This window comes from Schistocerca serialis, chromosome 5, assembly GCF_023864345.2.
Source record: "Schistocerca serialis cubense isolate TAMUIC-IGC-003099 chromosome 5, iqSchSeri2.2, whole genome shotgun sequence".
NCBI lineage: Eukaryota > Metazoa > Arthropoda > Insecta > Orthoptera > Acrididae > Schistocerca > Schistocerca serialis.
This window is the reverse complement of record NC_064642.1, coordinates 635,224,278-635,512,635: the sequence shown is the minus strand read 5'-3', so window position 1 is coordinate 635,512,635 and position 288,358 is coordinate 635,224,278. Positions and strand designations below refer to the sequence as shown.

The 288,358-nt window shown below is 40.3% G+C and overlaps 1 protein-coding gene across 1 annotated transcript; it reads left to right on the top strand.

Moving 5' to 3' along the window:
* The first annotated feature begins 96,355 nt into the window (after positions 1–96,355).
* LOC126482111 (tyrosine-protein kinase hopscotch) lies at positions 96,356–286,836 on the top strand. The gene is made up of 17 exons (XM_050106087.1): positions 96,356–97,251; positions 109,944–110,194; positions 110,377–110,496; positions 121,614–121,774; positions 121,900–122,031; positions 134,646–134,773; positions 148,062–148,274; positions 163,982–164,103; positions 175,403–175,556; positions 200,666–200,813; positions 200,952–201,062; positions 211,405–211,538; positions 222,666–222,830; positions 248,789–248,929; positions 267,211–267,378; positions 267,462–267,631; positions 286,171–286,836. The coding sequence occupies exons 1-17, from the start codon at positions 96,523–96,525 to the stop codon at positions 286,493–286,495; spliced, it is 3,372 nt and encodes a 1,123-aa protein (XP_049962044.1). The 5' UTR covers positions 96,356–96,522; the 3' UTR covers positions 286,496–286,836.
* The last annotated feature ends 1,522 nt before the right edge of the window (positions 286,837–288,358 follow it).

Here is a 288,358-nt window from a genome sequence, read left to right as displayed (position 1 = left end):
ACAGAGTCATACTTTGGAGTGGATACGACAATTTGCTTTTGTATTTTCATCAGTTTGGCCTGTAATGCAGAAACTAGCACTGAATTGGATCCAACAACTTGCTTTTGAATTTTCACCAGCATTGCCTGTAACGCAGAAACTGAAATTTATTTGCAGCGCGTAATAGACCTCAGGGGATTCATTACACTTCGATGAATATGTGCCGTAGCGTGCACAGGGCCCTGAGCCGTAGTAGTGCTATTTCATCTTTAGTTTTCTGCACTGCTGCCTTCTCTTTTACTATCCTTTATATCTATCAAAACAGCTCTTCAACTATCGATGTATCTGTGATTAAGAATGTGTAAAGAAAACCTGATATGACAAATTTTACCGAAAGTGACAGTTCTCTTTAGACACTCCCGAAATGACAACTACCGCCGTAATTTTTATAACAGATGAAATTGTAATCATCAGTATGTACAACATTTTCAGCAATCGTCAAAATTATCAGCAACCGCATTTTGGTAACAATAGAGGTTTTTCTCACCGCAACAGCATCAAACCCAGCCGGTTAGCATACCTAACCAACAATGTAATGTACAAGGTCAACCAAGCTTTAATGATTCGCCGCCTACACGTATAGCGTCAGCTCCAACAAATAATAACGCACAGCAACAAGGGAATCAGTACGTACAGAAAACACACCATTTCAATTCCTATCGCAATGCACCGTATAGAAATGACTATCATGACAGACGTAAAAGTAATGAGCACAATTTTCAGCGTACGTTTAATAACAGTCGGTCTTACCAGCAGCAAAATCATCCGCAACAACAAATTATCATGAATGAACCAGACAGTAGATATCATCCCGAACGTAATACGTCTGGAAGAAATAACAGAACAGTACAAATAGTTGAAATGCCACAGCATCCTCCCGAAAATAATAGCACGTCAGATAGAATCTGACTAGATACAGTACAGGTTGCATCTTACAGTAACGCAAGCAATGCTTCTGACACGCAGAATCTTGTTCACGAAAATGTTATTACTTTTGACGACATCCGATACACACTTTTGCATTAAAAGACAGAATCACAACGTATGTAGACGACATTCTTATTGCAGAAGCTAACTGGTCTGAACACAATCTGATTCTTGAACAACTGTTGCAAACTTTTCGTGCACAAGGACTCACAGTTAATCTCAGTAAATCGCACTTTGGTAAAACTTCTATAAAATTTCTTGGACATGTAATCTCAGCAGAAGGCATTGCGCCTGACCCGGAAAAACTTCAAGCTTTACGTGACATTACTGTTCCTACGACGAAGAAACAACTACGCAGCTTTTTGGGTTTAATTAACTTTTTTCGTAAATTTATTCATTACTCTGCTTTAGACACACCTAGATTATGTCAATTGACCGGTAAAAACACTATTTGGTCCTGGGATTGGGAAGCACATTCTGAATTTATGAACCTGAAAGAAGCTTTGTTGAATGCACCACTTTTATCACATCCAGATCTTACTAGAAATTTTTCCATTGCCACCGACAGTTCTAACACCGCTTTAGGCGTACACATTTTTCAGGAAATTGAAGAAGATGGCACTACAGTAATTAAAAACATCGCCTTTGCAAGTCGCATTCTGTCACCTGCCGAACGCAATTATTCTGTTACAGAACTTGAAACACTATGTGTTGTTTGGGCATTTACGAGATTTCGGCATTTTCTTTATGGAAGACACACTACCGTTTACACAGATCATAGAGCTATACAGTCTTTACTTTCCGCTAAATTTACACACGATAGATTAAGCAGATGGAAACTTTAGTTACAGGAATTTAATTTTACAATTGTTCTCATTCCCGGCACACAAAATATTGTAGCAGACGCACTATCCCGTTCTCTCAGCAACAATCAGCAAGACATCGCAACCAACTTCTGCAAAGCAAATTTCAGCGTCATGTACATTCAACAAGTTGCATTTGAAAATTTCATTTCGTCGCCATTACGAGACATAGTTTTCTTTTTTTCTTTCACATACTTTGGTCAGCTGCGCGAACTAATGCTTCTGTCCGTCAGCTGTGTTGTCTTCTGCTGTCACTACCAATTTACGACACTCACAAAACACAAACAAATGTTTTTCAGCAAATGATTAATTTTGACACGTGCAAACTATTACGGATACTAACAAAGTAGAATCGGAACACAAAAGAACATGTCCGACCTCACTACCAGGTTTTTGCTACATCTTTGTCGCTGTTGAACTCACTTCAAAATTTGTTACCTTCACTCCGTTACGCAAAGCTACTGCTAAAACTGTTTCGAAAGCATTTGTAAAACATTTTCTATTCCATGTAGGGCATGTATTGAAAGTAATTTCCGACAATGGATCACAGTTTCGATCTGCTATATGGACACGTATGTTACGAGCTAGAAACATTTCTCCGCTCTGTATATCCAGGTACCATGCTTCTTCGAACCCTTGTGAACGATTAATGAAAGAAATTGGTAAACTGTATAGAATATACTGCCATAAAAAACATATTGATTGGGACACACACATACTCTCATTCCAGGATGTAATTAATTCCATACCAAATGAATCTACTATGCTATCTCCGACTGTTATACTGAAAAATGTTGAACCACCTATCAACATTAAAGAATTAGTAACCTTTCCTACATCTCGTCGACTACGACACCATGAAATAATTGACATTGCGCTGAACAACATCAAACGTGCCGCAGAGCGCCGGAGAAGACAGCAAAAACAGGTTTGTACACGCCGTGACTTTCACATTGGACAGAAGATATTAGTACACACACATTATTTATCCAACAGAGGAAAGAATAGGTGTAGTAAATTTGAGCTTCTATACGCAGGTCCATATCGAATTCGCAGCATTCCTCACCCCAATGTAGTACACGTCGAAACTTTGAGAACCAGAAAAAGTAAAGGCAATCACCATGTCTCCAATATTAAACCCTTTATTAAATGAATATACTTTATGATTTATCACACTACAATGCCATTTCCTGATTTTTATATGACCAATGATGTAATTTTATTTATGTGACTACTTACTGATGATTATCGTATTTTTTCTTGGCAAATGCCCGGCAAGGTAAGGTTAGCAGGTCGCTTTTCTTGTCGTTACACATCAAACCGTGCACATTTTTCCAGATAAGCTTACATATTTTATGATCAATTATGCAATTCTATCTAGTGACATATTAATTTTATCACATTCTTTCTCCATTCAAGTCTTCAACTGTCGCCTCTATCAACTACACAACATACAAGCTGAACAAAGAAAGGCACTTCTTGTTGTTACACATCAGACCGTGCACATTTTCCATTCTTCATGTATGTATGATTGTTTTCCTGCTTTGTTTGTACGCACTATGAAATATTTAAGATATAACAAACACCAGTTGACTCTGACATTTTGCCTTATGATATCTCAACATCGTGACTATTTTACATTTTTTTTGCTGCTACATTGTGATACTCTGTGTACGTTTTTGCACCTGCACACTGTCTATGTTTTTGACATATTACGTTTTCTGTCATGCTATGCTGTATGCTCAATTATATCACTAGAAACCAGTTTTTATTTAATGGGTATATGATTTAAATTCAAGACATTAATCATTGTTCATCATTTTCAGAAAGCAATAACGTGTCAAAGAAATAAATTAAACAAACCACAATGGATTACTATGAAATGGGAATTTCACCTTCGGAATGAACGGAAGAAGATGCAGTACCTCGTCACGAAGAGTAAATGGATCAGAATTAACAAGCATTAACAAGAATATACTATACACATAGTATGATAGCGGTCTTAACAAATTTTTTCTTTGAGAATACGAGGCGATTGATGCAGGCTGTCAGACAGAACTACACATCTTAGTTTTAGTGATGAAATGTGCTAGAAATAAGGAACTCTATACTATGAATAGTTGTATGATGAAGTGTCTTTTTGCAGATGATAATGAATGGTGATGAATAATGATGAAGAATATAGTAATACGAATAATGAAGTTTTTCTTTACAGGTGATGATAATAATGGAGTTATGGTGATATGAATAATGAAGTTTTTTGTTTACAGGTGTTGATAGTGATAAAATTTATAAGGCCACTAAACGCACCGCTTTTAAGTTTTTCTTTGCAGATGAGGACAATGATGAAGTTTATGTATTTATGCTATGTAGTTATTTAAGTATTTGTTGCAGTTCGTTTTGACAGTATGTCTTATGTCGCATGGTATGATGACTGAAGGTTTTGGAAAGGACAGCTAGAGAACATATATATTTAATACACATTTCATTACCTGTTAATTCGAAGTTCACTACTTTTCAGCATAATATGCGTTTCTTCTTTCAGCTTAATAGTCCATTTTGTATTTTTTTTTCCAGGAGAAGCTATTCATGAAATTAATGTGCTATAAGCAGTTGGTCATTAAACCTGTTCTAGTACTTGCATGTTTTTTTACCCATTTGTGTGGGTCATTCATGAATGTGATCACATAGACTTTATTTGTTTCATAACCTTGCTACAGCTGACTCATGACGAATGACATTACCTATCCTCATTTGCAGCAATAAGTCAAGAGTAAATATTGTTATGCCCCAGCAATTAATTTTCGATCCCAACTCAATGCAATATTCGTTTGTCCTGTCTATCCTCATGATCATGGAGCACTATATTTGGTTTTTGCACTAATTCTACGTTGGTGTACCTTACAAGAACGTGGTGTTGACGCGACATGCTGTCCACCACCTTGAGCGATGGAGATGTTATTATGGTCCCACTGTTTGGTGTACCTAATGTACTACCAAAATGATAACATTGAGTATTAACACGACATTTCAGTGTCTTGGCTACACTGATTAATTCTTCAGGGAAGAGAACTTCAGATTGTCTCACTTGGTGTTGTGCTTCTGTAGAAAGATATGGACTTTCAGTGCAGCTACGTGCAACCTACTGTGCTACAACCATGATGCAATCCTTCCCTTTCCTATCCTAGTTCTTGTAAAATGGTAAAAAAAAATATTACAGTGCGTGTGCACTTTATGTCATTTGTTAATATGATTTGTACTCATTGCGTATACATTTTTTGATTTCCTGATATGGTCTGTATTACAGTGCGTGTGCACTTTATGTCATTTGTTAATATGATTTGTACTCATTGCGTATACATTTTGTGATTTCCTGATATGTTCTCTACTACAGTGCGTGTGCACTTTATGTCATTTGTTAATATGATTTGTACTCATTGCGTATACATTTTGTGATTTCCTGATATGTTCTCTTCTACAGTGCGTGTGCACTTTATGTCATTTGTTAATATGATTTGTACTCATTGCGTATACATTTTGTGATTTCCTGATATGTTCTGTACTACAGTGCGTGTGCACTTTATGTCATTTGTTAATATGTTTTGTACTCATTGCGTATGCATTTTGTCATTACCTGATATGTTCTGTACTACAGTGCGTGTGCACTTTATGTCATTTGTTAATATGTTTTGTACTCATTGCGTATACATTTTGTCATTGCTTGATATGTTCTGTACTCAGTGCATATGCACTATATTTTATTTCATGTTCTGCAGTTATATATATGTATATATTCTGTGACTGTAAACTTAGTTAATTAAGAAAAATTTGTTGCTCATGGCAAGTCCAATTGATTCACCATCGCTGCCAAATTTTTGACCCCCCCCCCCCCCCCCCCCCCCCCCCAGTGGAGGGTTATGTAAGAGGTATGCGCTGCCTGCGATATGGAATCGCTGACCAGAGAGCAGTGTTGACTGCTGTACGAACTGTGTAACTGTAGCAGTTAGTTGTGGCTAGTCGCTTGTCTGAGGTTGTCTGCGCTTGTCTGTAGTCTGCTCTGGTAGGGAATATGGAGATGGAGTATTATTGTATAAGGTAAAGAAGCAGCGTATAAGGTAAAGAAGCGCGTTTCTAGTAATGTATCTGAACTGTCATCCAAATGTTTTAAAAATGTCCTAATAATAATTTTTGGTAATATAAAGTAATTTTTTTAAAAAAAAGCATTCATTTAAAAAAAAATCTGTTGGTTCCATTTACAAATCACAAATGTATAGGCCAGCATTGCACGGAGCTGTGCCGGAAAAATGTTAAGTAAGAGCAGATATATTCGCCGTTTTTATTGAGGTAAGAACTTTTGCTTTTTATTCAGAATGATCTTACAGGGCCACGACGCAGCACTGCTGTCGTCCAAATTTTACCAGGTTACTCAATTTATTTTTTATTATGAGGCTTAGGAATTTTTCTGTTTCGTGCTTACATTAAATGAGAAAAGAATTTTGTGGGTACATTAAATGGGAACGAGTTTTGTTCTGAGGTCACACAAAAATGAAAATCGCTATCCATAATAATTATTTTTAATTTCAATTTTAAATTTTGTGGGGAGATTACACACTTTTTGATCTTCGTCGGTTTATGAATAGTCTCTACGCCGTTTTTGCGCAGTGTACAGCGGATTATGTCCGTCGTTGCGGGAATGTTCGGTAGTAGGGCCGTACCAAGTATTTCTTTTTCCGATACGTCACTTCGCCGAATGTTTGATTCTGTCACATTTCTTATGTAACTGGTGGAGAACCCGTTGCTCCTCAGAATGCTTTCCAGGTGTTTCATCTCGCGTCTGAGGCTCTGCAGCGCACACATTCGTCATGCTCGCGTTACGAGAGTGTTAATCATGCCTCTCTCCTGACTTACAGTTGGTGCAGATATCGGTCCGTGTGCATCGGTTTTCGATACATGCTGTGTCCCAAGTTTTCACCGTCCCACGTCACCAGCACATCTACAAATGTTAGCTGTTTGTCCTTTTCTACCTCCATAGTAAATTTTATGTTGGAAGTGATGGAGTTGTTCCTCACAATAACTCCACACAACGAAGGTATCATCGGCTTGCTAGGTGGTAGCCTTTAAATCGGCCGCGGGCCGTTAGTATACGTTGGACCCGCGTGTCGCCACTGTCACTGATTGCAGACCGAGCGCCGCCACACGGCAGGTCTAGAGAGACTTCCTAGCACTCGCCCTAGTTGTACAACCGACTTTGCTAGCGATGGTTCAATGACAAAATACGCCCTCATTTGACGAGACGATAGTTTAACATAGCATTCAGCTACGTCATTTACTACGACCTAGCAAGGCGCCATTATCAGTTACTATTGATATTGTGAATCATGTACCGTCCAGACCGACGTTCACCATTAATGGATTAAAGTTAAGTATTCCACCAGCTACGTCCGTTTTTCTAAATTCTAATTTCCTTGTCCCGTACCAGACCTCACGCCAGCCTGCGTGAGCTAAAACGCGTGCCTTTCGGCCTCCTCTAGTAACACGGTGTTAGCTCTCTTGCCAACCAAAACACTAACCAAAACGGCCTTGCTGTTTTGGTACTGCGAACGGCTGAAAGCAAGGGGAAACTACAGCCGTAATTTTTCCCGAGGGCATGCAGCTTTACTGTATGATTAAATGATGATGGCGTCCTCTTGGGTAAAATATTCCGGAGGTAAAATAGTCCCACATTCGGATCTCCGGGCGAGGACTACTCAAGAGGACATCGTTATCAGGAGAAAGAAAACTGGCGTTCTACGGATTGGAGCGTGGAATGTCAGATCCCTTAATCGGTAGGTTATAAAATTTAAAACGGGAAATGGATAGATTAAAGTTAGATATAGTGGGAATTAGTGAAGTTCGGTGGCAGGAGGAGCAAGACTTTTGGTCAGGTGAATACAGTGTTATAAATACAAAATGAAATAGGGGTAGTGCAGGAGTAGGTTTAATAATGAATAAAAAAATAGGAGTACGGGTAAGCTACTACAAACAGCATAGTGAACGCATTATTGTGGCCAATATAGACACGAATCCCACGCCTACTACAGTAGTACAATTTTATATGCCAACTAGCTCTGCAGATGATGAGGAAATTGATGAAATGTATGATGAGATAAAATAAATTATTCAGGTGGTGAAGGGAGATGAAAATTTAATAGTCATGGGTGACTGGAATTCGACAGTAGGAAAAGGAAGAGAAGGAAACGTAGTAGGTGAATATGGATTGGGGCTAAGAAATGAAAGAGGAAGTCGATTGGTAGAATTTTGCACAGAGCATAACTTAATCATAGCTAACACTTGGTTCAAGAATCATGAAAGAAGGTTGTATACATGGAAGAACCCTGGAGATACTAAAAGGTATCGGATAGATTACATAATGGTAAGACAGATATTTAGGAACCAGATTTTAAATTGTAAGACATTTCCAGGGGCAGATGTGGACTCTGACCACAATCTATTGGTTGTGAATTGTAGATTGAAACTGAAGAAACTGCAAAAAGGTGGGAATTTAAGGAGATGGGACCTGGATAAACTGAAAGAACCAGAGGTTGTAGAGAGTTTCAGGGAGAGCGTCAGGGAACAAATGGCAGGAATGGGGGAAAGAAATACAATAGAAGAAGAATGGGTAGCTTTGAGGAATGAAATAGTGAAGGCAGCAGAGGATCAAGTAGGTAAAAAGACGAGGGCTAGTAGAAATCCTTGGGTAACAGAAGAGATACTGAATTTAATTGATGAAAGGAGAAAATATAAAAATACAGCAAGTGAAGCAGGCAAAAGGAATACAAACGTCTCAAAAATGAGATCGACAGGAAGTGCAAAATGGCTAAGCAGGGATGGCTAGAGGACAAATGTAAGGATGTAGAGGCTTATCTCATGAGGGGTAAGATAGATACTGCCTACAGGAAAATTAAAGAGACCTTTGGAGAAAAGAGAACCACTTGCATGAATATCAAGAGCTCAGATGGAAACAGAGTTCTAAGCAAAGAAGGGAAAGCAGAAAGGTGGAAGGAGTATATAGAGGGTCTATACAGGGGCGATGTTCTTGAGGACAATATTATGGAAATGGAAGAGGAGGTAGATGAAGATGACATGGGAGTTATGATACTGCGTGAAGAGTTTGACAGAGCACTGAAAGACCTGAGTCGAAACAAGGCCCCGGGAGTAGACAACATTCCATTAGAACTACTGACAGCCTTGGGAGAGCCGGTCCTGACAAAACTCTATCATCTGGTGAGCAAGATGTATGAGACAGGCGAAATACTCTCAGACTTCAAGAAGAATATAATAATTCCAATCCCAAAGAAAACAGGTGTTGACAGATGTGAAAATTACCGAACTATCAGTTTAATAAGTCACAGCTGCAAAATACTAACGCGAATTTCTTACAGTCGAATGAAAAAACTGGTAGAAGGCGACCTTGGGGAAGATCAGTTTGGATTCCGTAGAAATGTTGGAACACGTGAGGCAATACTGACCCTACGACTTATCGTAGAAGAAAGATTAAGGAAAGGAAAACCTACGTTTCTAGGATTTGTAGACTTAGAGAAAGCTTTTGACAATGTTGACTGGGATACTCTCTTTCAAATTCTGAAGGTGGCAGGAGTAAAATACAGGCAGCGAAAGGCTATTTACAATTTTTACAGAAACCAGATGGCAGTTATAAGAGTCGAGGGACATGAAAGGGAAGCAGTCATTGGGAAGGGAGTGAGACAGGGTTGTAGCCTCTCCCCGATGCTATTCAATCTGTATATTGAGCAAGCAGTAAAGGAAACCAAAGAAAAGTTCGGAGTAGGTATTAAAATTCATGGAGAAGAAATAAAAACTTTGAGGTTCGCCGATGACATCGTAATTCTATCAGAGACAGCAAAGGACTTGGAAGAGCAGTTGAATGGCATGGACAGTGTCTTGAAAGGTGGGTGTAAGATGAACATCAACAAAAACAAAACGAGAATAATGGAATGTAGTCGAATTAATTCGGGTGATGCTGCAGGAATTAGATTAGGAAACGAGACACTTAAAGTAGTAAAGGAGTTTTACTATTTGGGAAGCAAAATAACTGATGATTGTCGAAGTAGAGAGGATATAAAATGTAGACTGGCAATGGCAAGGAAAGCGTTTCTGAAGAAGAGAAATTTGATAACATCGAGTATTGATTTAAGTGTCAGGACGTCGTTTCTGAAAGTATTTGTATGGAGTGTAGCCATGTATGGAAGTGAAACATGGACGATCAAAAGTTTAGACAAGAAAAGAATAGAAGCTTTCGAATTGTGGTGCTACAGAAGAATGCTGAAGATTAGATGGGTAGATCACATAACTAATGCGGAGGTATTGAATAGAATTGGGGAGAAGAGGAGTTTGTGGCACAACTTGACTAGAAGAAGGGATTGGTTGGTAGGACATGTTCTGAGGCATCAAGGGATCACCAATTTAGTACTGGAAGGCAGCATGGAGGGCAAAAATCGTAGAGGGAGACCAAGATATGAATACACTAAGCAGATTCAGAAGGATGTAGGCTGCAGCAGGTACTGGGAGATGAAGAGGCTTGCACAGGATAGAGTAGCATGGAGAGCTGCATCAAACCAGTTAATGACATCCAGTCTTACACATTTCTTTTTTCTGGCGGACACACGTCCAGATCGTCCGCTCTCAAAATTCTGCCGTCCCTCTCCCCACATCCACCACTGCTGGCGGCTCACTTCCAACTGCGCAACGCTACGCGCTGTTCACATCCAACTGGCCAACACTACAATAGCGAATATTCCAACAATGCCAACCAGCCACAGACTGCACACAGCACAGTCGGTGATTTTCATACAGAGCGCTACGTGGCGTTAGCAACATAAAAATCTAAACAGCCTACTTACAAATGGACTGCCCGTGGCGACGCCTCCCAGCTATTCGAAGAAGTTGCATTCCACATGGATAGAACACTTAGTTTAGTGGTGGCCTACTTCTTCATTTTTCAACATTGCGAAGCACAGGTGTTGAACTTGTCAAGTTGTTAACCTAAGGTTTAGTGCAGGTAAGTCGACAGTACCTTCGTTGTGCGGAGCAATTGTGAGGAATGGCTCGGTCACTTTCTAAGACACCTGAACAGTCGTCATGCCAATACAAAATTTACCATGGAGGTAATGGAAATGGAAATGTCGTGTGGCTAGGGCCTCCCGTCGGGTAGACCGTTCGCCTGGTGCAGGTCTTTCGATTTGACGCCACTTCGGCGACTGCGCGTCGATGGGGATGAAATGATGATGATTAGGACAACACAACACCCAGTCCCTGAGCGGAGAAAATCTCCGACCCAGCCGGGAATCGAACCCGGGCCCTTAGGATTGACAGTCTGTCACGCTGATCACCAGCTACCGGGGTAGAAAATGACAAATAGTTAACGTTTGTAAATATGCTGGTGCCGTGGGATGGTGAAAACGTGGGGGACAGCGTGTATCGAAAACCGAAAAACATGGACCGATAACTGTACGAACCATCCGAGTCAGAAAAGAAGCATGATTAGCACGTTCGTAACACGAGTATGACTAATTTGTGAGGCGCAGAATCTCAGGCGCGAAATGCAACACCTGTAAATCGTTCTGAGGAGCAATGGGTTTTGCACCAGTTACTGTCACAGAATCAAACACTCTGCGAAGTAACATATCGGGCCGCGCGGGATTAGCCGAGCGGTCTGGGGCTCTGCAAAAAAATGGTTCAAATGGCTCTGAGCACTATGGGACTTAACATCTGTAGTCATCAGTCCCCTAGAACTTAGAACTACTTAAACCTAACTAACCTAAGGACATCACACACATCCATGCCCGAGGCAGGATTCGAACCTGCGACCGTAGTAGTCGCGCGGTTCCGGACTGAGCGCCTGAACCGCTAGACCACCGCGGCCGGCGGGGCTCTGCAGTCGAGGACTGTGCGGCTGGTCCCGGCGGAGGTTCGAGTCCTTCCTAGGGCATGGGTGTGTGTGTTTGTCCTTAGGATAATTTAAGTTAAGTAGTGTGTAAGCTTAGGGACCGATGACCTTAGCACTTAAGTCCCATAAGATTTAAGACACATTTGAACATTTGATAACATATCGGAAAAGGAAAAGTCGGGTTTGGCCTTTCTGTTACGCATTCCCATAGTGACGGACAGAATCCACCGTATATTGCGCAAAGATCAAAAAGTGTCTCAGATCGGCAAAGAAGAAAACGGAATCACTTGCAATGTCGGGAATATACCGCATACCTTGTACATGCGGATAAGTCTATGCTGGAATAACTGGCCGATCAATCAGTACCAGAATCACTGAACATAAGCGACACTGCAAGTTGGTTCAGGTGGTGAAATGGGCCGTGGTGGAACACGCACTATGTGAGACCGACCATATAGTGAAATTCGCTGACACGGAAGTTCTTGCTGTAGAGAAGCTACAGAAATACAAAAACATGACAATAGCTTCAACAGGAAAGAAGAAAGCTTCCGTGTGAACGGACCCTAGATTCCCGTGCTGCAGAGAACGACCGTTGCAGGCAGGAAGAGGAGAACCGCAGCGGTAATGACCACGGAAAAGCCCTTGGGCGTTGGCGCGGCAGGTACATATAGTCCGCGACCGCTAGCTTGACTGAAGTCCTCACCAGCAGTGGAGCGTGAAGCTTTGACAATGCCAGCCAGTCATGCTGACAAAGAGTCAAGAGGAATTATTAAACAAACGTCGGACGAAGAACCCAAAACAGATGCCTACAGGCAAATTGTTAACAAATGGCCACGAAAGCCTTAATAATTTCGTACGTGTCAGAAATTCTTCAGCCACTAGGCGCATGTTGTAGCCACCCCACTCAGCAGTCATCGTCTTTCAGATTCCTTAGGCACAGCACAACTGATCAGCAGCGTTTGCACCTATGTCATTAATGTGCCTAAAAGATAATCACACACACACACATCAAAAAAAGTTTTGCATCGCCTCGGTTCCGAGAGTTCCCGCAGGTGTACAGAAAATTGGAATAGATATCAACATAAACATTATTTCAGACCTTTTTATTGCTCATGAAAACCGCACATTGCGTGTTGTACCACCATACAGCGAGATCTTCAGAGGTGGTGGTCCATATTGCAGTACACATCGATTGCATTGATGCATGCCTGTATTCGTCGTGGCATAGCTACTATCCACAAGTTCATCAAGGCACTGTTGGTCCAGATTGTCCCACTCTTCAACGGCGATTCGGCGTAGATCCCTCAGAGTAGTTGGTGGGTCACGTCGGCCATAAATAGCCCTTTTAAATCTATCCCAGGTATGTTCGATTGGGTTCATGTTTGCAGAACATGCTGGCCACTCTAGTCAAACGATGTCGTTACCCTGAAGGAAGTCATTCACAAGATGTACACGATGGAGGCGCGAAATGTCATCCGTGAAGAATGCCTCGCCAATATGCTGCCGATATGGTTGCACTATCGGTCGAAGGATGGCATTCACGTATCGTACAGCCGTTACGGTGCCTTCCATGACCACCAGCGGCGTGCGTCGGCCCCACATAATGCCACCCCAAAACAGCAGGGAACCTCCACCTTGCTGCACTCGCTGGACAGTATAAGGCGTTCAGCCTGACCGGGTTGCCTCCAAACACGTCTCCGACGATTGTCTGGTTGAAGACATGTGCGAGACTCATCGGTGAAGAGAACGAGATGCCAATCCTGGGCGATCCATTCGGCATGTTGTTGAGCCCATCTGTACCGCGCTGCATGGTGTCGTGGTTGCAAAGATGGACTTTATCGTGGATGTCGAGAGTGAAGTTCCGCATCATGCAACCTATTGCTCACAGTTTCAATGGTAACACGACGTCCTGTGACTGCACGAAAAGCATTATTCAACATGGTGGCGTTGCTGTCAGGGTTCCTCCGAGCCTTAATCCGTAGGTAGCGGTCATCCACTGCAGTAGTAGCCCTTGGGTGACCTGAGTGAGGCATGTCATCGACAGTTCCTGCCTCTCTGCATCTCCTCCATGTCCGAACAACATCGCTTTGGTTCACTCCGAGACCCCTGGACACTTCCCTTGTTGAGAGCCTTTCCTGGTACAATGTAACAATGCGGACGCGATCGAACCGCTATATTGACTGTCTAGGCATGGTTGAACTACACACAAGCCAAGCCACGTACCTCCTTCCTGGTGGAATGAATGGCACTGATCGGCTGTCGCACCGTCTCCGTCTAATAGGCGCTGCTCATGCATGGTTGTTTACATCTTTGGACGGGTTTAGTGACATCTCTGAACAGTCAAAGGGACTGTGTCTGTGATACAATATCCAGAGTCAACGTCTATCTTCAAGAGTTTTTGGAACCGGGGTGACTTGTCATCCATTTTCTTTTGTTGCCGCAGACCACAACTGTTTTCGCTGCATATGGTTGACAGAGTAGATACTGTCTTGAAGACGAATTTCTTGAGACTCTTCCCTGTTCTACCTGGATACTGCAGTTGCAATATCGTCCAAGATACGCCATAAGATCAAAAAGTGCCTCAGATCAGCAAAGAAGAAATGCGACTCACTTGCAATGTCTTGAATATACCGCATACCGCGTACATGCGGAGAAGTCAGTGTTGGAATGACTGGCCGATCAATCAATACCAGAATCGCTAGACATAAGCGACACTGCAGGTGGAGAAATCGGCCGTGGCGGAACACGCACTGTGTGAGACCGACCAGTCGTTCTTCGGTGCTTCTTTAGGGTCCTGGCCACAGTTGCCCGCAGTATTCTCAGCTAACAACCTCACGACATGCCCTATCCAGTACCAGTACTCCCACAAGTATTATTTACGTGTCTTTTGAAATGTTCAAATGTGTGTGAACTCCTAAGGGACCAAACAGCTGAGATCAGCGATCCCTAGACTTGTTGTTGTTGTTGTGGTCTTCAGTCCTGAGACTGGTTTGATGCATCTCTCCATGCTACTCTATCCTGAACAACAACTGGGAGAGGCTACAACCCTGTCTTACTCCCTTCCCAACCACTGCTTCCCTTTTATGTCCCTCGACTCTTATAACTGCCATCTGGTTTCTGTACAAATTGTAAATAGCCTTTCGCTCCCTGTATTTTACCCCTGCCACCTTTAGAATTTGAAAGAGAGTATTCCAGTCAACATAGTCAAAAGCTTTCTCTAAGTCTACAAATGCTAGAAACGTAGGTTTGCCTTTCCTTAATCTTTCTTCTAAGATAAGTCGTAAGGTCAGTATTGCCTCACGTGTTCCAGTGTTTCTACGGAATCCAAACTGATCTTCCCCGAGGTTGGCTTCTACTAGTTTTTCCATTCGTCTGTAAAGAATTCGTGTTAGTATTTTGCAGCTGTGACTTATTAAACTGATAGTTCGGTAATTTTCACATCTGTCAACACCTGCTTTCTTTGGGATTGGAATTATTATATTCTTCTTGAAGTCTGAGGGTATTTCGCCTGTTTCATACATCTTGCTCACCAGATGGTAGATCATACATTTCTTCAATTTCTTCGTCATCCCTAGACTTACACACTACTTAAACTAACTTAAACTATTTTATGCTAAAAATAACACACACGCCCATGCCCGAGGAAGGACTCGAACTTCCGGCGGGAGAGCGTGTCTTTTGATTTTATACAGATAGTAATATGCTGACCATTGAGCAATGAGCCAATGAATCAAACCAGCCGATGAGTCTATGTTCATAGTGTATCATTTCTTTTACAACAGTTGTAAAATGTGATACTATATTGCAGTAGGGGAGGCACACGTGAAAAATATGTACAATAATAAAGTAATAATAAAGTGGTTGTGTAATGCGTTAATTACACATCACTAATAACTGGCAGCGAATGACGAAGGTGACAGCTTTGGTATGTTGTTAAGAACCGTCCTAGCCTCTGCCTGGAATGATTTGATGGAAGCCACAAACTGAGAATGTGTCACGAAATATCAACAGTCTAGACCAAAGAAATATTGCCCCGGCTGTACAAGACAAACGTTTCGTCCAAGGTTTTACGCTCTAGAGGTAAGTTGTTCGTTAAGGAACGGGTGCAAAGGAACGGTTAACTTACTTGAACGAAAGGAACGAGGAAGGACTAAACTTGTTCAGCGTTCGCTTCAGGTTGATCTCGTTCCCGCCTCGGTCTCCTTCGGTCGGTCTCATTCTTTTATGAGTGGTCACTCGTTCGTGTGCCCTCGTTCTATCTCCGACGTTTCTAGTCCTCTCCTCAGTCTCGTTCTTTTTCGGGCGGCTACTCGTTCCTCGTTCTAGTTCCATCGCACTTCGTTTAGCATCATTTTTTAATTTTCTTGTTTTATTTCATCCTTCCGTTTTTGTGCCATTTCAGACCGTTTTCGACATCTAGACTTCTATGCTTACGCCATCCAGCGTCCACTACAGGTAATTTGTAACTTTCACAAGCTGCGACATTGTTGCGAGTAAAACAGTGACACGTATATGCCATAAGTTTCCTTTACTTTACGTCTACAGTCACAAACTTTTTGTTAACAGATTACCGGTTTCGGTCTATAATGACCATCATCAGATCTGTTTCATAAAAACATTAGGACTTTGTTTTTATGCAACAGATCTGATGGTGGTCATTATAGACGGAAGCCGGTAATCTGTTAACAAGAAGTTTGTGACCATAGACGTAAAGTAAAAGAAATTTATAACTTTGTTATAGATATGCGTGTATCAATTAAAATATTCATTGGAACTTTTGGCATTTTAGTGCACGTTTTTTGAATTGAAAGTGAGTATAATTTGCATTTTAGTTTCCACAAACAATAATTATCAATGGTAATTTTGAGTTTTGTGTATGCATATTCTACTAGTCATTAAAAATAAATTTTGCAAATAAAATTAAATGACGTAAGCATGCAGGCTTTCGTGGCCGTTGTCACTGAAGTTAATATCTTTTGAGTTATTAGGCCGCGTCATGTTTCTTCTAAAATGATCGACGTTTCGACCCCTCTGCTGGGATCTTTCTCAGGATCTTCTGGTGTCCACTACTTCTAGCAGTAGTGGACACCAGAAGATCCTGAGGAAGGTGCCAGCAGAGGCGTCGAAACGTCGATCATTTTAGAAGAAACATGACGAGGCCTAATAACCCAAAAGATTTTAACTTCAGAAATTAAATGAATTTATCAAACAGTTTCCTCTTCAATTTTCACTTTTTTGCTTGCGAGGCACAGTTAGTATTACTCTGAAGGAGTTAAAGGATAGTCTGACAACCTGGAGACCATCTTCATCTCACTTTTGTTCGCTCAACTCTCCAATTCTTTTACTTCGAATTTCGAGCTTTTCTGATATCACTTCAGTTTGATATGTGTACGAAATTTCAGCAAATATTTCCATGTTTAAAATGACAGTGTTTTCATTACCTTGTAAGGTAAACATTTCCTCAAACACCTCAGCTATCACTTCATATTTTTGTTAGTGCACAGCTGACTCGTATTCTTTATATGTAAATGAATATTTAAATTCGAATCTGAACTCAGTGTTCCTTTGATGGAACCCTTTTTATTGTAACAGTTCCGTAAAGAAGAGTATTGCAGTTCTCTGATGACTACGTGTGAGGCGCGAGTTTCATTGCTGTCGATCTCTGTGTGCTTTTCAGGTGATAACAGCGTGCGACGCAAGTAGATGCCCTGGCGAAAAGGACATCAAGTTAGTGTGAGTCGGACTGTAGTGTTGATGGAAGTTACGACGGATGACGTGAGAGTACACGCAAAGTACTGACAAAATTAACAGTTACGATAAAACGTCGAGGGGGCTAGAAAGACGCAAGTATCACAAGCAAAATAATGAACCAAGTACAGAAGTGGTGCCAAGGTTCGAAAAAAATTCTAGTACGAATAACCATGGTTGTTCAGTCGATACTAGTTTTTTTTATGTTAACAGTTGTTGTCGAATTGCAAAGTGAACAATGTTAATTTACAGCTCAAAACGACATATTGTGGTTTCTTCTTTATCTTTCCACATAACGTCACCATGAAAGAAACGACGCAGTCAACCAGCGCTCGTTGCCATGTTGAAGTAAATCAGAGCACTTTTTTGGCATTGTCCGCCTGCTTAACTGGCTGGTAACGTGCTTGCTTCCCATGCACTGGGCCTGGGCTCGTTTCCAGGCCGGGTTGGAGATTTTATCCGCTTGCGGAATGGGTGTTGTGCTGTCCTCATCATCATTTCATCCTCACCATCGGTCGCAAGTCGCCACATGTGGCGCCGACTCGAATAACACTTGCACTTCGCGGTCGAACCCGAATGGGACCTCCGGGCCAACAATACCCTACGATCATTTCATTTTATTATTGGCATTCTCCAGAACCTCCTCCTTCAAGCGTAGATAGCGGACCACGATCCACTTTTTAATTCAAGGACTATGGGATTTGGTGCTCGAGAATAAATATTGCATGTCGCAGATTCTCTGGTTAACATTTCCTTTTGCAATCAGAAAAGACCATACAAAAATAAGAAAGGGAAAAATTGATATATATTGGGTGTAAAGATTAATAGACAGTTCTTATGCAACAGACTAAACGTTCAAGACTGATACAATTAATTAAATATACACGAACTGAGTAACAACTTCACATCACAGAACTACAGTCGCAGTATAATCCGAATACACTTTTTTATTGGAATGGAGTATCACGAGAGAGAAAGCTTTCATTTAAAACATTTTCATTAGAAACATTTTCTGAATTTTCATCGTAAAAATTTTTTTGAATAATATTACCTTTTAGCATTGCTGTTATAGCGCATGCGCAGAAAAAGACGCAGTTGCTACGTCCCCCACTCCTAGAAAAAATTAATCTTCACAAACTGACCTCCCACCATGACCCACCACACAAACAGATGTATAATTGAGTACCAGTCGAAATAATGCGTATCATGCAATGTGTATTATTTTGTAGCAACTGTTGCCAGAACCATTTCTAGTGAAATCTCAAAATTTTTTCGCCATCCACTATGAAACTAACATAACTTGCTCCCTCTCGATGCTCTCTCTCTCCCCTCCCCCACGCCCCTTCTGCCCTGCCAACAGTTCACTCTCACATTGGGTGCACTCTTGTTTTTGGGCACGATTCTTCTAGCTTAATTTTGACTTTTATAAACCCCATGCAACATTAAACAGTTAGAGAAGAAAAGTAACTACGAAAGAGTAAAAATGAAAAGGTCCCGATGGTACAGTTAACAGTAATCCAGTTCCCAAGGATAAACGAGTCTGGTCATCTCTAATATCAGCCTCCCTTCTACCATCTGTGTCGTTAGGTAGACTAGGAGTATTTGCATCGACATGTGAGGACTATATCGAAATGTTTATCAAAATGCTTATAACTTCGTCACGAACTAAGAAAAGGAATAATGGGTTATAACGCCCCGCTGACGACACGCGTACTAGAAATGGAGCTGAAGCCTGCGTTGAGGAAGACTGGGGAATGAAATGGCTCAAATGGCTCTGAGCACTATGGGACTTAACTTCTGAGGTCATCAGTCCCCTAGAACTTAGAACTACTTAAACCTAACTAACCTAAGGACATCACACACACCCATGCCCCAGGCAGGATTCGAACCTGCGACCGTAGCGGTCGCGCGGTTCCAGACTGTAGCGCCTAGAACCGCTCGGCCACCCCGACCGGCGGGGAATGAAATCAGCCGTGTCCTTTTCAAAGGTACCATCCTGACATTTGCAGTATGTGATGTAGGGAAGCCACAGAACAAAATCTAGACGGCTGCACAGGGATTCAAATCGCCCTTGTGCCGAATGCGTTTCCAATCACTACGTCACCTTGCTTGGAGCGTCAGTAACTGATGTAAGTCATTGAAACTGCACATGTAACTACATTATACAAAGTGAATACCAAATAGTCTACATTAACATCTACTTTTATGCATTAACGGTCCTTGTTAAAACAAATTTTCGAATCCCCTTTGAAAAACGTCAGGTTGGCATTGTCGTGTCTACTTCTTCACAGCCGTTTTCACCTCGTCTGTGTCATCAGATAGTTGTCGTAAAGTGTTCTTTATTCCACCGAACAGAGGGCGCATAGTGGGCCACATTACGACCCGATTTTCCGATCCTCCAACACATTGCTAAAAGTATACGGCGAAGTTGAATTATTTATGGCTTCTCTGCGTTTAAGTAGTTTCCCAATGTACCGATACCTACTTTTTAGGAATTCCAGAAGAATAACGCCCGTACAATGCCGAAAAACTTGACACGACCCTCTGTTGATTACCAGGTGTTAAAATTCTTACATGAAGAGGAAGTGTGAATCCATTCTGTGATTGAGTCTTCACTTCCAGGTCATAAACATATGTGCACGTCTGTTCAAATTCTTCAAATAGAATAGTGCAGAATTCCACTGTTATCTTACTCAAATCTGGCATTACACCTGCATTGTACATACGAGGGGTATTCATAACATTTTAATTATAACTTCAAAAAATATATTTACGTAATTTGTGTTTTGTTTCCGGCCTTGGTACACACTGAAATCCCGCGCAGCACTGCTGTACCACACATTGAAATCCCCTCCGCCAGGCTAACGTAGCACGCCGCTGGAAGAGGCAAAATAATACGGCGCAACTCGTCGATAAGGTGTAGTATCGAGCGGTATTTCGTTTTTAGTTGCAGCGGAAACGTTGCAGTTGTGCCAGTTCAATTCAGCTGGCTTTTTAATCCGTTTGGATTGGCCTGACACAGCTGAAACATTTACGCTGCTGCAGGAAGAGAATGAACTGCGCCATCTTGTTTCGGTTTCTCTAGCGACTTGCTACGGTACTTCGAGGCGAGAATATCAGGACTGCAGACCTATATCCGCAAACAAACTAAAAATTAATTACATAAAATTTTTTTCAAGGGCAGCAATTTAAACTTTGGGATTACTCCACGTACTTTCCGGTAGTCAAGTTTTGTGTCGTAGCCTGGTGCAAACTATAGTCCGATTAAAATTACTTGATAGTTAATAGCTGGATTCCTTCAATCAGTGCGCTCATATTCACGCCCAAACCATTCGCCGTTGCCAAACAACGATTGGTCAGTTTTTTAGTTCCTTGTCAGACTTTCTTTCTTGACATATTTAGATACCGAATCTTGGGTCCGACCCTTTTATTCCGTTTCTCAACACACATGATAACCACACCGAAAACAACACAAAATGGTTCAAATGGCTCTGAGTACTATGGGACTTAACATCTGAGGTCATCAGTCCCCTAGAACTTAGAACTACTTAAACCTAACTAAACTAAGGACATCACAGCCATCCAAGCCCGAGGCAGGATTCGAACCTGCGACCTTAGCAGTCGCGCGGTTCCGGACTGAAGCGCATACAACCGCTCGGCCACCACGGCCGGCCAAAAGCAACACACACACACACACACACACACACACACACACACACACACACACACACACACACACACACGCACGCGCGCGCGCGCGCGCGCGCGTACACACAAACACACAGGAGGGAACGCTAACGAAATACAACCTACAACCGCTTTATACACAGCACTAAGCAAATGATACTGGTTTCTTCCGTGCAAGACGCCGTTCAACGTCACATTTACAGTTATTACAATCACAGACGTCGCCTTACATTACGTAAGTTTTACATGACACTGAGTGAAGCCGAATTTTGAAAGGCTGCAATTCGTCGATGCGACTGTGTCATTTTATTCCTAAATACAAAAACCTAAAGCAACGTCGTGGAGTAGTGCAGTAGTCAGCATATAAACCATTCGTGTACGAGGTAGTACTTTAGAATCTTGTCAAACTCAGCGATTGATAAAAATACTTCGATTATTATTTTTATTCACTTAATTGATTGAAATATAATTTTTTATTTCTAATACTTTGCCGCTGCATTTTCGTCATCGTATCGACGATTTTGTTTTGCTCTTATTTTTCTTCCTATCTTTTTTACTTCGTTTGGAATCTGCCTGTGTCGCCTGCAGTCTGCAACCAAGTGCCAACCATGACTGTTCATTGGTTGGTAAGGCTGCAGCTCTTGTAGCCAGCGTGAGGATAGATTAACCAACAATACCGAGAAATTGCAGTTTGCTTTTAAAGCTAAAATTGATTTATTCTGTCTTGCGTTTACTCGTAAAGGTTAGCTGTAATCGCCGTGAACAAAGCGATCTTGATTTTAGTTCTGACGCAGCCTGCTGATCGCCGTTTTCTCGGATACTTTGGACTCAAGAGGTTGTGGCTAGGTTAGGACAATAGTTTAAATTCACGGCTACAAAATGCTTTGTCTGCAGTAGTTCAACCATTGGTCATTTAAAATCAGCCGTCGACAGAACATCTCACCTTGCCGTCATACCTCGCGGCGGTCGCTTCCAACATAGTTCCTCTTTGCGCATTTTGAGTGACCCTCTATGCTTGTGTGCCGCCTATAGACGAGCTGTAGCCGGCAGCCGATCGACGTGGCAACACTGTATCGGCAATTGACAGACGTCAATTGTCAAATTATTTTAATCAGACTATAGTCAGGCCACTGCCTCAAACCACGGGGGGATGGAAACCAATATCTACGATGGCCGAAAACGCCACAGTAAGCGAACGTTTCGACTTTTGTGAGTGCGCCGGCGTCAGTAGCGATGAACAAAGTCTGATTCGTCTTACACAGCACACAGAGTTCTTAATGAAATTCCGTATACAGAAAAGAGAGATAATCGTTATATTCGACATCGGTATATCGATGGCTTCAACGGCAAGATACTAGCTGTAGGTCCGCCCGCACGGTCGGGTATTTATTTGCTGAACAGAGACATCCTCACGTGACGCTTTCGCCGGTACCCCCGGGGCGTCTGCTGTAGAAAGCGGAACAAGTAATATAGCCGCTGCTCTTCAAGTCCGTCTTGCATCGCTGAACTGTAATATCCGAGCAAGCTTTTCACGGTCTTCTTGTGGCAGCATGCCCACAGTTCTGTTTATCACGACTCACATCAACAGGTGCAGCTCTATATGTACATTTCCTTTGCATGTTGAGTCTTCCGCCATGTCTTTGAACATTAATTTTTTACTCTCTTATAGAAAAGAGAAGAAAAAACACTTGCGATACCACAATACCAAACAGATACGTCCCCAATAAGCAATATTTAACAGCAATCCAGTCGTTTAGGGAGAACTTATAATAACAATGAGACGAAAACTAAAACCAGCTTTATTTGATGGTAATATGTGGACTTGTATGAAAGTAAGTATACATTTGTATTCTGATTCAGCTGCAGGAAGTTAGACACAGTGTGCACTTCAATAAAATTATTTTTCAAGGCATGAACACCTAGTGCTTCAGATTTCACTGTAACAATAAGCGTCTAGGAGTTTTCTCCCTTCTACAGTGATTCCCTTGCGTTATCAAGCCACAATTTATTGTATTCATAGTTTTACGTCTTGTTCTTTACGCTCATTGTTTCGTCGTAATACTGTTTTATGACTGAGAAGAATAGTCTGCATGCAACATATCTCACGGCGTTCAGATTCAGATAATTAAAAAAAAAATTGGAAATAAATTCAGATTACAATGTGTATACAGCGTTTTACTTCACTAGTAAGAGCAAGTTTTGTGACATACTAGGTTTAGCGAAACTTTTCATTAAGCTGTGTGCTCCTTGTCTAATGCAACCACATCGCCCAAAGTTTCGAAAAATCTGAAAAGTAAAAGCTGGTAACAAATTTACGTACTCCAAAAGGTCTTTCAAAATTGAAGGAATCAATCTTATTATTGTCTCAACATTCTTTCGGAAGAGCATTTTGAATCATTTATAAACTACTGCACGTAGGTTTTTTTCAGTCCAAAAATGCGTTAAAAGTGAAAATTAAGAAAATTAAGCTACAATAGTCATTAACAATGCATGATCTTAAAAACCATATTAATCTTTCATTCCACAAATTCGACTCATTAGTATTCTGTTGCCTGTTTCTCCGCTATTCTGTGACTGAAAAATTGTTGTGTCTATATTACTGTTGTTTGCTCTAGTACAGAATAGTAAGTAACATACTCTTCACAAAATAATGAGAAAAACTGCGCAAAATTAAGAGTACATTTTAAACAAGATTCGCAGCTAACATAGCGGAACACATAAATTTCCTTCTATAAAAAGATAACTTTGCTCAGTAGTGTAAAATATCTAACAGGATACTTAGGAAATCGAACTATTTTTTCGAGTTTAAAGAATTTCCTGTTAAGTGATGCCATATTTTTGATTTCGTCTAACTTTATTCGTGTACAATAATTCTGTTTCCTCCTAATATTTACTGCAGGAAATCTATATATAATGTACAGAATTACAGTATTTTGGCGAATATCTTGTTTTTGAGTGTGTTTTTAGTATGCAAATTTCAAAAAATTGTTCGATATCGTCCATTGTTTTATTCATTTCGCCACTCAAATATGCATCTAAGTGGCTGGTAATACTTTTCACGTTTATGACAGTTGGATCAGTGCTGATTCCATTGTGTATATCGATGCTATCTTTTGAGCTCTGAATAGTGACAAGATTGTCATCGCCTGCCATAATCGGCTCTGTAAAGAAACTCATTCAGTGATACCCTTCACCATTCTAATAATGAAAAAACTTGCTGCGACATTTCATTATGGGTTGGCTCGGTTTCAAAATCTGCTGTTTCCTGAGGCGACAAAGAATCTTCTACTTGGAGAATCACGCATGATGAGAACGCCAGCCCGGCTACCCGCGCGGTCTATCCCCATACGCCGCTCTGTGCGTCAAGGATGCCCTATGTCTACTTTACTATATTCCATTGCACTTGAGCCCCTCATCACTGGTCTTACCTCAAGACTGCAGGGTCTCACTTTGCGTGACTACACCTTTCACTGCAGAGCTTATGCGGACGACCTTCTCTTTCTCACCTGCTCCTCCACGGAACTCAATGACGCCATCCAATGGATCCACCAGTATGGACGTCTTTCTGGTAGCATTCTTAATGTCCGTAAATCGACTATGATGCACATTTGGTGCGGCCTCCCGGCTATGGTGCCGACCCCACTCCCAGTCAGTACAACCCTTCGATACTTGGGTATCGAATTTACGAGCTCCACACACCGCACAGTGGCCCTCGCTTACCGGCAGCTTTTGCAGTCGATTCGGCACCATGTCCGCGGTGAAGTGCACCGTAACTTAAACCAACTCCAACGTGTGTCCTATGTCAACATGTACGTCGCCCCTAAACTGGTGCCCGCATCTCGTGGTCGTGCGGTAGCGTCCTCGCTTCCCACGCCCGGGTTCCCGGGTTCGATTCCCGGCGGGGTCAGGGATTTTCTCTGCCTCGTGATGGCTGGGTGTTGTGTGCTGTCCTTAGGTTAGTTAGGTTTAAGTAGTTCTAAGTTCTAGGGGACTGATGACCATAGATGTTAAGTCCCATAGTTCTCAGATCCATTTGAACCATTTGAACCTAAACTGGTACACGTCGCCCAGATCCTCCCAATGCCGTTACTCCTTGGCCGCCGCATCCAATCAGCCTTTGGATATTTCGTGTCAGCAGGGGCACTTTTCAAAGTCCGCTACAACACTGTAACACTGCCTCCTGCAAAAGGTGGCCTCGGACTCGTCAACGTGCGGGCACGATCTTCTGCACTCTTTGCCCACACTATGTCGCGATGCTGGCACGGGCCGGTCCCGTCCTTAACACGCAGTCTCTTAGATACCCTCCGACCAGCTTCTCTCGATCCACCGATCAATGTGGCACCTATTTCTCCATTATTGTACCACGTCGCCAATTGTTTCATAGAATTCAGCTACGTTCGGGCCGATCTTCCAGTCACCCGTCCTCCCCGTACAAAAGATCGTTTGTTCATGCTGTCCAGCCCTTGCGTCCCCATAGTGCTACAGCATCCTGACATTAACTGGCGAACGGTTTGGGGGTGTGTGCATGCACCCTTTTTACCGTCGTCTGTGTCTGCACTCTGGTATGTTTTAGTCTATGGCACATTCCCGACTAATAGTCGACTTTATCGCATAGGACTGGCCACCTCCCCACTCTGCCCTGACTGTCAGCTCGAAGACACCGACGAGCACCGTCTTACGTGCCCCCTGAAACGAAATGTATGGCTCCTCATCCAACGAATCGTGGGCTTTTACCTCCGTGCCCCGCCAACGACGGTAACCTCGGATTTCCTGTTGTTGCCCCAGACATTTCACTACCCTCTTGCTAAGCACCATACCATAATCTGGTTTCGAGGATAGGCTTTAGAATACCTCTTTCAGAGTGGTCCGCATGCAGTCCTTGACTTCTGGTACAAAATTGTGACCGCGCATAGCACCCTCACCCGAAAACCATCTTACCGACAAACTTTTGCCGGTTATCTCCGCAGCGTCTTCCTTGACCCCCCTAAAAGTTGGGGTGTGCCATACCTACCTGTCACATGATGCAACACCCTTATCCACGTTCTCATGCACCGACCAAAAAAACAAATTAAAGGAAAGGAAGAAGACAGAAAAATCCGACCGACGGATTAGTGTCGAGGTCCGGTGTGGTGGCCAGCCTGTGACTGGTTTTTAAGGCTTTTTTCCTTCTGTCTAGGCGAATGCGGGCTGGTTCCCTCATTCCGCCTCAGTTAACTGTGTCGGTGATTGCTGCGCAAACACCGTTTCCACATACGAGTACACCATAATTATTCTACCATGCACACATTTGGGGTTTCACTCGTCTGGTATGAGACGTTCCTCGGGTCCACTGGGGGCCGAACCGCACAGTAACCCTGGATTCGGTGTGGGGCGGCAGTGGGGTGGGTGGACTGCTGTGGCCTGTTGTGGGGTTGTGAACCACCGAGGTCTACGGCGGGACAAAGCCTCGCCGTCGTTTCTAGATCCCCAGTTTAATACATGCATACATATGTACATACATGATGAGAATAATTGTAGTTATCTGCGATGCCACAGAATTACAGAATAATAATAATAATGGCGTGTGGCGAGGGCCTCCCGTCGGGTAAACCGCTCGCCTGGTGCAAGTCTTTCGATTTGACGTCACTTGGGCGACTTGCGCGTCGATGGGGATGAAATGATGATGATTAGGACAACACAACACCCAGTCCCTGAGCGGAGAAAATCTCCGACCCAGCCGGGAATCGAACCCGGGCCCTTAGGAGTGACAGTCTGTCGCGCTGACCACTTTTTTTTTTAATTCCACAAGAACAGTAAGAAAAATGGCTACAATGAAATGACATAAATAAGGTGACAGATAATTGCAGTCATAAATTACAGCATTCAAAAAAGGAGTCTTTAGCAGTACCACAATTTAGCACCTTCACTCAGCTGCCGGGGGCGGACACAGACTTACAGAATTCTACATATCTAACGTCTCTAACAACTGATGGGGAAGTCTAGTTTTGCTTCGATTGTGGGCAAGTATTTGGTGAGTAATCGCTTTCAATAGTGTAATTTCAAGTTTATTAATGATTCGGCCACATGGATATGTGCTGTTCAGAGGCAAAAATGTAAGCTTTTAATTTAATTTCGGGCTGTGCTTAGTAATTGTCGACAATGACTGCGACATCAGGCTTTGCTCATAAATGTGGTTTACACAAATTGAGAATCTAGTCGATGTATATAGCGGCCGTTAACCACGCTTTTCGTTGCATTTTTAAAACAGCGCGACGTTTAACTTTTCCCAGTGATAAATAAAGCTTTTTTTCAGATCCATTAACTTGTTTGTAATTATAGTCCGTAGGTATTTAGTTAACCTACAACCTTTGAACTTCTGCAGTTTATCGTCTAGTAGTCGTATGGGGCAGCTCAGATTTTTTATTGTTTAGGGTCAATTTGCCACCTTTCTCATCATGCAGATAATTTCTCTTAATCATTTTGCAAATCGATTTGATCTTCCGATGACATTATTAAGTGGTAAACGACGGTATCATCTGCAAAGACTCTGAAGAGGGTGCTCAGATTATCTCCTAAATCATTTATATAGATTAAGAACACCAGAGGGCCTGTAAAACTTCCTTAGTGAACTCCTAATCACTTCGGTTATAATAGGCGACTTTGGATCAGTTACTACAAGCGGCCGAATTTTTTGCAGCTTGTGGTTTACACAAATTGAAAATCCAGCCGGTGTTCACAGCGGCCACTATCCGCGCTTTTTGTTACATTTTTGAAACACAGTGACGCTTAACTTTTCCCACTGACAAATTGGAGCTGACGTGCAAAGATGAACATGTCCGCTAAATGCAGTTTTTCACTACCAGCATAAAACTTACTTCAGGCACACATATATGAATGAAAATAACAAACTAATACAGATGTCTTAATTTTTTTGTCTTAACTTTTTTGTCAAAAGGCGGTTCATATTTGTGAATCAAATCTGCAATTAAAATACTCCTTTAAAAACTAGATTTAAACGTGGACATATTCTCATTTGAATGAATCATTTGGACATATTCCGCTTTGAATGGTTCCCAAAAGCAAATCTTGTTTTGCCTTCAAAATAATTTACGTATTATTGTCTAATGCTTGCCATACTATATCATTTTGCTTATTTATAAAAATTTTGTGTGTGATATCATGGCAAAAAATTATGTATTAACTTCCTTTTCAGTATTTTATGGAATGTTCTTATTTTATTGTTGCTTCACAATTATTTAAAAAATTTCAAATCACCTTGACAGAATACAGTGAGCAAATATTGTATTTGTTGATAGTAGAAACGTTCTTTGAGGTAACCGTTACACTTAAACATATAAAACAGAATCATCTTCCAAGTAGTAACAACCAGTTTCCTCTATCTCCGTGTTGAACAACATGGGTATATCGTCAGTGATGGACATATAGATACATATCAACTTCAGTTCTCTTGATTTCGCTAGTTTTCTCCGAAAACAGTTTACAGTAAACCATCAACATTATTTCTTCTTATCAACTGCGGTTAGAGGGCAGAGAAGAACTTCAGCTCGTGGTTAAGGAAAGACTTTTGCAATTGTCCAATCACGTTTCAGAAGAGAACACCATCCTAGTACATCTTGCTGTGACGTGCAGATTTCAATTGCCTCCATATTAATATGAGGGTTTCCCATATCTTCGTATTTGTATATGAAAATTCGCTTCATTGCACTTACGTGATCTAAATTTCGTAGGCTTTTAGATACGGATTTGACGTCTATCACTCTCCAATCTTCACCAAGGTTTTCCTGCTTCAGACAGTGACTGGTAGACCTTATTAAGCTATATTATTCTTCTGTTACAGTTATTGGCCTTTTTCGTAGACGTTTCTCTGTTCTTCCTGAAATGGTCTCAGAAGGTAAGTAACTGTGTCCCCGTAATAATAATTATTAATATTAGTGCTATGCAGTATTATTACGAGGGGGCGCAGAAGCACAAACTGACGCTAACGGCTGATCTGCCAGGAACGTCTGGCCGTGAGGGGAATGGAAGTCACTTGACTGGAATCAGTGTTTCCTATTGGCCGTAATGGACTAGTTCGTCTTTGCACGAAATGTATACGTTGGCGGGTTGTGTCTGGTCTGATCCACGTATTTTTACAGGCTTGTATAATGGTACACGTTCGAATTCGTTTAAACTGCGTGATGTATTTACATAATGCTTAACTTACGCGTACCGTTCGATTTCGAATCTCATTTGTTTTAAATTGTGGACGTGATTTTGTGTATCACGACCTCAAATAAGGGTTCTTTCGCCGCCTCTAAATCGCAGGGTCCCGCGTGCGATTCCCGGTCGGGTCGGAGATTTTCTTCGCTCGGGGAATGGCTGTTTGTGTTGTCGTAATCATTTTATCAAAGACGTGCAACTTGCGAAGTCGCGTCGAATAGGCGGTCCAACAACCCCAGTACCAGCGGTCAATAATGCCACACAGTGATGTCACTTCACTATGAAAGGAAATCGCGAACGCAGCTGCGCAACTGAGAGGACACTCAATGGGCACGCTGTTTGTTTAGAAACCGCTGGTAAATAACGGTGCCATAAGCCACCCGGAAATCTAGAAAGATAAGGACTTGTCAGAAAGTAACTTCCTCCATTTCCTTCACCTCGATGAAGTTGGTAATATAGTAATCACTTCCGCAGACCTGGTTCCACAATCCACTCCAATAACAGTCTCCTACATCAACTGTATACGTTCAGAGACTGGTTGGTTTTGGCGTACTTATCAGACAACGTTGCATTCATTGCTTCAGAAAGTGAAACGCGCAGTCACTTTCATGGAAGGTTGGAGAAGGTGTATGAAGATACTACGGCGGACGTAACCACTGCTAGAGGATGGGTTCGTTACTGTAGAGAAGCCGAAGGGCGTACACAGTTGGCTGTTGCAACTCGGAGTGACCGACCAGCGACTGCCAGTGACTTCGCACATCCAGCGTCTGCACCAAACCATCCGTGACGACCGCTGGGTAGTAGTGAATGAAATGATTGTCCTGTTACCCATTGGCAGGGGCAGGTCGTGGCCGTTGGCCGTTATTGAGTAACGGGGCTAGTGCAAGATTTGTGCACGCTGGGTGACGAAACAGTTGACTGACCGGAATGACGTTGAAAGGAAAACAATTGCATAAAATCTGTTGAGCACTTCAGTAAGGATGGGAGAGTGTCTTTGGAGAAAATTGTGACTGTAACCGATACTTGCGTTCCACTTTTTGGAATCTTAGTCCAAGAGGCTGTCGATGGAACTGGATCAGACAAGATGGCCGACAGGGAGAAAATTTAGATCAGTGCAACGGTAATGGTGACAGTGTTTTACAATGCAGAGAATGCGATTCTGATTAGTTTTTTAGAAACAGGACAACAGCACGTGAGAACCCTCAATAAGTTGAAAGCGCGTCTTCATAGAGCTTGTACAAATGGTTCAAATGGCTCTGAGTGCTATGGGACTTAACTTCTGAGGTCATCAGTCCCCTAGAACTTAGAACTACTTAAACCTAACTAACCTAAGGACACCACACACATCCATGCCTGAGGCAGGATTCGAACCTGCGACCGTAGCGGTCCCACGGTTCCAGACTGTAGCGCCTAGAACCGCTCGGCCACTCCGGACGGCAGAGCTTGTACACCACCAGTGAAGGCGGATGTTTTTCTTTTGCGCGACAATACAAGACCAAACACAAGCCACTTCACCGCTGGTGAAACTGCAAAAAATGATTGGGAAGTCTTGTCCCGTCCACAATACAGACCAGACACTGCACCATCAGAATTCCATCTATTCGATCCTCTCAAAGAAGCCACCCGGAAGGCGTCACTTTGAAGACGCAAAGTCTTTGGAAAATTTTGTGGACCAGTGGCTAAGGAAGCAAGAACAAGATTTTTATGGCACGGCTGTACATGCTTGTCTCAAGGTTGGGAAGAATTGTCGAAGAAGATTATTGTTATATTGAATAATGAGAAACTAATGGTGAATATTGGAGTTGTTATCGTTTGTGTATGGCATTTACTTGTCTTGAAAAAAAAAAATAATAATAATCCTTACTCTCCGACACTAACATGGAATCAACTTTAGATCTTCTGCCGATAACAACCATAACTTCGTGTTAATATAGAAAGAGCCATTTGTGTTTCAAAAGAACGATATTTTCTGAATCCAGTCTGATTATGTGTCGATAGATCGTTTTCTTCTAGATATTTCGCAATGTTGATACGCAGTACAGGGTTACAGAAAATCACCTAGAGATTTTCAAGTGATTCTAAAAAGTGTTTGTGTTGAGGTAAGGTATTATATGATTATATGTGCGTGGAAACATCAGCTCGAGAATTTTTTTTGTTTGTTTTTTATTTTCCGGTGAGCTACAGCAACAGGAATGCTGACTATGCTCTGCGAGAGTGAATCAGCAACTGCATATCAATGCAAAACTGTTTTTGCAAATGTCTTTCGCCATGAGTAATGGCTTGGCGCAACTGAATCCGATACGGTTTCGTTTGCAGGCATTTTGAACCACCCTCTGAACAGATAACTGTGGAATTCCTGGGCCGCAACTAGTACGAGACGTTGACTTGGGTAGACTTCTGAAGAACGTTTCCTTGACCCAATCAAACAGTTCCTTAGATTTTGATTGCCACCCTCTACTTTTGCCTTTCCAAAGCTCCCTGTTTCCTTAAGCATCTATCCCAACTCGGGAGGGGATTGTCTGTAGGTGGGGCCTTCGTAAATGAAGTACAGAATTTCCGACGCCATGCGGTGGCGAAATCGCTCTCGCAGAACTCCATCGCGCAAATTGCCTTCAACACTAGTGTAACAGCCATGTTGATGGAGGTCACCGTAGCAAAAAACTAAATTCTTCAGTTGCTATTTCCATACGTACGAGGGTCACTCGAAAGGAATGCACACTAATTTTGTAAAAATACAGTTTTCATTCTGCATGTGTGAAAGTTTTACAGTGTGTAGATACATCCTTCCCGCTTCTTTTCAAACGTAGTTCAACCTGTTCCCGTGAGTGGCGCCGACACAGCATGTCTTCAATATGGCTGCAACGTTTGACGTTCGTCAGAAGCAACGTGCTGTCATAGAATTAATGTGCTGTGAAAACGAGACAGTGGGAAACATCCACAAGAGGTTGAAAAAGGTGTATGGAGATGCTGCTGTGGATCGCAGTACAGTTAGTCGGTGGGCAAGCAGGTTACGTGATGAAAGCGGGCACGGCAATATGGAGGACTGTCCTCGCAGCGGCAGGCCTCGTACTGCACACACTCCAGACAATGTGCAGAGAGTTAATGAAGTAGTGACTGCTGACAGACGCATCACAATGAACGAATTGTCACGCTAAGTTGGGATAGGGGAAGGAAATGTTTGCAGAATACTGAAAGTGTTGGCGTTAAAAAAGGTTTGTGCCAGAGGGGTTTCCTAGGATGTTGATACTTGCTCACAAAGAAACAAGAAAAACGGTATACAGCGAACTTTTGGAACAGTACGAGAATGGTGGAGATGAATTTCTTGGAAGAATTGTGACAAGTGATTAAACATGGCTCCATCATTTTTCACCAGAGACGAAGAGGCAATCAATGGAGTGGCATCATGCAAATTCACCCAAGAAAAAAATTCAAAACCACACCTTCTGCTGGAAAAGTTATGGCTACGGTGCTTTTCAATTACGAAGGACTCTTGCTTGTGGACATCATGTCAGGTGGAACCACCATAAATTCTGATGCATCTGTGATGACACTGAAGAAACTTCACCCTCGACTGAGTCGTGTTCGACCACATCGGCAAAAGCAAGATGTTTTGCTGTTGCACGACAATGCACGGCCACATGTCAGTCAAAAACCATGGAAGCGATCACAAAACTCAGATGGACAACACTGAAACACCCGCCTTACAGTCCTGACCTGGCTCCTAGTGACTATCATCTCTTTGGGAAACTGAAAGACTCTCTTCGTGGAACAAAGTTTGAAGATGATGACTGCCTTCTGCACGCTGCCCAACAGTGGCTCCAACAGGTTGGTCCAGAATTTTACCATGCGGGTATACAGGCGCTGGTCCCAAGATGGCGTAAGACAGTTGAGAGGGATGGAAATTATGTGGAGAAATGAAAATATTGTTCCTAAAGGATGTATGTACACACTGTAAAACTTTCAAACATGTAGAATAAAAGATGGATTTAAAAAAAAAGATAGTGTGCATTTCTATTGGAGTGACCCTCGTATAATCATATGAGGAGTATCGTTCCAAGGTAAAAGTACAATTTGATGCGTTTTCACCCCAACTGTGGTACGTTCTTTAACGCTGTTGAGTCAGATCGGGTCGTTTCGCGTTCTTTCCCATAGTAATTTAGTGCTGATAAACATGAATCGGATCAAATCGAATTACGTACACCGCAGCCGACAGTTCAGAAGGTGTTACTCAAGAGACATATCCCAGCCTGCGTTATTAGCCCGCTCTTTTGTTGGCTGCTCCCAGTATCTTGCTCTTTCAGCTCTGTGTGGTGTTGATTGCGCAGCTCCGTTCACTCTATCGCCATGGGGCAGGGGAGGGGCTATTTACCCACGGAAGAGCGATCGAAAGGAAGTACACTGAGGATTACGGCTGTGAAAATTAAGACAGCGTCAAAATGGAAGCTCGGCAAGTAATAACAAAAATGGTTCAAATGGCTCTAAGCACTATGGGACTCGACTGCTGAGGTCATTAGTCCCCTAGAACTTAGAACTAGTTAAACCTAACTAACCTAAGGACATCACACACATCCATGCCCGAGGCAGGATTCGAACCTGCGACCGTAGCGATCTCGCGGTTCCAGACTGCAGCGCCAGAACCGCGCGGCCACTTCGGCCGGCAAGTAATAACACCTGGCGTAATTTACGAGTGATCATTTTCAGAGAAATATGTAATGTCGGTGCATCGGTATGTTATTCGTGTGGGAAAGACTGCATAAAGGCATGTTTTTTTATTTGATTGAGCTTTACTATCTGTACTTATTACTTGAGGAGCCATATTTCTCTTTACATACTTCAACAGGGATCCACAATTAAGTAATTTTGAGCCCTTTTGTAATTACGGAGAAGACAGATTGAGGAGTGCATGTGTACCAGTATTTTACATGGCGAAAGCGATAAATAAAGTTCACAGAGTAACGAACGAAGTGGAACTAAATCGCAGACTTAGTTATATGATGAAAGTTACACACCCAAAACCATGAAGCATTATGCAGGACAGCGCAGTCGGAATTCCATTGTTGCGTCGTGTGAGGCAGGTTACATAGTTGTCTGCAATACTGTTACTACAGCGTTAAATTGTTTCGCTGTTTTTGAGACATCATTTTCATTCTGCAATAAACAGCTAAGTAACTCATTGTTGTAGAACAATGAGAGTATGGCATCTGATCCTTCTAAATGGTTCAAATGGCTCTAAGCTCTGTGGGACTTAACATCTGAGGTTGTAAGTACCCTAGAACATACAACTACTTAAACCTAACTAACCTAAGGACATCACACACATCCATGCCCCAGGCAGAATTCGAACCTGCGAGCGTAGCGGTCGTGCGGTTCCAGACTGTAGCGCCTAGAACCGCTCGGCCACAGCGCCCGGCTCTGATCCTTCTCTTGCACGAGGATAAACGACTAGTTGCAAGACTGTAATAGATCGTTTTACATCAACAACATGTTAATAACTTTATTTCCTTACGTCATGCCCTGTGTGTAACACTAAAATCAGTTAAAAAAAGTGAAATGAACGTTTCAAACCATATTATGTGAAAACATGGCTGGATGAAAACTATTTTGTTCAGTGTATTGGTTCAAAAGTATTGAGTGCAGTTAAAAAATTAAAATGGCACCTTCATGCATTGGGAAACGATTTCAATCATTACTAATTGTGGAATATAATCTAAATAGCTAGAGCCTGCCGTCGAGAATTTTGATATATTTCCTTGGTTAGGATGCGAAACGTGTTTTTCGCTTTTACAGTCACTTGAATGCATCTATATCATTTTGAAAAGCCCTGTACATACATGTGTTTCAAAGTCTCACCAGAATTCTTCTGCATTGATATGGCTCACGAACTGCGGAATGCATTTAGTTACGTAGCACAGGCGCCAGGGATTTGTAAAATCCGATTCTAGGCTGGATCACGCTACACAGCTGTATCTGTGGAGAACTGGTGGTGAAAGCAGGGGAGACTTCTTTTGAGCGGTCCACGCACTTTCCTCACCCCGGGAGAGGCAGTGCCTGAAAGCGGCCAGTGTTCCCCATCTATCTGCTCCCAGCACGGGCGCTGGGTCACTACAGAAGCTAATCAAACCGCTGCGTGGGCGACGGGCAGCAAAGTGATCAGCGCCCGCTGCCAGGAACTCCCGCGCATGCGCAGTGGCGCGCCAGTTGGCTGGCATCGGGACAAGAGGAGCCGCCGGCGAATGGTCTCTCAACAGCGCCCTATCACGCGACGCTTCAGTGGCCGCGCTGAAGCGGAATAATTTCAGGTCAGCGGCAGACTGCGCGTATCCGTGGCGTCGGAGGATGTCAGTCAGAGACTAGCAATTATCCCAGCTGCTCGCACGGGTTCTGAGGCACGTGTAGCACATGCTACGGGCAACACGCTTTCGGGGGAACCGCACTGTAGAATCAGCGCAAAATGCTGTGGTCCCTAGAGGCGCAGTCGGCAGGGCACGCGTGGAGAGAGCTGTAGTGGTGGGGGGTTACAGACAGGCGCTGTAGGGGAAATGCCGAGCACTGGAGGAGAAGTGCCGTTCTAAAGTGAAACTCACATTTTTTTTTTCTTTTTTAATATGAAGTACTGCCCGTCCACTTCCGCACTTGCATGGTGACCATTCAAAAAGTCTGTCACCTCTGCTTTGGTTCGAATCTAAAGAGAATTCCACTGATTTCGGAGTAGCGTCATGAGTGACGAATTTTTACTAAAACCTACACATTTCTCAAGGTGCCATGTTAAAATTTGCTTCCTTTACCAAAACACAGTGCAGTTTACAAAATTTCACCTCACTAACATGTTATGCGTATCCATTACAGATATTTTAGAACTTGTGACTGTTAACTGAATGTAAATAGTCTCATAAAACTGCAACCAGTCACTTTTTTGAATAATCTTGTTTTATTCCATGAACCGATTTTTGAATCTTTTCAGGTTCATCTTCAAGTGGTTTCAGGAAGTTACATAATTATTTCTAGCACAATGCTGGGTGCTGGCTCGCGACAGAATGGGCGACTTTTTCCATTAACGTCCATCTGTGTGCTTCCATTTTGATGGCCAGATGGTATATCACTTCACACACTTTTTACACAATATATATTAATTTTGCCTTCTGACAGCGAAACTTTGCCAGCATCCAGCATGTGCTATACAACTGTTGCTTGTAACAAAGGTCTTGACGATATCGGAATGGAGACAGACAGATGGACACTAACGGAATAAGCCGTCCATACTGTCGCAAGCCAGCGCCCAACATTATGCTAGAAATAATTATGTAACTTCCAGAAACGATCTGAAGATGAAACTGAAAAGGTTTGAAAACTGGTTCATGGAATAAAACATAATTATTCAAAAAAGAGACTGGATGCAGTTTTATGTAACTTCTCTACATTCGCCCGCATCTCGTGGTCGTGCGGTAGCGTTCTCGCTTCCCACGCCCGGGTTCCCGGGTTCGATTCCCGGCGGGGTCAGGGATTTTCCCTGCCTCGTGATGGCTGGGTGTTGTGTGCTGTCCTTAGGTTAGTTAGGTTTAAGTAGTTCTAAGTTCTAGGGGACTGATGACCATAGATGTTAAGTCCCATAGTGCTCGGAGCCATTTGAACCATTTTTTTCTCTACATTCACTAACATGTTGTGCAGAAATAATTGCGAAATAATTCTGAAACGGTGGTTTATTAAGTTTTGTCAAGTGAGAAACTGATGAAAAGTAAGGTCAGCAGCTTATTAAAAAGCACATCCTCGTACAGAATAAATGTGTTATGTCTTCCTAAACCCATAGAATTTCTCGTTTCAGCAGCTATCGATGGCCCTTAAAATTTAATTCTTTCGTTAAAAAAATCGGTAGTTAGTGCAATATCACGGCAGAAAATGAAGTTTTGCGTAATAAACATGTGGCAAAACTCTCTTCTTTCCGTACTACCATTTGCTAAAATCTCTTTCCGATATCTCAAATCATTTACGAAGTATGAGGAATGTTGTGGATACTTCACTCTGGTTTTATCGAAGGCGCTGCGCGGTCGCAAATGAGTGTGCTATATGAGATCAATTTACTCGAGATTGCCGACAGATCGAGACCTACACCCAAGCCTAAAGAAAAATTCGATATGTAAGCTAAATTCCATACGCAGCAACACTGAACGCAAGATCAAAGCGACCCCTATTTTTCATTGCTAACTTTTTCAAATTTCTATCAGTGGCTTACTTCCACATTAGTGCCGACCTTCCACATTATGACCCTCGAGACAACTGAAACCAAATCCAAAGGAAGTATTAAGAAGCAACACTTCAAACATTTCTCCTAGCGGAGCTGTAGCCGTATATAAATTAATTTTGCGAAGCAAGTGAGCGACACGGCATGTGTTAACAGTGGTTATGAATTTTGTTTGGCATGTATGCACGCTTGCACTAACAGTAAACAGTCAAACGAAAGGGCGGCGAATTATTGGCAGATTTTACTCACTCAGTGACCAAATTTCAAGTCTACCTGTTTTTGGGACAGCTGACGGTAATTCTGACTTAATAATTCTTATTTTGGCTGTGGTGCTCAAGTTTTGCGCAGTAATGTTTAGTTAGCAGCAGATGGTCCGCTAACGGCTGTGGAGAGAATTCTGTTGAAATGATAATTAAATGGACACCTTAGCTGCAAACAGGCGTTGATGTACTTCATTGGGGACATGTTGAAAATGTGTGCCCCAACCGGGACTCGAACGCGGGATCTCGTGCTTACATGGTAGATAATCTATCCATCTTTGACTGACGAAAATAGAAAATATAAAAATGCAGTAAATGAAGCAGGCAAAAACGAATACAAACGTCTCATAAATGAGATCGACAGGAACTGCAAAACGGCTGAGCAGGTATGGCTAGAGGACAAATGTAAGGAAGTAGAGGCATATATCACTAGGGGTAGGATAAATGCTGCCTACAAGAAAATTAAAGAGCCCTTTGAAGAAAAGAGAACCACCTGTATGAATATCAAGAGCTCAGATGGAAAACCAGTTCTAAGCAAAGAGGGGAAAGCAGAAACGTGGAATGAGTATATAGAGGGTCTATAAAAGGGCGATGTACAAGAGGGCAGTATTATGGAAATGGAAGAGGATGTAGATGAAGGTCAAATGGGAGATATGATACTGCGTGAAAAATTTGACAGAGCACTGAAAGACCTAAGTCGAAACAAGGCCCCGGGAATAGTCAACATTCCATCAGAACTACTGTTAGTCTTGGGAGAGGGAGCCCTGACAAAACTCCACCATCTGGTGAGCAAGATGTATGAGACATGCGAAATACCCTCAGATTTCAAGAAGAATACAGTAATTTCAATCCCAAAGAAAGCATTTGTTGACAGGTGTGAAAATTACCGAACTATCAGTTTAATAAGTCCAGTTGCAAAATACTAATACGAATTCTTTGCAGACGAATGGAGAAACTGGTAGAGGTCGACCTCGGGGAAGATCAGTTTGGATTCCATAGAAATGTTGGAACACGTGAGGCAATACTAACCCTACGAATTATCTTAGAAGATAAATTAAGGAAAGGCGAAACTACGTTTCTAGCATTTGTAGACTTAGAGAAAGCGTCTGCCGTGTAAGCAGGAGATCTCGGGTTCGAGTCCCGGTCGGGGCACGCATTTTCAACATGTCCCCAATGAAGTACATCAACGCCTATATGCAGCTATGGTGTCCATTCAATTATCATTTTATTTCTAACAAAGCTGCTTGGTCATCTACGGTAACCGTTCTTTCAGGAACGGATACTACCGTCATATATATAGATTCTATTGAAATTTACAAATATTTTCACACGTTTACTGTTGGAACCCATGCCTTGCAATAATTCTATGAGTTTGCTGGTGTTGAATACAAGACCCTGTTAAGCAACAGCAAAACTCGTTGACTCTCTTCTTCCCGCCTTGCAGAGGGTCCTGGATATTTTTGAAGGATTTAAGTTAGACTATTTGTCTCTTGACAACTGCTCTCAGAGTCTACTAAATTTCTTCTCTAATAGCTGTTTGCCATAATGGTTGAGGTTTTCAGCTGATCAGTTAGAAGTGTTTGTTGCTACCATTAAACAAACTTAAGAGTCAAAATATCTCACTCATTGATACTTCTGATGTAATTGACAATCTTATACAAAAGTTAATTTCTAGAAACGTCAACAGATTCATAACAACAGCGGCTAAAGAAATGTTGAAAGATCTTGTGGAAGAAGGAATTATTATAGAAAAAGAGTTCTTCAAATCAGTCGAACCGTTTCTTTATGACCGTGTGAATTATACAAAAAAGTGGACCTCTGATCAGTATTTAGACATTTGGGATCTATCTTGGATTCGTTGCGACCGTTTACCTCACTGGACTGATGTTCAGGATTCTCCTACGTTTTTGTCTCAGTGTGGTATTCCTCTGTCTGCTTTTAATGATATTTTTTATTCGATGATTCTGAACAAAGTGGAACAACATGAAAGGGTACAGTACTACCCGATATAGAAAAGAATTGCCTCATTGGGTACAGTAATATCCATTGTATAAAAACATACTTCGTTGTTCGTGTCAGAACAGCGGTTTTATGGTAACACAATTTTTATTTAATACACTAGAACCGGATCCTGATGTGGAAAAGGACCATTTGTATATTTAATTATTCATATGTGCACTTCCTTCAAAAACAGATCTGTAAATCCAGTTTTGTGATGTTTGAGAAATGAATGAACGGTTTGTTGTCTGTGGACAACAGATAGTGGATGTAGATTCTGTAATTATCTTTGAGACAGTCCTCTGGTCACCCTTGGTAGAAACAAAGAAAGGAAGTATTCCAGAGCACTAGAGAGCTTGGAGTGTAGCTGACCAATACGGTAACAGGATCCTCCCCCACTTCTGAGGAAGCGTGGGATGGCCTGGTGAACGGCCATGTTCCGACACTCCGTCGCTGGCCCCTGAAGCTGAAACACCTATTTTCAGTGTGCTCCGTAAAACTAAAGAATATGGGAATGCTATGCATGTGGGATATTTAAGAGTAGCTAGAAATAATGACTTGCTTTTCAGAATATCGACGAGATCTAAACTTTTTGGTGGGAGATTCATATAAAGGTAGGCAGGTAAAACTCATGGGGAAGTTAAGATTTTTTGGTAGTGATCAATGGTCACGACGAAACCACGTGTGGTAATTTTAAGCTGAGATACTTGCATGTGGTGATTTCAAGCTGAGGTACTTGGGTGTGTAAATTTAAGCTGAGAATATTTAAGAACTGCGTATGCAAAATTTGAATTAGGAACAAGCACTTCCACATGGTGAGTACTGACTTTGTCTCAATCTGACCAAGAGACAATGGAAAACAGAAGTGCTTGTGCAGGCTCTCAGTTGAGGATCCGTGTGTGAGATAATTAAGTAAACATGATACCAAAATTGCCATTATTAATTACAGTTGTGTGAAGCAAGTTAGAAATATTGGTACTCTGAGAGAGAAAAGATGAGTTAGCCATATGCCCAGCAACACAAGGAGGGTTACATGGCAGTTGGATATGAACACAAATCATTCAGAGTATGTGGTAGGTCCGTAGGAAAGGTTACATGTGAAATTTAATCTGAAGGTCTGTGTCTTGCTAATCAGGGTTAAAATTTTGTTGTGAGAAGATTTGATACAAACTGGCTAATGTCGGTTGTTCTGTTTTATTTTACAATTTTAATCCGTGTAAATTGAATGTGGTGATTTAATTACAAGTACTGTACCAAAAAGAAAGAATTTTCTTTAAAAAGCCGGACCGCTGATTAATTCTCCTGGTTATTAATGAATGAGCTTATGAGAATGTAAGAGAGAGAATAGTAGTGGATATCTGTGCCAATCCAGAAAGTGCACTATACTAATAAGGAAACACATTAAGAGACCATAGGATATTGTAATGCATACGTAGTATCAAGCCCACTGGGAAGAGAATTCCTTGTTTTCTTTTATGTTTAAATGTATTGGAGGAAATTTTGTATCATTGTGGTTGTAGAATCTAAGAAAATAAAAGAGGAGATATGACACAAAATGGTGGTCATGATCATGCAGCAGAGGGTAGTCATTTTGTCAGATATTTTTGCCATGAGCTCCATATCACTAGAACAGCCAAGCTCTGATTAAAATGAATGCAATGGAATGGGAATGTGGTCTTGCCAAGGTGGAGTGAGTCCATTGAAATGTTTACAGACAGTACCATATTTAAAATTTATTAGGCAGATGCGTTTAATTCCGTTGTGTTGAGATAACTAAAAGGAAAAAATTACAGCACAACTGTTGTGTGATAGGGCTTTGCTGTCAATGTACAGTAGCAGTGGCTACGATAAGTCATATCAACATTTCCGATGCACAAATATTAAAAGCACTCGCTTGGCAGGCCACACATCTAGTAGGCCTGACTGCTACATACTGCAGGTACATATACTGCATTAAAAAGGTTTTCATTTTAATTAACATGTACTGGTATGATGAAAAAGGTCTTGCTAGTTTTCATACAATGACATCTGTTATTGTGAAAGCTCATTTCAGTCTACCTTGCACGAATTTTTAGGATTATCTTCTTTGTAACAAGAAACTGCCAGAATCAATTCACTCTTCTGATAAATGTAGCAAGGACAAGTCTTTGGACAAAGTGTATAATTTGTATCTGATTACTGATTGGTTACATTACATTATTTTCGGATTGACAAATGGTTGTTGTGGTCTTCGGTGCAGAGACTGGTTTGATGCAGCTCGCCATGCTACTCTATCCTGTGCAAGCTTCTTCATCTCCCAGTACCTACATCCTTCTGAATCTACTCTGTGTATTCATCTTTTGATCTCCCTCTACGATTTTTACCCTCCACGCCGCCCTCCAGTACTAAATTGGTGATCCCTTGATGCCTCAGATCATGTCCTACTAACCGATCCCTTCTTCTAGCCAAGTTGTGCCACAAATTCCTCTTCTCCCCAATTCTATTAAGTACCTCCTCATTTGTTACGTGATCTGTCCATCTAATCTTCAGCATTCTTCTGTGGCACCACATTTCAAAAGCTTCTGTTCTCTTCTCGTTTCACATTCATACATGGCTATGCTCCATATAAATACTTTTAGAAAAGACTTCCTGACACGTAAATCGATACTCGATGTTAACAAATTTCTCTTCTTCAGAAACGCTTTCCTTGCCATTGCCAGTCTACATTTTATATCATCTCTACTTCGACCGTCATCAGCTTTTTGCTACCCAAATAACAAAACTCATCTACTACTTTAAGTGTCTCATTTTCTATTCTAATTCTCTCAATTTCACTTGATTTAATTCGACTACATTCCATTCTCCTCGTTTTGCTTTTGCTAATGTGCACCTTATATCATCCTTTCAAGACACTGTCCATTCCGTTCAACTGCTCTTCCAGTCCTTTGCTGTCTCTGACAGAATTACAGGGTTATTGGCAAACCTCAAAGTTTTTATTTCTTGCCGGCCGCGGTGGTCTAGCGGTTCAGGCGCTCAGTCCGGAACCGCGCGACTACTACGGTCGCAGGTTCGAATCCTGCCTCGGGCATGGATGTGTGTGATGTCCTTAGGTTAGTTAGGTTTAAGTAGTTCTACGTTCTAGGGGACTGATGACCACACATGTTAAGTCCTATGGTGCTCAGAGCCATTTTTTATTTCTTCTCCATGGATTTTAACTCTTACTCCAAATTTTTCTTTTGTTTCCTTTACTGCCTGCTCAATATATAGATTGATTAACATCATGGATAGGTTACAAGCCTTTCTCACTCCATTCCCAACCAATGGTTCCCTTTCAAAAAAATGGTTCAAATGGCTCTGAGCACTATGGGACTTAACATCTATGGTCATCAGTCCCCTAGAACTTAGAACTAATTAAACCTAACTAACCTAAGGACAGCACACAACACCCAGCCATCACGAGGCAGAGAAAATCCCTGACCCCGCCGGGAATCGAACCCGGGAACCCGGGCGTGGGAAGCGAGAACGCTACCGCACGACCACGAGATGCGGGCAGGTTCCCTTTCATGCCCCTCGACACTTATAACTGCCATATGGTTCAAAATGGTTCAAATGGCTCTGAGCACTATGGGACTTAACTTCTGAGGTCATCAGACACCCAGAACGTAGAACTACTTAAACCTAACCAACCTAAGGACATCACACACATCCACGCAACTGCCATCTGGTATCTGTACAAATTGTAAACAGCCTATCGCTCACTGTACTTTTCCCCTGCCACCTTCAGAATTTTCAACGTTGACAAAAGCTTTCTGTAAGTCTACTAATGCTAGAAACGTAGTTTCGCCTTTCCTTAATTTATCTTCTAAGATACGTCGTAGGGTAAATATTGCCTCACATGTTCCAACATTTCTATGGAATCCAAACTGATCTTCCCCGATGTCGGCCTCTACCAGTTTTTCCATTCGTCTGCAAAGAATTCGTGTTAGTATTTTGCAACTGGACTTATTAAACTGATAGTTCGGTAATTTTCACACCTGTCAACAAATGAGTTTTTTGGGATTGGAATTACTCTATTCTTCTTGAAATCTGAGGGTATTTCGCATGTCTCATACATCTTGCTCACCAGATGGTGGAGTTTTGTTAGGACTGCCTCTCCCAAGACTAACAGTAGTTCTGATGGAATGTTGACTACTCCCGGGGCCTTGTTTCGACTTAGGTCTGTTAGTGGTCTGTCAAATTTTTCATGCAGTATCATATCTCCCATTTGACCTTCATCTACATCCTCTTCCATTTCCATAATATTGCTCTCTTGTATATCGCCCTTGTATAGACCCTCTATATACTCATTCCACGTTTCTGCTTTCCCCTCTTTGCTTAGAACTGGTTTTCCATCTGAACTCTTGATATTCATACAGGTGGTTCTCTTTTCTTCAAAGGGCTCTATAATTTTCTTGTAGGCAGCATCTATCTTACCCCTAGTGATATATGCCTCTACTTCCTTACATTTGTCCTCTAGCCATCCCTGCTCAGCCGTTTTGCAGTTCCTGTCGATCTCATTTATGAGACGTTTGTATTCGTTTTTGCCTGCTTCATTTACTGTATTTTTATATTTTCTATTTTTGTCAATCAAATTCAGACAAATAGTACCTATTTAAAACAGTAAGTGACTAAGCACTGTAGAAAATACACCAAGAGATTGTAATAGAAAAATATATATCAGAGTTTTCTGTTACTGAATTTCATTTGTCTGTATTATACTAACATTTTCCTTTCCAATTCATAAACTGAAGATACATTCTGGCTATGGGGTTTTCAGCTGCTGCATCACCAAAGGCCTATTACCGATTGCAAAATAATACAATAACTGACAAGAAAGGTGCACTAATAAAGTTTATTGTCTATTTCAAAATATCATAATAACTGACAAGAAAGGTGCAGTAATGAAGCTAAGTATGAAGTACAAACACATATTTCCCAGTTTTTTTCTCTTTAAAATCTAGTCAGACTAGATCAGTAACACCCCGTATTTGCTTCTGTTGAGTCAGGTTCATAGAGAAAAAGACGAGTAGCTGCCATTTTCCATCGACGTTTTGTTTTCATAACTGCTCCCATTGATATTTGGCTCACATCCACTATAAGTGTCAAAGGGGCGCTCAATCTTGGGTGTGCCAGCGACGTTACCTGTGATGATGTTTCTTGAAGTGATGAATAGTTGCTTCAGTATCCCGAAGTCCAAGCTATTTTACGATCTCCTGTAGTATTTCTGCCGGCGAGTAACGCTGTCAGCGGTTTTTGATTGGCAGATACCTTAGGCAAGTGACGTTTGCAATAGTTTAGCATGCCTAGAAATCTGCTAAGCCCCTTGTAAGTTTGGAGAGGGTAATTTGCGAGAGGGGGCACCTGTTGTACAGGTTCGACCGACTCAGGTAATGGTGATCGGCCTGCCGGGGAGACAAAGTAGCCCAGGAAGTTAACCTTAACGTTTTCCCAACCCACACTTCGCTTCGTTAATAATTATGTCATATTCTTATAGGTGGGTGGAAGAGCTGCCGCAGCTGTGTGACATGCTGTTCTGCTGAAGCAGAATATACAAGAATGTCGTCCAAGTAGTGAAATTCGAACGGAATTCTCGAAGCATTTCGTGCTTGAACTCTTGCCAAGTTTGAGCCGCATTCCTGAAGTCAAATAGTATGAAATTGTTCTGGCTGAATTGGTGTGATCATTGCTTGTACAAGCCGAAAGATGTGATCACTACTGATTCTTTACGTCAACTGCTGCCACTGAAATTTGTGAATGTGCCCTGGCGCCGTCTATCACACTGAATATTTTGGCACTGCCAATGATGCTTTTAAAATCAGTAACGTCGGGCACAATGTAGCGATCTGGATTTGTGTGGGTACCGGAGCACTCCATAAATTCTCCAGGAATTATCTTTATTATGAACTACGTGGATTGGGGAGGCCCAGTGACTATCTGATCTGGTCACAACATCTGCTTCAAGAAGTCGGTCGAACTCTGTGCCGCAAGTAGCTTCTCTGAATGCAGGTACCGAGAGCAGAATGCAAATGGGCTGGCCACGTGTTACGGGGATGTAGTGTTGAGTATTGTGTGTGCATAACCTGGTGCCACAGCAGAATTTGGTGAGTGCTCAAAATCTTGATGCAGATTATGAAAAATGCCTCCTCAGATAACTCTGTGATATTGCCTGCAGTACACAAATCGCTATAAACCATGGCGTACTTCTTGCATGATGCACACACGTGCACCCTATGTGTGGGCATGGAACTGAATCAAAATACTCCATTGTGGAAGTAGCGGTAGAGCTGACACACATCTTCACACGCAGAGCCACAAGCACATCACATTACATTTGACCCGACACGGAAGGTGCAGAAGGACAAATCGTTTTCTGGGTACTGGTACTAAACAGCGGTAGAGCAGGTCGAACATAAGTCGATAGTTACGTGAAAAGTTCTCTCCGATTATGGGATAGGCACGTCTGGAACCACAGGAGTGCATGTCAGGTGGAACTTTGAATCCAGATACAATGCTGTTTCTCGTGATAGGTAGTGACCTTGGAGCTGTTGGCCACAACAAGCATAAATAGCATTGTTGCCGGCAGTATGTCACTGGTCCCTCTTGGATAGACACTGACTTCCGTATCTGTATCAGTGCGAGACTCCTCACCTGATAATTGCTCCTACATAAGCAATCGGTGAGACTGGTTGATTGCTGTTAATATGACATTTACATATCTACACACCAGACGCATGTGGTGTTGCTGACGGATGTTACACACTTTAATACCTGTCTTTGAAATTCGGGCAGTTTCAGGACCGAGCGCATTGACGGGCTGATTTGCTGAAATGCCGCACAGAATCGGTTTAGTCCAAAGCACTGGACGAGTTCATTCGTTAGTTCAGAAGGTAAGGCCGACGGTGTTTGCCACCTTTCAGCTGGTCAACGATAACAGAATCGGGGTGCACGCCCTGCAGTCTTTCTCAGACGATTTTATCTAAACTATTTCGAAAAAAAACATTCTTGTGTAACGTTATATGTCAGGTTCATGTTCATGTGATCATCATTTCCTTAATGGTCATAGTTATTGTGATATTTACATTGAAATAAAATTTAGCAATGAAAAATAAGTTAATGAAAAATAGGGATCGCTATGATTTTTTGCTTGGTGCGTATTACATAAAATATTGCTGCACATGAAATTGAGCTAACATAGTGAATTTTTGTTTAGTCTTGGGTGGAGGTCTCTATCTGTCACCAATCTCGAGAAAATTGGTCTGATGTAGCTCACACGTTTGAGATCGTGCCGCTGCAGCGACAAAACCGGAGTGAAAACCTGCAGCATTCCTCATACTTCGTAAATGATTTGATATATGGAAAAGAGATTTTCGCAAATGGCAGGCAAAGAGGAGACTATTTTGCCATATGTTTATTCTGCAAATTTTATTATCTAACATGTTATTCCACTAACTACAGACGTTTTCAGCGAAAGACAGTAATTTTTAAGGGCCACCAATAACTGGTGAAACGAGAAATGTTATGGGTTTGGGAACAACATAACTGAAGACGTTACACGCGTGTTCTGTACCGACGATGTGCTTTTCATAAGCTGCTGACCTTACTTCATATCAGTTCCAAACTTAATAAACTTAATAAACAACTATTTCAGAATTCTCTCGCAGCTGTGTCTGCCCAACACGTTAGTGAGGAGCCATTTTGTAAACTCCACTGTGTACTGGCAAAAGAAGCAAACTTCAACATAACAACAAGAGAAACGTGGAGGTTTTACTCAAAATTCGCCACTCATGTCGCTTCTCTGAAAGTTACAAATGGTTAACAAGCTGCATTTTCAGCGGCATTCTTTTTCGATACTGACCAAAGCAGAGGTAACACACCTTTTTGAATGCTCGCCATTCAAGTGAGGGTGGAGAGGGGCCACACTTAACATTTACAAAAAAAATGTGAGCTTCAGTTTATAACGGCACTCCCCCCCTCCAGCGCTCGCAATTTCCCCTAGAGCGTCTGCCCGTAATCTCCACCATTTCCGCTCGCCTCACACGTGCCCTGCCGACTGTGCTCATAGCTGGTGATGGTATTTTGCGCTGACTATACCAGTATTATTGTCCTGGAGAGTTTTGTGGGAGGACTTTTCCAACTGTACTTTGGAGCTGCTGTTGGTGCGTGGCTGCATGCACATTGAGTTTTGCCACTTGTGCTGCTAGCTGTTCTGTTGTGGGTTCAGTCGATGTGTGCTGCTGGTGTGAAGTATTCATGCACGTTCCAGGGTTAGTGAGGTCAGCCTCCACTACTATCCACGTTCCTGAGTGTGTGCCTTAGCTGTTGCTCGTTTTTGCACACACAAACGCAGTGACAGTGCGAATGGTGGCTGGAAGTTTATGAGGCATAATACACGTAAAGGTTGTTCAGGCAGAAGTTCAGGGCTTGCTAACACATAGTGTAATGAGCACTTGTGACTGACCATATTTTCATTTACGAAAGTTTTTTTGTAATCGCCGCTCTGGTGACATTGTGTAGCGCCAAGAGAGAGCTTCCATTAGTGCAGCGTAACCTTGCTGTGACAAACTTTCTTCGATTTGCTCTATCACTTCTAAATTCAGATGCGAAACTACAATTTTAAATCTATCAGTGATACTGGAAACCTGAAGCTGTTGAAAACATGCATTCAGCTTGCCTTTCCTTGTTTCTGGGCAACATATTTGGTCATTTATGGGAACTCATATCTTATCTCTTGTCCGCCAAAATAGTTACTCGATTATTTCACTAATAACTTTATTGTACTCGCGTAGGATGAACATCCAACGATAGATAAACAACTAGCAATAACAACAGTCACTATGCTGGCTATGGCAAAGATGTTTTTATATTCAGCGATGGATTCACTCATTTATTGTAGCAAAGTCCGTTCGTTGGTGATGTTGCCGCAGATTAAAAGTATAAAAGTTGTGATGAAGAATGAATTCTAGAATTACAACAAGTCCATTAGTTTTCTAATATACTAATTTTCTCATAAGTCAGTAAATTACATTTTATAATCTCATTAGTATAAAGATCAGTGAAATCAACTCATGCCAGAATTGTATCATCAAGAATGGTAATATCTTTAACGCCATTAGCCATCTCGCAGCTAGTCCAACATCTTAAATATTCATGAAATGTGAATCCTGCTTCCAATTTCGCTTTACAGTTGGGACAGGGGCATGTGCAATAGTTAACAAAAGGCCGAATGGGATTGCCACTCTCATGTATTTCTACCTGAAATCCAAATTCACTGATGCTGTAGTTCCTAATTGTAGGAGTGCCTGTATATCTCTTTGCAAATAAAAATATAAAGCTCTCGGTTTTTTTTCTGTGAGCCCACTTAAAAAATGTAAGTAGGAGCCTTATGTACCTTGCCTACCTGTTCTGACTTTAATATCTACAGCCTATTCGCTTTTTTACTCTAGTAAGGTTTTCAGGTAGCAGATGCCAAAATTTTTGCTGTTATTACTCTTTTGTTGTACAGATGTTTCACAAACTTTGACAGCAGTTTAGAAAGCCCAATTCTATCCATTTTAGCGACTCCACTAGCTGCTTTACTTTCTCCTATGACTTATTTAGTTTGATTTGAGTTCACTTGTCACACCATGCTGTATTGTAAACCTTTCTCTAACAGTTTGTTACATATATAGCAAAAAATTTCTGGATGATTACTTATTCTATTGTAACTTAATATTATTATGCCACACTTGATTACAGAAGACTCATCATCAACCTCACAAAGTCAACAGTGTTCAAGTAAATGTGAAGAAGCCAAATCAGTGCCCAGAGTGTCAATATGTTGTTAGTTTAATCATACTAAAGATTTATCAATAGATTAAATACATGATAGATAATTTACTTTGTAAAGCATTTTTGGCATTTGCATTCAATTAATCTCTTGATAAAATATAACAGATGTAATGTGTCCCATAAAAATGAAATAAATAAAATGATGAGTGGATTTTTGAACGTTCACTGCTTGACAGGTGGGAAATATCACATTGATGACAGCAGGAGTATAATTATGATGTGCAAAGGTATAATTTTATATTAAAGATGAAATTGGAACTCCTATCATGTTGATGAATATTCAGTTACTTGATAACTCAAGTTTTTGCAAAAGTCAGGTGCAGAAGTCATCACTGGAGAGTGTACCTCAATAATATTAAATTTCAATGTAATAAATGGTTTGCATATCAGTGATAATCAGGCTTCATAAAAAAAAAGGAAATAAGACTGCAGGCTCGACTTGAGAGATGATAAGGCTACATATGACAGTGTACTGACAGCGCACAATTGTCACATCATCAAACTGACCACTTCTAATGGCCTAATGAGCTAGAAAGATACAGATGGTTCACAGTTAGTAAGACAAGATCATTATAATTATGAAACCGCATTAAACAAAATGCATTTCTAATTATACAGTATATTATTAAAATAAATACACAGCGTATTGCTGAATACGTCGATTTGGGAGAGTGTACAAGAGGCAGAAGACAAGTGATGAAGCAATATTAAGTCATAGATCAACTTTTGAAAACAGCTTATTCATGTATTTTACATAGATTTCATTATATACGCCAGTGATATATTCTCTGGAGAATACTTACATCATTGACTTTAAACAACAAATCGCTATACAGTGCTTAAACACAAATTAACTTCTCAGTGGCATCAGGTAAATGCAACATTTAAATAAAGTTAACCACTACTGTACTGAAACCAATGTGGTACTTTTAATTTTCATGTGTAAGTAATGTAATAATACTGGTTTTCAAACTTTCTTAACTTTGGACGTCACTTTCCAGCATTATTGTTCACCTTGTCTGTTTGATAATATTGAAGCACTTTGTGGTGTTACCTTTCTCAAATTTTTTTCTGTTTAACAATGTCCAATTTGTAAATGACTTTAGGCTGTCATTGCCAAGGGACATTCAAAGGGCACAGTCTATGTAAGAATCAGAACAATATAGAAGGAACTGTGTCCCATCGGATGTGAAGGCTAACAATGAGTGCTCTGAGTGCCTGGAGCAGTAAATAACACCGCATGTAGCTGACTCAAGCTACCACAGGCGAAACGGAGGAGATTAACATTTATGGAATATTCCGCCGGTACTTCGACGAACATAAACATACTAAAAACTGAAATACACAATACTGATCATCCACTATAATATTTATTTAATAGTTTGCTGTGAACCAGTTTTCAGCTGTCTAGGCCATTATCAGACATGTTAATCGCTTTAGTTGTCTGAGAATGGCGTATAAATCCGAAAGCTAGTTCACAATGAACTATTAAATAAATGTTATTGCGCAACATCAGTACTGTTTATTTCAGTGTTTAATGTAGAGATTGCTGTCATCACCTGTTCTGAAGGCTGATCAGTAAAGTTATCGTTTCCAAACGTCTACATCCGAGATTTAGGACCAGATCAATTACAAAATTGCGAGTATTCATAGTGATCCATCACTATTATCCAAACATGACTAGAATCAGTATACAAGATCTTGGTGGAAAAAATAATCGTGTCTTGGTATAATTAGAATTAGTATTGGAATCATTTGAGTGTAATCGGTAAAGAAGAAAACACAGGTACCCATTAAAAAGTCAGATCATCTAGTTGCCTTCCATTAGGAAAGACTAGGTCAGATATTTATACCCAACTTACAATAAAATTACAGCTTGAGGCTCCTGTGATATACTTTATTTCAGGTGAGTCAGGCAAGTGAGATAGCAAGCCTAATAGGGGAAAACTGCACATGTGAAACAAGTTTAATTCCCTGACCGTTAATACTGATAATACTAAAGAGAATACTGTGCACAAGGATTCATCAAAAAGTAACAACAGTCAAGGTCCTAGTGAAGACAGTTTACTGTTGCTTTCATTCACAGAGAAAGAAGAGAAAGTGTGTTGACTTCCTTAGTTCACTGGTGCCACCACGAGATATCGGTTGCTTGGTTGGTAACCCACAGAAACACATGATATTGATCCAATTCATATAATTTAAATAATTTCCAGGCAAACGTCAACGTTTTTGAGAACTTCAGCTCCTTCCAAATTTGTTGCACGTGAAAAACTGGCTTTCATGAAATGAGAAATATGCTGAGGAACAAAGTTCGTCGCATAATCTTATCAGACCCTATATTGAAAGTTTCAACACTAATGTAAACTGTATTGAAGAAAATGTCAGCACTAGATGCAGTTTTCCTTTTATTTTAAAACACGACTGAATATATCAGAGAAACAGAAGTAGTCACGATTTAAAATAAAAATAAAACTACAACTGGTGCCGACGTTTTGTAGAAGAGCACTACCACAGTTGTGGTATCGTCACCTAGATGTTCGGTGCACAAGAGAGAAATTGTTTAGACTTTCATGAAGCTTGTCATCCTATAAACTGTCGACATAGAGTTTTACAATGAGACATTTTCTTCTTTCTCTGGCTTTCAATAATGTGAGCAATGTATTTCCTGTAGTAGAGCCACAAGATCAAAGGGAAAGGCAAGTCAGGTGAATTCCCAATTACAAGACTCTAACACTTAAGCATTTTGTAACTCTTCTTGCTTGATAAACATTGTAATCTGCCCTATGATAAAGCGAAGTTTAAAGTACTCAGCTGTTCTCATAAATTTGTGAAACAGGTGGTCAGTCGGACTGGTCTCCTATGGATATGCTTGAGACTCATGGTATATTCCAATTCTAAAACTCTTTCTCATTTGTTCTAGAAGTCTGGTTAATGTTCACATTCGGCTTACTTATGATCTCAACAGACATTCACATTTATATTCCTAGTTTCCATCCAGAGATAATGACAGTTTTATGGGAACACTAGCTGTTACCCACTGCTTTGTTCGCATATCAGTAATTTTGTTATGATAAGTGATGCAGTGTAAGCAACCTACTCATTTTATGAGATTTATGTGTATATAGTGGTGTTAAGATTATGAAGTGCAGGTATTTAGGTACATAAGGAAAATGTTTCTATTATTTCGCTGCATGTCAAATCTGAAAGCATACAACATATTTTCTGATTGTATTTTAAAAATGCCTCATTAGTGTAACAAGGTTCGTTTCATGCATTTTATTAGTGTGGGTTGCCTACATCAGGGTCAGGTATGCACTCAGGGGAAAACCTATTGTTCTCCTTTGATTGACAGGTTCTTAACCTATTGTTCTGCTAAAATGATCCTTCCTTTTGATTGAAAGCTCCTTAAACTGTTGTTCTCCCACCCACTCCCCCACCCACCGCTCAGGAAACCTCCAACCCACCACCTAGCCCTCACTGATACAGGTACAGTTCAGGTCTGAGTTATTGGAATAGCCCCTCTCACTCTTATCAATTTCATTAACTATGTAATTAAATTCATCAATTAATTAACCCCTTCCCCTCTAGTAACCCCCACTCCTGGAAATTGGCAGAAAAAAGGTCACTTGGGCTACCTCCACCAACCTAAGTCATCTGAGCGCCACCTCTTCCTTGGAATTGGTGGGAAAACGTCTCAGCCTATGCTGGGCTGCTGGATAGGATGGACATAAGTCTTTATTTTGCAGGCAGTCTTTATTTAAACAATTTCAGTTGTCACAGGCAGTAGCTCCATCCAGTGTGTTCACCATGAGGTCCAGAGTCCAACTGACCTAGTACACAGTACTGCCAGCAGAGGGCACTGTCATCCCATGGCGGTCTGGAGGAAAAATGGCGGGAAAAGGACTCAGCCTGTTTTGGGCTGTTAGAGGGAGGAAGGAGTGCGCTTTATTTATTGGCTCTGAGCACTATTGGACTCAACTTCTGAGGTCATTAGTCTCCTAGAACTTAGAACTAATTAAACCTAACTATTCTAAGAACAACACACACATCCATGCCCGAGGCCGGATTCGAACCTGCGACCATAGCGGTCTCGCGGCTCCAGACTGCAGCGCCTAGAACCGCACAGCCACTTTGGCCGGCTGCACTTTATTTATTTTGGAACACTTTATTTAGTGATGGATTTCACGTAGTTCATTTATTACACTGATACAAAACACTCGCTCTGACGTGCATGGGGTCACACTACGTAACCTACAGACCTGTAAACTACTCGTAAATCACCGAAATAATGCAGTGCACTGATATACAGACACGCAAACAGCTCGTAAATTGTCAAAATAATGCATTTAAAGGGCTCTGCAAACACGCCTGCTAATTTTCTACTGTAGAAATAATGCATTGCACAGCCTACAGACCTGTTCACAAAATAATGCAACATACATGAATACAACTTGTAAATTGTCAAAAGATAATGCATGTGTAACACTGTGCAAACAATCAACACTTAAACAGCCGAAAATAATGCAGTGCACAAACACTTTCAGACTATCATCAACTGCGATTTATCAGTGAACTGCCCCTCTACAAAACTCCAAGGTGCACATGCTAGGTGGCACACTCACGCCCCTCCCATATGTGAGATGCCTCTGGGCCGCGGGCATGTGCTTACTGTTGCTGACGCGATGCCTCTGTACCTGCAGTCCAGCGAAGACCTAATTGCTGAGCGACTAAAGATCGTAGGTGCAGATGAAAGGTTTGCAATGTTATAGTGATGTCACATATCTGTGTAAATAACAGTAAAGTCTCTGTGTCTGAACGCGCTATAGAAATGTGTTGCAATGCTTCCCAGAACAGCACAGAGTGAATTGTTCCTAGCAAACCTAACAGGACATGCAAAATGCGTCTAGCTGTGCGTGTGTTTACTCTGACCGACACATCACCGCGAAATGTTCGCTTAGCAGCTTACTGTCGCAAGGTGCCACTAAAAGGCTCTCAATGTTATACCGACCTCATGGGAAATATCTAGTGCTGCGAGGAGTATATACGATGTATGTGCTTATGCTATCTGTCTTCGCGGTATATGTACGAGTGTCTCGTGGTCGATAGCCATATGCATGACACAAAAGCGACGACTTGGTACGGTGCAAGATACGAATTGTATGTTTACTTCATCTACATGGTATGTGGTGATATACTGCCAGGTTGGAGATCGCTTTCATGCTGTAATATTCAAGCTTCCATCCTCAGTGGCAGCGCATGTGTAACTGAGCAAGTGTCTTTCCTTATCTGACGATCTGTAAATCACTGTTGGAGGGTTTAACTGCCGGTGCAATATGGCGACCTGTACAAAATAGTTTTTCTGCTGAAAGTCTCGTCTGCAGAAAAAAAATGACGGACAGTGCTCCTGCACCCGCAGCAGCAGCAGTTTGGTGGGTAAATTCAGTAAGATCCAATCAGAATGCTCCATTCATTTACAAGATATCTTTTGTGCTGGGATGTAGGAGCTTCTACAAAGCGGCGAGAACGTTTACCGTTTCTAAGATGTATGTTGAAAGCAGGATGTAGCGATTTCCAGGAAGGGTAACATGTGACGGGCAGGGTGCCTCGTTAGGACCATCAGGAAGAATGGAATCGGCGTTATTCTGAGCTACTTTCGTAAACAGGTTCCGTTAAGACAAGAATTTCCATTCAGACGAGCTGAGACATCAGGCAGGTAGAGAGGCATCGCACCAGCAACGGTAAACATATACATGCGGACCAGAGGCGTCTTGCGTATGGGACCAGTGTGAGTGAGACACCTGGCGTGCATGCCTTGGACTTCTGTAGGGGGCTGTTCGCTGATACGTCTCATTTGATGATAGTTCGAAAGCGTTTTTTACGTGCAATGAGTGTTTCTGCACTGCATTAATTTCGGCTGTTTAAGTGTCGTGAGCATGTTTGCATAGCGTTACACATGCATTATCTTTTGACACTTTACAAGTTGTTTTGGTGTCTGTTGCATTATTTTGCGAACAGGTCAGTTGGCTGTGTAAAGCATTATTTCTACAGTTTACGATTAGCAAGTGTGTTTGCAGAGCCTTTTACATGCATTATTTTGACAATTTACGAGTTGTCTGCGTATCTGTACGTCAGTGAACTGCATTATTTCTGTAATTTACGAGTAGTTTGCTGGTCTGTATGCTGCACAACGCATTATTTCGACAGTTTACAATTAGTGATCGTGTCTGCAGAGCGTTTTACATGCATTATTTTGACAATTTACAAGTTGTTTTCGTGTCTGTACATCAGTGTACTGCATTATTTCGGTGATTTACGAGTAGTTTGCAGGTCTGTAGGTTATGTAGTATGACCCCAAGCATGTCAGAGCGAGTTTTTTGTATCAGTGTAATAAATGAACTAAGTGAAATCCATCGCTAAATAAATTATTCCAAAATAAATAAAGTGAACTGTTTCCTCTCCCCAACAGCCCAGAACAGACTGAGTCCTTTTCCCGCCATTTTTCCTGCAGACTGCCATGGGATGACAGTGCCCTCTAGTGGCAGTACTGTGTACTAGGTCAGTTGGACTCTGGACGTCATGGTGAACACACTGGATGGAACTTGTTTAAATGAAGACTGTCTGCAAAATAAACACTTATGTCCATCCCATCCAGCAGCCCAGCACAGGCTGAGACCTTTTAACACGAATTCCAAGGAAGAGATGGCAGTCAGATTAGTGGAGGTAGCCCAAGTGACCTTTTTTTCTGCCAATTTCCAGGAGGGGTGTTGTTGAATTTAATTAAATAGTTAACCAAAGTGATAAGAGTGAGAGGGGCTATTCTAATAACTCAGACCTGAAAGTGTACCTGTATCAGCGATGGTGAGGTGGTGGGTTGGAGGTTTCCTGATGGGTGGGTGGGAGAACAACAGTTTAAAGACCTTTCAATCAAAAGGAAGGAACCTTTTAGCAGAACAATAGGTTAAGAACCTGTCAATCAAAGAAGAACAATGGGTTAAGTATCTGTCAATCAAAGGAGAACAATAGGTTTTCCCTGAGTGTATACGTGAGCCTGATGTAGGCGACCTGCACTAACAAAATGCATGAAACGAACCTTTTCCCACTAATACTTGCCTTCATTCGTTACATTCGTGCTGAAATAGAGTTTTTATGGGTTTATCTGGCTCACCTAGTACTGGGTGTGAGGTTTTGCCATCAGAGTAACACAGACCAACCGTTTCTCTCTTCCACTTTAATGTGTTATGGCACCTACATTTTTTATCCATCCCCGTATAATGACTAATTTATGCTTGTCAGTTAATAGATCATAATCAAATGCAGCCTCACTAGAAGCCTCCCACATTCCACAAGGAAAGGTACAACTCTCTGTTTGTTGTACAGGCTTTAAATGACGCCGTCGTTGTGAGTCTTCAAGCAAATTGGAAGCTGTAGGAGACATGTGACGCCTAGCATCTAAAACGCGACAGGCTTGTGACTGGTCTAGTGTCTCTGCAGCTCTTAAAGTCGCCTGAAGTTCTACATTCAACTTCTCGTGGACATAAGATTGCTCTGAGGCTTGTTGGATTCAGGTAACTTCCTTAGCTTGAGCCCTCTTAGAACTGTACGCTAAATCAGACACATTTATGAGTCTTATAGTAATAGTTTCAAATATAATTTTCTGGCTTACCAACTTGATGATAATACAGTCTTACACAAGAATCGTGACACTCCCTCTCGTTTTTGTTACCTATAGCAATAGCAACACCCCTAGCGGATAGCAAGCAACAGTTCTGAATACGATTTGGGATGAATTCGAATCCTACGCTTAACACAGTTTTTACGATAGAGAGTGTATGTGGAGTCATGAAGATCGACAAAACAAAACAAAAATACACCATATTTGTGGTTATTTAGATACCAAAGTTCCCCGAAAGATATGAAACGATGCATTACAGGGCAGTTTATTTACGATTCTCTTGTGAAGGACAGACACTTCCTGAATAATGCCGTATAACTATCCAGTAAAGCAGAGTTTTGCCCGCTGAACTTTTAGCCAAATCAGTGAATGTGGAAAGCAGGAAACCCATTCGGAATGTCTTAGCTAAATCATTTAACGTATCAAATAGGCCACCACAACTGTAGCATAAGGGCAAATCACACAAAGATGACAATAAATCGTCAAAATCAATAAAACTGTTTCCCAACATAGAAGAAACTAGTTCCACAACTGGTGCTAGATCTGAGCTACAAATGGCAAGAATCTCCAACATATTCGTTTTTGAAGCAAAAGTAACTACATTTACAAAAATACGCGTGTATTAGAAAGTCGAGTGCTGTGTCAGAAAGGGCGAATTACTGGACCCCATATTTTTTTTTTTTTTTTTAATTTTCAAGCAAAATCCCTATGACAATAACAACGGACAACAACATAAATACATACTTCTCACACATGAAATGTTTTTATATTCTCTTGCTTTCAGTGGAATGAGCTGCAAATATAGACATACTTGGAAGTGTTTCTTCATGAATGACTTGTAACTTATGTCACTGATTCGTCCTTTCTTACATGTATTTCACGATATTTCATGTCTCTTGGTAACTTACTAACACATGGAATACAAAAAAAAAAAAAAACCCTCTAGTATCACAATTAGCGCCAAAACACATTGAGCATATTTCGGACATTATTCGCAGCATAGAAGCGAATAAAGATTCGTTGGCTAAGGAACATCTACTGAACATATTCATAGAAAGCGAAAATTAGCCTATTGAGAAACTAGTCACTGGAATTGATTTGGGACACCATATCCGGTTACTACGCAAGCTGCAATCCTTGGTAGAAGTAGATGTGTCAGAAAAGATCCTTAAGACACTCTGGCTATGAAAAATTCTGGATTCAATAAAAGCCATTTTAATTTTCAGTGAAGAGGAACTTGAGAAAGTAGCTATAACTATAGCTATGACAGCTATAGTAGCTATGACAGAACAATTGAAATGAATCCAGATAACAAATTGTTCGTCATGGAAAGTGATGCTTGTAACTAGTCCTGTTCCAGTAACAATGGCTACCTAATGACAGTAATTTCGGGGCTTGAGCAACAAATACCTGGGTTGGAAACTGATTATTGCGGCACGTCTCACCATAGATGCTTCGACCATTGATGTAACAATGCTGCAGTAAGTCTTTAAATAAGTACTAACTCAAGGACAGGTACTCTTAGTACCTCTTTCGCTTTGTACAGCACTGGAAACCTGAAAAATGTGTACCTCTATACAACTGGTCTGAATCAGAGATAAATACAGCAAAACTGACAAAAGAACAGCTTTCGAACTTTCTATTGATGGCAGTAGTGATGTTTCTGTTGATCCAATCAACTCAAAGGTTATTAATATATGATGTAACCAAGCTCAGTCCTGCAAATAAAGTTACTTCAATCTCAGACGAAAAAGTCGTAAGTACCATGAGCCAAAACACAAAAGAAATAAATCTATTGATGCAGTATTCATATATAGCTATACCTAATTTGGTATCTGGCGAAATTAAACATGAAGTCAAATACAACATTACCCTGAAGCTCACCCATGTTTTCTAGGGCAAGACAGTTACACTCCAATCGATGAGAGTGGCAAAACAAGAATTTAGATTCATGTTAGACAGAGGCATTATTAGGCCATATAGATTGGCATGGGCTAGTCCTCTTCACATGGCACCCAAGAAGTATGGCTCATTATGTTGTGTGGAGATTGCAGATGTTTAAACGAAAGAAGACCTCCTAACCATTATCCTGCACTTTTAATAAAGGATTACACTGTCTTCTGCAAGGCAAAACCACGTTTCCTATAATTGATCTGTTTAAGGCTTCTTATCAAATACCCATTTCTGAAGGAAATAAGCACAATCAGCTATAATCACACCATTTCGATTGTATAATTTTAATGTAATGAGTATCAGTCTTTGGAATACACCTTTAGCATTCGAGCAGTTCATTAATGAGGTTATGATTGGAGTGTTTTTTGTGTTTACTTACCTGGACGATATTTTAATCTCCTCCTCCAGTACCGAAGAATGCCGTGCGCTCTTCATACTCGTTCTAGATGGATTGGCTAATCACAGACTTCGAATCAGCATCTCAAAATCCATCTTTATAGTACATTAAATAGAATTCCTGGAGTACTAGGTAACACGAGAGGTATCCCGTCTGCTATTTGAGAAAGTGCAAGCAATTTTTGAATACAAATTACCTGACAAACTGCATGAGATCTGTACATTTTTTGGTACTGACAGCTACTACCATCATTACCTTAAAAATGCCGTTACAACTTAGTCATCTTAAAAGAGCAACAGGAAGGATAACAGAGAAATTCAGTGGACTGAAGAAACACAGGAAATGTTCCAGAATTGTAAAAATGATAAGGCAAATGCTGCATTACTTGCTTTTCCTAAGTTAGGGTTACCATTAGCTCTATGCACAGACTCATCAGATGTTGCTGTTGGTACTGTAATCCAACAACTGGAAAAAGGAAATTGGAAAAGGAACTGGCATGACTAATAGGGGAACGATGATTATTCATTTATTGAAGATGGCGGCTCTTCCTGGATGGTCCTCTCACCATCTCTCTGTGGGGGGAGGGGAGGAAGGGGGAAATGTCGCTTTCTTGACACCAACACCTTCACTCCCCGACCTCCCCCAATTCTCCTCCAATCCTCCACTTGTGAATTCGTGGGAAAAAGACTCAACTTTATTGAGCTGCTGGAGATGAAGCACATAAGGTAATGTCCTGCAAACTGAGCTCACCCTGGTGTATGCAGTTCAACTGAGGACACTTGAAACAGGTTCTGTTTCCTTATTCAATTGCTTGTGTGTATCTTCACTTTGCTGTGTGATCTAGTCCACAATTCCGCTCTAAATTGATGGTAAACTGTCCTAAAGCTGCTCCCAGAGGAATTGCCTACTACCGATCTACACGTGTATAGTTGCTTAGGAACTTGTCCACAGATACATGGTAAGAAGGGATAGGACAGAAAAATATCACTGAAGTGTTGGAAGAGTAACCTCCTAGAGATCTACAAGTGAATTAGCCGCTGAGGAAGTTGTACATGTACATACGTACATAGAAGGGACAGGACAGCAAACTATCACTGAAGTGTAGATGTTGCCTACTATTGATCTACAAGAGTATAGTGACTGAGTTACTTGCACACTCACACACATACATGGTAAAAATGGACAGGGCAGCAAACTATCACTGATGTGTAGGAAGGCCAATACATGTTACCACAACTGACAGAAAGTGCATCATGCTCTAATTGAACATCAAAATTAAAGTGCAAAAACCTTCACTCACAAGCAATGGATCAAAATGCAGCACACACACACATGGAACTTAGAAACATCACTGTATCAACACTACACCTGCAAGAATAGACACCAAAAAATCTTGCCAGGAAAGAGAGAGGTGGCACATGTGGGCAACTCAAAGTGTAGATACAGCCTAAGCAGCTTAGAGTTAGTGTTACCTCCCCTTCTAACTCCGCACCTCTCTACATTTACTCAACTCATTGATAGGGACACAATTTTCCAAAGCCTGTTCTAACATGATAGTATATAAAGAGATCCATCTGCTGGCAGTGATATGCTCTTTCTGGTCTGCAGAAATCATCACAGATGCACAAAAGACTCAAGAACAGGACGCTTTGTGCATGCTGTTAAACGTATTTATTGGGAAGACTGCCCCCATTGGAACAACAGCGAAATACCTGCCTGTTAGTCACCGATTAAGAACTGAAAGATGTGCTTTCAAACATTCTTTCTGCGCTGACACTCTCTGAAAATGGTCCTTGGCTAAGTAAAATCAGTCTCATGTAGGAAAAACATTGAAATAATGTGTCCCACGTAAATGAGATACACACAGACCTTTATGCTAGTCACCTCACTGTGCACATCAGTATGTCCATTTTGCCCCCCCCCCCCCCCCCCCAAACAACAGGCAGAGAGCAGTGCTCGCAATCGCTAGCCGTTATAACAAGTCATTGATCTAATTTATTCTACTTCTTGAGGTAAACTGTCCAAAGGCTGTCTGGTAGAGGTTTCAGATGCTGCACTGTACCAAATAACAGCTGTGTGTGTGTGTTCTCGTATACCATGAGACAGTGAGATTCCTGCTGTGCAGGTGGTGGAGGAACAGATGGTGGAGGAATTTTACACAGCTCTTTTGCTCCTCGTTGAGGAGCACACTGTGTGTCTGCCTAAAGTGTTGCCGTTCTTAACAACCCAACTGTCGTAATGTCACTCTTTTATTTAACAAAAGTGGCTGAAGAAATATGAACACTCATTTACTGCGTGAAGTATTACCATCGTGAATTCTCCAGGTGTGATCCTTATGCTTGCTACAAAGAATATTGTAAAGACAGACCTCACCTCACGTTGTGTAAAGGGTGTGGTCTTTTTACTTTTAAAAACAAATACTGTGATAGTGCAGATAGTCGATACAGCACTAAAATCAATGAAATCTACTGCTAAATAGGTGTAAAGTCACTCTCACAATATGAACATATGCTTGCTACAACGAGAATTAAACCGCGAATATTGAATCTTGCATTGAATATACTACAAATCCAACAGTCCTTGAACATACATTCAGCTAGCAAGTTCCACACACTTTGGTGAGTAGAAGACTTCACCAATAACATAATGCTGGTAGAACCAAACAACAACACAATAACCAATATTAAGCGAACATTTCAGGATGGGTAAATAATGTGTTTCGCTTGTGAGTGGTACCAGTCTGTCTCAGGAGGAGAGAGACACACAGAATCCTCTGAAAAGCGAGCAACCATTTAAGAAATAAACACTAAAGCAACGACCATGTTAGACTATGAGCGCAACCCAGTTTTGTTTCTACCAGAAGATGAAACACTGTAATACCTTCAAATAACTATCGAGAAAAAACCTTCCATCAGAACAATGCATATGTCCTCACCTCACTGTGAGGACGCAGACTAAACAGCTTACAAGGGAACCTCCCCATCGCACCCCCCTCAGATTTAGTTATAAGTGGATTGGCCCTGAAAAACTGAACACAGATCAATCGAGAAAACAGGAAGAAGTTGTGTGAAACTATGAAAAAAATAAGTAAAATATACAAACTGAGTAGTCCATGCGCAAGATAGGCAACATCAAGGATAGCGTAAGCTAAGGAGCGCCGTGGTCTCGTGGTTAGCGTGAGCAGCTGCGGAACGAGAGGTCCTTGGTTTAAGTCTTCCCTCGAGTGAAAAGTTTAATTTTTTAATATCAGACAATTATTATCTGTCCGTCCGTCTGTCCGATGCGAGGTAACTGCGCCGTAGTATGGGGACGCTACACCTAAACAAACATCGAAACACACGACGTCAGTCGACTACAGCGCACGTAAGAGAGAGTATTCCTGCTAACGAGGCTCCCTGGCTGGCAGTTGACTGTTCGCTACTTTGGACGAGAGTGCATTAAATACGGGAGATGTATTCCGTGGGCGATATGAATCCAGCAAATATAGCTCGCGACTTCAATAACAAGGTCAATGAATATTTTCCGAACAGTAAGGAATCGGAAAGTTACTTAAGGGACCGAACGATTGTCGAACATTTGTATGATTATGAAACTTCCTGGCAGATTAAAACTGTGTGCCCGACCGAGACTCGAACTCGGGACCTTCGCCTTTCGCGGGCAAGTTTCCTACATTTGTTGATAAACAGTGCGTGTGGTGATGACGATAGCTTGCTGATTGCTGCGGGGCTGTATGTAGCAGATGATGAGATTGTTGACGATCCGTACGAAGAACACGAAGAGGAAATACTGTGACTTCAATCTGATGGTATTTCTTTGGGTTACAAGAAGGAAATGCTCCAATACAGGTTACCGTCCAAACCAATTAAAAGACGCAAATATAGATTATGGAGTGAAGTAACAATTAAATTTAAGAAATTAAAAGGGATGGAGGAAAAAAGCACAATTAAATATTGCAAAGAAGTCGTGGAACGAGGTGGAACGCGAAGACAGAAGTTAAGTTAACTAGAAAACCACGTATACCGACAATTTATTAAAGCCAGAAATGAATTATGTGCATTGCATGATTTGGGGATTGTATTACGCTAAACAAATCGGCCTGGACTTCAAGGCTTCATCTCATTGGCTTGTCACGTTCAAAAGAAAATACAAAATTACGAGCAGGAAGATTACGAAATATGTAAGCAAGAACTACGCGAGTAAACTAGAAGAACTTTTAGAGTGTTCCAAGACGTTTGTTACAGAAACTAACGTCAGAATCCAACAGTATGAAGACGCATGCATTATCAACACAGATCAGTCCGGTTTTAACCATGAAATGAAATCGACCCGCACGTTACAGTTAGTTGGAGAAGGCGACGCGGAATGTACTGTAGACCAGCTGCATGCCACTTCACATAGTTATACCATACAATATGCCCTGAACAAAGCAGGATTTCTTTTACCTACATTTTATTTATGTTTGCAGGTAAAAAATGGTGTATTTGGACCGCAAGTTCAGCAACAGGTGAATAGCGTACTTGCGCAAACGCCGAATGTCATTGCGAACTGCAGTGCGTCAGGAAAAATGGAGAAAAGACTAGTGAAAGACTTTAATGAATGTGTGATTGCTCCTTAAGAGGACAAAGATTTTGCCTTACTCCTTGACAGCTATACAGGACAGAAGGATCAGGCATTGTAAAATTTTAGTGTGGGAGTAGACGTGATTACCATTCCTCCAGGTTGTACACTTCTTGTGCAACCGTTAGATGTGTTTGGTTTTCGGCAAGTGAAATACTTTGTGAAAAGATTCTATGATTATGCGAAGCTGCACAGGTACAAAGAGCAGTATTGTTTACGTGACCGTGTGTCAATTATCAAAGTTCAGGCACACACACATAATCAACTTCGCTCTCCAAAATTCCAGTACATGTTCAGATTTGCTTGGACATATGCAGGTTTTGACGGTCTACACGCGGAAAAATTTGAAAACGTTAAAAACGTATGTTTTCACAGAGCACAGGGAAAACTGTGCGACTGTGAAACTGTTGCATTCATTTGTTGCAGTTTATGTGACAAACTCTTATGTTTTCATCACTTTTTTGAGAGTGATTATCAGATCCACAAGAAAACCTAAATCGGGCAAGGTAGAAGAATCTTTTTACCCATTCGCCAAGTGTACAAGTTAGGTGGGTCGTCAACATATTCCTGTCATGTGGCGAACATGCCGTCACCAGTGTCGTATAGAATATATCAGACGTGTTTCCCTGTGGAGGAATCGGTTGACCTATGACCTTGCGATCAAATGTTTTCGGTTCCCATTGGAGAGGCACGTCCTTTCGTCTACTAATCGCACTGTTTTGCGGTGCGGTCGCAAAACACAGACACTAAACTTATTACAGTGCATAGAGACGTCAATGAACGAACGGACAGATCGCAACTTTGCGAAAATAAACTTTTCACTCGAGGAAAGACTTGAACCAAGGACTTCCCGTTCCGCATCTGCTCACGCTAACCACGGGACCACGGCGCTCAGGAGCTCACACTCCCCATGATGTTGCCTATCTTGCGCATGGACTACTCAGTTTGTCTATTTTGCTTATTTTTTTCATAGTTCCACACAACTTCTTCCTGTTTTCTCGATTTATCTATGTTCAGTTTTTCAAGGCCTATCCACTGTGCCAACTCATAACTAAATCTAAGGGGGGTGCGATGGGGAGGTTCCATTGTTAGAACCAGTGTTACTTCGTCTTCTACATGCTCTCCTCCCTTCCTCTGCTCCCCCCCCCCCCCCCCCCCCTCTGTAGGTATGGATACTGGCTTTCCAGGCCTGCTCTGACCTGTCACTTATGGTACACAAAGAGCTTCAACCACTACAGGTGCTCTGTTTTGGTCAGTGTCCACTTGACAATGACATGCTGTTTCCAGTCGACAGCTGCACCCTCACACAGGTAGTGGTTCTTCTTTCCCAGGTCTGTTCTAATCTCTCACTGATTGTACACAAAGTGATCTATGTGCTGGCGATGCACTACTAGGTCGGTGTCAAGTTGACAATGATATACTGTTTCATGTCTGCAGGATCAAATGTATTTCTGGGAAATGCCGACCCCTGGAACAATAGCAAAATTGTTGACAATTCGTCTTCGATGGAGCACACACTATGGTTCTCGACTATGCCCTGTGATGCTCTGTGACCAGTGACCATTGAGGCCACTGTGCGTGGTCGCTATTCAATAAGCTATCGCTGACCAATCTCACTGCCTCTGGCTACTTCCAGCAGCCTCCCACAGCCTGCGCACTCTCCAAGCACTCAAAATTAATGCCTATGGAAGTCGTAAATAAATTGTCATGCATGTGCATATTACGTACATTGCAGTCACACAAGTATCAGTACAGAACAGCGGCTTTCATGCTATCTGTTCACATATCAGGACAAAACAGTCATTTTTACATACATCCAACTGCATAAAACTATGAAATCGGTCTACAATACTGTTGTCGATGAAGTATGAACTAACTGCTGAGGTTGTAGCTCTATAACATTCACTTTTGTCGTATTTTCGTCACGTTTACGTATTTTCCATCAATTTTTGCAATTTTACCAGTATTTTTGGAATGTCAGTGCATTTTACCCAATTACTCGAGTTCCAAACCACTGTTCTCGATGACGTGTCTCTTCAACAAAACGTTTTATCACGCCAATCTCCTGATTTTATCGGCCAGTGACACTGCAGCATGGTCCTCAGTTTCTGTTCCGTTGCTAAACCACCCCCTTCATTACTTTGTGTGTGTTGTATACTTCTGGTCACATCATGAATCTTGTCATGCTGCCTACATGACATGACACAAATACGGTTTCGTAGTGTGGGAAATATCCATCAGCAGAAAGGAAGTGCAGAAACTACATTCCTTACCTGGGAAACTTTATAAATTTGGTAAGATTTTATTACAATTGGACGTCTCTCCCTATATGGATGGGAGTCAAATTATTCTCGCATTTGTAGGATGAGGCCAGAGATTGAAAGATATCACCAACGCCTTTGTTGACTGCCTTCCCAACAAACTAATCATATCCATAGCAGCACTCTGTCCTCTGTTTCGAAATGAGCTGCCCATTCATTGATTTTATTGAGTATGGATCCTGATCAAAATTCTAGATGTTCTCTCTATGCATCTTGTAACTGTTCCTCTGTCTTCAACCAACCTTCCTGCTACATTGTTTTTGATTAAATTTGGAACTGACCAAAAATAGGAGGGCACTATAGCATCTACATTCAATGTCTCGTGAGAGAGCACAATGTGCTGAGTTCAATGTAACCAATACATATCGATGTTTTGGTTTCAGAAAGAGCGTAACACATGTTCCAAACTTGCACAACCACCTGACGCTAATGATATAGAACGCTGTTCTCATTCCAATACGTTTCCAATACCTGTCATACATTCACTCTGCAGTGTTTGACATGTGAAATTACATGCCACGCTGCACTAACTCTGTGACCAGAATACAGTCTCTTCCACACTCAAGAGCTGTCAAGCAAATGCGACAGAAAAATTGAGTACTTCGCATGCATCTTTGTATGTCTAGAGAAAGGTGTCGAAACAGGTCTTCCATCAGTTTGGTTGACATGATTCATCACACATGGGTTGAAAGCCCTATGCTGTGATGTGGAGTGGTTTGCTGTTAATGATTGCAGTTGGATAGCGCTCTATGTCACACCCAGAACACGGTATTGTGTACAAGTCGTCACTGCAGTTATGAAACTGAAGACTCGATTTATGTCCAAGATACCGTGGGGAAATGGTGCACTCCACATGCGTCTTCATTCATCTAGAGGAGGGTGCCAAAATAAATTTTCCATCGGTTTGGTGGACATGATTTGTCACACATGCATTGGTAGCCCCCTGCTGGCTAAGGTATGGGGAGGTTTGCTGTTAAGTCACACCCAGATACGTAATTGTAAATGAGTCAAATGCAGGTTATACCACACATCTGATACAGCCCAAGAGAACAACTGGAAAAAATGTTTATATGTGCAATAAATGACCTGCCACATCTCCCTCTCTCTAGAATACATCATCAATCTGCCTCATTACAACTCCTCTCAACCAATTACTCCATCTACTTTCTATCATCCTTTAATGCAGATCCATGTCAATTTAGAGGCAGTACCTGCAGAGGATAGACCTGTTTGTGCACCATCAGCCACAGGTTAGATCAGGCCTGGAAAACAAGTATCCCTATCTATAGAGGGGGGGGATGAGAGGGAGGGAGGAGGGAATGTAGGAGGCGAGGAAAACTGGTTCTAAGCTATTTCGTCTGTATCCACACATCGAGGTGTAGACACATGCACTGTTCTGGTGGAACGTCTCTTATTCGATATTTATAAGATGTTATTAGTGTTTCATCTTCGTGTACAACCAAGGCCAAGATACACTCAGAGTTTAACACAGTCATTGCTATTATTTTTTTAACAGTTTCTTTCTTAATTGAGGTATGTCACTCTCCTCCTAAGACACATTAGTACTACTCACAGAAAAACACGTCAATCAATCCGGGAATGTTCGCTCAACATTGGTTACCATGTTGGTAGTTCTACTAGCATTGTGTTATTGGTGAGTCTGCTACTCACCATTTTGCGTGGAACTTTCAAGATGAATGTATGTTTGAAGACTGTTGGATGGTGTTAAGTGCTTATTTTATGATATATTTAACGCAAGATTCAACATTCTCTATTCAGTATTCATTGTAGCAAGCACAAGTTCATACAGAGAGAGTGACTTTACACTTATTTAGTAGGAGATTTCATTGATTTTAGTACTGTATCCACTATATGCACTGTCACAGTATTTGTATTCAAAAGTATAAGACTACATCCTTAACACAAAGTGAGGTGAAGTCTTCTGGTACCATATATGTTGTAGAAAGCATCAGAATCACACCTGGAAAATACACGATGATAATACTTCATGAAGGAATTGAGTGTTCATGTTTATTCAGTCACTTTTTTTTAAACAAATGAGCTGACAATACAGCAGCTGAGCAGCTAAATGTGGTGTAACCGCCAGACACCACACTTGCTAGGTGGTAGACTTTAAATCGGCCGCGGTGCGGTAGTATACGTCAGACCCGCGTGTCACCACTATCAGTGATTGCAGACCGAGCGCTGCAACACGGCAGATCTAGAGAGACTTCCTAGCACTCGCCCCAGTTATACAACCGACTTTGCTAGCGATGGTTCACTGACAAAATACGCTCTCATTTGCCGAGACGATAGTTTAGCATAGCCTCCAGCTACGTCATTTGCTACGACCTAGCAAGGCGCCATATTCGGTTACTATTGATATTGTGAATCATGTACCATCAAGAGCGACGTTCATCATTAATGGATTAAAGTTAAGTATTCCACCACCTACATCCGTTTTTCTAAATTCTAATTTCCTTGTCCTGTTTCAGACCTCCCGCCAGCCTGTGTGAGCTAAAACGCGTGCATTTCAGCCTCCTTTAGTAACACGGTGTTGGCTCTCCTGCCAACCACAACATTGGCGACGAGGCAAAACCGCGTTCTTATTGATATTGCCCTGATTTACTTGTGTAATGGCTTCACCGCAATCTCCAGATGTACTGACCGAATTTTATCGTATACAGAATCAGCAGATGCGGGCCTTACTGGATGCCCTTGGACAGCTCGTCCAGGGTCAACGTGCAATGCAAAACGATGCGGCAGCCGCCGCTCCACCGCTAACGCAGCCACAACACGCTGTTACACCAACTTTTCGACCTTTTGATGCTGCACTGGAAAGCTGGACGGAGTGGTCACGCCAATTTGGATTCCATCTCGCCGCCTACAGAATTCAAGGTAACGAGCGGCAGCCTTATCTCTTATCATCGGTCGGCGTACAAATGTACCGTGTGATAGTCAAATTATTTCCCTGACACGACGTAGCAACTCTGTCCTACGAAGAAATTTTGTCTGCGTTAGATGCATATTTCAAAGAATCAGTCAATGTAGTTGCGAAAAGGTATACCTTCTTTCGTACAAAACGTACGGCAGGTCAGACTAATCGGGAGTGGGTTGCAACCTTGCAAGGCCCTACTAGGAATTGTGCTTTTGAGTGTCAATGTGGACTCCCTTATTCAGATACTATGGTACGTGATGCAATTGCACAGAACGTTTCTGATGTTCGTATAAGGGAACAGATTTTGAAACTAGTCAATCCCTACCTTCAACAAGTGATAGACATATTGGATCGGCAGGACACACTTGACTTTGCTCAGGAATCATTTTAAACTTCACCAGCCGTGTGTCAGGTTAACCGGCACGCCAGGCGAGCTGACGGAGCAGTAAACAGCCCTCGCCCCCAGCCGCGGCGCTGCCGCCAGGCTCTCAGCCATGTGTGCTGCGCCGGCAAGCAAATGCAGTGCTCAAATCCTGCCCGCAGTGCGCTACTAGACATTCGCGTGAGAATTGCCCGTCACGCCAAGCTATTTGCTTTTATTGTAATAAAAAAGGACATGTTCAGAGAGTTTGCCAGAAAAAGCTCAGATCGGAAGCTCAAAACCATTCCAGGCCCTTTGCTTCATGCCGGAAACAGAATCGAACCTAGAATACTCAGGCTCGTGAAACTTCGCCAATGGAAATTCATGTAGTTCATACCACTCCGCTCAGTGCCACTCTCTCTAACAGTGATTGTGTTCGTCCCACAAATAGTGTGCGTCAACATCGCCGGAAATCCCGTCAAGTCGCAAGTGGTTATGTACCAGTGTCAGTTCATGTTGCACGAGACAGTCGCTCTTGTCGTCAGCAGGACAATAAACTTTTTGTAGACTTGGACATTAACGGCAAAGTGATCCCTTCCAGCTCGATACCGGGGCTGCAGTTTCACTGATCAATCAAGACACTTACAAACTGCTGGGCACACCTCCGTTGTGTGCTGTAAATGTTAAGTTAACTAGCTATTCACGTCAAGAGATCCCTGTGTTAGGACAGTGCACCCTTCTTGCAACATACAAAGGACAAACAAAACTTGTGTCATTTTACATCCTTCGGTCCTTCGTTCTTCTTCTGCAGTGAACGTGTTTGGTTTCGATTTATTTCAGTTGTTTAACTTGTCTATAATAAATCAGGTCCTATCAGTGAACCAGACTGTGCCTTCCGACAGTGTTTCTCGTCTATGTGAAGAATTTGTAGACATTTTTGCACCGGGCCTTGGTTGCACTAAGAACTATAAAGCACATTTGGAACTGAAAGTAAACGCGCAACCAAAATTTTTCAGAGCGCGCAATGTTCCCCACGCATTGCGTGATGAGGTCGCAAAAACATTACACGATTTGGAATCACAAGGTGTAATTGAACATGTGCAGGCTTCTCTCTGGGCATCACCCTTTAGTAATTTTGCCAAAACCTTCTGGAAAATTGAGACTTTGTGTGGACTTCAAGGCAACAGTGAATCCACAACTAGTGACTGCAACTTTTCCTTTACCCCACCCGGAAGATCTTTTTGACAAACTGTGCCCGGGTAAATATTTTTCGAAGTTGGACCTAGCAGATGCGTACTTGTAAATACCGGTGGACGAAGAATCCCAGTGCATTTTGGTGGTTAACACGCATCTTGGTTTGTATCGATTCAAACGACTGCCATTTGGGTGTGCATCCGCCCCTGCATTGTTTCAGCAATATCTACAAACTGTTTGTGCATCGGTCCCTATTGCAGCAAACTATCTGGACGATATTGTGATCTCCGGAAAGACGGAAGAAGAACATCTGGCCAATCTCAGAACATTATTTCAGGTCTTGCGACAAAATGGTCTCCGCTTGTGGAAGAACAAATGTGTGTTTTTTGCTCGTGATTTGCCATACCTGGGACATGTACTCAATGCCCAAGGCATACATTCCAGTCCCACGCATCTTCGTGCCATACAAGTCTTGCCTCAGAATTTGAAGCAGCTACAGAGTGTGCTGGGAAAAATAAATTACTATAACAGATATGTGCCACATGCCTCTTCCATTTCAGCTCCGCTTCATCGCTTACGCCGTAAAGGTGTTCCTTTCGTCTGGACGACGGAATGAGAACGCCTTTCGCCAGTTGAAATCGGCGTTGATTTCCAATACTTGCCTTAAGCCATTCGATCCCCAGAAGCCCCTTTTGTTGATGGTGGATGCATCGGATTCTGGGATCGGTGCTGTGCTAGCATGGATCGCACGATCGCCCTATAGCCTTTGCGTCCAAATTGCTCTCGTCTGCGCAAAGACATTATTCACAGATCGAGAAAGAAGCATTGGCTCTCGTATTTGGTGTTACAAAGTTTCATGATTTCTTGTATGGTCGTCACTTTACCATCATCACAGACCACAAACCTTTGACATCGCTTTTTCATCCGAACAAACCTGCACCTCCACATACAGCGCAGAAATTCAGTCGCTGGTCTATTTTCCTCTCGCAGTACCGCTACGATATCTTGTATCGGTCCACTGCTATGCACGGAAAGGTCGATGCATTGCCCCGTTTGCCTGTTGCTGAGGATAGAGCATTTGCTTCCTCCGAACTTGCTTGCATGTTCATTGATTCGGAAACTGATGACGTGGTCGAATCTTTTCCGATTGATTTTCGTCGTGTAGCTACACCCACAGCTGCCGACCCTGTCCTTGCTACCGTTCTGCGTTTTGTTGCTACGCAATGGCCCTTGTCAAAGTCACGGATTGGGGATCCGTTGATTCGCCGATTTTTTGCTCACCAGGAGAGACTTTTTGTACGACGTGGTGCTTTGCTGTTGCATTCTGATAATGATCAGTCCAGGGTCGTGGTACCACGTTCTGTCTTACAGCTTCTCCACCAAGGACATTGGGGTATAGTGAGAACGAAACAACTTGCTCGTCAGCACTGTACTTGGTTCGGAATCGATGCCGTGATTACGAATATGTGCTCTTCTTGCGTGGTGTGTGCCGAACAACAATCAGCACCATCGCGGAAATTCTTTGCATGGCCAAAAGCCACTTCCCATTGGCAACGCTTACACATCGATTTTGCTGGTCCATTCTGGAATGCTCGATGGTTGGTTGTGGTAGATTCATTCAGTAATTTTCCTTTTGTTGTCCGGATGTCTTCCACAACGTCGTCTGCCACCATCCAAGCGTTATCTGCTATCTTTTGCATTGAAGGTCTTCCACAGACTATTGTTTCCGACAATGGCCTACAATTCATGTCTGTAGAATTTCAGTCATTCTGTAAGGCCAATGGTATTCAACATCTGACGTCCGCGCCGTTTTCGCCACAGTCAAACGGTGCCACTGAACGATTGGTCAGGACTTTTAAGTCACAGATGTTGAAGTTAAAAGAGTCGCATTCTCGGGAGGACGCGTTATTGCTCTTTTTGTCCTCGTATCGCTCTCAGCCCCGGGATGGTCGCTCGCCGGCTGAGTTGCTCCACAGTCGCCCTCATCGAACCTTGATGTCTTTGCTACATCCGCCGCATCAGGTTCCTGTGCAGCGGCAGACGCCTAAACATCCGCAGCACGAGGAACACGACCACACCATAACAAGTACACAGACAACAGGACACCAACACTCAGAACACAACCCGGACACCAACTCAACAACCCACGTAACACACCCACTCACCACAGAGAATACACAGGCGCCCACAAGTGCCACACGAACAGCCGACACTCAGGCCAGCCTTCAACGGACGCCAACACTGGAACAAGCGGCCGCTAACACGACCAATAACTTGCAGGCCGACATGACCAACATTACGACAACATTCCAGAGAATAATGGAAACATTATTCCCCGGACGCACGACCACCGCAATAGTCACGAAGATTACGGGGTGTGTCTCACAACTCTTCATGCAGTTCATGTCGAGCACGCTCAACTGGACTAGCTTCCAAGCCACTATCACACCTCTTTTTACACTACTACATGGATAATACACCACACCAGTCTCGAAACGCAGACTTAAACACAATCTCACAGATCCTGTTTTGGAATGCCAACGGGATCGCAAGCAAAAAAGACGAAATGGCCGCGTTCATGGAGCGAAAGGGTATCCGAATCGCTCTTGTGAACGAAACACTGCTTACGCCTCGCAAACAACTAAACTTCCCAGGGTATTGTGTCTATCGTACCGACCGAGCAGATGGCAGGAGGGGTGGTGGCACGGCAATCATCATACACAGAGACATAGAACACACGAACATCGAGCTCCCAGCACATGAAAGACTAGAGGCTACGGCCATCAGGGTCAAGTTCAACGGAGCCAACACCACACTGGTATCGATATACAATCCTCCTAAAAACATAGTAACACGCGATATCAGCACAGTACTCAACATAGCACCGCGAGTAATTGCCGCTGGAGACCTCAACGCAAAACACCCTGGTTGGAACTCACGAATACGAACCTCCAACGGCAAGAAACTGTACGAACACGCACTAGGCCGAAACTACATTATACTTGGGCCGGACGTTCCCACGTTCGTGCCTACACAGGCTCGACATAGGCCAGACGTGTTAGACATAGCCCTCATAAAGGGCATCACATGCACACTCAACCTTATGGTTGAAAACGATCTGGACTCAGACCCCATGCCTGTAATACTGCACATGGAAGAGCCACTGCAGGACATCGAACCACGCAGGATGCTTAACTACAAGCGTGCGAATTGGACACTGTTCAAGGAAACGCTTGATAGTCGCATTCCTGACACCTACGAAATTAACAACACGCAGCAAATCGATGAGGCTGTGGAGGCTCTCACAACTGCCGTCCAAGACGCAATGACTGACGCCATTCCATTTACAACACCAAGACAACACTCGACGGCCCTGCCCCAGGAAATTCTGCGCCTTATCTCAATGAGGAACCGCCTCAGGAGATACTGGCAGCGTACCAGGCGCCCGTTCTATAAACTGCACGTCAACAGACTCCAGGGCATAATACGGAATAAAATACAAACATTCAGAAACGAGCAATGGGGACAGAAACTCGCTGGGCTGGATACCACACGTCCTGGCGTGTGGCAGCTGGCCAGACACTTCACCAGGGAGAAACATTACATTCCCACGTTACAAGGACCAGACGACCCAGCCTACTCCGCGACGGAAAAGGCAGAGCTTATGGCCACAACACTTGCAGCGTCCTTCATGCCGAATCTGGTTCCTTCAGACCCAGCATTCACACTTGAAACGGACCAGGAGGTTACACGACTTGTAGCCCAGCCCTCGCGCAACGATATAAGACGTACTAGCACAGATGAAATCACATGGGCTATCAAGCACACCAACGCTAGAAAAGCCCCTGGGCCTGATGTCATTCAAAACCGTGTCCTCCAGGAGTTCACGGATAAAGCCGTAGAATACCTCACACACTTAACGAATGCCATCCTGACACACCAACACTTCCCTGACTTTTGGAAGGCGGCCAAGGTCCCGATGTTCAGGAAGCCAGGGAAAGACCATTCCCTCCCACAAAATTACCGACCCATCAGTCTGCTGTGTTCGTTCAGCAAGATTGTTGAGAAGGTAATACTAAAACGTATCACTAGGCATTGCATCGCCAACGACACCCTAAGACCGGAGCAATTCGGCTTTAGGAATCACCACTCGACAACACAACAACTCCTCCGTGTAGTCGAACATATAACACACGGCTACAACATGAACAAAGCCACAGGGGCCGTGTTCCTAGACATAGAAAAGGCTTTCGATCGTCTCTGGCACAACGGACTCATACGCAAACTAAGCGTAGCTGGTTTCCCGGACGGACTCGTTCGTCTCATACACTCATATCTCACGAACAGATGTTTTAACACTAACGTGCAGGATAAACAATCATCACAACACGGTATCCAAGCTGGAGTACCCCAAGGGAGCATCCCAGGGCCCATCTTGTTTAACCAGTACATTAATGACTTCCCAGCGACACAAAACACGACGTTAGCCGTCTACACGGATGACACAGCCATCCTCGCGCAAGACTGGAAACCGTCGAACATCAATTCACGAATACAGACAGCACTCAGAACAGCTGAGCCTTGGTTGGCGCGATGGCGTATTAAAGTAAACGTCGACAAGTGCGAAGCAGTTCTGTTCACACGCAGACCGAAACTACTGCGCAAACACCAACACTGTAGACCAATAACACTACATACACGCCCGATACGTTTCCGAGAGAAAGTCAGATACCATGGTGTCTGGCTGGACCGGAAACTTACATGGGGGGGACCACATCGAATACGTTGCCAACCGAGCGCACGCGAGGCTCAAACAGCTCTACCCAATGCTCAACAGGGAAATCACACTGAATAGGAGGGTGTCGAGGTCCATATACATGACACTGATTAGACCTCTGATGATGTACGCAGCTCCCGTCTGCAGATACGCAGCTCCTACACGACTGCGCCGCCTGCAGATCATACAGAACAAGGTGCTACGAATCATTAGCAACGCTCCACGCTACACACGCACCGTGGATCTTCACCTTGATACCCTCAAGGAAGTATTCAAAAAATACGCCACACGACTATACAGGAACTCGAGACACTCGAACAATACTTTCATCCTCACTCTGGGAAACTACGATCACAACCACAGGTGGAAGCACAAGCGGCCAAAGACACTGCTAGCTAGGGCATAGCCACCTATGGTAAACTAACATACGCAAACAGCGACAAACGTCGGTAAGCCCCTGCATATCAGCAACACTGACTGGCAACTACCAGCTGCTATTAGAGCCGACCAACAGGCCACAGCAGGGACACCGACGAGCTCGCCCACAGACGCACAAACAATCTGCCAACATTCCCTCACGCTGTGTCTCCGGTATATGACCTATCGGACACAAGATCGATAACAAACCTAACTGTTGCAGGTTGCTGACGATGAATGAGGACTCTGTACCAGCACCCAGCGCCAGCCGCCGAGCAGCTCAAACGCACAACGTCAAGGTATCGACATGCATGATACCCACTACTAACAAAGCCTATCCTTGCACAACCTATCGCAGGCAGCAAGACAACCGCTACTGCTCTTACCACCCGACCTAACTTTCACAGAGGTTTTTTTCCCTTGGCTCTTGCCTTGGCACTTTTTTTCCTCTGCCCTTCGAACCGCTACCCTTCGTCAGATTTCGACCAATCTATCTCCAGATGAGTGCATATTAATGGTTAATCCTAACCAGACGTACGCAAACATCGCAGTATCCACATCCTGCGACACCTCACTTTAGTGAATACTAACCCCTATGCAGAGATGGCAGTAGACCTTTTATGTTGGCCATCATGCCGTTGTGGGCATGGAGGGGCTCCAAAAAAAAAAAAAAAAAACAAAAAAAAAGTTGTGGGCATGGAGGGGCTCCACAAAAAAAAAAAAAAAAAAAAACTTTTGCCCCAGGCGACGTTGTCTACTACCGCCACTACCGAGGTTCACGGCGTTGGCTCGAAGGGCGTATTCTTCGCTGCCTCGGACGCGCTATGTATCTGGTTTTGGGGGCCTCTGGTGAGGTGCGCCGGCAACTCAACCAGCTGCGCCTCTGTCGTCGCACGGGATCTGCCGCTCGCCATCTGCTTTCAGCGACGGTGCCGTCCGGTCAGCGCCCTGGGGACCCATCTACTGGCTTGCCTCAGCCTCAGGTGTTACCGACGCTGCCTTCCATTTTGCCCCATGGCAACGCACCGCCGCCGCCGCCTGTTCTCCCGCCGGCGACGCCCGCAGTGGACGCTTCGCTGCAGCCGCCGGGCGCCTCCCTGGGTCACGCACCGCCGATCGCTTCCCGGGACCAGTTGTCCTCCGACGTGGAACTCTTGCCAGTTCTGGACCATGTGTCGTCTTCGCCCGTAGGGTGCCCCGGCCCGATGGAGGTCGACCCTTCGGCCCCTCCTGTCTCTCCACGGGCGCATACACCGCATGTTGGCGTGCACCCTGGAGCAGGTTTCAGGCGTTTCCTAGGTCCCCGCGGTCCGAATGGTAGGGTGCGGGTGGCACAGCCTCGCCTGTTGTTAGACTCCCCACCTCGTCGCATACGTCAACATGGGGTCCTCCCCACGCTGTGCGGAAGCCTTATACCACAACCGTGCGCCGATTTGCGGGGGAGGAATGTGGTGTCACCGCCAGACACCACACTTGCTAGGTGGTAGACTTTAAATCGGCCGCGGTCCGGTAGTATACGTCGGACCCGCGTGTCGCCACTATCAGTGACTGAAGACCGAGTGCCACCACACGTCAGGTCTAGAGAGACTTCCTAGCACTCGCCCCAGTTGTACAACCGACTTTGCTAGCGATGGTTCACTGACTAAATACGCTCTCATTTGCCGAGATGATAGTTCGGCATAGCCTTCACCTACGTCATTTGCTACGACCTAGCAAGGCGCCATATTCAGTTACTATTGATATTGTGAATCATGTACTGTCAAGAGCGACGTTCATCATTAATGGATTAAAGTTAAGCATTCCACCAGCTACGTCCATTTTTCTAAATTCTAATTTCCTTGTCCTGTTCCAGACTTCATGCCAGCCTGCATGAGCTAAAACGCGTGCATTTCAGCCTCGTCTAGTAACACGGTGTTGGTTCTCCTGCCAACCACAACACTAAAATGGCAACACTTTATGCTGACACAATGTGTGTTGCTCCATGAGGAGCAAGTGAGCTGTGTAAAGTTTCTCCACCATCTATTCCTCCATGGTACACAAGAACGCTCAGACACGCACGCACACACGCACACACACACGCACACACACACACACACACACACACACACACACACACACAGCCGTTTTTCAGCACAGTGGAGCATCTGAGACCTCTACCAGACAGCCTTTGGATAGTTTACCTCAAGAAGTAAAATAAACAAGATCAATGACTTGTTGTAACCTCATTCAGTGGGGGAAGCTAGCAAGTGCTGGCACTGCTCTCTGCCTGTTGGGGGACAGATTGGGCACAGACTAATGTAAAGATCCACCTGTCACGTTTATGTGGGATGTATTATTTCAATGATTTTCGTACATGAGACTGATTTTACTTAGTTGAGCACCACTTTCAGATGGTTCCGGCGCATTCAGAACGTTTTAGCACATTGCTATTGACCATTCAGTTTTTAATCTATGACGAATAGGCAGGTATTCAGTACTACTATCACGGAGTAATCTGATCTCCATCTCTTCTGGCAAGTAGTCTTTATGTTATGTAACAGCACTATTAGGTATTTATTACTATACTTAACTTATTTATTAATGTTATTTCGGAAATGTCACATGATCCATCCTTTAAAGCTGTAGAGACTTTGGACACCAATTCTAGTGATTCTTTTTCATCTATTTCAGATGCAAGGGCAATGTTAGAATGGGATTCAGACGAATCTGATGATATTATTACATACTCAGATGAAGAATCAAATAGAACTATCTCTGATTTACAAATAAAAGAACGTTTGAAACATATTTCCTTCAAATGTACAAATGATATACGAAGTATAAATCCATTGAACTATAGAACTACATCTCGACCTGATGTATATTCTTTTGCATTAACGTGGCCTAAATGCGTTTTTAATTCATGCATTCGTCAAGTTATTGAAAAAACAACTTATGATATATATCCCAATGATAATAATTTTCAGTGGTCAATTGACTGGAAATTTTATGCAGTATTTGTCTATAATACCATATATATGTTGTGTAAAATGGTCACGACCAAATTAATATAAGGTTCCAATTACAGAAATTATTTTGGTCAATTGTATATACCGTGTGTGTAATACTGGAAAACTACATGTTGTTTCTAATTTACATAAGAGTAAAGTTTATAAACCACAATTATTATCAGCATTATATCCTGAATGTTATATTAATGAAATTGTTAGTAAGAAAGATAATGAAGCACTTAAAGAATTAACTAATGTACATGCATATGTTGGCAGCAGACCTTGTATCTCTGCAACTTATTCTCCAAGTAAAGATCATTATACTTTCCAGATAATGGAAATTAGGTGCAAAGATATTACAAATATGTTTGAAACAATATTGCATATGAGTTCAATTCTGTTTTGCAATGTACACTCCTGGGAATGGAAATGAGAACACATTGACACCGGTGTGTCAGACCCACTATACTTGCTCCGGACACTGCGAGAGGGCTGTACAAGCAATGATCACACGCACGGCACAGCGGACACACCAGGAACCGCGGTGTTGGCCGTCGAATGGCGCTAGCTGCGCAGCATTTGTGCACCGCCGCCGTCAGTGTCAGCCAGTTTGCCGTGGCATACGGAGCTCCATCGCAGTCTTTAACACTGGTAGCATGCCGCGACAGCGTGGACGTGAACCGTATGTGCAGTTGACGGACTTTGAGCGAGGGCATATAGTGGGCATGCGGGAGGCCGGGTGGACGTACCGCCGAATTGCTCAACACGTGGGGCGTGAGGTCTCCACAGTACATCGATGTTGTCGCCAGTGGTCAGCGGAAGGTGCACGTGCCCATCGACCTGGGACCGGACCGCAGCGATGCACGGATGCACGCCAAGACCGTAGGATCCTACGCAGTGCCGTAGGGGACCGCACCGCCACTTCCCAGCAAATTAGGGACACTGTTGCTCCTGGGGTATCGGCGAGGACCATTTTCAACCGTCTCCATGAAGCTGGGCTACGGTCCCGCACACCGTTAGGCCGTCTTCCGCTCACGCCCCAACATCGTGCAGCCCGCCTCCAGTGGTGTCGCGACAGGCGTGAATGGAGGGACGAATGGAGACGTGTCGTCTTCAGCGATGAGAGTCGCTTCTGCCTTGGTGCCAATGATGGTCGTATGCGTGTTTGGCGCCGTGCAGGTGAGCGCCACAATCAGGTCTGCATACGACTGAGGCACACAGGGCCAACACCTGGCATCATGGTGTGGGGAGCGATCTCCTACACTGGCCGTACACCACTGGTGATCGTCGAGGGGACACTGAATAGTGCACGGTACATCCAAACCGTCATCGAACCCATCGTTCTACCATTCCTAGACCGGCAAGGGAACTTGCTGTTCCAACAGGACAATGCACGTCCACATGTATCCTGTGCCACCCAACGTGCTCTAGAAGGTGTAAGTCAACTACCCTGGCCAGCAAGATCTCCGGATCTGTCCCCCATTGAGCATGTTTGGGACTGGATGAAGCGTCGTCTCACGCGGTCTGCACGTCCAGCACGAACGCTGGTCCAACTGAGGCGCCAGGTGGAAATGGCATGGCAAGCCGTTCCACAGGACTACATCCAGCATCTCTACGATTGTCTCCATGGGAGAATAGCAGCCTGCATTGCTGCGAAAGGTGGATATACACTGTACTAGTGCCGACATTGTGCATGCTCTGTTGCCTGTGTCTATGTGCCTGTGGTTCTGTCAGTGTGATCATGTGATGTATCTGACCCCAGGAATGGGTCAATAAAGTTTCCCCTTCCTGGGACAATGAATTCGCGGTGTTCTTATTTCAATTTCCAGGAGTGTATCTTTAAAAGCAACATTTGGAGAAAGAATACATACAAAATTTGTTGATAAATATATTTGTCATGATGTGTCACAAATACAGACTAAAGTGTAATTTTAAAATGTTTTAGGTTACTGAAAACAGGAAAAGAAAATATTTATTATTTTCATCCAAATCAAAAAGACATTAACCAATTATTTGGATCTAAAATCATGTCCAATAATAAAATTAGTGCTACTGTTTCCTCTTCAGACTATTCTGATACTGAAGACATTACTGACCAAGAACCTCCTAAAACCCCAGGTAAAGATTTAGATGTTGTTGAAGCAGAAGAAGAAGAAGAAGAAGGTACCAATACAAATTCAACACCTAACAGAAGGGGTAGAAAAAGAAAACTTGAAAGCACTGACCGTACTGATTCAGTACCATATTTAGAAATTATAACTTCACTAATTAAAATTGTTAAATTATATCAATCAGAACAAGAATGTATAGATTCCTTGTATGGTTATATAACCACTTTATCAAAGAATATACGAGTATCACTATTCAAAATAGTGAATTGCATTCAAGACAAGTGGACCGTTCCAAAAACCAGAGCATTTCGTTAATTTCTGCAATATGCTCAAATTCGAAAGGAATTGGTCACATAACGTCTTCAGGCAAAACCAATATAAAAACAATTATAAAATCATTACAAATTTTTATAGAAAATTCACACAAAACACAAAACATGGAAAATTCGTCTTTCTCTTCCTTGAAAAAGCAGGAAGTAATAGAGAACACATCCACTTCATTCACAACTGTAAACGACATTACAGATCAAGCAGATGTATCTTCCACGACAGCATCACTTCTATCTTTGGGCGGGCTGAATTTACTAGGGTCATCGGACCTTATGACTTTGATGGAAAAATCAATCTCCTCAAGTATTTCATTGCGAAACCAAGACGGATATGTTTCTTTGTCATGGTCAGACAAACCAGAAAATGTATTTATGATTTGTCAATTTTACAATGGGCAGAAAATCAAAACATTAGCCCGCAATGTTTGGTACAAAGCCAAATTAAGGGAAATTCAAATGTATGTGAATTTGGAGAATCCCAATTTGAAAGTGACTCAAGCAGCCCGGAATTTGATAACCAGTGCACAAATTTATCTGGACAATTTAAATCCAGACCAAATTACAAAAAAGTACAACGTTTTCAGAACTAGGTAATATCGTAGAAAATCATGTTACTGTTCCAATTAACAAAATACATTATTTTGGAGAAATAATATTTCTTTACGTACTTTAAGTGATAAGATTTTTTCAAATGTTGTAAAACATATTCAAATTATGCTAAGTGATTTTTCCTTATGGCAATTGTATAATTATCTTTTGAATGCAAAGGAAGTGTATTTTCAAGCATATGCACAACAATTTGATTCATATTATTTCAATGAAAAACAATCAAACTTTAGATACAATTAAACATTTGTTAGAATATCAATTTGGTGGTGACTGGGATGTTATTTATGATTGTATCTGTACATTGTATAATGTATTAAACAAAACAAATGGAAAACGAAATTGTATTCAGTTAATAGGTCCTCCAAATAGTTTTAAATCTACATTCGCTCGTGTGGTAGCAAGTGCTATGATAAATACAGGATGGTGTAATAAAAATAATAAACATTTTACATTTGGGTTGATGGAATGTGCTAATAAACGATTAATATGTATGGATGATCCCAATTTTGATCCAGGATCATTTGAACAATTAAAATGTATTTTTAGTGGTGATCCTACTAATATTCAAATACAGTTTGAAGGAGATTTTACTCTTGATAATACTCCTGTATTTGTATGTTCTAATATTGAATATTTCAAAGGGGATGTATGGGAACAAAGGATTTGTAAATATTATTGGACTACATGGGATATAAAATTAGAAAAACAATTAAATCCATTTTCTTTGTACAATTTGTTTATTGAATATAAACTGTTACAAAAATAATACATATTGTTTTATCGTAAATCCTCAACATCCTTTTCACCTAAAATAGGTGATCTACTATGATCACGATTCCTACCTTCTTTTTCTTTATTTTTTGGTACATTTAAATTACTAGAAACACGTGTAGAAGGCCCAGGTAATATATCAGTACTATCCACTGCATTAGAATCAAAACAAACACATCTCAAATCATCTACTAATGATTTAGTAGAAGAAGTCATCCACATTTCGTCAGTACGACTTAATGTACGTGTTTGAGAATTATATGTTTCATAATTAGTGCCTGTAGTAATTCTAGTTGTCATCTGAATTACCATTTTAGCATTTACAAATGAATTTCCTTCTGTAGGAGTATTATTTGGTACAGGATTAATACCTAAACTGAAACTAGGTATTTAAGGTGCTTGATGAATTTCATTTAATTTACCTATTTCCTGGCCTTTTTCAATACACTGGTCATATACAAATAATGTTATATCATTAGATATTGGTTTTAATTTTTCGTTTTCTTCACGCATTGCAAAACCAGATGGACTTACATTTTTCATTACAGTTGAAAAAGCAGGTCTATTCGTTGAACCTAATATATATGTATTATCTGCTAAACCAATACCATGAGCACGCCGTGCTGTTTTAATTATACCTATTTGTGGCTTGTAATTCCATGAAAAAATTTCTGAATTATCAACTGCCCAACTTGCTATACCTTGTGAATATATTTTATTTAATAATACTGGTCCTCTTACTTCATTCTGTATACTCCACATATTCTTTTTTCCTGAACCATTATTATCAAAGGGTATAATCCCTGAATCATAATTAGGCCAATTACATACTACTGTTGTACAAGAAGGATAATCGTTATATCCATCTCCCCACATAATTTTTGATACATCTTTCTTTCCCTTAATACCACTAATTAACATTGGATTAGTAGATGTGCTATTTATTTCAACTATTTCATGAGCAACAGCTAAATTTCCGCCTTTAGTTGTTGTTGTTGTTGTGGTCTTCAGTCCTGAGACTGGTTTGATGCAGCTCTCCATGCTACTCTATCCTGTGCAAGCTTTTTCATCTCCCAGTACCTACTGCAACCTACATCCTTCTGAATCTGCTTAGTGTATTCATCTCTTGGTCTCCCTCTACGATTTTTACCCTCCACGCTGCCCTCCAATACTAAATTGGTGATCCCTTGATGCCTCAGAACATGTCCTACCAACCGATCCCTTCTTCTGGTCAAGTTGTGCCACAAACTTCTCTTCTCCCCAATCCTATTCAATACTTCCTCATTAGTTATGTGATCTACCCATCTAATCTTCAGCATTCTTCTGTAGCACCACATTTCGAAAGCTTCTATTCTCTTCTTGTCCAAACTATTTATCGTCCATGTTTCACTTCCATACATGGCTACACTCCATACGAATACTTTCAGAAATGACTTCCTGACACTTAAATCAATACTGGATGTTAACAAATTTCTCTTCTTCAGAAACGCTTTCCTTGCCATTGCCAGCCTACATTTTATATCCTCTCTACTTCGACCATCATCAGTTATTTTGCTCCCCAAATAGCAAAACTCCTTTACTACTTTAAGTGCCTCATTTCCTAATCTAATTCCCTCAGCATCACCCGACTTAATTAGACTACATTCCATTATCCTTGTTTTGCTTTTGTTGATGTTCATCTTATATCCTCCTTTCAAGACACTGTCCATTCCATTCAACTGCTCTTCCAAGTCCTTTGCTGTCTCTGACAGAATTACAATGTCATCGGCGAACCTCAAAGTTTTTATTTCTTCTCCATGAATTTTAATACCTACTCCGAATTTTTCTTTTGTTTCCTTTACTGCTTGCTCAATATACAGATTGAACAACATTGGGGAGAGGCTACAACCCTGTCTTACTCCCTTCCCAACCACTGCTTCCCTTTCATGTCCCTCGACTCTTATAACTGCCATCTGGTTTCTGTACAAATTGTAAATAGCCTTTCGCTCCCTGTATTTTACCCCTGCCACCTTTAGAATTTGAAAGAGAGTATTCCAGTCAACATTGTCAAAAGCTTTCTCTAAGTCTACAAATGCTAGAAACGTTGGTTTGCCTTTCCTCAATCTTTCTTCTAAGATAAGTCGTAAGGTCAGTATTGCCTCACGTGTTCCAGTGTTTCTACCGAATCCAAACTGATCTTCCCCGAGGTTGGCTTCTACTAGTTTTTCCATTCGTCTGTAAAGAATTCGTGTTAGTATTTTGCAGCTGTGACTTATTAAGCTGATAGTTCGGTAATTTTCACATCTGTCGACACCTGCTTTCTTTGGGATTGGAATTATTATATTCTTCTTGAAGTCTGAGGGTATTTCGCCTGTTTCATACATCTTGCTCACCAGATGGTAGAGTTTTGTCAGGACTGGCTCTCCCACGGCCGTCAGTAGTTCCAATGGAATATTGTCTACTCCGGGGGCCTTGTTTCGACTCAGGTCTTTCAGTGCTCTATCAAACTCTTCACGCAGTATCGTATCTCCCATTTCATCTTCATCTACATCCTCTTCCATTTCCATAATATTGTCCTCAAGTACATCGCCCTTGTATAGACCCTCTATATACTCCTTCCACCTTTCTGCTTTCCCTTCTTTGCTTAGAACTGGGTTTCCATCTGAGCTCTTGATATTCATACAAGTCGTTCTCTTATCTCCAAAGGTCTCTTTAATTTTCCTGTAGGCGGTATCTATCTTACCCATAGTGAGACAAGCCTCTACATCCTTACATTTGTCCTCTAGCCATCCCCGCTTAGCCATTTTGCACTTCCTGTCGATCTCATTTTTGAGACGTTTGTATTCCTTTTTGCCTGTTTCACTTACTGCATTTTTATATTTTCTCCTTTCATCAATTAAATTCAATATTTCTTCTGTTACCCAAGGATTTCTACTAGCCCTCGTCTTTTTACCTACTTGATCCTCTGCTGCCTTCACTACTTCATCCCTCAAAGCTACCCATTCTTCTTCTACTGTATTTATTTCCCCCATTCCTGTCAATTGCTCCCTTATGCTCTCCCTGAATCTCTGTACAACCTCTGGTTCTTTTTGTTTATCCAGGTCCCATCTCCTTAAATTCCCACCTTTTTGCAGTTTCTTCAGTTTTAATCTACAGGTCATAACCAATAGATTGTGGTCAGAGTCCACATCTGCCCCTGGAAATGTCTTACAATTTAAAACCTGGTTCCTAAATCTCTGTCTTACCATTATATAGTCTATCTGATACCTTTTAGTATCTCCAGGGTTCTTCCATGTATACAACCTTCTTTCATGATTCTTAAACCAAGTGTTAGTTATGATTATGTTGTGCTCTGTGCAAAATTCTACCAGGCGGCTTCCTCTTTCATTTCTGTCCCCCATTCCATATTCACCTACTATGTTTCCTTCTCTCCCTTTTCCTACACTCGAATTCCAGTCACCCATGACTACTAATTTTTCGTCTCCCTTCACAATCTGAATAATTTCTTTTATTTCATCATACATTTCTTCAATTTCTTCCTCATCTGCAGAGCTAGTTGGCATATAAACTTGTACTACTGTAGTAGGTGTGGGCTTCGTATCTATCTTGGCCACAATAATGCGTTCACTATGCTGTTTGTAGTAGCTTACCCGCATTCCTATTTTCCTATTCATTATTAAACCTACTCCTGCATTCCCCCTATTTGATTTTGTGTTTATAACCCTGTAGTCACCTGACCAGAAGTCTTGTTCCTCCTGCCACCGAACTTCACTAATTCCCACTATATCTAACTTCAACCTATCCATTTCCCTTTTTAAATTTTCTAACCTACCTGCCCGATTAAGGGATCTGACATTCCACGCTCCGATCCGTAGAACGCCAGTTTTCTTTCTCCTGATAACGACATCCTCTTGAGTAGTCCCCGCCCGGAGATCCGAATGGGGGACTATTTTACCTCCGGAATATTTTACCCAAGAGGACGCCATCATCATGTAATCATACAGTAAAGCTGCATGCCCTCGGGAAAAATTACGGCTGTAGTTTCCCCTTGCTTTCAGCCATTCGCAGTACCAGCACAGCAAGGCCGTTTTGGTTATTGTTACAAGGCCAGATCAGTCAATCATCCAGACTGTTGCCCTTGCAACTACTGAAAAGGCTGCTGCCCCTCTTCAGGAACCACACGTTTGTCTGGCCTCTCAACAGATACCCCTCCGTTGTGGTTGCACCTACGGTACGGCTATCTGTATCGCTGAGGCACGCAAGCCTCCCCACCAACGGCAAGGTCCATGGTTCATGGGGGGGGCCGCCTTTAGTATAAATAATAAATGGTACATGTGTTATAAATCCTGATCCACTTAATCTACTACTTGTGGAAAATGAAGCTTCTAATCCAACAGGAATTAAATCAGTAGATATAGATTTAACATAACAATAATCAGGTAAACTATAAAATTGAGCTTTAGATAAAAATTGACTTAATTGATTAGAATACCATTAGGCTGCAGACGTTACATAACGTTTACCATAAATATTACCTTGAGCATCTTTAATATCTTGCCAGCTGTGTCCATAGCCCCATACTTGGAACAAATGAGTATTAATGTATATCACCATTTTAAAATAGCATCTACACTTTTCCACATAAAAAACTTTGATGACTGATCCACACTGTTAGTACCACCATCAGTATCACTGTCACTATTTACAGAACGAATTTGTGCAGAATATTCTTCAGTCATTTCTATTTCGTTACCTGAAGATTCCTCACGTAGTTGCTTATGTTCTGCTGAATCAGGCCGAAGATCTCCTTCAGCTTTCCGCTTTATTCCAAAATGTTTATCTGTTTCCTCAATAGGTGGAGTGTTTAATTCGCTACTATCAGACGCTTCTTGAATAACGTCTCGTGGCTCTTGTAGTTCGTCGTCTAAATTAGAAAACAAATCAACAATGGCGCCAAGCACCTCATCTGTATCAGTAGCAGCACGTGTTGCAGATGTAGCTGCTCTTGAAGAATTAATTCTTCTTATTGCAGCCCACAGTAAAGAACGAGTTGCGCCTGTCTTTTTGTCCTTCCATGTTTTCGACTTAGGCATTATGTTTCCATTGTCACTGCAATACAACTGAACATCTGCCATCTACTGCAGCCCTTTTATACCTATATCTGTTTGGATAGCCTTGACTGATCACTTGCCAACAGCAACCCACGACCCCCCCCCCCCCTGCGGTTTCTGAAGACAGCAAGTGTTCGAAGAACACGCAAAGCGCACTTTCTGACGTCAGAAACCGCAGGGGGGGGGGGGGTTCGTGGGTTGATATTGTTCAAGGGAGGCAGTCTTACCGAGAAATACGTTTTACAACTTGCAAGATGCGTCTCGTTCTTGGGTCTTGTGTTCGCCTGTGATTGGTTTCTGCATACTGGAAACAGTTTATCACTGTCAGCAGATAGTTCTCTTTATGTACCATAAACGATGGTGACAACAGGCCTGTAAAACTGGTATCCCTATCAATGGCGGGAGGAGAGGGAAGGAGGAGAGGAGGTAAGAGGGGAGGCAAGGCAGGTTCTAAGCTGCTTAGTCTGTATTTTCACATCAAAGGGAACACAAATGCTGTTGCCACCATTCTCTCTCCCCTGGCTAGATCTTTTGGGGTTGGATTTAGCAGCAGTTGTGTTATTACAATGATTCTTCTCAATTCCCGGTGCCTGTGTTTCATGACGATCCATTGTTTATGAGCGTTGGTTTTCTTTCAACAATTTCAATGGGTAATTAGAACTGTGAAGCATTTTCTGTCAGTTATGATAGGATGTATAGGCCTTCCTACATTTCAGTGATTGCTGTGCTATCGTTTTTTACCATGTACCTGTATACAAGTTCCTCAGCAGGTATTTCAATTGCAGATCAGTAGGAGTTTACTATTCCTACACTTCAGTGATAGTTTGCTGTCCTACCTCTTCTTACCATATATATATGTCTATGTACAACTTCCTCAGTAGCTAATTCACTTGCAGATCGGTAGAAGGCTACTCTTCCAAAACTTCAGTGATATTTCGTTGTTCTATCCCTTCTTACAATGTATCTATGTACGGGTTGCTCAGTAGCTATACGATTGTAGATCGGTAGGAGGCAATTCTTCTGGCGGTGGCAGCAGGACAGTTCCCTGCCAGTTTGGATTGGTATTGTAGACTACGTCGCATGGCAAGGTGAACATATACATACACATGATCGGAAAGGCTAAGAAAACCCACTTCAAGCAACCTCATTCGAGCCCCATATGCCAAGGCGAGCACCTCTGGTTCATTCAGTCTGGGGTAGTGGAATAGGATGTAATTGTCTCCTGCACTGTGGATTCACCGGCCATTAAAAAAAAAACCGTGAACAGCTTCAGCATAGGCAGTAGCCTCTATGAATTCCAAGAGGAGCATCCTCATCCCATCCTGCTTCATCATCATTATTCGTTGAAAAGTATTTCTCCTATGATCATCCATTATCATCTCCTTCCATTCCTTGTGTAGGAGGCTACGGCTGCAGGCATCAGCCATATGGTTATAGGTAATACACTTATTAAACTCCTCTCTCTCCCACACCAACATCTCGTCAATTGAACATATTTACCAGCAATTTAATTAATTAACTTAATTAATACTGAAATAAAAAAACAGCATGTTACTCAAATTTACCACCCATTTCGCGTGATTAGATCCATTTTTTTCACAGGAACGTTTTTCTATCACCCTGCCAAATTTAAACAGTTGTGTTTATTTGAATTTCAAGCAGCAAGGCTACAGTGTAATTGTCATTTATATTTCCAAACTAAAATTTAGGAAATACTTCCAACAGGATACTACACATATGCATAAGTGAATACAATTCCAAACACAGTACTTATGTCTCTCATCTCCAGCAGTTCTGCACAGACTGAGTCTTTTTCCCACAAATTCAGGAATAGGTACTGCAGTGACTACAGTCACTGCACAGATTGAGTCTTTTTCCTACCAGTTCAGGAACAGGTACTGCAGCAACTACAGTCATTATGAAATATGTGAAATGTATTCACAATTGCGAATATGGACAATCATCAGGCATATAACGAAGTGACAACAATGAAAATTTGTGCCTGACTGGAATTTGAATATGGATTTGCTGCTTATCACAAGTGCTCGCCTTACCTTTAGACTATCCAAGCATGACTCATAGCCAGACTCTAACTTCCATATGTCATCAATCACGTGTCTACAACCTATGCTTGTACACCCATTACATATATTTCCATTAGGGCGAGACATTTTGCTTGAAAGTTGCTTCCCCAGTATTGGTGGATAAATACAATATCACAGTACCTGCATTATTCTGAATTACAATACAAAGTCCCTTTGGACATAAGTGACTTCAAAGTGAAAGCTCTCACCTGTAGGGTAATATACATAACAGGTGTATGAGCTCAGGTTGAAGACACATGGTTGATGTCATATGGAAGTTTGGGTCTGCTGTGAGTCACACTTGGATAGCCTAATGGCAAGGCAACCATTGCAATAAGCAGGAAATCTGGGTTTGAGTCACAGCCTGGTACAAATTTTCATTGTCGTCTATCCATTATCCATCTGATGGTTGCCCATATTTACAATTGCTAATATATTTCGTGTCAACAAAGGGATATTGCCTCATCCCCTGCAACAGAGAAGTGGGGTGGGAGCACCCAGGAATTGTTGCCATATTGAATTAATTAAAACTGCACTGGAACGAATATTGTCCCACTACTACAACTTACGGCTTGAGTTGTATTGATCATTTCACATACTGAACAGAAGTCATACTACTCAGTGACATCACAGCTGAAAAAGTCCCACAGGCCTTCCAGCAGAAGTGGATTGTAAGATTCAGCATTCCTTGGCAGTTAATGACTGACCAAGGAACACAGTTTGGATCGCAGTTGTTTGGTAATTTGGGAATAGTATGTAGAACGAAAACTCAACACACAACTCCATGTCATCCTCCTTTCAACAACAATGTTGAGTAACTATATAGAACTTTGAAGTCTGCATTCATGACCCATAACACTTCTAACTAGACGGAAAGTGTCCTACTGTTCTCCTGGGATTGTTCACTGCAGTACAAGAGACATCAAACTATTCCATTCTACATATAGTATGTGAACTATAAGGCTTCCTGGTGAATTTCTTGAAGAGCCAGCTACGACAATTGATGCTGAATTGTTTGCATCTGATTTGCACAAGCAAATGTTATGTCTGAAACCTAGTAGCCTACATATAGCACATCAAGATCAGTAATTATACAAGAGACCTGCAACCATGTCCTCATGTCTTCTTGGGATTTAAGAGGGTTAGAAAACCATTAGGACGTGTATATGCAAGTCCTTTCCCTGTCATAGTACGGCACGAAAAATATTTCATTATCGAGAGCAAACGCAAACACATAAATGTGTCAGTTGACATGCTCAAACCAGCCTATCATCTGTAGGAAAAACCAAAAAAGGAAAACTTTCCCAATGATATCCAATCACTATATACCCCAGGGGAATCACCTCCTAATATTGGATTAGATTAGATTCAGTTTTCGTTCCATGGATCCAAAAATGAGATGATTCTTTTGGATGTGGAACATATCAAAAAGTATAACATAAAAAACATAAAACATTTGAGTATAATACACACTACACTGATCATTCGTCCAGAGATCGTCATAATAGGTGAACATATTACACTAAACTGGAACTGCTAATATTTACAGAATTAAGGCAATGTCAGATTGAAACATAGTATGCACTTTTAATAAATTTATGATACGTAAAATACCTAATCTTTACTGTTGTGACCAAGTGCTGCCAAAAACTGAAGTCCAACAGAATTTTTTTACCTAAGCTGGTTAACAGTCCCTGTTAAGATATTCATCTATAGAGTAGAAGGAGTTCCCTATCAAAAAGTCTTTCAAATTCTGTTTAAACTGTGCTTTATCTGAAACCATGGTTACTGGCAATTTATTGAAAATGTGTGTCCTTGAATATTGGACCCCATTTTGGACCAAGGTAAGTGATTTTAGATCTTTATATAGATTGTTCTAATTCCTAGTATTGATAGTATGTATTGCGCTATTGATTGGAAATAGAGATATATTGCTTGCAACAAATCAATATACTGAGAAGCAGGGGTTAGAATACACAGTTCCTTGACCAGATTTCTGCATAATGTTCTTGAATTTACACCACAAATTATTCTCATTACGCTCTTTTGCATGCTAAAACCCTTTGCCTGTTTTGAAGAGTTACCCCAGAATATGATCATGTATAATGTAATAGAACAAAAGTAAGCAAGGTATATATTCTTTATATTTGTTTCTCCTACATCTGACATCATTCTCACTGTAAATACAGTCTTGTTTAGGCGCTTCAGCAGTTCTGTGGTACGCTCTTCCCATCTAAATTTGTTATGAGTTGTAATACCAGAAATTTAGCATTGTCAGCCTCTTCGAACCACATGTCATCATATGTTATACACATGCTGGAAGGAAATCTCTTATGGGTTCGGAACTGCATACAGTGCTACTTTTCACAGTTTAATGTCAGTGAATTAGCTTTTAACCATTTATTAACATCAGTGAAAATTTGATTAGCAGCCATTTCTAAATCTGTACTTGACTTGGTACTTATTGCAATGTTTGTATCATCTGCAAACAAAACAAACTTAACATCTGGCAGTGTAACAGACGATAGGTCATTAATGTACATAGGGAAAAGCAATGGCCCCAAAATGGAACTTTGAGGAACACAAGATGTAATTAGTTCCCAATCGGATAGGACTAACTGCTTATTGCACATGTGTTTTACAACAACGCCCTTTGTTTCCTGTTAGTCAGATAAGGCTCAAACCATTTCACAGCACTGCCAGTGGCACCATAATATTCTAACTTATGTAAGACAATGCTGTGATTCACACAATCAAGGACTTTTGACAGAAAATACCAGTAGCCTCTAATATGTTATCTAATGAATTAAGTACATTCTCCCTGTATGTGTAAATAGCTTTCTCTATACAAGGACCCTTAAGGAACCCAGACTGTAACTTGGGCAATATATTATTTCCAGTCAGTTGCTGAAGGAGCTGCTTTAACACAACCTTTTCTAATATTTTGGAAAAAGTCAGAAAAAGTGAAATTGCTCAATAATTTTATGCTATCTCTTTATCCCTCTTCTTGTGAAGAGGTTTATCTTCAGCGTATTTTAGCCTGTCTGGAAATGTTCTGCTTATGAGATTCATTACACAAATAACTTAAGATAAATCTCAACTTGCATGAACGCTCTTTGATTAACTTCGTTGATCATAACCACTAGAATACTTAGGTTTTAAGGATTTTATGTTGGATGCTGCTTCTTTGACAGATGTGAGTGTCTTTTACATTTTACTGAAGTTATTTGTAAATATAGGTCTCAGATAGTCCATTGCCCTGCCTACCGAACCTTATAAAAACAAGCTGTCAGTAACAGAATCAAATTACTTGTTTAAGATGTTTGCAGCACTACATGCAGTTGTTATAAATGTCCCATTTATTTTTAGAGATATCTGTCCCTCTTTCTTTTTGGTCCGACCTGTCTCTGTCTTCACTATATCCCATACAGTTTTTATTTTGTTGCCTGGTGTAAATATCAGTGCATCGAACTCAAGAAGGCCGTTAAGGTTTCCACATGAATGCTTGGAGCAAGTTATCTCTGTAGAGAATTAATGAACTATCTCATCAAGCACTGTGAACAGTTTCTTGCAATTATATTGCACCTTTATCATGTTCACAGAATTTGAGCTTGGTATTTTTGTATCTTTTTCTCATTTCAATATACTACATATTTATTTTGTTTTGTTATTGTTTGTCAGTAATTGTCTTCACCACTATATATTAATTCGCAAGTTCGTGGTGTGTGAGTAGTTTAGAGACTGCAGTGACAGAATTGAAACAGAACATTAAAGTTCTATGAGGTTGGAAAGACCAACAAAGCAACAAAAGAAGTTTGAATAAAAGAAGAAAAAAGTGAGATTTTATGATTAGCGAAGTAAATTGGAAACTGTTAACAAATATTACTAATCAATATTTTTGTTTACCTCCACTAAATACACCACATTATGTCAGTTACAATGCTATTTATGTTTGAACACCATATCATCTCTAGCTATACTCAGTGTTCACGATGTAAAATAATTTATTGTGAAATCGTTTCTCATTACAATTTGATTTGTAAGACTTTATAGACCGATACAGGTGTTATCTGCAGTGCAATGCTCCAAACAGTGGTTTCTATATGAAAGTTACAGTTCAATTGTTATATGTTACGTTTTAGACAAGTGGACTCCTGGTTCCTCTTTATGCTCAAATTAACGTGTTTCGTAATTTTTATTTTTGAGTTGTGAAGTTCTGTTAAGAAAAGCAACACAATAAATTTGTTTTTATAGTCATCGTAAATGAATGCATAATTGAGTTTTCTCGACTTTCTTAACAGCCTTTGCATTACCATTTTACAGAAAGTGAAAGAGAGTCATTATTATTGTTCGCTTTTATAGTAACATTTTGAATGTTTTTCCTTGTTGTGAAATAGTAAAACTATACTTTGTTCGTCATAAGAATAAACCTGAAGTAAACAAACACAAATGTGATGAATGGTCAGCAGCCATAGCACATGTACACTGGTGTTGTTGCACTCTTATTATTATGTTATGGTAAATGAAACTTTAAGATACGCTAATGTAATAACAGCCATCAACGTTTTTCTTAATCACCTTTTGGTTATGTAGTTTTTAATTCAAAAATCATGTACAGTCGCACATTCTGTACTGTTGTGTTCTGATTTTCGCGCTGATGGTAAATAGTATGAAAATAGAAGACAGTGATTCCTGCTCAATAGTGAAACGCGCGTGGACACACCGTTAAAAAGCAGCGAGAAACAGGATATTTCTTAATGTTTTTCGCAAACTCTGAAAAAAAATCAACATTAGATTTTTTTCAGGAATTGTATTTACTACAGTTATGGAGTTTTTTTTAATACGAAATGCTCAGCTGAATCAGCAACGTTGAAACCATGGATCGAGGATTCAAATCTCGCTATGTTCAGTTTTTTCGTTCAGTATGGCACACCAGCAAGTTTTAAATATAATATTCATGAAATTTATGCTAAGTAACACATATCTAATCATCATTTTAATGGAAAATGCACATCTTCTTGTCTCTAATTACACGTTGCACACAAAATTCCAGTTTTCATTGCCAATATAAATATTTATTTATTGATATTTTATAAAATAGATACTTAAATGCGGCAGACGTACTGGAACTAATGCACGAAGCTCTTGTCAAACATCACTGTTCAACACTGGTGGGATGCACAACGGCATGTTATAAAAGAAGAGGAGGAAATATAGCGCTTGGATGCCTTTGTGGATTTTGTTGGTGACCGACTCGTTATCTTTGTAGCACTACCGAAACGTTTTTCTTGGATTCGAATGTGGAACGAATTGAGAGATTATAAGACAACTGACTGGAAGTAATACCTCCAGTGGCTTCACTATATCACTATGCTGTGAAATCTCTGCAGTATAATCTTGCGTCACACATATCTCGAGCAGAAGATTACCCTGTGTCTCAGAAGAATTTTTATCACGCTTGCTTTTAATTACAATACTATGTTATCTGAGAACGAGGATGTTATGCTTTATGCCTGTCCTAAGAAAAGGCGGTATTGCTGGTGTTTTGCCGAAATTATTTCACTCCATTTAAAAATTAAATGAATTCAACTTTGTATTGTTTCTCTGCTCGTTTCTTTTTAAACCGTAACTGAAACTGCTCACACTGCTACAGGTTAGACGGACCAGCTAGTTAAATGCGCCGGTAAAGCTGTTGTCCTGTATTATCGCTCAGTCGAATTGCGCGTAACGCACAGCATAAAACTTATCCTCATTATCGTACTTGACCATACTCGTGACAGCTTGGCTCCCACTATACTTAAAATGAAATCCAATGAGATTCCAGTAAACATGGAAAAATACTGCAATTTAATCAGGTTTATTCGTGTGATGAAGGCAGGATAACAGGACATTTGATATAAGTCGAATGAGAACGATCGAATCGTTCCGCACGTTTTATAGTCTCTGCCAGAGATAATATTGAACCCTGTCAGAGATAGCGGACAATGAACCAAGTAAATATTTTGATTTAGCTGTGTTCGCCAGTAAAGTGTGCTATAGGTGTCGGTATGTAGATTAAGGTGAAGAAAATACAACGCTGGCGTTTGCGACGGCTGCAGCGACAGCGGTGTAATGACTACGTCTTCGTGACAGTGTAACCGCTGCAATGGAACAAAATGCGAAATTTATCACTGTTTATTTGTGTACTGATAAAGTTCTACAGATTGACATAACAGCTTCACCAACAGCAGAAGACGCTTGCGTAGAAATATGTAAACAGATTGGAGTAGGCCCCGTTGCTAGGTATCTTTTTGCTCTGAAGCTTCGGGACACCAAATTTTTCTGCCCTGATTATAGGACTTTGTGTGAAAATGAACAGTACGAGTTTCGTATTAGATTTAAAGTACCTAGTCTTTCACGATTAAGGAAGGTTGACATTAAAGCCTATGACTATTACTTCAATCAAGCCCGACAAGATGTGATGAACAATAAAATTCCAGACATCAGCTACGACAAGTACAAATGGGAACTTGTTGGCTTAGGTGTAGCTGATATGTACAGGGTGATGCTTGAGACAGGTGTAGATAGAGACAATGTAGAAAGTGATTACAAGAAATATATACCCAAAGAAGTGGTTAAGCATCATATGTTTTTTATTAAAAGACCAATACATGAATCTTTATGTCAAATTAGTAATGGTAGTAGCAAACATGATGCATGGTATGTGAAAGGTGAATATCTAAAACAGTTTGAGGAAATGGCCCCCAATTACTTGACTGAAGAGTACAAGGCGTTAATGGATGAGGGTGGCTCTATTGTCGCAGTGTGGATGAAAATAAACCCATTCCACAAAGAAATGCCTGGAATTTCATTCCGGTATGATGGAAAGAAACAGGTGAAATTATAATATATCCCTAAGTAGCTTTGTACAATTATTAATTACTATAATTACTTTGAGATATGTTTAAATTGTTGTACTTGTCCATGATCTGTTGCCGTGTTCTCGTGCAGCAGATATTCCATTTTATGTGCCATACCGATGTAACGAGCTGTGGGCTGTGTGTTTCTGTTTAAATGAATATTGAAAAGCTCTTGATAAATAATATTCCATGTGCTTAACAATGAGATTACATCATCATGGGCAAATAAATTGGCTCCACAGGTCACTTCAGTATGTTATGATTTTATACTAAACCTATGTTTTTGGATGGGGTCCGCCTTTAGCAAAACACAATTTTGTTTTTTATCCCATACCTGTTTCACTGCAGTTGCAGCATCTTCAGTAGGCTTTTATTTTATGGCTGTTAAAGATAAAAGCCCACTGAAAATGCTGCAACTGAAGTGAAACATGTATGGCATAAAAAACAAAATTGTGTTTTGCTAAAGGCGGACCCCATCCAAAAACATATGTATTGTTAAAGCAAACACAGGAAAAAAGAGCTTCAACCCCAAGATGATTATTTTATGCAAAGCTGTTTTGGGTTTTATAAATATTTATTACGTATAACGGATAAGACATTGCTACAATTTCTAGAAACTGGTACAAATAAGTTTTTAAAGTTTACACTCCTTATAGCTACATTTCGTGCCAATCTGAGATTTCTTGTTCCACAGTGAATGACTTCATCTCAGAGTAAAATTCCAGTCCCCAACAAATTACTGTGTGTTTTGTTAGATACCTTTACCACAAATTATGCTATGTTTTTTAATCAAGAAGGATAGAAAAAGTCTTGCCACTTTTGCACTTGAATATAAAAAATGGAACTTTATTAGTTGTAAATAAGACTTTAGCCTATGCATGTTGAAGAAAACAAGTGGAAAGTAATTTACCATAGCTGAAACTGCCACAATTCATATTTTTGTGTGTTCCACATCCCTGATGTGCATCTGTAGTCCATCAATCATTGTCTGATTTTGATAAAGATAACATAGAATAATTCTTTGCTACTACTGAGGATTCCTTCTTGTTTGAGACTTGGAATATTATTCACTAAGTCTACTGATGACACCTCAGTAGCTATGGTTGCAAAAGCAGACATTAACAGCTGTGAGAGCACTTTCTTAATAACATAGTTATCCATATGTCACTGTCCGAATAAGTGTGTGCAGAAGATGAAGCTGCTGTCTGCCAGCTTAGTGTGGATTCTTGGGGATAGCTCATTTTTGCAAGGCATATCAAGTGTGAATAAATGAAGTGGTTGCTCTGTATTACCTATAGGGCTTACGTTAATCAAAAATGACTCAACATAATACTTAACTCTGATTGCATTGATACTGAACTGTAGAATGGTGAAACAGCTCTCTGCATGAGAAAGCTGCACCTGCCTGCAGTTTCTAAACCCCCTGTCATGTCATGTCTCTTACTTCCTACTCCATATCTATACCGTATATGGAGGTCTCATGCCCATATTCAGTTTTTGTCTCTTCTTTTCCATGCTCTCACTACTTGTTTCTCCTGCAACATAGTCTAGTATAAGGCTTGATACAGACAAATCTGTTAAATGTCATGTCTGAGGCTTGTGACAAGTTTCATCTTTTTTCCTATTTTGAACATTACAATTCAGTTTGTGTTGACTATTCAGTTAGACACTTATCTACCTCATAAGATATGTTAACTCTATTGCATTGTTATTCTACCATAGAGCAGGTACTCATTAGAATTCCTTACCATAATTATATAAATTACCACTTCTGTAATTCAGTGATGGTTTTTGTGAACGCTGTCATTGAGGAGGAGTCTTCTGTTGGGTCGACAGAAGCGTCCGATCCCATGCGTCGGCTTTGACCCGTGACGTAAGGGTGTTGTGTGTGACGCCATGACGGCGCGGAGTTTGGTTTGGGTGTGGCTGTCTCCAGTACTGTTTTATCTTATTTTATTTGCTTTTCTGATTTGTTCGTTCTATCTCGTGAGATTTTTTTTTTTTTAATTTAAAAACACTTATTACTTATTTTAATTATCTGTTTCCTCTAATTTCTGTTTTAGTTTATTATATTTATCTTTCTGATCTGTTCGTTCTATCCCGTGAGATTTTTTTTTTTTTTTAAAGACAAAAAACACTAATCAGCTACTGAAGCATCTTTATCTTCTATGGGTTGCAGGGGTTACGACCCCTGTGGAGGTGGGTGGGTATTCATGCATGGCTGTCTTCACTTACACGTTGTAGCTACGCAACGCGTCTAAATTTGTTTATATTTAGTTTGCCCCCCACCCAAAACACCCCATTTCCCGCGCTTGTCCCGTTAGTGTCATTAGGCTTCTTGTGGAAAGTGTGTGTGTTTGTTTTTGTTTCCGCCATATTTGTGACGTCATGGGTCAAAGCAGACGGGCGGGATCGGACGCTTCCGTATTTCCCTTATGTTTATCCCTGAAAGGTTCTATATTGGAACTGCTATTAAAATGTGCTTGCCATGTAATTCATGACACTCATGGATGACCCAACAACTGAAATTGGAGGTAGTAAAGCAAAAGCGGAAATGCTGATTCTGTTTTCAAATGTTCCTTTACTTCAGAAGAAACAGAGATATTGCTCCAGTTTACTTCTTGCACCTCTGCGGAGAGGGGTGACACAGATATTAGTGTCAGTGATGTTGAGAAACAGCTAAAACTAAACAACATTGCAAGATGTGATGGAATCCCTCTCAGAGTCTATACATAATTAACGGCCAAGTCCTCTGTCATTTTAATCATAATGAATGAGCATGTGGTGGCAGATGAGTGATAATGGAACTAGATAAAAAAGGACAGGGTCAACCGAGAACTGATGTAGGACCTCTAGGAAATGAGCTATGGGGAATGGAAATCTCGAGCATTGGATTGTAATAACTGGCAGTGAATTGTTGAAGATGCCAAGATTCACAGTGACCTAAAGTGCCACAAAAGAAGAAGATCGGAAGAAGGCACTGCTAACACCAGTTTATGAGAAGGGTTGCGGAAGTTTCCCACAAAACTATTGCCTTATCAACTTTCGCCTTTTCTTGATTCTTGAAACATATTCTGATCTAAAACATGATGTAATATCTCAAACAGAAAGACATATTCCACACCAACCAGCGTGGATTCCGAGAACATCAGTCATGTGAAACACAAATTGTTGTTCTTTCATGACAGCCTGAAAACCATGGGTTAAGAGAATAAAGTGGATGCAGTATTTCTTTACTTCTGGAAAGCTTTTAACTCAGTACTAAACAAATGATTATTAATGAAAGTATGATTAGGCTATATGGGGTGTCAAAGAAAATTGTGATTTGATTGAGGATTTCTTTGTTGGGAGAACACAGTCTGTTATCTCAGATGGTGAGTTATGGACAAAAGTAGAACTAACTTCAGCCCTGCCATAGAGAGTGGTATACAGATCCTGGTTGTTTGTGTTGTGTATTAGTGATGTGGGATGCAATTTCAGTAATAACTTCAGACTTTTCACAGATGATGAAGTTATCTATAATGAAGTAGTTGTTACTGTTGTTGTGGCCTTCAGTTCAAAGACTGGTTTCATGCAGCTGTCCATGCTAGTCTATCCTGTGGAAGATTCTTCATCTACATACATACTCCACAAACCAATTCGCAGAGACCAATTTGCAAATAGAGAAAGGGAGAAATGACTGTCTGTAAGCCTCCGTAAGAGCCCTAATGTGTCTTATCATGTTCTTATGTGAAATGTCTGTTGGCAACAGTAAAATTGTTCTCCAGTCAGCTTTAAAATCTGGTTCTCTAAATTTTCTTAATAATGCTCTGCAAAATGAACATCAGCTTCCCGCCAGGAATTCCCACTTGAGTTTACAAAACATCTGTGTCATACTCATGTGTTTATTGAGCCTACTGATAACAAACCTAGTAGCTCACCTCTGAATTGCCTTGATGTCTCTATTTGATCTGACCTAGTGGGGATCCCAAACACTTGAGCAATACACAGGAGTAGGCCACACTAGTGTTCTATATGCACTCTGCTTTACAGATGAACCACAGTCTTCTGAAACTCTCCTGATAATGCAAAATTGACCATTAGCCATTCCTATTACTGTTCTTATGTGCTTGTTCCATTTCATATTGTTTTGCAATGTTATGCCCAGACATTTAACTGGCGTGATGATGTCAAGAAGCACACTACTAATGCTGTAACGTTACAGGATTGTTTTCCTTCTCATCTGCATCAACTTACATTTTTCTCCATTTAAAGCAGGCTTCCATTCATCATGCCAGCTAGAATTTTTATCAAAGTGATCGTGTATCCTCCTACGGTCACTTAATGATGACACCATCCCGTACACGACAGCCTCATCAGTAAACATCTGCAGATTGCTGCACACCCTGTTTGTCAAATCATTTTTGTATGCAGAGAACAACTACTGCTGCAACATACATCTGTTTAAACCTGCTTACCGTAGTCTATAATGGGATCTCTTTCCCTCTACAATTTTTAGCCCTCCACACCCCTCCATTACAAATGTGATGATTCCTTGATGCCTCAGTATGTGCCATATTAACCACCTCTTCTTCCAGTGACATTATGCCATGAAATGTTTTTCTCCAGTTTGATTCAGTGTCTCCTCATTAGTTATTGTATCCAACCATCTAATCTTTAGCATTCTTCTGTAGCACCATATTTCAAAACCTGCTATCCTCTTCATGTCTTAACTGTTTACTGTGTGTATTTCACTTCTGTACAAGACTACACTCTAGAATGATACATTGATAAATGACTTCTTATCAACAAAATTTATATTTGATGTTTACAAATGACATTATTTCAGAAATGTTTTTCTTGCTATTACCAGTCTGTATTTTATATCCCGTCTACTTTGGCCATCAGCAGATACTTTGTTACTGAAACAGAAAAACTCATAGACTACTTTTAGTGTATCGTTTCCTAATCTAATTCCCTCAGTGTCAGTTGATTTCATTCGGCTAATTCCGTTACCTTTTTTTACTTTAGTTGATGTTCATATTTTGTCTTCTTCCTGAGACTCTGTACTCTATTAAACTTCTGTTCCAAGTCCTTTGCCATTTCCGACAGAATTACAATGTCCTCAGTAACAAAAAATTTCTGTTTCTCCTTCTAGAACAGTAATTCACTTTCAGATTTCTCCTAGGTTTCCTCCTCTGTTGCAGATAGAATAAAATAAGGCTCAACTACAACCGTATCTCACTCCCTTCTCAACTACTGCTATCCTTTTACGTCCACAACTGTTTTACCTGCAGTCTGACGACAGTAAGGATGTTCAAATGGATGTTGCGGTAGTTAGCAGAGATAAAGAGGCTTGTTTAGGACAGACTGTGTGAAGAGCAACATCAAATCAGTCTGCAGACTGAATACCAGAACAACAACACAGCCATACATCCACAAGATTTTTTTCGAAATAAAGAGAAATTAATAAAGAAACTTAGCTTGCTTATTTTCACTCTGTCTTATCTCCCGTCTACATGTACACAGATACTCCGCAAGCCACAGTACAGTATGTGGTGGAGGGTACACTGTACCACTACTAGTCATTTCCTTTTCTGTTCCACTTGCAAATAGGGCGAGGAAAAACGACCCTCTATATGCCTCTGTATGAGCTCTGATTTATTGTATCATACTTTTGTGGTCCTTATGCACAATGTATGTTGGCACCAGTAGAATCGTTCAGCAGTCAGCTTCAAATGCTGGTTCTCTAAATTTTGTTAATAGTGTTCCTCGAAAAGAATTACGCTTTCTCTCAAGGGATTTCCGTTTGAGCTCCTGAAGCATCTCCATAACGCTTATGTGTTTTTCGAACTAGCGAGCAAGAAATATAACAGGCCACCTTTGAATTACTTAAATATCTTCCTGTAATCTGAAGCGGTATGGATCCCAAACAATCAAGGAGTACTCAGTAATTGGCCGCACCTGTATCCTATGTGTAGTTTTACAGATGAACCACACTTTCCTAAAATTCTCCCAATAAACTGAAGGTGACCATTTGCCTTCCCTGCCAGGGTCCACACATGCTCATTCCATTTCGTATCGCTTTGCAGCATCATCTCCAGATATTTAAACAAAGTGCCTGTCAAGCAGGATACTACTAGTGCTGTATCCAAACATGAAGGGTTCATTTGTCCTACACATCCGCTTTAACTTATATTTTTCTACATTTAGAGCTAGCGCCTTCCATAACAGCAACTAGAAATTTTGCCCAAGTCATCTTGTATCCTCCCCCGCAGCCACGCAGCATCAACAACTTACTGTTGCACCACAGCATTATCATCAAATAATTGTAGATTGTTGACCACCCTGTCCACCAAATCATTTTTTTGTTTATAGAGAATTACAGCAGTCCTCACACTTTTCTGGTGCACTTTTGACGATACCCTTGTCTCTGATGAACGCTCGCCATCAAGGACAAATTACTGGGTTCTATAACTTAAAAAGTCTTTGAGCGGCTCGCATATCTGTAAACATATTCCATGTGCTCATACCTTCATTTGCACTCTGCAGTGGGGCACTGTGTCAAATGCTTTCCAGGAATCTAGAAATATGGAATCTGCCTGTAGCCCTTCATTTGTAGTTTACAGTATATCATGTGAAAAAAGGGCTAGCCGAGTTTCACACAAGCAGTGCTTTCTAAAAGCATGCTGATTCATGGAATAAGCTTCTCAATCTCAAGAAAATTTATTGTATTCAATCTAAGAATATGTTCAAGGGTCCAGCAGCAACCTGAAGTTGACTCAGTAATTATGGTGTAGGTTTTCGTTTTACTCCAGGTTGTCTTGTGGTTTTATTCTCAGGGTTTCCACAAGTATTGGAAATTAGGGAATTTCAAAAGTGTCAGTGAAATCAGGGAAATATCAGAGAAATTTGAAAAGGACACTGGAAAAATCTCGTTTTTGTCTCGGTAGATGAAATGGTTTTTAACTGGGATATCATGCATTGTTGCTGGTTTGGTGCAGTTGAGTATGTGCACCACTTCCTTATTCCCTCACTCCTACTGCGTCTCCTCCTCCTACCACTGCCCTCAGCTTGCAGTCATTGCTGCCACTATTTCTAGCCTCTAGTCTAGTAACTGCCGATGAGAGACAGGGAGGTGTGATGAGTGCTTTGTTTGGATCTGATTTTAGAGACTGTAAACACAGGGACCGAAGATGGCAGTCGTGTTCACGAGTTGTGTTTGAGTGACGGTATAAATGTGTGAGTGCTCCTGTTTTCTGACAAAGGCTATAGCTGAAACTTTAGTTGTGAGAGTGTGATTGTCTCTTCTGTGTGGCTGTCTGCAGCTCAGCGATCATCTTTACAGTGAATTGGTTACTATCCTCATTATTATTGACTCTCAGTACTTGCACAAGTTATCTGTTGCGTGATCATCACGGTGTCATTTATCCAACACGGTGTCTGTCACTTGTGAATAGCTGGCCACACTGCAGGCCATTTCTGTGAGTGTGTCTAACGGATCGGACTCGTCGTTTCCCACTAATGTGAAGCCCCTTCCCAATGGATCTAGTCTCACCAATCTGCCCGCAGGCTTGTCTGTTCGTGTGTGGTGTAATGCAGAAGATTTTCTTGGTTTATCCACGGACCCAGGACTGCGGTATTCCTTGGCAGGCCAGAGGCCATGGGCAGTGGATTTCAGGAATTACGACATTCTGGCAGCAAGTACAGTGTGGAGTTTTACAGACATTTTATTTACTCTAGTACATTTTAGCACTACAAAAGTAGTTTCTTTATATTTTAGAAAGTATGGACAATAAGAAGAAGAAAATGTCAGCAGTTGCTGATGGTTTGTACGCTTTGCACTCACATATTTCTCAAAAGAAATGTCACACAATACATGTAAGATAATAGACATAACACAGTGGGTAACATCTAACAATAACGAACTTAGTAGAGCCAACATTTTATTGGCAGTCATCTATAGTATTTGTTTACACAACTCATTCCTTCCATGTACACTTCTTTCAAACGGAGGCCTCTTTTCTGTGGTTATTTCTGAAATCACTGTAGGTATTTTAAATCTATATTGTGACTCCACGGAAATGTGTATTTCTGTCAATAAATGTGTTTTGTTTCAATATAATGGAAGGAAACATTCCACGTGGGAAAAATTATATATAAAAACAAAGATGAGGTGACTTACCGAACAAAAGCGCTGGCAGGTCGATAGACACACAAACAAACACAAACATACACACAAAATTCAAGCTTTCGCAACAAACTGTTGCCTCATCAGGAAAGAGGGAAGGAGAGGGGAAGACGAAAGGAAGTGGGTTTTAAGGGAGAGGGTAAGGAGTCATTCCAATCCCGGGAGCGGAAAGACTTACCTTAGGGGGAAAAAAGGACAGGTATACACTCGCACACACGCACATATCCATCCACACATACAGACACAAGCAGACATGTCTGTATGTGTGGATGGATATGTGCGTGTGTGCGAGTGTATACCTGTCCTTTTTTCCCCCTAAGGTAAGTCTTTCCGCTCCCGGGATTGGAATGACTCCTTACCCTCTCCCTTAAAACCCACTTCCTTTCGTCTTCCCCTCTCCTTCCCTCTTTCCTGATGAGGCAACAGTTTGTTGCGAAAGCTTGAATTTTGTGTGTATGTTTGTGTTTGTTTGTGTGTCTATCGACCTGCCAGCGCTTTTGTTCGGTAAGTCACCTCATCTTTGTTTTTATATATAATGTGTTTTGTTTTATTGAAATAAAATAGCATCATTGCTCTTAATGAAACACATATACCATTTGGTTTCCTTTTTCCATCTAGAAACAGTTTGTTAAAAAAGATATTGATTTTATTGCTTAAGAGTTTTGCTCTCACCAGGAAGTGCCATCAGCTTGTGCGTTTTTTTTATATAGTTCCTTGTTTGGCACTATTGTTTCTTGTACTGTACTGCAAAGATGGATTTAATTTACCTTTAGTTATTACAAAGCAGCTACAGACAATATGGTCACACAAATGAAAAATTTTTTCTGAAATTTCATTTCAAATTCCGCAGCTTAGTTTTTATAACAATATTGTGGTCCACAGTTGGAATACTGTCTAGAAATTTTTCAACCCTCTTTTTGAATGCCCTATTTTTTACAGCATTGTTTGTGTAACATCCATGTGTCAATTTTAGCAAGTAAGGTATTTCACAATACAGTTGTACGTGTTGTGATATTGTCATAGGTCCAGCCCCTTCGTTATATTTGTAGCAAGTAAAACTTGTTGTTTCTTGAAAACCACTCACTCAGGAGTGGCAAATTTCGAGTGACAGCTACATTTCTCTTGTTTCCTTGTTAAAAATAGTGGAGTTTGCACAATGTCACCTCGCTAACATGCTAATGCACTTGCAGTTGTGACAGAATCCTGAAACAGTGGTTAATTAAATTAGGAAATGTGGTCAATTCAGGCCAAAAATGTATGAAAAATCACATTTTCAGTATAAAAACATACATGTAATTTCTTTATTTATCTTGTTGCAAAGTCACATTAATTCTCATTTTGGCAGCTATCGAAGACTTAAAAAATTACATCATTCCATTACATACAATGTGATAGATAAGGAAATTCCACATGCTTATCATGTAGAAAAATGCTGAGATATTTCCTTCCCATCATTTGCCAAAATCTCGTTTCATTAACTCGGGCCACTTATGAGGCATGAGGGACACTGTGAATATTTTATTCTTGCATTGTGCTGGTACAATCTCAAGGTCCAGCCACCACAAACACACAGGCAGAGGCTGCAGGTATCAAAGAATCCGCCAGAAATATCAGTGGCTCTTCGGGAAACTCTGTTTTTTGTTTGGTATCTCACCCTCAAAGGCACACCAGCTTTTGATTGTTGAAGGAGTGTTGTCAACAAAAAACTTTCCATCCTCAGTCATGCGACAACTCTTGTAGTAATGAAGTAGTACATCATGGTGAAACCAAGAAAGGTGAAATTAGCGATGAATGACGGGAGGTCTGAGGGCATCAAGGCCCACAAGGTGTCAGAATTCCAGGCATGTTGCACAGTATGCAGCAAGTCTTTTGTTTTCACTAACTAGGTTAAGATGGCCGTAATCAGCCATATGGAAGAATCTAAGCTCTCCAATGCAGTTGTGGTGGTCAAGCAGACAGCGGACATTCATCTTGCACGCCAGCATAGTGGCGCTCAAATGTGAACTAAAGATTTTGGCATTTTTGACATATCCTTGCACAGCTTGATATAACCTATCCTTTTCTGATGTCAAATTTTGGCGTTACTTATAAAACCTTACCACTGGTTTTTCAGTGAAGAGGGAAGATCGGCAAGGTATGCCTTGCTGCCCTGCTTTCCCAATGTTTCTGTTGTTCTTGCTTCCTCTTTAGATGAGAGGGTTGATTTCATTAACGTCTTCTTCATCGCATGTGTGTTCTGAAACTGGACAAATCCATCTATTGAAAACCTCTAGTCTTCTCCTGATTTAGGACAAAGATTCCTGATTTTCAGCATTTCCTTCCACCTCCTGATTATTTCATTATTTCTCCTGATTTTTAGCTATGATCATCAAATCTATGATGGTTGTTTCAAAATTCCATTTCAGTTTTTGGCCAATTCTGGGAAGTCCTTTGCTTATTAATTTTTTTAGTCGATTTACTCCTCAGAGTTTGTAGGAATCGGGAAGTTGCACATGACATGTTATAGACTGTGCTTTTTCCTGTTTTCTGCGCATTTTGTAGAATGTATACTTATATTGCTCAGTTTTGTGCTCTGTTTGGACTTGCGTTTGTGGGTTGTCACTGTGTCATTGCTACTAAGTTAAATAGTTTTCTCACTGTGGTGGTTTTGATTACCTGTCTATTGGCGAGTAGGAATTATGGTATATTTTTAAACATATTAGTGTGGTTTTACAATAAAATTACTTTTAAAAATCACTTGATCCATTCAACATATGGAAACTATTAATTTATTAACGTCTACTAGCTCTTGAATTTGTACAACCTAAACATTTATAATACATGGTATTCTATCTTCGTTCCTGTATTGTTACGCATTCCAGCATGAATGAATAAATCTGTAGCTGTATGTATTATGCCTACCCATAGTGCCAGTGTTAATGTGGTGTTTTTTACATCACTGGATATTTTTTAGCACTAAACATTGCTATAGTAAAGGCACTGTATGCCCAGAAATGTTGTGCTGAATGGCTGTGTGACAGTAAATTTGCATCATAGTACTTTGTTAGCAGCTTGTGCTCACATATAAGCCATAGTGGCAAAAAAAAAATCACAAGATAACTGCAGCACCCTAAACAATACCTTTCAAAACCATAAAAGAATCTTTAGAAGTGAGTCAAGCTGAGGGTTCCCTTGCATTTTTTGCCATTTTGCGATCACATCATGTGGTCACTTAAGTGAGTTATACATGAGTAAATTCAAACAATGGTTTTGCCAGAAAACTTCAAATACATAGAACAAAGTGTAGTGCTCATATGAAATAGGATTAATTACATGTTTAGAAATACAGAAGTACATACTTTTTTTGTCAACTTACATCTTTACTTACCCATAAGATGTCAAAATTTGTCAGGGAAAAATGCTAAAACTTGTCTAGAAATCAGGGAATTTCACTTGGGGGAACTTGTGGCAACTCTGATTCTCAAGTGCAATGAAAGTGAAATAAAAATATATTGTCAGCAAGAACAATCACATTGTATGAATTAGGTACCCTAATATTTAGCAGAGGCCATTTTCAGAGACTTGCAATTACATGTCTAATACATTTACTCCATAATTTCATTTGTTGTAAATAATATAAATCATCTCCTGCTGAACTGTGATTGATACAGTTAAAAATCATGTATATTTTGCCTCTTTGTGTAAGACTCTGAACAGGGTTTCTGTAGTTTGGTAGGAAAAAATCCTCATTATATCAGCTTCAAACATGAAATAAGGAATTCAGAAGCCTCACATATTCAATAGAAAATTAAATAAATACATAATTAGCCACTTGTACAGTTTACATCTTTATACCTAGATTCAAATGTTTGTATGTCCATGTTTGGTGCATGACAAGTAATGTAAACAGACTTTTGCTGCTGTGGATGTAAGTTACATAACTGTTGTATTGCAAGTAGCATTGTGATTGTCTAGTCATATAGCTAGTGCAGGTGATTAATGCAGCTATTTAATATATTTTACTGAGGAATGAGCAAGTTTTCCTCTTAAATTTACTGTGTCAAGTACAAATAATTTACAGCAGCTTAATGACAGTTACATTTACATACATCAGTTGTCACTGTGTTATTTCACTTGTGTCACTGGAAGTCCCTGTTCATGAAGGGAACTGTCAAACATGATGAATAAAAGTTCATGAAAGGTGTACTATCTATGTTGCAGCTCACAGCAGATTTGGCACACAATATCGTTTTAAAAATACAAATGTAATGCAAGTTTTATAAATTTAATTCCACTGCATTAATGAGTGAAACTGTATTTGTTTCAGGCTCAGGCTGATGGGCATGATTGAATTAATTAATTAGTTTTCATTGGAAATGGGAGTTTGAGCAATAGAAGCAGTTCAGAAAATGTACCAGAATATTAAAGTTTTTATGCAAAGCAATTTCTTCCATAATTTTATATCAGAAGGGCTGTAATATAAGTATTCCACTGATTCAATATCTTTCTTTATTCCAGTGGTCACATCTCTGTGCAATAGATGATCTTTGTTTTATATCAGTCAGAAGTGATCGTACAATAGAAATATCAAGAAAAACAGGAATACCTTCATACTTAAAATTTCAGTCCACTCCTATGTTACTTTCATTTGTAAGCCTCCTGGATGGTTATTATCGATTGATGGTGAAATGGACTTTCAACTTGTGTAAAGATGTTCCAACACCATCACTGAAAAGGCTGTACATGCTGAAGTGCCATGGTCCTGTTGGGTAAGTCAGCTATATTTTGCAGTTTAGTTGTGTTTTACAATTGCAGCGATTGAAGTAAAAGTGCTGTATTGTCTTTAAGATTTAATTTTAAAAATCTCTGGTTTGAATCATTAATTCCAGCCAAAGGCAACATTTACAGTTAATGACTTATGTTTTAACTGAAATGGCTCTTTTGTTTACAGAGGAGAATTTTCGTATGCGAAGTTACAAGAAAAGAGGAACAACAAAGCTGGTTGCTTTATTTTGAGAGAAAGTGAAACCAAGTATAATGTCTACTATTTGGATGTCTGCACAACAGAAAGGTAAATATTGTGATACAAAATTTCTTAGTAAACAATTAAAATGTCTTGTAAGAATATTAATGTAATAGTCTGAAACTTAATTACATACATAAAAGACAAGCCTGCAAACATAATTCTGTCAAAGTTGTGAGATTTATTTAATATTCTACCTGTACTGTAGATGATGTATGCTTTTTCACAGAATATTTGAAATTTTAGCACATTTTTGAAATATAGTAGATAATAAACATAGTACAGGGTACAGGGTGACCCTGTCAAACCTCCCACATTTCAAAAGCCCAAGAATAGAAAACTGAAATGGTTATGATAATGAAATTGCACCATATGGTAGGGCATTTCAAAGAAATTATTTCATAATCATCAGTACACTTCTACATGTGAACCATTTGTAGCATGAGGAATATTGAGTCTGTGTTAAGTTTCTTGGGCCATGTTCTTCATAGCATGTCCTCTGTCACTGTTGCAATCACATCAGGGACATGACATCTTAACATAGAAATATCATCCCTTTTGGTTGCGTACATGTGGTCCTTCACAAATCCTCACAAGAAGAAATCCAACAGGGTAATGTCAGGGGAACTTGGTAGCCAGATCCTCCACATCTGATCCAGCGATCGGGAAGTTTTGAATCCAGCTGCTGACCAATGCAGCAGAGCTCCATCTTGTTGAAAGTTGATGTTGGGTTGCAAATCTTGTATAGAGTAGCATGGAGAGCTGCATCAAACCAGTCTCTGAACTGAAGACCACAGCACACGTTACACAACAGCACACAAGCTGCTCCAAAATATCCAAATACACTGACCCATGCACTGCGCTTTCTGCAAAGAATGATCCATCAATCCGGCCATGCATTAGCCCATACCAGACATTCAGTTTAGGGGTATCATGAACATGGTCAACGATATTATGCCTATGTTTCAAGCCCCAAATCTGAACATGATATCACATAACTGCTGCACATGCGTGAAAGGTTGCCTCATCTGAGAAGAAACGTCTTTCCTGGGAGCTGGCATTCATGTTAGTACACTGCAGCTTATCCTTAGCAAATTGTTGTCAGCGTGGTTTGTCATTCGGCATCAGATGTTGTAGAATTTGCAGTTTGTAAATATTAAAACGGAGATGCAGGTTTTCTACACAGTGCAGTATTGCTCAGGATACATTAAGATGCCTAGGTGCCTGCTGAATTGACTTTTGTGGCCTTCTGAGAAAGGCTTGTCTGATGTCCTCCACTGTTTCTTTTGAAACGCTGTGGCATGCACCGTCAGAATGTTTCAGAACAGGTCCAGTTGTCAGAAACTTATGATAAAATTTCTTAATTGCTTTCACATCAGGTGAATTACATCCATACAACAGACAATAATTTCTTTCTTTCCTATATAATTTGTGATTTCGTTTCTACAAAACACAGTACTATTTGTATTCTTCATTGGAGCATTTCATTTTAATCAGTTTGATAAAAAGCAATTTTCCAGTTTTCTGTCGACACAGTACTTCATTCTCTCACATCTCCACTCTCTTTCTTCTTCTGAAATCACTCTTTCCATTGTCTGTTTGTTGATCATGGTTTGTAGTCTGCTGTGCTGCTCTTCAAATTTCTTGATTTTCTCTGTTTCATTTTGTAAATTTTCTATTGTGTTTATCTCAAATCTTCCTTAATTTCTGTAATCCATATAGTATTGCTCATACCGTACTGTCATTTCTGTTATATTTCCTTGATGATTCTGCTGCCTTGTGTCTTGATCAGATGTCCAAAAAATAATGTATGTTTATAGCTGATCATGCTCTTTTCAATTCCATTTCCTTGTAGACCTTCATAGAAGCTAGCTTCCATTGTTCGTTTTCTTGATATTTTGTGCTTACGCACATTCTGATCGTTCTGCTGTGTATAATATGAGGACCCCAGAGGTCAAGGGGTCTAAATGACAAAATCGTAGTTTCTAGAAAATGCAAGTCAAAGTTTAATGGTTTTCGTAGGAGGGGACATGAGATTTTCACCATTTTGAACGTTTCAGTTGAATACTCAGGTCCTTAGCCTTTTATTACCAGTGATAATAAATAGGTAGAACATCTGGTTTATAGTTGGACAGGTACAAAGAATGGGCAATACACACTTAGACCCCTTTACTTATCACTTACAATAGAATAAAATGATAATGCTCAGAGTACATACTCAACATAACAGACATTTATTTTTATAACAGGATACAGTATTGCATCAATAGTGTACTGATTATTTGTATTTTGTAAATCATTCGTATCACAATCACCATCTGTGTCATAGGTGTTGTTATCCAAGTCCGTAGCGACATCATCATCATCATCATCACCCACATTATTAATAGCTCCAAATGGTTCCCCAGTCTTTGTTTCATGGGATAAATGTTTATAAAATTGGTGGTGTATCGGTGGCACAAATTGCAGAAGTTCCATCAGGTCTTCATATTTTGTGTATTTTAGCTTTGGTTTCACAGCAGTGAACTGAAGACTGGGAAGTTGTTTAGGCATTTTTCCTGTTCATTGTTTTTTCATTGGCAGTTTCTGGTAAGGCAGAATACCTTCAACTGATGTTGTCTTATAAGAAATGGTACCCGGGTTTGCCTTTTCAAAATGAAGTACCTGCATTCCTCGTATCCCTGGCACAGTGTTCCTAAAGTACCGCTAGTGGTTGAAGATCAATGAAGTCTTCATCTGTCATTTTAGTAACAACAAATTTTTGACTCACTGTGGCAGCCAGATTCATCCAGTCACATTGGTTCCTCTCACTTTTAAGTTCAATGATCCTAAAGTCGTGATCACATCCATTGTATGAATGACTATAAATGAGGAAATAGTGATGAACAGTTTCAGTTTGGGTGTTCGTGACAATATAACACCAAAAGTTTACTATTAGATGCCTCTGGTTTTGGCCTCCATTGTTGTCACTGAAGGCTGAGATGTGCTTCACAGTGTGAGGAAGACTGGATATACTTCAGCAGGCAAGATGCTATCTCCTGGCAACCCCTACTTGCCTGTCCTTCATGCCACATAAACATATGGGCAGTACCACTGGTTAAGTTGTGAATATTGATGTTTTATGTCCACAACTGTCGCATATAGTAGGCTTTTGAGTTCGTCACATTTGGTGTCTGCAACATCTTTTGAAGATCAAAGCTTATTGCAACATGGTTGCCATCCTTTAATTCCTTGCATTTCCTTTTGGCTTATTTTCCTGCTTCTGCCTTCAAATTCTTTTTCAACTTCAGCTGCCTTTTTTTCATCTGGTGTACCATGTACAATTTTCATTTGCAACCTGTCACAAGTAACACAGGTATCAGTATGAGGCCTGTGAAAGCTTTTAGGTTTCACTTTTTTGTCTTCGCGGCAAAATGTTTCATACATTTTACTCATCATTGCCACACTTAAGTTTGAATGTAAGTATTTTCAGTTTGGAGCTTTTGCTCTACTGTAATGGCTTCTACATCTACATCTACATTTATACTCCGCAAGCCACCCAACGGTGTGTGGCGGAGGGCACTTTACGTGCCACTGTCATTACCTCCCTTTCCTGTTCCAGTCGCGTATGGTTCGGGGGAAGAACGACTGTCTGAAAGCCTCCGTGCGTGCTCTAATCTCTCTAATTTTACATTCGTGATCTCCTCGGGAGGTATAAGTAGGGGGAAGCAATATATTCGATACCTCATCCAGAAACGCACCCTCTCGAAACCTGGACAGCAAGCTACACCACGATGCAGAGCGCCTCTCTTGCAGAGTCTGCCACTTGAGTTTATTAAACATCTCTGTAACGCTATCACAGTTACCAAATAACCCTGTGACGAAACGCGCCGCTCTTCTTTGGATCTTCTCTATCTCCTCCGTCAGACCGATCTGGTACGGATCCCACACTGATGAGCAATACTCAAGTATAGGTCGAATGAGTGTTTTGTAAGCCACCTCCTTTGTTGATGGACTACATTTTCTAAGCACTCTCCCAATGAATCTCAACCTGGTACCCGCCTTACCAACAATTAATTTTATATGATCATTCCACTTCAGATCGTTCCGCACGCATACTCCCAGATATTTTACAGAAGTAACTGCTACCAGTGTTTGTTCCGCTATCATATAATCATACAATAAAGGATCCTTCTTTCTATGTATTCACAATACATTACATTTGTCTATGTTAAGGGTCAGTTGCCACTCCCTGCACCAAGTGCCTGTCCGCTGCAGATCTTCCTGCATTTCGCTACAATTTTCTAATGCTGCAACTTCTCTGTATACTACAGCATCATCCGCGAAAAGCCGCATGGAACTTCCAACACTATCTACTAGGTCATTTATATATATTGTGAAAAGCAATGGTCCCATAACACTCCCCTGTGGCACGCCAGAGGTTACTTTAACGTTTGTAGACGTCTCCCCATTGATAACAACATGCTGTGTTCTGTTTGCTAAAAACTCTTCAATCCAGCCACACAGCTGGTCTGATATTCCGTAGGCTCTTACTTTGTTTATCAGGCGACAGTGCGGAACTGTATCGAACGCCTTCCGGAAGTCAAGAAAAATAGCATCTACCTGGGAGACTGTATCTAATATTTTCTGGGTCTCATGAACAAATAAAGTGAGTTGGGTCTCACACGATCGCTGTTTCCGGAATCCATGTTGATTCCTACATAGTAGATTCTGGGTTTCCAAAAACGACATGATACTCGAGCAAAAAACATGTTCTAAAATTCTACAACAGATCGACGTCAGAGATATAGGTCTATAGTTTTGCGCATCTGCTCGACGACCCTTCTTGAAGACTGGGACTACCTGTGCTCTTTTCCAATCATTTGGAACCCTCCGTTCCTCTAGAGACTTGCGGTACACGGCTGTTAGAAGGGGGGCAAGTTCTTTCGCGTACTCTGTGTAGAATCGAATTGGTATCCCGTCAGGTCCAGTGGACTTTCCTCTATTGAGTGATTCCAGTTGCTTTTCTATTCCTTGGACACTTATTTCGATGTCAGCCATTTTTTCGTTTGTGCGAGGATTTAGAGAAGGAACTGCAGTGCGGTCTTCCTCTGTGAAACAGCTTTGGAAAAAGGTGTTTAGTATTTCAGCTTTACGCGTGTCATCCTCTGTTTCAATGCCATCATCATCCCGTAGTGTTTGGATATGCTGTTTCGAGCCACTTACTGATTTAACGTAAGACCAGAACTTCCTAGGATTTTCTGTCAAGTCGGTACATAGAATTTTACTTTCGCATTCACTGAACGCTTCACGCATAGCCCTCCTTATGCTAACTTTGACATCGTTTAGCTTCTGTTTGTCTGAGAGGTTTTGGCTGCGTTTAAGCTTGGAGTGGAGCTCTCTTTGCTTTCGCAGTAGTTTCCTAACTTTGTTGTTGTACCACGGTGGGTTTTTCCCGTCCCTCACAGTTTTACTCGGCACGTACCTGTCTAAAACGCATTTTACGATTGCCTTGAACTTTTTCCATAAACACTCAACATTGTCAGTGTCGGAACAGAAATTTTCGTTTTGATCTGTTAGGTAGTCTGAAATCTGCCTTCTATTACTCTTGCTAAACAGATAAACCTTCCTCCCTTTTTTTATATTCCTATTAACTTCCATATTCAGGGATGCTGCAATGGCCTTATGATCACTGATTCCCTGTTCTGTACATACAAAGTTGAAAAGTTCGGGTCTGTTTGTTATCAGTAGGTCCAAGATGTTATCTCCACGAGTCGGTTCTCTGTTTAATTGCTCGAGGTAATTTTCGGATAGTGCACTCAGTATAATGTCACTCGATGCTCTGTCCCTACCACCCGTCCTAAACATCTGAGTGTCCCAGTCTATATCTGGTAAACTGAAATCTCCACCTAAGACTATAACATGCTGAGAAAATTTATGTGAAATGTATTCCAAATTTTCTCTCAGTTGTTCTGCCACTAATGGTGCTGAGTCAGGAGGTCGGTAAAATGAGCCAATTATTAACCTAGTTCGGTTGTTGAGTGTAACCTCCACCCATAATAATTCACAGGAACTATCCACTTCTACTTCACTACAGGATAAACTACTACTAACAGCGACGAACACTCCATCACCGGTTGCATGCAATCTATCCTTTCTAAACACCGTCTGTACCTTTGTAAAAATTTCGGTAGAATTTATCTCTGGCTTAAGCCAGCTTTCTGTACCTATAACGATTTCAGCTTCGGTGCTTTCCATCAGCGCTTGAAGTTGTGGTACTTTACCAACGCAGCTTCAACAGTTGACAATTACAATACCGATTGCTGCTTGGTCCCCACATGTCCTGACTTTGCCCCGCACACGTTGAGGCTGTTGCCCTTTCTGTACTTGCCCAAGGCCATCTAACCTAAAAAACCGCCCAGTCCACGCCACACAACCCCTGCTACCCGTGTAGCCGCTTGATGCGTGTAGTGGACTCCTGACCTATCCAGCGGAACCCGAAACCCCACCACCCTATGGCGCAAGTCGAGGAATCTGCAGCCCACACGGTTGCAGAACCGTCTCAGCCTCTGATTCAGACCTTCCACTCGGCTCTGTACCAAAGGTCCGCAGTCAGTCCTGTCGACGATGCTGCAGATGGTGAGCTCTGCTTTCATCCCGCTAGCGAGACTGGCAGTCTTCACCAAATCAGATAGCCGCCGGAAGCCAGAGAGGATTTCCTCCGATCCATAGCGACACACATCATTGGTGCCGACATGAGCGACCACCTGCAGGTGGGTGCACCCTGTACCCTTCATGGCATCCGGAAGGACCCTTTCCACATCTGGAATGACTCCCCCCGGTATGCACACGGAGTGCACATTGGCTTTCTTCCCCTCTCTTGCTGCCATTTCCCTAAGGGGCCCCATTATGCTCCTGACGTTGGAGCTCCCAACTACCAGTAAGCCCACCCTCTGCGACTGCCCGGATCTTGCAGACTGAGGGGCAACCTCTGGAACAGGACAAGCAGCCATGTCAGGCCGAAGATCAGTATCAGCCTGAGACAGAGCCTGAAACCGGTTCGTCAGACAAACTGGAGAGGCTTTCCGTTCAGCCCTCCGGAATGTCTTTCGCCCCCTGCCACACCTTGAGACGACCTCCCACTCTACCACAGGTGAGGGATGAGCCTCAATGCGGGCAGTATCCCGGGCAACCACAGTCGTAGTCCGATCAGGGGATGCGTGGGACGAGCTGGCCGTCCCCGACAAACCCCCATCCAGACCCCCACAGTGATGCCCATTGGCAACAGCCTCAAGCTGTGAGACCGAAGCCAACACTGCCTGAAGCTGGGAGCGAAGGGATGCCAACTCAGCCTGCATCCGAACACAGCAGTTGCAGTCCCTATCCATGCTAAAAACTGTTTTGCAAAGAACGTCTGAACTAATCTACAGAGAGCGCAAACAAATCAACAAAATTTAAACGGTTATTAAAATACAAGATTGCCTAGTAAATGCAGTAATGCTGCTACTTGCGCACTGCTGACACTGCTCGGCGGCGGGAGGAGACTACGTGAATTTACACTATTCAGGTACTAAAACGCGATGCTACAACTCTCAAATACTATAATACGCCCGAAATTTATGAATTAAACAATTCAAGTACCAAAAACACGCAAAGAAATTAAGAATTAAACTATGTAACAAATGAGTGGGCTAGGAGTATACAACTTGCTGCTCAGCTGCTTATCCAACGGCGGCAGGGAGGCTTGTGTACATTGGGAATCTTCTTATATGCTCCTACATTATTGCAATTCTGTTTGCTGGAATTTTATTTGGGAACTCCTTCCTTTCCCATTTGTCACATGGCGAAATGCCTTATGTGTTAGATCTTTTGTTAATGACACCATTTCTTATCCTTTTGTTAGATATGTCAAGTGTTTTTACAAAAAGGAATTTCCACTCTCTAAAACCATCCAGTTTATAAATAGACGATACGTCTTTGTGCGTAACAGCTGTGGTTTTCTTCCTCAACACAGGCTGTAAGTCTATGGCACCATTCAAGAACGATGTCTAAAGTTCCCAGCTACCTGGTGTCCAATAATATCTAAATATTACTTCCCTCTGCTCATGGGGAATATTGTTATTACATAACTTTTTAGCCCCTTGTAGCGTCATATTGCGATCAAGACTGTCCTGTGTTCCTCAATGTCTTCCTCTTCTGAGATTTCAAAGTGTGCTTCCTTCTCACCCTTTTTTTCCCGGGCTGTGGTTCAAGGGGAATAGCATTGGCTAGCAAGTCCTCAATTTGACCAGGTCTTCATTCTGCTTCTTCTTCTGTGTCATCTAAAAATAATGTATATGAAATCAAGGTTTTTGTAGTGTCGGCTAACAATGTTGTGGTACCTTAAATTGTATTAAAATGTAAACACAAAAATAAACATGTTAGATACGTATCTGGCTTCAGACATATACAACTTAAAAATGTAATGTACCTGAAGAAGCCTCATTGGTTTCATCATCGTCATCACAAGGATTCCAATCACTGTCTTTATCAGAATCACGACCACCCCCAAACAGTGGTGCATCACTGCTACTACTAATATAACTGTCATTGTCATTATTGGTATCGCCAGACTGTTTCTATTATCAGCCTTGGCATAGGATCTGGAAGCAACTACTTTTTTAAAACAGATTCATACACAATGTCATTTTTTGTTGCTACACTGATGAGAGGCCTAAAGTTTCTGTACTTGTACTACTAAATAAATAAATAAATAAATAGTTACCCAGATAGAAATATGTAAGCAACTAGATAAAAATTGTATTGTAACAAAATGTACCAATCATTTGCAGCTTAGGATGTACCTTTCTCATTCCCATTCATTGTATACAAACGATGTATTTACAGTTACTTTGTATGAAATGCCCAAATGTGACTAAACACAGCACCAAATGGTCACGTGTCAGCTAATCTTGTGTGAAAGATAATGTGGTGACACACTTTATCACTAGCTCTGATGCCTGCTTCCATGAACAGAATCTATTGCACTGTTTGGTGGTAAGGGTGTCCTAGTGGTATTGAACCTCTAGTGCCCCACTGTTTGTTTAACTACAATACACCAAATAGTCAAGGGGTTTCATGATAGATGGCACGTACTGTCTATAAAATCACTGGGATCCCTTTACCACCGAACAGATTAGTATTATCAGTCTCATTCCTGTACTTAACCCATTTTTGTCAAAAATGTCACGTAGACCACTTGACTTCTGGGGTCGTCATATATGTTAGCTGTCTACTTATACAGTGTTGGTTGGTTTCACTGGCATTTGTTATTTCTGGTGGCAAAACCATTTGTAGTGTTTTCATTTGAAGCTGTGGAGTGGCTTGTTTTGTTGTATTTGTTCTGGGTGATGTGCAGCTTGCTTATTTTATTTACATCACTTAAATTTTTTGTTGAGGTTGAATGGCATGATTTCTCTTAAATGTTTAAGTAGCTTTATGATTTTGATTTCCTGTCCTTCTCATGACGTTTTGTTGATGATTGTTGGGTTAGTTAATGTAATTTATGTTTTTACAGAGCCTGTTGTAAGGACAATTTTCCTCACTGTTTTCTGTAGTGATTTAACTTATCAGGTTTCCTGAATGTTTTTGAAGCAAGGTCATCAGATAGTTTAAATTTATGTTATCTTTGAGTTTCCAATTTTGATGTTCTTCTGGTTAACCTTAAACAATTCTCTCACTGTACATTCAAAGACAGAAAATTTGCTTCTTGAGTGGACTTTAGATATTATGTTGGTTGTAGAGAGACCTATTAGTTTGAATAATTTTGCATTTTTTTAAAAATTTTCAATGTTTATGTCTGTAGACACTTTTTGTAATGGATGACACATTCTGGCATTATTTTCTCTCTTGTACCAACCTCTTCATCCCTTATTAATACTAACACACATTGTCCTCAATTATTTTTTGGAAATCTTCCAGTCTCTGTCTTCACCCGCGTTTTGTCCTCTTCAGTTCTCTCTAGTATAATGAGTCATTCTCTTATGTCCTATCATCATGTGCCTTCTTCTTCTCACATTTTTTAAAACATATTTCTTTCCTTCTTGATTCACTGGAAGACTTCCCCATTTCTTACCTTATCACTTCACTTAATTTTGCACATCCAGTTTATACATGTCTTAGATGCTTCAGTTCTCCTCTTTTCCACATTTCCCACAGTTTATCACTTATTTCCATACACAGTAGCTCAGATGTACATTCTCAGGCATAACTTTCTCAAATTTTGTCTGTGTGTGATACTAATAGATTTCTTTTGATCAAGAATACCTTTTTCATGTGTACCAGCTTGCATTTTGGATCTTCATTACTTTGTGTATCATATGTTATTTTGCTTCCAAAGTAGTAGTGTTATTTCCCTTCAGCAGCCTTGTGGCCCCCAGTTTTGATGTTAAGTTTCTCACCAAGTTCATTTCAGCCACATTTTTCATTAATATCCTTTCAGTATGGATTTTAATGCCACTCCTAGACCCCTCTGGAGCACTTCTTTCTTGGTCTCCCATTATTATTGATCCTTCTTGATTCTTACATATATTATATATTACCTTTCTTTCCACATAGGTTATACCAGTTCTTTTGGTTAATTTTACAATGTGAAACACTTTTCTTAGATCGACAAATAATATGAAATGGTTTTAAGTTTTCCTAAGTCTTACCTCTAATGTTAAACACAAAGTCAGAACTGCCTCTGGTGCCTTTGCCTTTTCTACAGCTGAACTGTTTGTTATCTAACAGATCATATGTCCTCTTAAAATCTACAAATGTTCGTGCTAGAGACACGTATTTCCTGCATTCTAGTATGAGTAATTTTAATGCGATGTTCTGCACAGCTACACCTGGTCTAAAACCACCTTGGTATTCATTTAATTCTTGCTCTTGTTGTCATGTAATCCTGCTATACAATATTGCAAAGAAAATCTTGTCTGTGAAGTCTAGCAGTGGTATGTCTCTCTTGGTAGTTATTTGTATTGCTCCAGTTTTATGGGTTGGATGATGTATTACTGTGATCTGATATTTGGGGAATTTTTCTGTTATCCAAATTTTTGATAAAGCCATATGTAGGGGTAAATGAACCTTGCTTCTGTTGGGTTGGTCTTGTGTGTCTTCATATAATAATCATATAAATCTTTGGGTTATGTTTTTTGTTACAGCTTGAAACCGAAAACATACAAAATTGAGAAACTGGGAAATGAACGATATTATTTCAGTAAAGACGAGAAAGAATATAAATCTATACCTCAACTTGTTGCTGCTTACCGATCAACTTCTGAGGGCTTATGTCTTCTGGAATGTATTCCTCCATCAGAATATGGTTAGTATTCTTGTCATATTGCAACATATTTTAAAATATGATGTACTTCTGTTGTCAGTTGTGGTTGTACAGACATAGTTGTAGACACTTGTTTAAAATTGTGATTTACATTTCTCTCATTACAGACAAGTCTCAGTTACTACTGTGCAAATTGGATTATATGACTGTGGAAGATTTATCTGGGGTAAACTTGGAAGAAGAACTGAAGTCAAGTCCACCACAGTGCATTGACGTGAAGACCCTTCAAGTTTACAAAAGTATGAAAAAACATGTTTTGTACATAAATTAATTATTTCTAATTTTCCTACATTTTTCAGATAACCAGTATCTTGCTTGTATTACACTGGTGAACACATGAATGATTAGCAAAAGTCAAGATAATGGATAATGGAGTCCACATGAGTATTTATATAGTAACTGTCTATTAAGCTGCATTTACACTGAGTTTAAAAACATGTTTCTAATTGCAACATTGTTCTACCAAGGTCAACAACAATGTTTGTTGTTCGTCTCTCTGTCTACAATAGCAACCAAAATTTCTTCGTACATATTCACATCACCTGCTATGCGGAACTGGTAGCAAACATATCACATTGAGTATTCCCATCAAGAGTGAAGAGAAAGAATCACTGATGTGTGGTGCTGCATTATTAATACTCAACAAAAGAAGCAGACGGAGAAAAAGATGTAATCATGTTGGTGAATGAGAGCATTAGAGACTTCCAACAAGTTTTACACATAATTTCAAACCTTTAAGAAAGTTTTGCTTGCTGACACCCCTCACAAAAGGATGAAAAGAAAAGTGCAGTAAAAGTTCGGCATCAGACATGATTTTTAATTTATTACTTCTTTACTATTGGCTCTACTCACAACACAGTGTGCAGACAGTATCCGCATGTTGTTGTTGTTGTTGTGGTCTTCAGTCCTGAGACTGGTTTGATGCAGCTCTCCATGCTACTCTATCCTGTGCAAGCTTTTTCATCTCCCGGTACCTACTGCAACCTACATCCTTCTGAATCTGCTTAGTGTATTCATCTCTTGGTCTCCCTCTACGATTTTTACCCTCCACGCTGCCCTCCAATACTAAATTGGTGATCCCTTGATGCCTCAGAACATGTCCTACCAACCGATCCCTTCTTCTGGTCAAGTTGTGCCACAAACTTCTCTTCTCCCCAATCCTATTCAATACTTCCTCATTAGTTATGTGATCTACCCATCTAATCTTCAGCATTCTTCTGTAGCACCACATTTCGAAAGCTTCTATTCTCTTCTTATCGAAACTATTTATCGTCCATGTTTCACTTCCATACATGGCTACACTCCATACGAATACTTTCAGAAATGACTTCCTGACACTTAAATCAATACTGGATGTTAACAAATTTCTCTTCTTCAGAAACGCTTTCCTTGCCATTGCCAGCCTTCATTTTATATCCTCTCTACTTCGACCATCATCAGTTATTTTGCTCCCCAAATAGCAAAACTCCTTTACTACTTTAAGTGCCTCATTTCCTAATCTAATTCCCTCAGCATCACCCGACTTAATTAGACTACATTCCATTATCCTTGTTTTGCTTTTGTTGATGTTCATCTTATATCCTCCTTTCAAGACACTGTCCATTCCATTCAACTGCCCTTCCAAGTCCTTTGCTGTCTCTGACAGAATTACAATGTCATCGGCGAACCTCAAAGTTTTTATTTCTTCTCCATGAATTTTAATACCTACTCCAAATTTTTCTTTTGTTTCCTTTACTGCTTGCTCAATATACAGATTGAACAACATCGGGGAGAGGCTACAACCCTGTCCTACTCCCTTCCCAACCACTGCTTCCCTTTCATGTCCCTCGACTCTTATAACTGCCATCTGGTTTCTGTACAAATTGTAAATAGCCTTTCGCTCCCTGTATTTTACCCCTGCCACCTTTAGAATTTGAAAGAGAGTATTCCAGTCAACATTGTCAAAAGCTTCCTCTAAGTCTACAAATGCTAGAAACGTAGGTTTGCCTTTCCTTAATCTTTCTTCTAAGATAAGTCGTAAGGTCAGTATTGCCTCATGTGTTCCAGTGTTTCTACGGAATCCAAACTGATCTTCCCCGAGGTCGGTTTCTACTAGTTTTTCCATTCGTCTGTAAACAATTCGTGTTAGTATTTTGCAGCTGTGACTTATTAAACTGATAGTTCGGTAATTTTCTCATCTGTCAACACCTGCTTTCTTTGGGATTGGAATTATTATATTCTTCTTGAAGTCTGAGGGTATTTCGCCTGTTTCATACATCTTGCTCACCAGATGGTAGAGTTTTGTCAGGACTGGCTCTCCCACGGCCGTCAGTAGTTCCAATGGAATATTGTCTACTCCGGGGGCCTTGTTTTGACTCAGGTCTTTCAGTGCTCTGTCAAACTCTTCACGCAGTATCATATCTCCCATTTCATCTTCATCTACATCCTCATCCATTTCCATAATATTGTGCTCAAGTACATCGCCCTTGTATAGACCCTCTATATACTCCTTCCACCTTTCTGCTTTCCCTTCTTTGCTTAGAACTGGGTTTCCATCTGAGCTCTTGATATTCATACAAGTCGTTCTCTTATCTCCAAAGGTCTCTTTAATTTTCCTGTAGCCGGTATCTATCTTACCCCTAGTGAGATAAACCTCTACATCCTTACATTTGTGCTCTAGCCATCCCTGCTTAGCCATTTTGCACTTCCTGTCGATCTCATTTTTGAGACGTTTGTATTCTTTTTTGCCTGCTTCACTTACTGCATTTTTATATTTTCTCCTTTCATCAATTAAATTCAATATTTCTTCTGTTACCCAAGGAATTCGACTAGCCCTCGTCCTTTTACCTACTTGATCCTCTGCTGCCTTCACTACTTCATCCCTCAAAGCTACCCATTCTTCTTCTACTGTATTTATTTCCCCCATTCCTGTCAATTGCTCCCTTATGCTCTCCCTGACACTCTGTACAACCTCTGGTTCTTTCAGTTTATCCAGGTCCCATCTCCTTAAATCCCCACCTTTTTGCAGTTTCTTCAGTTTTAATCTACAGGTCATAACCAATAGATTGTGGTCAGAGTCCACATCTGCCCCTGGAAATGTCTTACAATTTAAAACCTGGTTCCTAAATCTCTGTCTTACCATTATATAATCTATCTGATACCTTTTAGTATCTCCAGGGTTCTTCCATGTATACAACCTTCTTTCATGATTCTTAAACCAAGTGTTAGTTATGATTATGTTGTGTTCTGTGCAAAATTCTACCAGGCGGCTTCCTCTTTCATTTCTAAGCCCCAATCCATATTCACCTACTATGTTTCCTTCTCTCACTTTTCCTACACTTGAATTCCAGTCACCCATGACTATTAAATTTTTGTCTCCCTTCACAATCTGAATAATTTCTTTTATTTCATCATACATTTCTTCAATTTCTTCGTCATCTGCAGAGCTAGTTGGTATATAAACTTGTACTACTGTAGTAGGTGTGGGCTTCGTATCTATCTTGGCCACAATAATGCGTTCACTATGTTGTTTGTAGTAGCTTACCCGCATTCCTATTTTCCTATTCATTATTAAACCTACTCCTGCATTACCCCTATTTAATTTTGTGTTTATAACCCTGTAGTCACCTGACCAGAAGTCTTGTTCCTCCTGCCACCGAACTTCACTAATTCCCACTATATCTAACTTCAACCTATTATCACTGAAGAATGTAGTGGCATGTGGCAAGCCTGCATTTCATGGCTATTGTACGACGGCTTGTTTTTAATGTATGCAAGTGCTATTACGCAAAATTGAGAAAGTGTTCCTGCATGGTGGTAGTCTTCATTTTATTAGTAAAATACTGGTGAAGTGCAATCAGTCTACAAAGGAGACTGCTTACAAATCACTCTCGCGATCAGTTCTAGAATATTGCTCGAGTGTGTGGGACCCATACCAAATAGATTGACAGAGGATATTGAACATATGCAGAGAAGGGCTGCACAGATGGTCAGAGGTTTGTTTGATCTGGTGAATCGGACGTGAATGATGGCTCTGGGAATATAATACAACCTTCTATGTATCGCTCACATAGGAATCTTGAGAATAAGATTAGAATAATTACTGCATGCACAGACACATTCAGTCAATCATTCTTCTCTCACTCCATATGTTAATGGAATGGGGAGGAACCCAAATTACTGATACAATGGGATGTACTCTCTGCCATGCGCCTCACAGTGGTTTGCAGAGTATAGGTGTAGATGTAGGTTCCAAGACTAAGTGTGAAAGTGATCATATTGATTTAGATTATTTAAGTTTTTATATTTATTATATCTACTTCCACATACATACAGGCATGCATACTGTGAAAAACACTATGAAGTGACTGGCAGAAGGTACTTACTTTGCTGCCACTTGTTAGGGTTTCTTCCCATTCCATAAGCTGTGACGTGGTCGTGGGTGGAACAGTGATCCAAAAATGTAGAATGAATTTCTTTTATTTAATGTCTATGGTCACAAACATGTAGGTCCTCAGATTACGGGTTTCAGTCAACAGTGACCATCTTCAGATCCCCAGCAAAATATGGGAAAAAATACAACTAGCAGATTATCTACAGCTGAAAAAAATGAAATATACCACGATGAAAAGTATTACTGACATACATACGAAAATTATGCACTTTAAATACGACGAGGTATACCTGTTTTATAAAATCATGTCCTAATATACTGGAGCCTTAGTGGAATTGTCAAAAACTAAACACAAAATCAGTGCCAGTGTTGTCACACATATAAAAATAATAGTATATGCAAGAGTCATCTTGTCAACAGCAACACTGTTCAAAACAAGCCGTCGTACAATAGCCATGAAATGCAGGCTTGCCACATGCCACTACATTCTTCAGTGATAATAGGTTGAAGTTAGATATAGTGGGAATTAGTGAAGTTCGGTGGCAGGAGGAACAAGACTTCTGGTCAGGTGACTACAGGGTTATAAACACAAAATCAAATAGGGGTAATGCAGGAGTAGGTTTAATAATGAATAGGAAAATAGGAATGCGGGTAAGCTACTGCAAACAACATAGTGAACGCATTATTGTGGCCAAGATAGATACGAAGCCCACACCTACTACAGTAGTACAAGTTTATATGCCAACTAGCTCTGCAGATGATGAAGAAATTGAAGAAATGTATGATGAGATAAAAGAAATTATTCAGGTAGTGAAGGGAGACGAAAATTTAATAGTCATGGGTGACTGGAATTCGAGAGTAGGAAAAGGGAGAGAAGGAAACATAGTAGGTGAATATGGAATGGGGCTAAGAAATGAAAGAGGAAGCCGCCTGGTACAATTTTGCACAGAGCACAACATAATCGTAGCTAACACTTGGTTTAAGAATCATGAAAGAAGGTTGTATACATGGAAGAACCCTGGAGATACTAAAAGGTATCAGATAGATTATATAATGGTAAGACAGAGATTTAGGAACCAGGTTTTAAATTGTAAGACATTTCCCGGAGCAGATGTGGACTCTGACCACAATCTATTGGTTATGACCTGTAGATTAAAACTGAAGAAACTGCAAAAAGGTGGGAATTTAAGGAGATGGGACCTGGATAAACTGAAAGAACCACAGGTTGTACAGAGTGTCAGGGAGAGCATAAGGGAACACCTGACAGGAATGGGGGAAAGAAATACAGTAGAAGAAGAATGGGTAGCTTTGAGGGATGAAGTAGCGAAGGAAGCAGAGGATCAAGTAGGTAAAAAGACGAGGGCTAGTCGAAATCCTTGGGTAACAGAAGAAATATTGAATTTAATTGATGAAAGGAGAAAATATAAAAATGCAGTAAATGAAGCAGGCAAAAAGGAATACAAACGTCTCAAAAATGAGATCGACAGGAAGTGCAAAATGGCTAAGCAGGGATGGCTAGAGGACAAATGTAAGGATGTAGAGGCCTATCTCACTAGGGGTAAGATAGATACTGCCTACAGGAAAATTAGAGAGACCTTTGCAGATAAGAGAACGACTTGTATGAATATCAAGAGCTCAGATGGAAACCCAGTTCTAAGCAAAGAAGGGAAAGCGGAAAGGTGGAAGGAGTATATAGAGGGTCTATACAAGGGCGATGTACTTGAGGACAATATTGTGGAAATGGAAGAGGATGTAGATGAAGATGAAATGGGAAATATGTTACTGCGTGAAGAGTTTGACAGAGCACTGAAAGACCTGAGTCGAAACAAGGCCCCCGGAGTAGACAACATTCCACTGGAACTACTGACGGTCTTGGGAGAGCCAGTCCTGACAAAACTCTACCATCTGGTGAGCAAGATGTATGAAACAGGCGAAATACCCTCAGACTTCAAGAAGAATATAATAATTCCAATCCCAAAGAAAGCAGGTGTTGACAGATGTGAAAATTACCGAACTATCAGTCTAATAAGTCACAGCTGCAAAATACTAACACGAATTCTTTACAGACGAATGGAAAAACTAGTAGAAGCCGACCTCGGGGAAGATCAGTTTGGATTCCGTAGAAACACTGGAACACGTGAGGCAATACTGACCTTACGACTTATCTTAGAAGAAAGATTAAGGAAAGGCAAACCTACGTTTCTAGCATTTGTAGACTTAGAGGAAGCTTTTGACAATGTTGACTGGAATACTCTCTTTCAAATTCTAAAGGTGGCAGGGGTAAAATACAGGGAGCGAAAGGCTATTTACAATTTGTACAGAAACCAGATGGCAGTTATAAGAGTCGAGGGACATGAAAGGGAAGCAGTGGTTGGGAAGGAGTGAGACAGGGTTGTAGCCTCTTCCCGATGTTGTTCAATCTGTATATTGAGCAAGCAGTAAAGGAAACAAAAGAAAAATTTGGAGTAGGTATTAAAATTCATGGAGAAGAAATAAAAACTTTGAGGTTCGCCGATGACATTGTAATTCTGTCAGAGACAGCAAAGGACTTGGAAGGGCAGTTGAATGGAATGGACAGTGTCTTGAAAGGAGGATATAAGATGAACATCAACAAAAGCAAAACAAGGATAATGGAATGTAGTCTAATTAAGTCGGGTGATGCTGAGGGAATTAGATTAGGAAATGAGACACTTGAAGTAGTAAAGGAGTTTTGCTATTTGGGGAGCAAAATAACTGATGATGGTCGAAGTAGAGAGGATATAAAATGTAGACTGGCAGTGGCAAGGAAAGCGTTTCTGAAGAAGAGAAATTTGTTAACATCGAGTATAGATTTAAGTGTCAGGAAGTCATTTCTGAAAGTATTTGTATGGAGTGTAGCCATGTATGGAAGTGAAACATGGACAATAAATAGTTTGGACAAGAAGAGAATAGAAGCTTTCGAAATGTGGTGCTACAGAAGAATGCTGAAGATTAGATGGGTAGATCACATAACTAATGAGGAAGTATTGAATAGGATTGGGGAGAAGAGAAGTTTGTGGCACAACTTGACCAGAAGAAGGGATTGGTTGGTAGGACATGTTCTGAGGCATCAAGGGATCACCAATTTAGTATTGGAGGGCAGCGTGGAGGGTAAAAATCGTAGAGGGAGACCAAGAGATGAATACACTAAGCAGATTCAGAAGGATGTAGGTTGCAGTAGGTACTGGGAGATGAAAAAGCTTGCACAGGATAGAGTAGCATGGAGAGTTGCATCAAACCAGTCTCAGGACTGAAGACAACAACAACAACAACAATTGTACAATGTAAAATTAAAAGAGGGATACCATCAGTAAAGTCAATAGTGGGCTTATAAGTTATAAAAGTCATTGCTGTAATAAAGTTCAAGGAGTTCAAACATGACAAGAGTTAGATTGTTAAAAAGGAAAAAGTTAAGTGACAATAATTCAGATCAAGTGGCAATATTTTGGATAATGACATAAAAAATAAGCAACTTTCCAAGTACAAAGAATAATATAAGAATTACAAAACAAATAGCTAAAGAAGCCCAGTGAATGAAAATGAACTGCCACACATAATCAGCACCCTCTGTTGGCGATACCACCAAAATGCCGCAAAGGTGAGAGGTGGTTATAGGAATGCAACTGCCAGAGGGCCCCTCGTACCTTGTGGCACACCATTCCATAAAGAAAATGATAAAACACTGTACCAGTGCACGAGCAAGATTATCTAGTTAATGAGGTATATTGTATAAATAGAGAAGGTACAAGAACACGCTAGAGTTATATGCATAATGTAAGAAAATTTAGTAAATATGCAAAGCACTATATACTAGGTGAAGCCATAAGCAAGATATATAGAGATGCTGAGTTGCAGATAGGCACAACAAAAAGACTCAAAAAATAATCTCATGGCCAACAAGGCTTTTATCAAAAATAGACAACACACACACACACACACACACACACACACACACACACACACAAAGTGCAATTCACACCTACATGACCACAGTCTGTGGCAGCTGAAGCCACACTACGAGCAGCAGCAGCAGCAGGAGCAGCAGTGCATGAAGGGTGGGGTAGGGGTGGAGGCGGAAAAGGAGAGGTTTCGACTACTTCTCATCGTGTTCTGAAATGAGAAATGTCCTGCCCACTATCCTTCCCACTCCTCCCACAATGGTATTCTGCCATCCGTCGAACCTACAAAACTCCTACTCCCAACCCTGTACCTCGTAGCTCATATCCCTGTGATAGATTTATATGCAAGACCTGTCTAGTCACAAACATCACCTATCCCATCAAAAGGCAGGGCTACCTATCAAACCAGTCATGTGGTCTACAAGCTAAGCTGCAAACATTGTGCTGCATTCTATGTGGGAAAAGGAGAGAAGTCTGTCCGCATGGGTGGACACCGATAAACTGTGGCCAAGAAACAACAGGACCACCCTGTTGTTGAGCATGCCACTCAACACGCTATTCTTCATTTCAATGAATGCTTCATAGGCTGTGCCATATGGATCCTTCCCACGAACACAAGCTTTTCTGAATTGTGCAGGTTGAAACTCTCCTTGCAATATATCCTATGTTCCAGTAATCCGTCTGGCCTCAACTTTCATTAGTCATTTTCCTCACCCATCAACCCCTTCTGGTTCCCACTTCAGCACTACACAGCCCTCTATTCCACCAATGCACTTTTCACTTCTCTCCTTTTCCACTGCCCCCCCCCCCTTCCTCTCCCCCACTCTGCCTGACCTCCCGACTGCACATAGCTGCACTACCCTCTGCACATCCCTGCACGCTCCCCAGCAGCACTTCACCATCCCCCACTTTTACCCTGCTATCCCTCCCCCTTCCCACCCCAGCCTTCTCCTTACCCCCACCCAGTTGCTTTTCCTATCGTGCACTGCTGCTGCTTGTAGTGTGACTTCATCTGCCATAGACTGTGGTCATGTGTGTGCAAGCTGCACTTGCATGTGCGTGCCCCCCGTGTGTGTGTGTGTGTGTGTGTGTGTGTGTGTGTGTGTGTAGTCTATTGACAAAGACCTTGTTGGCCGAAAGCTTATTTCAACACAAAAGCCACCAAAATGGATGGTCAGCAAGGCTAACTGGATGCTGTTCAGACAGCTGGCTGTGTTTGAACATCATGGCATTGTCCAGGAATGGGTGGACCACCTCACACAAGCAAACGATCATGCTGCTGAATTATCCATTCCCAAGTCCTCATGTCATCTTAGGCGGTGACCTGTATCTTGGTGGACAGATGAGTGATACTCAGCAAATCCGAGACGATTTTTGGCTCTTCGACAATTTAAATGCTGCCCTATATCAGACACCCTATTAGCCTTCCAAGTCGGAAGAGCCAGGGCTTGACATGGAGTTTAGGAGAGCAAGAATAGGTCACAGCAAGTGCTCCTGGACTCTTATCAACCGTTCCACTTGTTCTACAAAAGTGTGGGAAGCCACCCATAGGAATTCCAATAAACACTGTTGTTTACCAATAGCAGCAGTGCTGAAAGAGTGGTGTCTCCAGACAACATCTGGCACTCAGGCACTGGCAGAGCACTTTGCAAAAATTGGTGCCAATGGAAGCCGGGATCTGGCATTTTGTCGCTACAGTCTGACTGTAGAGATTATCAACTTGACCTTCAAATCCAATTGTTCTGCGTCCTACAACTCTCTTTTCTCCAAATGGGAGCTATAATCAACACTGCCAGACTTGTGACACCTGGTCACAACCAAATCTGGTACTGCATGCTTTGACATTTGCCAGCGGCGTCAGAGGAAATATTCCACAAATGTTTTAATCTTATGTGGTAGACAGGTAACTTCCCCGCCTCATGGAGGGAGATAATTCTGACGCCTCTCCTCAAACCAGGAAAGGACTGCATATATCTCATTAGTTACAGGAGTATCGCCTTAACAAGCTGTGTAGGAAAGACCCTGGAGTGAATGATTAACCATCATCTGATCTTTTTGTTAGAGACCAAGCAACTCCTTAGGCCGCTCTCAGTTTCTGATCTAGAGATTTTGGTGCACTGTCTACAACTTGACTCCACTAGGAGCGGCTATTCTGCAGCCTTTCATACACAAACATCACTGTATTGGCGTCTTCTTTGATATCAATAAGGTGTATTACACTGCTTGGAGGCACAGTATCCCCCGCAACTGCATCAGTGGGGCTGTCGTGGCCACCTCCCCATCTTCTTATGGTCTTTCCTGTCTCAATGGTTTTTTAGGACTTGAGTTGGTGACCCACTGTCAGACCATTTTGAGCAGGAGAGTCGCATCCCTCAGGTTTTAAGTGTTACACTCTTTGCCATAGCCATCAACAGTATCTCTAGGGTAAGGAGTCCTGTGCAGTGCTCCTTATTTGTGGATGATTTTGCTGTTTTCTGTTCCTCTTCCAGTGTTTCAAAAGTGAGCTATCAGATGCAACATACATTGTGGAGGTTAGAGGAGTAGGCTGCAAAAACACCTCATATGAGGGACACCATCCTACATTTTAGAGTCTCAGTGATATTTCTGTGCCTCATTTTTGACTCCAAATTGTTGTAGTTGCCACACCTGAGAAACCTGAAAGCCAGATCTTTCAAGGCACTGAACGTCATAATGTGTCTTAGCCACAGGTCTTGGGGAGCAGACAGGGCGCATCTGCTCCACTTTTATAGGGCTTTTGTGCATTCATGGCTGGACTGTAGATGCATGGTGTATGGTTGGATGAGGCCTTCTTATTTGAAGATCATTGATGCTGTCCACCATCAGGGGTTTGGCTGGCCAGAGGTGCTTATAGGATTAGTCCCATACCCAGTCTCTGTGATGAGGCCAGTAAACCACCACCCACCATCTAGCGAGAGCTCCTCATGGTGCGTCAAGCATGTTAAGTTCCTCACGGCTCTGACTTCACTTGCGTACCATACTGTTGCTCATCTGCCTCTGATACTCCTTTTCTCCTACTGTTCAAGAACCACAAGGCTGTTTGGGGTCTGCATGCAGCATGTGGACCAAGTATGACCCCAAATCCAGGGTTTTAACAGTCTGTTGCCCTGGTTACTGTTGATGTGCAGAGTAATTTTATATATGCTGCAGTATAGGAGAGATTGCACTCCTGCTTCTGTTTTGCATATGATATTTTCTGACATTTTATCTGAGCACCACAAATATGTACCTGTCTTTACAGATAGGTCTAAACAGGGGCCTCAGTTTGTTGCTCTGTTGTTTTTCTAGATCGTGTCCTCAACATCCGATTGCCTCAAGACTTTGCTGTCTTCAAGGCAAAAATATATGCTATCCTTTGGGTACTGGAGCAGATGAGATGTTCTTCCAGTGCTAACTTTCTTGTCTGTTCTGATTCTCTTAGTGCCCTTCACTCTTTGAAATGTTTGCACCCAGCAGATAAATTAGCCCAGAATATCCAGGATGCCCTCCTAAACTACAACAACTGGGGAAGGTGGTGTCTTTTTGCTGGGTACTAGGGCGTATGGGTATAGCAGGGAATGAAAGGGTGGATGCAGAAGTCAAGGAGGTGTATCGTGTGATCCTCAGCTATTTCAGTGTGGCATCCGCCAGCATGCCATAACTTGTCACTGCATCTGTTTCAGTGGAAGACAGCACTTAGGATCTGTTGGCTGGGGGGTGGGGGGGGGGGGGGGTGGATGTAATACCCTGACTTCTGTTTGTTCCCTGTCTTACTTGTACAGGGCTCCAAGACCTACCACTGGAACACTACTCAGTCAAGGTGATGAGGAGTAATGGATCTTGTATTTTGTGCAGAGAACACCCATTGGAGAGAATGATAATTGATGTACGGTAGATCAGTGTGTGTGGTACATGTTTCTTAAAAGCCCTCCCCACGCAAAAGCAGCTGCCCATCACTTGACAGAATTCAGAGTGACTTCCATCTGCTTAGGAACAGCAGTTAATTAATCCCATGATTGAGAACGGCTTTCACGGTAAGGCTGTATTCTGACTAATACCATGTTTAAGTGATCAGTAAATCATTAATTTTATATTAGCATTGCTAATATTATTTTAATATCAAAATATATGTAACACCACAAATATAACAGATTACATTGAAGATCTGTAGGTGCTACAATAACTAAGCATGTGGTTTGTTTAACTGATGAGAGAAAAACCTGGAATAAAATTAATGAATTTACCAAAAATAACTTGTGTCTTGAACTGTAGTCCTGCTGATATAACAATGTTAAAACATTGCTAATGTAATTTGATGTCACCAATTAACACTACTTTTGAAAGAGAAAACTAAATGGAACACAGTATGCAGTTATATTATGCAAAAAACACAATAGGCTTTGGGTTTTTGAAAATAGGCTTAAAAACTAGACAAGTCACAAAAATTTTTTGAACTATATCAAAATTTGTGTGTGTGTGTGTGTGTGTGTGTGTGTGTGTGTGTGTGTGCAAGTGACTATCATATGGATTTGCATTCTTGAAGATAACATACATTGTTGTTCTTTAGATCAGAAGAAAGAAGGCAGGAGTGGAATCTGTATTGTATATAGAACTATATGGAAAGTATCGAAAGGAAAGAAGATTGAAGTTGCAATGAAGATTCTGAAGCAGGAATCACGTGACAAGTATATAAAGGTAACTTGAATCTTTACTAAACGTTTGGGTTGATCTTTGGTGCTGCTCAAAGCAGCTTATACTTTAGGCTAATTATTTTCTATAGTTAGACATGGAACTGGGTCTCAAATAGTAATCCCACTGATCATACTATTAATCTCACAGGCTGTGTATTGGTCAATCATAAGGGGAACATTGGACATGAATAAAGTTATGTGACACAGAACTCTTTTTGTAATGAGAATCCCATCTTCCAAAATTATAACACCATAATCCATGCTTCCATTTCCATTCAGAGGTCATTTGATAAATGCACATATCAGTTTCAGAATCCATATACCCAAACATTAGAAGTAGTCAGTAAAAAATAATATGCTTTCAATGTGTGATAGAGCTAGGCCATACATCAGGACCTGGCCTGGCACACATGAGGCCCTGAGCTACTGCAGCCCATTCTTCCTTCCTGGGCTGCATTTTCTTCACCGTGCCCGTCCCTCCCAAACCTTGCTCCTTCCCTGCTGCCCCCTCCTTCTCCTCTCATGGTGTTTTTATTTATGTCAACCTGGCTATCCACTTGTTTTCCTGTATTCCTTGTGAATTTGTTTCTCTTGCCTGTTCTATCATCCTTTTTGGCATTTTTGGTCCCCCTTTGGGGTCTGACCTCCACTTCTAAATGTTCTGTCTTTAGTGTTAGCCATTTGGGTAAGAACTCCCTCCTAGCATCTACAGCATGGATTCCTCTCCCCTCTCCCCCCCTCCCTCCTCCTTCCCTGCCACAGCCCACCTCTGTCCTGCTAGGTCATCAACATGTGTAGCCAGTCCATGTGGTAGAGCTGTTATGTACCCATCTGGCTGAGCCCCCTGTGATAATGATACCTGAGCTGTTGCCACCCCATGTATACCAAGGAGAGGTTGCTTGTCATCCTGGAGCATCGGAACTCTCGGCAACTGCCGCATGTTAGATGACATTTTGTTGTGTACATAGGGCCGCGTAGTCGGCGCGTACACAACTTTCCCAATAGAGCGCGCCCCGCTAAGCACAACAGTGCAGGCGCAGCGCTTGTCCATCTCCGCACTACGAGATGGCGCTGTCTTAGAGACGGACCAAATTCTGCTTCCGCCGATCCACGTATTAATATGTAACACAGCCAATGAGATTGCTGCTAATGTAGAGCCTTTTCTCCTCGTGGATCACACTCGCACAGTGATGCCTGAACGCTCGAGGTATTGTGGCGAGTGTGCAGACCTCCGATTAGTCAGTCTATATTAGTCTGCAATTGTCTGTACCAGTCTATAGTCAAGTTTCAGTCTGCACCTAGTAAGATTATCATATTCCTGTACATAGCCATGAAGAGAAATGTATAGACACTTTGTCAAGTATCAGAGATATGTGAGAATAAGGTTAATGTACCAAGACCAGCCGGCAGGAGTGGCCGAGCGGTTAAAGGCGCTACAGTCTGGAACCGCACGACCGCTACGGTCGCAGGTTCGAATCCTGCCTCGGGCATGGATGTGTGTGATGTCCTTAGGTTAGTTAGGTTTAAGTAGTTCTAAGTTCTAGGGGACTTATGACCACAGCAGTTGAGTCCCATAGTGCTCAGAGCCAGCCAGCCAGCCTACCAAGACCAAAGGAACTTCAGATTGTCAATTGTAAACAGCATCCCGAATCAAGCTACACAATATCTATGATTTTTATTATTTTAATAAATATGTGTGAAAATTAATCAAGTTCTGTTTAAAGTTGGTCACCGTCAATCTGCTACTCTAAGCGTGCAAGTGGCATTTCTATCATCTGACCTAACGGCAGAAGATAAGCATGCCACGATAAGACCACGAGACATGTTGCTGACCCTCGCCTACTTCGTTAGAGTGACAAGACAAATAATCTGATGGTGTGTGTACCGAAGATCTTACAGTACACACACCACACCTTTGCTGTGGATGGGTGGCACCGGTGGTGAGAGCCCCTGGTCAGAGTGGGTGGTTTCATGGCAGGTGCTTGGTGCATAAAGCATATCAAAATTTGGCTGTTCTCAAATGGCTGTTTCTTCAGTGGTAGTGGATCATTAAATACTGCTTCATATGATCCTGTTGCCTTCCCTTCATTAGTTACACCCTGGGGGGGGGGGGGGGGGGGGGGGGAGCCAGGCTTGCTGTCTTGGGATGGGATGAAATACTTTCCATGCTACCTGCTCTGTACCAGGACGGACAGGACACTTTCACTGTCACAAAGCCCGCGTGTGTGTGTGTGTGTGTGTGTGTGTGTGTGTGTGTGTGTTTTTTTTTTTTAAAAAGAGAGAGTATGGAGAACAAGTTTGGTGAAGTGGAGTGTCTTACTAAGATGTAGCTGGGTTCCCTATCGATCAAAGCTTCTTCTGCCATCCAATCCGCAGCCCTTTGTTCTTGTGATACAAGTGTGTATTGCCCCTCACCAGTCTCTGAATATGGTCCAGAGAATGACTTTTCACAGGGAACTCATCCTGTACACTGATGAGGAACTCCGGGCTAATCTGGAGTGATGCAGTGTTCATGTGTTTGACATCTGCAGAACGATCGTAAAGACAATCACACCAATACTGGTCCCATTATTCTGGCTGTTGAGGGGGATACCCTCCCAGAGAAGGTCAGGGTTATGCGTTACCAATGTGGCATGAAGCCGTACGTCCCTCTACCTAAGAGGTACTTTTGGTGCTTGCATTTTGGGCATATGTCTTCCTGCTGTATGGCAGACCCTCTATGTGTTGACTGTGGCCACTCACTCGAGGAGGGAAGAGACTGTGTTCCACCACCTGTGTATGTCAACTCTTCACGCTCACTATATTGCCTAGTTTACAAAAAAGAAAGGAAGATCCAAGATTACAAGAACCTGAATTGTCTCTCTCATGCTGAGGCTCACCAAAAATGTGACCGACTCTACCCCATGTCGATTTCTTGTATTTTTGCCTCTGTTACATCCTTTCACCCTCCCACCTCTTCCTTACCCCACCACTGTCTCCCTCTCATCGCCCCCTGCCCTGCTGTTCCCATACCTTCCCCAGCTAAAAAAGTGCTTCCCTTCTTCGGTGCCTGCCGGTGATGGATGGGGCAAGCTTCATAGCTTTCTGGGCTGCCAGTGACAATCGACTGTCCAGAGTCTTGTCCTACAGGGTGCTCTGTGTACTGAGCCATCAGTCCTTGCTGAACACCTAGCAACACACTATGCAACAGCATTAGCATCCTCCTCTTATCGTGCTATCTTTCTCCAGCAGAACTGCCGAGCTGAACAAACCCCCTCTGTTTCAACCCCCACCATTTTGAATCCTGTCATGAACCTTCCCATTGCAATGGTGAGACAGCATAGTTATCCCTGTCCTTAAGCCTGGGCTTAAGAGTTTTCTCTCTCCAAAATGCGGGTTATGCATTTTTGCCATTGACCCACAGTACGCCCTGATGCAGAACTTTTTTTAGGGAAGCAGTGCCTAGATATTGTAGCACGGTCATTTCTTGGACCTTATTTTTGATAAAAGGCTGTCATGGCTGCCCCATATTCACCATTTGAAGACTACCTGCATGCAGAAGCTTAATGCTCTCAACGTCCTGACTCACACATCTTGGGGAGCAGACCGTGCTACTCTTCTCCACCTTTACCATGCTCTGGTTTTATCCAGACTGGCTTATGATTGACAGGTTGCTCTGGTTTTATCCAGACTGGCTTATGATTGTCAGGTTTATGGCTCAGTGGTTACTTCCACTCTGAAACTACTTGACCCTGTTCATCTTTTTGCGGTGTGTCTGGTATCAGTGCCTTTTGCACTACTCGTGCCAACAGTGTCCTCGCAGAAGTGGTGCTTCCCCTTCTACAAATATGATGGAGTCAACTCCTGGTTTCTTACACAACTGCCACTTGACAATTCCCTGACCATCCCGTATACCATGTCCTCTTTGTAAACAAGGGATGTCTCCCTCCTGATACCCACTCTCAGGTGGGACTATGTAATATCTCCCCTTCTTCCTTCTTTCATCTATTTTCCCCATTAAATAATGCCCAGTTCAAGTAATTAATAAGCAAAGTCTTTTATGTAGATTTGAGAGGAATGAAGATTACAATAAACTTTCAAGTTTACTTAGCTTGTCATGTTGAGATGGCTCCAGTTCTTCTTGTCAAGGGGTCTGATTCTTGAAGCTGAAAATCTAACATTGGATCCTCACAGTTGGTTTGAACTAAATAAATTGGAAGATTGTTGTCGAAGAATTCTTTTTATGTAATTATATTTTCCACTGATTTTCTCACATTGTAGTATATTTTACAGTATTTTGATTTTTCACATTAACAAAGCTGAAATTATATTGTTTGCACCTATTTCACAAAAATTCCTCTTATCACATCAGAGGCAAGCTTACAACTACTACATTCTGCGGAAATAACTATATTCCAAAGGGTTTACAATTTTTCTTAACAAATGAATTTCTACTAGTTTTTGTTACATTATTGATTTCGATTATTATTTCATAAATGAATCAAGAAATAAACATAGTAAACAGTACAAGATTGTGTAATTACTAACAGAAATTTCAAGTGTGCAAGTAATTCATAATTTCAAATGTTTCAAAAGAAAAAAAGAAGTTTGAACTGTACTTTAATAACTGGTACGTACCGATTATAACATCAAAACTAAAATATTTTATAAAGTAACTCCTTTTCATAAATTTTAGCTTGAAATATAGCATACTTTGTATAAAATCATATGAAAGTTTTCAGAAATGCAACTGAGGTAATGTTAACCGGTCCAAAATTTGAAAAATAATACTGGCATCGACAACTACTGTTGAGGAAAAGTAATGCTGCTACAACTGCTGGTTGGAATTGTCTCACTTCCTTCCATTGTGATCTCCAGCTCCACTCACTGGAAAGTACCCCATGTATTTCCTCCCACACATAACCCCTCTCCCCCCCTCCCCCGCCCCCTCCTTTATGGTGCCTCAACCACAGATTAAGACCAACCTATTCCAGGGTACTAAAGTCTCTGTTGCCCCTATGATATTCTGGCATCTTGTACATTCCTTCCTTGAAGAGTTCCAGGGTGCTACCATCTTCTACACTGGAGGTTCTAAAATGCTAGTTAAGGTGGGATACGCTTTTACGTCTTCTACTGGCATGGAGCAGCATTTACTGCCGGGATCATTTAATGTGTTCACAGCAGAGCTGCTAGCCATTAACAGGATTCTCCATTTTTTTTAAATTTTTTTTTAATTTTATTTTTCTTTTTTTTCCGGGTCTCCCTCCACAGTGTTTTAATATGTACCAACTCAATGAGTAGCTTGCAGGCTATAGACCAATATTCTCATCACCCTTTGGTTTCTGATATACATGACCTGCTCTCTACCCTTGTCCATGCTGCCTGCTCCGTTGTCTTCCTCTGGGTACCAAGTCATGTATGCATCCCAGGGAATGAACTAGCTGACCATTTGGCTAGGGAGGCAGATACTTACCCCCATTGCCTTTTTTTATGCCAGACGCAAGTATCTCTCTTTGCCCGAAAGTGGAATGACATCTGGTGCACTAATACTCTCAGTAATAAACTCTGCACAATTAAGGACACTACTGCAGTTTGGTGCTCTCCCTTCTGCTCCTTTGTCTTCCACATTCCTTGGCTTCAATGTTAGCAGACAATTTGTGGATGGTTCAACTGGTCCTCAGTTTCCACATGAAAGTGGTTTTTATTTTCAGTTATAAGGTTTTGCTTTACTCCTAGAACAGAGGCAGGATGGTTTTGGTTAAGGCCTCTCTGTATGTTTTCTAGGTGTGGGACCCATGACCATTCTACCGTGCAAAGACTGCTTTTTTATCTCTCTCTTTTTCCAGTTTTTAGATTTGGCCTACCCTTATATGCCTTTTACTCTGTGTGTTTTAACTTCCTCGCTTTATAGTTTGACCCCTTTGACTGGATTCCCCACTTTTAGCAGACCCTCTATCTTATGCAAGTAACTTTTGAATTGTAGGACTGATGACCTCGCCATTCAGTCCCATAACGCCCCTCAATCCATCAGACAGTACAGCAGGACAGAGTTGATCCAGTTATGTTCATTCAGGTGTTCCCATTATTTTCATTACCATTTTTATGAACGAGTTGCAGAGATTAAACATTTGATGTGTACACAACCTTGGAGGCACCTTTTGTATCAGTGAAAACACAAATTGACTTCCTTTTACAATATACAAATGTTTGAAAATTACTATAGTCTCTTATTAAATAAGTAAGAAAAGATAACTGGATATATATGTATACTGGATATTATGATATGCATTTTATTAACAGTATTGTTATAGATCTACACAATGGTCTAGCAACAGTAACATGAAAGACAGATGTGACAACAAAGGCTTCTAGATAGGACAATTCATAGCTTAATTAGAGGGAATATTTGAGCTTTGAAATAAAGTACAATTCATGCTTTAGTATTCAACTATATTCCCCTTTATAGTGGACTTATTTAGTAAATGATACAATCAATAAGCTGATATCAGAGGGGAAAGGGGCAACATGGTTCCTTACTTTTTTATATTATCATTTTATATATAATTGATAAATGCTGTGACAAGAAATGTCTTGATAACAGGTCATAAGGACACTGGAAGTACAAAGCATCTCGTGGGTCACATGTTCAATCAAACTACTGCTTCAATTCTAAATGAAAGTCATCAGGAAATGATCTCTTCATAGGCAAAAGATTCTGGATCTAGTGATTTCCCTAAATCATTCCAGGCAAATGCTGGGATGGTTCTTTTTAAAGGGCATGGATAATTTCCTTTCCCATCCTTATCATCATTGTCAACCATCATTCTGAGCTTGTGCTCTGTCTCTAATGACCTTGATGTTGACCCTAATTTCCTTCTTCCTTCATTCAGAGAAAATAATGGAATAACCAAGAAAGTGATAAGTTTGAATGTAAAACGAAAACTAGAAAATCTGAAATGGAGAATGCAAACTCTGTCTCAATGTAGGGGGCATCAGTGAAGTGAATGGAAAGAAGGTAATGATTTGTGGTCAGATGAATATAGGGTAATATCAGCAGAAACAGGAAATAATATAACGGGAGTAGTAGACATTATAAATAGGAAGGTAGGGCAGAGATTGAGTTACTGTGGACAGTTCAGCAATACAGTTGTTCTCATTAGAATCAAGAAACCAACAAGAGTTTGGTACGAATTTTCACTGTGCTGCAGTGTGTACACTGATTTGAAACTTTCTGGAAGATAAAATCTGTATGCTAGACCAGGACTCGGACCTGGGATCTTAGCCTTTCATGGACAAGTGCTCTACTGAATGAGCTGTCCAAGCATGACTCACAGCCCACCCTCAAAGCTTTGCTTTCACCAATACCTCATCTCCTACCTTCCAAACTTAACAGCAATCCTTCTGGTATACCTGGCATAACTAGCACTCCTGGAAAAAAGGAGTGCTAGCCCCCCAAAAGGTGAGTAGGAGTACTACAAAGTTAGCAAGATAGATGAGGTTCTGCTGGGTGTAAATCTGTGAGCACAGGTCGTGAGTTTTGTTTGGATATCTGCATGAAGGGCAAAGGTCCCATATTCAAGTCCCAGGAGAATAAGGACTCGGTAGTAGGAACAAGAGAAGAGAAAGACCGAGTTCTGCAATAAATTTCAGTTTATTAATGGCTAGTAGGCCATTCAAAAATTACAAGAGCGGGAGGTATGCTTGGAAATGACCTGGAGGCCTGGGAAGATTTTAGCCAGATTAAATCACGATTAAGACAGGGATTCTGAAATAAGATATTAGATGGTAAGGCATACACAGGAGTAGATACAGAATTGAGTCTTAGTTTAGTAATGAGGATAGACTGAAGTTTAAGAGAATCACTTGGAAGAATTGATATGCAAAGAATGCATTGAAGTTCTCTGAGGCTGTAGATACTACAATGCTAAGTACCACAGTAAGCAGTTCAGTTGAAGAGCAATAGACACTTCTGAAAGGGGCAATCACTGTAACTGGACACACACACACACACACACACACACACACACACACACACACACACACACACACACACGCATGCACGCACATGCAGGTACAAGGTAAATGTGAAGAAACATTGGGTGATAGAAGAAATTCCTCAACTGATTGATGAAAGAGAAAAGTGTAGAAGAGGTCTGGGAAATTCAGGAATATGGCAATATAAGTCACTTAGAAATGAAATAAATAGCAAATGCAGGGAAGCCAAGGCAAAATGGCTACAGGATAAAATGTGAAGAAATTGAAAAAGGGAAGATCATTGGAAGGGCTTGACTCAGCATATAGAAATTCAAAACAGAGTTCAGTGATATTAAAGCAAGACTGTCAGCAAAAGTGTACAATGGGAAATTTGCTATTAACCTAGGAGAGAGAGTGGGTAGGTAGAAAGAGAACTATGAAGGGCTCTGTGAGGAGAAGGAGTCTAATAATGAGCTAGAAGAAGAAATGGGAATAACTGTTGACGACATGTGGTATCCAGTATTAGAGTCAGAGTTAAGCTGAGCTTTGAAAGATATTTATATATTTATTTAGATTTTTTTGTGTGGAGTCATCAATATGATGGCTTTTGCAGATGTCAAGTACAGTTGCAAACATATGAGAGTTGGAACTTTAATAGTGGCAGCTTTTTATGTACAGCTCATACAAAATAGATGCATGTTTGGAAGTTCTACAAACCTTCAGAGTAGTCACCAGCATTGTGTATAACCCATTGCCAGCGATGTGGAAGTTGTAGGATACTCTTAGCAGTGCCAGTTGTGTTGACAGTTCAAGCGGTGCGGTCTATTGCATGACGAATTTGTAGCAGATCTGAAGCGAAGGTCATGAAGTGTTTCCTTCAGTTTAGAAATCAAGTTGAACTTATGAGGGCTTAAATCAGGGGTGGTATAGCACTGTAGGTGCTAGAGCATTGTGTCCTGCAAAATGATGGTCAGGTCCTGCAGAAAGTGTCATCACTTCTGTCTCTAAGCTGGTCATAGGTTGTGTTCCAACAACGAACTTACTTCAGTTTTCTGTGAGACAAAAAATTAATTAATTTATAAAGATACCAAGAGTATATGGTGAAGTACTTGTGTTGTCTGATCATGGCAAGAGTCTTTATAGCCTATTCCATGTCTAATCCTTAACCCTCTTTTTTTGTAGCAATGGTACTCTGTTAAGGTGATGTCTGCAGCACAACCCCATATTTCTATACAGTAGCTAAGTTGGGGATAGAGTGTCCCATAATACACAGCTTTAAGCATATGGGTGAGCACCATTTGGACAGCTGGCTAAGAAGATACAGCTCAGTGCTGACTTTTTTATATACAGCTTTAATGTGGCTAATCCACCGGAGATTTGAGTCCAGATGAACCCTTGAAATTTGCACTCGTTTGCTTCCTCTGCCACTATGCTTCATACCTCATTTACGCGTGAATGATGTGAGCTGTCAGTTGTAAATATTAGCATCTGGGATTTATTTATGTTGATCTTTAATCCTTGTGCATGAAAATATGAACTTAATTCTAGTATCCCATTACTGAAAATTTCTGTTCCTCACAATCTTTACCATGAAATAAAACTGAGGTGTTAACATCATAATTTACAATGTGCAATTTAATGGGGTGTACAATGTCATTAATATATTCTAAAAAGAAGAAATATCCAAGAATTGAGCATTGAGGGACTCTCTGTGTCACTGTTTCACTTTTGAATTTAAAAGTTAAGATCTTATTGTCAATTTGATGTGTAAGTTTGGTATACTGTTTCCGATTCACCAGATAGGTGGGTAGAAGTTTCATTGATGCATCACTGATATTGTATACCAACAGATTTTTTAAGAGAAGCTCATGGTTTACGGAGTCAAAAGCTTTTCTCAGGTCAAGGAATACTCCAACTGTGTGCATACTCCATTCTATATTGTTATATACATCATGGAAGAAACTGGTAACAACAGTGGCTGTGCTTAGGTGTTTCCTAAACCCATGCTGCAATTCGGTAAGCATTTTGTGTCTTGAAAAAATTGTGAATTTTGATGGGACAACTGTTTCAAATATTTTACTGAAGCTAGGGATGAGTGATATTGGTCTATAATTCGAAACTACTTCTTTACTTCCCTTCTTATGGATTGGCTGAATTACACTTATTTCTAAGGCATTTGAGTATATGTTTTCATTAATATTACAGTTGATGTGATTGGTAAGGGGCCTAGTTATTTCATTGGCACTTTTCTTTAACACCACACTTGAGATACCATCCCATCCAGATGAATGCTTGTTCTTTAGGTTTTGTATTGTGTTAAATATTTCCTGTTGACTTGCCTCCATAAATTCAAGCTCTATACCATCCATGACATCATTTGGTGAGCCAGCCTGTAGATCTATAATAGGGGCTGGATGGTCAGAAGGAGGGATAAAATGCTTATTGAATAAATTACATACTTCATTTGGATCTTTCAGTAGATGGCTGTCGTGTCTAATGCCAACTGGTTCACTCTGCCCCTTGCTGGTGGCTTTACGATGTTTATTGATTAGTCTCCTGGATGCCTTACCTATGTTGTCTGAACGCTCTATTGCCTGTTTACTCAAGTGTAAAAGGTCTGTCGTAAAAGTTTTTTTGGTTTGATTGTACTTTTCCTTGTATATATGTAGCTTTGTTCATATATATTCTGCCTTAGCCTAATCAGCCTAGGCATAAGTTTCAGCCTAGTATTACTTTCAAGATGAGAGTTGGTTCATACCCTGGTCATTTCTTTGAGAGGGCAGCAGCAGTCGAAATGCTTCAGCACTGTCCTATAAAATTTTTCCCATTTCTTTTCAGACTGTTTAGTTTGGTAAATAGTGTCCCATTTCTCCTCTGCTAACTTAGTTTTGAAGGCGCTGATGTTGGTGCTATTCAGGATCCACTTCTTCTCAGTTATCTTCATTGCTGTTGGTAGAGGAAACCTTAAATATTCTAACACCTGACAATAGTGATCTGAGTAATGAAAATCAACACTTTAAAATTTAACACTGTCTTTTACATTTTTGTTCACTATTACGTAATCTATCTTACCGGAGCTTGGCTCTGTTACTCTAGTGTCAGAGTTCAGTATATTTGTGAGATTAAATAATATATCTGTTATTTTCAAATAAGTTATACTAAAGGAGTTTGCATCAATATTTAAGTCTCCAGCTATGCTACGGTCAGTGTGTGGTACATACCAATAACTTTGTTGAGCTAACCTGCTTCAATGAGTGTTTATGTGGACCACAACACCAGCCATTTCAAATGTTCCTTCTTTGCCGTATTGTTCAACAAATGCAATTTTCTTAAATGGAAGATGTTCATTTACAAATATTGCCATCCTACCCCCTTTGCGTTTTTGCCTGCAGTAACTATGTGCTAACACATAACCATCTAATTTGTAATACTCAATTTCATTGTCTTTTAGTCCATGTTCTGTAATTACTAACGGGTGTGGTGAATTCTCATCCACAAATACTTGCAGCAAATTGAGTTTATTCCTAAGATACTGCACATTTAGATGCATTATCCTAAAGGGCACTGATATTTTACAACACTTTGTGACATGGTATTCTGAATCAGTCAAATTATTACACAAGTCTTTAACACTGCACTGTAGTGACAATTTACTCACTGCTAAGTCGGTTTCTTTGGTATGTGAACAGGGTTCTTCACAACCCAAGGAGTTTAGTTCAGTAAAATTGTGTTGCTTGAAATTGAGCCTAAAAAATCTTGTTGATTATAATCTAAGATGATTGGGTCCATGGTTTTAGGCAGCTCCTTACAAAGTTCCATTATCTGGTTCACTAACTTGAGCTTTCCATTTCTGTTTAAGTGAAGTCCGTGCCTGGTATGTTCTTCACATTTCAGTTTTCTTATGTCTAGCAGATGCACATGATTTAGTTTTTTACATAATTTCCACAGTTCTAAATTATATGTGATCAGATAAGTCAGAAGAGATGGATAACATTCCTTTCCAACTTCTGAAATCGTTGGAAAAAGTGGCAGCCAAGCAATTATTCAGGTTAGTGTGCAGAAACCATGAGTGTGGAGTCATACTGTGAGCCATTCAGAAAAATATGAAAGAATGAAAAAGAAAAATGAGGATGTCTTAGGTGATAGGCAGTTTGGACTGCAGAAAGTTAAGGCACCAGAGGCAGTTATGATGTGATTCATATTTTAAACATGAATGATATTTTAAGCAATACTTAAGAAACAAGAAATTTTCACAGCATTTGTCAACCGGGAAAAGTGTTTGACAGTGTAAAAAGGTGAAACATGTTCAGAGTCATGAGAAAAGTAAGAGTAAGCTATAGGGAGAGATAAGCAATATACAGTATGTACAAGAACCAAGAGGGAACAATGAGAGTGGATGGTCAAGAGTGTGTACTCACTTTAAAAAGGGCGTAAGATAGGAATGTAGTCTTTTGTCCCTAATGCTCAATCTATACATCAAAGAAGCAGTGATGAAAATAAAAGGAGGGTTAATGAGTGGGATAAAAATTCAGAGTGAAACAATACCAATGACATGATTCACTGATGAAAGTGAAGAAGAGTTACAAAAGGTGTTGAATGGAATGAACAGTCTAGTAAGTACATAATATGGATTGAGAGTAAACTGAAGAAAGACAAAAAAATGACAATTAACAGAAATGAGTTGAGTGATAAACATAATTTCAAAATTAAGGACCATGAAGTAGGTGATGTTAAAGAATTCTGCTACTTTGGAAACAAAACAACACATCACAGCCAAAGCAAGGAGGACATCAACAGCAGATTATCACAGGCATAAAGACTGCCCCTGGCCAAGAGAAGTCTAGTAGCGTCAAATATCAACCTTAATTTGAGCAGCAAATTCCTATGAATGTACTTTTTGAGTGCAGTAGGGTAGTGGACTACAGGAAAATTGAAAAAGAAGAGGACTGAAATGTTTGGGATGTGGTGCTATAGAAGTATGTTGAAAATTAGGTGGACCGATAAGATGGGGAATGAGGATGTACTACACAGAATCCGTGAGTTAATGAACATATGGAAAACACTTACAAGAAGTAGCGGCAGGATGATAGGACATGTGTTGAAATATTATTGAATAGCATCCATAGCAATAGAGGGAGCTGTAGAGGGTAAAATTGTAGACGAAGACAGAGATTGGAATACATCCAGCAAATAATTGAAGACTTAAGGTACAAGTGGCACTCTAAGCTGAAGAGGTTGGCACAAGAGAGGAAGCAGTTACATTTCTGTATAGATGTACTTTGACATATACAAAATGTGTTGTGGCATAATGTAACAGTTTGTGTTGTCTTTTTCTTCAGTCATTCATGGAACTCGCTGGGCAGTGGGCATTCCTCCATTCAAATGCAATTGTCAGACTGTATGGTGTTACAATGAGCAGCCCACTTGCCATGGTAATGGAGTACCTGCCTGCTGGACCATTGGATGCCTACTTGAGAGAACATAAGGCAGATATGAAACAAGTTGACTTAGTGGAAGCTGGTTCCTATCTTGCCACTGCCTTGTGGTATCTGGTGAGTGATACACACACTTAAGATAAGTGCTCAGTAATATCCGTTAAGCCTTTATCTTCCATTTTTCCTTATTTCGTGTTAAAGACTATAATCGTTTTCTGTGTTTTGATCTGTAATCATTTGACACACATCATATTTCAAAAATTTTATTCACGTTATTTTGTGTTGTAGCACAGTTTTCAAACGTATTCATAATGAATTACTCAGTTAAGAAATATGTTTTAAGGTTCAACAGGATGCAGCAAATTTTCTATATTGTTATGGCATCAGTACCAGGGTGTTAACCCCCCCCCTCCACCTCTCACGCTCCCCCATCCCTCCCTCGCTCTCTTTTACATGTGTGCATAAACAATGTCAAGCAAGTGATAATTCCAAAGGCTATTTTTCTCTTTTATTGCTGAAGTTGATAAAAAAAGTCTTTTTTCTACTCAGAAGCAGTGAATAGAACACACAAGAACAACTTAAGCATTTTGTGTCTACAGAAGCAGATTGAAGCAGATTGACACAAAAATATACAACATAAATGAATTGATGAATTGATCAGCGTATAGTGCTACATTGGTTGTGTAGAAGCATGGCCACTTTAGCAGTCCTATGAGATATTCCAGTGATATCACATAAACATATCATCAAAGTTAGTATTATGTCAAAGAGTGTCCATGTGTGTCAAGCCCTTGAAGAGCAAGTTCTATTGTTTCAGGTTCCAACTGTTAGAGCAGTGAACTTAGCATTGGTGATACCATGGTAAGGCTGTGGTCAGTCTATACTGTATCCTTTATAGGAAGTAGGTCTGAGGAGTGTGGTCCATGTGATGCACCACCCATAGTCCCATTAATTACCAATTATGTGCACGGCACTGCATTTCCCTACAAAACTGTGAGAATTCCGTAGGTCCTCCTGGGTCACTATTGATCTCAAGAAACTTAGAACCTCTCATACTTGAAATGGGCAATAAAGGCCTAAAACATACACACTTGTGCTTCTGGAATGCTGGAGGAAGGTTGTATTCTGGAGCCATTGTGACACCGAGAATGTTTGGTATGACATTGTAGGATAACACCCTTTCTGCTGTACCCTCTCAAGTCAGTTGTTTTGTAGTAGGTGGTGGTGTATTCAGTGCTGACTGGAGTGGCGTTTGATGTGACCACTTAAGTTGCAATTGATTCCAGTGGTGCCAACAAATGTCCTACCTGAGGCCCCCACATGCATTAGGCCACCACGTGCGGCTTCAAACTTGTTCGACTGCTAACCTAGGCACCAGTTGAAACTCTTAGTTCAGACTTTTACACCAAAATAGAACAGTAGAATGTATTGTGGGCAGAGTGTTGCCATTCATAGGAGTAAGAACAGAAGTTTTTGCATTTGCCACCTGTACAGGATTCTTCCAGACTTTTATTGATGATTGACACACTCCTATTAGTGCTCAACAATAGAGTGAGAGCTGTATCTATTGTAAATTTTGTACTAATTTTAAACATTTGGTTTTGTGTGCTAGAACTAAATGCTTTGCCTCCCTTTTGTTTGAGGATGGAGCGTGGCGGATGTGATAATATGTGAGATTTCATATTCCTTACAGAAGTTTGCAAATTGATGAGGGATAAATTTGGGCAGTGGCTGCCCCTGTGTAAGAGCACAAGAATATGTGAACACCATGACTTTTGACACCTTGTGAAGTTATTGACTATTTTTCTCTGAAAGCTATTAAACCTAAGATAGATACAATAATCTGAAATATAAGGCTGTGCTATGTTCCTACTTTCTAGTCTCTACGAAACTTGGCATCAGGGCTGCAAGATCATCTTCAGTTGTGCATGATTTAAGGACCTTTTGTTTATGCTCAACTGACATGACATAATTGCCTTATGGGTCTAATATATATGGATTTGATGAACAATGTGCACAGTTCAAGGCATACTCAGCTAGCTCCTACCACTTAATTACAAGTTTGCGACAGTGCCACTAGGTGGTAGCACACTGGAGCAGACTTTTATCCCCATTAACTTGGCATAAATCCTGCTAGACAGTAGCACACTGCTCAGAATAGCAATTCACTCAGTATATAGTATAATTAGATGAGATGTCAGATAGAAAAACTTATTTTGTGCATTTCTGAATGAATAATGTACACTCCTGGAAATTGAAATAAGAACATCGTGAATTCATTGTCCCAGGAAGGGGAAACTTTATTGACACATTCCTGGGGTCAGATACATCACATGATCACACTGACAGAACCACAGGCACATAGACACAGGCAACAGAGCATGCACAATGTCGGCACTAGTACAGTGTATATCCACCTTTCGCAGCAATGCAGGCTGCTATTCTCCCATGGAGACAATCGTAGAGATGCTGGATGTAGTCCTGTGGAACGGCTTGCCATGCCATTTCCACCTGGCGCCTCAGTTGGACCAGCGTTCGTGCTGGACGTGCAGACCGCGTGAGACGACGCTTCATCCAGTCCCAAACATGCTCAATGGGGGACAGATACGGAGATCTTGCTGGACAGGGTAGTTGACTTACACCTTCTAGAGCACGTTGGGTGGCACGGGATACATGCGGACGTGCATTGTCCTGTTGGAACAGCAAGTTCCCTTGCCGGTCTAGGAATGGTAGAATGATGGGTTCGATGACGGTTTGGATGTACCGTGCACTATTCAGTGTCCCCTCGACGATCACCAGTGGTGTACGGCCAGTGTAGGAGATCGCTCCCCACACCATGATGCCGGGTGTTGGCCCTGTGTGCCTCGGTCGTATGCAGTCCTGATTGTGGCGCTCACCTGCACGGCGCCAAACACGCATACAACCATCATTGGCACCAAGGCAGAAGCGACTCTCATCGCTGAAGACGACACGTCTCCATTCGTCCCTCCATTCACGCCTGTCGCGACACCACTGGAGGCGGGCTGCACGATGTTGGGGCGTGAGCGGAAGACGGCCTAACGGTGTGCGGGACCGTAGCCCAGCTTCATGGAGACGGTTGTGAATGGTCCTCGCCGATACCCCAGGAGCAACAGTGTCCCTAATTTGCTGGGAAGTGGCGGTGCGGTCCCCTACGGCACTGCGTAGGATCCTACGGTCTTGGCGTGCATCCGTGCGTCGCTGCGGTCCGGTCCCAGGTCGACGGGCACGTGCACCTTCCGCCGTCCACTGGCGACAACATCGATGTACTGTGGAGACCTCACGCCCCACGTGTTGAGCAATTCGGCGGTACGTCCACCCGGTCTCCCGCATGCCCACTATACGCCCTCGCTCAAAGTCCGTCAACTGCACATACGGTTCACGTCCACGCTGTCGCGGCATGCTACCAGTGTTAAAGACTGCGATGGAGCTCCGTATGCCACGGCAAACTGGATGACACTGACGGCGGCGGTGCACAAATGCTGCGCAGCTAGCGCCATTCGACGGCCAACACCGCGGTTCCTGGTGTGTCCGCTGTGCCGTGCGTGTGATCATTGCTTGTACAGCCCTCTCGCAGTGTCCGGAGCAAGTATGGTGGGTCTGACACACCGGTGTCAATGTGTCAATGTGTTCTGTTTTCCATTTCCAGGAGTGTATATTAGGCTTTGCATTTTATCATAGAGAATCCATTTGTATTCCTAACAGGAGAGTGCACCAGTTTAGTAGGTGTTTTTTTTTTTACCTAGAGACAGGGGACAGTTTTGGTAGACATTACTAGTTGGATTTAATCATCTCCACAAATGGCAGTTCATGTTTCAATTTGGTTGTTAACTGTGTGGGCATCAGCTTTCATGTGCACTGTCAATATGAACTTTGTTGAATCTATTTTAAGTGCTAATAGAAAGGTAAATTACCAGGAAAATTTAGCCGCAAAGGAACTAAGGTCTCCCAGACTAGAACCATTGATCAAAAGAGTGACAAAATCAAGTAAACGTGCTTCAAATGAAAATTTAACAAAGAAGTGTACAGTAGGCATAAGTGGTTGAATTGATGCAACATACGAGTGTCTGATTTGTCAATAAGCATAATTCGTGGACTGATTCAGGTGTTGAGGATCATGTACATTTGTCCAAAAAAGTAAAAAAGCATTAAATGTCCACTTAAACAAAAATGTGACACAGAGAGTACCAAAAGATTACACATTATTTTGTTTGTGCCATAAACTGTACTGAATTATGTACAACACAACAAAATTCCACAAAATCATTTCTTTCTTTCATCAGATGAGTTATGTGCATTATTATTAGTAGTAGTATTAGTATCTGCAGTGGTTGCAGGTGTATACCCATTTGTTCATAATCATAACAGTTATATAGCAGATGCTATTTTACATCAGATTTAGCTGAACCTAAAACTTTGTGAACACCCAAAATGTATTGTGGTCTATTATCTGGGACAGTTGCCTGTAGTACCCATTCTGTGGTAAAAATTTTATGTGGTGCTTTCAGGATTGCTTCAGCAGTAGCATTTGCTATTATATGGATGGCATTTACGACATTGTATAATGCATCAGCAGAAACTCAGACCACCAAATGGTTTGGCATAGTCTATGTAGAGGTGTTCTAATTTTTGTTTCAGTGCTGGCCATGGAGTAAAACCTGACTGTAGAGCAAATCTGTCAAAACATGATAATTTTTCACTGTTGTTGGATAACCATATCCAGCATACCTGTCGCCAGGCGATACTGTTTTTTCTGTGTCACCAGCCACGCCAGTGTCCCTTGTGCAAAGGGATTTGAACCTGTGGTCATAGTAGTGGCCGGGGAACTGCTGTGTGATACTGGTTCACGTACGTGCTTTTCATTAGGACACTTGTACTATCAGCAGTTTGTGCCATTGAGGAAAAAAATTGCATAGTGAGGGATCATTTAAATTCATTTTGGATATACAGAATCACTTATGTGAGCAGTAAGTGCTACTAATGGCATGTGATCTGTAATTAATAAATGTAGAACTTAATTAATCATGTAAATGATAACTAATTAGGAAGTAGTTTACTGGACTCTGATTTCGTGTCTTTGATGCATAATTGATTGGTTAAATGCCGTCAGGGTTTCTATTGTGTATGACAAGACTTTTATGTATTTGCATTTATCTTCTGTGAGAATTAATAATTTCCCAATTTCAAATATTGCTAGGTTTGGGGCAGACTGAAGCTTTCTCTTAAGCATAAAAAATGCTGTCACACTCCTCAGAAATTTTTGTGGCATAGATTTACACCAGAGCAATTGATTGGGTGCACAGTTTCAGCTACATTTGTAATTACCTGAATGAATTATTTAATTTTTCCGAGAAATGCCTTTAGTTTCATCAGGGTGTTTCGTTTCAATAATGAGTCTGTAGTTTCTGAATGGTGCTGTTTTCTATATGTTCCTTTGTTCTTGAAATAAACTGCATTTGTCTAAATTAAATTTTAGGCCTATTTCATGCAGTCCGGATCAGAAAATGAAGAGTTTAGTTGAGCGACATTGCTGATCCATGTTTTTGACAATAATGTCACACATGTAGTTTGTACATTAGTACATTTTTGGTTAGCTGCTCCAGAATTATTTGAAAAATAACATTTACACTTGCGAACCTCTGCAGGTTGAAGGGTGTATTAATAACAGTGATGTGTTGAGCTTCTTGTTTAACAAATTTGTCAATAAGCATCTGTGAATTAAACATTTATAAAAAGTTTCTTGTATGCTGGTCTCAAAAGAAATTCATTTAGGTGTGGAATGGGGTATGTATTTGTTATGGTGATTCTTAAGCTTTTCCCGGCATATTTCTTGACAAAATAGTTTGCGTGTGAATGGCTAGATGTCAGTGCCCAGTGGGCCAACGGTACAGCTAGCAACCACATTGCCATCATCAGGTGCACTGATGAACTGACTGCTGAAGGACCGACATGGTATTTTTATCTTCCCCCCTATAATGATATGTTTACGTAATGTGTATACATAAACATACAGTTATAAATGTCCCCGTTCGTAGCCGCTAATTATAACAATATGTTTACTTTTGTGCTGTAACATATAGCTATAATCAGCGGTGGAAACATATTTGCGAACGCCGACCGTGTGCGGCTGTTTCTTGTTGGATCGTCTGATCAGTCGGAAGTTGCATTGCGGAGGAGAGTAAATGCCTATTCAAAATGTAATTATTTTTGAATAGCTCAACATGAATTTCCTAAGGGACCGTAGTTTATCATGCATTTACCAATAGAACATGGCGCGGAGAAAATATTTCGCCGCATACAACTTCCGTCCGATTTCGACGAAAGAATTCGTGACTGTGAACTCTCTATTTGGCAGAAACATAAAGAAAATTAAATAACGTCATGAAGGAGTGAGACATAGATTCTATATTAAATAAATAGTCCATACACCAGTTCCATTTAAATCTGAATTTATGGCGATTAATAGACAAACTTACACTGCAACGAAGGATTTAACATGGATGCCGTTTTGACTGGCACTTCTCGTAATGAAAAACAATTCCTTTGACGTTTTCACATACACGTCGCACAATAAATCTACTGCTAGGCACTTCTAGTATTACACATTTACTTTACACTAGAACAATATTATTTTTTAACAATAATAATACGGCGGCAAGACATACGCGTCCAACACAAGTTACAGGAGACAAGAGAAGAATGAGTAGCTGTTCATCAAGAATATCTTGTACATCAAAAAAAATGTGTAAAAAAGTGTTCTTCTTCTGTCCGTTTTTCGCGCCGCGGTTTTCAAAGTCAATAACTCACAGCATCTCTGACGGCGCTTTGACAATAAACAAGTTACGTCACAGGTCGTTCACCTTTTACATTCTCGCAACATTATTTGCTCACTGTAGCTGTTGCCGAGCGACTGCTCGATTAGTGAATGATTTAAAATGATAAGGCAATCACTTAATGTTACATTCAGTGCCCAGTGGGCCAACGTTACAGCTAGCAACCACATTGCCATCATCAGGTGCACTGATGAACTGACTGCTGAAGGACCGACATGGTATTTTTATCTTCCCCCCCCCTCCTTCCTCTCTGATCAGCACTCTGTCCATCATCTGCACCCAGCATCTCTTTCCCCACTCCTCCTACTACCTTGTTTCTCCATCCTATTTTCACGCACAGACATTCCTTCTGGCAACACTTCTGCTGTTCCTAGTTGTTGCTTGTTGAAATATTGTGTATTTTGGACACTGACATCCGTCCGTTCACCTGTGAACTACTTCATGAGGAGAGAATGAAAAATCACATCACATACTTTTACAGAGGAGCTGTCCCACAGCACGAAAAGACTTGACAAGCTGCAGCAACAGAAGAGCTGTTTGCTGAGTGCCTTTGCATTCCTTATGAGATGCAATGAAGAACATGTTGTGCTAAGCTTTGCCAAGATAATGCATCTCATTGACTCAGCAGCAGCCAGAAAAATCAAGAAACATGCCAGCATAGCCATGGTATGGGATAGAGGACACTTTACTTGCTGGTACCTAGACTTGACTAACAAAGAACTATTCAAATTATATCTACAGCTGGCTGACCAGTTCAGTTCTTGGAAGTGGGAATAGACTGACAGTGTCGTGTAGGACAAAGCAGGCTCTGCACAAAGGAAGGCCAGGTCAAACATCAAAATTTGAGAGCATACTTAAGAGAGAAATCCTTCTGATGCTCCCTGCAAGACCACATCAATCATATGGCCAAACAACTGGATGAGGACACAGTTTCAGTTCTTAAGAAAGGACTCAATTTTGTACCCACTCGTAAATTTGCACCTATCATGGACATTATCATCACAGTAGAACAAGCAGCTGCATGACTTCCAGCTGACACACCTATAGTAGTACATCACAAAATCTGTTATGCTCTCACATGAACAACATCTATGAAACTGAACATCTCTAGCAGGGAGAGGGCTGCCATATGGGAACTAAGAGAAGATTCAGATATCATGATCTTACCTGCCAACAAAGGCAGTCCACTGTGGTCGTATCTCACTGGTATTCGGTTGAAAAGATCTGTGACCTGCTAGAAGACAGTGCACACTGGAAGATACTGCTGATCCTAGCAGAGGATAGAGAAGAAGACCATGGCGTTTCTCAAAGATTACGGCTTGCCAAATGAGGTTGTTAAGAAACTACAACAAAGAGCACTAGTTCCATTGTGATCTCATGGACTGCTGAAAATTCATAGAGATGGGGTGCCTTTATGTTCTGTTATTAGCAACATTGGTGCCCTGATGTGCGAGATGTGATCAAAGTGTAATGGGAAATTTTTAATTTCACAGACTTTATACACCGAAGTTTCAAAAAATAAAATTTGTCACGGTGATACCTATGTTCCTGATGTATGTATGTTTTTTCTACTTTTTTGAATTTATACTTTATTGTTGTCAGTTGAAAAGCTTATATGTGTTTTAGAGTGCTCAGTAAATGTTTACTTTTAAAAAAGATGGCTCAAAGAATTTGTGTTAAATTTTTCTTGAAAAATGGTAGTGCAGCACCACACTTGAAATGTTGACTCTGGCTTTTGGTGAATCTGCTATGAGTAAGACAAGAGTTTATGAGTGTATGTACATTTCAGGGAAGGTCAAGAAGGCGTTGAAGATGGCGACCACCCTGGATGCCCTAGAACATCAATTACACTTGCCATATCCTTTTTCTCATGACAAGCAATTTTTTCAGGTGTTTTTGACATGAAACGTGTAGCAGCAAAGTTTGTTCCAAAATTGTTGAATTTCAACAGAAAATGACATCACAGAGACATAATTCAGGAATTGCTGAATAAAGTCGACAACAATCCAGAACTTCTAAAGAAGGTTATAATGGGTGACAAAACATGGGTATATGGTATGACATTGAGACCAAGGCGTAATCAACCCAATGGAAACTGCCTCAAGACCCAAGACCAAAAGAAAAATTCAGCCAGTTCAAACACGTGAAGATTCTTATCATTGTTTTCTTCAGTTACAATGGGATAGTGCATCATGAGTTCCTGCTTTATGGTTGTACGGTCAGTGAGGAATACTAGCTGAAAGTTATACACTGTTTGCCTTAAGCAGTCTGAAGAAAATGAATAAAACTTTGGCAAAACAATTTGTGGAAATTGCATCATCATAATGCTCCCACTCACAACTCAATGTTTGAGTTATGCTGCCTCAGCCACCGTATTTGCCCCTGTGACTTCTTTCTATTCCCAAGGCTAAAGAGAACTATGAAATGACATCGTTTTGCCACCATTGATGAGATAAAAACAGAATGACTGAAGGAGTCATGACTGAAAAGTGAGTTCCAGAAGTGCTTCCAAGATTAGAAAAAGAACTGGTACAATCACTTTGAATGGGACAAAATTGATGTTGATGAATAAATAAAGATTCTATAAGAAAAACAAAAATTCCTATTATTTTTTGATCACACCTCTTACTCACTCACTAAATACCTGAAGATTTGTGCAGCCCTTACGTCGGAAGTGTTCGAATCACATTCGCCAATCCGTGGATTTTGTTGGCTGCATTAGCAACTTCAGACGTAAGGATACTGACATCCTCGTGAGCTTTGACATTGTCTCTCTTCTTACATGACTGACTTTATAAGAATCTTTAGAACTTATTAGCCTGAACTTTGACATAGAGAAGACCAATCCTTTTAGCTGTCTTGATGTTGACATACTTTCTTTTCAACCACAGCTACTATGAGCAGACTGGAAGAATAGCCATGGGGAGCCAACTTTCACCAGTTGTGGCCAACATGTATATGGAACATTTTGATGAGGAAGCCTTGGAATCAGCCCGGTGGAAACCTATTTGTTTCTTCCAGTATGTAAATGATGCTTGTGTCATATTACTTCATGAAAGAGACAAACTGAATGACTTCCTCAAACTATCTCAACTCTATACACCAGAATATCAGTTGGAGTGAGTAGGACACTCCTCTTTCCAGATATCATGGTAAAATGAAGGGAGCACATTGGGCCACACCATGAACTGGAAGAAGCTGCACACTTACCTATGCCTACACACAGGCAGATGCCCCCACCCGGTGCAAAGTAATGGGATGCTGAAACATTAGAACATAGGAACTGCACCATCTATGACAATGAGAGTTCCAACCACTTTGCTGTAAAGTGAAAATTTCATTCTGGAAACATCGCCCAGGCTGTGGCTAAGCCATGTCGCTGCAATATCCTTTCTTCCAGGAGTGCTAGTTCTGCAAAGTTTGCAGGAGAGCTCCTGTGAAGTTTGGAATGTAGGAGACAAGATACTGCTAGAATTAAAGCTGTGAGGATGAGTTGGGAGTGGGATTGAAGGGACCAGACTGCTACGGTCATCGGTAGTTGTGAGTTGGGCTTGGGTGGCTCAGTCAGTAGAGCACTTGGCTGTGAAAGGCAAAGGTCCCAAGTTTGAGTCTCGGTCCGGCACACAATTTAATATGCCAGAAAGTTTCACTGTTGAAGATCATTGCTGAGGATACCAACAACACACCAAATGCAGCAGCCTAACAAGCCTGCAGGTATGGAACATTGCCTATTGGTATTACATGGAATGGATTATGCCCATACTAAGGTTCTGACACAGACTTCTGGGACTGTGTCATTAGAGAATATACCACGATTCAAATAAGGGAACCATTGATCAGTCCTGATAGTGGCTACATCCTTAGTAAGGCCTGGTAACCTGCAGTTGCACTTATGAGAAGATGAATGAGCTGTCCCATAATGAACTGACTTCAGGGGAAGGCGGAGGACCAGCAGAGGTGCTGGCAGCACAGGTATCTCGGTGCAAACACAATATGGAGCAATGATATGCTGGGAGAAGTAAAGGATGAGATACTGGGCATGGATGGCAGATAAAGCTGCAGACCAGAAACAATGCAAAGAGAGCATCTTGCTGCTCCAGGTCCTCTGTAGTCAGTTCTTCAGTGCACACAATGACAACAACATGGTCACTTAATGAAATATTGTGCCTGTTGGGCACTGACATCTGGCCCTGCCAATGCCAAATAGTTTTTCAATGTATTATTGATTGGTTGTACCATAATTCTGCTTTTCAGGTCACTTCATGTACGTAATTGCAATTTGACACCAGGATCTGGTAGCTATTTACTACTGTGAAAAGGTACTGATGTGGCAACAGTACAATCACTAGATAATTATAGTCATATCAGATAACAAAATAAAGACTATATGGGATATAGTGAAGGAGGAGACCGGTAGAACCAAACATGGAGAGGGACAAATAGAATTAAGAGTAAATGATACATTGGTGACAGACATGTATAGTTTTGCTGAACTTTTTAGCAAACATTTTATAACTGTTACTGACAAGATGGGGTTGTCAGGTTCTGTAGATGCTGCTATGGAATACCTCAGACCAGACATTTCAAGTAACTTCCATAATATGAATTTGACCCTCACTACCCCAGCAGAAATAATATCCATCATAAAATCTTTAAAATCAAAAACATCTAGTGGATATGATGAAATATCAACAAAGTTAATTAAAGAATGTGATTCTGAGTTAAGTAAAATATTAAGCTATCTGTGTAACCAGTCATTTATCAGTGGAATATTTCCTGAATGGTTGAAATATGCTGAAGTTAAGGTACTGTTTAAGAAGGGAGATAAAGAAATAGCATCAAATTTCTGTCCAATTTCACTTTTGTTGCCAGCATTCTCAAAAATTTTAGAAAAAGTAATGTACAATCGCCTTTATAACCATCTTATCTCAAATAACATACTGTCAAAGTCACAGTTCAGATTTCTAAAGGGTTCTGATATTGAGAAGGCTATCTACACTTACAGTGAAAATGTGCTTAATTCATTAGACAAAAAATTGCAGGCAACTGGTATATTTTGTGATCTATCAAAGGCATTTGATGTGTAAATCACAATATCCTTTTAATTAAATTAGAATATTATAGTGTAACAGGAAATGCTGCAAAATGGTTCAAATCTTATATCTCTGGCAGGAAACAAAGGGTGTTATTAGGAAAGAGACATGTATCAAGCTATCAGGCACATCATCCAACTGGGAACTACTTACATGTGGAGTACCACAAGGTTCCATTTTAGGGCCCCCTACTTTTTCTTGTGTATATCAATGACCTTTCATCAGTAACATTACCAGAAGCCAAGTTCGTTTCGTTTACTGATGATACAAACATTGCAATAAATAGCAAATCAAGTGTAGTCTTAGAAAGGTCAGCTAATAAAATATTTGTGGACATTAATCACTGCTTCCTAGCCAATTATTTGTCACTAAACTTTGACAAAACACACTACATGCAGTTCAGAACTTGTAAGGGATGTCCCATGAGTATATGCCTAACATACGATGACAAGCAGATAGAAGAAGTGGACAGTGTTAAATTCTTGGGATTACAGCTTGATAATAAATTCAACTGGGAGGAGCACACCACAGAACTGCTGAAGCATCTTAACAAATCTCTATTTGCAATGCGAATTGTGTCAGACATAGGGGATATAAAAATGAAAAAGCTGGCATACTATGCTTACTTCCATTCCATAATGTCATATGGGATTATTTTTTGGGGTAATTCATCAAGCCAAGCTAAAGTTTTCCGGGCACAAAAACGTGCAGTAAGAGTTATATGTGGTGTGAACTCAAGAACATTCTGCAGAAGCCTGTTTAGGGAACTAGGGATACTAACTACTGCTTTCCAATATATTTATTCCTTAATGAAATTTGTCATCAAAAATATATCAATTTTCCAAACAAACAGTTCAATTCATGGAATCAATACTAGAAATAAGAATAATCTTCACAAGGATTTAAAGTCACTTAGTCTTGTACAAAAAGGTGTGCATTATTCAGGAACACACAGTTTCAATTACCTGCCAGCATCCATAAAAAGCTTAACAACCAATGAAATTCAGTTTAAGAGAAGCCTAAAGGAATTATTGGTGGCCAACTCCTTCTACTCCATTGGTGAATTTCCCAGTAGAACCAACTGATTTGTGTGACAATATAACTTCTGCACATTTTCAGTGCAGTAATGTGTTCATCATTGTAAATAAGTGTGTGTGTGTGTGTGTGTGTGTGTGTGTGTGTGTAAGTACAATCTAACTTCTGCACCAGTTCAGTGCAGTAATGTGTTCATTGTAAATAAGTATTTAGTAGTTGTATTACACATTTATTACATTATAAATAAATAAAAAACTTTTTTAGTTTAAATTCAGTGCATTAGTATTTGTAAAATGATTCTTTCATATAGCGTTCATTAAAAAATGACGACCATGCCACTTGGAACCTGTGGAATGGTACATTAGCTTATTTGTTTGAGTTATAAATATTTGTCATGTATTGTTGTTTTTCTGACTTGTTCTACATCCTGGAGAACCTCCTCACTACGGATCAATTGGAATGAAAGTAAATCTAATCTAATCTAATAATGTGAATACTCTTACTTAGATAATGTGAGTTCTCTTACAAATTGCTCTTCATGGTGTAATATATGGGGGCTAGAACTAGTACTGGATTAAATGGTACATTTCACCAAGTGATTCTACTTGTTCCGAATGTCTAAATGCTGCTGTCTGAGCATATGTACCAATGATTTTCGTACTTGGTGGGCACTGTATTGTAGTTAGAAAGGAAGTGAAGTATAGGAAGGAAAAAAGTACCTTTCAGTTGTGCATCCTCATGAGTCTATTATATTATATGCTCCAGTGTTCTGGAGAGGAACACAGTAAACTGTTTCAAAATCTTCTTCTTTTTCTTTTGTTCTCAGTCCATAAATTGATCAGCAGCAATTCTACTTCTCCAATTTTCCTCTTCTGCAAGTGTCTTTTGTTCTGAGTACATTTTCAATTTCAGATATTTTTGTCTGCCTGATATACTAAAGTATTGCTCTTCATTGTGCATTTTGCCCATGCTTTTTTCCTTCTATTAATTTCACATCGAGCAAGCAAGTTCTGTATAGGTGTCCAACCTATCAATCCTTCTGTTCCTTGGTAGTCCTACACAATGATGTTATCTTTCTAATTTGTTGAAGACTTCTTCATTGGTCATTCTCTGTCCATGAAATCTTCTGCAACATCTTGCTTCGAAAGCTTGTTGTGTTTTTCATTGTGGCTCCCCTTTACTGTCCAATTCTCCAAACCATGTAGGCTACAAATAATCAGTGTTAGTAGTTCCTTCTTGTTGTGCAGTTCTGGAGAGGAAGACAGTAAACTGTTTCAAAATCTGGCATGATTTATGGTCATTAGTCTATCTTCATTTGTTATTCTGCTAGTCAGGTACTTCAAAATATAGTGCAGAATTTGGTGGCAGATATGCTGTATTATTTCAAAAATTGAGTGTTATGCAGAAACTGAGAGACTGATCACAAAATTCATTCTATTTTATTTTCACTTATGTTTTGCTTATGTGTTCTGTTCCTTATACAGTATAGAAGATAAGCTTTTAAGTAAGTGTAACTAGTAAAAATCAAATGTTCCAAATGATGAACAAAGTAAAAACCATCTACTCAGAAATGCCACTAGTTATGATAAAAATTTTGAATGAACTATGCGAGTATGCTTGAAGCTGCAATTGATATTAACATTTGCAGGGGCACCTACTTGTTAATCTAAATTGAAATACTTTTTAGACATTTGTTGTCAGAAATGAAGCATTGGTTGTCAGCATTTATGATTATCACTCAGTGTCATAGACACAGATAGTACAGATATGACAATATATTTCTGTTAGCAAAAGATTAACTATTGAGTTTTCAGGATGATAATATGTGCTTCAGGCTACTGTACCGCATGGTCCGTTTGAACAACTAGGATACTTGGTCGAAGTGGCACATAATACCATTTGGCAGTAGTGCAGAATATGCAGAGTAATTGTGACTTAACAATTTTAATTTAATGAGTTAGTCATAATTTTCTGTTACCATATGCAGGAACAAAACCACAAGATTTATAATAAAATTCTTAGGAATTAATTTTGTTTGTGGTGGCCGTTTAAGTAAGTACCACAATTTTGTTGTGACCTAGTAGTTCCTCACTTCAGGTACTGTCCAGTCAAAAACATAACATTTATAACCAAAAATAAGTAAATAATCCTTAATCACATACAGACTGATCAGACTTTTGCCTAAATGCCATAAGGTAAATGATGCAGACTCCAAGACCAGAATTATCGATTCAGGTTGTATAGAGACCACTGATTTTTACCTGTTATATCCAAAATTGTGGTGATGTTGCGAGTTGTGTATAGAATGAATGGTATGCACTCTGCAAATGAATACACAAATATGTTGCTGAGAATTGTGTTCATGTTGATGTAACTCTTAATAATATGGGTAAAATGTGGGTCATATCAAAGAAAGCACTTCATACAGCTACACATTGTGGAATCTTGGATTACAGTAAGTGGTACGATGTCTGGTCTTCCTTGAAAGTGAGTATGAACGAAAGCCCACTCTTTATTAAAAATATGAAGGTGATTGTCATATTCTGTACAAAACTGAAAACACTGTTTTAGTGGCAAGTATTTTTATGCAAAGTACAGTAATTAACATACATTATGTAAAGTACACTACAAATATTATATGCAAGTGAAAGCAACATACATCACTCTTAAGAAAATCAGTGAAAATCCATGGTGTTTCCATATAGACAAGGATATGCACAGTTATTTTGTTTATTACCATGTTTAACTTATTTTTCTAATCTGTTCTATTTTTATCTTTCATTGCAATAACTTGCAATATTTCTTTATCATTAACATTTGTTTCTTTTTTTTAAATTTTATGCAGGAAGAGCGTGGAGTAGCTCATGGAAATATTAGATGCTGGAAGCTTCTAGTTCACACTCACAATGAAAATACATTTTTGGTGAAACTGGCAGATCCTGGACTCTTTGAATACTCATCATCTGAGTGGGTAACACTGAATAACTGAAAGAGTAAACTAAATTAATAAGGAGGTTATTTAAGTCTGATTCTGTACTCTTATACACAGTAATTGAGAGATATTTGTAGTGCAGTGGCCGTAATATTTGATGCTTGTAACCAGAAGAAATCAAAATTTTAATCTATTAAGTAACAGTTTTAATGGTTTGCATTGTTTTGTCTGGTCTGGGCTCTAAAAATAAAAATATACTTGCAGCTGATAAAAGAATTTGCTGTTGTAGTATATGATCCCAAATAATTTATTTTTGGCCAAAAATTAAAAAAAAAGAAAAGAAAAAAAAGATACCACTCGCCCACTTAACAATATTTTAAGCAGTCAAGACCACAAGCAGATGTGTAATTATATATTCTAAATATCCCACTTTTTGCTATGTTCATTCCTGTATGAAACATATTAGAAATGATAATTACTCTGTATGTTCTCCTTCTTTCATTTGATTCTGTTGCACTTTGTGCCTTTAGCCAATAACCATTATAACCACACAACTGGATTCTTGTTTCTAAATCAAAAACTATTCACAAGAGAAATATTTCAGCCTCTTGTATGTTCAGAGTCCAGAAGTGTGTCAAAATGAACTGATAAAATGTCAGTTACATGTTTAGAGGCATTTGGTCCTTTTCAAATTCAAGTTTATTTTATCCTTGTGGAAGAAAGTTCTAATGAACAGACATGTTATTCCCAGCAGATTCTATCAGTGAGCCATGTCTTTTATGATATTGTATTCAGAGTTTTCCACTGAAAATTGATGTTTGGATTTTGTCTTACTGATTCACTAAAATCCCACATAATCAACTTGTAGTGTGATGATCGACTGTTTTTTGTCAGTATGTATAACTCTTTGTAGAGGTTTTTACCTCCATATCACAAACTTTGTGAATGCATGGACTTGAACAATTTCCATGGACTAAGTTTTGTTTATTTTTAAAACAATTTTTACTATCTTGGCTGTGATTCTTTCAATATTGGAAATATTGTTTTTCTCTGTGTCATTGGTAGTAAAGACTACACACTACTTTGTTCCTCTGTAGTAAAACACATGATAACTGTGGTATAAAATCAGTTTCAGTGGAATGCATTGTTTTGTTTCAGAAAGAAGTATTTTTTTAGAAAGAAGACCAATGTTTGATGTGAGTTTGTTCAATTATTTTAAGCCTGGATACAGACAGTATAGTATGATACGGATTCATCTTGGATCACCTCCAGTCAACTGCCAAAGAATTGCTGACAGTACTTTCTTGGACGTTAAGTTCTTCAGTTTTATAACAGTTCCTTTCAAAAAGCAATAAATTGCATATTCTCAGTACTTATTTTGCCATAAGGTATACCAAATATAGTGACTCATAGTGACTCTTAGGCTAAATAATTCTGCTGCACACATAACTGTAGCCTTGTGTAGCCAAATTCCTTGTTTTGCTTTTTCACAGAGGTCATATGTATCATCTAGTTCTGCTACAATGAAAAACCAATCTGAGAAACATGGCCCAAGTAAGGGTTGAGGGGTTTTATTCCCAAAGAGTATACTGCTATTGTGCATGTACTTCTGCAATATAAATTAATCGCCAAACATGTTTGGTCTTAATTTCAGTGGTAGTAATTGTGGAAGAATAACCCTCACAAAACTAAAGAAGTAACTTCACTTTAAAACAAAAACAAAAGAATAACTAAAACAGATTGTCAGCTCAAGAGTTTACACCTGTGAAATCAGTATCTACTGCTGGGTAATATTCAGTACCATGTTGTGCTATCCAGTTCATTGTAAAATGCTTGGATATTCCTTGACATGCAGTCACAGAGTGATTCATTCGTTATAGCTCAAGTGTATTTCACTCTATGATGGTTGCTCTTCTAAGGTGATCCAGTATGCCGGGGTTCCTGTGACATGACACTCTGCAATATTTAATTGGTCCTAAGTGTGTCCATTCAGATTTATGTCAGCAGTTACTGCAGGCCATTCCACTGAGCAGATCCTGCCTCCTGGTGGAAAGTATTCGAAGTGGATATGGTGTGCTTGTCCATTATCATCTTGAAAGATGAGCCCATTGTGGGAACACTGACTATGGGGATGGACAATTGGTTGGAGGGTCCTTCCCCAGTACTAAACAGTCCTGAAATTACGTTTGAGAGATGTACAGTATCTGTTCATGAGACCAGCTCAAAATGTGACTGACCCATTTCCCTATTTAACCTGTGATACTGCTGCACAATAATTGGCTGCCTCCACACTGTTCTACAGTGATCATAAGGCTTAAGACAAATACTGCACTCATCGGTGAATATAACTCTATATCATTAATATGGGTTCCATTCCAGGTGTTCCTGTGCACACTGCCTGACTCCGTAGTGCTGGAACATTTGTATTGGTAATAATAATGAATGGCTGTAGGACAAATAGATCATGTGGAGATTTTTGTGTTCTGTCTGGGTTGACACAGCCCTCTCTGTTGCCTCCAAAAAGACAGCACACAGTTCTGTTGCATTCTCCTAGGTGTACCTAAGACCCATAATTTGTAGACAGTGTTGGTTGTGTCCAGAGTTTCTGAGGTAGCTTAACACATCTACAAAATGAAAAAAAAAATTAACACATTTATTCATAACATGTACAAGCTGAAACGTGAGAAATGCATAACTTTTGTAATGCTACTAGTCCTTCAGTGGTGCTGTCTCTGAATTGTTCTTTATACATACTGTTTCACTTGCTAGTGGTTATAACCTACAGTCACTGGCTAGACATTAAGATTAGTAGTGTCATGCTGTAACAATGTATTCAACTGCAAGTCTTTTGAGATCTGGCGGCAGAGCTCAGTGTGCAGCATCTTAAAAAGACTTGTCAACAGGAATGATGTGAAGACAATTTTCTCTGATGGTGTCCATGGTGCCATCCATCAGAGGCAGTGAGTGCTGGAGAAATCATGACTTGTGGAGGCCCATCAGTGGTAGGTTTAAGTGTATTGTCTTCCATGGAGATATGAGCATCATGCCATGTGCAATTGATGAAGACACCATCAATGCAGCATTCCTCTACCACCAAAAATGTGCACTATCATAGCACAGTGTGGATGTGTGAGATGATGTGAGGGAGGTCTATGTCACGGTGCTGCTGGAAGAGGTAGCTGTCATGCGGTGGGAGATGGCACCAACCAACCTGCATCTTGACGTTTGACTTGCGAACCACCGGCCATCTGCCAAAACTACCAAAGGTAGCACTTCCATCCAACAGCACCTGAATGCAGCATTGGTGCTGTTGATGATGCTGAAGATTGTGTGGTTGATTCCGGCTCAGTGTCTGCGTCTGACATTGCTGACAGTTGTGATGGATGGTGCAGCAGTAGCTGTGTATGTGGAATGGTGTCAGCATCCATGCCAGAGTTGTCTGACAACCCATGTGCCCAGGTGTTGGGTATCGACAAAGGCAACTTAGGGCCAATAGTCTGGATACAGGCAACATTTCTGAAATATGAAAATCTGTGGGAGAATGACAATAATCACAAGAACGAAGTTGGTTTTGGTGCTATTGATGGGTGCCTGTTTTGCCGAAAATGGGATAATGAGCTTAGGCACTCGTGTGAGTGACAGTGCCAGGTTGGAGTGACAATGTGAGGTTTGTTATAGATGTGATAGAAAACTTTATCCTTCTTACAGAACTTTGTAGTAAAGTTAGCAGGATATTGAGGAAGAGATAGATGCAGCAGAGTACAGTGGTGACAACCATGTAACAATTCTGCTGGCACGGTGTCATTAAAAGGCAGAGTGTGATATGTGCTGAGAAACAACAACAAAGCATTTTCTCCTCAAGTTTAAGGCATGAAGTTTGGACAGCTGAGCTTTGAAAGTGTGAATGAGAAGTTTGGCTTCACCATCGGAGTAAGCAGAAAATTGTGCTGTTCATATATGATGAATTCCATTTTGCTGGCAAATTACTGAAATTCCCATGAAGAAAACTTTGGACAACTATCTGAAACAGTTATTGTTGAGGCAAACCTTCTAAATAAAAGACAGAGGCAAGTGCTTTGATAGTGCTAGTGCTAGTTGTCAGATACGTGGAATGACAGATGAATATTTGCTGTATGCATCAATGATAACTGGTCACTTTGTGTTCCAGAAAAGACCAGCAAATTCATGTAGTATGGATGCATTGTCAAGGACCACCAAATCAAAGCCAGTTGAAAAACTCTTGGATGTTGTATGTGCATCCATGGCATCAAACGGGTTTGTGTTCTGTTTGCTTATCCAGCCGAGGCCATGTATAATGATGGTGCACTAGCTACTTAATTCTAATGTTCCCAATGTCCTCATAGTTAAAGTTTCAAAACAATTCGCTTCAATGATGAGGCAATCATGACTGGTTTTTGTTCACTAGGAGAATGTAGTGCATTTGCACCATTCCGAAGAGAAAGGCTGTGTTTAAAGCATAGTATTTTCATGCTAGTGCATCTGAAATCGATTTTGTATTTTGAGACCAAACCAATCAAATGTAGTAAATGTAGCGAGTGAGCCTGCTCATTAGCTTGCGCAATCCATTGACAATCAGTGGGAAATCTGGCAGTGCTTTTGAACCCGAGTGATCAATTTGAAGACAAGGAGCTTCTGATGCATCAGATTCTAGATCAGTTCTCATAGGTAAGTGAGACAGTGTGTCTGCATTAGCATACTGTGCTGCAGGGTGATCAAGACTTTCATACTGGTGTTTGGAAAGAACTAGTGCCCAACATTACAGCTTCTGTGCTGTATGATTGGGCACATCTTACTTCGGATGAAACAGAGCAATCAGTGACTTACGATCAGTCATATAAAAAAATTTTGTGTCATGCAGATACTTACAAAATTTCAGGATGCCATATGTGATTGCTAAGACTTCCTTTTCCAGATGAGTGCAGTTGACTTGGACCTTATTCAACATCTCAGACACAAATGCTTTGGGGCATTCAATGTTTCAAAACTTGTGAGACAAAATTACACCTATTCCATGTGATGCTACATCAATTGCGAGTACTACTGGTTTTTGCAGATTAAAATGAATAAAACATGGGTGACTGGGCAATGGATTTGTCATTTTTTAAGCTGATTGTCCACATTCTCCAGTCCACTGAAAAGGAATATTTTTACACTGGAGGTGATGTGAAAGAGCAGTAATGTACACTGTGTTTAGATTGAACTTGATATAGTAGGTCAGTTTTCCAAGATCTACTTGTAGTTCCTGTACATTTTTACAATAAGGTAATTTCTGAATGGCCTTTAAATGCTTAGTCAAGGGACAAGCAACATGGTCATCTGTGAGATGGCCCAAATATTCTACTTTTGTATTGAAAAAGGAACATTTCTGCAGATTACACTTGGGTCCTGCATAAGTTGAAACTTGAAAACGAGATTCTAAATGTTTGCTATGCTTTTCCAGCCTTTGTCCAGACACAATGTTGTCATCCACATAATTGAGTATTGCCCTTAATCATAATGTCCTCTTGAAAATCCTTTGCATTTTCCAGTATGCCATTGAACAAATGTCCGTATTTCACACAGTTGATGAGTGTTGGCGTGGAAACCTTGCCTATCAATAGGAAGCACATTGTTTTGAATATGTAAACCAAACAAATCAAATGTATCCTTGCCAAAAATATTGGTACTAAAGTGTGATTCAACTACTGTGAATGACACCAATGTAGCTGTATTTCTTTATTTTGCTTGCAAAGTGTACATCCTGGGAACAGAGATAATTTTGCTGTTGTAGGCTGTGAATTGCAGATGTGATTTATGTAGCTGAGGGTGTCCCAGCTGCTTGTAAGTAGTTTGATTGATCAGTGGATTGAAGCATCAATATCTGACTGAAATGGCATAGAGGGATTGCAAATCTGTAAGGAAATGAACAGAGTGTGGTTTGTCCTCAGAATGTAACTGTCATTTTTTTAGTTTCAGAGGACTGTCTTTGCCTGATTTGTGATTGATAGAGCTTGTAGCTGTTCCACTGTTAGAGAAGAACTGAGTGGAATGAGCCAGATTTTTTTAACTGTGCATGCCATGTTGTGATTTTTGCACTTTCATTCACAGTTTGTGTGTGCGTTACAAGGAGGAGCGGGTACAGGTTCATCATGAGATGTCATATTTATTTCTATATTCTCACTTCAGAATTTGTGGAGAACAGAATTTACTTTGAATATGTATTGCAGTCATATTTGCTGTGTGTGTCCTGATTCATATCAATGTCAGTATTGCGCGTGGTTGAAGGATCAGTCGTGCATTTACACAAGACTGGTGTGCTTGAGTTAGCAGTGAACTCGGCGACTGCTGTCAACATGTGTCATGCTGGACTGGGGCCTCTGAGAATTATCTGCGGCCAACATTGCAACAACAGACGTGTTCAAGTCTAGGTCCGCAAAGCCTTCTACTTCTAAGCTTCGATTACTTTGAGAACATCATTGAGAACAGGATTGTGATGGTTTAGAATCTCAGACCATATTCTATTGTCATCAAGGTTATGGATAACAGCATCATGAAGCACTTTATTTTGAATAGAAGCTCCACAAGTGCAGCTGAATTTACAGTTCCTAGTCATGCCCTTGAGATCAGCAGTCCATTCTCTTATTATGATGATATATATGAAAAAAAATTGAAATGAGCAACAGCAGCTACATGAACCTGAGCTTCAAAAATTTTGTACAATTTCCTAACAATGTCTTCATAGGTTATGGTTTGGGGCTGTAACTGAGGGAACATCTTTCTACATAAATGTAAAATATGTACTCCTAGCCATGAAAACAAGAATGAATGTCATTAGTCACCTGACTTTTGTAGGCAGCAAAGTGTTGTTCTAACTGCATCCAGTATTCCATCCATACCTTTTACCTTGCATTAAAAGAGCGAAATTGTGGAGATAGCTCCTGGCCACTGGCATTCTGTGCTTCTGTCGTAGTTTGTTGCTGGGTTTGTTGGCTTCCTCCAGTTTGGTAATACTTGCTAGCAACAATTGGTTTGTTGGCTGTGAAACTAGGTAAATGCAGTGAGTGGTTGCTCTCCATAAGTTGCCACTCTATACACAAATTAAATATTATATAATAATTCTATAAAAGAAAATGCAATTGTGTTTCACTGTACCAACTACTGCCATGGAATCACAGCAAACCAGCCTCCACACCAGGAATGTCTTTTGTGTCCATAACTTAGGAGGTAGCTTAACAGACCAGATATCTATGAAAAGGATGAAATATTAATACATTCATTTACAATATATACAATTTAAAACATGAGAAACACACAACTTTGGTAATGCTATGAGTCCTTCATTGGTGCTGTAATATTCCAGTTTCTGAATCATCCTTTACACAGTCTGCATCACTTGCTTGCAGTTACAAGATACAGTCACTGGATAACTGTTAAGATTAGTAGAATTGTGCTGTACCTCAGTATTCTCGCTGCAAGTCATCCGAGATCTGGGAGTGGAACTCAGTGTTCGGTGCCTTGAAAAGATTTATTGACGAAACAATTGAACAGGGTTAAAAGTGAATTCGAGGTCATCTGGTGGCATTCATGGTGCTACCCATCAGAGATGGTGAACACTGGAGAGAGCAGGACCCACAGAGACAAATTTTAAATGTATCATATCCCATGAACATGAGAGCGGCATGTCACGTGCGGTCGATGGAGATGCTGTCGATACCACAGTGTTGATCAACTGGTGTTGTTGACTATGGGCAACCACTATGAAGCACAATTCCTAGAGTGACAGTGCATAAGTGATTTAAGCTGGTAATAACCCTTTGAGATGTGGTGAGAGACAGAACAGTATAGATAAGCCACATGGTCCCATTCATGACTGGAGATGCAAGACACTTGCTCATCATTCTTGTACTATGCTTTGATTGGTTTTGTGTGGTTAGCCCCTTTTTCTACCAATCTTTATTTTTCATTTTAGGGGTGATACTCCAATGAATAGTGAGTCTGTTCTCCTCTTTGACACTCTGACTCAAGGGGATGACTATTGGAGAGATGTCACCTGTTGCATGCAGAGCTGTGGGCCCACTCACGTGCTGCCACAATTATTTCTTTCACCTTTTTTATTATTATTGACACAGTTGATGTACACCAAATTTATAGCCTTGTCACTTTTAACTAAGTAAAATCTTCCAGATAGACGGCATTCTTTACTCTGTAGCAGTCTCTGCCCCTAATCAGGTTGGTGGTGGGTCAGATGTGGCTGGCGTTCCTGTTGCCACAGACAAGTCCTGCGAGGCCCCTACCTGCTCTGCTGTATGTTACAGCCTGATTCATATACTTTTATTTCTTATTAAGTTATTTCTCAGTTCTCGCTTCAGTCTATACTGATTTTGATTACTTGATTTTACCACTCCAACATACTTTCATAATTTGATCATTTTTCTGGCCTATGTCACTAACTCCAGATGAACTACATGTTGACCAAGGGCCAGATGACTTCCATGTTTAGTTCCTTAACTCCCTATCATCCAACTTACATGGCACACACTACTGAATTACAAGATGTGTTGCTTAAGTAAGTACCATTTTGAAGTAAAAATAAACCAAATAGACTTTTCAACAAGTGTGCATGTTGTACTTGTATTTCAGAATGGTACTTACTTTAAAAAAATGTGCCTCGTACACTGAAAATGTGAGGTTTACTTTTCTCTTCATTACACTGGTTTTACACAGATTTATGCTAGTCATCAAAGTGTAAAGAAAGAGCTCACTGATCAAAAATCACAAACTATACAGGTAATGAGGATAGTGAAAAATTCTTTTGGGCACTCTATATATAACATATTTATGTGTAACGTATATGCAGTATAATGGAATCTATCTTGGTGTTTAATGAAGATTGCTCCCACATGCTGGAGAGTGTATTTGGTCATTCTACAATATTTCATTAAATACATGTGCTATATAATATTATGTCCTCTGAATCTGCGAGGGTGTGCTGAAATGTAATGCCTTCAAATTTCTTATTCTGTTCTCAATATTGATTGAAGTATTGCTTGTCATGCATATTACTAAGTTGACTTTCCTGCAATCCTCTGCCACTAGGAAGCTCCGAATTGTAGCATGTAACATGGTGGTATGTAACATTACTATGTAGCTACATGAGGAACAACATGCTGTAATCAGTTTTCAAATTCGAAGAATTGGTCCACTTATGGAGTACCATCTCCTTCAGCATGACAATGTCAGAACACACAAGTGCTGTAATATTTGTAGCAATCAGATACTTTGCATTCACTGTCATCAGTTGTCCTCCAAACAGTCTCGACTTGGCCCCATCTGATTTTCATCTGTTTCCAAAAATTTAAAAACATCTTTGAGGGCTTCACTTTGACTGTGAAGAAGCTGTGGAAGCAGAAGTGAAATTATGACTCCATCAACAAAGTGAGACATTCTCCAGTGAGAGCATCAATAAAGTGGTCTCTCATTCAAAGAAATTTGTTCTTCACCAACATGCCCATGTTGACAAATAAATATGTAAACATGAAGAATAAAGACGTAGATTTCTAGTAAAGTTAATTTTATTTAACAAGATGTAAGATTTTTCACATAAAAAATTCAGACACATTACCTTTCAGCATGCCCTATCTATTTTTCCTACATTCTGTTTTGTCATTGAATATTTGAGATATACACTGAGAACCCAAAACATTACAAACACTGCCAACAGTGACATCAGGTGGCACTTGATGGTGCTGTGCGCACATGATGCGGTAACAAAAGCATGTAACTGGAGCAGACACAGATGGGGGATAAGTCTAGAGAAGATATAGGCTGGAAGTGGGGAAATCTGTTGAGATAAGTGATTTTGACAGAAGGCAGATTATTATTGCGTAGAGCCTGTGAATGAGTATCTCAAAAACAGCCAAGCTGGTCGAGTGTTCATGTGCTACTGTCTCGAGCATCTACAAAAAGATGCAGAAGAACAGTGAAACTATCACTAGGTGCTGAATGAATGGTTCGATATCCACAACTGTTCACAGAATGTGGGGTTTGAAAGCTTGTCTGCCATATGAAGTAGGATAGATGGTGATCTGTGGCATCTCTGCTAAAAGAGCACAGTGCTGGTGCATGCACAAGTGTTTTGGAGCACACCAATCATCACACATTGTTGAACATGGAGCTCAGCAGCAGATCGCCGTACATGTTAACGTGTTGACCCACAGACATTGTCAGTTACTATTGCAGTGGACACGGGACTATTGGAATTCGACCATCAATCGATGGAAACATGTCGGCTCTTCAGATGAATCACAGTTTTGCTACCCTACATCAATGATCGTCTCCACAAACGCTGCCATCGAGGTGAATGGCGGCTTGAAACATGCAGCATGCCATGAATACAGGCTGGTGGGAACAGTATTATGGGAACAGTATTATGATATGAGAGACATTATCCTGCACTTGTGTGGGACATCTGGTAATAATCGAAGACATGTTGTCAGCTGCAAACCATCTGAATCCCTTCATTCTTGATGTCTTCCCTGGCAGTGATGTCACCTTTGCAGTATAACTGCCCATTTCTTGAAGCCAGAACTCTGCTACAGTGGTTTAGGAGCATTATTCCTCCATAAAATTACCATCAAACTGCTGAGAATCAGCAGCAGGGATGAAACACATTATTAAGGAGATTGTTATAATGTTTTTGCTTGTGTGTGTGTGTTTGTGTGTGTGTGTGTGTGTGTGTGTGTGTGTGTGTGTGTGTGTCCTGTATATATGGGCACCAATTGTGACAAATGACATGTGGCATTTATTGAGGCCTACATCGATGTATTTTAGTTTATTCCCAATTTTCGCTGAATTTGATATGCAGCAGTTAAGGCTGTTTTATGAAAGATTCCCAGGACAATAGGGTGTCCTACAAGTGTAGAAATTTATTATATGAAACATCCAGTTCAGTCATGTGATACTTCATTTTCATGACACATCTCAGTTAGTGACTAAACATTTTCTGGTATTCTATGTTATGTTCTACATACACACAAAGTTTATTGACAGTTCCCTGCAAACATGTATTTAAAACAAGTGTATATTACTGTGGAGCAGACTAAAACCAGATCTGCGCTAACATGCCCTTCTTATGGCATAACATTTATGTAGGAACTCTTAATGAACTCTCTGTAATTATATTCACGGAACACCTGAAGACGATGAGCCAGTAATCACAATTAATCATTAAATGAGTGTCACAAAAATGAAGCTGTTAATTCATTAATACACAATTAACTCAGATATTTAAGTGTAGTGGTTTTACATTGAAGTATGTGTGTTTTTTCATTTCAGTATTCACTGGATTGCTCCAGAGTATTTTACAAATGTTGAAATGGCAAGATCATCTGTTCCTGCTGATGTCTGGGCATTCAGTACAACACTCTGGCAGATTTTTGCTTATGGAGAGCATCCTCCAGAATCAAGCAATGTTGACATGATTAAGAAGGTAACCCAGTGTATTTATGTTATTCAGTAAAATTTTATCTCTCCAAAATGAAAGTTTCACAATGCAGTGGAATGTACACTGTAATTTATCTTCCTAAAAACTTGATTGCTCTTGCCTTGTAACATTGACCAACGTGCCATTACTGTAAACTGCTGAATGCAAGGGGAAACTACAGCTGATATTTTTCCGGAGGACATGGGGGTAATCAAAATGGCATTCTCTTGGATAAAATACAAGAGCTGGACAAAAATATGAAAACATCAAAAACCCAACCCATTATCATACCTAATACGGTTTAGTAAATCCATTGGCACTCAAAACACTTCCTGTCATCTCAGAATGGATAAATACTGGTCCTGTATTGTTTTCAAGGGACTCTTTTACCATTCTTCCTGCAAAATAGTGGCAAGTTCAGGTAATGATGGAAGTGGATTGTGATCACAGACACTTCTCTCCAAAGTAGACCACAAAGGCTCACTAACATTGAGATCTGGTGACTGGTAGATATGGGAGATGTAACAATTCAGGCTCATGCTCACAAAATGAGTCCTGGATGATGTGAGCTATGTAAATAGGGACCCTGTCATCTTACAACACATCGCCATTGGGTAACAAACATTGTACCATGGGATGGACCTGATCACACAGAAGAGTAACATATTCCTTGGAAATAATGTGTCTTTGCATAGTAACTGTGGGGCCCAAGGAATATCACATTATGATTAGCCATATCATCTCTAAACTTGACTATCTTTCACTCCTGAGATGTAGCCTTGGTCAGAAATTAGAAATAGTGTGAAATGAGACTCATCTGACCAATGACTTTCTTCCATTGCTCCTTAGTCCAAGTTTTATGGCTTTGGCACCATGTTTTCCCTGCTTCAGCAGCTCCCTTTACTGTGTCTTGTTCCTGACAGGGTTTTTAAGTGCGAAACTCAGTTCTGCAGTGACTTTCACAGGGAGTTGTCCACTTTTTACATCACAATCCTCTTTGATGATCATCTGCTATGATCATGAAACACACACTTTTGTCTGTCTTGTGACTAGCAGATGAAGTTTTTCCACTTTTCCTGCATGCAGTATAAATCTTTGTTATGGTGCCTCTTGAAACACCAAATACTTCGACTCCCTTGGTTACAGAAGCACCCACTATATGAGCACCAACAATTTGCCCACATTTGAATCCACTTAGCTTCCACATAATGTGCTCACAACTAAGCAGAACACTGTTCTGGCCATGACTGACTGTTCCAATGTGATGAGAACATTGCACAGGTGGTGTCTGTTGTCAAATACAACAGTGCAACATACAGGCTTGGCTGGAATCATTATTTATGTTCAGGCATGTATTTCTTGTGGTGTTTGCATATTTTTGTCCAAAATCTGTTATTGCCTTTTCGGATCTCTCGTGGGGCTACTCAGAAGGATATTGTCACCAGAAAAAACAAAATGCTTCTAAGGGTCAGAGTGCGGAATGGTAGATCCTTAATCAGATAGGGAATCTATAGGCTTTAAAAATGGGAAAAGATAGGTTGAAGTTAAATGTAGTGGGACTTAGTGAAGTGTGATGGAATGAAGAACAGGACTTTTGTTCAGGTGTGTATAGGGTTATAAATACAAAATTAAATAGGGATAATAGAATGGAAGATATAAAAATCAACAAGAAAATAGGAAAATAGATAAACTCCTATGAGCAGTATAGGGAACATTTTATCATACCCAAGATAGTCATGAAGTCCACAATCAAGTTTGTACGACAACTAGCTCCACAGATGATGAAGAGACTAAAAGCATTTATTTAAAAAAAATAAAATGTTAGGATAGTAATAAATGTGATTGTGATGATGGGCTGGAATTCAGTAGCAGGAAAAGGAAGAGAAGGAAAAACAAAAAACAGCGGGAGAACATGGCCTGAAAGGGGGGGGGGGGTATGGAAGGGGAAATTACAGATTATCTAAAAAACTGGAGGTTGTTGAAAGTTTCAACAGGGACATTAGCCAATATGAACTGAAACAGAGGGAAAGAATACGATAGCATACAAATGAATAGTTTTGAAAGATGAAATAGTGAAGATAGTAGAAGGTAAAATTGGCAAAAAGCCCCTTTACAAATCCTTGGATAACACGCGAGACAGTGAATGTGATTGATAAAAGGGGGAAAAAATGTAAAATTGCAACAAATGAAGCAGACAAAAGAGAATAGCCATGAAGTGTAAAATAACTAAGCAGAAGTGGCTAGATGAAGAATGTAAAGTTATTGAAGCTTACATAACAATGGGAAAGATAGATGCCACCTTTAGGAAAATTAAACAGGCTTCTGGAAAAAAAAAAAAAAAAACAGGGGATGCAACTATATGAATATCAAGAGCTCAGCAAAGATGGCAATACTGAAATGTTCCAGGATGTATAGAAGAGCTACACAAGGGAAATGAGCTTCAAGATGAAGTAGATGAGATGAGAGATATGGTACTGCAAGAAGAATACTAAAAGATCTAAGTCTTCCCTTGAATTATTGAGTTTGATGGGACAGTCAATCACATTAAAACTATTTCACATGGTGTGCAAGAAATATGAGACAGGCAAAATACCCTCAGTCTTCAGAAACAATGTAATAACTACATTACCAAAGATAGTATTTGATCAAAGATGTTCAATATTGCTGAACTGTCACTTTAATAAGTCATGGTTAGAAAATACTGATTTTTTTCCCCCCAAACAGAAAAATTGAAAAACTAATAGAAGCCAACCTTGGGAGAGGATAATTTTGGGTTCTCAAAAAATGTAATAACATGCTTGACAGTAGTGACCCTGTGACTTATCTTAGTAGAAGATTGGTTGAACAAGGCAAACCTAAGTTTATAGCATTTGTTGATTTAAGGAAGGGTTTTGAAAATGTTGACTGGAACACGAACTTAAGGCAAGTAGCAGGGTTGAGAGGGGGATGAGACAGGGTTGCAACCTGTCCTTGATATTATTCAGTCCGTGCATTGAGCAAACAATAAAAGAAACCAAGAAGGAATCTGAAAATGGAATTTAAGTTCCGGTAGTAGAAATTAAAGATTAGATTATATTAGATTAGTACTTTTTCCATAGATCATGAATACGACACTTAGTAATGATGTGGAACGTGTCAGGTTAATAAAAGGAGTCTATACAAGATATTACATTACACAAAATATTACATGACACTTAGTATTTTTAATAATTTTTTTTTTTTTGGGTTTGCAGAAATTACACACTTACTATGTCCAAAAATTCATCTAATGAGTAGAAGGAGTTGCCATTAAGAAATTCTTTTAATTAATTAAATGTTATATGGCTATCGGTCAGACTTTTGATGCTATTAGGTAAGTGACCAAAGACTTTTATGGTAGCATAACTTACCCCCTTCTGAGCCAAAGATAGATTTAACCTTGAGTAGTGAGGATCATCCTTTCTCCTAGTGTTGTAGCCATGTACACTGCTATTACTTTTGAATTCATTCGGATTGTTAATAACAAATTATATATATATTGAATTAATAGAGGGAAACATTCCACATGGGAAAAATATATCTAAAAACAAAGATGATGTGACTTACCAAAAGAAAGCGCTGGCACGTCGATAGACACACAAACAGACACTTACATACACACAAAATTCAAGCTTTCGCAACAAACTGTTGCCTCATCAGGAAAGAGGGAAGGAGAGGGAAAGATGAAAGGAAGTGGGTTTTAAGGGAGAGGGTATGGAGTCATTCCAATCCCGGGAGCGGAAAGACTTACCTTAGGGGGAAAAAAGGACGGGTATACACTCGCACACACACACATATCCATCCACACATATAAAGACACAAGCAGACATATTTAAAGACAAAGAGTTTGGGCAGAGATGTCAGTCGAGGCGGAAGTGCAGAGGCAAAGATGATGTTGAATGACAGGTGAGGTGTGAGTGGCGGCAACTTGAAATTAGCGGAGATTGAGGCCTGGTGGGTAACGGGAAGAGAGGATATATTGAAGAGCAAGTTCCCATCTCCGGAGTTCGGATAGGTTGGTGTTGGTGGGAAGTATCCAGATAACCCGGATGGTGTAACACTGTGCCAAGATGTGTTGGCCGTGCACCAAGGCATGTTTAGCCACAGGGTGATCCTCATTACCAACAAACACTGTCTGCCTGTGTCCATTCATGCGAATGGACAGTTTGTTGCTGGTCATTCCCACATAGAATGCATCACGGTGTAGGCAGGTCAGTTGGTAAATCACGTGGGTGCTTTCACATGTGGCTCTGCCTTTGATCGTGTACATCTTCCGGGTTACAGGACTGGAGTAGGTGGTGGTAGGAGGGTGCATGGGACAGGTTTTACACCGGGGGCGGTTACAAGGATAGGAGCCAGAGGGTAGAGAAGGTGGTTTGGGGATTTCATAGGGATGAACTAACAGGTTACGAAGGTTAGGTGGACGGCGGAAAGACACTCTTGGTGGAGTGGGGAGGATTTCATGAAGGATGGATCTCATTTCAGGGCAGGATTTGAGGAAGTCGTATCCCTGCTGGAGAGCCACATTCAGAGTCTGGTCCAGTCCCGGAAAGTATCCTGTCACAAGTGGGGCACTTTTGTGGTTCTTCTGTGGGGGATTCTGGGTTTGAGGGGATGAGGAAGTGGCTCTGGTTATTTGCTTCTGTACCAGGTCGGAAGGGTAGTTGCGGGATGCGAAAGCTGTTGTCAGGTTGTTGGTGTAATGGTTCAGGGATTTCGGACTGGAGCAGATTCGTTTGCCACGAAGACCTAGGCTGTAGGGAAGGGACCGTTTGATGTGGAATGGGTGGCAGCTGTCATAATGGAGGTACTGTTGCTTGTTGGTGGGTTTGATGTGGACGGACGTGTGAAGCTGGCCATTGGACAGGTGGAGGTCAACGTCAAGAAAAGTGGCATGGGATTTGGAGTAGGACCAGGTGAATCTGATGGAACCAAAGGAGTTGAGGTTGGAGAGGAAATTCTGGAGTTCTTCTTCACTGTGAGTCCAGATCATGAAGATGTCATCAATAAATCTGTACCAAACTTTGGGTTGGCAGGCCTGGGTAACCAAGAAGGCTTCCTCTAAGCGACCCATGAATAGGTTGGCGTACGAGGGGGCCATCCTGGTACCCATGGCTGTTCCCTTTAATTGTTGGTATGTCTGGCCTTCAAAAGTGAGGAAGTTGTGGGTCAGGATGAAGCTGGCTAAGGTGATGAGGAAAGAGGTTTTAGGTAGGGTGGCAGGGTGGCAGGTGATCGGCGTGAAAGGAAATGCTCCATCGCAGCGAGGCCCTGGACGTGCGGAATATTTGTGTATAAGGAAGTGGCATTACAAGGATGGTTTCCGGGGGTAAGAGATTGGGTAAGGATTCCAGGCGTTCGAGAAAGTGGTTGGTGTCTTTGATGAAGGATGGGAGACTGCATGTAATGGGTTGAAGGTGTTGATCTACGTAGGCAGAGATATGTTCTGTGGGGGCTTGGTAACCAGCTACAATGGGGCAGCCGGGATGATTGGGTTTGTGGATTTTAGGAAGAAGGTAGAAGGTAGGGGTGCGGGGTGTCGGTGGGGTCAGGAAGTTGATGGAGTCAGGTGAAAGGTTTTGCAGGGGGCCTAAGGTTCTGAGGATTCCTTGAAGCTCCGCCTGGACATCGGGAATGGGGTTACCTTGGCAAACTTTGTATGTGGTGTTGTCTGAAAGCTGACGCAGTCCCTCAGCCACATACTCCCGACGATCAAGTATCACGGTCGTGGAGCCCTTGTCCGCCGGAAGAATGACGATGGATCGGTCAGCCTTCAGATCACGGATAGCCTGCGCTTCAGCAGTTGTGATGTTGGGAGTAGGATTAAGGTTTTTTAAGAAGGATTGAGACGCAAGGCTGGAAGTCAGAAATTTTTGGAAGGTTTGGAGAGGGTGATTTTGAGGAAGAGGAGGCGGGTCCCGCTGCGACGGAGGACGGAACTGTTCCAGGCAGGGTTCAATTTGGATGGTGTCTTGGGGAGTTGGATCATTAGGAGTAGGATTAGGATCATTTTTCTTCGTGGCAAAGTGATGTTTCCAGCAGAGAGTACGAGTGTAGGACAGTAAATCTTTGACGAGGGCTGTTTGGTTGAATCTGGGAGTGGGGCTGAAGGTGAGGCCTTTGGATAGTACAGAGGTTTTGGATTGGGCCTATGTAGAATTTGGAAAGTTAAGAGAGAGGCGTTGTGAGTCCTTTGATGATTTAGTTTGTTTGGGCTACCCAGCAAAAATATGGTTCTGGATTTAAATCCTTGTTCAGAACTGTAGTTTGAAAATTTTAAATCAGACATGGATGGTCATTTTATGTGGTGGTGTATTTATTAACCTCACTTTGGGATAAGAATTTTGCACTTATATGCATCATTTGCAATCAGTATCAAATAAAACAAATAATTGCACCCATGGCAGGAATGTAGTTAGGAATACGAGGGATAGTCATAATGTTTTACTGACCACCTTAAAAAAAATTGTGTAATTAATTTTTTGCTGTTTGCAATGACATTTATTCAGTTTTAGTATATGCTGACTCCCCGTACAATGCCACTAGAGGAGCCAAATGAAAATGTACTCTACCCATCTCCAGTTTATCAGTGGGCTGCACCATTTTGATCTGGCTTTTCTAGCAGCGTGCTATGGTACTTTGACGTGGTAATTCAATATGTACCCAAGCTGTAGAAATGTAAGCGTACATAAACAAAAATATAATACATACTTTTTATGTGTTCATTAAAACTTTGACTGTCCCTCACATATTTCGATCACTTTTATTTTCACAGAGTTTATCTTATTTTGGAGCACATTGAAAAATTCATTCTGAAGCAATCAATATGGTTCTATCTCACACTGTGATTAAAATGAAGACAGTAATATGCAGATTGTTTTAATAATTATCTCATGAGTCTTTGTAATTTCCTTCAGGCAAACAGAACATTGGCAGTTGGACTTTTATTTGGGTGCTATAAAGCATTTTGTTACCAGGTGACACCTACAGTGTATTGGTATGAGGATTCCTGGCACTATGCTCTCAGGATAGCAGCATTTCTGGGTGGTTGCAGGTGCAATATGACACTTCTTTTTAAATTTAACTGTTGGTTGATTGGGAGCTTGAAGTTCTGAACTAAATCCATGATCTTTTTTTTATATGTCTTCAACTTGTCTGTCTGTTAGTCTAGGTATGATCATACATCAGTGCAAACACAGTATGTAGTTCATAAAGTTAACTGTAGAATATGAACTGCAAAAAATTACTATATTATGCAGTAGTGGAGTAATTTTCAATGTCTTTTATGTGACAACCAGTGGCTTTGTGGGAACTGTAATTGCTTATTAATCAAACACACATTTTTCAGCAAATAACTAACTGGGTTTGCTAGTCTGTGTTTGTTGTCAATAAATAAAGGCTTAAATATCATCATATTACAGTTTGTAATTAAATTTCATTGCCAAGTTGATCACAGTCCATTGCCAAAGTAGATAATTTTTTACAAATCCGTAATTTGGCTTCATTCCTGAATTTATGAGTACAGCAGCTGTGCACACATATTGCTGTATGCAGTCCAGAAAAAACTAAGTCCAACAGGTCTTCACTGTATGGTGACGTATATGCAATTTCTGTCATCCCTGTGACCAAAAAGATTTTTCTTCACTGTGTTCCAGAAGCAACTCCATTCTACTATGCTATTGATAATGTCTTAGTGCACTCATTTCTTTAGTGATTGCAACTCCCATTGGTCCTGTACCAGCCGCTATAGTAATTTCTGATGCCAGTTACTGTAAATTACATGAAATTCACAAACTTATAGATTAATTTTTTTAAAGGCATGTGGAGCATTTTGCATAAATTGTTGTTGTTGTTGTTGTGGTCTTCAGTCCTGCGACTGGTTTGATGCAGCTCTCCATGCTGCTCTATCCTGTGCAAGCTTCTTCATCTCCCAGTACCTACTGCAACCTACATCCTTCTGAATCTGTTTAGTGTATTCATCTCTTGGTCTCCCTCTATGATTTTTACCCTCCACGCTGCCCTCCAGTACTAAATTGGTGATCCCTTGATGCCTCAGAACATGTCATACCAACCGATCCCTTCTTCTAGTTAAGCTGTGCCACAAACTCCTCTTCTCCCCAATTCTGTTCAATAACTCATCATTAGTTATGTGATCTACCCATCTAATCTTCAGCATTCTTCTGTAGCACCACATTTCAAAAGCTTCTATTCTCTTCTTGTCTAAACTATTTATGGTCCATGTTTCACTTCCATACATGGCTACACTCCATACAAATACTTTCAGAAACGACTTCCTGACACTTAAATCAATACTCGATGTTAACAAATTTCTCTTCTTCAGAAACACTTTCCTTGCCATTGCCAGTCTACATTTTATATCCTCTTTACTTCGACCATCATCAGTTATTTTGCTCCACAAATAGGAAAACTCCTTTACGACTTTGTCTCATTCCCTATTGCATAAATTATGACATCTATTTTACTAAACAGCTAACCTTGTTCATGGCACCATACCCAGTTGCAGGCCTCCTATTTAACAGTTTCCTGGGGAAACAAAAATTTGATTTTAAGTATTTCATGTAATTATTGAACAAATTTAAAGAACTATAAGCTTATGTTAGAGGTTTAATACAGTAAGACAAGTATTACAGTTAGCAGTTTGTATATGTTTTGAGACAGTGCAACTTGCCACATGCCAGTACCCAGCTATATTCATCCAGTATTTGAAAATGAGACTACCTAGTGACCTACAACACCCTTTTACACACAGTTTCAAAGCCTTACAAACATTTTTCATGCTGACACCACACACAAAATGGTGAAATGAAAAAAAAGTTAATCACTGAACTGCATTTTGCTGTTCATGCAGTAAAACTGCTGCATCAGGCATGACATTTTAATTTATTACTTCTTTACTACTAATTCTATTTACAACAAATTTTGAAGACAGCGTTCAAATATGCCATTTAATGTCCTTGCAAAATTATTTCATTGTACAACACACAGTTCAGGAAGTATGATGTATAAACTTTGAGATCCTTGGAAAATTAACTTTTTCTGAGTGCAAATTACTCGCACTGTACTCATCTAGTGTTTAATAATGAGAACATTTAGTGACATCCGATGAAACATAAATATAATTCCACAACTGTTCCAAATTTTTTTCTCACTTGCATGCTTATCAGAAATGTAACATAAGAGGTCTGTTAGAAAAGCATCCGACCGTTGGCTGGGAAAAAAAGTGGCTTACCTGGACCATTGGACACCTAATCACCCTCAGAGTAGTTCCTTGGCACTTCACACACATCTCCCAGTGGTACTGCCATTGTTGAAAGCATGCCTAAAAAGCCTCTTTCAGAATGGAGTTTAGCTTGGCTCTTGTTATTCCCATAATGTCCTCTCTTGTGTGAAATCGCACTCCTTTCAAGGGCCTCTTGAATTTGGGAGCAGCCAGAAGTCACAGGGCTGCATCAGGAGAGTAAGGAGCTTGTTGAAGCGCAGGAATCTGGATTTTTGTCAAAAATCAAGTCTGAATCAAGCACGAGAAATGTTCTGGAGCATTGTCGTGATGGAGTCGCAAATTTCCTGTTAACTAAAAGTCCGGTCCCTTGCACCACACAGCATCACATAGGTGATGGAGGACGTTCCTGTTGTCCTCTTTGGTGACTGTTTGATCCCGTGGTGCATACTCATGGTGTTCCACTCTGCAGGAGTCAAAGAAAGCAGTCAGCATCAATTTGATGTTGCTGCATACTTGGCACAAGATCATTGGTCTTATTGACAAGGAATGCTTCCACTGTGATTACCGGGTTTGGTTTCCAGGTCATACCTGTACACCCAGAAACTGTCACCATTCATTATGGTGTTCATGAAATCGGGGTCACTCTTGAGTCCAGCATGTCCTAGAAGACTTCAGCATGAAGTTGCTTTTGCTCTGCCATCAGCAGCTTAGGCACAAATTTCACCAACACTCTCTCCATGGCCAAATCTTTGGTCAAAATAAAATGTGCCAGAAAAGTGCTGATGCGCACCTCTTCTGCAATGTCTGTGATAGTCACACAACAGTTCCGCATCACCACAGTGTTCATGTTGGCAATGACCAGTCATTTCATCATGTTGGTGGCTGACCAGAGTCGGGCTTGCTCTCCACCAATGGGGAGCTGTCTTTGTACTGGTTGTACCATTCCTTAATCAGTGTGATGCCCAGAGCAAAATTTGATGCAGTAGCTTTGCTCCAGTCATTCCATCATTTCCCTTGAAATGGAAAACCAACATGAGCACAGCACACACTACCTCACTGTACTGCTGCTTGCCAGCAACTAACGCTATCGACAAGCAGGAAAAAATTCACAAATGTGCAGGAAGGTTCGAGGTCAGCTATTGCAGGTTCACTAGATTCAAATACATCAAGTGTTTGCAAATAATAATAATAATAATAATAATAATAATAATACCAAGGAGACTCATTAAGTCCTTTCTGCTTCTGCCTTGCTCTGAACCCACTATCCAACATGCTAAATAATACAAATTATGGATACATTATATATAAAAACAAAGATGAGGTGACTTACCAAACGAAAGTGCTGGCAGGTCGATAGACACACAAACAAATACAAACATACACACAAAATTCAAGCTTTCGCAACAAACTGTTGCCTCATCAGGAAAGAGGGAAGGAGAGGGAAAGATGAAAGGAAGTGGGTTTTAAGGGAGAGGGTACGGAGTCATTCCAATCCCGGGAGCGGAAAGACTTACCTTAGGGGGAAAAAAGGACGGGTATACACTCGCGCACACACACACATATCCATCCACACATATAAAGACACAAGCAGACGTATTTAAAGACAAAGAGTTTGGGCAGAGATGTCAGTCGAGGCGGAAGTGCAGAGGCAAAGATGATGCTTGTGTCTGTATGTGTGGATGGATATGTGCGTGTGTGCGAGTGTATACCTGTCCTTTTTTCCCCCTAAGGTAAGTCTTTCCGCTCCCGGGATTGGAATGACTCCTTACCTTCTCCCTTAAAACCCACTTCCTTTCGTCTTCCCCTCTCCTTCCCTCTTTCCTGATGTGGCAACAGTTTGTTGCGAAAGCTTGAATTTTGTGTTTGTTTGTGTGTCTATCGACCTGCCAGCGCTTTCGTTCAGTAAGTCACCTCATCTTTGTTTTTATATATAATTTTTCCCACGTGGAATGTTTCCTTCTATTATATTGAAATTATGGATACAATATTACTGGAACATACCCACACAAAATCACACATTTTCTATACATGGATGATCTAAAACTACTGGCAGCAACAAATCAACAACTCAACCAATTACTAAAGATAACAGAAGTATTCAGCAATGATATAAATATGGCTTTTGGAACAGACAAATGTAAGAAAAATAGCATAGTCAAGGGAAAACACACTAAACAGGAAGATTACATATTGGATAACCACAACGACTGCATAGAAGCGATGGAAAAAACAGATGCCTATAAATATCTAGGATACAGACAAAAAATTGGAATAGATAATACAAATATTAAAGAAGAACTAAAAGAAAAATATAGACAAAGACTAACAAAAATACTTATGCTATACCAATATTGACCTACTCATTTGGAGTAGTGAAATGGAGTAACACAGACCTAGAAGCACTCAATACACTTACACGATCACAATGCCACAAATATAGAATACATCACATACATTCAGCAACTGAAAGGTTCACATTAAGCAGAAAGGAAGGAGGAAGGGGATTTATCGACATAAAAAACCTACATTATGGACAGGTAGACAATTTAAGAAAATTCTTTCTAGAACGAGCAGAAACTAGCAAAATACACAAAGCAATCACTGATATAAATACATCGTCTACACCACTGCAGTTTCATAACCACTTCTACAACCCTCTAGATCACATAACATCAACAGATATGAAGAAAGTAAATTGGAAAAAGAAAACACTACATGGCAAGCACCCGTATCGTCTAACACAGCCACACATCGATCAAGACGCATCCAACACATGGCTAAGAAAAGGCGATATATACAGTGAGACGGAAGGATTCATTATTGCAATACAGGATCAAACAATAAACACCAGATATTACAGCAAGCATATTATTAAAGATCCCAATACCACAACAGATAAATGCAGACTTTGCAAACAACAAATAGAAACAGTAGATCACATCACAAGCGGGTGTACAATACTAGCAAATACAGAATACCCCAGAAGACATGACAATGTAGCAAAAATAATACATCAACAGCTTTCCTTACAACATAAACTTATAAAACAACACGTTCCCACATACAAGTATGCACCACAAAATGTACTGGAGAATGGCGAGTACAAATTATACTGGAACAGAACCATTATAACAGATAAAACAACACCACATAACAAACCTGACATCATACTCACCAATAAAAAGAAGAAATTAACACAACTAATCGAAATATCCATACCCAATACAACAAATATACAAAAGAAAACAGGAGAAAAAATTGAAAAATACATCCAACTCGCTGAGGAAGTCAAGGACATGTGGCATCAGGATAAAGTTGACATTATACCAATTATACTGTCAACTACAGGAGTCATACCACACAATATCCACCAGTACATCAGTGCAATACAGCTACATCCAAACTCATATATATACAACTACAGAAATCCGATACATGTTCAATTACCCAAAAGTTCCTAAATGCAATATAACATATACCGTACAGTTAAAAGGAAGTCACGTTTGATCAAGGTCCGCGTCACTTTCCATTTTTGACCAGACATAACATCTGGGAAAAGAAAGAAATAATAATAATAATAATGTAAGGTGTTGGAGACTTTTTAACAAACCTCGTATTAACTCGTTTCTAATGTAATCAGGAGTTTGAAGCTTTTTTTATAAATGGGAGATTGATTATGTAGAAAATGAAGGGTTTAATAATAGTTACCAAAATTCTTATTCATAGAATGATATATTTAATAGTTACATGTTTACACAGCTTGTATCAGTTGACCTGAACTTCTACGAAAGTGATCTTAAAATTACATATAACACGTGATTTTAGATTTAATCTTCATTGTATTTCAGCTGTTGTTAGCAATCTTTTTTTATCACGCCTTTTGCCATTAAAAAAAAAATACATTAGCATAATAAGAGTTAACACTGACATAAATGCACATATTCATGAGGATATGGAAATTAGAAGATGGAATAATATTAGGAAAAAATGGACTTCGTAACTGTTTCCTGTGATGTGTTGTTATTTCTTAGTTAAAAAAAAAAAAGTGATTATCATTACTATTGAATTGGAATGCTTTTTTTAAAGCTGATAGCTAAATAAACATGTTTCTTTTTTCTCCTTTGTCACCACTAGAAATCTTTTTTATTAATGTCATTAACTAATTCTTGTCCTGTCATCCTCGTTTGCATGCAGTATTATGCTGATAATTACTACTGTAGGACTTTGTGGCCACAAATAAATGAAACAGCTTTTTCTTGCCACATGTGGTTTGCGTTTATTGTTTGCAATGAATCTTCATTGTCTTGAAATATATGTGTATTTGTATTTAAAATATTTCATTTTACGTTTTGGAAGTTGCATACTGAGGTTCATTTTATGCTAATGTTATATACCACTTTTCACACTGTAAGTGTACTGTAAAGTTAGCTTTAGAAAGAGTTCATTGCTACTCAAGAAACAGTCAGACCAGCAAGACACATACTTGAACTGGAGTAGGTCTTTGTTTGCTCATTGCTACTCAAGAAACAGTCAGACCAGCAAGACACATACTTGAACTGGAGTAGGTCTTTGTTTGCTCATTCCTTGCTTATGCTGGCACCCTGCACTCAGGCCCTTTGAAAGCATGTAGCATCTTAAATCTCATTGCTGATCTTCTCTGCTAAATCTTCCCTGCTAATTTATAGATTGAGCAGCCCTTGTCATGTTTCACAATTTCCTAATTTAGACACCACACACAGAACATAAATCATGCAAACTAAGAACACCAACATTTTCTTCTAAGTCACAGCACTCTGATAATAAAGTTCTACATTGCTTCGGAATCTTTCATGGTGAAGTTCTTGGATAAAGTGGTTCTTGTTAACTTTTTATGTCACTTTCAGATAAGGTCTCAAACTTCCAGTGACAGCCTCATTATCATCATGGGCCTATGGTTCTGCAAAATATGCTCTGGGTGTGACCTTATATTGAATTATTTGTTAGCAGCTTTCACAACTATCACATTACTGTCTTTTCTCACACCAAAACAAATTATTTAATGAAAAAGTTTTAAAAATAACACATTTTTGAAATGAACTAAAAAGTTTAAAATCATTTCTCGTAGCCCCATACAGATTCCTAACCCCATACAGATAACACTGGAAATTTTGGATTGTGAAGTTTTAATAGCTGTGGCAAGACTTGTAAAATTTAAAATGGAAAACATGGGGCACAGGCAATAGATAACCAGCGGAAATATGCTCCTGCTGGAGCTCAAAAAGGCAAATATGCTTCTGATTAAAAGGCTAAGACTGAAAAGTAGTGTATCAGCTGCCTCATTCTACGTTATTCAGTGCTTTTAAAAATTTTTCCAAAACTTGTAGCTTCTTTTTAACATGCAACTCATCTCTCACACCCACACCCAACTGTAACTAGCTCATACCCACTAGTCCATCACTGTAAGTCACTCATACTCATCCACTCTCACATGCCCTTTCTGACTCACTCATTCAGTCCAACTCATTGTCAGAATCTCTTTGGAGCTTACGAACTTCACTGTCTCCTGTCTCTCAGCTACAGTCTCTCTTAGTCTGTCCTGCTCTTACTCTCTTCTCTTGTTGTCACTGTCTCCTTTGTGCTCTCTCTTACTGCTATTATGTCATTCATTCCTCCCTACTGCTGCTATCACTTTTCACTGTCACTATCTCTTTCTTTCTGATTGCTACTGTCATAGATTCTGTCTTTCATTATCACTGGCTCTCACCCACTTACAGTTTCGCCTTCTATTTATTCCTTTCCGATTGGCACTTGTGATGTTCACCTGCTTTATTTCCTCATTAATTGTCTTCCGTGCTGAGGTACTGCATTGCTACACTGGCTGAAAAATTGAGTGTGGAAGTACAACACTGACTACTTTAAATTCTGTAGCCAACAGGTGCCCTTTTGCGTTTCACAGTTTTTTACTTTCACTGTTCACAACCCCCCAATACTACAGTTATATGTCCAGTGCACTACAGTTTAACTTTTGATAAGCCTCATTAATAGGTTGCAGGCAAATATCCAGATACTGCTGCAATAGTTTACTGTTGAACATGTACAAGCACTAAAAGCCCAACCACAGGGTTCACAGTTCTTGTAGAATAATAAGGTATGCATGGAACAGACACTGTCATTGTTTTAACACATGGCCTAATTGTGTTACACTTATTTCACAGATGCATTGTTGTTGATCTGACTAATCCAGGTTCCTGGTGTGAAACTCAGCCATGGGCTGACTGTCTCAGGACCAAAAATCGGGCCCTTATATATCCTCACAATAATAGGTGCTGAAACTGCACATTGTTTGAAGTTTAATTTACAGAAATTACAATTAAAACTTAACCCATTAAATTAACTGAATACATTGAAATCTTGTGTGTTTTTAACAGTTTCTTTTACTACAAGAGTTAGGCCGAATTATTTGTTTAAATCATGAAATTAACAAATATCATTATGCGAACAACACTTGTGACAAAACTGTTAATTTCTTTGGAATTAATTAAGGGCTGGCTTGGCTAACATGTTTTTGAATAGAGTCAAATAGATCCTTTAGGAATACTATTAGTTGTTGCTCCAAATGCTTATAATTAGTACAGAATTAAATTTGTTTATATGTCAACAATAGAATTTAAGTTACAAAATAATTACTGATTTCACTTTATAACAAAAGATACTAACTAGGAATAGTTGAAATAAATTAGAAAATCAATTACATACATAAAACTAAGCACAAAATTAGATCTGCTGTTATATTCTTTAAAACTGAGGACCAACCTTTCTCTTTTATGAAAATGTAAATTATACTCACGTATGTTCATGGTAATTATACTCACGTATGTTCATGGTAATTAGTTCAAAAATGTAAAAATGAACTTTAAGGGGGCAGATGGCAAAACAAGAGGGGGAAGTAAAAATATTCCAGCTTGCTTTGTCACACACTGTCTCCATTCTTTCTTAGCACTATTCTGTCCCTGTCGAATCTGTTCCAGTGCCACTGGGCCCCTATCTTTCTCTCACACTGCCGTTGGCTCCTCCGTTCTTTCTACACCACAACCACTGTCTACTATCTTCCAGCATTTATTACTTTTCTCTCTTTTTCCCACTGCTGCTGTGTCCTCCTCTCTTAACATAAAAAAGCACAAAGATGTTTGTACGCCAACATTCTTGGGAAAGTTCTTAAAGGTGCTGGGGAAGCTACAGTGAGGGAGCTTGTACCCCACTTTTCAATCAGTCTTTTGAACAGAAGCATATTCACCTTTTTTGTGCTCCAACAGGAGAATTTTTTACTGGTTCCCTTCTTAACCCTTCTACTGCAGGCCATGTCATCATATGAAAAAAAAAGGTCAGTAAAATTTTGGTAGTGTACTTTTGTGAAATTGAAATATGTGAAACTAATTTTACACTACAGACTGCATTTTGTGTGCACAAAAATTTTCAAGAGCTTCAGTAGTACAACATGCAGTTTCCAGAATCCTTCTTATAATAATGCAAATACTTGATGCCATATTTCTCCATTCTGTGCCACTTTATAAACTATGTTTCTGCGCCATCTGGTGTGCCCGAGCGTTTCTAGGTGCTTCAGTCTGGAACTGTGCAACCGCTACAGTCACAGGTTCGAATCCCGCCTCGGGCATGGATGTGTGTAATGTCCTTAGGATAGTTAGTTTTAAGTAGTTCTAAGTTCTAGGGGACTGATGACCTCAGATGTTAAGTCCCATAGTGCTCAGAGCCATTTGAACCATTTATGTTTCTGCCTCACATGAGATTTTCTGTGTACAGGCAGTGTAACTTTGAAACTCTGGATTTCAGAAATGGATAAAGATATCGAGAAAGTTTTCAAGTTTGTTCAAGGTCAGGAGCTTGGGAATATATTTTAAAAATTCGGCTATTTGCTGTGCATAGTCATCCTGAAATCTGCGGCTTGGTTTTGGAATCGAGAAACCATGCTTTTGGGATGTTTCTCAATAATGGATAAAGATTTTTCAAAACAGAAAGATGAGACTCCTCGATCAATGAGATATCCACTGCTGATAGCGAAAAAGTGGTGAAAAATGCTTTTTTCAGATTTTCTCACACACCACCCTTGGATAAATGGTGCCTTCATAAGCCCCTTAAATCATACTGTAGACCACTTCTGATGCAAAAAGAACTAACCAATTTTCTCCATTTGCCTAATCTGTAGGAAGTGTGTAACATTCAAACTTTAGCCCTGTCCTGTAGGATAGTTACAGTATAGATGATCCATCTGCTGGATATGAAAATGGTTCTTACTGCAAGGGCTATCCAAACACTGGAGCCTACCTTACTACCACCAATAGAACCCAAGGTATGAGCCCTGGAAAAAAAAAAAAATCACGTTTTTATGTGTAGTGTGTTGCAACATATTGGTTCTGCAAGCTGTTACTTAGTTACATGTTCTATAGATCCTTTGAACGATTCTTTATCGAAATGATGTGGAATGAGTTAGTTTACAGGGTATGCGTACATGATTAGTGTTAACATTAATGAACACATTGTCATTTTATTCCTACTCGTGCAACTACACTTAAAAAAAACCAGGGTTTTTTTCCTGGCTTCCAGTTTTTAAGAAGAAATTCCAGTTGACGGAATGAGTTTTCCAGGAGAAATAATTCTAAATTAGATTTAAAACTTTCTTCGCTACCTGTCGGACATTTTGTTACTGAGCAGATGATCAAAAATCTTTATAACTACATATTGAACTTTTCTCTGAGCCACTGACAGCTTTAACAATGGGTAATAAAGGTCATTTTTCACTCTAGTTTTGTAGGTATGTACAGCAGTGTTTTTCTTAAATTGTGATTGATTACTTATGACAAATTTCATGAGAGCAAATATATATTGTGATGGTGCAGTTACAATGCCTAGCCCCTGGAAGAGGTACCTATGTGACATCCGTGGGTGAACACCATACATTTTTCTTACTGCTCAGTTTTGTGTTCTCAATACTTTCTCTGTAAGTGATGAGTTACCCCAGAAAATTATTCTGTACAACATTATTGAGTGGAAATGTGCAAAATATATCAGGAGGTTGATATGCTTGTTTCCAATATTAGCAGTAATATGAAGAGCAGAAGCTGCTGAACTTGATTGATTGAGAAGCTCAGTAATATGCTTCTTCCAGTTCAAATTTTCATCAGTATGTACGCCCAAAAATGTCGAGCATTTTATCCTGCTTACTGACTCCTGCTCCTATGCTACATCAGTTGGTATGACTATGTTTCTTGTACAGAACTGAATGTGGTGTGTTTTTCCAAATGTAGGGAGAGTCCATTTTCAGAGAACCACTTAATAATTCATTGGAAATTATCATTTACTAACTCTTATGTTGCTTTGCCTCAAATGGGATCTATTGTTACACTAGTATTGTCTGGAAAAAAGTAGCAATTTTGCTGGTTGAATGTTAAGTGGTAGATCATTAACATATATAAAGAATAGGAGTGGATCCAGAAATGAGCACTGAAGGACTTGCTTTGTGATTTCACCCCAGTCACAAGAATTTTCTACCTTTCTGACATTGTCTGAATTATTCAGCACAACATTTTGCATTCTGTTTGTCAAGTATGCAATGTGAAAAGCCATCAGTTCCATAAAGCTGTTCTTAGAGATTATCATGATCTATGCAGTCAAAGGCCTTGGAGAGATCACAAAATAGTGATCTACATTATTTAAGGCTTGTAGTATTTGATGAGTGAATGCATAAATAGCATTCTCAGTTGAGCAATCTTTCAGGAACCAAAACTAAAATATGCTAAGTATATTTTTTCCACTTAAGTGTGAACTGATCTTGAATACCTTACTTTCTTTGAATATTTTGGAAAATAATGTCAAAAACAAAATTGGAGAAAATTTGTTCAATTTTTTTAGAACTTTTTAAATTGTGTTAATTTCAGGATAAATGTTGATGCTACATCTAGTTGCTTTAAAATTTTGTGAAATGACATTTTTAATGCATTTTCTTGCTTCTTCAACTAAACCATTTAATTCTATACTTGCTGACCAATTGATGATGAATAGTTCACTTAAGTCACTAACAGTTTTATTCCACTGCAAATGATATGAACTTCTGTGTGATTTTTCTCAGTGCCAGCTGCTCTCTACAGTTGTTACTATTATCTGGTGCATGCACCCCACATTTCTTGGTATTAATTGTACAAGTACTGTCATAGCTATTAAAAATTCATAAGCACATATTTTCAGGACAATCTTCAAGGAATAGGAATCTGCATGGGTCTAGAAGAAATTATCTTATACTTTTAGTACATTTTAAAAAAAGTGTTCTTTTTTAAATAATTATTTTCTGCTTTTTAGTTTTGTGTGTGTGAAATTTTTCTGTTAATTTCAACCATTTTGTTGAGATTACTACAGAGACATGCGGTAAGTATCAGGTTTATTTCAGTTTCTCTTCACCTGAGCCAACCAATACATTGCTTCCTCCTATATATATTTTGTGAAAAGGCTGTGTAGATAAAAATGAGAGAGAATTCGATTCACATGGAAGGTTATCAGCAGCTATTCTTGCCATGAAACAGTCATGACAGGAAAAGGGCGAATTAACAGTGGTATTCAAAGTACTCTCTGCCACATACCAGACAAGACAGTCAGTTAATATTGCATTGTCATCTAATGCTGAGCTATGTTGGAAAGTTTCAAGTCTCTAGCTCATCAGGGAGTTTGTTAGAAATCAACTGCAATGTTTGTACCACAGACAGACACACACCACACATACAGATTCAAAAGCAAGAAGTGGTTCATTCTCATCAAATTCTGAGCTATGTTTAAAGTGTAAAGTGTGTAACTCATTTGAAACTTAGTGTAAAATCAGTTGCAGATTTTGTAGCGTACAGACAGATGAAAAATCTAACTAAGAAAAACATGTTAAAATTTTCACCATCGTCACCTTCTACAGTATCCAGTCCCTTGTTGGGTCTGCTTGGAATGTAATCCTGTTCATCAGCTCTCCCACCATTCTTCCCTCTCCACTTTGTCCAAATCTTCTCCCCTCTTCTTCGTACAGTCATACATGCCAACAACACCGTTTGTCTCTCGGTCTTCCTCTAGGTCTAGATCCCTTACCACATTTCATGAGCCTGTCTTGGTATCCTACCAACTCCTATGCTTGTAACATGTACTACGTACCATCTAAACCTTGCCACTTCTGTGGTCTTTTGCAGTGGCTTCTAAGTCGCTGTTTCCCCTCACCTTCTTATTCCTTTCTCTGTCCATTCTTGTTAGGCCTATCATGCTTCTTTAATATTTCATTTTGCAAGCCTGTATCCCGCCCATTGGCTTTTTCTTCAGTACTCACATCTCTGATGCGTACATGCATGATGAAGCATAATGTTTGTTACAACATTTGTTTGTGTTTTGGTGTTAAGAGTGTGGCTTGAAAAGTTCAGAGAATGGAATAGAAAAAAGTACTTACATCACTGAAACTTTTTTTTATTTTTCAATGTAGTCTCCTTGTAGATTAATGCACTTGGTCCAACGATGTTCCGGTGCCTTGATACCATCTCGAAAGTGAATTTCCTCCAGGCCTGCAAAATAGTTGTCAACTGTGGCTATCAAATCTTTGTTTGAAGTGAATCTTCATCTTCCAAGAAAAATTTTCAGCTCTGGGAAGAGATGGAAGTCTGACAGAGCCATATCAGGTGAATAAGGAGAGTGTGGCAACAGTTCATACCTTAGTTTGTGTAATTTTGCAATGGCAACGGCACATGTGTGCAGGCGCGCATCAAGAGTCCATCTTGCAGATAATTTTTTCATTTCTAAAATATGATATACCCTTTCAGATGACATGTGGCAAGATTGTTCAATTTCACGCTCTTTCAATCGGTGATCCTCCGTGACCATTTCGTGCACTTTTGCAATGATTTCTGGAATAGTGACACGTCTTGGCCGACCCCTGCGTGAATCATCGTCTAAGCTCTCCTAACCAAATTTAAATTTGTTTGTCCACTTGGCAGCAGTTGAATATGAAGGAGCAGAGTCCCCCAGTGTATTCTGGACATTGGCATGAATGTCCTTTGCTTCCATACCTTTCTTTACGAAGTACTTAACCACTGCTCGAATCTTGATTTTTTTTCCATCTCGGCAAATTACTACGTGGGAACAACAGAACCACGTCACTGCCACAGCTCTCTTCCAAGAGCACTGATGTGGCACGTGCTTACAGGCAACAGTCTGGAATATCATGTGAACAACTCGTAGTGCTAGTGCTGAACCCTCATGGTAATTCAAAGAACCTTTCAAACCACCCTCGTACATCCTTTTTCCAGACGAGGCTTCTCACACTCAGCAGAAATCCATGGGCTTGCATCCCTTTTAACTGATGTCTGTGTCATTCCCCCCACTCCTCAGTGTCTTCTAGTATGGCCCCCAGGTACTTGACACTTTCCACTTTCTGTAGCACTTGCCTTCTCAACACGTATACCCATTATTACTCTCCACTTATTCCTCATTGTCGCCATCACTTCACACTTTTTTGCATTAAATTTCAATCCATAAGTCGCACAACTTCCTTTCACACATACAGGCTTTCTTGCTCCTCTCCAGCTCCATTTCCCCACACCATAAAATCATCTGCAAACATCATTGCTTTCCCATTCTAATATATTTTTCATACTGTCACTTTTGTCATTATTTCATCCATAACAATGATGAAATGAAGAGGGGATAGCACACTCTCTTGCATCAGCTTGTTTCTCTTTTCCAGGCAGCCTATCTTCTCTCCTCTTACTTGTACACAACTCAAACTTCCTTGACAACTTCCCTTTATTCTTCTCACAATCAGACCTCCATTTCCCTTTTCTGAAGTATTTCCCTGATCTAGTTTCTTTTCACACTGTCATATGCCTTCTCAGTTTCCACAAATACCGTTACTAAATCCTTATGATATCTGCAGTGCCAGTGTTGGAGCTGCCTTACACTAAAAATTATATTCACTGTCAACCTTCCAGGTCTATGCTGATATTACTCATATTGTGCATCCCTCAGACTTCCTTTCACTATCTTCTATACTGTTTTTTCCCATATCTTCTCCAATATCCTGACAGCATGGCACATCAGAGTTACTCCCCTATAAACATGGCATAGTTTCATGCAATCCGTCATAATAACTGCTACTATCATTTCCTTTTTCTAGCCTCAGGAGTCCTCCTTTCTATCCATACTGTTCTCATGACCCAGTAGAGCCACTGTTCTCCACCAGTGCTAGCTGCTCTCACCATATCCACACTTACTTCATCCAGTTTATGTGCTTTTCATCATTTCGCACTGTGAGGACAAGTTGTGAGTTGTGCTTGGGTAGCTCAGTCGGTAGAGCACTTGCCTGCAAAAGGGAAAGGTTCAAAATATGAGTCTCAGTCCAGCACACACTTTTAATCTGTTAGGAAGTTTCATATCAGTGCACACTCCAATGCAGAGTGAAATTTCACTCTGGATTTCCACAATATTCTGAAATCCATGTCTGTCCCACTCGTAGCACACACCTTGCTTGTCACCATCAATGCCATCTCCCTCTATACCAACCCCCCTCCCCCCAAGCTCCCCCTCCCACCCACTCACCCACGTACATGGTCTGTCTGCTGCTGAACATTTCCTCAGTCAATGCCCACCTGATTCCAGACATATGACATCTTTCTTGCTCACCTTAATCAACTTTATACTTACCAACGATTACTTCACATTTGCGGGACAGACATACAAACAGATCAGGAATGTGGCCATGGGAACCGGGATGGCTCCTTCCAATGCCAGCCTCTTCATGGGTTGCTTGGATGGAGCTTTCCTGGGATCCATAAGTCTTCAGTCCCTGGTTTGGTTTAGATACATTGATGACATCTTTCCCCTATAAAGCTAATCTGTTAAAATTCCAGAAATCTCTAAATACCGTCTCCCAATTAAATTTCACATGGTCCTATTCAGAATCCCATGCCACTTTCCTTCATGTTGATATCATCCTTACCAAAGGCCGGCTACACACTTCTGTCCACATTAAACGTACTAACAAACAACAGTACTTACATTTTGACAGTTGCCATTCTTTCCATATCAAACATTCCCTCCCATACAGCCTTGGCATTTGAGGCAAATATATTTGTTCGGATGCAGACTCTTTACAGCGATATGCCACCACGGTCACCTCAGCCTTCACTGGATCTGATTATACTGACAGCCTAGTTCAAAAGCAGATTTGCCGGGCCATCACATCCAATCCTGGTACTGCTGATACCTCCAAAAAACAACTTTGGAGTGCACCGTTTGTCACCTAGTACTATACTGGTCTTGATTGTATTAAACAGCTGTTTCAACAAGGCCATTACTTCTTAAAATCATGCTCTGAAATGATCCATTCTGTCTGAGATTTTGCTCACCACACCTAGAATAGCATTTCATCACCTTCCCAATCTCTGCAATATCCTTGTCAAGCCCAATGCTCCGTCTGCACCCATCTCCCTACCCTATGGCTCCTAACCCTGTGACCGTCCCTGGTGCAAGACTTGCCCTATGTGTCCTCCTACCACCAACTATTCCAGCTGTGTAACTGGCAAAACATATACTATCAAAGGGTGAGCCACCTGTGAAACAACATGTAGTGTATCAGCTGTTATGTAAAAACTGTTCGGCCTTTTACATTGGCATGACTACCACCCAGTTATCAGTCAGGATGAATGGATGTAGACAGAGGGTGTATACAGCAACACACAATATCCCATTGTAGAGCATGCTCTACAACAAGACAGTCATGACCTCAGTGCCTGTTCACCAAATGCGCCATCTAGATTCTTCTCCCAGACACCAATTTCTCAGAACTCTGCAGGGGGGAACTGGTGCTGCAACATGCCCTTAGTTCTTGCCACCCACCTGGCCTTCTGTCTTGCATATTGCCCCATCCTTCACCTTTACGCTCACAGGTTTTCAAATCTCGTCCGGTGCAGTCACAACAATCAGTCTTACCCTCTCATCCCACCTGGTAAGTCTCCCCTGACCTGGGGTTCTGGGTGACTTTTCTGAACTGTATCCCTTTCCCTAAACCTCTCCACTCCTTTTCCTTCACAACTCTTCCTTCCCCTTCAATTCTTGTGACAGAAGGAGGAGCCACTGACTTCAAAAGCTAGTAAAAGGTAAACCTTTTTTTGTTCTCTTGCCACTACTTGGTGAGTAGATTTTTTGTGTGTCCATTTGCATTATGTTAGGAGGTAAGCTTTTCGTTGTGAATATCTTGTACATTTTTTATTTCTTTCTATGCCATTCCTTCGTACTATGCAATAATTATTTTCATGGAGTGTTGCATAGTGAACCTACCTATTTTTTTCAGCTATGCTGATAAGCAAATGAGAAAATGTTATAATGATGTGAAGGATGCACTGCCATATGAGGTTGGCTTGCTTTCTACAGTGTCTTCTCAGTGTTTATAGCGCTGTGCTCAAAATGAGGCAACTGTTCATATTTGAATACATATTAGCTCTAACTCACTTATTCCAGTTTTAACCATTGATAATTAAAAACACTTCTTCCATTTTTTAGACTAATAATTTAGATGTTCTCTGGAACAACTAAGTAACTTAAATCCAAATCACTCAGTAATTCTTAAAAAATTCACTATCGCATCATATATTCTGGAACCACAACATTTTGTTTATGTTTCACTGAAATTTAGTCAAGGTATGAGAATTTGAAATGAATAAAAAACTATTTAAAATGTTTGATGTTGTGTATCTTGAACTCTGTATATTTCATTTAAGTTGTTCCATGGAATGCCTCAATATCAATAATAAGTTTGTCTTGTCAATGAAAACATTTTTAACAATTTTTCCAGCTCTACTCTTCTGGTAAGATATTACCTAAACCACAGTTGTGCCCAGATGCAATTTATAACTTGATGTCAGACTGCTGGGATCTAGATCCATACAGAAGAAAGAAACCACAGGCTATAATGAGAGACATTAATCAGATATTGTATGAAGGTATGTTTCTATCACGGTCAGCCAAGGAAGCAAATTACTACCCACTTCATAGCTTAGCTAATAATGGATAAATACCTTATGACTACAAGATCATCAAATTCACAACTAATCACTTCCATTGTTTTATATTATTTTCAGTTTTCAACTCAAGAAGAGCTCATTCCTATGCATCACCATTTCCAAAACTTTTTAAGCCATTTACAAAGGATTATAGCACTTCAAAGCTTAGTATTTCATCCATGGGAACAGGTATGTAATTTTATGAACATTTTTTACTATCCTATATTTAACATTCATTTATTGTCATTCAGGTAAAAGGAACATGGCTGAAAATCTTTTATTTTTAGCTTTACAATTTTTATATATACGTTTTTTAGTTAATGAAAGAAATCTAGTGTATTCTGTCACTTTTACCCTCATTTGGTCAATAAAATTGTGTATACAGTAATTTAATTGTCAGGGAGGAATTTCTGCATTAAAACTTTGTAAATTGGCTTATGTAGGATATTTGGAGTCTTATCTGCAAGCATCTTTCAGTTAAGACTTTCAGCATTTCTGTAATGCTCTTCCATGAGTCCAACAAACCTGTGACTATTTGTGTTGCCCTTCTTTTTGTACATTCAGTATTCTGTTAGTCGTATTTGGTATGGGTTCCACACATTTGAGCAACATTCTAGGATGTATTACATGAGTGTTTTGTAGGCATACTCCTTTGTAGACTACTGGCATTTTTCTATTTTCCTATACTAATGAATGAAAGTCTCCCAGCTGGTTTACCTACGATTAAGTTTAAGTGATCATTCCATTCCATTTTCTCACAGGTTGTTATATTCAGGTATTTGTATGAGGTGACTTACTACAGTTTTGAATCACCGATATTTTAGTCATATAATAGCATCTACTGAGCTTTTTGAAGTTCACAATATTACTTTTCTGAATAAGCTTCCAGTCAGTGCACCTCTTTGAAATATTACTACGATCTGACTGAAAATTTATGCATCTTTCTTTCATGTGTTTCTTCATTATTCATAACTGCATCATCTGAAAAAATCTGAGGTTATTATTTATATTGTTTGCCAAATCATTTATGTACAACATGAGCTGAACAATTTCCATTTATAACTGATGGAGTTGCATGGAGTCATATGATTTTTTGGAAGTTAGACATATTGTACTCACCTAACTGCTGTGATCCACAGCTTTCAGGATGTCATGTGAGAAATTGTGTGTTTGGTTTTTCATGCCCAGTGTTTAATTATGAAGTCTGTACTGATTGACATGGAGGGGATAATTGTGTTTGAGGTACCTCATTAGGTTTGATCTGAGAACTACATCTATATGTATACACTGCAAGCTGTGTTATGGTATGTGGCTGTCAGAACAGCTTTCCAGCAAGTCTGTTGAAAAACAGCAGGTCTTTCCCATCCCACACATTTTTACTTGGCACTCTCTCTTTCCCACTTCACTGTTTTGGTTGTGAATGGTGCATGGGTAGAATGATTTTTGGTAAGCCTTCATGTGAGCTTCAATCAGTCTAATTTCTTTCCATGAGGGATATGTAGAAGAAAATAGTAGTTTGGCCGACATATCTAGGAACATACGCTCCAAGAATTTTAACAGTAAATCAAACCATGATGTACAATGCCCTTTGTAGTGTCTCCTATTGAAGTCTGAAGAGCACTTACTGAACAGACCTGTGATTAAGTGGACTTCTTGTCTCGCTACGTCACTATTTCCTCTATCAATCCTGTCTGGTATGAATGCCAGACTGAATTGCAGTATTTCAGCATCAATCAAACAAGGTTTTTATATGCTACCACCTACATGAATGGACTACACTTACTGAGGATTCTTGCATTCAATAAAACAATGCATTCTCTTTGCCAGGAAATCATCAGTCCAATTGCAGAGCTAGCTGATAATCTGTATGCTTGTATTTTGTTCATTAAGTGACAGGTCAGAACTCTATGAAATGACTTCTAGAAGTCAAGGAAGCTGGCATCAACATGGATGCTGATATTTATTGCCTTTTGAGTTTTGTGAACAAACAGAATAAGCCATTTCACATGGTACTTGTTTGTGAAATCCATGTTGATTCCTACAGAAGAGATTTTTCAGCCTCCAGGAAGGTCATATTATGCTAACATAAAATGTGTCCTGAACCTCTGCACCACAGTGAGGTCAGCAATGTAGGCATATAGTTGCGTGCATCTATTCAATGACCCGTTCTGAAAGCAGGAATGATCTGCACATTTTTCAATCAGTGGGAACCAGTCGCTCCTCCAGTGACATTGGTAGAGTTCTGCAGAACAGGATCAACTTCTTTCGCATACTCTTATGTAGACTCATATACATATCCCATCAGGTTCTATCACTTTTCATCTTTTGAGTGACTTTAGTTGACTTCCTATCCCATGGCTGTTTATTTTGATGTATCTCGTTTTGACATTTGAGTGATGATGAAAAGAAACATCCATAAAAATGAAATGATCGTATGGCATTAATGGCCAGAAGATCCATCTGGGGTTGTTTAGCTGCCTAGTGCAATTTTTTTTTTATTTGATGCTACTTTGGCAACTTGCATATCGATGATGATGAAATGATTATGAATTATGAGGACAACAAAACACCCATTCCCCAAGCAGATAAAATCTCTTACCCAGATGTGAATTAAACCTGGGACCCCCTGATCTAGGGGCAGCAGTGCTAATCACTAAACCATGATGTGCGCACTGCAAAACTCGCAGTAGGATCTCCGTTAGTTGAAATTTTGGAAAAAAAAATTTAGTGTTTCGCCCTTCTCTCTGTCATCCTCCTTTGGAATGCAACTGTGATCACTGAGTATCCAACCAGACAACTTTGGTCTTAATAACAGAACATTTAAACTTTGTAGGATTTTCTGTCAGCTCAGTAGTTCGAATTTTTGCTTTCAAATTTGTTTAATGCTTTACTCAGGGCCCACCATATGCGTTTTTGGCCTATTTTTAAACTTCTAGTTGCATAAGTAGTAATGACTTGCTTCAAATCATTTCATTAAAAGAATCATTCAAATGATCTATCAGATATATAACTTACTGACTAACTTACTGACTAGCAGTGAAGCTTTCTTTGCTGTCAGAACAGCTTTCCAACAAGGCTGTTGAAAAACAGCAAGTCTTTCCCATCTCTCACTTTTTATGTGGCACATAACTGTCTAAGGTGTATTATACAATACTCTTGAACTTTGTGCGTTTACAACCAATATTTTCAGTTTCAGAGACGAATTTTTCATGTTAACTGGTCAAGTAATGTGAAATCAATTTCTTGCCCCACTGACTATGCAGCAATATCTTTCTTATGTTTCTGTTTGACGCATAGTCATTGATGTTGTAATGGCCTTATGAGCATTGGTACCCTGCTCTGTGTAACTGAATCGTAAAGTTCCGGCCAGTTTTTAACCAAGAGATCTGAGACAGTACCCTCATGGGTCAGTTCTAAAATTAAAGCTCAAGGTAATTTTCTGAAAAGGCATTTGGAATATATTGTAAGATTCTATAACCGACGGATGTCAGTGGTATTTAATAGTTGTTTTGTAGGTCACTTCTACTACCTTATTTGTAAGTGGGTGTTACCTGTGCTTTCTTTGAAGGTTTTTTGTTCAATTGCTCTGTGGTATATCATTGGTAAGAGAAGGGGTCCTCACCTGCAAATTCCGTGTAGACTCTGACAAGGACTTCATCAGGTTCTGCGGCCTTGTTCAGTTTTAGTAATTTCAGGTGTTTCCTCAATGCCACTGACACTAATATCTAAGTCAGTCATTTCTCTGGTGTTGTTGTTGTTGTTGTTGTTGTTGTAGTCTTCAGTCCTGAGACTGGTTTGATGCAGCTCTCCATGCTACCCTATCCTGTGCAAGCTTCATCATCTCCCTGTACCTACTGCAACCTACATCCTTCTGAATCTGCTTAGTGTATTCATCTCTTGGTCTCCCTCTACGATTTTTACCCTCCACGCTGCGCTCCAATGTTAAATTTGTGATCCCCTGATGCCTCAGAACATGTCTTACCAACCAGTCCCTTCTTCTTGTCAAGTTGTGCCATAAACTCCTCTTCTCCCCAGTGCTATTCAGTACCTCCACATTAGTTACGTGATCTACCCATCTAATCTTCAGTATTCTTCTGTAGCACCACATTTTGAAAGCTTCTATTCTCTTCGTGTCCAAACTATTTATCGTCCATGTTTCACTTCCATACATGGCTACACTCCATACAAATACTTTCAGAAACGACTTCCTGACACTTAAATCTATACTCGATGTTAACAAATTTCTCTTCTTCAGAAACACTTTCCTTGCCATTGACAGTCTACATTTTATATCCTCTCTAATTCGACCATCATCAGTTATTTTGGTCCCCAAATAGCAAAACTCCTTTACTACTTTAAGTGTCTCATTTCCTAATCTAATTCCCGCAGCATCACCCGACTTAATTCGACTACATTCCATTATCCTCGTTTTGCTTTTGTTGATGTTCATCTTATATCCTCCTTTCAAGACACTGTCCATTCCGTTCAACTGCTCTTCCAAGTTCTTTGCTGTCTCTGACAGAATTACAATGTCATCGGCGAACCTCAAAGTTTTTATTTCTTCTCCATGGATTTTAATACCTACTCCGAATTTTTCTTTTATTTCCTTTACTGCTTGGTCAATATACAGATTGAATAACATCGGGGAGAGGCTACAACCCTGTCCTACTCCCTTCCCAACCACTGCTTCCCTTTCATGTCCCTCGACTCTTACAATAGCCATCTGATTTCTGTACAAATTGTAAATAGCCTTTCGCTCCCTGTATTTTACCCCTGCCACTTTTAGAATTTGAAAGAGAGTATTCCAGTCAACATTGTCAAAAGCTTTCTCTAAGTCTACAAATGCTAGAAATGTAGGTTTGCCTTTCCTTAATCTTTCTTCTAAGATAAGTCGTAAGGTCAGTATTGCCTCACGTGTTCCAACATTTCTTCGGAATCCAAACTGATCTTTCACGAGGTCGGCTTCTACCAGTTTTCCATTCGTCTGTAAAGAATTCGCGTTAGTATTTTGCAGCTGTGACTTATTAATCTGATAGTTCGGTAATTTTCACATCTGTCAACACCTGCTTTCTTTGGGATTGGAATTATTATATTCTTCTTGAAGTATGAGGGTATTTCCCCTGTCTCATACATCTTGCTCACCATATGGTAGAGTTTAGTCATGACTGGCTCTCCCAAGGCCGTCAGTAGCTCTAATGGAATGTTGTCTACTCCCAGGGCCTTGTTTCAACTCGGGTCTCTCAGTGCTCAGTCAAACTCTTCACGTAGTATCATATCTCCCATTTCATCTTCATCTACATCCTCTTCCATTTCCATAATATTGTCCTCAAGTACAATGCCCTTGTACAGACCCTCTATATACTCCTTCCACCTTTCTGCTTTCCCTTCTTTGCTTAGAACTGGGTTTCCATCTGAGCTCTTGATGTTCATACAAGAGGTTCTCTTTTCTCCAAAGGTCTCTTTAATTTTCCTGTAGGCAGTATCTATCTTACCCCTCATGAGATAAGCCTCTACATCCTTACATCTGTCCTCTAGCCATCCCTGCTTAGCCATTTTGCACTTCCTATCGATCTCATTTTTGAGACTTTTGTATTCCTTTTTGCCTGCTTCACTTACTGCATTTTTATATTTTCTCCTTTCATCAATTAAATTCAATATTTCTTCTGTTACCCAAGGATTTCTACTAGCCCTCGTCTTTTTACCTACTTGATCCTCTGCTGCCTTTAATACTTTATCCCTCAGAGCTACCCATTCTTCTTCTATTGTATTTCTTTCCCCCATTCCTGTCAATTGTTCCCTTATGCTCTCCCTGAAACTCTGTACAACCTCTGGTTCTTTCAGTTTATCCAGGTCCCATCTCCTTAATTTCCCACCTTTTTGCAGTTTCTTCAGTTTTAATCTACAGTTCATGACCAATGGATTGTGATCAGAGTCCACATCTGCCCCTGGAAATGTCTACAATTTAAAACCTGGTTCCTAAATCTCTGTCTTACCATTATATAATCTATCTGATACCTTCTAGTATCTCCAGGATTCTTCCATGTATACAACCTTCTTTTATGATTCTTGAACCAAGTGTTAGCTATGATTAAGTTATGCTCTGTGCAAAATTCTACCAGACGGCTTCCTCTTTCATTTCTTACGCCCAATCCATATTCACCTACTATGTTTCCTTCTCTCCCTTTTCCTACTCTAGAATTCCAGTCACCTATGACTATTAAATTTTCGTCTCCCTTCACTACCTGAATAATTTCTTTTATCTCATCATACATTTCTTCAATTTCTTCATCATCTGCAGAGCTAGTTGGCATTATAAACTTGTACTATTGTAGTAGGTGTGGGCTTCGTGTCTATCTTGGCCACAATAATGCGTCCACTATGCTGTTTGTAGTAGCTTACCCGCACTCCTATTTCCTTATTCATTATTAAAGCTACTCCTGCATTACCCCTATTTGATTTTTTTATTTATAACCCTGCATTCACCTGACCGAAAGTCTTGTTCCTCCTGCCATCGAACTTCACTAATACCCACTATATCTAATTTTAACCTATCCATTTCCCTTTTTAAATTTTCTAACCTACCTGCCCAATTAAGGGACCTGACATTCCACACTCCGATCCGTAGAACACCAGTTTCCTTTCTCCTGACAACGACGTCCTCTTGAGTAGTCCCTGCCCGGAGATCCGAATGGGGGACTATTTTACCTCCGGAATATTTTACCCAAGAGGACGCCATCATCATTTAACCATACAGTAAAGCTGCATGCCCTCGGGAAAAATTACGGCTGTAGTTTCCCCTTGCTTTCAGCCGTTCACAGTATCAGCACAGCAAGGCCGTTTTGGTTAGTGTTACAAGGCCAAAGCTGCATGCCCTTGGGAAATATTACGGCCGTAGTTTCCCCTTGCTTTCAGCCGTTCACAGTACCAGCACAGCAAGGCCGTTTTGGTTAGTGTTACAAGGCCAGATCAGTCAATCATCCACACTGTTGCCCCTGCAATTACTGAAAAGGCTGCCGCCCCTCTTCAGGAACCACACGTTTGTCTGGCCTCTCAACAGATACCCCTCCATTGTGGTTGCATCTACGGTACGGCCATCTGTATCGCTGAGGCACGCAAGCCTCCCCACCAACGATGAGGTCCATGGTTCATGGGGGGGCCTCTAGTGTTACGAGAATTAATACTACCTTATTTTAATTCGCTCTAGTGTTACGAGAATTAAATAAGGTAGTATTCCTGAATTTTCCTTTGTAAGGAAACATTTGAAAAAGAGCTTAGCATTTCTACTCCTGCTTTGCTACCCATAATTTCGTTTCTTGTGTCAGTCATCAATGTCTGGACTCTTAACTACCATGCCACTGATATCCTTTCTATATGACTTGTATTTCTTTGAGTATCGTGAGTGGCGTTTTGATAAGCGTTTGCTACGCTGTTCAATGAGGGCTTCAAGCATTGCCCATTTAACTGCCAAATGCATTTGAGTTAGCATCTCTCTCTCTCTCTCTCTCTCTCTCTCTCTCTACTCTATGTCTTTTTTACACTCGTTGTTCTGTAGTCGCTGTGTCCTTAGAAGGGTCCCTCCCAACACAAACTTTTATAGTAGCTGCGTATCTCTCCAGAGCTCAGTGACAGTGATGTATGATGCTAACACAAGACAGAAGATGGGATGAGGGGCTAGTGAAACAGCAAGAAGTAGAGTGAGTGATTATGAACTTTCAGTAATGTACCAGAAAATGAAATTAAGTTTTGGATGTAGTTATCACAGTGAATAGAATAAATATATTGCAGATGAGGAGGCAAATTCGGAAGACACATACAAGAAAATGTGAATAGTGAGTGCAGACCCAAATGGGTAGTGAGCGAATGCCAAAATTCTCTTCAGAGGTTCGTATCATAACAAAACCTTCTGAAAATGTGAATTGAAGATTTCTACCTGTTCCACTTGTTTTATGATCCATATTTATTTGAATAATAATTTTGTAACAAAGTGATCTCGGCCATCCAACAAAGTCAAACCCCACAAACATTTGGCCAAGTCGCCAGAGGTTGCTGACTATCAAACAGTTGACAGTACTGTCCTCTTATAGCTGTATTACAGATCCTAATGCTGATGTGGTAATGGAAAATTCTGGCAGAATGTAACCTACACTACTAAATCATTTACAAATCTTAATGCCTTTCATGCCTAGCCATGTATGATTCAAGACAATGTTTTTTAGTCTTTGTCCACAGCGCATACTGTGATCTGCCTCTGGCGTAATCCCATGAGAAACCCAGCTTTAGTCCTTATTGAGAGTGTTACCTGCTGCAATAATTTCCATCTCAATATTGATATACGTGGTGCATCCAATTTGGCACATCTATATTTATGAAACTAATGAACGTATATAATGAATTTTGATTTTTGATAAACAGGAAACTCAGAAAGTTTTTTTTTTTTTTTTTTTTTTTTTTTTTTTTTTTTTTTTTTTTTTTTTTTTTTCATAGGTGTTCACTATGCCCCACTTTATATGCATGGCATATGTCAGTGCGGTATTCAAATTGTTCCCACACTACAGTGAGTATGTCTTTAGTTACAGCTTCCACAGCTGCTTTTACATAATGTCTCAGTTCGTTCATTGTTGTTGGTAATGGAGGCACAAAAACAGTCTTTTATAAACCCCCACAAGAAATAATCCCATACAGTCAAGTCCAGTGACCTTGGAGGCCAGTAATGTAAGGCTGAATCATTTGGTTCAGTGTGACCAATCCATTGTTCAGTAATCTTTTGATTTAAAAATTCCTACATTTCCAGATGCCATTGTGGCAGTGCCCCATCCTGTTGGTAAATGAAGTCTTCAACTGTGGGAAAAGAAAGTTCTCAAGCATATCGAGATATGTGCTTCCTATAACAGTGTTCTCTGCAAAGAAAAATGGACCATATACCTTTTCCCATGAAAACTGCACAAAACACATTAAATTTTGGATAGTTCCTCTCATGTTGTACAACTTCATGTGATTGTTCCGAACCCCATATTCTCACATTATGACAGTTCGCCTTTCCATTTAAGTGGAATGTTGCTTCATCACTAAACACTAAGTGTGGAAGAAAACTATCATCCTCCATCTTGCCAAGAATGAAATTACAGAACTCCAAACATTGTTGTTTGTCACCTTCACAAAGAGCTTGGAGTTACTGAATTTTGTATGGTTTCATGTATAAATGTCAACCCAAAACACACCAGATGGACATCGAGGGCATGGTGAGGTGCATGGCAAACGGATTTCTGCAGACTCCTTATGATACTAAGGTGGATGTGTTCAACGTCTGTGTCAGACACTAGGGGATGTCCCGGCAATTTGCCTTTACACAAAAATCCTGTTTCTTGGAATTGTTCATGCCATTGTCTAATGCTCTGTGCCCTAGGAGGATCCACACCATACCTAGTACAAAAGCCACTGTGAACATTTATTACTGACTTGCACTGCACAAAACATAGAACACAAAACACTTTCTGTTGTACCAACACCATTTTTACTAGAACTGAAGTGGGCATACACTGCTGTTACCTAGTGGGAACCATCTAAAACCCTATAGTTTGCTCTTTCCTATAATACATTCTTCAAGCACATATCTCAAATAACAGAATAGTTATGATTTTTTAAAATTTGGTGATTCTTTTTGATACATCCTGTATTATTGAATATAATTTGGTGCTCACTTTGTAGTTTATCTTCTGCAGTGACAAATTATCTGCATGGTAATTTATATATGTTGGATATTCTGTGTCCCTTGTCATGTTTCATTTATACCAGCCCCCAAAAAATGCCCCCAACAGATACAGAATTGGTGGATCATATTACATTAGTGATCCACTGTGAAAGCATTGAAGAAAAATAGTGCCTGATGTTGTAGTACAATACTAAGAGATAATAACAATAATAATAACAGTAATAATAAAAAATTGCAATAAATGATGACAGATATATGGGACTCATTTAACATATACCAAATGAAAGGCTCCATGATATGGGAGATGCTGTATTCACAGCAATAGATAAGAATTTTTAGTCAGCTGAAGTAGCAATTAAGTCTTCATGCAAATGATTCAGTTCAGAATAACTATCAAGAATAGGATAAAAGAAGCAATTGAATACTTCTATTGGCCACCAGACACATGTTCTGAATTAACTGAAAACTTTAGAAAAACACCTAAATTTACCAGTACTTTAGTTCACAATAAATAAGGAGACCTTTGGTACATACATACTTGATACTGATTCCCAGTACGCCACAAGAATTTGTATATCATTTCTTTTAAAATTGGAGATCGTTTGTCGCCAGGTTTTGTACTTTCTGAACATAATTTTTAAATGTATTTTTCTCTATTTTGCTAGTACTGTGTTTCACATCTGAAAATCAAAATACCAATCTTGAATATGTAAGGTAACATAGAAAACATTTAAAATATCAACCGAACAAAAAAATGTTTTTTTTTCTCAAAGCCGCAGTAACAATGACATGCAGAATAAGTAATTAAAATGTAATTTTCAGAAATGACAGATCTTGATTATCCGAGAGTCAATGGGACTCTGGATGGAGATAATGTGTCAATAGGTGGTCTTTCAACACGATATAGTGGAGGCAGTAGCTTGGAAGGTGCGTGGTTACTAGACAGAGAATCAAAGGTAAGTTTATCGATTGCATTTCGTAATAAGTATGAAATTTTGGATTATGTCTGTTACTTACACAGTGAGTGAGATGCACAGTAATACATCTTGTGTCAGAATAGTAACCTTTTCCATCTCCAGTAATTAATTAATACTACACTCACAGTGGTTTTAATGTGAGCAACAGGTTCGACATCCACATGACTACTCTGCAATTCACAGTTAAATGCCTTTCACTCTACTTCTCTACCGTTCCACTCTCGAACAGTGTGTGGGAAAAATGAGCACTTCAATCATTCTGTGCAAGCTCTGATTTCTCCTGTTTTATTACTATGATCATTACTCCCTATATAAGTGAATTCAACAAAATATTTTTACCTTCAGAGGAGAGAGTTGGAGACGGAAATTTTGCCAAAAGATGTCATCACAATGGAAAAGTCCTCTTTTTAATGATTGCCACTGCAACTCACGTGTCATATTCATAACTGTTTCTCATCTATTTTGTGATAAAACAAAAACAAAACTCTCCTTTGAACTTTTTCAATGTCCTCTGTCAGTCCCAGCTGGTAAGGATCCCATATCACACAGCAGTACTGTAGCAGGGGGCAGCCAAGTATAGTAAGGCAGTCTCTTTTAGTAGGCATGTTGCATATTCTAAATCATCTTCAATAAAACACAGTCTTTGGTTCACTTTCCCCACAACATTAGCTATGTAATCGTTCCTGTTTAAGTTGTTCATAATTGTTATTCCTAGGTATTTAGTTGAATTGACAGCCTTTAGATTTTTGCGATTAATCGTGTAACTGAACTTTAATACATTTCTATTAGTACTCAAACCATACAATATCATGTCTAAATCATTTTGCAGTTGGTGTTGGTCTTCAGATGACTTTACTAGATGTTAAATAAGTGTCATTTGCAAACAATTTAAGATGGCTGTTCAGACTGTCTCCTGAATCATTTATATAGATTAGAAACAGCAGAAGGCCTATAGTATTTCTTGGGGAATGCCAAACATCACTTCTGTTATACTTGATGGCTTTCCATTGATTACTATGAACAGTGACGTTCCTGAAAGGTAATCACAAATCCAGTCGCACAACTGAGGCGATACTCCGTAGGCATGCAGTTTGATAAGAAGCTGATTATGATGATTAGTATCAAAAGCCTTGTGGAAATATAGAATCAGTTTGAAATCTCTGTTGATAGCACTCATTGCTTTGTGAGAATAAAGAGCTAGTTCTGTTCCACAAGAATGATATTTTCTGAATCTGTGCTGACTGTGTGTCAATAGATGATTTTCTCGAAGGTAATTCATAATGACTGAATACAGTAATTGTTCCAAATCCTACTGCAAAACGACATCAGTGATAAGAGTCTTTAATTCAGTGGATTACTTATATTTGCTTCTTGAGTATTGGTGTGACTTGTGCAACTTTTCAGTCTTTAGTTACAAGTCTTTCATCGAGCAAGTGGTAGCATATGATTGTTAAGTACAGACCTATTATATCTGTATACTCTGAAAGGAATTTAATTGTGTACTATGAGGATCAGAGGACTTGCCTTTATTAAGCAATTTAGGCTGCTTTACTACACGAAAGGTATCTCATTCTCACTTACTTGATGTTGGCAGCAGTTATGGATTTGATTTCTAGAGTATTTACTTTGTCTTCTTTGGTGGAGTAATTTCAAAAAACCACATTTTGTAGCTCCTTTAGTGGCACTGTCATCAGTAACATTAGAGTCACTGGTGCACATCTAAGGTATTGATTATGTCTTGCCACTAATGTACTTTACATATAATCAGAATCTCTTTGGATTTCCTGCCAGACTTCAAGATACAGTTTCATTGTGGAAACTTTTGCATCTCACATTGAAGTCTGTACTAAATTTTGAGCTTCTGTAAAACTATGCCAACCTTGGGGATTTTGCATTCTGTTAAATTTGGCATGCTTTTTTTGGTGCTTCTGCAGCTGTATTCTGGCCTGTTTTTTGTACCATGGGGTGGTCAATTCCATCTGTTATTAATTTATTTTGTATAAATCTCTCAGTTGCTGTTGATACTATTTCTTTGAATTTAAGCCATGTCTTGTCTTCACTTACATATTTCAGGAGGAATGGAGACTGTCACTTGGGAAGGCATCAAGCGAATTTTTATCCGCTTTTAGTAGATATAGAAAAGTCAAAATAACCATTGGTGAAATTAAAAGCAAGGGAAGCTACAGTAAGAGCACTGTGGGAATTTCTCTGTAAACACAGAAGAGAGCAGATGGGTGGAAAGAGTACACTGAAGGCATCTATAATGGGGAGGAATTGTCTAATGACATGAGAGAACAAGGAATTGGAGTAAATATGGAAGAGAGAGGGGATCCAGTATTAGAGTCACAATTCAAAACCATTTTGGGAGACGCGAAATAAAGTAAGGCAGATGGAATAGATAACATTCCATCAAAATTTCTAAAATCTTTGGTGGAAATGGCAACCAAACAACTATTCAAGTTGATGTGTAGAATCTGTGAGACTTGCAATGTATCTTCAGACTTTTGAAAAAATAGCAACCGCATATTTCTGAAGAGAGCAAGAACAAATAATTTTGAGAACTATCACACAGTCAGCTTAAAAACTGGTGCAAGCAAGTTGCTGAAACTAATAATATACAGAAAAACATTGAGGGTCTCTTAGATGATTATCAGTTTGGTTTTAGGATATGTAAAGGCACCAGAGAGGCAGTTGTGACATTGCACTTCATAAAGGAAGCAGGAATGAAGAAATATCAAGTGACATTCGTGGGATATGTCAACCTGGGAAAAGCGTTTAACATTGTAAAATGGCGGAAGATATTCAAAATTCCGAGAAAAATAGGAGGTAGTTTTAAGAAAAGATGGGTAAGTACAATATTTTCAAGAAACAGGGGAAACAATAAGATTGGAAGATTAAGAACAAAGTGCACAGATTAAAAAGACTGTAAGACAGTGATGCAGTCCTTAGCTTATACTGTTCAGTTTATACATTGAAAAAGCAAAGATGGAAATAATATACAATTGTTCAGACTGTTAGTAATGTTCTACTTCTGTGGAGAGAAGTCAGCCAGAACTGGAGAACTGTTTGTGGAGGCACTTTGGAACTTATCAACATACTGCAAAGGTAAAGGTAAGGGTACAGGTATAGGTAAAGTCTGTAGTGCAAGTCCGGCAGGGGCTATCAGCCTGACTGCAGACTCTTTATTTGCCACGGCACTGGTAGGAGGATTGATTGGGGTGATGGATTCTTCTACCCAGCCACCCTTTACTTCTGGAAAAGGTTTCTGGAACTCACTTTGATAACAGGCTAAGTGGACATGATGCCTTCCTGGAGGAAATGGAACAAGCAAACATGCTTGACCCTGCTTGCAATTGAACCTCAGAGCTCCAGGGCTGGAGTCTAGTGCTCTACCTGCTATACCACCATGGCCACGTAAAACTGCTAAATGAAAAAGAAAATGTGGAGATCAAACCACATAAATTGTGACTTTTTCTTCCACTAGGAAAGGATTGGAATTCAGTTCCTTACCAAATGTTGATTTAATTGTGCTATTATTTATGCTGTAGAACAGCACTAAGTGTCACACACTGCACGACAAAGAACAAAACCATGTATAGGACCAGTTACAGAATATTAATAATATAATCATAGTATATGTTAGACAAAAAGTTTGTAAAATGAATATGAAATGGCAAATCAAAAAAGCTTTATCATTATCAGTATGGTAAAGCTCAGTTTCACACCTGAGTTTACATTTAGTCTCATTCATATTTCTTTTTTTTTATTTTGAGCTTTTCCTCATTACAGAGGCTTATCTCCAACATAATAATTTACCTGGAAATGACAATACAAACAATAAACGTTCTTAAACTATACTCTCAAAATATTTCTCCAGGTGTTTCGATCTTGCGTGTCCTCTTCCTCTGCGCCCATTCTCCTCATTGTGTGCTGTACATTTTGGAGCCAGGTGGTCACAGGTCGTCGTCTTCTTCTTCTCCCCTCCGGTTCCCACTCCAGTATCAATTTTGGTATTCTGGCTTCCTCCATTCGTCATACATGCCCGTACCACTGTAATTTCTTCCTATCCATTACGTCATATATTCTTTCTTTTATTTCCATTCTCCTTATTACTTCGGTGTTCCTTATCTTTTCTTTCCTGGAGATTCTTGCCGATCTTCTCCAAAAGTCCATCTCTAGAGCTTGTAATTTTTTAATGTGCTTCATGTTAATTGTCCAGGTCTCCGTTCCATACAGAACCACACTCTCTAATATGGATTTGTATATTAATTTTTTAGTTCTGCTCATTACATTCCTGCTCCATAAGACTGAGTTAAGCATCCCAATGACCCTCCGTCCGCTACTAATTCTTTTATTGATTTCTGAGTCTGATTTTCCCTCGATTTCTAAAATGGATCCCAAATAACAGAAAGTGTTTATCTTTTTGATTTTCTTTCCTTCAATGTATAGCTCATCTGAATCATTAGTCAAGTATTCTGTTTTTCAGTACTTTAAACATAGCTGCGCTACAGCAACGGTTCCACGTAAATCAGACTAAGAGCAGCCGACCAGTTGCAAAGGATAAAGTAATCTTTACCTAGGTTTCAATAGATATAAATCTATCTTCTTCAGAAGACGGCAGTATTATAACAACATGAAGTGATATGTCCTTATCGTTTAGGCAAACATCTGCATAGTTACATTAATCATGTAAAATATAGCCCTGAAAACAGGGTTTGTCAGACAAATAAAATAGGTACATAGAAGTTGCAGAGCGCCTAAGCGCTTAGGCGCTCTGCAACTTCTATGTACCTATTTTATTTGTCTGACAAACCCTGTTTTCAGGGCTATATTTTACATGATTAATGTAACTATGCAGATGTTTGCCTAAACGATAAGGACATATCACTTCATGTTGTTATAATACTGCCGTCTTCTGAAGAAGATAGATTTATATCTATTGAAACCTAGGTAAAGATTACTTTATCCTTTGCAACTGGTCGGCTGCTCTTAGTCTGATTTATTCTGTTTTTTGGTAATTAATCTTCAAACCCCAAGTTTTGTATGCTACTGCTAGTTGATTGCACATATAGTTAGCATCCTCCCCATCTTGTGCTACGACTACTTGATCATCAGCAAATAATAAATGATGTAGGTAAACTCCATCTCTTATTTCTAATCCCATACTATTACATTTACGAGACCATGTTCTAAGGCTAATATCTATATAGATTTTAAATAATGATGGTGACATGGGACAGCCCTGTAAAAGGCCTTTGCTTGTTCTAAATTTCTGTGAAAGTTTATTACCAACTTTCACTTGGCAAATGTTATCTTTATACATCTGTTGTATTATTTTAATCAAGGAAGGGTTTATGTTTGCCATATGTAGTGCTCTCCAAAGTAATTTTCTTGGAACAGTATCATACGCTTTTTCTAGATCTATGAAAATTAATCCTATACTTTTTGATTTTTCCCTATGTTTCTCCAAAAACTGTCGTAATGTGAAAATATGGTCTACACATGATCTCCCAGCCATGAATCCACATTGTTCTTCTTGGGTTCTAAAATTTTTTTCCAGTTTGTTTTTAATTACTTTCGCAAAAATTCTCATTAATGTGTTTGTAACACAAATTCCTCGATAGTTTGAACAAATTTTGCGATCTCCTTTCTTAAATATTGTATTAATGTAACCTAGCTTCATTTCGTTGGGTATTGAATCTCCATGTATCATTTTGTTGAAGAGCTGTGTTATCAGTTTCACAATTTTGTCACCACCATATTTCAGACACTCCAGATTGATATTGCCTGGTCCCGGTGATTTACCATTCTTTCCTGTTCTCAACGCCTGAAGTACTTCACTTTCTAAAATATGGATCTCATCATCTTCATGTCCTTTATCTTCCCCTGTTCCTTCTTCTAGATATTCTTCTCTGTCCTCATTTAATAATTTTTGGAAATACTCTTCCCATTCCTTTTGTGTTATCAGTTGGAGATTAGTTTTGCTTTTTGTATCCTGTCGAAGCCCTTTTAATACTGACCATGCTTCTTTTGCTCTCCCAAATCCTAATTTGCTATTCACCTTGGCACATGTTCTTTCCCATGCTTCATTTTTTGCCATCCGTATTTTTTTTGGCACTTCATTCTTCTTTTCCTTGTATATTGACCTTGTTTCTTCTGATTTATCATTCAACCACTGAAGGAACGCATTTCGTTTTTCTCTAATGAGGACCTCTAGTTCCTCTGACCACCACTCTGCTGCACGGTTGTGGTTGCTATCTTTTTTACCCAACACCTCTGTTGCTATGATTTTCACATTAGCTTTTATATAGTCGTATATTTCCTCTGTACTTCCTTCAAATGATTCAACCAGTTTCCTTTCCATCCTGGCCGCAAAGAGTGTTCTGATACTTTCGTCTTGTAGGCTGTCAATATTAAAAGGTAAATTTTCATCTTTCTCAGTCTGGTTTGTTTTATTTATGTTACTTGTATCACTCCTTGCATTCTTCCATGGCCAGAAAGACTTCATTTTAACTAGATAGTGGTCAGATCCACACTGGGCTCCTCTATAAGATCTGACGTCTACTGCCTTGAAACTACTTGTTTGCCTAATGATAATATAATCTATTATAGAACGAAGTTCTTTGGTGTTCTGTTGCCAAGTATATTTATGAATGTCCTTATGTTTGAAAAATGTGTTGGTAATTTTTAGATCAAATTGTTCACAAATTGCAATCAATCGTTCTCCATTGTCATTATATTCGTCCTCTCCATGTTTTCCTACTATTCTACAAGATTCTCTAATTCCTACCCTTCCATTCAGATCTCCCATGATAATCAGTTCCTTTCTTCTTGGGATTTTTTCAATAGTCTCCCTGAGGGTGTCCCAAAATGTATCTTTCTCCTTATCTTTTGTGTCGTTCGTGGGTGCATATACGCCAATAATCACAACTTCCCTAGCAAATAATGTCATTTCAACAGTTATTATACGTTGATTGATGAATGTTCAATTTGTGATTCTTTCTTTCCATGATTTTTTTATCATAATGGAGACTCCTGCTTTGGCTCTTACTGCTTTTGATACCCCACTCCAGATATGTACATAATTATCCAGTTCTTCTTCTCCTTGGCCTTTCTTCTTTGTTTCAGAGAGTACGACAACATCCATGTTGAACATGTCAAGTTCTGCGGGGAGTAAATTTATTTTAGTGGAAATACCTTGCACATTCCAGCATCCAAACATAATTTTCCGTTTCTCATTGCCAGTTCGTCGTCCAAAGTTCCAATTTTTCCGAGGCATATTATTAGGTTTTTTAGCATTTTTATGTTTTTATGTGAGTGAGGAGCTGGCCCACTGCACAACCCCCAACCTGGAGGACCAGGTAATTTTTACTCAAGGTTTTCTTCCTTTAGCCTTTGATAAGCCAATATCATACTACAAGGCAGCAGTTGCTAGTTTTGGTCCACCCCGGGTATTTTATTTCCCCGGTACCCACCATATCTGGTGAGCATTCCCCTATCCGCCACCTGGGGAGGTGCCCGATGGGAGACCAGCAAACTCCACACGGGTCATTCATATTTCTGCATGTCTTATTCAAGAATGACTTAGCAAAGACATTTTCGTATCCTTACAGTATACTGTAAATTGTTTCCCTCTTGCATGACACCAATGGCTAGTGATATCATAGACTCCACCATTCTCAGCAGCTGTTATTTTCTGCCCGAAGATTGGTTTGGTGCAACTTATCACACTAGTCTATCCAGTGCAAGTCTCTTCATCTCTGTGAAACTATTTCAGTCCACACCCATTTGAATTTATATACCATATTTGTGCCTTGGTCTCCCTCTACAATTTTTACTCCCTACCATTCTCTCCATATCCAAATTGATTATTATTTTGACGCTGTGGGATGTGTCCTACCAGCTGATCCCTTCTATTCGTGATGTTGGCCATGAATTATCTCTGTGATTCAATTTTGTACCATTTAATTAGTTATCCAATCTAGCCATCTAATTTTCAGCATTCTTCTGTAACATCATACTTCAAAAGCTTCTATATACTCTTCCTGTCTGCAAGGTGTATAGTCCATGTCTCATTTCTATAATAAACTACATTCTAGACTAATGCTTTTAGAAAAAAGTTCCCAAGGCTTAAGTTTTAATTAGATGTTAACAAATTTCTCTCTTTCAGAATGCTTGCTCTGCTATTGGCAACCTTCATTCCTTCATTTTATATCTTGTTTATTTTGGTCAAAATCAGTTATTTTGATGCAGAAATGGCACAACTCACCAACAGATTTTTGTGTGTCATTTACTAATATAATCCTTTAGCATCATAGATTTAATTTGAATACACTTCAGTATCCTTGTTTTCTTTTTGTCGATGTTTGTCTTATAGCCTTCATTCAGGACGCTACCCATTTCATTAAACTTGATCTTCCATTCTTGTGTGTTTCCGATGGAATTACAGTGAATTGTCAGTTGTGGTTTATGATTCTCATAACATACCTAATGTAAACCATTGGTTGTGCTACATGAATCGTGTCGTCATTGTGGTAAAATTTCACCTTCAACCGGGAACAGCTGATGTTAATAACACATTTTGTTATATGTACATAGAATAAGAAAAGTAACACAAAATTAATTCATACTCAAATTATTACTTCATCCTCTATGAATTCTTTTGCCAAATTTTAGTATACCACCACTTCTTTTCTGCGGCTATTGATATTACCTTATATTCATCTGAACAGAAATTCTTTCCTTATTTTCATTTCACTTCGCTGACCTCCACTACATCTATACTGAGTCTCTGCATTTCCATTTTCAGATTTTCTAGCTTGCATGGCATATTCAGAATTCAGACTTTCAACGCTCCAACTTCTAGAGTGTTACTCTTTCGATGACCACTCAATCTTTTCTCATGGTTAACTTCCCTTTTGGCAGTTGCCTTCTACAGATCTAAATGAGTGACTGTTCCATAATCTTTTACTACTGGAATGATATCATGACGCTTTCTCAATTGCAGGTCACATGTACTGCCTTATGTGTCTTTAACACAGCAGTTTCTGTTGTCATCTGCAACCTCCAGCTGTTGATCATTTCCGATTTGTTCTCATTTAGGGGAAGTTTCCCCAGCCCAAAAGCAAGAGGTTACCCTGAAACTTTGTCCTTTGTCTCTCTCGTTGATGGACCTTACGCAAAACAAGGATGACTTCTTATACCAGAAGCATTTGGCCACCATTGCTGGTGATTCTTATTCAAAATTTTAGCAGTGGCTGGGATGTAATGCAGAATTCAAAAGGATTTGATTACTAGCTAAAGTCATCATCTCATGACTACAGGTCTAGACCACTAACACCTGTATAAACTATCTGAAACCTACTGGTGTCTTCAAGTATTTTTTGTGTATACAATGTTAATTACTGCTATTTGTACAGTTTCCAATTTTATAATTGCACTCTGTGCAAAATTTTACCGCGTGGCATCCCCTTGTGTTCCTCTCCCCCAGCCTACATTTGTGTACTATTTTTTCTTAATTTCCTTCTCCTAATATTTAATTGCAATTCCCGATCTCCATTAAATGTCTGAACAATTTGTCTAATTTACAGTTTCTTCAGTTCACTGACATAGGTTGTAGGCATATTAACTTTTTCTACTGTATGAGATGCTGTGTCTGCCTTGGCTGTGATAATGTGTTCATTATGCTGCTCGTAGAAGCTCATCTGCATTTGTATTTTCTTATTCATTATTTTTGCTACTCCTATGTTACCCTATTTGAGTTTATGTCATTAGTAATGTACTGTTCAAGCTTTCCCCGCAGATGTGTTGTAAATAGTCTTCAAGGGTTTGCCACCGGATCACGTTGTGCAAATTCCTCAATATTTTCTCAGAGCAACTGTCCGACTACATCTTCAGGTGGTTCAACCTTGTTGGTGGTTAGGTGCGACTCCACCAGCAAGGTTGAACCACCTAAAGATGTCGGACAGTTGTTCTGAGGAAATATTGTGGAATTTGCACGTGATCCGGCAGCAAACCCGTGAAGACTATTTACAGTAACATACTCACCTGACCATAAGCCGTGTTCTTCATGCTGCTGCTTGTTGCAGTTTCCCTCTGTATCTAGTTCTGTATCCATTTCTCTTTTTAAATTTTGATCCTCCCTAAATTAATCAATTAACATTACCTGTTCCAACCTCTAGACTGATAACATCATTATCCTTTGTTGTCCCCACCTCTGATCAAAATATGGAACTATTTTATCTGTTTAGTATTTTGCTCAGTATGATGCCATCATCATTAAACCATACAGTACAGCTGCATTTCCTCAGGAAATGGAACAGTTGTAGTTTCGGTTTGCTTTCAGTTGTTCGCAGTACCAACATGGCAAGGCCTTATTGGCTAGTGTTATAAAGTCATGTTAGTCAGTCGTCCAGACTGTTGCCCTTGCAACTACTGAAAAGGTTTTGCCCCTCATCAGGAACCATATGAAAATCTGTTCTCTCCACAGATATAGCTGGCTGTATCACTCAAGCATGCAAGCAAGTCGACTGTGGCACATGGTACATAATGGAAAAATGTTATTCATTATGTAAAGCAACATTCTCATTTTTATGCAGTTATGTCTGAGATGCAGGAAGATGTTTACCTGTGAAGAATTGCATCTAATAAATAATGTTAACCGCATCTGACATCCTGAAGTTTTCATCAAAATGTGCAGTTTTATGGCATGAAATGTTCCTTTCTGTCCTGTTTGACAACAGAGTTGGTTAGTAATTGATTGAAGAGTAAGTGTAAATAAAACGCACAGCACCTAAATTATTTAAAGTATGTTGTTTAAAACAAAAAGAAATGAGTTATCAAAACAAAAATTCATAATACAATAGTGCCTCATTTTTATGACCTTAATAATTTATGTTTTCTTGCTATTTAGATAATTTTTCATTAGTTCTGTAGTGAGGACCATTTTTAGACATTTCTCACCCCTTCCCCTCTTACTGGTAATGATGTACTGAGTAGGTACCATTAAAATTATGTTTTCTTTTGACTGCTAGCTATAGTTTTTTGATCAGTTACTGAAATTTCTGCACAATGTCATAGATTGAATGTTTGTCATGATTTGTACAGGACCAGTATTCGGAAGAGGAGCTACTGACACCGGACATATCATCTATATTAACAAATTTCAACTTCCAACAAGATAATGCCTCTGTTGATAGTGTTACCACAATGCAAGCTATATTTGAACTGGATGAAGACTACAATGTTGTTTTACAAGGTAGAATTGGACAGGTAAGATGATTTGTGGTTAATACATGTGATTTATTTCAAAATTCTCTAAAGTTATTATTTTGAGCAAATAAGTATTGTTTTTATGCCAGTTACCATGCTTGCAAACGAGACTATTTGTGTTTCATATTAAATAGTTGTTGAAAATGGGGTCCACATGCCTCTGTATTACAGAATAATAGTAAGAAGATAATTTAGGATCTGTTAGATGATGATAGGTTCATTGTTAAATAAGGCAAAGGCACCAGAAAGGCAGTTTTGATTCTACACTCGACAATAGGAGCAAGACTTAATAAAAAATTGAGACATTTTCATGAGATTTGTTGACACAGAAAAAGCATTTGATTGTGTAAAATGTTGCATAATGTTTGAAATTCCCGAGAAAAATAGGTCATATACAATATCTGCAAGAGAAAGCTATAAGAATGGAAGACCAAGATAGAAGCACACGGATTAAAAAGGGTCTAGTGCAGAAATGCCTTTCACCTTTCTTGTTCAACCTGTATATCAAAGGTGCAAAAAAGGTAACACAAGAGAGGACTATAACTGATATAAAATTCACAGTGAAAGGTTATAATGAGAAGATTCACTGATAACATTGCTATCCTCTGAGACAGTCAGTAAGAATTATAGGAACAGTCTACTGAGCACAGAATATCGATTACGAGCAAATGAAAGAAAGGGGAGAAGCAGAAATTATATCAGTGGCAAACTTTACATGAAATTTGGTGACCATGTAGTAGGTGAAGTGAAGGAATTCTGCTAAGTTTGAAGCAAAATAGCACACGCTGGGTGAAGCAAGGAGAATATAACAAGAAGGCTAACACAGGCAGGGAAAGCATTCATCACCAAAAGAAGTCTCGAAATGTCACCGCTGTTATAGCTTCACAGGTATCTCAAATCTTTCATTTCTTTAATAGTTTAGTTGGCAATTTCAGTGTGGCACACCAGTTCATTTAGGTGCCCACACTGATAAAACTTATTAAACCATAATCTTCCTTTTTATTAATGATAGTCTTGAGTGATGCTGGGAGATCTCTGTGACCAGCTGATAAGTTGTGATAAACTATCAACTTTCCAGGAAAACAGTCATCTAAGGACAGTAAAATGACTCTGTAATGTGACGAGGGCTCTGATCAGGTGTTAGCAATACTTTTTGAAGTGTCTGACGTAACACATCTTTGAGAGTCTTTTTGGGAGGACTTAGAAAATGGAAACCATCTGTGGGTATTATTTCTATTGAAAACACCAAGCAAATAAAATATGCGTCATCAGTTACTAAAACATTACAAACAATAATTTAGAGTTACTTGTGCATTGTTCCAAAACCAGGTACAGAATTAAACTCTTTGCTCATGATTTATCACTTCCAAACTGTTTACCATTTAGTGGTGATCTAGGTACAATAAATTTCGATGCCATATGCAGTGAGCACCCCAGTTAGATTTGCCTATTGGTATTACAAACTGCATGTACTTGCATATGGACGCTCATGTGCCAGTTATAAAGTCTCATCTTCCCTCCACAGCTGTGCAGCAGGAGACTGTGATCCAGGACCTTCGGTGTGAGAACACAGTAACCATTATGTGCCGAAAACACAGTGCACTGTTACAAACATTTGTTTGCTGGGTTTTCAATGGTTGGAACTGCTTCACACAATACACTCTTGCCTTCTTCACACATTCTCCAACTTCTCCTTAAGTTAAATGACTGTTAACAAAGTTGGCTATAGAAAATACTTCTGTTTCTTCCATTACCAAATTGATGAGGCCTTGATGCCTTAAGTTGTATTCTATCAACCGATCCTTTCATTTAGCAAAATTGTGCCATAAATTGCATTTTTCCCCAATTCAGTTCAGTACCTTTTCATTGGTTTTCACATCTATCCATCATCACCATTCATTTGTATCAACGCATGTCAGAAACTTCTATTCTCTTTTTGTCTGAACTGCTTATGTTCGACATTTTAGTTCTGCACAAGACAACACCTGAGACAAATATCTTCAGAAAATACTTTCTAATGCTTAAATTTATGTTAGATGTTAACAAATTCCACTCTTTTTTGGGAGTGCCCTTCTTTCTGTAGCCAGTCTATATTTTCTATCCTCTCTGCTTCAACCGGCAGCAGTTATTTTGCTGCACAAATAACAAAACTCATCTACTACATTTAGTGCCTCATTACCTAATTCAGTTCTACAGGCATCTCCTGATTTAATTCAGCTACATTCCATTACCCTAGTTTTCCTTTTGTTGCTGTGAATTCTATACCCTCTTTACAAGATTCAAACCAGTCCATTCACCTGCACTTCCAAGTCCTTTGCTACCTCTATCAGAAATATAATGTTTTTGGCAAACCTCAAAGTTTTTATTTCTTCTTCCTGAAATTATATTCCCATTACAGAATTATCAATTACCATTTATTTCCTTTCCTGCTTACTCAGTACATGGATTGAATAGCTTCATGGAAGGGCCACAACCCTGTCTCACTCCCTTCGTCCACAGCTCGTGGCTAATGGATCACAGGGTCCCGGTTTGATTCCTGGGTGGATTGGAGATTTTCTCTGCCCAGGGACTGGGTGTTTGTGTTGTCCTCATCATTCCATCATCATTCATGAAAGTGGCTAGATTGGCTTGTGTACAGATTGAGAATGTGTACGGGCACTGACTACGCCCCACAAACCAAACATCATCATCCTCACTCCCTTCTCAACCACAGCTTATCTTTTCATGTCCTTCGGATATTGTAACTGCAGTCTCATTTTAAACAACCTTTTGGTCCCTGTATTTAACTCCTGCTACATTCCAAATTTCAAAGCGAATACTCCAGTTAACATTTTCAAAAGCTTTCTCTTAGTCTACAAATGCTATAAACGTAGGTTTGCTTTTTCTTAACATGTCTTCTACAATAAGTCATAGAGTTATTGTGCCTTGTGTGTTCCTAAATGTGTCCAATATCCAAACTGATCCTCCACAAGGTCAGATTCTACCAATTTTTCCATACTTTTGTAAATACTTCGTGTCAGTATTTTGCAACCATAACTTATTAATCTGGTAGTTTGATAATCTTCACATTTGTCAGTGCCTGCCTTCTTTGAAATTGTAATTACTACAGTCTTATTGAAGTCTGATGGTATTTCACCTGTCTCGTATATGTTGCACTCCAGGTAAAACACCTTTGTCATGGCTGGCTTTCCAAAGGATTTCAGTTATTGTGAGGGAGTGTCACTACTCCAGGGGCCTTGTTCCAACTTACATCTTTCAGTGCTCTGGCAAATTTTTTCACTTTATCATTTCTTCCATTTCATCTTCACTTACTTCCTTTTCCTTTTCTGTAACATAACCATCAAGTTAGTTTCCCTTATGTAGTCCTTCTGTACTGAGCTTTTGATAGTAATATCACTCCTTTTCTTGCCTCCGAAACTCTGTTTAATTTTGCTGTGAGAGGCCCTCTACCCATTCCTGCTTAGCCATTTTACACTTAATGTTAATCTCATTTTTTAAACATCTGTATTCCTTTTTGCCAGCTTCCTTTTCTGCATTTTTATATTTTCTCCTTTCATGAGTTACATTCAATGTCTCCTGTGCTATCCTAGGGTTCCTACTAGGCTTTGTCTTTTTGCCTATTCGATTCTCTGCTGGCTTCACTATATCATTTTTCATAGCTACCCATTTATCTTCTACTGTATCCATTTCCTCTTTTTTCAGTGAGTAGTTGCCTCATGCTCCCGTAGAAAATCTCAACCACCCCTGGTTCTTTCAAATGACCTCCTTGATTTCCTACCTTTTTGTGATTTCTTCTGTTTTAATCTGCACTTCATGACCAATAAATTATGGTTTCAGTCCTCATCTACCATGAAAATATCTAACAGTTTAATACCTGTTATTAAAATCTCTGCCTTTCCAGCGTCTTTAAGTCTGTTCCTCATATACAATTTACTATCTGATTCTTAAAACAAATGTTAGTGATGAAATTATACTCTGGAAAATTCAACCAGCCGGCATCCTCTTGCATTCCTTTCCTCCTAGTCCATGTTCTCCCACTACTTTTCCTTCTATTTTAACTAGTAGCAAGTACCTGTCCCCGATCACTAATGTCTTATCACCTTATATTCGAGGCCACTGACACAGCTCATCACTGAGGAAAAATACAAATAAGTATTTTTTGTCCAGAGATTTATAATAAGGATAATACATAATGTCAATTATATAACCTCTTGTAGATAAATGTTTTAAACAGTTCAACATACTTATAACAGCCACACAGTGTATTTACTCCCTTATAAAGTTTGATGTCAACAAGAAGTCACAGTTTGGAAACAACAATGACATTCATAAAGATAATAATAAAAATATAAGTGATTTCCATTATCCATCACTCAGTCTAAAATGACAAAGAAATGGGTTAAGAATTCAGTCAAAAAAAGAGTCCATGACTACCTACATACATAATAAAATTAACTTCAGTTATAAATTGATTATCATATCTGATTGTATTTTGACAGAATTAAATGATGTGATGAGTAAAAATATGCTTAGGGTATATATGGTAACTACCATCTGAAACAAGTGCATCACTCTAAGTACAATTTTCTTTTCCAACTGACAGAATATTTACACATAACTTTTAACATATCCTTTACATAAAGTGAGAATGATAATATAAAATGTAATTAGGGAGAGACTTGTTAAAAAGACTGAAAAAAATCAAACGCAAATATTGTGAAAAGGATAGATTGCTTCCCACCGTAAAGATGATATGTTGAGTTAGAAACAGCCACAACAAAAAGACTGTTACATATTGAGCTTTCCGCCAAGTCTCCTACAGAAAGGATATACACACACGCTGCCCCCCCCCTCCCCCCCCCCCCCCCCCCCCCCCCAACCACACACACACTATATATATTCCGACAAGCAAGCACAACTCACGCACACATACCCACTATCTCCAACCACTCTACCGATCTGAAACAGCAATACCAAGTGGTGTGGGGAAGGGGTAGGGATAGCAGAGTGAGTGGGAGGGGGGGGGGGGGTAGCAGTGAGAAATGCTTGGCAGTGTGTTCAAGGACTAGATGATGGCAAGATAAGCCTGCGAGGCTTGTGAATGAGGAAATGGAAGTGGAAGTGGAAGTGGAAGTGGAAGTGGAAGTGGGAGGGGGAGGTGAAGGGAGGGGTGATGGAAAAGGAGAAGAGCAGAGAAGGGGAAAAGACCAGTGGGTCCATTGGCAGAGAGCAGTGCCAATTTGGAGGATGTGATAGGACAGAGGAGGTGGAAGCAGTTGTATGGAGGGTGTGCTGACAGTATGTTATGGTACGTTGAGGCTAGGATGATATTGTGGCCAGAGATTGTGTTGTCAGCTCATCTCCCATCTGCACAATCCAGAAAAGCCAGTGGTGGAGGAGAGGATCCAGATGACCAGGGTGTGAAGCAGCCATTGAAATCAAGCATGTTATGTTCAGCTGCATGTTGTGCCACATGTTGGTCCACTTTGCTTTTGGCCACAGTTTGGCAGTGGCCATTCATACGGGTGGTCAGTTATAATCCGTTCATCATAAGAATAAACCTGATGTAAACATTGCACTATGTATTCTTCCACATTTGCTGGAACCTCATTGGATTTCCGTTCCATGTGGGACTGCAGACAAACTTTCTCAAGTACTGTCAACTTTGCTAATAAGGGTATGTGGTGCTGTGCTTACACGTACATCAACTTAGCGATAATACGGGACAACAGCTTTACCGGCACATTTAACTTGGACAGCACTGGCAGGTCCGCTGGTACAGCTAGCTTGCAGTTCACACGTAAAAAAGAGACGAGCAGAGGAGCAATACAGCTTCGAATGTCATTTAATTTTTAAATAATATGAAATCTCTCACAATATGCTGCTAAGATGACTGGATGAAAACTGCAACATGTTATAATTTTTAGCTAATGTACTACCGTAATTAAAAACAAGAATGATGAAAATTCCTGACTTAACCACAGGGCTATTTTTCTGCATAAGCTGTTTGTAATGTAAGAGAGTATTGAAGGATTTCACCATATAGTTAAATATTGAAGCCACTGAAGGTATCACTTACAGTCAGTCGTCTGGTAATCTCTTAGCTCCTTCCTTATCCGAATCCGAGAAATACATTTCAGTTCTGGAAGTGTCACTGTTGTGACTCGCCGATCATTCAAAGTGCCGCCGTGCAATTAAGCGTGTCCTCTACATGGGTGCTGTCTGCCAGCCATGCAGCAGCCACGCCACCTAAGCGGCCAGCCAGCCAGCGACTGCTAGACTTGGACTCAGTGCTCATTTGCATGTTACCGTGTTCACATGTCTTGCTTTGTCAACTTGCTCAGTGACTTATATGTGTCGTGTCAATTTGAAATATATGTGTTCAACTTGACATTATAACAATTGGCGACGAGGTAGTGGATTTTTCCTTTTCATCGTTGACCCACAGGTTTCCATGGCTACTGTCGAGCAACTATTGCATGGTCTCATTGAACACCAAATGCTTCTAACATCAGCGATTCGCGATTTTGTCGCGGCGTCAAATGCGGGGCGTTTCTCGTTGTTGGCTATACCTCCTTTTCCTCCTTACGACGAGACAGCAGAATACTGGTCTGATTATGAAAAACATCTTCAACAGCACTTCTTGGCATTTCATGTCACAGACGAACAAACATGTAAGTCTCTGTTCCTTTCCTGGATTTCACCTCAAATGTATCGATTGTTGTCGCAATCGGCTCCTTTGAAAGATCCTGTGTCTTTGTCCTTTGCTGAAATGTGCTCACTTCTGTCTGTCTATTTTCAAAAGCAAACGCATGTGGTAGCCTCTCGTGTTGCGTTTTATCGTTGTCAAAAACAACCGCATCAATCCTATCACGCTTGGGCTGCTGAACTACACGGCCTCAGTCGAAAGTGTCAATTTGTTACTGACGTTCACAAAGAATCCTATGCCGATTCCACGGCACGGGATGCTATTATCCGGTTGGCACCCGGCAAAGAAGTCCGGCAACGTGCCCTTCAGTTGGCGAATCCGACTCTAGATGAAGTCCGATCCATTGCGCAGTCTTTTGGAATTTCTCGCGCCGCTGGGGTGCAAATAGACGCATGGCATGATGTCGGGGAAATACAACCTCTGTGTGCTGTTGACGACGCATGCGCTGCGTCCCCGCCGGCCTACATGGCCACAGTGTGCTCCCACGTGCAGCCTCGGTCTAACCGTAAACAACCCTCTAAGAAACTGCAGCAAAACCCGCGGCAACTTACTTCATGTCCGCGGTGTTTTATGAAACATTCACGCGAGGATTGTCCCCAACATTTGCTGTGTGTCACAATTGCAAAAAGAAAGGTCATGTGTCTTCCGTTTGCAAATCCGACCGCATACATGATGGTCATAAACATGACGCTGATTCTGATTCTGTGTTGTCTGTCAATTTCACTTCTTCCCTTTAAGGGAAGTTATTCTTCACTGTCCAAATCCTTGGTCGGGATGTTCACATGCAGGTGGATACCGGTTCTGCTGCCACTATAATTAATTCTCAGACGTATCTTCAGTTGGGTTCTCCACTCCTATCACCTGTCACTTGGCAATCACGGACGTACAATAAACAGAGGATTTCTCTCTTGGGACAATTTAATGCTGAGGTATCTTACAAATCCATCGTTCGCACTGTTCCCATATTTGTGGTCGACCAGAGTAACGCAGAGAATCTTTTTGGTTTTGATGCCTTTTGCTTTTTTGGGTTCTCCATAGATGACTCTGTCAATATCGTCTGTGATGCTATTTCTTATGCTCAATTGTATTCCTTGTCGACGACATTTTTGTCCCTTTTTTCTCCTGGGTTAGGCCATGCAAATGACTTTGAAGCTCATATCACGCTCAAACCCACTGCTCGGCCAAAGTTTTTTCGGGCTCGGCCCATTCCTGTGGCCCTTCATGATCGGGTAAAACAGGAGCTGGATCGTCTCACTACTTCATGAGTCTTGCTTCCTGTCACTTCCAGTGAGTGGTCCTCTCCTGTCGTTGTCGTTGCCAAGCCCAATGGTGATATTCGTCTCTGTGGCGATTTTAAAGCCACTGTAAATGTGCAATGCCTCATCGACACTTACCCTATGCCCCGACCTGAAGAATTGTTCACTAAACTTGCGGGAGGCCAGTATTTTTCTAAAATTGACCTGTCAGAAGCTTATCATCAACTTCCTCTCGATGCTGCTTCCCGACAGTTTCTGGTCCTTAACACGCCTTTCGGCCTCTATCAATACCAACGATTGCCATTCGGGGTTGCCAGTGCCCTTGCTCTCTTTCAGCGAATCTTGGAACAATTATTGCTCCCTGTCCCTGGGTGTATAAATTACATGGATGACATTGTTGTCACTGGCTCCACCACTGAAGAACATCTTCAGAACATCCGCACACTTTTTCATGTCTTACAGACTGCTGGTCTTAAGTGTAATCTTCAGAAATCACAATTTTTTTCAGGCATCTATCACGTACTTGGGGTTTCAACTCTCTCAGGATGGTATTCGTCCACTTCAGCAAACTGTCGCTGCGATCGATGCCCTTCCTCACCCTACAACTGTTAAAGAACTGCAGGCCTTCTTGGGGAAAATAGCATACTATCACAAGTTATTACCATCTGCTGCTTCAGTGGCTCAGCCGTTGCATCGCCTTTTGCATAAAGCCATGCCTTTTCGCATCATGTGATGCGGCTTTCCAGAAATTGAAGACTATGCTGAAACAGGTCCCATGCCTGGCTACTTATCGACCTGGCCAACATCTTGTTCTTGCCACGGACGCCTCTCAATACGGGGTCGGTGCAGTCCTTGCGCACCATTTTTCAGACGGCTCTGAACAACCCATTGCTTATGCCTCCAAAATGCTCACGGATGCCCAACAAAAGTATTTTCAAATTGAAAAAGAAGCTTTGGCCATTATTTATGCTCATCATAAGTTTGATGTTTTTCTCTATGGATCCAAATTTCATCTTGTTACCGATCACAAACCGCTTGTTTCCTTGTTTCTTCCGTCATTGTCCCTCTCCGACAAGGCTGCACACCGTATCCAGCGTTGGGCTCTTTACTTGTCTCATTTCAATTATGAGATTCGTTTCCAGCCGACGGCTCAACATGTGAATGCTGATGCACTGTCTCGCCTTCCCATGGGTCCTGATCTGGCATTCGTTAAGGACAAATTTTTGTGTTTCCATCTGTATGTTGCCGAGCAGCGGGTTGTGGACGGATTCCCCATCACAGGGGACCGGCTGGCGGCGGCTGCGGGTTCTGATCCTACCCTCTCCCGGGTTTTACGCTGTATTCAGAAGGGTTTGCCAGATCGTCCGTCCGCTAAGACTTCTGACCCGTTGCGGAACTACTACGCTTTGAGCTACCGCCTCACGGCTAGGGATGGTTTTATCCTCCTTTCCACCGACAATGATTCGCCGTGTGTTGTGGTACCTGTGTCTTTGCATGCTTCGGTCTTGCGCCTCCTTCACCAAGGGCACTGGGGTGTGTCTCGCACAAAATCTCTGGCGCGCCGTCATGTGTACTGGCCTGGCATCGACTCTGAAATAGCACACATGGTCGCTGCCTGCAGCCCTTGTGCGTCACAGGCCGCCGCCCCGAAGTCATCTTTGTCAGCATGGCCTTCGCCTGAGACGCCCTGGCAGCGCATTCATGCTCACTTCGCCGGACCTTTTTCAGATACTTATTGGCTCCTCGTAATTGACGCCTACTCTAACTTTCCTTTCATTGTCCATTGCACGTCGCCTACCACCGCGGCAACCACAAGTGCTCTCGTCCGCATTTTTTCTTTGGAAGGCCTTCCCTCTACTCTTGTTACTGATAATGGTCCGCAATTTGCCTCTTCCGAATTTGCGGATTTTTGTGCTCATCACGGCGTTATGCATGTCACGGCACCTCCATTCCATCCACAATCAAACGGTGAGGCTGAACGACTGGTCCGCACATTTAAGGCTCAGATGCGGAAACTCCTGACTTCTTCTACTGCTGATGATGCACTTCTCCAGTTTCTGGCTTCTTACCATTTCACCCCCATGGGCGACCACAGCCCGGCTGAGCTCTTACACGGCCGACAGCCCCGCATGCTACTTCATCTTCTCCGGCCTTCCACCTCACGGCCGCAGGTGCCTTCGCTTGGCCGGTTCCCCGCCAATGACCTTGTCTGGGTACGGGGATATGGCAGGCGCCCAAAATGGAGTCCGGGCCGCATCTTACGACACCGTGGGCGACGCCTGTATGAAATCCAGATGGACACGGGTGTTGCAGTGCGTCATTCGGACCAGCTTCGGCCTCGTGTGCCGGCAGCGCCTGTTCCGAATGTCACTACACCACCTTCAGCTCTACCTGACACTCGGGATCTTGGCATCTCTCATTACTCACAACGCAGCCCTCTCACCGTCATCTCGATGCCAGTACAAGAACGGACACCACCAGGAGACGAGCCCATGCAGGAACCAGATGTCCATCATCTGTCGGAGCCAATCTACTTGCCTCCTCCTCCTACAGACGCTGACACATCGCCCATGTCTCCTGTTATATCAACTGGACTTGCCGCAACGGGCAGATTGGTGCACGGGGCCCTAGCAGATTCGACCCCTACGTCTCCTGTCATCTTGACCCGTTATCATCAGGGACACTTTCGTCCGTACAGGAAGCCTCCTCCTTGAGACTTTACGGCCAGTCAAACAACGCCTATGGACGTTAGCAATCTACAGGCCACCTCCATCAAGACCAGTGAAAAAATTTCAAAGGGGGGAAAAGTGTTGTGACTCGCCAATCATTCAAAGTGCCGCCGAGCAATTACGCGCGTCCTCTACATGGGTGCTGTCTGCCAGCCATGCAGCAGCCACGCCACCTAAGTGGCCAGCCAGCCAGCGACCGCTAGACTTGGACTCAGTGCTCATTTGAATGTTACCGTGTTCACACGTCTTGCTTTGTCAACTTGCTCAGTGACTTGTATGTGTCGTGTCGTGTCGTTTTGAAATATGTGTGTTCAACTTGATGTTATAACAGTCACCTGCTACATTGGTAATGAGCCTATCAGCATTCCGGTACGTCTGGCAGCTTAACAGTCTTGTTACAACTCAAGCCAAATCCCGCAGCTTTGCTCCAGATCAGTTCTGTTGGGTTCATATTGTGATGGTAAAGTAGCAAATGCAAAAATGCAGAATTTGTATGATGTGCTCCATGCTGTGAAAATGGTTGTTTTTCATGTTTCTATGATACTTATCTACCTCTGTGGTATAAAACAATGGACATAGTCCAGATAAAGAGGATTTGGTTTTTCATTTTTGCCTTAAAAAATTAAATTGTTTTGTTTTCTTAATTTCAACAACTTTTATGAACAGTCTTTCATAAAACTTTGATAATTAAGAAGCTGTATTTGGAATGGAAACAGGAATTTTACATCCAATATGTAATTAGAAACAAGAAGATGTGCATTATTCATAAAAAATGATGATGAGTTTCATAATTACGAGATATAGGTATTTCAAATTGAACAAGGGAAAAAAAACAGATGATACTGGGGACATTCGAACCATTGCACAAATTACCGCATTTGGCTCACACTCCATCACGCTACCAACTGCACTACACATTGAATGTGTTTGTGTTTATCAGCTGTGTTGTATACAACCATGGGAAAACTTCAAAGCCAATTATCTCCATAAATTTATGAAAGACGTTAAGAAGAGCCTGTTTCTTGCCACTTTTTAACTGTGTTCCATGCATGTATTTCACTATGGAACAGAAAGCAGCCTCAGCCATTTTCATACTGCGCATTAACAGCGTGACAATCAGAGCACAACGTTGCAGAGGCTGTGACTGTACACGATTTTTGAAATGAAAACTATGTAGCTAAAGCGTGATTAAGAAAAATGTTGATGATTGTTAGTACATTTGAATATCTTAAAGCTTCATTTAATGTAACTTAATAATAAGATATCTAATACATAAGTAGGACCTACTTTCAAGAGAGTAACAACACTAGTGTATGTGTGCTACGGCTTCTGACCAATCATCGCGTTTGTGTTTGTTTACATCAGGTTTATTCTTATGATAAATGGATTATAGTTGTTTGTCATAGCAATATAAAAAAAACTGTGCAATGATTGCAGTAGATTAGTATATGTCATGGCTGTTTTCACAGGTGGCCCAGCCTCTGATGGGGTATAATAAGCCTGTGACATGACTGGATGACTGGAATAAATTGCTGGGGGGCTGGCACTGGGAGTGGCATAGAGATGGGCTTGGGTGTTGTGGAGGTTTGTTGGTTGATGTAACACAACTTTAGGAGGGGTGGGAGTAAACTGGGGTAGGACATCCCTCGTTTCAGAGCATGATGATAGATAATCATAGCCCTGATGAAGAATGTGGTTCAGTTGACCCAGCCTGGGGTGGTATTGGGTAACAAAGGGGATGCTCCTTTGTAGCTAGTTTTTGGAGGTAGTGGGAGGATTGGCAGTGAGTGAGGATATGACATGGGGAATCTGTTTAGGGACTTGGTCTGCGTGGTAGTGCCTGTCTGTGAAGGCCTTTGGGAGACCTTCAGCATTCTGGGCAAGGGAGTTCTTTTCACTGCTGGTATACCATCCCCAGGTGGCCAGGCTGTAAGGGAGGTATTTTTTGGTGTGAAATGCATAGCAGTTGTCAAAATGCAGGTACTGTTGGTGGTTGATGGGTTTTATGTTGAGAGAGGTGTAGATGGAGCCATAAGAGAGGAGGCCAATGTGCAGGAATGTGGCACACTGCATTGAGGGAACAAGGTGAAGCAGATGGGAGAGAAGGTGGTGAGATTGTGAGGGAATGAGGATAAGGTGTCTTGGTCGTGAGTCCAGATCTTGAAGATATTGTCAATGTACCTGAAGCATACCAGGAGTTGGGAGGCTCATAAGGTTTTCTCTAGATGGCCCATAAACAGGTTGGCATAGGGGGGTGCCATGTGGGTGCCCATGACTGTGCTGCTGATTTGTTTGTATACCTTTCATGCATAGGAGAATTAGTTGCATGCTTGGATGAAGCTAGTAAGCTGTATGAGGAATGAGGTACTGCTTTTAGAGTGTGAAAGACTTTGGGCGTGGTAGTGTTGAGTAACAGCTAGACTGCAGGTATGAGGGATGCTGGTGTATAGTAGGGTAGTAGTATCAACAGTGACAAGCAGAGATTCGGGAGATGAAGGGTATGAACACCAGAGAGTCAGTGAAGGAAGTGGTTGGTATCTTTGACATGGAAGATTAGGCTCCCGACAGTTGGTTGAAGCTGTTGTTCAATGAGGGCTGGAACTCTTTCACTATAAGCACAGTAATCAACTATAACAGGGCATCCAGAATTTTTGGATGGTAGATTTTGTGGAGGATATAGAAGATAGGAGTGCAAGGTATCATAGGGGTGAGGAGAGAAATGGGTTCAGGAGAGTTTTGGCTAGGATCTAAGAGCTTTAACTTCTCACCTGAATCCAGTTCAGGTCTTTTTTTTAATTTTTATTTTTCAACATCTCTCTTATGTACCATTGTTTATTTTTGTCTTGTGCTGTGATACTCTGCAAGTCATGGGTGACTTTCCTGTACTATACTTTGAAAAGTTTTCTGTCCCTATACACCTTTTTCCGTTTCTGTTCATGCCAAGTATCTTTTTATTTTATTTTTTTTTTTTTAAAAAAAAAAGATGTGTGTAAGCTTCTCTTGTAGGAGTGCCATGAAAACTTTTATTAATAACGTGCTGTGATTCAGCTATCAGCCAAGAAGTATTTATGGGTTATTGATAAAGATGATAAAATCAGAAACAGTATGATATGTGTGTACTGTCTTTAAAATTGATAACCAAACACTTTTTTGCAATTTTATGTGGTTGAAGTTTTATTTGGAGAGTTATTTCATTAGCACATGTTTTCTGATTGACAGTGTACAAAATAAAATACAGAGGGGAAGTTGGAAAAGAAGTAAGTAAAAATAAAACAGATGTACACAACATTTTATAATAGGCAATCTAAACACAACACCAACAGGGGCTTGTCCCTGTTTGTTCACAACAACAGATGTATACAGGATGCACCCTGGAAACAGTGCAAGTTATTGTATGTCTGTATTCCAAAGCAAAGTCCAGTTGACACCACAAAGTTCCACCTGTGACAAAGCCCTCAATATGAATACCCTAGCAACACCTATAACACATTGATCACTCACTCTGCAGATCACATCACAACTGACTCAGATTAGTCCAGGGACAGCTTATATATAGGATTCTGGTGTGGTCTTTTCTGAGAGCATTCTTATAACAAGCACCCACCTCTGAGTAGTGGTGCAACAGTAGTCAACAATAATGTTGCACCAGCTGTTGTGTTTCTATACTGATAATGGGTGGTACCACTACATCCCTTTCCCACTCAAGCAGTGACTGCTGGGGGGAAAAGATATAGTAGGAGCAGTCCAGTGGAGTGGAGCAAGGAAAAAGCTTCATGGAAGGTGCAAATTCTCCATGGGGTCAGAGTGTCTGCCAGGGACCAATAAGCAGGTAGCTAATGACCAGGAGAGCTGGAGGCATAGTTGATTTTGATGGTACCACAGAAGTGTCTGGATGGATGCCTCAGTACACATCAAGCACCTATGGTGGAGGAAATCTTCCCGAGGATCCATGTTGGATAGGGCCTGAACTAATAAGGTGACACTCAAGTGCTCAATAGGAGGAAGAGACTCAGCAACAATAAGTGCCTTTACATCATAGCTGATTCATTGGATAAGAGTGTTCTGATAGGTTTACAGTGAGTCAGCCATAATAGTTGATCTTACCTAGAAACACTTTGTAAGTCTTTTGTATTCATGGGGCTGCATTTAATCAGTTGGCACAACATAATCCCTTGTTGCTTCCAGTCCATTTGCTGGGAGGTTAAACCCTAAATATGTGAGGGAAGACTGCATGAAAGAACACTTGTGCTAGTTGGATTGAAGCCCCTTTACTGCTAGTCTCTGGAAGAAAAGTTCAATATTTTGAATGTTCTCCTCTGGAATTGCATCTGTGACCAAAATATCAAGGTATGTGGCACAATTGGGAATACCTTGTAGTAATTTGGCCATAAAATGGAATGGCAGGGGCTGAAAGGATTCCAAAAGCTAACCAATTATAACAGTAAAGGCTGTAGGGCATACTTAGAATCAGATAAGATTATGATGCTGCATCCAGTTTTTCAAAATACGCCTCTGTGAAGTCAGTTTTATTGAATGAAATGCTGCAGCCCAATTTTGCAAAAAGTTTGTAAGGGGTCAGTAGAGAATAAATTTCCACTTCAGGTTTTGCATTTATAGTGAATTTAAAAGCACCATAAATTTTCATGGTGCTGTTGTATGTGCGTGCATACTGTTACTAGGGGAGTGGCCAAGTGACTGTGGAAAATAAGTGTTAATGCAGCTTTATGGATAAGTCTGTTCATTTCTGATTTGAAGGCATCCTTTAAAGTCATGAGCACCGGGCAAGCTTTGAAAAAAGATGGGGCAGCCGTCACTTGAAGAGTGATGTGAGCTCTGAACGCATTTGTCTCCACTAATCCAAATGAGAAAAATTGAGCATATCTGTCACAGGAGAGTCCTTATGGAGGCATAAAGCCCTTCAAATTGTGTGGCATGCGATATTTCATGAGCGTGAAATCTAAAAATATTTTATGAGAATGAAATTCAAAAATGCGGAAAAATCTATCCCAAAAGTGTTGCCCTCTTTGGTGTTGGCAACCAACAGATAATTTACAGAATGAGTGATTTGGTTGTAAGTATGTAAAACTGGAAACGTTCATATCAAAGGCACATGATGATATCCATAGGCCCAAGATTAGTCTTGGCTGCCTGCATAGGTTGTTACACTAAACTTAAGTAGACTGGTTTAGCAAGGCCACAGAAGAGCTGGTGTGCATGAGTACCCTCACAGGTTATTTGCAAACGAACACATCTAAGTACAATATTTTGGCCTTGTTCTGAGTACTCTGCATGTCTGTAAACCGATCACTCACTCAGGTCACTTCTGCTGTGTGAGACATAATTGCAGCAGAAATGCTAATACATATCTCTTGCAAGTGTGTCTTTTTACCGTACTCATGGCATGTTGCACGTCAATAAAAGCGCATGACTGATGTGTTGCACTTTGTCCACCCATGTCATGAATGGCTTTCTGCGGAAATCCCAGACTGTGGCCGTGTTTTTCGATTTGGAGAAGGCCTATGACACGTGCTGGAGAACTGGTATCCTCTGTACTCTTTACACGTGGGGCTTCCGTAGCCATCTGCCCTGTGTCCTTCAGGCATTTTTACAAGATCGAGTTTTCAAGGTGCGTGTGGGTTCTGCCTTGTCAGACACCTTTATCCAGGAAAACGGTGTGCCTCAGCGTTTTGTCCTGAGTGTCGTCTTCTTCGCTATCACCATTAACCCTATCATGGCCTGTCTCGGACCAGACATCTCTGGCTCCCTTTTTGTTGATAATTTTGCGGTCTATTGCAGCTCTCCATGGACCTGTCGCGCTGAGCGGCATCTTCAGCGCTGTCTTGATCGTCGTTACTCGTGGACCATCGACAATGGCTTTTGCTTTTCCCCAGACAAAACCATCTGTCTGAATTTCTGGTGGTGCAAATGGTTTCTCCCACCATCTCCACATCTTGGGCCTCTTGCCCTTCGGTTCATTGAAACTACTAAATTCCTGGGGCTCATGCTCGATAGGAAACATTCTTGGTCTTCCCATGTGTCTTACCTGGCAGCTCGCTGTACACAGTCCCTCAGTGTCCTATGTGTCCTCAGTGGTACTTCCTAGGGTGCCGATTGAACCATCCTCCTCCGTTTGTACCGGTCTCTTGCCCATTCAAAACTCGTCTATGGGTGCTTTGTTTATGCGTCTGCGTGCCCATCCCTCTTACACCGTCTCAACACTATCCACCATAGTGGCATCCGTTCAGCCATGGGTGCCTTTTACACCGGCCCGGTTGAGAGTATGCATACTGAACTACCACTGTCTTACCACTGTGACTTCCTCCTTAGCAGGTATGCATGCTGTTTGTCTGCTAAGTGGTGCTACCCCACCACTTTGTACACATTGCACCCAAATTTTAACTGTCTGCCACTTCCTGCTGGAATGCCCTTTTTTAACAATTTATGTTCCAGCTTGGGTTTGCCATCTGATTTATCAGCCGTTTTAGTGAATGACGCATGGGCTGTCGACCATGTTTTACTTTTCATCTGCTGAAGCAATATGGTGAAGGCCATTTAATTTTTAGTTTTGGATCTCCACTTCTGTAGGTTTTTTTTTTTAGCCCATTTTCCATGCCCCTGTTTTTATCTGTCTCCTATTCTGTCCATAGGGACTGACGTATAGTCGTTTAACTCCTCTCTGTGTTCATGTTCTATAGTTTTGACTTGCGTTTGTATGACTGCAGTTGTTTTTACGCCTTAAAGCAAAACAAAACAAAAACTGATGTGTTGGAAAAGAAACATTTACAGCCAAGCAACAGTGCTGCTGCTGATGTGTGTCATCGTCACTAATATAGCTGGACTGCAGAGCAGTTGAAGGCACTGCTGGACATGGCATGACATCCTGCATGAATAAATATTCATCTTGAATGAACATTGAGCTGCACGGATAGTGTTGTGAGCATGAGCTGTTCTCATTACTTCTGTCAGAGAAGTATCTGAATTCCTTAATATGTGATTTCTCACTTCCAAGTTGGGCATAAGCCCCACTGTAAAGTCCCTGATTGAAAAGTCTGCATAGTTCTGCCTAAACAAACATTTGAAATTGCAGTTCCTGCTTAATTTGTGTAGATCAGCAAACCAGCCCACATAAAATTGTTCTAACATGGCTGCAATGCTTTTTTGTAAAAATAAATTAATAAATAAAAATAAATAAAAATCTAGGCAACTGAAGTTCTGCTGGACTCATTAATGACTCAAGTTTCTGTCTTCTGTAATTATGGGACTTTTTGACAAGAACATAGTCTTTTTGACAAGCTGAGATATATCACTGCAATCACCAGCAGAAATTGTCCCACTCTTCATGCTGTTCATTAAATGTTGGAAGAGCTGTAAACAAGGGTGGTGTGAGAGAGACATCCCAGCTTCATTCACTAACACTTGAACTGCCTGTAAATACAGCTGTTGTCATCCCTGATAACCCTGTGTGGTTTGTGTTAATAATTGTTGTGAGTGTTCTATGGGAGGAAACCCTCAATCTCGACTAATTACAACAATATTAAAGGTCTGATTTCCCGGGGTCTCATCTCAGTTTAATCACAAGAAGACAAATGTTTCTCAGGAACATTGCAAGCTGCCAAAAGTACACATTCCAGTCGAAGTCCAGTCAATGTCATATCAAACTTCTGCCTTTGACAAATAGAGTCCACGGTATAAATGCAATAGGCAAACTGTTTGCACACTTCTGACACACTCCCCAAATTGCATTGCGGCTGACTCAGACCAGTTTTGGGCCAGCTTATGTGCTGGATTCTAGTGTGATCTTGCCAGAAGGTGCTCCTAATGATGAGCTCTCTCTGGTTAGTGGTGCCACAGCATTTGTGAGGGTCAGGTTTCCATAGCAATGTCAGATGGCACCACTGTATGAGGTCTGTTCAAAAAATTCTGTAACGTTGTCCACAAAATTTTTCTGCGCTTACCCTTTACTTATTGTGCATAATCTCCTTCAAAATACTCCTCTCTACAATAGATACACTATTCTCAATGGTGTTTTCACTTCCAGAAGCAGTCTTGGTATGCCTCTTGCTGGGTTGCATGGAGCACCACCTGCAAATTTTGTCTGTCGCAATTCTTCATGCTTTCAATGGGGTTTTTGGCTTTGGAAAAGATGTCACAACAGTTTGTCCTTATGGTACAAATTAATGACGAACTAATCCTTCAAAATCAAAGAAAACCATTAGCATAGATTTGACATTTGACCTGACCTGACGAGCTTTTCTTGGTCTTGGAGCACCTTTCCTAACCCCTTGTGAAGGCTGAACCTTGGTCGCAAAATCATAACCATAGGCCAACATCTCATTGCCAGTTATGATTCTCTTAACGAACAACTCTTCCTTGTTTGTGCTATCCAAAAGCTCTTCACAGATTGCAAGGCAAAGGTCTTTCTGGTCTTGACTCATGAGACTTGGGACAAACTAGGTGGCAACACGATACATTCCAAGATGCTGTCTTATGATTTTGTGATATGATTCAATGGAAATGTTACATTCTTCTACAATATCTCAGTCAGTCAGTCTTCAATTGGCATGCACAGTTTCATTGGCGTTCCTGACATGAGCATCATCGGTAGATGTTAAAGGGCGTCCTGAACGAGGGTCTTCTTTAACTTCCGTCTGGATACTTTTATACTGTGTGAGCCATTCATAACATCAAGTACAGCTCAAGCACCCATCGCCATAGGGTTCCAGCATAATTTGGTGTGTCTGTGTAAAAGTTTTCTGAGTTTCATTCAAAATTTGACACAGATGCATTTTTCCTCTAACTCTGGCATCTCGAAATTCGCACATTGCGTGCCACAACTTTCTACTCAAAACTGCACTGAACAATAACTAACAGACATGCAACAATGAAACTTGTGGCAGTTACGCATTAAACACAAGTGTGTGCAGGGCCCCAACTGTACAGGGGGATTCAAAAAGAATACCACAACTTTAGGAATTTAAAACTCTGCAACGACAAAAGGCAGAGCTAAGCACTATCTGTCGGCGAATTAAGGGAGCTATGAAGTTTCATTTAGTTGTACATTTGTTCGCTTGAGGCGCTGTTGACTAGGCGTCAGCGTCAGTTGATGCTAAGATGGCGATCGCTCAACAGAAAGCTTTTTGGGTTATTGAGTACGGCAGAAGTGAATCGACGACAGTTGTTCAGCGTGCATTTCGAACGAAGTATGGTGTTAAACCTCCTGATAGGTGGTGCATTAAACATTGGTATAAACAGTTTACAGAGAATGGGTGTTTGTGCAAAGGGAAAAGTTCTGGACGGCCGAGAACGAGTGATGAAAATGTAGTACACATCCAGCAAGCATTTGTTCGCAGCCCAGGAAAATCGACTCACAGAGCTAGCAGAGAGCTGCAAATTCCACAATCAACTGTATGGAGAGTCCTACGAAAAAGGTTAGTTATGAAACCTTATCGTCTGAAATTGGTTCAAGCACTGTCTGCAGCTGATAAGATTAAAAGAATCGATTTCTGTGATTTTATCCTTGCTCAAATGGAAACAGATGAATCTTTCGTTTCAAAGATTGTGTTTAGTGATGAAGCAACTTTCCACACTAACGGGAAAGTCAACCGTCACAATGTCTGTATATGGGGCACTGAGAATCCGCGGGAAACAACTCAGTATGAACGTGACTCGCCTAAGGTGAACGTTTTCTGTGCCATTTCAGCCAATAAAGTTTTTGGTCCCTTTTCCTTCGAAGGTGCTACTGTAACTGGACTACAGTATCTGGAGATGTTAGAGAATTGGCTGTTCCTTCAGCTCGAACAAGAAGCACAACAATTCATATTTCAGCAGGATGGAGCGCCACCACATTGGCACTTATCTGTCCGTAACTGCCTGAACGTCAACTACCCGAGGCGATGGATCGGCCGCCAGGCAGCCCGTGACAGAGCACTTCATCACTGGCCTCCAAGAAGCCCTGATCTTACCCCCTGCGCTTTTTTCTTATGGGGGTATGTTAAGGATATGGTGTTTCGGCCACCTCTCCCAGCCACCATTGATGATTTGAAACGAGAAATAACAGCAGCTATCCAAACTGTTACGCCTGATATGCTACAGAGAGTGTGGAATGAGTTGGAGTATAGGGTTGATATTGCTCGTGTGTCTGGAGGGGGCCATATTGAACATCTCTGAACTTGTTTTTGAGTGAAAAAAAAACCTTTTTAAATACTCTTTGTAATGTACAACAGAAGGTTATATTATGTTTCTTTCATTAAATACACATTTTTAAAGTTGTGGTATTCTTTTTGAATCACCCTGTATTCCTCTCCAACACAGCATTGGTGCTAAATTAAGAATGTCCCGGTATTTTTTGAACAGACCTCATACTATTGGGCAATTATCTTCGAATAATTCACTAATTTCATTTATGTCGCACTAAATATAAATATGTCGATAGACACACAAACAAACACAAACATACACACAAAATTCAAGCTTTCGCAACAAACTGTTGCCTCATCAGGAAAGAGGGAAGGAGAGGGGAAGACGAAAGGAAGTGGGTTTTAAGGGAGAGGGTAAGGAGTCATTCCAATCCCGGGAGCGGAAAGACTTACCCTCTCCCTTAAAACCCACTTCCTTTCGTCTTCCCCTCTCCTTCCCTCTTTCCTGATGAGGCAACAGTTTGTTGCGAAAGCTTGAATTTTGTGTGTATGTTTGTGTTTGTTTGTGTGTCTATCGACCTGCCAGTGCTTTTGTTCGGTAAGTCACCTCATCTTTGTTTTTATATATAATTTTTCCCACGTGGAATGTTTCCTTCCATTATATAAATATAAATATGTTACCTCATAACTAACCAGTGACACCAGTTACTGTCTTTCTGTTTTAGACAAGGGGTGACCAAGCCCCACATAGTTCTCAGGGAAAAGAAAAAATATAATGTAGTCAGGTGTATTTCTTTCAAGAAAATCATTTAAAAGTCAGTGTTATGCAGGTTTTTAACCGGGTCAGAACTGGAATCTTTTTATGGCAACTAACAAGTTGCCATTTGTCTTCCAAAATATTAAAAATACTTTGTACCCTCAGGTCTAACCCCTGCCCCCATACTTACAAACTTCGTATGGATGCCCTTGGTCTCAAGTTCTTATAAATTTGTGTGTTGATGCTTCCGAGTTCTGTGTGTGACATTCGGATTCTCATGTTGTGCAAAAAATCAATCTTAGCCACATATAAACAGAACAGAGAGTACAATTTCAGAAAGACTATTGAATATAATAGGTAAGTTTGTGCATAACTGCAATAAAGTGAAATATTTGAACTTGCCCTATAAGGAAACATAACAAGTAAAATACAAGCTGAAAGATTTGAATGGAACAAACCAGTTTTTCATGTCTTCATCTCTCATACTTTACTACTACTACTGCTACTACTACTACTACTACTAATAATAATAATAATAAAATACTCAAGAGACTCTAGCTTAATGGATGGACATAAAAGTTAGACATTTTTTTTTCAATTGTAGGTACATAGATAGAATTTTTGTTTCATAAAATATATACAAATTTTACACTTTACAAATTTTATGGAATTTCTAAAGTCATTAAAGGAAATAGCAACCAGACTCAAGCCGGTGTGTCGAATCTAAGAGCCTGGTGATGTACGATCAAACTTTTGCGAAAATATCAATAACACAATTCCTAAGATAGCAAAGGCAGATAGGTGCAAAAAATATCACTCATCAGCCTAACACTTGTGCATCGAAGTCACTGGCAAGAATAATATACAGGAGAATGGGAAAGAAAATTATCTGTTAGATGACGATGAGTTTGGCTTTAGGAATGGTAAAAGCACCAGAAAGGCAGTTCTGCCATTAGGCTTGAAAGTATAGTGAAAACTGAAGAAAAATCAAGATGTACTAATAGGATTTGTGGTTCCAGAAAAAGCATTGAACAATGTAAACTGGTGCAAAATATTCCAAAATTCTGAGAAAAATTGGAGTAAGCTGTAGGGAAAGATGGTTAATATAAAATATATATTAGAACCAAGAAGGAACAATAAGATTGGAAGACCAAGAACAAAGTGCTGGAATTAAAAAGTGTGCAAGACAGGATGCAATCTTTCACTCCTACTCTTCAGTCTGTACATCGAAGAAGCAATGATGGACATGAAAGAAAGGTTCAAGAGTGGAATTAAAATTCAAGGTGAGAGGATATCAGTGATGAGATACATTGTTGACATGCTATACTCAGTGAAAGTGAAGAATTACAGAATCTATTCAGTGGTATGAAGTCAAATGGATACAGAATATGGATTGAGAATAAACTGTGAATAGACAAAAGTAATGACAACTAGCAGAAATGAGAGCAGTGAAAAACTTATAATTAGCGATCATGAAGTAGAAAAAGTTAAGAAAGTAAATTAACCCATGATGGGTGAAGCAAGGAGGACATGGAAAGCAAAAACTGGCAAAGGCAAAGAGGGCATTCCTGGCCAAGAGAAGTCTGCTGGTATCAAACATTGGTCTTAATTTGAGGAAGAAATTTCTAAGAATGTACATTTGGAGCACAGTTTGTATGGCAGGGAATCATGGTCAGTAGGAAAAGCGGAACAGAACAGAATCGAAGCATTTGAGATGTGGTACTGCAGAAGTACAGTGTGTACATAAAGTCCGGGAACACTTTCAGTTATTTATTGCACAAGAACCAAACATTATACAGATATCATACTTATGTCATTTTGAAGAGAAACTGTGATTTATTTATTTTTTTCCATGTATATCGCCACAGCGTAGTTTGGTAAATTGCCGATAGTCAGTGCTCGTCACAAACATGGTGAGTTCAGGTGTGGAGCGAGCTTTCTGTGAGTTGAAGTTCGACAAAAACAAGTGTGCTACAGCTGTTCAATGGATGTTTAGAACCAAGTACGATAAGAAGCCACCAGCAAAGAAGGCTATTTACCACTAGCACAACAAATTCGTTATGATGGTTGCTTGTGCCTGGCAAAAAGAAACGAACGTCCCAGTGTGTGTGATGTGAATGTCGAGTGTGTAAAAAAAAAAAAAAAAAAAAAAAAAAAAAACCCACTTTCAGAGTTTCTCTTCAAAATGCAATATGTATGACATCTGTACAGTATTTAGTTCTTGCGCAATAAATAATTGAAAGTGCTCCCAGACTTCATGTATACACTGTATTTTGAAAATCAGGTGGACTGATAAGATAAGAAAGGGGGGAGGTTTTCCACAGAATCGTGAAAGAAAGGAATGTTTGGAAAACAGTGACAGGTTTGTGGAACATGTGTTACTGCATTTGGGAATAACTAGCAAGGTACCATTTGGAACTTGGGAACTGTAGAGTGTAAAGACTGTAGGGGAAGACAGAGATCGAAATACAGCCAGCCGATAACTGAGGACATGTGGTGCAAGTACTACTTTGAATTGGAGAGGTTGGCACAGAAGAGGAATTCGTGGTGGGCCACATCAAACGAGTTGAAAGACTGATGATTAAAAACAAAGCTGGAACATGGCAGAACCGATAATTTAAAATTTGGAAATTTAGTAACATGACCAATATTGTCACATTTACAGCCATAGCACAAGGTGTTGCTTGAGTGTTAACTAACCACAAATTATTGTATGTAGTAGAAAACAAACAGCATTTATGCTGAAGGCAGCACCTCATGCACATGCAAAGAAATTTGTTTGAAAATGAGGAAGTAAGGATGGGCGGATGTTTAGGGTTTAGCATCTGTTTGACAATGGAGTACTCAGAGTTGGGGCAATAGCTTGGTTTGAGGAAGGACGAGGAAGGAATTTGGCATGTCCTCTCCAGATTGAGAGGACTTGTGGAAAACATAAATCTGGATAACCAGACAGGAATTTGAAGCACCGTCTTCCTCATTACAAATCCAGTGTCTTATCACCATGCAACTTCACTCAATTTGAAAGTGATAATTGAATATCTCATGCATTATGTTAACTGAGAAGGGAAAAGTGATAGAAATGTAATTATTGTTGTAATATGAAACCAGTGAAAATACCCCTGTGCATTGATTAGGTTAAAACAATAAAAATCTTCAGAAATCTAATGATTGATGAAATTAAATTTTTGGTGAGTGAAGGATTCACAGAAATCTCTGAAATCTGTAACAAAGATTTGTGATGAGGCAAGAAAATATTCCTTAGCAACAGTCGAATCAATCTTTCTTGAGAGAGAAGCTACTCCTAGCGGGGACAAAGGTGAAACAGTCTTACAACTTAATATTCCATACTGCAGATACATCAGATCCGTGAGTTAAATAAGTATCACAATGTCTGTTGTATGGAAGGAAAATTACTCTTATCTTTGATGAGAAGTCTCCCTTGTTATCAGAATATGGGTGAAATTGCTTCTTTGCTATACCTAATGTAATTCTCAAGCCACTGCTTTCATACTTTAGAAGACTGGGATTCAGATCCATCTTTTAGCCATATCTGCCTGGATATCTACATCTACATATATACTCCGCTAGGCACCAAGTGGTGTGTGGTGGAGGCTACCATTCGTGCCAAAGTCACATTCCCTCCACCTCCCCCCACCGCCCCTCTGTTCCACTCGCGGATTGCACGAGGGAAAAACGGCTGTCTGAACGTCTCAGTATGAGCCCTAATTTCCCTTATCTTTGAGTGGTGTTCATGGCATGATGTGAAAGTTGGTGATAATAATATATGCTTTACGTCCTTGGCAAAGATCTGATTTCGGAATATAGTGAGCAGCTTCTTCCGTTTAGTGCATCGTCTGTCTGCAAGTGTATCTTACTTCAAACTTTCTATGAGATTTGTAACCCTCTCGCAATGGCTAAATGTACCAGTCACGAATCTTGCTGCTCTTCTTTGGACCTTCTCAATCTCTTGAATGAGACCCAACTGGTAAGGGTCCCATCATGACATTTCTAAATCACTGTTGACAATTGATAGGTTGATTCATTTAACAGTGCAACCACTGCTACCTTCCCTCATCCCTAATCCAGTATTGAGCTAATGACTTCATCATAGTAGAGTGTTAAACTTTAACTATCCATCCTTTTTTTTTCCCCCAGTACCTGTACATCTTCCCATCTCATGTTTGTCCTCTCTATTTAGTGTCTGCCAATTTCTCTTGCCAAGGGAACTCTTGTACAGAAGTGTGGTGCATATGTGTTTTCTATTTCTTTCTTAAGTTCTCTCAACCCTTGGTCTTGTTTTTTATTTTGCAGGTGATAGTAAATCAACTCTCATCAATATTGGTATTTTTTAATCATGCATTATTTTTACAGGGCTTTTATGGAGAAGTATACAAAGGTTCAATGGAACGGGGTGGTGATATTGAGCCACAGTTAGTTGCAATAAAAAAACTGAAAACGAGTGCCCTTGCCACAAGCATGCAAGATTTCGAGCGTGAGATAGCTATTATGAAGGTAAAGTCTGTTTAGTTTATTTGAGCTCTATCATTTATTTTTGTTTTTATGCAGCCTCGCCATATTAGTGTGGTTGATTGTTAAATGTATATTCCTTCTGTTTCGCCTTTTTAACAAAGTGCGTTTTGCTAATATAAAAGTCTTTTACCCATGGTTTAGTGGAAGTATGATACAATATGTGAAAGACAGTCTCTCTCTCTCTCTCTCTCTCTCTCTCTCTCTCTCTCTCTCTAATGTGGTGCTGTAAAGTTAGCGTGGAAAACGAGCAACCAGGCAGAGAAATGTTTTGCCGTGTGCCAATCGGTAGTGAATGTACAGAGAGTGACGTGATGTTGCAAAGTCATACAAAGGCTACCTATTGAGCTAGTGGAAAACTAAACATCGCTCAACAAACAGTCTGGAAAATCCTTCATAAGCGATTAAGAGTGAAGCTGTACAAATTGTAGCTCATGCACAATCCATAAGCCATGATGAGAAATTGTACTATGTACGGTTCTGCACTAATATGCAGAATCATCTTGAAAATGACGAGTTTGCAAGCAAATTAATCTTCAGTGACAAAAGCTTTTTTCATCTTTCGGAGGAGGTCAGCTAACACATCTTTTGCATGTGGGGGCAGAGAAGGTACATGCAACTGTCTGGCATCTCTGGGATTCTGAGAAAGCTAACCTGTTCTGTACCGTGTCCAAAAAGACATTCTTTGAAACTGATAGCAGAGATTTCACCTTTCAACAATATGTCCCCTTCCACATTTCCACAAGTGTGTAGGAGATGGCCAGAATGGTATGTTGGCACAGCATTACTTATGAGATAGGCTGTGTTGTGACTGCAGACTTGGCACTACTTGAGTGGCCTCTATATTCAGAAGACTTTACGCCTTGTAATTTTTCCTTTTCAGTTTACATCAAGGAAAGCATTTATGTTCCACCTCTACCACAGATCCTCAAAGACTTGCAACAGCACCTCACACCAGCTGTTCTTATTCTCACTCCCGATATGCTGGGTTGAGTATGTGCAAAACTGAACTACCAATTAGATATATGCCATGTTATGAAAGGTTGATACTTAGAACATTTATAAACATTATATATTAAAAAAAACTTTGAGTGTTTTTCTTCCACATACTGGAACATATGATGTTCTTGGCAATTTACCTGTACCAGTTTTTTTGAAATGTTTCATGGTTTTTATAATTATACAATATATTATAGCAAGTCAACCAACAAATACACATTTTCTGTTTGTTACGATGCACCACATACACTAAAGTAATGACATTTTATCCATTTTAGCACTACTGGAAACATTTTATTACAGTTTGTTTCTTCTCATTCAAGAACTTCATGTTTGTTTGTAGTTGTCATCAACATGTAAAAGGATAATTTCACATGTTATTCAGGTTTTTGTGCAGAATGCATAGCCTTTGACATTGAATTATACATTTGCTTGGCAGGCTTTTAAAGTGGTGGTTATAAATTGTGATGTGATGCTCTCATCAGATAGGACCTTGGGCTCTTGGTCTATCAGTCTGCTTGCCCATTTACAATTTGTCTCTATCATATTAGGAACACATAATAAAGAAAAGAAGCACAGCTGTATACTACTTATAAAAACACTTGCAATGAAACTTCGAGGAAAGTCTCAAAGCGTTTGATATGATCAAGTTTTTAAGGGTATTGAAAAGAAATGTATTGTGTAAAATATGCTGGATCAACAACTTTTGTTGGGTGGAATAAGCTGGAAGAGGCCTTTATAGCACTGTGACCAGCTGAAATAACAGCCTGACGATAATTACAGAGATCAGAAATGGAGCAAGTACAAGTTCAGTGTTGAGGGTTGTGTACCTTAGAAATAAAGGTGTCGCTGTTGTGTCAGTGCTGTACTGGCCTTTTCCTTCCCTTGATAGTTCTGTGAGTATAAAGAGCCTGAGAACTGTGGCACTGCAGTCGCTTCTTACTCTTGACTCATTCCCGTGCTAAAGTGCGCAGGAGTGTGCCATCAGTGGCAAGTTTTGAGTAACCACTACACTTCTCCTGTTAACATGTTGAAATTTGGGTCTTTTGCCAAAGCTCAACACAGTTTACAAAGATTAATCTCACAAACATGCTAATATAATCATAACTGTGACTGAATTCTCAAACAGTGTTTTGCTAGGCAAGTACCAGAGGACATGACAGGTCAGTAGCCTATGAAAAAGCTCATTCTCAGTATAAAAATAAACATAAAATATCTCAACTTATGTTGTTGCAAACCCACACTGATTTCCATTTCATCATTGATGGTCTTTAAAACGAATACATTATTCAATAGAAAATGATGTATATTTATTGGATATTGAGGTAGGTAGTGAAGAATCACGTATTACAAACATCAAAAAAAGTTTTGCATCACCTTGGTTCCCAGAACTCAAGAAGATAGATGTTGACTGTGGATATTGTCTCTTTGACTGTTCAGAGATGTCATTAAACCCACCCAAAGATGTAACAACCATGCATGAGCAGCGCTTATTAGGTAGAGGGGGTCTAACAACCGATCAGTTCCAGTCATTCCACCAGGAAGAAGGTACACGGCTCATGTTTTCTGTAGTTCAACCATGCCCAGACGGTCAATACCGTGGTTTGACTGTGTCCACATTGTTACTTTGTGCCAGGAAGGACTCCCAACAAGGGAAGTGTCCAGGCGTCTCGGAGTGAAGCAAAGCGATGTTGTTTGGACATGGAGGAGATACAGAGAGAGACAGGAACTGTCGATGACGTGCCTCGCTCAGGTTGCCCAAGGGCTATTACTGCATTGGATGACCACTACCTATGGATTATAGCGAGGTGGCGCAGTGGTTAGACACTGGACTCTCATTCGGGAGGACGACGGTTCAATCCCGCGTCCGGCCATCCTGATTTAGGTTTTCCGTGATTTCCCTAAATCGCTCCAGGCAAATGCCGGGATGGTTCCTCTGAAAGGGCACGGCCGACTTCCTTCCCCATCCTTCCCTAATCCAATGAGACCGATGACCATGCTGTCTGGTCTCCTTCCCCAAACAACCAACCAACCAACCTACGGATTATGGCACGGAGGAACCCTGACAGCAACGCCACCATGTTGAATAATGTTTTTTGTGCAGCCACAGGCTGTCGTGTTACAACTCAAACTGCTCAAAAGGCTGCATGATGTGCAACATCACTCCTGACGTCCATGGTGAGGTCCATCTTTGCAACCACGACACCATGCAGTGCGGTACAGATAGGCCCAACAACATGCCGAATGGACCTTTCAGGATTGGCTTCATGTTCTCTTCACTGATGGATGTCACATATGCCTTCAACTACACAATTATTAGAGACGTGTTAGGAGGCAACCCGGTCAGACTGAATGCCTTAAGACACACTGTCCTGTGAGTGCAAAAAGGTGGAGGTTCCCTGCTGTTTTGGGGTGGCATTACATGAGGCCGACATATGCTGCTAGTGGTCATGGAAGGCGCCATAATGGCTGTACAATATGTAAATGCGATCCTCCAACCGATAGTGCAACCATCACTGCAAGAGGATGTGCTACTGGGTATTAGATGTACCGGTATGTACAGCAATCTGGACCACCACCTCTGATTGTCTTGCTGTATGATGGTACAACATGCAATGTTTGGTTTTCATGAGCAATAAAAAGGGCAGAAATGATTTTTATGTTGATCTCTATTCCAATTTTCTGTACAGGTTCGGAACTGAGGTGATGCAAAACTTTTTTTGATATGTGTAAAAGTGTGCTACTTACGATTCAGTGGCACTCATGTGCTTCGAAGATCTTAGGCCATTCATGACTCAGGTTTCAAAAAAATATCCGAAGCATTCATACCTGTAGGAGCCGAAGTGGGTCGTAAAATCGATTGGAGGCTGTACTATCCCAACCAACTACAGTTAAGAATCGTAAAATCCACTGCAGATGCTCTTAAAAATGTGCATATTCTATGAGTTACTGCTGCTTTTACAGCTAAGAGCTGCTTCGAAAACTGTAATGTGGATGGATGATGCATGTAAAATAACCTATACTACAGTGATTGTATCCTCTATTAGCAAAGAATTAGCATATGGAGAACAGAGTACTGTTTACTGCCCAATTTCCCAGTGAGGAAGAAGCAGCAGTTAATGTTTTATAGGAGCTTGTTCACCATTTTGCATCTTTGCAAATTTCTGAGAATTCATCAAGTTAGCATCTTTGATAATATATCAGGGTTCAAATATAGTGGCAGCTCTGAAAGACTTAACTAGACTTCCTTGCACCGTCAATTGCCGTAGCACTTTGCTCAAACATACTTTGAAGTTGGTGTTTTTAGCATCACAGCCAGAACTAACTTGTGTAGAGGAGATGATGCAAAGCAATAGTGACATATTGTAAGAGTTGGTCTTTGAAAGAGACTCACAAAATCACTCACATTAGAGGTCAGAGACCAATGGAACACCTCGTTGGAAATGCTGGTTTCAGTATGTGGTACTCTGATCGAGATTAAGTAGTTGCCCACACAATGAGAATTGAGTAGACTTCAGATTATAGATGAGAAGAACTTAAATGAGCTTATCATGTTCGTCAAGTCATTCAAAGAAGCTCTTAATACTCTACAGTGAGACAACTATCCAATCCTCGATTTGGCACTTCTCTGCTGAGGTAAACTTCTGGATGATCATGTGAGTCCTAATGAATTAGATAGTGATACCATGACGATACTTAAATTGAGATGTAGAAGTTACATGGATGGAAAAAAATAATAGGATTAAACTACACTTGTACCACTATACTGCAACATTCTTGTGCTCCCCATTTTCTGATCTTTTGATATGAGCACTGAACACAGAGACAATGTTCTCAAAGAGGTTGGTACCATGTGTGTAAACATTTCAAATGAGGAACAACTATATATGAAGGCTGTTCAAAAAGTAAGTGACTTTTCTAATTGCACAGGCAACGTACATTCGATTATCGATCTCTTTTTTTTTTTTACACATATCCGAAACATATGTTCACAGTTTCAACTGTACACAATACCATACTTCATTCATTTTTGACAGATAGAAAGGTTAGACATATTATAGTGAGCTCGGTGATTTTCGATTATTATTAAAAAATAGAGCAAAGAACATGCATAAAATTTTGTGTGAAAAATGGAATCAAGTGCTCCAAAACACTTGAAATGTTAACAGTGGCATACAGTGAGGCTGCTCTAAATAAAACAAATGTTTACAAGTGGTACATGCTCTTCCAAGATGGTCAAGGAGATGCCAATGATGAACCTTGCTCGGGACGCCCAGCATGTCAACAACAGATGATAACGTCAAAGCTCTGAAGAAAATTATTTTGGAAAGTCATCGCATTACCGTAAGAGAAATTGCTGATGATGTTGGCATATTGGTCGGCTCAGGTCATGCAATGTTTTCAAATGTTTTGGGCATGAAACGTGTGTCAGTGAAGTTTGTTCCAAAACTTCTCAATTTTGATCAGAAAAACCATTGCATGAGCATCGCTCAGGAGCTCTTGTATGATGTCAGCGCTGATCCTGATTTGCCCAAAAGGGTAATAACTGGTGACAAAACATGGGTTTACGGTTATGATGTTGAAACCAAAGCCCAGCCAGCCCAATGGAAGCATCCCGGAGAGCCAAGACGAAAAAAAAGAACACCAAGTTTGATCAAATGTCAAAGTTTCGCTCACTGTTTTTTTTTTTTCTACTACTCTGCGTAGTGCGTCATGAATTTTTGCCTCAAGGGCGTACAGTCAATAAGGAGTATTACCTTGACATTATGTGCCACTTGCGAGAAGCAATATGCAAAAATGTCCGAAATTTAGGAAAAACAATTCATGGCTTTTGCATCACGACAGTGGACCTGCTCATTCATCATTGCTTGAGAGATTTTTTGACCAAAAACAACACGACGTGCCTCAGCCACCATATTAACCAGATTTGGCCCATTGCAATGTTTTCTGTTCCCAATACTGAAGAGACGTATGAAAGAACAAAGATTTTCAATGACTGAGGAAATAAAAACTACTCAAGGCTGTACCAAGAAGTGCTGTGCCTGTGCCCAGGCTGTGGCTAAGCCATGTCTCCGCAATATCCTTTCTTTCAGGAGTGCTAGTTCTGCAAGTTTCGCAGGAGAGCTTCTGTAAAGTTTGGAAGGTAGGAGGCGAGGTACTGGCAGAAGTAAAGCTGTGAGTACCGGGCGTGAGTCGTGCTTCGGTAGCTCAGATGGTAGAGCACTTGCCCGCGAAAGGCAAAGGTCCCGAGTTCGAGTCTCGGTTGGGCACACAGTTTTAATCTGCCAGGAAGTTTCATATCAGCGCACACTCCGCTGCAGAGTGAAAATCTCATTCTGGAAACATGAAGTATTATTGTATGTATCAATCCATGCTACTGGAAAGTATGTGGAGCTGGAAACTGATATTCTTGGATGCCAGAAAGAATGTGAAAAGACAGTGCCTTCTCTGGCACATGTACTAAGAAAGTAAGTCGTCTGGACTGTAATGTTGTGGATGACATTTTACTGGTTCACACTAACAATGATCCGTGATTGAGGGTAATTGCTGATGATACAGTACACAAATTAAAGTACTGTTATGATATAAAATTATTTAAATTAAATGATCCTTCCAAACATTGTCCTAGGAATGCCTAGGTGGGGACCATTATCTCTCACGAATGCCTTAATGTTACGATAACCAAATCTGGTCTCTCATAAGCAGATTCCTGCTAAGTGCCAGAATTCTGGGCCAGTTCCGTGGATATCTCTGATGGATCTGGCCCACTGATTTGAGGCCCATTGTTTTCCATTAAATGCAATCCCTGCCCATTGGATCTAGCCTGCAAGCTGGGTCTGCTCGTGTGTGGGGGCAAATCGGCAGGTTTTCTTGATTTATCTGTGGACTGAGAACTGCCATGTGTGCTTAGATTAGATTAGATTAGATTTACTTTCATTCCAATTGATCCGTAGTGAGGAGGTCCTCCAGGATGTGGAACATGTCAGAAAAACAACAATACATGACAAATATTTAAACTAAAACAAATAAGCTAATGTACCATTCCACAGGTCCCAAGTGGAATGATCGTCATTTTTTAATGAACACTAAGAGTCATTTTACAAATACTATTGCACTGAATTTAAAATAAAAAAGTTTTATATTTATTTATAAGGTAAGAAACATGTAATACAACTACTGTAATACTTATTTACAATGTAAATTCGCGGGCCACATAGTCCAGTCAAATGCTGATTCTTAGTGGAAAGTTTTGTAGAAGTTTTTTGAAAAGTTTTCTATAAATTTTCAAAGCTCTGTCAAAATTTTGCCTCCTGAAATTGGTCAAAAATGCAAGAAAGCTACGAGAAAATGGGGCTTCTTTGGGTTTTTTACTTATAGCGTAGAAATTTTCAGTGAAGTTGACAATTTATGAAAATAAAGAGGATAAAATTTCCCACAAAATAGATCGGAGTGACGTTTTTCATCAGACAAACTATATGCTGTGTAGTGCGTGTTGAAGTTAGCGTAATTTTGAGTGTCACCACCAAAACTCGACTCCTTATCTCTCAATATGCTATGATGTTTATTGAAACAGCACAATGATAGCTTTCATCACTCTTGCAGGTGAAAGATGTTCAAATAATTTATTTAAATGATATAACAATTGTGCTTTATTTGGCATTTGGTAATAATAATAATAATAATAAAAATAATAATTATTATTATTATTATTATTATTCTTTCTTTCTTTCTTTTCTCAGACGTTATGTCTGGTCAAAAATGGAAAGTGACACGGACCTTGATCAAGCGTGACTTCCTTTTAACTGTACGGTATATGTTATATTGCATTTAGGAACTTTCGGGTGATTGAACATGTATCAATAATTACGGATTTATGTAGTTGTATATTATTATTATTATTATTATTATTATTATATTATGTTTTATTATTGATATAAAATTTTTGAAGAAATTTGAAAGAAGTTTCATTCTCTTCACACTTCATGCACCAGTGCCCTCATCTTCACTTGAGAATAGCTAAATAATTATTTATCTATTATAATTATAATAAATTAAAATTGAAACCAGTGTTTAAAGTGTTTGTTACAGTAGTGCGGTCAGTTTCACAACAGGAAATTATAACAACAACCATATGAAATATGGCTTACTTTCTGCTGTAAATAGTCATCGTTTCAGTCTCCTTGCTCCTCCTCTACTGCCAAGACAGCTTCTTGTAAGTCTTGCAAATTGAGGTAGCTGACATTCTCACAAACTGTGTCACAGTTAAGGCAGAGCTTCGAGCAGTGGAGGCCCATTTGTTGGCAGAAGTAGTGTCACAGCCACTAACTGCTTGCAGAAAAACAGGATATTGTCTTGAGCAGGATAGCCAATTCCCTAAGGAGAATAAAACTGCTGTGGGATTTTCTCCCTCCCTGGTTTTATCAATAATGCATTACGTAATTGATTGAGGCCTGTTAGAGTGACAAGAACATCCAAGTCTTCTGCAACAACTACAGTTGAATGTGTGAGGATGAAAGATAGTGCAATGTTTACAAGCAGAGTATCACCATCTTCCACATCTTGCTTGGAAGGTATGCCTGCCGTGGCCAACTTGTCCAGTAACAGTTCTATTAAGCAGTCCTTATTCTTTGAATTTGAGAGAAATTTTTCCTGAGTGACACATATTACCATCATTTCATTGAAGATTATTTCTACAGAGCTGTTTTTGCATGACTATCTTGCCCATTCATTCTCTTTAATCTTTTGTTAGTGTACTTTTTCCGACATTGTTCGTGAACCTTACCCACAGTTTTGCCCTTCAAAAGGGCAGCTGTCCCATCCTCCCTCTTTTATTTGCTTCAAGAACATTCTTTAAGCCACTTCGGGCCTAAGTGATGGCTTTTTTCTTCCATCGTCACCCTCACATAGAACACACTTCTCACTTTTAACTCATCAAGTATGGCTATTTTATACATTTAAACTGAATTTACCGATCACAAGTATGTTCTATTCAACCAACCAAGGGTGAACTCATAAACAATTGCCAGTGCGAAAGGCCAACACACAGGACAGGCCTTTACCATGTCAGGATGGGGATGTCAGTGCCATCTCACAAACATCTTACCCCTCCACTATGACAAGACATGCACTACATGCCATACAGTTCATCTGGCAAAATGTCACTCGTACCTAGTTTGTGGGGAATTTTATCCTCTTTATTTACAGCTTTGCCGAAAATAGCATAATTTCCAAGTTATAAGTGAAAAACCCAAAAAAGTTCCATTTTTCATGTTTTTCCCCATTTTTCATCCATTGTGGGCAAAAATTTTGGTGGGACTTGTAAAGATTGAATACAACACCCTTAAAAACATATAGAAAACTTGTCAAAAAAATTTCTGCAAAACTTTTCGCTATTTGGCCTTTTTGAGCAGCATTTGACTGGAGTAACATCTCAGACATAAGAAACGGCACTTCATTTTCTTCAGGATATCTGTTCTAACCTGTAAGCTTGCAACTTTTCAGCAATCTTGGCCCCAGTGTCCTCTTTCTTTACAGCACACACAGAAAAGGTCTGAATTTTGTTATTTCTTCTTCTTGTCACTCTCCATTTTAATCTTCATGTGAAAGGCAGATGCTGTGATTACATAGTTCTCTAGTGGAACAGTGTGTCCATATATCTTGTGTGTAATGATGTTTCCCTCTACCTCCTTGTCATAAACTCCATGAGGTGTGTAACTTTCCTTCCTGGTTCTTTTGCCTTCATGCATGGATCAGCCAGTGTTTACAAATTTTTTATGGGAGTGCACATAATAGTTCAGGGCAAACACTCTCCCATCAGAATACACTTCCTCTCCTACTGCTTGTAGTCCTTGGATCTGCTTATGATAGTCAGTGCAGTTGGTATTAAGAACCTCTGAGCTACCTACAGCAAAAGCAATAAGGTTGTCCATGATAATCGTGTAGTTAGCCTGGTAATTGGATTTCAAAATTTGCTTTGTCCACTCATTTGCATCAGCTGAAACAATAGATATCCATGGAGGAATATTTGCTTGTTCATAATCAATAACATCAGATTTCCATCTATGGAAGCCGTGAACTGTTCCCAGAATCGAGGCCATACTGGGAGGATACAGTTTGATGATAGGCATGTTGACGAGCTGCTGAGATTGGAAAATCCACATATTAGCTAAATTTTATATCCCTTATACATGCTCCTCATAAAAGTACTTTCATCTTTTGAAAAGAACATTTGCATTTCTCAGTGTAATTCTCTCAGGCTTCTGTCTGGCCGTGTATTCAAGTGCCATCAAGCAAATTGAGTCATTGAGTGTAGTCAGCCCTTCTAGGGTTTTGGGTGGTGCTGACTGTGTCCAGTTTCGTCTGCCAACCTAGGAATGTCAAATGTATTCATATTTCTCAAAAACCATTCAGTGTTCGAGTGTAGAACTGTTCACTTGCATTACAATTCAGGAAGAATTGTGATCACTGAATCAGTTGTGATGAGGGGTTCTTCCTATCATTGTGAGGGTGCATTTGTACTGATCACCCTCCTAATGGGTGGCAGTTGTTGCTAAGAAATGGTACTTCCATCCAGTATATCCATCTACCCTCATTAGGAATGTTTGCTGTCTGCTAACAGATACCGCTGCTGTCTGTGTAGGTTTAATGTGGTGTGGCTTGATTGTATTTCAAGACTTAAGTCATACAAGATGTTCTCCATTGATGTGGACTTCTCTTAAACGTATTATAGCAGTTAATCTCTTCATACATTCCTGGATTTCTGCACCAAAATGTTGCTACTTACCACTATTTAAAGAACTTCACAACAGAGTAATTTCAGCCACACATTTATTCACATCATTCATTGCTGTTATAGTGTATGGCAACACACATGCTGCAGAGGGCAGCGTGGTTTACTGTTTTCTATGGGGCACCAACAAACGGCATAAGAGTCTCTTATTATCCGATAACTAAGCATTAATGTTTAGTCAACAGCGTAGGAGACAGTGTAAGGTGGTATATTAAAACATTTATCTTAGCAGGATTAAAAGTTGTGAGTGTAGGATGTAACTGAGGTGCCTAAAAGCCATGGAAGGTCAGTGCAGTTTACTGCATTTTGAGAAAATGAAGCACAAAATTGAGCAATCTGATTGACTACATTTAATCTCATATGTAATATGATTTCCACTTTATTTACACTATTTATACCAGAGGCTGAAATCCACTGAATATGTATTACTTGGTCCATGATCAGAGAACCTCTAATAGAGCATTCCACTTATCTCTTTTGGCTTGTGTGTTTTACATCATTATTAGGGTAACACACAGTAAATAAGAACCAAATTGTTATGCATTCTTGTAAAATAATTTTCTTATTATTAGGAATCAGTCATGTAAAATTGTCTAAATTAGTGGTTCCCAACCCATAGGCAGCAGCCCACTTTTGGACCGTCGGCAGTGTGGCTGTGGGCCATGAGCGCTGGTCAGGGGTTAAAGTTAAGATAAAAATTATGGAGAGCTTCAGGGGTTTCACTGTTCAGTCATCAGGGTCATACACTCCTGGAAATTGAAATAAGAACACCGTGAATTCATTGTCCCAGGAAGGGGAAACTTTATTGACACATTCCTGGGGTCAGATACATCACATGATCACACTGACAGAACCACAGGCACATAGACACAGGCAACAGAGCATGCACAATGTCGGCACTAGTACAGTGTATATCCACCTTTCGCAGCAATGCAGGCTGCTATTCTCCCATGGAGACGATCGTAGAGATGCTGGATGTAGTCCTGTGGAACGGCTTGCCATGCCATCTCCACCTGGCGCCTCAGTTGGACCAGCGTTCGTGCTGGACGTGCAGACCGCGTGAGACGACGCTTCATCCAGTCCCAAACATGCTCAATGGGGGACAGATCCGGAGATCTTGCTGGCCAGGGTAGTTGACTTACACCTTCTAGAGCCCGTTGGGTGGCACGGGATACATGCGGACGTGCATTGTCCTGTTGGAACAGCAAGTTCCCTTGCCGGTCTAGGAAAGGTAGAACGGTGGGTTCGATGACGGTTTGGATGTACCGTGCACTATTCAGTGTCCCCTCGACGATCACCAGTGGTGTACGGCCAGTGTAGGAGATCGCTCCCCACACCATGATGCCGGGTGTTGGCCCTGTGTACCTCGGTCATATGCAGTCCTGATTGTGGCGCTCACCTGCACGGCGCCAAACACGTATACGACCATCATTGGCACCAAGGCAGAAGCGACTCTCATCGCTGAAGACGACACGTCTCCATTCGTCCCTCCATTCACGCCTGTCGCGACACCACTGGAGGCGGGCTGCACGATGTTGGGGCGTGAGCGGAAGACGGCCTAACGGTGTGCGGGACCGTAGCCCAGCTTCATGGAGACGGTTGCGAATGGTCCTCGCCGATACCCCAGGAGCAACAGTGTCCCTAATTTGCTGGGAAGTGGCGGTGCGGTCCCCTACGGCACTGCGTAGGATCCTACGGTCTTGGCGTGCATCCGTGCGTCGCTGCGGTCCGGTCCCAGGTCGACGGGCACGTGCACCTTCCGCCGACCACTGGCGACAACATCGATGTACTGTGGAGACCTCACGCCCCACGTGTTGAGCAATTCGGCGGTACGTCCATCCGGCCTCCCGCATGCCCACTATACGCCCTCGCTCAAAGTCCGTCAACTGCACATACGGTTCACGTCCATGCTGTCGCGGCATGCTACCAGTGTTAAAGACTGCGATGGAGCTCCGTATGCCACGGCAAACTGGCTGATACTGACGGCAGCGGTGCACAAACGCTGCGCAGCTAGCGCCATTCGACGGCCAACACCGCGGTTCCTGGTGTGTCCGCTGTGCCGTGCGTGTGATCATTGCTTGTACAGCCCTCTCGCAGTGTCCGGAGCAAGTATGGTGGGTCTGACACACCGGTGTCAATGTGTTCTTTTTTCCATTTCCAGGAGTGTAGATTACAGAATGAAATCGAGTTGAAACCCTCTATTGCTGTACTATACCATTCACAGGAAAATGATCCATTGTGTTGTATCGAAATATACCCAGTATTTTTTAACAGACAGAAAGAATGGATCAGAAGAAGCTACTAAGATGGACTCCCAGTATTCTTTTATATTGAAAATTACCAATATCATGTGTCACCAGGCAGCTGGAAGAGTACACACATACATATTGCACTACAGGGCTGACCCAAGACCGTGGCTGGCTGGCCATGACATAAGCCCTTAACATGCCACAATCTGATTGTAATGTGTTGAATTGGTATTTTCTTGGACACAAGTGTTCACAAAAATGACTGGCTTTAATTTTGATAGTGCAGGAATAGACAGATTGCTACTTACGGTAAAGAAGACGTGTCAAGTTGCTGACAGGCATAATTAAGAGACACGTACATAAAACTTTCAGCCACACCATTCCCATGCACAAGCAAGCACACCTCATGCCCACATGAGCACCAAGATGGTCCGAGATGCTGGAGTTGTGGTCGTGCGTGCGTGAGGTGTGCTTCCTTGTATGTGTGATGTGAATGGTGATTGTCTCCCTTTTACTGATGAAGGCTGTAGCCCAAAGCTTTATGTAAGTGTCTTTTAATTGTGCCTGTCTGCAACAGGACATATCTTCTTTACTGTAAGTAGCAATCTGTCTTTTCCTACATTGTTGATATTCGTACCTGGAGTTTCCATTGTTCGCTTTAATTTTACTCATTTAAATATCTTTACATTAGAAGAAAGGAGGATCGTTAGTGTTTTACCACAGCTAAGATTATGAGAGATGGAGCTTTGCTTGGATTTCTTACTACTGGAATGGAGGGAAGCAACCATGGTCCTTCTAAGTAACCATCCTGTCACTTGTATGGACCGATCTGGATTACCACAGAAAACCAATATGTGGATGGATGACCCGAGAGCTGAACTCGGGACTCTCGAATGCAAGTTGAGTTACTATTGTTGGGCTTTTCGAGAAACTGTAGGTGATATGATACTAAAATTAACCAGTTTTAAAACAGATATTGATTCTCTTGTGGGTGACACACACAAAAATCCAATTATATTCTTTTTAACATTGACTACACGATTCTGAGTTTTCATCTGGTTGTGATAGCTAAGTGAATAAGTACAAATCTTTTCTTTATAAAAAAATATAAATATTTTTCACCCCTTCTTGTACAGTATGTTTTATGAATTAAGCCTACTGTCGTCTCTGGCAGCTGAAGTCAGACTATGAGCAGCAGCGCATGATGGCAGAAGCAACCAGGTGGGGGTATGGAGGTGGCTGGGGCAGGGAGGGGGAGGGATAGCAGGGTAGGTGTGGGGGAGAGGAAGGTGCTGCTAGTGGGAGCGTGCAGGGACAAGGTGCAGATGGCAATGGTATATTGTTCGATACTTTCATTAATGTATTGATGACATTTGAAGAGGAAAAACTACAAGAATCCTTACAAACATGGGTCATATTGAGAAACTTAGTGCTCATGACATCGGGTGGCCGAAAACTGTGAAAAATAAAGTTTTTGGCAGTGATTCAGGAATGGAAATACAGCTGACAAGCTGGAAGAACAAATTAACCTAGCAGACTGTCAAGTGTGTTTAGCTTTACTGACATTCTTACATCAAGATATTACAGGTTATGTGAAAGGAGGATGGATATTGCGCAATGCCTGGAAGGTATATCGCTATATGTGGGGTAAGAAGGAGGCTGGGGTGGGGAGGGGGAGGATAGCAGTAGCAGGGTAGGGGTGGGAGACAGTAATGTGTTGCTAGTGGGAGTGTGCAAAGACGACCAGTGAAACCAGTCGTGTGATCTACAAGCTAAGCTGCACACACTGTTCTGTATTCTGTGTGGGCATGATAACTAACAAGCTGTCTGTCTGCATGAATGGCCGCCGAAAAACTGTGGCTAAGAAACAACGGGACCAACTTGTTGCTGAGCACATCGCTCAACACAACATTCTTCATTTCAGTGACTGCTTCACAGTCTGTGCCTTCTGGATCCTCCCCACTAACACCAGCTGTTCTGAATTGTGCAGGTGGGAACTCTCCCTGCAATATATCCTATGTTCCCATAACCCTCTGTTCTTACCCATGTAGCGCCTTTCCAGTTCCGATTGCAGCACTACACAGCCCTCTATTCCACCAATGTACACAGTCTTTTTACTTCTATCATTTTCCTCTATCCCTTCTCTCTTCTCCACCCTCCATCTAACCTCCCGACTGCACCTAGCTGTCCTTCCCTCTCTCCACCTCGTCCCTTCATGCTCCCACTAGCAGCACTTTTACTGTCCCCCAATCTTACCCTGTTATCCCTTGCTCTCTCTGACCCAGTCTCCTCGTTACCCCCACACGGTTGCCTCTCCTGTCGTGGTCTGCTGCTCATAGTCTGACTTCAGCTGCCATAGGCTGTGGTCATGTGCGTGTGTGTAGTGTTTGCATGATTGTGTGTATGTGTGTGTCTGCCTCTGTTGTCTTTCTTCAACAAAAGGCTTGCTGGCTGAAAGCTCATTTTGTGACAGCCTTTTTGTTGTGCCTATCTGTGATTCAGCATCTCTGCTGTATGGTGAATAGCAACTACCATGTTCATAATATTGTTACATTCTGTCCTGGATTTTCCATTTTTCAAAATCTTTACTGTTTTAAGAATGGAAATGGAAATTAAACACAAGAGTTGAACAATCAAACATCTATGGTAAATTACTCTACCTCATGAAGAGAAGAACCTAACTGGTCATAAGAGATAACAGCATTTCCTGCTGGCACACTGTGACAGAAAGGAGTACATGGTTTAGAAGAGGTGATATTTCACAGATGTAAAGACTTGGCACTAATTTTTGTGAAATGTGTTTAAATGACAACTAATTCATCATTTGACTGTTAAGTGGTGAATGTGTTATCATTTAGACAAGCAGATACCAATCTTTTTAGCTGTGCAGACCGCATATTTTTTTATTTTATTTTATTTTATTTTATTTATTTTTTTTTTTTGGGGGGGGGGGGGGGGGGGAGGCTTATTAGGGCCCCAGTAGCTAAATACACAAGTGTGTGTGTGTGTGTGTGTGTGTGTGTGTGTGTGTGTGTGTGTGTGTGTGTTTTACTTGTATATGTTGTTAAAAGGCCTCTAAGCTCTTTTTACAAATAGGTGATCTGCACATCCAAAAAAGTTGTGAGGCAGGTAGATGTAAAATGGATATCTGATTGTTGAATTCTTGTATTTCATTTCCATTCTTAAGGCAGTAAAGATTTTGGAATATTTAGCACTTCATGTTGTCATTGTTCTGTGTCATTAAAACGTTGCTAACAGTGACATCTAGTTTCTTCAAGACACAAAAATCTGTATGACATTTATGAGAATAATTTCCAGTCAGTAAGTACTTATTTCTTGGCTGCCCCATGCAGCTGGCTCTCATTCCACAGTTATAAGATATGTATTCGCTGTCCCTTCAGTTGGATTGTGCATGCAGAGATTGTAGGTTCACAGTTGTTGTACACAAGACACCTTTGCAATGCCAAGTTCTGGTGTTGATAACTTCTTTTCTGGAGACTGGAAACAATAAAAACAACTGACATAATTTTATGCCTTCTCACATGAATCAGCAACTCTCCAGCTTTTTGCAGATACAATCCATTTTGTGGTCTTGCTTTCTCTTAATCTGATTGATTGCCTTGGTCTTATTATTTATATTGGCAATTGCAGCAAGAGTTTTTATAAATGGAGATAAGGACACTGTGCTATGACAGTGCTATTCCACAGGAAAGGTATAAATGTAAAAAAAGATTAAGAAAATTAGTGGTAAAAAATGAAGATCAGATAGTACATTGCTAGCAGAGCAATTAACCTCAAAACCTATTACCAATGAAGCTCAGTTGTGCATTTAGTCTCATTTATTTTTTGATCCACTTTGGTTTGTGATTTTCCCATGCTTGAAAATATAATGTCCTGAAACATGTTAAGTTTAGAGTCAGCATCAGCATCCATATTTGGCCCTTCTGAATCGCAGCAAGCAGTTGGAAAGTAACAATTGTATAATAATTGGTCAATGTAGTTACCTACCCTGGCCATTGAGAATTAAGTTGAAATGAGACATATTACTTATTTCTGACACTAGATCTCATCACCTGTTGGACTTACAACTTACCTTTCTTGCGCTGTGGGCAGAGGACATTCATAACCATTTTATGCTACACTCAATTTCATACATCTGGAAATTGCACTTAACTCCATTAGCTTCTAGGCAACTCAGTTATAATGCTAAAAAATGAAAACTACCATATTATAGAGCCAGAGAACAGGAGTAGGTGGTTGAGAGAAGTGCCAGCCACATGTCAGACTACTGTATTATTATTACTAGAAGTCAGAGAAAATTGTGTTTTTCTTTGAATTGTGTGTGGTTGCTCAGTAAGAATTCACCATTTTTTCTCTTGCAATGGCAATAAATTTCTGTTTTTATAGGATATACATACGTTAATGAGTTTTTCTGGACAGTATGAAAATCTTGATTTCTGCCATTTTTAGTGCTACTATGCCTTCTATATTGTTGTTCCTAGGATTTTTGAGAAGAGGGCTGCCAATTGTTCACTGAAACTGAAAACCTATTAATGAGAATGTTGTCTGACTGTCACTTTTTTATTATTTACAGTAAGCCAAAGCAAAAAATAAATAAATAAATGAAAAATGAAGTTATAGTTTCTTACCGAAATTTGAATATCTTACTGAAATAGCTTCTCATGAGAAAAATATATACCATTACCCCATATTTAATGCCCTGGCCTTTATGTTACAGTTATTTAAATAATACAATTTTCGCACATATGGAAAGAAATAGGTTTGAACTGACCCGGTATTGGATATCAAGCTTTAATGTGTAGTTTTATACAAAGTGCAGTGGAAGTGCAGAAACTTAATCGTGTAAAGCACTGTATGTTCACAGCAATTAACCTGTAAGTCATTGAAGTTTAGAACATTATGTCTACACACATTACAGCACCATACAAATAGCTTATGTGTTAGTGATAAACCATTATAATATTATCTCATGTGATATAACAAGTATAAGACTATCATATCTCTCAATAGATTGCATCCCATGTTGTACTGACACATTTCCAGTTAAACGAGTAGTAATGATGATGATCATCATCCTTTATGTCACTGGGAAATAAATAATCGGCCCATGCGATCACTCCTACTCTTATATAATATATGCTATATCTTTTCATTGGTACTAAAACTGCTTTTTATAAAGTTGTAACTCTTTACTCTCTGTTTTCCAGACTGTGAAACACCCAAATATTGTTGAAATAAAAGGAGTTATTGAAGAACCTGAAATTAGTCTTGTGATGGAATACGTTCAACATGGATCACTCCAAAGCTACCTCAAGATACATAAAGAATCCCTAGAGGATGGAAATCTTTTAAAATTTGCACTAGATGTTGCAAAAGTATGAAATACACTTCTTACCCCATACATTTTTGAAATAATAGACACACAACTGTATTTATGATTTGTTTGCTTTGTCTATAGGGTATGGATTACCTTGGAACAAAGAATATAGTTCATCGTGATTTAGCAGCAAGAAACATCCTTGTCGCTAATGAACACCACGTCAAAATATCTGACTTTGGTCTTGCTCAATTTATAGGCAACAGTGGATACTACAAGATGAAAACAAGCAGGGACCTTCCCATCAAATGGTAAGAATTGTTCATTATAAATAGTATTTAAAAATATGAATTTGCGATAATGTCATGATGTCAACACATTTTTAAATTGGGAGGTTCAGACTGTGGTGAATTATGTAAAAATAAACAAACACACAATAGCACCAGGAGCGCAACACACACAGAAATCAGACATTAGAGAATTGTATAAACAAGAGATACATACCATAATTGAAGGAGAAGCAGAAATTGTTAAGAGGAGAAAATCTGCTATGTGTTTGTTTGGAACCAGTCATCAAGAAACTAATGCTGAAGAGCAACTGTAAATAAATGTAACAGTGAAACAAGCATTTCTGTCATTGGTGTTATGGAACATATTATCTTTCACCCCAAGGTATACCATTTTTCATATGCATTTAATTTGCTGTCATAATTTATTCTTGTTCAGGCATTGCTGAGGACATTATCTGTGTGTAAGCTATGAGATAACATGTTGTCTTTACAGATAAAAAGCGTATTAATTATCTGTCTTGTTCGCATATGCAGAATGAATCTTCATATAGGGCGCTGCTGAGCTGAAGCAACTCTGTATTGTTCTGGGAGTTTATAAGAAATTTGGTGAACTGATTTTACAGATGAACATGAGGGTGATTGTAGTGTATTTTTAATTAATTTAATTATATCTAAAAACAAAGATGATGTGACTTACCAAACGAAAGACTTACCTTAGGGGGAAAAAAGGGACAGTCATTTTTTCCCCCTAAGGTAAGTCTTTCCGCTCCCGGGATTGGAATGACTCCTTACCCTCTCCCTTAAAACCCACATCCTTTCGTCTTTCCCTCTCCTTCCCTCTTTCCTGATGAAGCAACCGTTGGTTGCGAAAGCTTGAATTTTGTATGTATGTTTGTGTTTGTTTGTGTGTCTATCGACCTGCCAGCGCTTTTGTTTGGCAAGTCACATCTTCTTTGTTTTTAGATATATTTTTCCCACATGGAATGTTTCCCTCTATTATATCCATATAATTAATTTAATTTTTTAATTTATTTTTTATTGCCAGTAGGCTGCCTAATACCTTTATGTAAAGATGACAATTGGTGTAACTGTACTTACTTTTTCTGAATGTGTTCCTCAAAAGTATTTATCTTCTTCTAAAGTCCAGTTGTCAGTTTATAGCTTTAAATGAATTATAAAATAGCTTTACTCAACACTAGTAGGATAAATTTTCATTTTCTTGTAATTTGTGTTTGGACTTCAATATGTCTAATAAAATATAACAGGTTGCTATGATATTTTGTCCATCCATAAACGTTCAAATGGAAATTTACAGAAGTGATTGTATAACTGACCACTCTAAAGACTGCTTGTGATTATATACTGAAGTGACAAAGAAACTGGTCTAGGCATGCATATTCAATTACAGAGATAAGTAAACAGGCAGAATACGGTGCTGCAGTTGGCAATGCCTGTATAAGACAACAAGTGTCTGACACAGTTGTTAGATCAGTTACTGCTGCTACAATGCTATGTTATCAAGATTTAAGTGAGTCAGAACATGGTGTTATAGTCGGCCCAGGAGCGATGGGACACAGCATCTCCGAGGTAGTGATGAAGTGAAGATTTTCCTGTATGACCATTTCACGAATGTATCATGAATATAATGAATCTGGTAAAACATAAAATCTTTGACATCACTGCGGCCGGAAAAAGATCCTGCAAGAACAGGACTAACGACAACTGAGGATAATTGTTCAACGTGACAAAAATGCAACCCTACCACAAATTGCTGCAGATTTCAGTGCTGGGCCATCAACAAGTGTCAGCATGCGAACCATTCAACAAAACATCATTGATGTGGGCTTTTGGACTCCCATGATGACTGCATGAGACTAAGCTTTATACCTCACCTGGACCCATTGCACTGACTTTGGACTGTTGATGACTGGAAGCTTGTTGCCTGGTTGGATGAGTCTTGTTTCAAATTGTATTGAGCGAATGGATATGTACAGGTATGGAGACAACCTTATGAATCCATGGACCCTGCATGTCAGCAGGGGCTGTTCAAGCTGCTGGAGGCTCTGTAATGGTGTGGGTGGCATGCAATTGGCGTGATATTATTTGGTGAAGACCGCCAGTCTCGCTAGCGGGATGAAAGCAGAGCTCACCATCTGCAGCATCGTCGACAGGACTGACTGCGGACCTTTGGTACAGAGCAGAGTGGGGGGTCTGAATCAGAGGCTGAGATGGTTCTGCGACCGTGTGGGCTGCAGATTCCTCGACTTGCGCCATAGGGTGGTGGGGTTTCGGGTTCCGCTGGATAGGTCAGGAGTCCACTACACGCAACAAGCGGCTACACGGCTAGCAGGGGTTGTGTGGCGTGGGCTGGGTCGTTTTTTAGGTTAGATGGCCTCGGGCAAGTACAGAAAGGGCAACAGCCTCAACGGGTGCAGGGCAAAGTCAGGACATGCGGGGACCAAGCAGCAATCGGTATTGTAATTGTTAACTGTCGAAGCTGCGTTGGTAAAGTACCGGAACTTCAAGCGCTGATAGAAAGCACTGAAGCTGAAATCGTTATAGGTACAAAAAGCTGGTTGAAGTCAGAGATAAATTCTGCCGAAATTTTTACAAAGGTACAGACGGTGTTTAGAAAGGATAGATTGCATGCAACCGGTGGTGGAGTGTTCGTCGCTGTTAGTAGTAGTTTTTCCTGTAGTGAAATCGAAGTGGATAGTTCCTGTGAATTATTATGGGTGGAGGTTACGCTCAACAACCGAGCTAGGTTAATAATTGGCTCCTTTTACGGACCTCCCGACTCAGCAGCATTAGTGGCAGAACAACTGAGAGAAAATTTGGAATACATTTCACATAAATTTTCTCAGCATGTTATAGTCTGAGGTGGAGATTTCAATTTACCAGATATAGACTGGGACACTCAGATGTTTAGGACGGGTGGTAGGGACAGAGCATCGAGTGCACTATCCGAAAATTACCTCGAGCAATTAAACAGAGAACCGACTCGTGGAGATAACATCTTGGACCTACTGATAACAAACAGACCCGAACTTTTTGACTCTGTATGTACAGAACAGGGAATCAGTGATCATAAGGCCGTTGCAGCATCCCTGAATATGGAAGTTAGTAGGAATATAAAAAAAGGAGGAAGGTTTATCTGTTTAGCAAGAGTAATAGAAGGCAGATTTCAGACTACCTAACAGATCAAAACGAAAATTTCTGTTCCGACACTGACAATGTTGAGTGTTTATGGAAAAAGTTCAAGGCAATCATAAAATGCGTTTTAGACAGGTACGTGCCAAGTAAAACTGTGAGGGATGGGAAAAACCCACTGTGGTACAACAACAAAGTTAGGAAACTACTGCGAAAGCAAAGAGAGCTTCACTCTAAGTTTAAACGCAGCCAAAACCTCTCAGACAAACAGAAGCTAAACGATGTCAAAGTTAGCGTAAGGAGGGTTTATGCGTGAAGCGTTCAGTGAATTCGATAGTAAAATTCTATGTACCGACTTGACAGAAAATCCTAGGAAGTTCTGGTCTTACGTTAAATCAGTAAGTGGCTCGAAACAGCATATCCAGACACTCCGGGATGATGATGTCATTGAAACAGAGGATGACACGCGTAAAGCTGAAATACTAAACACCTTTTTCCAAAGCTGTTTCACAGAGGAAGAGCGCACTGCAGTTCCTTCTCTAAATCCTCACACAAACGAAAAAATGGCTGACATCGAAATAAGTGTCCAAGGAATAGAAAAGCAACTGGAATCACTCAATAGAGGAAAGTCCACTGGACATGACGGGATACCAATTCGATTCTACGCAGAGTACGCGAAAGAACTTGCCCCCCTTCTAACAGCCGTGTACCGCAAGTCTCTAGAGGAACGGAAGGTTCCAAATGATTGGAGAAGAGCACAGGTAGTCCCAGTCTTCAAGAAGGGTCATCGAGCAGATGCACAAAACCGTCGATCTGTTGTAGAATTTTAGAACATGTTTTTTGCTCGAGTATCATGTCGTTTTTGGAAACCCAGAATCTACTATGTAGGAATCAACATGGATTCCGGAAACAGCGATCGTGTGAGACCCAACTCGCTTTATTTGTTCATGAGACCCAGAAAATATTAGATACAGGCTCCCAGGTAGATGCTATTTTTATTGACTTCCGGAAGGCATTCGATACAGTTCCGCACTGTCGCCTGATAAACAAAGTAAGAGCCTATGGAATATCAGACCAGCTGTGTGGCTGGATTGAAGAGTTTTTAGCAAACAGAACACAGCATGTTGTTATCAATGGAGAGACGTCTACAGATGTTAAAGTAACCTCTGGCGTGCCACAGGGGAGTGTTATGGTACCATTGCTTTTCACAATATATATAAATGACCTAGTAGATAGTGTCGGAAGTCCCATGCGGCTTTTCGCGGATGATGCTGTAGTATACAGAGAAGTTGCAGCATTAGAAAATTGTAGCGAAATGCAGGAAGATCTGCAGTGGATAGGCACTTGGTGCAGGGAGTGGTAACTGACCCTTAACATAGACAAATATAATGTATTGCGAATACATAGAAAGAAGGATCCTTTATTGTATGGTTATATGATAGCGGAACAAACACTGGTAGCAGTTACTTCTGTAAAATATCTGGGAGTATGTGTGCGGAACGATTTGAAGTGGAATGATCATATAAAATTAATTGTTGGTAAGGTGGGTACCAGGTTGAGATTCATTGGGAGAGTCCTTAGAAAATGTAGTCCATCAACAAAGGAGGTGGCTTACAAAACACTCGTACGACCTATACTTGAGTATTGCTCATTAGTGTGGGATCCATACCAGATCGGGTTGACGGAGGAGATAGAGAAGATCCAAAGAAGAGCGGCGCGTTTCGTCACAGGGTTATTTGGTAACCGTGATAGCGTTACGGAGATGTTTAACAAACTCAAGTGGCAGACTCTGCAAGAGAGGCGCTCTGCATCGCGGTGTAGCTTGCTCGCCAGGTTTTGAGAGGGTGCGTTTCTGGATGAGGTATCGAATATATTGCTTCCCCCTACTTATACCTCCCGAGGAGATCACGAATGTAAAATTAGAGAGATTCGAGCGCGCACGGAGGCTTTCAGACAGTCGTTCTTCCCGCGAACCATATGCGACTGGAACAGGTAAGGGAGGTAATGACAGTGGCACGTAAAGTGCCCTCCGCCACACACCGTTGGGTGGCTTGCGGAGTATAAATGTAGATGTAGATGAAGATGTAGATATGGTACCCATGATATGTCTAGATATGACTCTGACAGGTGACGTACATAAGCATCCTGACTGATCACCTGCATCTGTTCGTGTCCATTGTGCATTCCGAGGGACCTGAACAATTCAAGCAAGACAATGTGACACCCCACAATCCAGAATTGCTACAGAGTGGCTCCAAGAACACTCTTCTGGGTTTAAACGCTTTTGCTGACCATCAAACTCACCAGACATGAACAGTATTGAGCAGATCTGGGATGCCTTGGCTGGCCGAAGTGGCCGTGCGTTTCTAGGCGTTGCAGTCTGGAACCGCGAGACCACTACGGTCGCAGGTTCGAATCCTGTCTCAGGCATGGATGTGTGTGATGTCCTTAGGTTAGTTAGGTTTAACTAGTTCTAAGTTCTAGGGGACTAATGACCTCAGAAGTTGAGTCCCATAGTGCTCAGAGCCATTTGAACCATTTTTTTGGGATCCTTGCATCGTGCTATTCAGAAGAAATCTCCACCGCCCCATACTCTTACGGATTTATGGACAGCTCTGCAGGATTAATGGTGTCAGTTCCCTCCAGCACTACTTCAGACATTAGTCGAGTCCATGCCACATTGTGTTGTGACACTGCTGTGTGCCCTTGGGGGACCTACAGGCAGTGTACCAGTTTCGTTGGCTCTTCTGTGTATTGTAGCAGCATCTGACTGTATAAAGATTAGTCTATGAAACTGACTTTAAATATAATTCTAACATGGAATGCTGCTAGATAAAGGCCAAACAGAGGTTGACTATATGCAAGTAACTATAATCTATTGTACCTTGGTGCACACTGACTGTAGCTTTGTGCACACCCTATATTTAAAGAAATGAGTAAGACTTTACAGATTGCTTGAATATGAAGTTATTATGTTTTAATAATAATATAAAAGACAAGAAAAGTGGAGGATAAATATACACATTATGGAGTAAAATTATTTTGGTTGACAATTGGCCCAACATCCTTAAATAGTAAAATTATATATTTAAAAAAAATCAGTTTTACAGTACTAAGACAATGAAATTTTGGAAACATTACATTCTTAGATTAAAACATTGTAGAATTCTTATGACAACAATAATTTTGATTGAAGATAACGTTTGAAATATATAGTTTTCAGGAAAGACAAAGTGAGCTTTAGAAAGGCATGAATGAGGAGATTCCGAATAAATCATGTCAATCCTAAAGCAGAGACTGATTAATGGTGTTGAATTTTGAAGTACACAGTTTTAGTGAACCCTGAATTTTGAATATTTTGCTAAGAAAATGTTTCTGCATCAATTATTTGTGTTTTTGGTAGATACATCCTGGAAACTGTACACTGAATTACAAGATTATCAAAAATATAGCATGGATAATAATGTGAATGTTTTGTATTTGTAGTTAATGTGATGAATGCCAGTGTATTCTGTGCTTTGGAATCAATATCAGATTACTAGACGCAACTTTGCCTAAACGAGAGTTTTACCAGTTTAGTATACAGGATGATTCAAGAAGATATACATATATTTTAATATGTCATTCTACAAGTAAAAATCAAGAAAAAAGTTCATATAAACATAGGCCCGCAAATTTTTAGTTACGGAGTTATGGCTAATAAAAGATTTTGCCTGAAATTTAGCAACTTTGCTAATATGAAGCCATCACAAAACTGTACAAGGTTAAAGTAAAGCACAATTTTCATTAATTTTGTTGTTATTGGTCTGGTGAATCTAATAAAACATGTCCCAGACATGTATCTGCAGTAGTTTTCCAGAACATCCAGAAAAGCAAAGATTATTATACAAGTAAATTTATTTACTTTCCATTAAGAACGTAGAAATGTTTATGTCATTGTTGACAACTGTTAGTGAGTTGTTTCAGTCATTTCCTAATCTTGAAATGAGTTAGTTTTATGTATTGTTCAGTGAAAGAACGTAATAACAACAGTGTATTTAAATGAAACCACATAGTAACTGTTGTAGTTTGTAGATTATTTATGAAATATTTTACGACAGAGGAATACACCAATATGGTGTTTATTTATGGCAAATATACATGAGACAGTACTTGCTCACTTTATGAATGCAATAGGTCCATCAAATAAGGAGGTGGCTTACGAAACACTCGTTCGACCTATACTTGAGTATTGCTCATCAGTGTGGGATCCGTACCAGATCGGGTTGACGGAGGAGATAGAGAAGATCCAAAGAAGAGCGGCGCGTTTCGTCACAGGGTTATTTGGTAACCGTGATAGCGTTACGGAGATGTTTAACAAACTCAAGTGGCTGACTCTGCAAGAGAGGCGCTCTGCATCACGGTGTAGCTTGCTCGCCAGGTTTTGAGAGGGTGCGTTTCTGGATGAGGTATCGAATATATTGCTTCCCCCTACTTATACCTCCCGAGGAGATCACAAATGTAAAATTAGAGAGATTCGAGCGCGCACGGAGGCTTTCAGACAGTCGTTCTTCCCGCGAACCATATGCGACTGGAACAGGAAAGGGAGGTAATGACAGTGGCACGTAAAGTGCCCTCCGCCACACACCGTTGGGTGGCTTGCGGAGTATAAATGTAGATGTAGATGTAGATGTGGAATTAAGAACAACCCTGTGAAACTGAAATGAGCAACAAAATCTGTTCATACACATGGAGCTAAATGCATTGAACTCAGTGAAGACATTTTTGAACATTTATTGTGAATGTATTGTGAAATTGTATGTACACTATACAACTTCCTTAACACTGTGTTTTTTCCGGTTTAAGATAAATTCACGTGTTCTATGGTATTAATAAAAGCAGATTATCTGACACATTCATACAGTTTCAGTTAAGATTATTACAATCATTTTTCCAAAATTAAATTATCTACAACTTCTGTTGAAAACTTTGTGCAATTGTCTGGAATTTAAAAAACAAATTGGGCCAGATAGTTAACAAATTAAAAATTTTACAAAATTACTTCTTTGCTTCTCTGGATGTTCTGGAAAACTGCTGCAGGTACATGTCTGGAACATGTTTTATTAGATTCACCAAATCAATAACAACAAAATAAATGGAAATCATGCTTTACTTCAACCTCGTACAGTTTTATGATGGCTTCATATTAACGAAGATTCTAAATTTCAGGCAAAATCTTTTATTAGCTGTAACTCTGTAACTCAATATTTACAGACCTATGTTTATATGAACTTTTTTCTTTATTTTCACTTGTAGAGTAACATATTAAAACATCTGCATATCTTCATGAATCACTCTGTATGTATTACAGAAGAAAAAAGAATGGTATTTACTGTATTATGGGTGTAGTATTATAGCAGGTATGTCTATTCCAGTTGCTGTGTTTCATGGGAATTTTAGGCATAAGAGATCTTCTGATATTATTTGTTTAGTGAGATGCAATGCGATTGAACTGAATTGCATGCAGTTTCTTAATTCCTTTTCACAACTGAATTTTACTTCTTTGTAGATGTGCTTTATTTTCAGAAGTGTGTCAGATCTCACTAAGTGCATCACACGCAGTGTAATACAGTCCATCTTTTGGTCTGCATTCAGAGTTGATCTCCTCTGCTGTTTCTTTAAGTGCCACCTTACCTATTCCTGGATACCTTAGCAAATGTGCTAATGTTCCCATTCTTATGGCAAAGGTACAGAAACCAGATGGCAGTTATAAGTGTTGAGGGGCACAAAAGGGAAGCAGTGGGTGAGAAGGGAGTGAGACAGGGTTGTAGCCTATCTCCAATGTTATTCACGCTGTATATTGAGCAAGCAGTAAAGGAAATAAAAGAAAAATTTGGAATAGGAATTAAAATCCATGGAGAAGAAATAAAAACTTTCAGGTTTGGCGACAACATTGTAATTCTGTCAGAGACAGCAAAGGACCTGGGAGAGCAGTTGAATGGAATGGACAGAGTCTTGAAAGGAGTATATGAAATGAACATCAACAAAAGCAAAATGAGGATAATGGAATGTAGTCGAATTAAATCAGGTGATACTGAGGGACTTAGATTAGGAAATGGGACACTTAAAGTAGTAGATGAGTTGTGCTATTTGGGGAGCAAAGTTCAGAAGTTCAGATGTTCAAATGTGTGTGAAATATTATGGGACTTAACTGCTAAGGTCATCAGTCCCTAAGCTTACACATTAGTTAACCTAAATTATCCTAAGGACAAACACACACACACACCCATGCCCAAGGGAGGGCTCGAACCTCCGCCGGGACCAGCCACACAGTCCATGACTGCAGTGCCTTAGACCGCTCAGCTGGGGAGTAAAGTAACTGATGATAATTGAAGTAGAGAGGATATAAAATGTAGACTGGCAATGGCAAAGAAAGTGTTTCTGAAGACGAGAAATTTGTTAACAGCGGGTATAGATTTAAGTGTCAGGAAGTTGTTTCTGAAAGTATTTGTATGGAGTGTAGCCATTTATGGAAGTGAAACGTGGACGATAAATAGTTTAGACAAGAAGAGAATAGAAGCTTTTGAAATGTGGTGCTACAGAAGAATGCTGAAGATTAGATGGGTAGATCACATAACTAATCAGGAGGTACTGAATAGAATTGGGGAGAACAGGAATTTGCAGTACAACTTGACTAGAAGAAGGGATCGTTTGGTAGGACACATTCTGAGGCATGAAGGGATCATCAGTTTAATATTGGAAGGAAGTGCGGAGGGTAAAAATCGTAGAGGGAGACCAAGGCATGAATACACTAAACAGATCAGAAGGATGTAGGTTGCAGTAGTTACTTGGAGATGAAGAAGATTGCGCGGGGTAGATTAGCTTGGAGAGCTGCATCAAACCAGTCTCTGGACTGGAGACAACAACAATATTGTGTTCAAGACATACACTTTTGGGAACTTCTTTCTCATCTCCACATCAGTACCTGATACCAGACCTGTTTTGTCAAGGAATGTTTTCTTCAGAATGCACCATTCTATTTCTGATGCCCTTGTTTCTTCAGGCACTTCGTATAATTTTGGTAGATAGATGCAGTCTACTACCAGTACTGCTTTGTCATTCTTGCCATTTCCGCTACTCATCATCTTCATCTTATCTTTGTTTATCCTGCACCTATATCTTACACCAAGTGTATTGTACATTCCCTTTCTTCTAAGACTCCCTTACTTTTTGCCTGGAGGGCTATGTAGTCTAGGAACTATACAAGATATTTCTATTTTCTTTGCCCTCTTTGTTACTCTTCTGAATTTCTCATACCCCTATACTACTCAGCTGCTGAATTTATCTCTACTTCAAACAAATCATTTATGTAATTTTAAATTTTACACAGAGCAATACACATGTCTGTAATGTGGCAAAGTCAGTATCCATTCAAATAATCATTAGAGTTATGCAGAAGTTAGGTTCCTGAATCCTAATATTCTGATAAATTATGTAAGTAGTGCCAAATGAGGTATCTGTTTTACATTATTTTTGAATATCTGAGGTCAATTTTCTGCCTGATATCTACCTGCAACCTGTTGAAGACTTTTGCACCATAGTTTAAAATTCCATTCTGAACCCTAGATGGGGATGTGTAGTCTGCATAGATTTTTTTTTTTTTTTTTTTTTTTTTTTTTTTTTTTTTTTTTTTTTTGGGAATTATACATTTCATCATAAATTCACTGTCATTGTTAACCACAAGTACCATTAAACAGTAAATGTAAGGGCACATAAGTGTAAGATTCCCTCACTCCCTTAGGAGGATTCTGCAAGATGGGTGGTTATCAAAATAACAGACAGGACATCTTTGTGAGTCAGCAGCCATGACCATGCACAAAAACACCAAATTTTTCTGTCTTGGTCACACTTTGTTATTTCATATTTTGATTTCATGTTTCAGCTAACTGGCATCATTGAATCAAATACTTTAAAACACAATATGATGCATGTTGTCAAATAGTACACATATGTATGAGGTGTGCATCTACATATCATACAAATGTGTACTATTTGACAATATACATTATACTGATGTTTTATAGTGTTATTTGATCTGATGGAGGCAGTTAGCCTAAACATAGTCAAAATAAGCAATAGTAAAGTGTCACAAAGAGAGAGAAATTTGGTGTCTTTGGTTATCAACTTCACACAGTGTTCTTATTGCACATCTACATCTACCTCTAAACTCAACAAACGACTGTGTTGTGCATGACAAACTTACTTCCCATTGTTCCACTTATTAGGTCTCCTTCCCATTCCTTTCAGATATGGTGAGTGAGAAGAATAATTGTTTAAATCACTCTGTGCTCGCTGCAATTGGTCTATTCTTGTCTTTGTGGCTCCTGTTGGAGTGATATGTCAGGAGTTGTAGTATATTCCCAAATTCCTCACTTAATGCTGATTCTTGAAACTTCTTTAGTGTTTTTTCACCAGATAGTCTGTGTCTATCTCCAAGTGTCTGCCAGTTTAGATTTTCAGTGTCTTTGTTACACTCTCCAGTGTGTCAGATTTACCTGTCACCATAATGCTGCCCTTATGTGAATATATTCAGTATCCCCAATCAGTCCTATTGCAGTGGGTTCCACATATGTGAACAACATTCTAGGATGCAACACACAAGTGTTTTTTAATCAATCTCTTTTGTAGGCTAATTGAATTTTTCCAGTATGCTCACAGTGAATCAGAGTCTTTCACCTGCTTCACATACAATTAAGTGTACATGATGATTCCATTTCACACCCGTACAAATTTTTTTTGAGTCGATCAGCCTTCTGACTGATTTGATGCGGCTCACCACGAATTTCTCTCCTGTGCCAACCTCTTCATTTCAGAGTGGCACTTGCAACCTACATCCTGAATTATTTGCTGAATGTGTTCCAATCACTGTCTTCCTCTGCAGTTTTTGCACTCTACAGCTCCCTCTAGTATCATGGAACTCATCCCCTCATGTCTTCACAGGTGTCTTATTATCCAGTACCTTCTACTTGTCAGTATTTTCCACATACCCCTTTCCTCTCCGATTCTGTGCAGAACCTCCTCATTCTTTGTCTTATCAGTCCACTTAATTTTCAACATTTGTACAATTTTCCCACAGTCCATGTTCCTTGTAGGTATTTGTATGATTGGACTGAGTGTGGCCATGTATGGAAGTGAAACATGGATGATAAATAGTTTGGACAAGAAGAGAATAGAAGCTTTCGAAATGTGGTGCTACAGAAGAATGCTGAAGATTAGATGGGTAGATCAAATAACTAATGAGGAAGTATTGAATAGAATTAGGGAGAAGAGAAATTTGTGGCACACCTTGACTAGAAGAAGGGATTGGTTGGTAGGACGTGTTCTGAGGCATCAAGGGATCACCAATTTAGTATTGGGGGGGGGGGGGGGGGAACTGTAGAGGGAGACCAAGAGATGAATACAATAAGCAGATTCAGAAGGATGTAGGTTGCCGTACATACTGGGAGATGAAGAAGCTTGCATAGGATAGAGCAGCATGGAGAGTTGCATCAAACCAGTCTCTGGACTGAAAACAACAACAACAACAACAACAACAATTGACTGATTCCATCTGTAGCACACTAATATTTTAGTCGTAAGATAGGACAGTTTTGTGAAGAGAGCAATTGTTACATTTCTCAGTATTTGGAGTGAGTTTCCAGTCTCTACAGCATTTTGAAATATTATCAAGATCCTGACAGGATATTTGTGCAACTTTTTTGAGGCAGTACTTCATTATACCAGGGTAATCCCAAAAGTAAGGTCTCCTATTTTTTAAAAGTACATAGACCTGTTTATTTCTACAATGTTTTACATCAGTTTACAGCTTGAACATTTATCTATTTTTCGACATAGTCACCATTTCTGTTTATGCATTTTTGTAGACGCTGTGGCAGGTTTTGTATGCCCATGTCATACCAGCTTGCCGCCATGCTGTTTAGAAAGTTATACACCTCTTATTTCACCTCGTCGTCGGAGCTGAATCGCTTTCCGGCCAAATGTTCTTTTAACCTAGGGAACAGGTGATAAGCATTGGGTGCCAAGTCAGAACTATAGGGTGGGTGGATGATTATGTTCCACTGAAACTGTCGCAGGAGAGCAACGGTTCACCGAGCGTTGTGTGGACGAGCATTGTCATGGAGATTGTGTATGCCCTTGCTCAACATTCTTCTTCTCTGGTTATGTATTGCCCATTTTGAGTTTTTCCAGAGTCTCACGGTAACTGTCAGCGTTAATTGTGGTCCCTGTAGGCATAAAGTCGACCAACAATACCCCTTTCCTATCCCAAAAAATGGTTGTCATGACTTTACTGGCAGACTGTGTTTGTTTGAATTTCCATGGCTTTGGCGAAGAAGGATGCTGCCACTGGTGTGATTGTTGCTTGGTCTCAGGTGTAAAGTGATATGCCCAGGTTTCGTCACCCGTGACAATTGAGTCCAGAAAGTTGTCCTGTTCGGCTGCAAGGCGGTGAAGAAATGCGCAGGAAGCATCAACTCGTTCCTGCATGTGGTCCTCAGTCAGCATGCGTGGCACCCATCTTGTGCACACCTTCTGGTAGTTCAATGTTTTCATTAAAATACTGTGAGCGGTGCTTCAGGAAACTTCAGGAACCAGTGTGCAGATATCATCCAGGGTGATCCACCGATCTTCACGCATGCTTTGCTCAACCTTCAGCACTGTCTCCTCAGAAATTGACAGTCTCCTGCTCCTTTATTCATCGTGAATTTTGGTCCGACCAGCTGCAAACTCTCTACACCACTTACGAACATTTTGGACATCCATGCACGACTCACCATACACTTCTGTCAATTGGCAATAGATTTCAATCGGCGCTGTGCCCTTTGTGTTCACAAACTGAATAACTGCACGCAATTCACACTCGGCGGTAACATCCACTGGAAGCTTCATTCTCAATGGCTGCCAAGCCAAGACTGAGCACCTCAGCGTGGCATGCGCATGTTTACACACAGTGCGTGAAGCACTCTTCATAACAGTGTGACCAACTGCCAGACAAACAGAGTTCTGTACTTATAAAAAAATAGGAGACCTTACTTTTGGGATTACCCTCGTAGATCATTGCATCATCTGCAAAATGTCTGAGGTTACTGTTAATATCATCTAGTTTATTGTTAATGTCATCTGCCAGGCCATTAATCTATAAAAAGAGCATCAAAGGCCCATTCACAAAGTCAACATCAACATCTACACCTGTCACTGGCTCTCCATCCAAAATGATGTGCTGCTTCCACCCTACCAAGAAATCCTCAGCCCAGTCACAAAATTCCATATGATGCTGTATATTATTGTACTTTAATTAGTAAGCATATGTGTGAAACTGGATAAAATGCTTTTCAGAAATCAGGAAGTACTGCACCTGAGTGACTGCCTTGATCCATAGCTTTCAGGAGTCTTGTGACAAAACTGTGAGATGGACTTTGCAGAACTGATGGAGGTGGCTTCTCCATGCTGGTTGGTGTGGAGAAGGTCATTCTTTTGAAGATAGATCATTATGTCTGAGCTCAGAATATGTTTGAAGATCAAGGGACCTGCAAGATGTTATGGTTAAAGCAGGGTTTAACTCGGCAGCAATTTCTGTGTACTGATTGTGATTTTATTGGGTCATGGAGCTTTGCTCAGTTCCAGTGATTTCAATTGTTTCTCAACACCATGGACAGTACTATGTGTATTACTCATCTTTGTAGTAGTGCAAGAATTTAACTGGGGCAGTTCTTATCGAATTTCCTCTTTAAAGGAACATTACAAAACATAATGCAGAATTTCTATATACTTGAAAAAAGACAGCATTGGTCGTATATTTTTTACTATTGCAAAATCGATTTTCTGTCACTGAGTGACCATCTTCAGTGCTATATTGTATAACTTAAATTGGGATGCACTGTTGTCACTAAGCTTACGGCAATCACAGTCTATGTGATTGCCGTAAGCTAAGTGACAACAGTGCATCCCAATTTAAGTTATGCAATATAGCACTGAAGATGGTCACTCAGTGACAGAAAATCAATTTTGCAATAGTAAAAAATATACGACCAATGCTGTCTTTTTTCAAGTATACCTGTTATCTGGTCGTAGTGCACAAGACAACATGGAGTCGCCAATCAACAGAATTTCTATGTTTGCTTGGCTGTCCTCCATTTCATTTACTGTGACATCCGTGAGTGTTGGGACTCTTAACTTCTTTGAAACTTATACTCTTTACTTGTGACCAGAATTTATTTTCAGTTTTGTGGGTAGTCATTCACTATAGTTCTGCTATTGTATTTGTTGATGGCTTCACAAATTGCATTTTTGATACTCAAATAAGTTTCATTTAGCATTGCCCTATCCGTAACCCTGTGTTTTGTTTTACATCTGTTTTGCAGTAGCAATTGTTTTTTTAGAAGTTTCTTTATGACGTCTGTATTCTGTGTATGGTCCTTCACATATTGAACTGTTCTTCTAGGTAAATATGTGTGTAATGTTTGGTCACTTACACCTCCAAACTACAGTAACAGTTTCTGTACTTGCTCTTGCCTACAAACATTTCAGGTTCCTCATTGAGCTATGACACTACTGTCCCCTTTATCAGGTTTACTGAACATGTAGGCCTTTTTTGTTTTAGTTGACCTTTATAATTTGGTAACCATTACTACTGCCAGTGACTCGTACTCACTGATACCAGTTTCAGTTTGGATATCCTCAAAAACTCAGGTCTATTTATTGCCATTGGATCCAATATATTCCATCATGAGTGAACTTTTGAACTATCTGTTCTAGATAGTTTTCAGAGAAGGCATTTTGTGTTGTTTCACAGGATGTCTTGTCATGGTCACTACTTCCATATCTTTAGCTGTACCATCTGATGGTTCAATGATCAAAGTCTCTTCCAGTGATGACAGAATGATTGAAGAACATATATACTAGTGAACTGATACTTTCTCTAAAGTTTTGTGTTATGTCTGAGGGTGCGTCTGGTGGTCAGTAGACAGAACCAATTATAAGTTTATATTCATCCTAAATGTTCAGTCTCACCCAAACAATCTCTCATGCAGCTTCTATTTCTGTCTCAGTGGATTTTAGTTTCTTGTCTATTGTGACAAATATACCACCTCAATTTCCCATTAGCCCAACCTTATTTTTACCCCCAAAATCTCACTGCTATCAATTTTGGGTTTTAATCAGCTTTCTGTACCTAATATTTTGTGACCTCCAAAGCTTTTTAGGTGCACTCCAAACTCTGGCACTTCATTGTGAATTGATCACTATTATTTTAATCCATGTGTATTTGGAACATAAACCGTATTTTGGGGTCTCCTGAAGTCCATCAAATGGACTGGATGGAGAGTCAGCTAACTTAAAGGACTATGTGTGCACACCATACAGTCAGCTATATGGGTTAGCAGGCTCTGATGGGTAGTGTACATTTAACCCATTTATGGGGACACTGTAGTTCTCAATCCTGTGGCATAAGCCTAGCAAGTCATAGTGTAGTTTATTATAGACCCTCCAAAGTCTCTGGTTCAAACCTTCCACTCAGCTCACAATGAGGGAGCCAATATGTGTTCTGGGGTTGATTTCCCAAAATTGCTCCAGGCAAGTGCCTGAATGTTTCCTCTGCAATGGCATAGACAATTTCCTTCCCCATCCTTGACACCATATGAGCTGGTGTTCCATCTCTAATGAGCTCAATGTCTATGGAATGTTAAACACAATCTTCCTTGCTTTGTTCCTTCCTTTCGTTACAGGGCTCATAGATATTCCACTGACATGCCATTCACAGTCTATTGGACGAGTGGTGACAGATTTTGATCTGCCTGTAGAGGAGAGAGAATCCATAGGAGAGGATAGTAGTTGAGACATTTTTGATACCATTGGAATGGTAAGTGCGAAGACAGTGGTGACGGTGGGGGTTCCGTTGTGAACAAAGACTGTGGAATAGGAAGTAGAAGGGGCACATAAATGCATATCTTGCACAATTTGTAAGCTGCAGCTAGTAAGTCTGCAAATGACTGTATTAACAGGACATGTCAGTGTGACCAATAATAATTCGACAAGTGTAGAAGCCTGAGTCAATAGTTTCTCACTAAATTACCAAAAAAGGTATAGTAACATGAGCAAAGGATCAACCAAAGCAAAACAGTTGAGACCATATGCTGTCAGGAGGAAACCTCAGAAAGAAAAACAGTGGTAAAGAGAGTAGTGCAGTGGACATTGTCACTTCATTTGCTAGTGACAATGTAAAATAAAGAACATGTGGCACATGGAAATTATGTGTCAGTCTCTGACAACCTGTTCATCAGAGTTAGGTACATATAAAATTTTCTTCTCCTTCATCTGTCTTTCGAGATTGTTGTCTTCTCATTTACCCTTTCATATAATCGCAAATGCCTGTTTATTTAAAACTTTTCCTACACCTTCGTTACACGAATACATTAGCAGTTACTGCCACTGTTCAACTATGCATTTTGAGGGGGCCATCACCAGCACTCAGAATGAGAATGTGTTTCTGTGCAGGTGCCAGGACATTTGTGCTTGTATTATACTTTCTGGCTATGGACATGATGATGACCAATCACTTAATTAGTGCCAATGTGTATGAGTCCAGACACTCTGTACTGGCTGATTCTGCTGTCTAGGATCCCACACCCATCTGGTGCTGCCATGCATGCAGTGTTCCAGAAGAGTTCTTGTATGGCTCACTTGGGTGAAGGCATAGGTATTCAGGAATGGCAGTTTATTAATTTGCTTGTAGGGGTAATTTCGTATCCCAAAGGCTAGAGGTGCTGTGAACTTTTATCCACTTCACCACCCGTCTTTTGTCATGGCACTTGACACAATTAAAGCGACTGGAGTCTTCAGCCGACATAGCTCAGGGCTTTTATTCAGAGTATGAGCAGTGGGTTAGAGTAAACCATGGACCTTTAGAACAATAATCAAAGAAGCTAAACTTCTAGGCTGGTAATAATAATGTGCTTCTGTAGCAGTACTACTGTCACAGTTGACATCGTGTTTATTCTTCCTAGCAAAGTTTCATTTGATGAGTCAGGCCTTTGCTCCATTACATCATTCACTCTTGCTGAATGAAGCTGTGCAGTCATTGTGTCACTGACTCATATATGTGAGCAGCAGTGTTCAGATTCTGAATGTAGGTTTTTTTGTCATTTTCTTAAGCCCATTCAGGCAAGGAATGTTGGGATTGAGCCTTCAATAATGGTACGGCCTACTATCGTTCTCATCCATATGTAATACAACATAATGCCCCATTTCTTACATTGCCCCTCCCTTTTCTTCACATTCTTCTGTATTTCCTTTGTGCCACAGGCTGTACTAATAAATTGAGTTTTTTTGTAGTTGAAAACTAATTTATTTTTTAATGTTCTGCACCATTTTTATAGGTATGCACCTGAAAGTCTGAGAGATGGGAAGTTTTCTCCTCAATCAGATGTTTGGTCATATGGAGTGACATTATATGAAATGTTTTCCCGTGGAGAAGATCCTATTCTGCCAGCTTGTATCAACCATCAAGATCAACAGGCTCTGCTGACAGCACTTGAGAATGGTGCACGCCTGCCGTGCCCATGCAGCTGTCCACAAGAACTTTATATTAAGCTCATGTGTCCGTGTTGGCAGGCTGAACCATACCATCGTCCAAAATTTTCAGAACTTGTTAAATGCATTGAGGATTTGATGATTCATTACGAGTTGCAACCAGCATTCTAGTCAGTTTTCAAATTTTTATACTGTGATACATTTGTTGAAATTGGTGCATATTTTTCTGTGGTGCTGCATTTAAATATTTTGTTCTTTGTGTGCAAAATTATGTACTGCTGTGCAGGAGAAGTGGCACAAACATATGATTTTTTGTACAGTTTTGTTTTTTATACCATCAATATTGTTGCTCTTATAAATATATTGTGTTGCTCATATTGCTTTTTGATATAGTGTATTCTTCATATATGTAAAAACAAAGATGAGGTGACTTACCGAACAAAAGCGCTGGCAGGTCGATAGACACACAAACAAACACAAACATACACACAAAATTCAAGCTTTCGCAACAAACTGTTGCCTCATCAGGAAAGAGGGAAGGAGAGGGGAAGACGAAAGGAAGTGGGTTTTAAAGGAGAGGGTAAGGAGTCATTCCAATCCCGGGAGCGGAAAGACTTACCTTAGGGGGAAAAAACGACAGGTATACACTCGCACACACGCACATATCCATCCACACATACAGACACAAGCAGACACAAGCAACCTTGCAAATCTGATTCTGTCACTCTTACAGGCCCACTATTTTTTTCACATTCATCAATAAGCCCTCTGTACTGTGCAAGCATTTCTTTGATGAGTAGTTTGGTTTGTCCAGTGGCAACATCCACCATATCATTAACCTCATTTGGTAAACTGGCCATCTGTTCTTGAGTAAATGACCATTTACTACATAAAGTCTCCAACTGTTCTATTACAGTGCTTGTGTCTGTATGTGTGGATGGATATGTGCGTGTGTGCGAGTGTATACCTGTCGTTTTTTCCCCCTAAGGTAAGTCTTTCCGCTCCCGGGATTGGAATGACTCCTTACCCTCTCCTTTAAAACCCACTTCCTTTCGTCTTCCCCTCTCCTTCCCTCTTTCCTGATGAGGCAACAGTTTGTTGCGAAAGCTTGAATTTTGTGTGTATGTTTGTGTTTGTTTGTGTGTCTATCGACCTGCCAGCGCTTTTGTTCGGTAAGTCACCTCATCTTTGTTTTTATATATAATTTTTCCCACGTGGAATGTTTCCTTCCATTATATTGATATCATTAATTCTTCATATATGTGTACATATATGTGTATAGTAGTCAAGATGTGAGATATTACTTTTGTGATGGCACTTAAAACAAGCAAAGAGCTTTAAGACCTGACCTTCAGCTGGTGTGTTACATAAAGTTGACAAACTTAGTTTACTTTTATATGAAAACTTTATAGCACTGTTGTTTTCTATGCTGCTGATTAAAAAGTATTGTTTCAGAGTTCTTTAAGAGTCATTGACGTTTCTATTTTTAGCCATTAAATGATTTATATTGTTTCATATTTGTAGATGTCCATTTGTTAAGTAATCATATCACCTAACTTCAATAAATATCATTTATCTTTTTTATATTATGCGTATTGTGTTTTTTTCCAGTGTTTTTATTTGGGAACGCTGTGTTCAGTCAGCTGCATTTTGCAGATTAGAATGAGATATAAATTTGTACACATATTTCTTCTCATGGCATCACTGTATGATGAAGACTATGGTGCACAGTTGTGCTTTAAGACACAACTGTGTAGTTTTTTACTGATTGACGTTGGAAGATTTCAGACAAATCCTATTTCTGCAGTCAAAGACTGCATGAGCAGCCACAGTGAAATTAAGCAAGCTTTCAATTTTTATTTTCACAGTTAGGTTAAAACTGATGTTTCAAATTTTGCAACATATACCATTGTAACATCTATTACCTTACAAAGCAGTTTCAGATTCCATTTAAACTTGCCTCTAAATATGATTCATAATAATTTGTCATAAGGAAAGTGAAGTTTACCCTTTCCACAACATTTCTCTCCCTGC

Coding starts and splice junctions, on each gene's coding strand:
- LOC126482111 (XM_050106087.1), top strand. CDS start 96,523: ATGGAACAAAATGCGAAATTTATCACTGTTTATTTGTGTACTGATAAA. Junction 110,195..110,376: donor AAGTGCCATGGTCCTGTTGG/GTAAGTCAGCTA, acceptor TTTTGTTTACAG/AGGAGAATTTTCGTATGCGA. Junction 122,032..134,645: donor GACCCTTCAAGTTTACAAAA/GTATGAAAAAAC, acceptor GTTGTTCTTTAG/ATCAGAAGAAAGAAGGCAGG.